General features: G+C 32.9%; 6 protein-coding genes and 1 long non-coding RNA gene across 9 annotated transcripts; 4 read left to right on the top strand and 3 right to left on the bottom strand.

Moving 5' to 3' along the window:
• Positions 1-2,579: 2,579 nt before the first annotated feature.
• On the top strand, positions 2,580-18,250 carry LOC148282506 (uncharacterized). Its single transcript, XM_088224964.1, has 4 exons — positions 2,580-2,982; positions 12,496-12,987; positions 15,581-15,719; positions 17,799-18,250. The coding sequence occupies exons 1-4, from the start codon at positions 2,779-2,781 to the stop codon at positions 18,101-18,103; spliced, it is 1,140 nt and encodes a 379-aa protein (XP_088081090.1). The 5' UTR covers positions 2,580-2,778; the 3' UTR covers positions 18,104-18,250.
• Positions 18,251-44,655: 26,405 nt separating this feature from the next.
• Positions 44,656-85,707, top strand: LOC148282505 (trypsin). Of its 2 annotated transcripts, XM_088224961.1 has the most exons (11): positions 44,656-44,967; positions 49,250-49,440; positions 71,799-71,898; positions 76,080-76,218; positions 77,273-77,414; positions 77,541-77,653; positions 78,292-78,413; positions 80,182-80,417; positions 80,499-80,701; positions 81,015-81,168; positions 85,309-85,707. In XM_088224961.1, the coding sequence occupies exons 2-11, from the start codon at positions 49,378-49,380 to the stop codon at positions 85,594-85,596; spliced, it is 1,560 nt and encodes a 519-aa protein (XP_088081087.1). In that variant the 5' UTR covers positions 44,656-44,967; positions 49,250-49,377; the 3' UTR covers positions 85,597-85,707. The 2 variants fall into 2 exon arrangements, with proteins under 2 accessions (XP_088081087.1, XP_088081088.1); XM_088224962.1 differs by lacking the exon at positions 77,273-77,414.
• Positions 85,708-85,944: 237 nt separating this feature from the next.
• LOC148282504 (uncharacterized) lies at positions 85,945-89,904 on the bottom strand. Of its 2 annotated transcripts, none has more exons than XR_015822076.1 (2): positions 89,577-89,904; positions 85,945-86,802 (listed from the first exon to the last, which is right to left on the bottom strand). It is a non-coding gene; the product is annotated as an uncharacterized LOC148282504 (long non-coding RNA). The 2 variants fall into 2 exon arrangements; XR_015822077.1 differs by having other exon boundaries at positions 89,573-89,872.
• A 327-nt stretch (positions 89,905-90,231) lies between these two features.
• On the top strand, positions 90,232-96,728 carry LOC148282503 (protein odr-4 homolog). The gene is made up of 7 exons (XM_088224963.1): positions 90,232-90,511; positions 90,614-90,818; positions 92,454-92,791; positions 93,474-93,650; positions 94,541-94,748; positions 94,837-95,028; positions 96,332-96,728. Exons 1-7 carry the CDS (start codon positions 90,416-90,418, stop codon positions 96,505-96,507), a joined length of 1,392 nt encoding a protein of 463 aa, XP_088081089.1. The 5' UTR covers positions 90,232-90,415; the 3' UTR covers positions 96,508-96,728.
• Positions 96,729-98,175: 1,447 nt separating this feature from the next.
• nudC (nuclear distribution C, dynein complex regulator) lies at positions 98,176-227,923 on the bottom strand. The gene is made up of 8 exons (XM_088224965.1): positions 227,704-227,923; positions 226,096-226,173; positions 225,803-226,025; positions 219,632-219,783; positions 102,414-102,602; positions 101,297-101,369; positions 100,951-101,080; positions 98,176-98,540 (listed from the first exon to the last, which is right to left on the bottom strand). Exons 1-8 carry the CDS (start codon positions 227,776-227,778, stop codon positions 98,489-98,491), a joined length of 972 nt encoding a protein of 323 aa, XP_088081091.1. The 5' UTR covers positions 227,779-227,923; the 3' UTR covers positions 98,176-98,488.
• On the top strand, positions 184,543-214,244 carry LOC148282502 (uncharacterized). The gene is made up of 4 exons (XM_088224967.1): positions 184,543-184,580; positions 210,038-210,181; positions 212,086-212,557; positions 213,873-214,244. Exons 2-4 carry the CDS (start codon positions 210,038-210,040, stop codon positions 213,908-213,910), a joined length of 654 nt encoding a protein of 217 aa, XP_088081093.1. The 5' UTR covers positions 184,543-184,580; the 3' UTR covers positions 213,911-214,244.
• Positions 227,924-235,844: 7,921 nt separating the features above from the next.
• byn (T-domain transcriptional activator brachyenteron) lies at positions 235,845-268,468 on the bottom strand. The gene is made up of 7 exons (XM_088224990.1): positions 268,342-268,468; positions 246,609-246,792; positions 244,204-244,324; positions 242,294-242,437; positions 241,361-241,637; positions 239,110-239,217; positions 235,845-236,768 (listed from the first exon to the last, which is right to left on the bottom strand). Exons 1-7 carry the CDS (start codon positions 268,352-268,354, stop codon positions 236,200-236,202), a joined length of 1,416 nt encoding a protein of 471 aa, XP_088081116.1. The 5' UTR covers positions 268,355-268,468; the 3' UTR covers positions 235,845-236,199.
• Between the last annotated feature and the right edge of the window lie 6,289 nt (positions 268,469-274,757).

Raw genomic sequence — 274,757 nt, 5'->3', positions numbered from 1 at the left:
TTTACCTCAGTATATTTTTTAAAATAAACTACGAGAGTAATTTATTTTTTTCAGTATTATCACAAAAACATTTAGCTTTAAATAATTATTTTTTAAAAGCCGTGAGAATATTCTTCAATCGCTTTAAATATATTATGACAAAAATTCAATGACTTGAAGAACATCTAGAACAATATGGTACATAAATATACCACCAGAATTCAGGTATTTATTTTCTAATATTTCGTATCAATAATAAGTCTTAGTTCACAAGAGTATCAGGTTAATTAGTCTTCTACTCAGCTTTTTCAAATGCAATAGATTTGTTATCTTATATGATATATATATAATTAATATATTGTATTAGGTTCGCAAGACGTAAACCAAACAAAATAATAACCCAAAGGTGTCCATTACGTCAGTATGCCTTCCGAACCCAATAAATAAATCATAAAATATACGCCCTAGTCAATGCTAAATTATTATTTTTTTACACTTATAGTTTGAAGCCAAGAGCTCAACTAGACAGGTCTTATTTTTTGTTTTATCATCTTATTGGTGTAGCAAGGAGACTAGTTTCCCCGATTAAAAATACAGGGCAAAATATAACAGCAGAAAATTAGTTTTCAGATATTAATCTGAAACATTCATTTTTTTATGTAGACATTAAAAAAATAAACGCAAAATTCCCTCTCCATTCATTCAAACTAAGAGGCTCGCAGAGGATTCAAGTTTATTCGGTTACAGAAAAAAGAGTGCCGTAGTTTCCTATGTACCAAAAAAAAATATTCTTATTTGTGGCGTGTATTTTGATGACGCCATAATATGGCATATGATATACATATTTTGCAGATGCAGACACTGGCGATAAATGCAAGCCAGAAATCATAATTTACAATATTACAAAATCTCGGCCCCGATTACAATGGGAAGTTAACAGAGTTATCTTCGACTGTCTATAAAGAAAAACCCATATTTGTGTACGAAAATTAGTATATTTGCATAAACATTTTAAGTATCTTTGTCAGTAACTTATAATTAAACATGTTTAGGAGAAAAGATTACGGCCACGAGAGCGTTTAGAATACTAGCCCGGGTGCAGAAGTAGTAGATAAAATGTGTACAGCACATAATATTGTTTGAAATAGCGAGCGTTGGCAAATGGTGATTTTATTTTCAATGTAAAATTTGAAAGCAAATTCCGTTTCAATGGTTTTATTTTTTCAAATCCTATTCATGCATATTTTTAGAGTAACTAAAACCAATTGATTTGAAGTTTGAAATAAGTTTTATAAGGTTAAATCGAATTAAATAATATTTTTTTCTCACTTGAAATCAGTTTTGTGATGAATTTGGGATGTGTAGACAAATAAACTTCACGTCAAAATCGAATCGACGTAGATAAAATGTGTGCAGCACATAATATTGTTTGAAATAGCGAGCGTTGGCAAATGGTGATTTTATTTTCAATGTAAAATTTTAGCCCTATAAATTCTCAAATTGTTTACACCGGAAATAATATTGAAACAAAAACATTTTTCGAGTAATCTGTCGGATAAGTTAGTGCTGGAAAATTTACAACGAAGAAGCGTTCTAACAAGAAAACTCCCAAAGAACCTTCAAATGAGATTACGAAATTTTCGACATATTAAATTTTTGAATATTGGAAAATTGGGTTATTTCGTTATTTTGTTACTTCCATGACAAACACTAAAATTATAGCAGGAAATTTTTTTAAAAAAATCCGTCACGACTGGGTTAATGTTAAAAATGTATTTAAAAATACTAAAAAGACACGTAGGTTGAAAGGAAATAATTGTAGAATAATATTTTTAAAATTTTAATTCAAAAAAGTTTCATTTTTTTGTATGCAAATACATGTTATAATTTTATTTATAGATAAATGTAAACGTTTTTTTAAATAATAAAAAACGTTTGCACCTCTCTAATGGAGCAAAATGCTCATGTTTAGAAAACGTTACCCACAATTGCTTTACCGCTAAATACTGGAAATCTTTCGATGAAGGATTTCTCTGGGCTTTATTCTATCGAAAAACTTTATTATTTCCAAGCAACTGTTATTTTGACATTCCTGAGTTATGCACATTACCGCTATTACAACCTTAGAGTATATACATATATATATTCTAAGATTACAACACTGAAGTTGAATATTTTAAACTGAGTTTACCAAAAACTTACCACTTTTGTAGGGAAAAACATGGATTTCAAAAAACTATTCTTTGGGACGTCCTTTATATAAATTTATTCATTTATCTATGTGGCAGTAATAACACAATTTTTTTAGTTTGTTTAAAACGCCTTTAATTACTATTCTAGATTGGCAATTCAATAAAAAAATTAATAATAGCCAAAGCGAATTCCGTTTCAATGGTTTTATTTTTTTAAATCCTATTGAAGCATATTTTTAGAGTAACTAAAACCAATTAATTTGAAGTTTGAAATAAGTTTTATAAGGTTAAATAATATTTTTTCTCACTTAAAATCAGTTTTGTGATGAATTTGGGATGTGTAGACAAATAAACTTCACGTCAATAATCGAACATAACTTTATTGCTGCAAAACGAGAGTAAGTTTATGAACACGCTCTTTACTGTCAATGTCAACCACTTGTTGACATTTTATTTTTATTTATATTTCAGTTTCTGGCGGGGAGTGGGTGTAACTCCGATTCAAACAATGTTTCAAAATATTATACGCATTTTAATGAATATTGTAAACTTTAATTAAACTGTTTGATCTCGTTTAAAAGTTTTAAGTGAACAAAGTACTATAAAAATGGCTCTCTCGCTTTCTAGAGTTAAAAGTCTTCTCACTTCCACTCGTAGTGATAGACTTGCGGGCAGCGGTAGTGTGGAACCAGAAATCGGATTCAAACTCGTGCATAATTCTGTCACAAAGTGTTTGTATGTAACTGTGATTGGTGCTAGGCATCTGCCATCATTATTTGGAATAAGCAGTGCCAAAGGTTATCTTGTCAAGGTAAATTTTGTCATAAAGTCATAGCTGATAAAAAATTAATCTTAATTTCATTAGTCTCTCAAATTGGTGTTAGTTTTCCTATTATTTCATATGAACATTTACTGAGATCATAAAAGATTCAGAATGCAATGCAAACAGTTGCCCCAAAAGCCTTTAAAATTTCACTCATCTCAGCATTTAAAAATAGACAGGGAAACTTGTAGAAATCAACTGTCCCTGTCTAGATTTTAAAAAGCATGTTAAATTACTTAGCAAGCGTATTGCGATGCAATTATCAACACCTTGGCAAAAGGACTAAATCCTAAACTTGAATATTTTTTCTGCGTGTAATGTGTCGGCTTTGGAATGCCTTCTCAATCCAATAAATACTTAATTACAATTATATAAAGTGATTTCACTGTACAATTTTACTCCGGATCCCCCCTAAATCACACTGATGTCTCAGGTTACTCCGCTGACTGCAACAGTAATTTTCAATTGAACTACAAAAAGCAGACCTGTCTAGAACCGCAAAAGTTAGCAACTAACAGAATAGTCCGTAAACAGGTTGCAAAATTCATAAGTTCTTCTTAAGAAAGAAACACGAAATTAAAAATATAATAACACTTCAGTGTATGTTCCCATGCTTATCTAATATATTTAGTTTTGCCGCACAATTAGCTCCTGAACAAAAATACTGGCCGTGCATTTCTTTAGATTTTGTAAACTTGTACTAGAGGTAATATAACAAAATACGTCTTTAGGTGTTGTAAACAAGCAATATTACGTGCAACGGCTGCCCGTGTATTTGAATGCCAAATCTGCCACAGCTTTCGTTTGTACCTACCCACTTAGTTCTACACGCGCTAACATAGTATGTAATTAAATCTTAGAAATCCTTGGGTACCAATTTCATTAAACATGTTCAAAGTGAAGTAACAAGCAAACTATCTCCGCATGTGCCGGCTCTGCAGGGATCGTTTTCTCCCTCTAACGCATGATTTACCACTATGAAGTGTAGTCTAACTCGCTCAAGCCACTGTTTCGCTACATTCGGTATTATTCCTATAAATTTACAGGTAAAGTTTGAGCAAAAAAAAACATGCCTGGTGACAATTAGCATATGTAATGTATTTATTTAGATAGTTGTACAAACAAAATTTGAACACCTAGTTATACCTTAACTAATAAACAATATATATACAAAAATAATTTCAAAAACAAAACATTGTTATAGAATCCAGACGCTTCCGATGACACTCTATCTACCTATATGGATGTTTGTTTTTAACAAAAATCATCGCCATCCCACGAAACGATGCGATAGGCCCATCATCCCTAATATCTTTTGGCAACTCATTAAACTTAAGTCCTTTATGATACAGATTGTTTTGAGTTGCCTGGATTCTTGTTGTGAGGAGTCTGAAACCTTCACCTCCCCTCGTAGGATAGCGATGAATTTCGTTATCACGCCGAACATCACAAAACATGTATTCGGGCAATAATATTTTTTTTAAATTTAAATAAGTATGTCTAAGCTGACAAGATAAGAAGGTCATCCGGTAGAGACGATCTTGCTAGATCTTTTGGCACTAATATTGAATAAAAAATATATGCATAATATTGCATTAAATCGCTGTTTCTTCGTATTTCTTATTTCTATTACTTATCTTATTATTTATATTTTTACTTGGCAGTGCACTTCACATATGCGCGTACTAATATACCGCCTTTGTTTTGTAATTACCTACCTCACTAGGTAAGCCTGCATCAAAGTTGAAATTCAATAAATTTGACTAATCAGTGTCATCATCATCATCATTTCCCTTTCTGTACTGAGTACAGCTCGGGGCACCGCATTGGTACTCGAACCACTGAGTAGCTATCAGCAAACATGAAGAAAAATTTATCAGTCTTACCCTTCAGGTGCCAGTCAGTGTAAAATATTGCAGTGAAAAACCACAAAGTATTAAAAAACAATATTTCAACTTTATCAGCGATTAAACCCGGGACCTTCAGTATGGTAGGCAACGTGTATTCAATTTAAGTATTGGGAGTGTCTTCTGCTACCTGGTCCAACTTTACCAATTATTGTTTTTTATACATTCTTAAGGTCCAATGAACATGTGTCTGCGTTGGCTGTAAACCTTTAAGAATTTCGTCCAAATTTTTTGTTTATCTGATAACATGGTATAAGTTTGTATTAAAGTAAATGATTGTTTGTTTTTTTATGAGTAAGTTTGTGATATTTATTTATTTAATACTTCACAAGAATACATAACATTAACAATGTATTCCTCACTGGGAAAACCCTTGCCGAGGAAGACATTTTGCAATTTAAGTTTAGTCTGATATATATATTTTACACAATGAATTGTTTTAAAATAGACTTTTAACATAGAAATACAAAAAATAATTCATTTCAAATATAAATATATTGTTACAAATCTAAACTAAGTGTAGGTAGCTTGAATTATAGGGATTATAGGATGACCATAGTTTTTGGGCTAATTGCATTTCTATCCATTAATATATTTTTTATTTCTTCCTTGAATTTTGAGTAGTTTGATATGTCTCAAACCGTTTTCGATAGACTCCAAGATATAAGTGGAAATATTGACCTTAGGATGTTCTCATTCTTGGTACCGGCTGCAGTTCTTTAATGGCTTCAGTTTTGGTTCTGGCCTCGTGTTTGTACCAATAACATAATAACTGGTCCCCCTCGGTATAATGTAAATATTAATCAAATTGAGAACATTCAAAAGAAATTTAAAAGGAGCCTGGAATATCGTTTTGGTAATATTGAAAATGATGGTGCATCTTTGATTAATTTCAATATAGAATCATGTGAGACGCCTTCTATTATTTCCTTAAATTCAAACAAAATACATCTGTTTAGCCAGAGAAAATCAATGTTTTTTTCGAGTTGTGCTTTTGTGGAGTGGTTTTTTTGAAAAGGAGTGTTTTTTTAAATATGATAGGTAGGTACCTAATATAACTCAAAGCATCATTTTTTGTTGTGTCTGTATGGGACTGAGCAATCGATATATTATTATTCAAACAATTATTATAATAAAACCTTCATGTACTGTAGTACAGCCAAAGCATAACAATTGACCTAGACCTTCTTTATCCACATTCTTTTGTTATTAATGTTGCTTATTTATTATAATTAATGTATATTCTTCGTAACATATATTATATATGTTTATGTAAACCTAACAAGGCTTCTTTGATTTAATGACCTGTGTTGATTTTTTGTTGACATATGGATTCGCCGCTTAGAATAGAAAAATCACTTTAGTTCTATGCATATTTTAACCGGGTTTTCGTCCCGTGGCTAGTGTCGCAGACTCGCGAATGAAATGTCCAAAGTTCAAATCCTACTCCTCCACAACTTGATTACCATTTTCTAAGTTATTTTTTACTGAAATCATAGTATTTTTATCAAATGTAAGGTATAAGGAAACAATTCAAAGAAGTGTGACTAATTATTTACAACGATTTCACATTCACATTTATTGTGGATACAGAACGACAAGGAAAAAAAACTGAAATTTCACAACCAACAATTCATTAAATATAGGTAGTATGTTTATGTAAAAGTTAAGCAGAAGATAAATGTAAAATGTCTTCAATGGACCTGATAAAACTATTGTATTTGTTATAATAATAAAAATACTTTATAGTTTTATTCCACTTTTATTTTATTTATTTTTTTACCAGTGACCGGGTTTCGTCGTGACCGACATCTGACCAGTCTGACGATGTCGGTCACGACGAAACCCGGTCATTGGTAAAAAAAAAATATGAAAAAAAATTATAAATAAAAGTGGAATAAAACTATAAAGTATTTTTACTATTATAATTAAATTGCAGTTCCACCAAGATATGTCAGTATAAAAACTCAATATTGTATTTGTAGTGTAAAGCTAGGGTTTTCTAGGACAGCGGTGCCCGTATCTTAACGGCCGTAGTGAACGGTGATGCGGTGGACAGCCGTCGTAACGGTGACTAGAGAGTGGTTTTATTTTTTAACGATGTTATCAACACCGTTTTCCTAGGAAACCACTCTCTAGTCACCGTTACGACGGCTGTCCACCGCATCACCGTTCACTACGGCCATTAAGATACGGGCACTGCTGTCCTAGGAAACCCTAGCTTAATACGCCGGTGTCACTAAAACTATCATTGCAGTAATCCAATATAATTCAAAGGTTGCTGTTTTTCGTGTAATTAATATGTGAGCTTGGAATGTTGAAGAGTACAGAATGAGTTCTACGGACAAGGACCCGATATAAAAAAAAATACAGCAATTTGTGGGCCATAAGTAGGTTATTAATAATTTTATAGACGACACTCATGCCCAACATGATACGCTGAGTTGCGAGATTTTGAATTTTATGAAAACCGGACTCGGGCCTACTTGAAAACGGAGCATCATTTTTGAAATCTAATTATCTAAGAAAACATTTTTTTTTTAAATATTTTATTCAAGATTCAAAATCGGACAACCAAATTCTAGGGCACTGCGTACCTACATGCGAAAAAAACTTTTTTTTTTATGCGTCTTTGTACGTTTTGTACGGGTTTGATCATATGACAAACCCCAATATTTCATCGGATTTTTCTACAGTATTTTCAATGTGTTTGTTATACGTAAATTTACTGTCAAGTTTTACACCAAAGTCACGGACAAAGAATTTATAATAAACTAGTTGATTTAAAAAAAAACTAAGGTACTTTATATTACATCGTCCTATACTACGAGAGAAAATATTAGAATTAAAGCCCACACTTACGCGTGTCTTCATAACGAACCCAAAGGCACTGCGTCATGTAAATGTAACATGTTAGAAATTGTAAGTGATTGTTAATACCTTGGCTTAACATTTGACAGAACTTTCAGCTTTGAAAATCACATTTATATCATCTGCACGAGGCTTAGGGTATGTATGGTAAAACTTCATCAGCTGAAGAAAATATTACCGTTTAAATTACTTAAGTTAGTTTACATAAGTCTTGCAGAATCAATTATATCATACGGAATGCTGTCTTGGGGAGGAACTCACAAGTCATACATTGATAGAATTTACAATCTTCAGAGAAGACTTCTCAAGATAATTATTGAAAATGAATAAATCAAAAAGATATGCAAATAAGATGCCACAATCCTATTTAAGCATTGTGGGGTACTTCCGGTGAAGCAACTTTACCACTTTAAGCATTAGCTATTATTAAATAAGTTTTTCCATCAGGAAAAAACCCAGCTCAGTTACCAACATGGAACAAGATCGATAACAGCCATGAAACTGGAAGTCTAGAGCATAAAACTTCTATGGAAGCAGAACGACAGAATATATTGTCCCAGAGCTATTCTTAAGCTTCCTGCCGAGGTAAAGAACTCTACCAGTTTGGAGCAAAAAAGGAAACGATTGAAGGATTTCTTGTGGATTTCCTCATCAAGAATCAAAACTTCGAGGTGTAAAGTTGTGTTTATCCATTCCAAATATATTTGTGTTGTTTAATTTTCACAGTGGGTTTTCTTTTCGTTTGTTTTTGTGTTTGATATTTTGTGATAATTTACTATTTAAAAAAATATATTTTAGGAACGCGCCGATAAAATTTTATTTATTATTAGTTTGGCGCGATCTAGATTTTGTTTACTTTTGTACATTATTTTGAATATACAAAATAAAATAAAAAATATTACAAAATGTGTACTTTATTTTTGAGAACGACTGTGGTAAAAAAAACATTTGCTGACACTTTTTAACGTTGATAGTCAATCTGTTTTTAATGTAAGTCGTGAAGAGGGAGTGGCGTGAAAAATGCTTAAATGTGATATTTCAATCAGACATTTAAACTACTTGCATTAGCTCTAGCCAAAATATAAAAAATATGGACAAAATTTAATATTTCTTCAAACCTCCAACAACGTTTGTTTGTGTACATATTTGCTGTTTATGTGCAATTATGTTTGTGTGTATGTAGTTGTAATACTTAATACGTAATATATTTCCAGTCGCACCCGTAATCGACTAACAGGTGTGTGATCACAGATCGTGTGATGAAATCAGCGGTGTGTATGCAGTGTGTATTGTGTCATGGACACCCGGCAAGTAAGCCTAGTCTGAAAAAGGCCATACATTTATTATTTTCAATCTCTGTTTTATCCTACTGAAATGTATGTAAAATGCATACAATTGTCCCGGGCCCAGGTGACCGACCGTTGTCCTATAATTATATATAAAAAAATATAGACAAAAAACTTTAAAAGGAGGGAGGTCCATCTCTTATAAGTAAAAAGTTATCAATAAAGAAAATAAAAAAAACGATTTTAGTCATAGCCCTTACGCTCTTGAGAAACCTTTAGATTTTAGTAAAATGTGGTCAGTTCAGATCCCAACTAAAATCCCACTTCTTTAAACTTTCATACCCTCAATTTTTAATCTGGAAATATAATATATCACTTAAGTTTAGTTAGAATGTAAGTTTAAATATACAATTGTAAAGCGCCCTTGAGGTGATTTTTTACAAAAATGGCGCTGTATAAATCAGCCAAATATTATTACTATTGTTAATAAAAAAATCTCATTTGATTGCTATCGAATTGTTTTAGCAAATAAAAATAAAAACCACCAAAAATAACGTAAATTTTTTGGGAAAAAAATGTGGAAATAAAATTTTTACATAACTTTTAAAAAAATTTACGCGAATGACAATGTAACGTAAGTACATGTTATTATTATTGATAATCATTCTACTGAAGATACTACAATACAGTCAAACTTTCTTTCTGTATATTTTTGAGTCACGAGTATGGATGTAAAATTACATGATTTTACCAAAAGGCGCGGTAAAATACCGTAATTTACGGTAGTTTACGATAATTTTCGGTAAAAAACGAATATGACATACTAATATTTATTTTTCGAAGATATATCAAATAAGAGTAGCTTTGTTTTAGGACACGTTACATAACAGTAAAAACCAGGTTTAGATCCTTTGGGTGGTTGTCGAGATTTATTATAAATATGGGACGTTCAAGGTCACTCGGTATGTACTTATATTACCGTAAAATACCGTATTTTACCAAAATCTGGTAAAATTTCCGCAAAATACCGCGGTAATTATACCGCCTTGCATCTCTAGTCACGAGTCACGAATGTATGAAACGAAGTGTATTTATGTATAACAATACGCGTTAATCCCGTTTATACTTATTTTGTTTTAACCCCATAGGGTTTCATTGATTGATTTATAAATGTTTATTGTTGTGCACACAGTGCTATTTTGGTATAATGCAATGATATTATTGCAAAAAATCGTAAACCTAACACAGCAGCAATTACGTACACAACACAATATATAATACAATTTCTGAACAGGACAACAAAATGTGACGAGAATATATATAAAACGTGACTCTATTTGTGTTTGTATCTCCATTATTGTGAATAAGGAGTGTGGCTTATGAAGTGATGTGTGTAAAATGTGGTGTTTGTTTTATCTTATGTAAAAATTGTGTATGTATGTATTTCAAAGAAGAGGCTAACCCCTTAAAAGTATGTTTTTAATGCATTTTTGAGTGATTGAAGAGATTATCAAATGCTATTTTTATATTTTGTAAAATAAATAGTTGTAATAGAACTGTTTTAAACCATTTTTTTTTCTAATTCTTAAAAAAACTCAGTGTAACGCGAATGTAAAACTTAAATAAGACATTTCTTGCGATGCGTGAAAGGTAAACCGTTTTAAATACCAACGGTTTAAATCGCAAATCAAACAATTAAATAAAAGGTAGATAATAAATTCATTACTTGTGTTTGAAACGTATCCAAAATTATTATATACATGTAAGAATTTGTTAAATCTGTAAATTTACAGTGTAAGATTGTGATGTTTACCATTATTGATTTTGCTGGGTTTTTTTTCCCAATTTTTGTCGTGTTACTAGCCTTATAGTTTGAATATATTACTCGTGCGGTTTGTATGAAATATTGCTCTTACGATTCGTATGAAGATAATAATCTTACGGTTATGGAAGGAAATTCACGCAATTTTGTGACTCCTATGTAATTTTAAAGTTATCGTTGATCCCAAGCAATTAATTTAGGGTCAGTTATCTTTTTCGGCAAAATGTATTGCTTGTTTCAAGAAACCCATTTGGTCCATTTTGATTAAAGCCTAACTATTTAATATACGTAACTTCAACTTGTGAGTTTTCAATTCTACTGGCTTTTAGCAATTCAATAAAATTTCACGGAAGAAGTCCAAGGTTCGTTCCCTGCCCTAACACGACGCGACGTGCGTCCCGTTTCCTAACGCGGTTGTTTATTATTCACAACTGAAATTAGCCACCAAATTTAAACATTTGAGTCATCATCATAAATATCACAGCCCATAAGGCACTGCATTGGTACACTATATCGATCATCTACTCGATGAAGGTAAGATGATCAGCTTACGCCTCAGGTCAGTCCATGAACGTGATATATTGCAGTGTAGAACCACCTTTTTAATCAGTATTTCAGGTCGACCTTCCCAGGAAGCGAGCCCGGGACCTCAAGCACGGTAGGCGAACGCGCCAACCTCTGCACAACGGGTCAGACTTATCTGCATTCGATCTCCATATTTAGAATTTTTACCCGAGAGTCGCACTCGTCCAGGATTCTGATTCTATTTCACACACAGAACTGTACAGGTAAACGTCGTTTTGCGCCGGTTCGACTTAGGCCGATTTACAATTACGCAGGTTGGTGCCGGCGTGGGATTTTCCGTTCGGCCGACACCAGATGACAGTAGGCGCCGCGATTCTAATAGCAGACACACTTTTACACGTTATTTTATTCTATTACCGTGTACGCAAGCATTTTCTTAGAATTTTTACACGGAACCTAGCCTTATATCTTCCATTATATTTGGGTTCAGTTTCAGTGATGCAGAGCGTTTTTTAAATAATTAAAAAATACATATAAGAATTTGTTACCCACTTTTCGGTGGGCACATTTAAAAAAAAATTGACAGGTTTATATTACATTTATTTTATTTATATTTTACATATGTATTTATTAACAGGCACTATAAAGTATCTAGAAGATATTTCTTCAGTTCTTTTTTTTCATTTGAAGATCTTTCATGTCAATGATGGTTTGTTAATTTTACGCCGGTATCTCTCGGAACGGAACTCTGGGGTAAAACGACGTTTACCTTTAGTCTTAATCCGCCCGGACACAGATTATTTGAGTACCTACCCAATTATTTGTTTATTATAATATAATGATTTTCATCAAAATGGTGCGTTTTAATATTTTTCGTAAGACTACTAAGATAATAACCCACGAGCTTCGTACTTATTTTACGACCTGCGCCTATTGATGGCAATACCTCGGGATTCTCGCAAAAGTATTAACTTTCTATTTCGGCTTTTGAGAATTTTTTAAAACGTTTTGTTTTCTGGATTTCGTAGAATTTTCTTCGATTTTAAAATGCTGCTGGTTTAAAAAAAACTTGTTTTCTTTGGGTTTTCAGATCAAACTGTTTCCGGGAGATGCCAAATTCGAAACACAACTCCAGGAGACGTCTTGGCCAGTATGGAACGAGGAATTCAAGTTCGAGCTCGGACAGAGATCCAAGACCAAAAGGGCGGGAGACACCAACCTGACGTCACAGCTGTCCGGTCATTTCATATCCCTGACCATATACGCCGTGCTCGACACGAGCCCGCCCAAGAAAGAAGAGAAGAAGAAGAAGAAGAAGGACGCAGGGATGGAGGCGCCAGCGCCCCCGCCGCCCCCCGAGTCCCGAGTGGCGCGGCTGGAGAGGGCGTTCTCCGAGGCCTTCCGGAGCAAAAAGGCGGAGCCCCAGCGGCCGCAGGACAAGCGCCGCACATTGGGGGCGGCCACCTGGAACTTCGACCTGAAGATGTTCCACATCGACCTGAAGTACGACCTCACGGGCACTCCTGACATCTGGCGGCCTGTGGAACAACTCACCAGCGGCATCTCCGGCTCTGACGCGGCGGTAGGTTCATTCCATTGTCATTCTGTGGGAAAAACTTGCCTCTTTTTACATTTGTGTATTTAGACATCAAGGTTATCCATTTAATTATTTTCCCAATCATGCTGATATTTATTTAATGAAGCTACGTGCACTGTTTATAATAATTTTTCTATGCATTTGTATATTCCTAGATATAAAGGGCGTCTCAAAACCTACAAGATTTAAAAAAAAAAAAATATATATTTATAAATCATATAACACAAAGTATTTTACAAGTGTAATACGTTGAATTACATTCCCAGGAGTTAGAACAACTCAATTCGGGACATAAATAATATTAACATTTAGAAAATAACCCATATTGAGAACAACAAAGAAACAAAGCAAGTTTAGCACCTTTATAACTAAATATAGCACAACAATATGTACGCCAAAAACCCTTTCTTACACAAGCAGAAGAAATGTATAAAAAAACGCTTTTAAGAATAAAAAAAAGTAGTGAATCTACTAAGGGAGAAAAGGTCATTAACATCACATGCCATGCAGATGATGCTGCCATAGTGATTAAACACGTACTACAGTTGAATTTTGAGGCTGTTTTCTTTTCAATGTAAAATATGGACGCGGAGGTTACATATGGAACACAACATGCCCGCCTTGGCTTTGTTGGCAAACGTTCACCCTTTTTACGGAATTTTAGATCACATTTCGACATAATTGTGCATGAATTTTGTCAATAACTACTTGAATTTCCGTTTCGAGCTCCGGAATTGTCCGGATTATTTGCACACACTTTTCCCTCAGAAACGATTAAACAAAAAGGTCCAGAGGTGTCAGATCTCACGATCTTGATGGCCTAGCTTCTCCCCGCCGCGAGATAACTCTTTTTGGAAATTTGGTCCGCAATAAATGCATTGTTTCTGCCGCAGTGTGGCAGGTTGCACCATCTTGTTGAAACCAAATGTCATCAACATTAATTTTATCCAATGCAGGCCAAAAAAGTTAGTTAATATGCCGCGATAACGAAGACCGTTGCCAGTTGTATTCTCAAAAAAATACAGGCCAATGACTCCGCCAGTCCAAAATCCAAACTACACGGTCACACTCGGTGGGTGCATACGCTGCTAATGGATGACTCGTTGGTTTTCGGTCCCCCAAATTCGACAGTCCTGCTTATTGATGTACCCATCAAGTTGGGAGTGGGGCTCATTGCTATTTTTAAGACGATATTTTTGGAAAAATCACCATCCGCTTGTTGATGTTCCATTATCCAATTGACGAATGTTCGGCGCTACGCATGGTCTGTTGTGTTAATAAATCTTCTAAGCGTGCATTTGCAGGTCTTTAGTCAAAATTCGTTGAAAAAAGCTTCTGGAGACGTTTAATTGTTGACAACGATGATGAATGAAAGTTTGTGTACACTTTCTCTAACTGCCGCATTGTTTTTAAGCGATCAACCCGTACGAGGACGGCTTTAACATCCTGAACGGTGACAACAGTTTCAACTTTATTCATTCAAATTTCCACAGCATCTCGAGATAGTGCATAATGATGACCGAAAAATGAGGGACATTTTCGTACCGTCTCTGTAAAGTCCTCACCATTTCAGAAGTGAATTTTCACAATTTCTATGGTTGTTTGACTGAAAAACGCTTCATGACCTTACCTCAAACTTTGCTGATGACTGCAAAATATCCGCATTCCATGTTTGACACAAGGAAACATGTAGGTATTGTCTGTTGTGCTTTTACTCATCAAATTTACATCTCATATTTATTTATTTAATCATGTCATGTCTCATATTTAATAGTTTTTACTTTGGTGGTTTGATTTGAAATATTTTAATAATCCAATAATCAACTAGTTTGCGGTTATAACCCTGTGTGAAACTTAAGTACAGTAGAGTCTCAATTATCCGACCTAAACTGGCCGCGGCAAGGTCGGATAAGCGAAAAGGTCGGATAACACGTAAAATGATAAAAACAACATTGAAAATGTGTTACATAATTTGATTTGCACATGGAAAACTTTTCATATATGTACATGTAACAAACTAAAACATCAAAAGGTAACGAACTAAAACATGGAAAGAGTTACGTAAGCACTGAGGACTGTCGCCTGGCGCGCGAATATAATGCGTGCAGTCGGGTAAAAGAAAGGGGCATTGCCCCGGTAGGTCGGATAACTCAGAAGGTCGGATAACCGAAGGTCGGATGATCGAGACTGTAATTATATTATAAGAGTTATTGTGTCCCTATAAAAAAATACTCAGGAACAAAAGTGTCCCAGTATGTTAGTCAAATAAGATTTACTTCAAGCCATCAACTATGGTCCAATCGGAAGTGAAATATTCCAAAAATAGGAAAGTTATGATATATAATACGTAAAAATGATACACTTCAAATGAAGTATAAGTATATATTATAAATATAAGTATCTGCTGAATATTTGTTGTAATCATTGATGACGAACTTAACTTACGTTCCCATAAAACAATTTATTTATAAAAAATAGTTAATATTGTGCATGCATTTAAAAAAAAATGTCCTATACTGTCCTCTTATTGTGATTTATAATTATATTCTTGTGATAAACAATAAAAAAAAAATTACAGCAAGAAAACAAGAAAGGGCAAGTGGAGATAAGCTTACTTTACGTGAGCAGTGAAAATAGACTAAATGATTACATCCAGATTACTCTGCAAAAGATGAGGTGCAATATCCAAACGATGCAGGAACATGAAAAACAAAAAGGTATGAGGTATTTTTTTAAATTTATTATTTGAGGACCCTAGTATGAAAGTCGGACAATCGCCATTTTTCAAAATGGGGTTTATGATTGGTTATTATAGAAAAAACTATTTTCTTAACAAAAAATTAAAGATACATATCAAAAACGTTACGGCCGTTGTTTCGTATTCTTTTGACAGTTCAAAATCAACCGCCGAAGGGAAAGTGTCTATCATTTCTAGAGTTTGGAGAGTGTGTTACTATGTCGTTAGATTATTCGGTCTCGTGAAGTAGTGGTCAGCGCGTTCGCTTGCCATGCAAGAGGTCTCAGGTTCGATTCCCGGCATGGTTGATATGAAATATTTATTCAAAGGGTGTTTTCACACTAGAATATTTCATTGTCCCTGGACTGGTACCTGAAGCGTAAGACTGATCATCTTACCTTCATGTAATAAAAATTATCAACATACGCTGCGATTGGTGTACCAATGCAGTGCCCTATGCACCATTAAATGCGGAAAGGGAAATTAAGAAGTTACTTTGTCATAGAAGTATAAAATAAAAATGTATTTCTAAACACTGAACAATGAATTACCCTTTATCGTTGTTCTAATTTTGACCGTAGCAAATGGGTTTCAAAAACGGACAAAGCATGTTTTGGTTTCAAAAACAGACAGTTGTATTTTTTTAAATTGAAACAATGCTTATATTAGATATTTTAAATGCACAAAATGAATCTCTACCCTCATTTAGTATTCAAATTTTATGCAAGTAAGTTTAATTACTTCGTTAAATTTAAGAATAATATTTCATTTTAAGTTGTTATTAATCGACGATATTAACGTGTGTACCAACTACGTGTGGCATGTAACGAAAAAATAAGTAGAAATAATCCTTTATACCACTTTTTTGTAATGAATTCTTGTTTTCACAAAACCTGAATACTTAAAACCGGAAACAAAAATTTAACAGATTTGTTTTTATAAATTGTTTTTTATCTTTTCCGATATGCAATGACTATTTTGACAGTACAGAGGTTTAATAGTTGATTTGAGATATTGCTTTTCTGACAAATATACAAATCAAAATATTAAAAGAATTACAGTGTTTTATAAAAAGATGTTAAATCCTGTAAATATTATATGTTCAAAAATGACCTTATACATTATCCAAGGATAATGACTCGTGTTCACAACTTAAACAATTCATGTCAACATAGCGACTGAGTGTCTTGATTCTTTCCATTATTGCGTCAATGTTTTGTGCTTTGTTATTCAAATATATTCTAAATTCTTTTTTCATTTAATTATCTTTTGTATTTTTCAATACAAGCATTACAAATTAAAACTTGGTATTTCTAATGACTAACTACATCCAGGCAATATAAAATACACTCGAGTGTTTTCAACTCATTGGCTACTCTCGGGTAAAAATCCTAAAAAAGGAAATCAACTGGAAGTCCACCTCGTAGTGCAGTGGTTGGCGCGTTCGCCCACCATGTTTTAGATCCTAGGTTCGATTTCTGGCAAGGTGAAAGTTCATTATTGGTTTTACTGCAATATTTTACTTCCCCTGGTCTGGCACCTGAAGCGTTAAACTGATCACTCTACCTTCATGTAACAGATGATCGAGGTACTCTGCATTCAGTGTAACAATCCAGTGCCCTATCCACCATCAGGGGCAGATAAGGGCTAAATGATTTCTTATTAAATTCGACTCGATGGCTGCTCTCGGGTAATAATCCTGAATAAGGAAATCAGGTGGAGATAAGTTCGCCTCTTTGTGTAGTGGTTGGCGTGTTTGCCTACCATTCTTAAGGTCCTGGATTTGATTCCTGGCAAGGTGAACATGAAATATCAATTTTAAATGCATTTCAATGTTTAATTGTTCTTTAACTGGTACCTGAAGCCTAGGACTGTTCACCTTACCTTCATGTAACAAATTATCAAAATACACTACATTTGGTTTACAGCTGCAGTGCCCTGTAAGGGGAATGAGTGACGAAAGAATTAGAGAAATGTGAAATATAGATTTTTATCCAGTCAATTTAAAATCATATTGTAAGTGTATTTTATCGATTTCTTTAATTCGATATAATTTCAGCTCCTTTGTACATCAAGGCGTCTATATCCGACAGACAGTCAGAATCCCACTGGAAGAGTGAACGCTTCCAGCCGACAATATCAGCTCGTTGGGACCCCAAGTCTTCCAGTGCTCGGATTCCCGTCGTCCCCACCAACCTGGCCAATGTGACGGTGTATGTCAGCCTCGGATGCAAGAACTCTATGGGGGTCAAGGAGATTCTGGGAAAAGTACTGATAGGAGAGAAAACCACGGGTTCCGATTTGTGGAAGGCAGCGATCAAATCCCCCGGCATACCCCAGACACAATGGATACCATTTGACTAAAATGTTTTTGAACAGTTGTTATATCTCCACATATATTAATTGCACATGACAGACAATAAAGCCCACACAGCTAACCGGGCTTCTTGTCAGAGGTACAATACATAATATTATTATAAAACTAAATGCATATTGGAATTTCATGTTCATTCTGTTTGGAATAAGAGTTAATTAAAACCATTTAAGGTATTTTGATGATTTTTTATACGAACTTTTAAAATAAAAATTGGGTATTAACTATTTTGTGTAAAATTGAAACCAATTGTATGTGTATTTTTGAAATGTTTTAAAATTGGGAATCCAAAGAAATTGTGCCTTTTAATATTTGTTGGAACTAGTCGTAATTCAACAAATATGATAAACTCAATAAAATTTATGACATCTTTTTATATTTTCAGACAAATCAGTTTGAAACAAATAATTGTTACCGTAAAAGAAAATGTTTTTCATATCAAATGGCTTTAGCTGTACCTACGATAACTTGACACATGCAAATGTAACCTCAATGACACTGTTATTTTACTGTTTTTAAATTTTCAAGTATATTTTTAAGAATACACTTGCGTACAAAGTGCACCCCTGTTGGTGAGAAGAGCTGAGTTTGACATTTGCAAAAATAATTCTACATGTGAAAATTAATTATTTTATGTTTTGGAATTCAACCTAGGTACCTACTTAAATTCAATATTTTAATATTCATAATTTTTAGTTTTGGAATTCAGTCATAAACAAGTACCTAGGTAAGTACTTACTTATCAATAAAAAGTCTTTTTTCAAGGTAATAGCAGGCAAGCAAACGTTTGGGCAGGACAACATCTGTCGGGTCCGCTAGTCCTATATATTATTTTCTATATTTATATACAAAATTTAATTTGGAACCTTTTCGTATTTTCATCTAATAAAATGAGTTATTTTACAAATACAAAACCTTCTGTTTTGTAAAATGCTATTATGATTTGTTTGAAGATTATCAAACTGTTAAAATTAAATTTACCTGTTTTAGATTACATGTCATGTTTTGTTGGTAGGTATTAATTAACATGTAAATTTGTTCATGATTGAAATTATTTTGTCATTAAATTAGATATAAGTTTTACTAAGCATGACTATAATCCGCCAATTCTAAAAGCTAAAATATTAAATACTCTTGAAATGATTTGTGAATTTTTAATTACAGAGATTTGTTAAATTATTTTTATCTGTAAAATAAATAAACATGAAGGTTAACAGTTATTCAAATGATTTTAGCTAGTAAGCTAGTAAGATTGAGTAAAATCTTTCTTATTTTGATGTAATTTAAATCAAAGTCACTTCATTATTATCATTGAGGGTCCTATCTTGTGCGGGAAACTTCTCCCCTCCCCCGCTGTCTCCGGCTGTCCTCTATCCAGTTTCTGATTTACAAGAACGCAGTGTTCCTTTCCACGTAAGCCAACGGCCTCAGATCTCCTGACTTTTATTTAGGTGGTCGGGTGACCTCCGTCCTTGCGATATGATCTGCTCAGAGAAGTTGTCTTATTTTTATGTGGAGCATGAAAAAAAAACAAAGATACTTCACTCTAAGATATAATTATTAATTTTTATATGGGAATATAAATATATCAACAAAACATATCACAATTTTAGCCTCATAACTCAGAAATATTTTGGGATTTTGTAAACTAATGTTTAATGCACATGTCAATAAATAGGATGCTGAAAGTTTTTAATGCTACAGGCGACTCATTGATGATCATCTTTGCAACACCATGAAACAAACTTTATTTGTTTTAGTTGCGACACTTGGAGACTTAAATAAATATTTTTTTCAATATTATATGTATTGTAGCATGCGATCTTACATTAACCTGTCCAGGAGTGAGTTTATGCAGACAAAACTGTATCTGGCTGGTGAGTTTTTAAAAATGTTTTACGTGTATGACGTACATGTACGCTCATACTCCCGGACAGGTTAAAATGAAAACAGTATTAATTTATACGGCATTATACAAATCTATGTGACGCAATACTTATCAGTACTTTTAAACCATACACAACATAACATTACTTTTAAAACACACATTACAATTTAGCAACAGTTATTACAATTATATACAATAACAATATTGTTAACCCTGATGTGCAGCTAGTACACATTTCATCTAATAACTTAAATATTTCTCCCGATTGTGTCATATTGTAAACTCGAGAAAAGATCTGGACTTTTTTTAGTGTAAGTCTTTGTAGATTTAAAAAATCACTAAGATAGACCGGATCTTGTCTTGGGGTAGTAATTTATTTATTTATCTTAATTTTATTTAGTTGTATTTTTTTTTATTAGTACCTGTATTTATTATAAGAAATTGTATTTACCATCGTTAGAATGGACTGCATAAGTCCATCAAATAAATAAATAAATACTGGGTTAAATTTTTCAGCTCTCCTCCATTATACATTTACATCTGGGTTAAAATATATATTTTCAAATAATCAAAACTTATTTAGCACCGAAAAAGCATTTTATCAGAACTTGGAGATTGAAATTAGAAAGTTTACCGATGTGTCACATGTCACGGCGCATGAAGTAAAAGAGTACCTACTGAAAATACGATTATCTTACACACTCTCTACATCTCACTCTCAATACTACAGGTATTGTCGTGAGCAAGAGAAACGATTTCACACGATACACGCGCGAATCGTAAAGTGGCCAGTACTTCAGTACAGTACGCCGGTACCTCCACAGTAGCATTCCGAGCTTCGTTAAGGGCGGACCTCTCACTCAGCTGCGAGCATGAGCCGATGTATTTTTTCATGTACTTAGCAATTAGTTTTCAAATATTATTACTTTTGACTTTAGTTATAAATAATAGAAGCAATTGCGAAGATATTCTACTTTTGATAAAAATCTCTCATTTTTGCGTGTGTATTGACTACACTGCAACCGTAACGCGAGGATGTTTTTGGCACAGTAAGGGAAGGGTTAAGTATGTTTTGTGAATCGATTGCCTAAACCTTGTTATGCACAATTATAAAAATATAATTTTAATTACAATAATTATTGTTCATTTATGATATGTATTAACGTAAATTTAAAATGGCACATTTAACATAGATTGCATATTGCAGACTAATTTTAGTTATTTAGCATGTTATAATAATACGAGATTATACGGATGCAACGACAGCTTGAAATTATAATTTATTTTTAATATTTCAGTTGAGTACTATCAACGTAGTATATTATAAATATAGTAAATAGTATATAAACAAGAAACTTTTTTTTAATATTTGAACCACTTAGCACTCGATAAACCAATTACTCCAACAAATTATAGCTCTTAGGCATGTCGTTTTACTATTCATCATTCAACAGTCATTCTGCATGATAATTATATTCCGAGTGCAGTTTATAAGGTACACCAGTAGCTCAATCACAAAAAAACTATCGACGTGCTTAAAAACATGCTAAGCATTTGACCGATCGCAATGAACACTAATGAACATGCTTACGTTATCGCAGTCATAAGTCAACGCGTGTGTAATCTCTATGTCAACGCTCGTGCCAGTTTGATTTTTTTTTTCCTTGTAAATAAATACATTTCGTTGGCGAAAAATCGGCATTTACTATAAAAATAATGCAATATATTGCAATAGTAAGGAGTATCTAATACAAAAAAGTGAAAATTAAATTACAATTACTATGGTGACTGCTTTTCTTGACATTTGGCTTGCCAACTGCCGGCTAAATGCAATAAATAGCATTATAAATAATAAATTAATTAATTAAAATAGCAGTTTTGGAATATTTTTTATATTTACACCGGTGAAATTCAAATATGTGATTGCGCAACAAGATTACAAGTCGCGAAATGTAAATATTTTGACATTTAATATAAGGTGTTCACGGATGTTGTATTGTGATCGCGAATACGATAAAAAACCATGGCGAGATATTGTATCACATTGCTTATTAGCACGACGATAGTTATTTGATTGAGCTGCAGGTGTATAATAGTACAAGATCTGGCCTCGGCATAATTCTCCAGCCCGGTTGCCCCATTAAAGTACCTATCAATCTATCCAGAAAAAAATCTAAAATGTATTGATTTTAAATTTTATATTACCGATATCGTATTTCATTATTATCAGTTGACAAAGCTATTGAAACTTTCCAACTAAAGATTTCTTTTATTTTATCATGTACCTGATTGATATATCCACTATAGATATTTTTATAATATGTACAACCTTATTCACTAACTGCAAATATGGACAAGATTACCAGGAGAAGGTAGACGTATTTGCTTTCAATCTTATCATTTAAATTTTTAAACTCACAATATTATAATTTTCAGACCATTTGTGATGTTTTACATTTAACAAATCTATTGCCAAATGATACAATGTTGTGTAGCAAATAGTTCAACGGTTTGACAAATAACATATATACTATGCATTATAGACATGGAAGAAGGCAACGTTAAATATATTTTGATTTTAAAACCTAAATTTAATTTAAAAGAAAAATGCATCAATAAATTCATTTGTTAAATGTTATTAAATATTTGTATATAACAAGTTACCGACTTTTCTATGTCTACCGGTTGCGAGACGTACCCGTATCTTCGTCAGGACACCAATCAAACCAACATGCAAAACCCACTATACACTTTCAACATAGTTGTTGCCCTAAAATATAAAGCCACCGCCACATGCATTTTAATAAGCAACATGCACCGATTAGGTTATGAAAATATATGTCGGAAAAATAGTTGAAAAAAGAAGGAGGGGCGTGAGTTTCATGGGTATAGGGTGACCATTACAATGGAACATCGTATAACGGGCTATATTGAAAAGTTGTTGGATTATTAATCAATTCGGGAAGTGGTTATATACAAATATTCAATAACATTTAATAAAATGTTTGACCACAAAGTTAATGCTTTAAATATTATTAAAATTTATTTGTCTTATTGGAGATGCGTATTGCAAATATTAATCCTTTTGAAAAAGTTACGTGTCCTGTTTATTTTGAACCCTTCCTGGTCTAAGAGGGTATCTAGGGTCCCCCATGTAACATTTTTTTCAATAACTTTTTTGTTAATCATATTGTTTTCATTTCTTATACAATCCATAATGATAAGAATGTATCAAAATTATTAAAATATTTTTCTGCCGAATTCTTTCAATAATAATTCATATTTGTCTTTGCTTCTCCCCCGCACAAACAGCAAACATTACAATTCGTTCGCTCTACAGTTTAGTAAGCTTCAATGTGTTAGTCAGTTTGCACGTTTGTTTCTTGTTATTTGATTGCTTTTTTCCAGCAAAAACAACGAAAATTCGCATTTCGTGCATTATATTTTACATGTATTCCCCTTCCCAACTCCCCACTTACAGGTTGCATGACTGAATCTAAAGATCAGTGTTATTCAACAAAAATTGTATGAATTTGACAGAAAAATCAAAATATTATTACCAACTGCATAAAATGTAATAGTTTTCACAGAAATTTATAAATGTGTCTATTTGCTTTTTCAGCAACTATACTTTAGTGAATCGGGAGTTGCGATCCCATAACTAATGTTGCGGACTCACAAATCAGAGGGAAGAGGTTCAAACCTCACTCTACCCCAACTTCATTTTCTAATAGTGGGTTATTTCGAACTTGTTGAAAATGGCCACTAAAATTGAAATATTTGGATAAATTATAAGAACACTTATATTTATTTTTTCTAAAAAAAATTTATTGTATACAATTATGTATTTGTACTTACAATATACTATTATTTTATACAAGTATTCCTGAATTACCAAGAAACCATTCCGTGGATTTTTATCACAAATTATTATTAGTTAAAACTTTTGTTTTATTAATTTCTGTATTATTTATTTATTTACAAAACTTACTTTTATAACTGAAACTAAAAAAACTGTAATTTTATTTTGTTGAGTTGATTATACACCTGTAATTGTCAGTATTGTAGTCGATTTGTGATTAGAATTTATATATATTTTTATGAAATAATTTTGTATGCATGATTATTATATTCACTGAAAAAATAATTAATATTTCCACAAATTATATTTTGACACAATATTAATGTTAATATTTATAAAATTGTTGCCATCGAAGAATTTTTCCACAATTAATAACTTTTTGTATTTCAAACAATATTATTATAATAATTCTCATTCCTATAGATGGGGGTCAATGCTAAATAAGCTCCTGGTGTCATTGCAACCTGTTAATATCTACTGGGACAAGTTCTCATAAATTCATTCTCGCCCTTCAAGCCTAGATCTTTAAAGCGCTGGACTGCTTAGTGGAGGGCGATTACTATTATAATACATAATTACTCATTTATTATTGAAAGTATGAGTATTATGAACGAAATATCAAAATAAAGTCCTTTTTATACGTAATTTTGTTTGTTTTTTAGTGTTCCTCGATGGTGATGATATACAAGTTATAATATATTTTTATAATAATATGTATATTTGTTAAGATTCATTAAAAAAATTAAAAAATATTGTGTTCCATTAATTAATTTTATACCCATTCAATTTTTTTGCTTTGAAATGATGAAATTGGAAGTCTGCTTTAAAATTAAGAATACGTCTACACTTCCACAATGCATTTAATTTAATTTTTAGGGACGTCTTACAACTTATAATAAACCGTATTTATAAAATGTAAGCTATACATATTATATTATGTATACTGTCTTTCATTATCAGCATCTAACTCGGAAGAAAGATAAATTCTGCAGCCTTTTCTCTTGTCTTTTACTGTCATTTATTGATGTTGATCTAATACAAAAATGTGAGTTGCTCTTCAAATTCATTATCAGAGTCACAAAAAGCTACAGCAAAATCGACTTTGAGAATGATCAGCAAAATGACAGAAGAGCTCCCAATACACGGCAATATTTAGAGCCCTTGCCACTACGACACTACAACATAACACAATGTAATAATACATAAATGCGTGTGAGAGTATATTTAAAGGCAGCTACACGTTAGCCAACATCTTCACCAGTACGCTGGTGCGCGTATTGGTAATGAAATCGCTACACTGACCACACCTCCATGAGTCGTTAAGTGTCTCTCTGCCGGCCAATGCGAGAATGTGTATAATCTCCGGTGCGTAAATCAAAAGCGAACAAAAAATATGTGGCTCAGGCGCCGAGACGGACATAGAAAATTTTGCAGCCACTATGTTTTTTTTTCAAATTCATTATGAATATGAACTTTGACAGACTTATTGCAAAAAGAAGTATCTTCCAGCCAACTAAAAAAACAGACTGTTAAAAAATTTATGGAAATTTTTACTTAATAAAATAAATAAACATGCATGTTTTTGAATTTATCTTTCTTCCGAGTCAGATTCTTCTACCACCACTACAAACAAAAAAAAAGTATTAAACGTGTGCTTGCAGTGGTTTTGTTTTTAATATTTTTTTCTTTCCCTACTAGTTGTTTACCATATGTTTGTTATAGTTCGAAAAACATTGATAAAATCTGGCTTCAAAAGATGTGTTGTAAGAAAAAAGTCATTGCTACGTGAAGTAAATAAACAGAAAAGATTTATATTTTCAACAACAAAAAAAAGAATTGTCTGACAGTGTACAATATAATATATTAACTCTTGTGTGGATGTGATGTGACGCTAGTCTACATACGATACAAGACTTGATATACCTCTCTTATTTTTTTAAATGATAATTTTGATTTCTTTGTAATCTTAAAACAGACATTTTAACACCGGATTTGGAAAGTAAAATTTGCATTAAATAACTATGCTAGATTTTAATACAAAAAATATTTATCCTTGCTGTCCGCCAATACATCAATAAATCTGTATAAGAAAGAGCACGAAGATAGAACTCATAACAAGGAAGACAGAGACGCTGTTCTATGGCCAATTTTCAGAGTCAGAAGCCAGATTCAGTTGGTTATTGACAGAGATGGGGGGGACGTAGGTACGCATGTAAAATGAGCGGCGAATTCATGATTTTTAATTTATTTTTCTATGACAGGGCTAAGTTATATGTTTAAATTATGGAAATGGAATTATTCAACAGTATGTCTCCATGTATTTTTTTTTCAAATATCTGAACTTTAGAATATTCCGTCTTTTGCTTGTGGTAACACGATGGTTCATCACCACGCGCATAGGAATTATTTACCACAGTTTTTTAATAGTTAAATATCTACGCAAAACGTTAGGTTAATAAGTGATTAACATTGAAAAGCGAATAATCTGTAATTTAAAATAATAACAGACAGCTATCGCTGACTTACGTAGTTACTTGTAAATTCGGCCCTTCGGGCCTTAATGTATCTGTCAATCAGTTGGTCGGCTCTTAGGGCCTTGTTAATTTCGATCTTGGATGCCCTATATTATAATAGCTATCTATATTCATAATACAAATTAAATTCAATATTCTTGAATTTCGGTTCTATACATAAGTTATCCATAACAATGAGGATAACAAATAACGCATGTTTAGATCCCAACTCTAATCTTTCTTCTTTAGTTTATTATACCCTCAATTTTAAATCAGGAAATATAATATGTCACCTTAGCATGGTTAGAATGTAAGTTTAAGTATACAATTGTAAAGCGCCCTTGAGGTGATTTTCACAAAAATGGCGCTATATAAATCATTAAAATACTATTACTATGTTATGTTATTAAGGATATAACTGAATTATTTTCGCAGTGTAAAAATAATGATTTTTTTTCATAATTCATTCTAATTTTGTCAGCAAATAAAAAATATTCCTAAATTATAATAACAAATCCAATAATAAATTTGAAGTCAGGGAATAAAAAATATTCTTCTAACTCGTTGTTGTTATAATATTACAATACCTCGTAAATCTTTCAAAAAAGAAATGGAGAGGTAAATGTTGTAATAATAATACAATACCTCGTAAATCTTTTTAAAAATAAATGGAGAGGTAAATGTTGTAATAATAATACAATACCTCGTAAATCTTTTAAAAAAGAAATGGAGAGGTAAATGTTGTAATAATAATACAATACCTCGTAAATCTTTTAAAAAAGAAATTGAGAGGTAAATATTGTAATAATTATACAATACCTCGCAAATATTTAAAAAATGAAACTGAGAGGTAAATGTTGTAATAATTATACAATACCTCGCAAATATTTAAAAAATGAAACTGAGAGGTAAATGTTGTAATAATCATTCAAATCGTAAATCTTTTAAAAAATAAATTGTGAGGTAAATGTTGTGATAATAATACTAATCGTAAATTAAAAAAAAAAAAAAGAAAGGTAGATGTTGTAGCAATAATACAACGCCTCATAAATCTTTTTAAGAATTAATTGAGAGGTAAATGTTGTAATAATACATATATTGTTAGAAGTATCGTCTAATGAATAATTATTTATCTCTCGCCGTGTTGCACATACAACATAGTGTAATAAGTAAAAAGGGTAAACACATAATTTAAAATATAATTCAAGTATTAGACCCTCCGATTTAAGAGCTTATTTTACTAGTCGTTTTTACAGTTTAAGCTTACGGGGGTAAAATTACCGCGAAATCAAAAGAACCCGCATCATCAAACGAAAAGGAATGCTTGATGATACTAGAAGAAAACATACAAAACATGGACCTTTTGCTTTATTTGTGTAATATTATGACAACTTCGGGGCCTCTTATTAAAATAATAATTTAATAGATTAATTGTCCATATATGTAGATACTTAGAACATGCCTACAATCATTGAAACAAGATTGTTATCTGGTTTTATCACCGAAAATTACGTGTCCATCAAACGTAATCGGAAATAAAAATATTTTATCTTTTTACGCAGTTCCGAACTGGGCGAATTTGGTTCCCACGGTTTTTTTAGCGCTTTGTAGAGCCCGGGCTCTTTTTTATATTTGACTATCAAACTAAGCCACCTTTTTTTGTAATTTTATGCATCGTATTATCCATAGAATTAAGAATAGTCCTGAAGAAGCGTCGAATCATATTTGAATACATCGGACTGTGTCCGAAAATTCCCCCACTATGCCCCACTTTCGCCGCGCGCATTCGTTATGTATCCGCGTAATGTTGCACGATGGGAAAAAATATTATCATAACACAAATTTAAGGTAAAAAAAAAAGCAATCTGTTAATTTCTCTAAAATTTTATTGTGCACTCGGAAATATTGATTGACACAATAAAGTAGATAAGTAAAGAGTCATTTAATAAGATCAATTGAATTAATGAATTATGAACTTAAAATATAAAACAAATTTTATTGTAAATAGAACGGATATTTTTATATCATGTTTAATAATATTTGATGTTTTAAAGATAATGTCAGTCAAATGTCCACCACAGAGTTGTTTAATCCGAGGTCCAATTTTTATTAGTTCTCTCATTAGATGAGCAAAGTAGGGTAAAAAAATTTACTACCCTGGCAACACTAACAATATGTTCATTTTGATTTCTTCGACAATCTGCGAGTTGGAAAAATTATTCAATTTTTAAGTAATGAATTTGCTACTTACACATTAATTTGCCAATGACACATGAAATGTGATCCCATCCTGTTTCTTTAAAATCCTAGCAGTATTTCTACACTTTAAAAGGACACAACACGGCATAGTTGAATTCAAATCAGGAGTTGCGTACTGAGTGACGTCTACAAAGAAAGTAATGTGTCAAAACTCCCCACTCCCCACAAAAGTGTCCCACTCTACCCCAACTCAATTCCATTTTCTAATAGTGAGTTATTTACAACTCGTTGAAAATGGCCCTCAAAATTAAATATTTGGATAAATCATACGAACACAAATATTTCTTTTTTTTTTTTTTAATGTAAAATTACTCTTTTATGAGTAGTTTAGTCGCCTTCTGTTTGATGCTCGTATGCGGTTTCTGAATTATTCTTAATTATATGCTATTATTATTGCTATGATTTTTTAAAGTTGTGAAATTACAAAAACAATTTTCGAAGAACTCCGCCCGTGACGACACGAGGTGTCGTCGGTGAGTTGTGCTGACATTTTAAAATAGAACCCTATAGCGTCAAAATACGCTCAGCGTTGAAAAAATAGCTCCCCGGAAACCAGAACATATCACAACATAAACAACGCCGTGATTGATTGATTGGTTCACAAGGACCTGTGACGTAGTTCATTTTTATCAAGACCATTTTAATATTTTTTTATGTAATACATTTTCGAGAAACGTACAATTGTATCCTTTTATTTTTACCGCATGTAAGAAAACATGTTTTATCTGCAATTTCCCGCTTTTTTTAAACTTCTTCATTGCCGTTTTTGCAAGCTGGCCTTTTTGAACGAGGCTAACTTTCGTTTGAGTAGGATTTAAAAATTCTTTTTATTTTCCTTCGTAGTCATGTTTATTCATGTAGGTATATTAAATTACACTTAAACCTGAACAGTTTGATTGAAATAATATTTATCGGGAGTTGTACTTGCATACGTACATATTAGAAACAGTGCATATTTTCAAATAGTAAAAATTATATTCAAATAATGGTATTCTGTTATCAGGTTACCAAAAATGTTTCCGATCTGTAACAGAATGCGTTTTATCTCTGATAACATTTTCAAAAAATAAATTAATGCTTTCTTAGTTTTGAGAAAAATAAAAACAAATATTTGCTTTTTTCTATTTAAAGTTGTATCACGCTTAAAGGTAAATCCAATATCCGGGTTTATGTTTCTATATTAAAACATATTTGATATTAATTTTAGCTATGATATATTATATTTCCTACGCAAATTATTCTTCTTCTTCTTCCAAGTCGGTCCCTCAATGCTGAGGATCGTGATCACCATGAACACTTCTGATTAGTCTGTTCCACTCCAGTCTGTCCTCAGCCCGACGAACTGACTCATCAAATTTTAGCCCCGTAGCCACCTTTATTTGTTCAGTCCATCTATGTGGCATTCTACCGCGGCTTCTCCTACCTTCAACTCGGCCAGACATTATTGCCTTTTCTAGATTGTCTGGCTCACGTCTAGCAATATGTCCAAAGAAAGACAGGATCTTTCTCAAACACACCACTGATAGACGAGTTGTAATATGCATTCGTCCTTCTGGCTGTCCAAGGCACACGCAGCAGCCTTCTCCAACACCACATCTCGAATGCATCGATCCTCTTCCTCTCGTATGCACGCGTTATCCACGTTTCAGCCCCATATAGGAAAACGGAGAATACCAGGGCTTCCATCAACCGCTTTTTTGTGTTTATTGATATACCTCGATCTCGCCAAATCTTCTTTAATTTTATTTATTGCTTCTTTGGCCATTTGAATCCTGCGACTAATCTCAGGTCTGCAACTGCCGTTATTGGAGATAAGCGATCCGAGGTACACAAAGTCATATTTCAGTTAAAGGTCTTGCATCTGTCTTGTCCGTAGGAGACTGCCAGCTATGTCTACAATCATTAGCTTTGTCTTACTTTTATTTATTTTCAGACCCAGAGCCTCACTCTCTAACTCTATTCGTCTGAAGGCTTCTGCTAGCTCGGTTTCATCTTTGGCAATCAGTGTCGTGTCGTCTGCATATAAATACGTAAATGATTAAAATATATAAAATTACCACCCATGTGATAGCGTTCGGTGCCCGCTCGGACACAATCATTCGTCCTTAGACCGGGCCTGGAGGCTGCTTAGCATATTACATAGTTAGTTAGATTCTACTGTTATGCCATTGAACACGCACGTTAGAAATATACATCTACATAAATCCCCACCCTCCTATAAAATCAGCGTATGTGACTTTCTAGGATTTATTATTCGGCCCATTTATCCATTGTAATGGCCGTATTGCATGGATCACATTGGTTACCACCGAGTCGCGTCACAGCGTTTGTTCATATGAAGCCGAAACGCCCGAAAAAAGAGCAACATTTGAATTTCATATTGAATCACCTGCTTCACAAACATATAGTTTATGTTATGTTTTTGTTCTTTTATTGTGCGTTTTATAATATAAATAATACAGATATACAGAAATCAAATATCAACTTGAATACGTACCTAGTGTTTAAAACTGTCTTAACATTTTGTTTTTTTCCCTATGTATTATTAAATGTCCTCGGCACGGGCAAGTCAGTGAGGTCACATTATTTTTATTATTTATTTTTGTTTATAGTGTGAGAAAAATAAATAAATAAAAAAATACCTCTAAAATAAGGGGATACAAACGAACTTACAAAACGAAGACAGACTCAAGGGCTCAGAAAACTGAACAAAAAATTCGTCAGAAATCTGAGCAAATAAATATGATAATGATTTTTTTTTAACCGCTCGCTGTATTATACGGTGGTACGATTTTCTTTTTAGAAAAAAGTGGTCTGCAAGGATGCGTATGAATTTTCATTAAATTTTATTGGAATCTAGTCTTAAAACTCAAATGGCGTTTTATTTTCACGCGCAGAATCTCGGTGTAAATAAAATCATAATTAGGATCTGTTCTAAAATTTTGACCAATTTGTGTATTACACGACTGTACAAATAAAATCCTAACTTTTGCCGATTCCTTAAGCAATTATGTTATTTCTATGTGCCTATTCAACCTTTGGCGTAAAATAAATAGACCCGTCATTTGTATACTAGCTGCATCTAAAATATTGCTAATATTGCGTCGCCCTCAACAATTTGAAAAAAAGAGGCAGCTTTGCTATAGATACTCGTACTATAGTAGTTAGCTACTGAAACATTAAAAAAATGTACTTAAAATTAAAACTAATTATCTGCTTATTCCATAAATTAGATTATATTTACGAATGAAACAATATATTTGTTCTATTTTTCATAGTTGCAGGGCAATTAAAGCATTTTTACGTCACACGCGACTACATATTTCTGCGTAACAACACGTCTGATCAAGATGAAAGTCCGTTAACAAAAAAAGCACGGTTGGCTATAGGTAGAATTACCCACAAATTGAAAATGCCAATTTCTTCGTGCTAGTAACGTGCCAATTTTTTACGCGTCATTGTACACGACACAGTTAACATATTTAATATCCAAATCTGATGATTTTTTGTTATCTGTATAGTACGGACTTAACCTTAACTTAAGAGTCGCGAAGGTGTGGTTTTATAGCTCTTATTTTGCATCATGCTCCGTTTCGCTTAACTACCATTATTTCAACAGTGATCTTCAACACTTTGTTTAAAAACAATTTTCACACAAACACAGTGTAGTATCCGTATATTATATAAATGGCATGTATATTCGCGCAACAGCCATCAACATTAGTAAATAAATAATAAAATATCTCACTCAGCGATATCCAATATTTGTTTATCTTTTTATATGTTTATTTTACTATCCTATAAAAACATTTTTTATTTCCGCTTAATTAGGCGGGTAGTGTAATACCAAACCGGCTTTATATCTAGTACAAAGCGTAAAGCAACCAGGAAAAAATAATGATCATAATTATAATGAAAGTTTTACAGATATAAAATTTGAGATAAATTTCAACGTTTAAAAGAAAAACAAAAGGGATTCAAAGATAATGAAACTAAAAAGCAAAATATAATACGTAATCTAAATAAAATCACTTATGTATGTCCCATAGATATCCTGCATCAATGATGCTTCAAGCTCGATTCTCAGCAGTGTTTCAACGTTTAAAAGAAAAACAAAAGGGATTCGAAGATAATGAAACTTAAAAGCAAAATATAATACGTAATCTAAATAAAATCACTTATGTTTGTCCCATAAATATCCTGCATCAATGATGCTTCAAGGCTGATTCTAATATTTGGACTTTTCCTTGGCCTTTGAGGCCTGTTATCCGGTGTCGCGATAGTCCTTCCCAGTGAGGAGTCTGGCAGCAGCAAATATAAAGGCCAGGGGTGGTATTCTAAATCTTCTCTACCCTCTAGACAGCGGTTAATTTGAGGATTTTTATTTTTTACACTTTGCTTCATATGTGGTTACACTGATAACTAACGTGAACACAAACATGGTAATTTTTATTTAGAACATTATTGCAACCCAAAGCATTACCCAAAGTATGTTGAATTGGTCAAACCGTATTAGTTTTGTTCCATGTTTTAATCAGTTTAATAAATCATTTGACGTTTAATCATCAGCGTGTCCATATATGAAGCAAAGTATACTCGCATGCAAAAAATAAAAATCCCCAAATATCTTTCCTATCTACCCCCGCGATAAGATCCATAATTGCATTCCTGATGTATGGAAAGGTACATAACTCTTAGTTTCTGCATTACTGTAAGACGCCGTTTCACACATTTCTCTTTGTATTTTTATTTATTTTATTTTTATTTATTCATATTTTTCTCTTACAAACTATAATTAATAATAAAAATAATGTGTCCTCACTGGGGTTACCCGTGCCGAGGACACTTAACAATATACTTTTTTTAAATGTTTTTAAACAAAGAAGACTAATTTAATAAACAGAGATAATTAACAAAACATTCACAGTGTTAAAAACAATGTAAATATGTACGTCTATATTATTTAAATTACACAACGCACAATGAAAATAACAAAAACCTAAAATAAGCTATACACTTGTGGAACGGTTGATTCAATATTAGTTTGGGCGAATGAGACAATCCATTTTACTTCTACCTAGCTCCACTATCCATTTTTTTATGGCCATATTTATATATGCGATTAATTGGCCAAAAACATCGTAAAAGTCATTCCCTTGTGCAACGTATTCACCTGATTTGGCTTCGTATGACTTTTTCCTGTTCCCTAAACACAAATTACCACTTTGCGGAAAGCATTTTGACTTAATTGAGGTGATAAAAGAAAATTCACAGAGGGATCTGAAAGCCATTCTGAAATCGGCCTACGAGAAGTGCTACGAAGATTAGAAAAAACGTTGGCACATGGACGATGTGAGTGTATACTGCCTCTAATGGTGATGATTGAAGGGGATCAAATAAATATTTATGAAATATTGAGCTAAAGTACTTTTTTAAACAAATTCCGGTTCAAAAAACGACTGTATAAGAACAAATGAGTGAAAATGAAATTATTGTTTTATTATTACAGGACACAGGACTTGATGATTTATCAGCGGCGTGGAATAAAATATATCAAAATCATCACTCTATGGTTTATACATTGGCAAGCCGCTGCATGCGAGTAATTGGTGAATTTAATAAATAAATAAATCTCTTATGCTGACTGTTAAATAAAAAAATAAAGCCTATTGGAATACGAACATTTCAGAAATCTCTGTTTAATTATTAATTTATAAATGAGCACGAGGTAATTTATTGTTATTTATTTATTTATCGATCGAAAGTAACAGCAGATTTCAATAACATATTAGGAAATTATATTTTATTTTTGTCACAGGTACCTAATTTAAATTAAATGGATCTCAAAAACTTTCGTTAATATAAGATTATTCATTTTATAAAACGGTCTTCCAGTCTTAGAAAAGCAATGTTATGACTGCAAATAAAGGTAAGTACTTTTTATTTGGTTTTTGATTATAATGACATTACGTTGTTTAGTATTCGAAACACGTAATAAGTAATAATTAACCAAACAAACACTAAAAACGAATTCAGAAATCATAAACTGTAAATACATACGTGTAGTCGGGGTAATATGGCAACAGAAAAAAGAATTAGGATTTTTCGTGTGTGAAAAAATAAATGTTATCAAAGGTGGAATACCAGAAAGCAGTTTGTTTATTGATTAAGCACGACTTACTGGGTAAATTAACAAGTAAAAATAAGTTTGAAAAAGCTCTTATAATTGAAGAAAGAAAAACACAGTCGAAATCTCATAATACCCCACTAGTGAGTTATTGTGGCTACAACAAAAAATTAACGCGTGCACTTCTCACAAAAGTTTATTGCACAAGTGCAAATCTCATGCAGCCACCATTTGCAGTTTTTAAACATTAAATCCAGCCACAATTTGGGCAATTTGCATCAGTAAAATACCCATTGAATTCAATACAACAGCCGTCTGCATTTTCATCCAGCTCATTGAAATCATTTCCAAAGTCTTAAAGAGAAATTTCGCTCGAAGAACGCCCTGAAACATTTCCCCTCCTTTTTTTCTTTCTTTCTTTATCTACTTGCTTCACTTTCCTTTACTTAACTTTCTTTGCTTACATAATTTTTCCTTTAAAACGTTTTTTTTCCTTAGCTTGCTCTTTTAAGTTTATTTTAGGCAATGACACTTTTTTATTACCTTTTAGCGCTTTTCACTAATTGCCTTGGGTGTTATTAGTACTTGAACATGCTATTTATGTTTAGATCGTAGTCCACTTGGCCCTTGCTACAACATGAATCGTCAGGATTTCTTCGAATAAATAATATTCTACTAGAGCATTTTTGATGTTTTTAAACGATTGTCTTGGTTCTCGATGATCTGGGTTCAGGGTGTATGTCAGGCAAAATAAGGTTGCTTTGACTGGCATTTCCCTGTTTTTAAGTAGGCCATCCTGTTTCACGTTGCCATTTAGTAGCAGTTGGGATAGCGCTGGAAGTTAATTGGTGTTCAGTATATAGTATTGTTTCTTCGAGTAGTTCATCAGCTAGTAAGACAAGTGAACTGGTAGTCTGCTGTTCTGTCATATTTTCTCCATAGTTTTCACTTAAAAAAACATAGTCAGGAATTACAGAGGAGTTAAAGAGGTGAATTCCACACGCCTGTAAACCAGACATTCCATTCTGGGCTGTTACTGCCTTGAACCAGCAGGCATAAAAGAGTCCAGGGAACTACAAACGTATGATACGAGTATTTTGGTCCGGGTTGTGACGGTTCCAAATAGAGCATTTGTGTTGTCAATCGTTTCCGTGGACATAAAATACGAACAAGAAGGTGGCTGTAGGTAGTGAGCTTGGCAGACACAGTAAAATTAAATCATTATCTGCCATAAAATCACATAATTCGGGATCTGAACAGTCCAACGAATGACCGTCTACGATCAAGAGTACCTACTCCTTTGCTTGGGATAAATATCTCCCTCAGCAATGTTTTAAATATTTATTTGTTTCTGTATGCAAACTTTTCATTCATAACATAAAAAAATAAACATAAACATCTTTGAACAGACTGAGCCATGTTAGATGGAGACTTTCCATACCAGAGGACCTTCCGTATTCATTTTCTAATCCGCCAGTTTTATATAGATTCCCTGGGACAATATATGTTTGCTTATTTATGCAATAAATTAATAAAATAAATAAATATATACCTACCAACTACGATGTAAACCATTAACCATATCCTCAATTTTATTTTGTGTAGCAAACCGACAAACCGGAGTTTGAGGATCACATTGTCTGAGTGAAAAACCACGCGCCTCTATTTTGAATTAAACTTTTCGTTCATTTTTTTTGTCTCAAATAGCACTTTAGACCAAAAGGAATCATATCCAAATGTTTATCTTTTATGGGCCGCATTTAAGTGCATGCAGTTATGTTGAAACGCCCAGAGATCTCGCGAATATAGCCCTTTTTCCGCCTTATATCTTCTACAGCTTTTTACAGAGCTTCCGCTGTTCACTGTGATCGAAGATGTTTCGTTTTGTACTGTTGAGGCATTCTAAAAATAAAAAATACGCTGTTAAGTATACACATAATCTTTGAGGGAATATGCCGCGTGCGGCATAAAACCCCCAACAAACTGCTTCATATAACCCCAAATAGTCACCTCGTGACATTATAAGCGTCAAAACAAAACGCATGCCAAAAAGCATCACAAACAAACATAGAGTTGCGAGTCATGGACTCACTATCCAAATTTATTGTGAAAAATCCGTCTAAAGCGGCTATTTTTTTTATATGCAATAACTATCACACGTATCGTTTTAGAATCTTTAAGTGAAAATATTTTTAGGCTTACCTTGGGTTTTCGGCTGTAATTCAATAACATTGATGGGAGACCCTTAAGCCCACCATCCACCCGCAGCTGTTATAGAGTCCTGGGGGACTCTCTGTCAGCTGCGCCTAGAGGAAAGTTATTATAAATATTCCTAAGGAATACAAACTCTATGCAGATTAAGGAGAGGGGAGGAGGACGTATGGACAGAGGCCAACACGTCGTCCCTACCCCTCAGGATCCCCTCAATACCTCTGTTTTTTTTTATTAAAAAAAAATATGTTCACAAACAATTTACATAAATAAACGTACCAAATATACAAAAACATTTTCTTAAAACTATAGTAACATAAAAAACATAACTTATACAAAACATAAGGAAAAACACGGATATTTACAATGAGAGAACGACTTTGGATAAAGAAGAACTCCCTGGGTGGTCAGAGGCAGAGGATCCGAATACCACCCCCGTAAGGGGAGAACAAAACAAAAGAACGTGTGCGTTCCGCTCGGAAGGAAGCACAGTCCCAACTGAATGAGCATCCCACAGGAACAGTTGCCTGTCCCACCATATTTTATCCACCTAGGCGTCCGCGCATCTAAGGAGCTCCCAACGTGATACCCAAGTCCAGACAAACTGACGGAAGAGTGCAAAATTCGTACTGTTGGCCATCAGATCCACATTCCACGCTGGTCGCATGACCCCTGTCAGACCATTCAGCATCTCATCTCTGGCATCTCTAATAGCACACAGTGCCACAGGATGTGTTCGGTTCAGGATGTGTTGTAATTCAATAACAGTTTCGCTGCGATCGCCACACGGTCCGTTATGCATAAGTACAATTAAAACCGAATGAATACCTTAGTTAATGCAGTAATGCAACGCCATCACTGTATAAACTAAGGAATTTTTGCGCGATTTATGGTTGTGCGGCATATTGTCAAACGCGGCGTATTTCCCAGAGTTCCTCTATACAAAATATTCGCAAACAAAAATGAGGTGAATCGATTAGGTAAGATAAATATACGCAAAAAAAATTGTCATGTAAATAGAATTAAAGCGGAATCGCGAATGATTTAAGATTTATTTATTATTATTATTTGGAAAAACTAAAATAATTCATTTTAAATTAAAAATATATAAACTTTATATACTAAAAATATAATGCTTAATCATAAACATGCACTCATTTTCTTATCTCCAAACCTAGAGTGCATATTTATGCCAATTATTGTAGCATGTTTTAATCATAATAATGTAGCATGTCGCTTGAGTTCAATAATAAGCCTAAACCCTTGTCGCAGTTTAGGGTTGAGTAATATAAAATACTGAAATGAGGTAGTCAAACCCACAAAGGTGGATGTACGGACAGAGGACAACACGTTCACATTTTTATATGGTTTAAAATTGTGTGAGAAAATCAAATAATAAAAAAACAAGATAAATACGTATAATTTCAACATAAAATGTTGACGGCCTCTGCGCAATATTTGAGTTTACAAAATTTTATGACTTTACTTAATAGAGTGATGTCATCAGCCAAGTGTAAGATACTAGATCTGAGATTGTACTTCAACTGATATATTTTATTTGTGTCTGAGTCATCTTGCAAGTTGCAACATCCACAGATTTATCCTTTAGATTACAATGAGTTCAGTAAACTGCCCGTTACATATTACAATCTAGGAAACTAAAGAAAAAACTATATCTGAAAAGACATTATCATAATACTCATTATTAATTAAGTTGCAAATCAATACAGTGATGATATGATGATAATAGTGATATGATCTATGTATGTAATACACAGATTTAGCAATATGGACGATAGGATTTTTATAGCTCATGGCGGCTATATTTAAATATCCAAATTTGACATCTTCTGCTGTCAGTTGTCATCAATAAAGTTTGCCATTTCATCATGAATCTTTTCACGTTGCCCCAGCGCCAGCGTATATTTTATCAAAATTCGAAAAGTTTTGTTGCCACTTAAAGAGCATTTCGTGAAGGAAATGCCGATTTTCATCGAAAAATCACTTTGTCAGATGAGCTATTTTTTGTTACTTTTGTTACTACTACGTCAACAAGCGAAATTGCCGCGATTGGTGTGCATCAAACCCTCAAGTGATTGATGAGGCTCCAGTGCATCCGGAAAAACTCACTGTCTGGTGTGGATCATGATATGATGGCATCATCGGGCCATATTTTTTCAAAATTGAGCAAACCCAAATGAAGTGGTGTCTCTATAACCTTAACCTATTGCGATAATCTACGGAACCAGTCAAAAGAAGCTGTGAAGGGGAAAAGTAGAAGAGAATTATCCGAAGTTGTCTTGCTTCTCCGGGACAGCGCGCCCGTGTTGGTACTGGAGCAATATTCCATTGACTGCTCTTCACATCTGTGGCTTCCAAATATTAAACCACCCCCTAACAGTACAGACCTGGCCCCATCCCAATATGATTGATTCCCTAATTTTAAAAAAATCCTCTAGGAAAGAAATTTTAAGTGATGAAGAAAGTGGGCTGAAGTCAGCGATTTGAGGTGGGATAGGGGAAATATGGAAGGAGGTAATGAAAAATACACCACAACACCCAGACCAATTGAGAAAAATCTTTCTTGGATTTTTCTTGCAACTGGCGGGAATCAAACCCGCGACGCTAGTTTCACAGTTGGCCGTCTAACCAACTGCGCCACGGCCCCTGTCTGTATTAATAAATAAAATTTAATAAGAAATTTAAAGAATATATTGAATAGGAAAAATCTTACAATCTTTCTATTTACTCGCCTTCATTCTCATTCCGCAATTTTTTTGAAAACTATCCGTATTCACAGTGTACCGGCGCGGCAGTCTAAATAAAAATACTGGCCCTTATGGACCTTTTCACACATGCCACGCCAATCCACCCGGCCCAGTATTTTTGCCGGGTACATCCTACAAACGCATGAAAAATGTGATACCTTTTGTAGGGTGAACCCGGAAAATTACCGGGCCGGGTGGATTGGCGTGGCATGTGTAAAAAGGGCCTATAGATTCAACCCGTAGACATATCTGTGGCTTGAGTCTAGAAGAGCCAATGTCAAATTTCATATTTTCTTGCCACCAGTTTATTGAGGGTCGATTGCAATTTAAAAAACTTGTATATTTAAATATTATATTCACATATAGATGTGTTGTAATGTTTTTTATACATATTTTTTATCAAAGACGTCAAACAATCCATTATAACGACACAAAATGTCTAAATAATTACTCTTCTGTAATATTACGATTTACGACATTGGCCTTTATAGAATCAAGCCATAAATATTTTCATAATAGCTTTATAATATGTCGCGCCTGAGCGGTAATAATGGCACAAATACAAAGTTGTCGTTTTTGAGTTTAGTAGGCAAAAATGTTCCTGAATATGATTTTGTGCAATATTAACGGCATAATTCGTAAAAATATTTTTGCAGCCTTAAATCAGAAATGACAATTTTATACCATAACGGTTTATTAAAATTCAAGAAATAATAGTGCCACAAGGATCATTATGCCATTGTTATTTCTGAAAACATTTACAACTAAATGGCCCAAGTGAATGAACTTTACGCCACGCCTTTGTTTTTGGAAATGAATTTTAGTTTGCTGATGGCGGGGGTAAAAACTGCTGCCCCTGGTTTGTGGTACTCGTCGGCCTCGTAGTGTAATGGTCAGCGCGTTTGTCTGCCATGCAAGAGGTCTCAGGTTCGATTCCTGACATGGTCGATGTGAAATATTAATTAAAAACGGTGTTTCAACACTAAAATATTTCATAGTCCCTGGACTGGCCTGAAGCGTAAGACTGATCATATTTCCTTCATGTAACAAAAATGATCAAGATACGCTGCGATCGGTGTACCAATGCAGTGCCCTATGCACCATTAGGTGTGGAAAAGGGAACGAAGAAGAATAATAAGGTTTGTGGTACGATGTATACTGTATAATGTAAGTACACCGAAATCCACGTGGCGTAATGGTCAGTGCATTAGCCTGCCATGCAAGAGGTCTCGGGTTCGATTCCTGACATGGTTGATATGAAATATTTATTTTAAAAAGGCTGTTTTCACATTAGAATATTTCATAGTCCCTGGACTGTTACTTGAAGCGTAAGACTGATCATCTTACCTTCGTGTAACAAAAATGATCAAGATACTCCGCGATTAGTATACCAATGCAGTGCCCTATGTACCATTAGGTGCCTTTTTTCACGGAGGATACGTTCCACGCAGTGAAGTGTAGAAAAATTCTACTGAAAAAGTCGGTTCATTATTACAAGAGTTTCCAAATAAACAAACCAGCTGCGTGATATACGACGGAGAATAGCCTATTTCACACATACCATCTCAATCTAAGCGGCACAGTAAAATTTTTGTGGATTTTTTTATTCAAAATACAAAAATGTACAAAAACACAATTGTATTCCCATGAGTTAGCAACTTCATTCTAGGATTGATACAATTAAAGATTATCAGATAAGAATAAAAATACATTTAGTGGAACATAATTAAAACAAAAATGGACATATCTCATAGACCTTTTTAAAAACAAATTATAATATATTATTTAACATTAAATTACATAGGTCAAGGGTTATCGAGAAATAATTTGAGGAAATGATTTTTTAGTGTTATTTGATTTCCATTCGTAGACTGGTAAGAAATTGATTTAAGGTGCATAGGCAGGAGGTTATATTGAGTAGAGGCAATGTAGAGGAGTGATCTCAATCCGAATTTAGAGGAGTGTACAGGGGGTAAATGTAGACAGTTATGAGATCGTGTGCGATGGTTATGTATATCACTGTTGGATGTAAGCGCTAAATTTGAGTTTAATTTATGTTGCAATATTTGTAAAAAAGTGTTAGTTATTTTATACGAAGGTAAAATACTAAAAGGAATTATATTTGTCTCGGAATTCATCTCCTTTATGTTTTTATCTCTTGGAAAACAAGATACATTTCTTATTGCTCTATTTTGTAGAACCTGTATTTCCGCAGTCCTCTTTTTCGTCGAAAATCCCCAGACACAGGTAAGATTTTATTTTTTATTTATTATCATTATATTACATACACAAAATTATAATTTATGTAAAGTTGATTTGACTGTCTAACTAGGGTTATTTACCCCGTTCTAAGACAGTCAAAAAAATATAAAAAACAGTAATCAATTTATAGAAACAGTTATAAAGATACAGGACAAAGTGAAAAACAAAGTAAAAAATGGAGTAAAAACATGGTAAAAAATGTAGTAAAAACATAGTAAAATGTAATAAAAACATAGTAAAATTGTAGTAAAAACATAGTAAAAATGTAGTAAAAACATAATAAAAATGTAGTAAAAACATAGTAAAAATGTAGTCAAAAAACGTAGCAAAAAAATAAATTATAAAAACAAAGTAATAAATGCAGTGAAAACATAGTAAAAAACCATGAAAACATATAAATATGTCTATAAAACTATTTTGAAACTCAGTAAAATGCGAAATAAAAACAGAATACATAGTAAGAAACATATTTAAAGTCATAATAAAAAAATGAATGTATGTTGTATAGCAAAAAGCATATTTAAAGAAGAAAAAAAAAACATAGCAAAATACCGAGTAGAAAGTGAAAAAAAAAACAGCATATTAAAAAATAAAGTAAAAGATGTAATAAAATTAAAAAAAAAAAATACATAGTTAAAACAAGTTAAAAAGTCATGAGGATCTTAAAAATAGGATAGATAGAAAATATAGGATAGACATTTATTAAATTCGTTTGTACCTATTTTTTTTTAAGAAAAACAACAGCTATTCTGTATTCAGAAAAAATATATACAACATTATAAGAAAAATATTCATTTATAATATTATTTTTTTTCGTTTTTTTTAAACTCCATAGTAAATCATTTTTTCAAAAATATTAATGAAAACGCCTTGATTAATATTTTATTTTTAAAAGAAAATGAAGAATTTAATATTAGCGTTCTTATAATTTACCCAAATATTTCAATTTTGGTGACCATTTTCAACAACATCAACAAACCATCACGCCGTTTCCCCGTAAGGATTGGCAGAGACGATTGAACGCCACATCACTCTATCTTTGCATACAGATCTCGCTTAATCTACATTCGTACATCTCCTCATGCACGCGCGCCGATTATTTTGACATTTAATATTAGGTGTTGCATTGTGATCGCGAATACGATAAACAATTATGGTGAGAAGTTGTTATCACGTCGCTTAATAGCACGTCGATAGTTATTTGTGATTGAGCTACAGTAAGCGAATGAACGATGCTATGTAGGGAATTCCAAAAGCGAATAGTAAAAATTATTACCATTACGTATTGTCAAGTTATTGTTCAATTTTGTGCCGTATTATTTCGAATCCGTTTTTGGTCTCTTTGTGTTTTTTTAGTTTATTTTTTACTAAGGGTGAAATGAGGAAGTTCGGTGTCTTTTTTAGTTTTTTTTTATTTGTGAATAGAGTATTAAACTAAGCTAAAATGTTTATTTTATTTTTTATATTTCGTACTAGCGGACCCGACAGACGTTGTCCTGCCCGAATGTTGGCTTGCCTGCTGTCATCATGGAAAAATACTTTTCATCTAGGTACTTGTTTGTGATTATATTCCAAAACTAAAAATTGTTGATATTAAAAAAAAAAATGAATTTAAGTAGGTACTTGTTTATGGTTGAATTCCAAAACATAAAATAAATGTTTTTTCAAATATGGCATTCTTTTTGCAAACGTCAAACTCCGGTCGTCTCATCAACAAAGTGGTGTTCTTACGTAGGAATACGATTTTTCAAAATTTATTAAATTTAATATTATTTTAGTGTTACCAAAAATCTAATAAAAGGAAATAAATGAGTAGAAATTATAAGGTATTCAAGGAAAGAATCTGATTGAGATCCACAAAAAACAAATGCTGTTTGTAAACATTCAAAACAAACTTTTTTTATACACAAAAAAACAACATCTTTCCATTTTTTTGCAAATGCATTCTCCTCGAATGCAACCCTGGTAGATCGATAAGTAAAACATTTATGGTCTTTACTTATTGTTTACGTATTATATTGAAGATTTTAATATGTACGAACACGCACAGCGCAAAGACCTATATTTCTCTGAAAACCGCACGTAAATCAGTTAAGCCGTTTAGGAGGAGTACGGTGACATCACACGTACAGAGGAATTATATATATATACATATATATATTAAGAAGAAGAAGATATCAGAGCTATGATTTTTTTAAATTTTGTGTTGAAATAACTCCGCTTGTGACGTCAGAGGTTGTTCTATGACAGTTCTTCCTATTGGTTCGTTTGCAGTGACCAAACCGGATATCCTTCAAAGATCTCATATCATTGTATGGTTTATGTGAACCAGTGGCGCTATTCAAAGTAGTGCGTTTTTATTAAAATATTTTTTTTGTTCGTACATTTTTAAGAAATTTTACCCCACAAATTAATTAACTTAATTAAATAAAACGCTCTAATTTTTACCGCGCGCAAGAAAACATTTTTTGTATCCAATTTCCCGTAGGGCTGAAGTTCCTCATTGGTGTAGGGTGAAACGAGACCATCCACCGAAAATCCCGATATCAGTACTCCCACGTGACCTGACCAGCGACCGGCGACGGCGACTGATAAAATGCGTTCGTCTTGCGTCTACACTCGTAAATCGTAGTTCGTGCGGAAACCTAAATCAGTTGCAACTGGAAGTTTGAGTCGTTCGTCGTGTTGTGCCTCGTGCCCAGTGTACCTTAAGTTTAGCTCGTACAATTAATAAGTTATAGAGCTTTAATAAAATAAACTTTTCGTAAAAGTCATCCCAACGAATTTTGATATATCATTTTCCATTCAGTTCCATAATCTAAACATTTATTTTTAAATTCTGTGAATTAACTCGTAAAATAAAGAAAACTGTTTTGAAGAATATTTATATTATCAGCACGCTTGAAGAGATCGAATTTGTGAAGTAATATTGTGATTTAATCTACGCTATCTCAACATGACATGGTATTATAGTCTTTATTAAAAAATACACCTTTAAAAAATAATTCTATCAAAAACCTTTCAATCTGTACAAACTGAAAAATAAAATGATCATTTCTGTATATTGAACTCAATGATTTTAACTTTATTGAAAATGCCGTGTAACCAATGCGTAAATTGTTCGAGAGGGAGAAAAATATGTTTTGATATTTTTTTTGTGAACCTCCTTAAGGAGCTTATTAATAATATGAATTTCGGTTAAACAGTATTTTTTCTTAAAATGACATTTATTTATTTTGCGTAAAAACTATCAATTTATTAACAAAACAACTATACGCTATTTGTATCAATCTTTTTTTTTTTTTTTTTATGAAATGATAGACACTTTAATCCACTTTTGCAGTTTGATCGACCAATAAAATAATTGCCAAAGAGCAAGAAATGAAACAAACTAAAATACTTTAAATAAACCGATTAAAACAAAAATAAACATAAACCATTTAAGGTGATTCGAAACGAAAATATGAAACTAATTATTCGTAGAAAAATGTCATTTTTACGTTTATTTTCAATGGAAATTTTACAAAACTTAATTTGCGGAAATTTTACACTATATTGATCGTTACAAATACCATAACAATATAATTTTGGTCCTTTTCACAAAATGGTTTACAAAACAAAAAATTACATATCTTTTTTTGTTTTGTACACCATTTTGTGAATAGGACCCAAATTTTATTGTTATTGTATTTGTTATAATATATATAGTGTAAAGTTTCCGCAAACCAAGTTTTGTAAAATTTCCATTGAAAATAAACGTAAAAATGGCATTTTTCAATAAAAAATTATAAAAGCGCTAAATTATAAGTTTTATATTTCCGTTTAAAATCACCTTTAGCAATCGGTTTCCCGATATTGTAGTTTAATTTTCACTTTTTTGTATTAGATACGCATTACTATTTTGCAAATGCAATATTATATTGTATTATTTTTTATAGTAAACGGCGATTTTTCGTCAGTGAACTGTATTGAGAAAAACAAAAAACAAACCGACACGAGCATTGACTTAAGAGATTACACACGCGTTGACTTATGACTGCGATAACTTAAGCATGTTCATTATTGTTCATTGTGATCGCTCAAATGCTTAGCATGTTTTTAAGCACGTCGATAGTTATTTGTGATTGAGCTACAGGAGGCATCTGTGGTACATGGCCAAGCCAACCGTATCGCCTCCGCTTGATGACAGTTGTCACCGGAGTTTGTTGCGTCCGTTCTCTTATAATTTATTCCTTACAAAGTCAAGCCACTGCTCACCCAAAGTACTTCTGAGACATCTATGCTCGAAACTCAAAATTTTACTGTTTTGGGCCCTTGTGCCGCGATTCACATCCGTAGAGGAGAATAGGTGTTATGCAGTACATAATATAATGAACTTAACTTAAATTCCGTCTCATTTAAAAAGTCTAGCAATAATATTTAATAAAACTCTTAAATCAAAATATCATAATAATTATTAACATTCCTAAATTTCAAAGCGTATAGTTTAAACTTCTTAAATACCATACCAGTCTGCAGATGTTTCGAGAGCGATGAAACCGGTTATTGACGTATCAAACTAAGTGGATTAAAGTGTCAACCTGTCATTCATGCAAATGTTTATTTTATAAATTACAATATACTTCCTCAGAGAAATTTCACCAACCAATTTGAATGTCAACAATATTTTTTATATTTCGTCGAAATGTTCGTACATTAGGCGTGAGTTTCACTCCCTAGGGAATTATTACGACTAACATATTACTATCATAGAATCAAGAATAGTCCAGAAGGAGCGTGGAACCATATTTGAATACATCGGACTGTGTCCAATAATTCCCCCACCTTAACACGCTTTCGCCGCGCGCATTCTTGAAGTCACCGAGCAATATTGCCAGATCGCGAAGAATATGACCATAACACAAACGTAAGGTAAAAAAAAACAATTTGTAATTTTTTCTAAAATTTTATTGTGCACTCGGAAACATTGATTGACACAACAGAGTAGACAAGTAAAGGGTCATTTAATAAGAGTAATTGAATTAATGAACTTTGAACTTAAAATATAAAACAAATTTTATTTTACATAAAACGGATATTTTTTTATCATGTTAAATATTATTTTATGTTTTAAAGATAATGTCAGCCAAATGTCCACCCCGGCGTTGTTTAATTCGAGGTTCATTATTAATTATTTCTCTTAAAATATGAGCAAAGTAGGGTAAAAAATTTTACTACCCTGGAAACACTTACGAAATTTCCATTTTGTTTCTTCGATAATCTGACAGATAGAAAAAAAAACAATTTTTAAGTAATGCATTTGTGACAAACACATTAATTTGACATTTACACATGAAATGTGATTGCATCTTGTTTCTTTAAGATCCTAGCAGTATTTCTACACTTTAAAAGCACACAACACGGCATGGTTAAATTCGTATCAGGAGTTGCGTACTGAGCGACGTCTACAAAAAAATAATGGGTCAAAACGTAAACCTACTCATTTATGAGTAGTTTAGTCGCCTTCTGTTTGATGTGCGTATGCGGTTTCTGGACTATTCTTAATTTTATGATTACAACACAGATGGCAAAGATTTTAGGGAAGGAAATATGGAAGTTTATGTATTTACAGCACTTATGACCTGTCATTAGCTGGTTTAAAGCTAGGGTTTCCTAGGACAACGGTGCCCGTATTTTAACGGCCGTAGTGAACGGTGATGCGGTGGACAGCCGTCGTAACGATCACTAGAGTGTGGTTTCCTAGGAAAACGGTGTTATCAACACCATTTAACACGGTTTCCCTAGGAAACCACTTTCTAGTCGACGTTACGACGGCTGTCCACCGCATCACCGTTCACTACGGCCGTTAAGATACGGGCACCGCTGTCCTAGGAAACCCTAGCTTAAGTGATAACATTACACACCGAGTATGGTAGCAAAAAACTGTTTTAACTTGTATCACAATGGCTTATGTCTCATTTTAAAAATTCAATAACATCAGATTAGATTATAATTATCACTATTTTATAATTTCTTAACTCAGCCGCCCTTCATATAAGTCACTACAAGATGAATATCTTAATCATGCCTGTAGCACCGCTTATTTACCGGTTATTAACTACATGAATTTAATCAAGTCTTAGTAAAAGAATTGTCAGTAGTTAGGTACTACGTTTCACAATTTCAACACCGAGGGTTAGCAACCTACCGATTGTGTTTGTCACGTCAAGTGGTGTAGTCGGGCCGGAGCGCACCGGAGCGGCGCTCCGGCACTTTTTATCTGAGCGGAGCGGCGCTCCGGCTCTGGCTCTGGTAAGACATACCATTTATAACATTTGACCATTCGTTGTCTCAGCTTAAGGTTTATATTTTTGGCAAAAAGAAGAACCTTCATTTCGTTAAATGCTGTTTGGGCTGCTTCTAATCTGCATTTAATCTCAATGTCGGGATCTAAATTTTCAGTGATGATTCTGTCTCAAGTACCTGGACTGTTTCACTCTCTAAATATTGACACCCTTAAATTGGAGATTTACATTTGTATGACTATCTCGGCTAAAAACCATAAGGACGGAGTCAATCTTATCAAGCACTTTTTGAAGATATTGTATATTGTCTGCAACTAGAACGGTGTCATTTGCATATCTTACATTATTGATGGCTACACCGTTTACCTTTACACACCGAGATTTGTACCAATCAGCGCTTCTTTGAAAACAAAGTCAGAGTACAGGTTAAACAAAGGAGGCGAGAGAACACAACCCTGGCATGCCCCTCGCAGAATGGGAATACCTTGTGAAGTATTTCCATTTTCCAGATTAAAAATAGCGCTTTGGTCCCAACTCCCAATACGGTTTTTTTTTTATTATTTACATATCTTTCTTGTCTATATCGCAGCTTAGTAGCATTTTAATCAAATCTGAGGGTTTTACTCTGTCAAATGCTTTTTCGTTATCATTAAAACAAGCATATATGTCGTTTCTTTGGTCAATAGTCAATACAGCAACAATTTTGCAACAATATATTTATTGTTGTCAGCGCTTCCCTGGTACCAAAGACACTTCTTCTCGAAACTCAGTATTTTGCTGTTTTAAGCCTTAGTGAGGTCTCGCGATTCACATCCGTAGAGGAAACTGCGAATCATAAAAAATACATGTTGAAATGTATGTGATAGTAAATAAAATATACACATACATACGCAATATACGCATATTATAACCGTGTTTAGATGATACACTTATGAACAAGAATTACGTGTCCTTTTTTTCAGATGACAGTGAATATATCGTGTCAGGGCGGTGGTTCCAATGCAAGTGTCAAGTAACAACCCATCCATGGAAATGTATTAAGGAAATACAATGTAGGAACATCGACTCCATTGCAGTCGACATTGACAAAATGCAGTATTACATGTGGATATGTCATGTCTTGTTTATTTTGGAAGCATTTGAAATCAAAATGGTGAGTACCCAATTATTATAACTAGGTCATAATACATAGGTAGGTGTAGGTTATTATTATGTATATGCATGTAAATTATAGCAATACAGTAGCTCAATCACAAATAATATCGACGTGCTAATGAGCGACGTGATAACAATTTCTAATCGTGGTTGTTTATCGTATTCGCGATCACAATGCAACATCCGTGAACTAATTATATTAAATATCAAAATATTTACGTTTTGCGACGTAAAATCCTGCCGCGCAACCACATATTTGAATTTCACCGGTGTAAATATTGAAAATATTCCAAAACTTATATTTGCATTTACTTAATTAATATTTATCACGCTATTTATTGCATTTAGCTGGCGTTTGGCAAGCCAAATGACAAGAAAAGCAGTCGCCATTGTAAATGTAAATTAATGTTCACTTTTTTGTATTAGATACTCCTAACTATTTTGCAAATGCAATATATTGTATTATTTTTTATAGTAAACGCCGATTTTTCGCCAATGAACTGTATTTATTTACGAGCGAAACAAAAAATAAACCGAAACGAGCGTTGACTTAGAGATTACACACTGTAGCTACTGTAGCTCAATCATAAATAAATATCGACGTGCTTAAATACATGCTAAGCATTTGAGCGATCACAATGAACAATAATGAGCATGCTTAAGTTATCGCAGTGTAATCTCTAAGTCAACACTCGTGTCGGTTTGTTTTCCTCGTAAATAAATACAGTTCACTGGCGAAAACTCGCTGTTTACTATAAAAAATAATACAATATAATATTGCATTTGCAAAATAGTAAGGAGAATCTATTACAAAAAAGTGAAAATTAAATTACAATTACTATGGCGACTGTTTTTTTTGACATTTGGCTTGCCAACCGCCGGCTAAATGCAATAAATAGCATGATAAATAATAAATAAATAAATCAAAATAGCAGTTTTGGAATATTTTCCATATTTACACCGGTGAAATTCAAATATGTGATTGCGCAGCAGGATTAAACGTCGCGAAACGTAAATATTTTGACATTTAATATTAGGTGTTCACGGATATTCCATTGCGATCGCGAATACGATAAACAACCATGGTGAAAAATTGTCATCACATCGCTTATTAGCACGTCGATAGTTATTTGTGATTGAGCTTCAGGTAACCCTCCTACAACACATTAGATTGGTTAATATAAAATAACGTGTTATTTGAGACTCAGAGCCAGTACAAAAAAAGACGTTAGGTTCCAAAATTTTTTTTTTTAATTTGTTGCTTAATGACTAATTTGTAATCGAATTTAATAAAAAATAACATATTTATATGACAAGCATTAAATAATGATTTTTTTAAATTTATTAAATATTGTATTAATGATTTTCCTCCTCATCGCTGCACGAGGTAACAACGTTTTTTCGATTGAACGATAATAAAATCACATTCACTTTCTGAATCTTGATCATATGCGCTTTTCACCCTCTTTAAAAAATCTGTGATTTTGGTTCGATTGCTGTTTTTTAAAAGGTGGTGGTAGATTTTCTGGAACGTTGTGTGAGAAGACGGAGAAGCCATGTTGTAGGGAGGGTGTCGGCAAAAATTTAATATTGTTAGAGGGACACCGTGTTATAGAAGGGTTACCTGCACTTAAATCTGCACCTTAAAGAACTAGATTTTATGATTGTGCGATTTTCAAAACGTCGTAATTTTTTAATCAAATTAAATAATTTCAACCTTTAAAGATTTTTCAATGAAAAATAATGTTTTTTTTCAATAATAATAGTATATATTCAAATAGCGTATCCTGGGACTTAGGACTGATGTTCTGAATTTCTGCATTTTTAACTTCAAAACGGCAAAAAGTGAACTCCCGTGTTTTATTCTCTAAGGTACGGATATGTATTATGTAGCAATTTTTAACCACACTGCCGTATTGCTACTTTTTAACCACACTGCCGTTTTACTACATTTAGTCCTTCGTAGAATTCTTTCACCATTCTGGCTATAGACTCTTTATGTTTTGTGATTTTTTTTTTTTGTTTCTATCATTATTGTATTCTGTTTGTTATGGCACACATTTGATTTTAGGACTTTCATGTTTTCGTTCCTTTCAATAGTTTCTGTGAGATAGTTTGTATTGAATCTTCTGACATCCTTTCTAATTTGTAGTGCTACTGTAGATAATTAATGACTTTTTTATACGGAATAAAATGCGGGACCCGTGTTGTGATAAATATACAAAAAAAAGAGTCGGATTGTGGTCCCGCTATAGTGGCGCGGACTCTCAGACCAAAGGTCCGAAATTCGAATCCCTCTTTACCACAACCTGTGAAAATTATTAATATTATTAAATGAATCGGCAATTACTTAGTAACACTTCATTGTGAATTATTATAAAATAAAATCATTTTTATTATTTTTTTTAACGTGACAAGTCTAGTACTAAAATCGATTTTATTTTATAATTATAAAAAAAATATTAACTTTTAAAAACAATTCTTCCACAAATACTTTTGATTTGCTTTTATTTATTGGTTTTTCCAACATTATGAAAACAACACAAATATTTGGGCATTTACTATTTTATTACGTTTTATAATGTAATTTATTAAGTAATGCTGACAACGATTGTTAAGTAAATAAAGCCATAAGATTTTTATTTTTATTTATTTACTAATTATTATCACAGAAAATTACACATTTATACAAACTTGCTTTGACTATCTTACTGGGGTTATTTACCTCGTTCTAGGTAATCAATACATATAAAAAAAAAACACGCATATTAGACATAGTCAAAACATAGTGTATGTATGTATGTATATGTGTGTATATTTGTAGTATATATGCTATATATCCATATATTTAATTGTATTTTTACATTTAATGTAAACTGTACTATTTTTTTCTTTTCTTCTGTTTTGGGCTATAACTGTTTTTCTATTTCTTCAATATTATTTTTATTTATGGGAAACATATTCGAAAACCATATTTGCCGCAACAAATCGGTTTTTTAGAAAAGGCATTTGCCCATATAGGAACCGATTGCAACATAAGGCATACTAATATTTCTGGCTTGCCGACCCTTCATATACTGAGCCTACTCCTAGTACAAGCACAATTTGCCAGAGTTTTTTTTGTGCCATTTTTGTAACAATGTATGTATAAATTAATAAATAAATAGTGAAAAACACAGTAAAATAATATACATAGTAAAAAATGTTACATACATATAAAGTACATATAAAAACATATTTAAAAAAGCACAAAACGAAAGTTAGTCATCTTCGCCTTTTAACGTGCTTATTTTACAAAGAATTTATTTAATGACCGTGGATTCACGAAGACAAAACTCTATAAAATTAAATAATATATCACAGTATCACTTTATTTACATGGGTTGGAACCGCAAACTTTTGTAATAAATAACTATTTACGAATATTAAAAAAAACAGATTGAATAGGTTATCTGTTGAAAGAAACTAGTTTATGTTCATGTGTGGGTAAAATACCTTACTTCATTATGTAAATAAGAAATGTGTTGATAAATAATTAATGTTTCTTCATATTTTTAGGCATTAAGTTAGTAAAAAATGTAATATTTGACATTCCGTGACCTGTGAATCGTTACTTTTTATGCGTTGTTCTTATCGTATATCTCTTCTATTTACGTACGTAAATCAGGCATGGGGAACTTTTTTTCTGGTCTGGGGCCCAGATTGCTGTTTTTCCTACGAGTCGCGGCCGCGGGCGCGGGTCAAAATATTAAAATAACACATAAATTAATAAACACGTGAATGCATCCGGCGCCGGCTTTCGGAGACCATGCTTAAAACCAGAAAGTTTAGTATATAGTGCTAGCTTAGTTAGAATTTAAGTTTTAGTATAGATTTATCAAATTAATTAATGGAAATAATATTGATTGTTCGCTTGGACTGTTTAATAACATATAAGATAGGAGGATTATTCCCCAAGATTGGTTAAAATCAATATTTATTACATTACCTAAAAAAAATGTAATAATTATCGCCTTATAAGTCTTGTGAGCGATATATTGAAATTGTTTCTTAAAATTATACACGCCAAAATAAGACTAAGGTGCAAGCAAGATTTAAATGACATTCAGTTTGGGTTCAGAAATGGCTTTGGTACCCGGGAAACGCTTACAACAATAAATATATTGCTGCAGAACTGTTTTGACCAAAGAAAGGACATCTATGCTTGTTTTATTGATTACGAAAAAGTATTTGACAGAGTACAACACTCCGATTTGATTCAAATGCTACTAAGCTGCGAAATAGACAGAAAAGATGCGAGAATAATAAAAGACCAGAGCGCTATTTTTAAACTGGAAAATGGAAATACTTACTTACACAAGGTATAACCATTCAGCGAGGGGTCCGACAGGGTTGTGTTCTCTCGCCTCCTTTGTTTAACCTGAACTCTGACTTGGTCTTCGAAGAAGCACTGATTGGTACAAATCTCGGTGTGAAGGTAAACGGTGTAGCCATCAATAATATTAAATATGCCGATGACACCGTTCTAATTGCAGACAATGTACAATACTTTCAAGAACTGCTTGATAAGATTATCTCCGTTGGTGAACGTTTTGGTTTAAATATTAATGGAAACAAAACTAAACTTATAGTTTTTAGCCGAGAGAGTCATACAAATGTAAATCTCCAACTCAAGGGTGTCAATATTGAGAGAGTGAAACAGTTCAGGTACTTGGACAGTATCATCACTGAAAATCTAGATTCAGACATTGAGATAAAATGCAGAATAGAAGCAGCCCAAACCGTATTTAACAAATGAAATATCTTCTTTTTGACGAAAATATAAACCTTAAGCTAAGACAATTAATAGTCAAATGTTATATTATATTATGGTCTATCTTACTGTATGGTGTAGAGGCGTGGACTCTTAAAGTTAATATCATAAACCGCCTTGAAGCATTTGAAATGTGGATCCACCGTAGAATGTAAAGAATATCTTGGACTGATATGATAACCAACAATGAAGTGTTACGTAGAGCCAATACGAATAGAGAACTATTCACCTAAGCTCCGTAAGATTTCATATTTAAGCCATGTGATAAATATGCCATACTTCAGCTTGTCATGAAGGAGACGATCGAGGGACGTAGAGGGGTCGGAAGAAAACAGCTTTCCTGGCTTCGAAACATCCGAGCATGGTCCAGGATTAGAACTGTGGAGGATCTATATCGCATTGCTCAGGATAGGGAAGCTTTCTTCCAAGTGATCGTCAACGTCGGTGGGACCCGAGATGACACGTGTAGACAAGGAATAGATTTGTAGTGTGCCCTTGAGGTGATCTTTTACAAAAATGACGCTATATATCAGCTTAATATGGTTTATTATTATTATATCGTGTGCGATACTCAACAAAAATCATATAGGTAATGTAAAAAAAATTGAGTTAATCAAATAAAAACACATTACGCTAGATTGAAACCATTTTCGTGTTTCTATTGGAGTTTGTCATATATTAAGAAAATTCTGTTTAGTAAGAGATATGCTGACATACTTATTTTTGGAAGAAATGAGTCAGTAAATCATACAAACGTAACGATAAACGAATCTTAGAATTAACGAGACTCCACACTTTTGCGGGCCAAATTAAAACGCCCAGCGGGCCAAGGGTTGCCCACATGTGATTTAAAATCTAAATATATCACGCATCACGCTTCGTCACCCAAATCAAAAAGAAACAGTACCTACCAAAATATGGAATAATCGTCTGGGGTCAGTAAAATTTATTACCGTTAGTAATGATATCTACGTCGACTTTTTTAATCATTTACTGCAAACAAATATCTGTACCGCGAATTTGATTTAGATTTCTTACTGTATTAATGTATATTATATACCTACTTACTTAGATATCAGTATAAGTTGTATAGTATTGTGCGAATTAATGAAATAAAATTCCTTGTAATCATAAAATAGTTTTTTATTCATATTTTGAGTTACACGTGACGTACAATCATAAAATATATTTTATTTAATTGTATGTATGTCCTCCTTATGCTTTTATAACAGCCTGAACACGTTTTGGCATGAAATCTATAAAACTTCGGCAATTTTCTTTTATTCTGTCATCTTGAAACTACATCTGAATAACAGCTTTATCGTCTTTATATTGGTAGTGCAGTCCAATTTTTGTATCCTAGATTTATAAATCGTCCAAAAATTTTCTATAGGGTTAAGGTCAGGTGAATTTTCAGGCCAGTCAAAAATCTTTTTATCATTGAAATACTTAAGCATAAACTTCGATACGTGACAAGAAGCTAAGTCTTGTTGAAATACAGCCCCACAATTAGGACCACATTTACTCAGTTCTGTACTTATGTGCTGCTCCGATAGATCTTAATACTTTAGGCTATTCATCATTCTTTCTATTGGTATCAAAAATCCGGTCCCCATATACGAAAAGCAGCCCCAAAACATCTTCGCAGGATGTGACGTCAAAATTCGTAATATTCTTCAACACAAATTTCGATGGTAGGAACAAATAACCATGAATCGTGACGTATTGGGGGCATGGCCAATGGAATCACCGTTTTCGCGGGAATTCAAAATTACAAATAAATAAATAAAGTATTTTTTATGCTAGTAATAATTAGCAAAAAATCATTTTTTGTAACCAACTTCTGGGGTGGTATTATGAACACTGGCGCGGGCGTAGAGGACCCTTTTTAGCGCGTATTTACGTATTAAGTACGCGCTAACAAATCGATATCTACGCCTGCGATAGCGTTCAGAATACCAGCTCTGGTTTAGTAACATTTGGTTTCACGTACGTTTCATTTGTTGTCAACGTATCTTGGAAATGGTAGTTGTTTGTACCTACTACCAAAAGTGACAAGGATAAAATATACTTATCACTGAACAATTTTAAAGGAAAAATAATTATGTATGCCGACAACATACGACTATTTTACAAAAATCACGCATTTACTAACAAGAACAAATAGAATTAAGAATAGTCCCGAAACCGCATACGCACATCAAACAGAAGGCGACTCAACTACTCATAAATTAGTAGGTTTACGTTTTGACCCATTAGTTTCTTTGTAGACTTCGCTCAGTACGCAACTCCTGACTTGAATTCAACTATGCCGTGTTGTGTCCTTTTAAAATGTAGAAATACTGCTAGGATCTTAAAGAAACAGGACGGTATTACATCTCATGTGTAATTAGCAAATGAATGTGTATATAACAAATGCATTACTTAAAAATTTAATTATTTTTCCATCTGTCAGATTGTCGAAGAAACAAAATAGAAATTTCGTAAGTGTTGCCAGGGTTGTAAATTTTACCCTTCTTTGCTCATCTAATGAGACAATTAATGAAAATTGGATTTCGGATTAAACAACTTTGTAGTGGGCATTTGACCGACATTATCTTCAAAACATCAAATATTATTTAACATGATATAAAAATATCCGTTTTATGTAAAACAAAATTTGTTTTATATTTTAAGTTTAAAGTTCATTAATTCAATAACTCTTTTGTAATGACCCTTTACTTATTTACTCTGTTGTGTCAGTCAATATTTCCGCGTGCACAATAAAATTTTAAAGAAATTAATAGATTACTTTTTTTTACCTTACATTTGTGTAATGTTTTTTTTTCCACCAAGCAACGTAAAGCTGCGACCTCACGAATGCGCGCGGCGAAAGTAGGGTATAGTGGGGGAATTATTGGACACAGTCCGATGTATTCAAATATGATTCTACACTCCTTCTGGACTATTCCTAATTCTATGCAAAAACATAAACAAAGACCTAACTATGTTGACTAAATGGACAAATACAAATTTATTTACTCTTAATGAAAAAAAATGTAGTATGATAAATTTTGAATCTAGAGAAAAATGACATAAAATAGATGCTTACATAAACGAAGAACGACTTATTGAAATTGAACATGTTTCATATTAAAGACTAACAATAGACAGACAATAATTAATATGGACAGCTCACATCAGTAATTTTATTAGCAAAATAGCAACATTATTGACTTTTTTAAAAAAAAAAAAAAACTTTGTTCCGAAAACGGAAAAAAATCTTATGTATGAAGCCTACGTCAAATCTAAAATATTTTTTATGTAACAACCATGGGGAACAGAAAACCAAAATGACATAAAAAAACTACAACAACAAAATAAAATATTGAAGCTAGTATATGACCTCCCGTATCTAACACCAACTAAAGAACTCTTTAAAAAACTAAATAATCAAATGTCAATGAACTTTTACAAATGTCAAAAATGTATTCATAAGTTAGCCACTGATAACACTGTAAACAAACACTGTAAACAAAGAACCAAAACTTAAAAAAAAACTGTAATAAGCATGGACATAATACAAGAATATCAGAACAATACCACATATAACATTCCAAAACAAGACAAGGACAATCGAGACTAATAAATCGGGGACTGAAATAATACAATAAACTACCAGACAAAACTAAACAAAAGACAACGAAGAAAAAAATATAATTATCAGCAACAGAGTAAAAATAAAAAATGATATATTATTTTTGTAAAATTAATGTAATAATCCGTAAGCGTTAATAAATAAATATTTTTAAAAAATATATAAAAAAAGAGAGTGGCTACTGGCCGCACATTACTCGATCAGGTGTGATATTCCAAATGCTCTCGCGGCCGTAGAAAAAGCTTTTATCTCGCGTATTTACACACAAAATACGCGAGATAACACTGTTTTCTACTGTAGTTCACATGTGTTTAAATAAATTAATCAGTTTAAATATACATGTATTCGAAGAAACGTTAGGCAACACGCCTTTTGTGAATCAATCCTCAAGTTTGTTTATACTCGTGTAGAAATACAAACGCACCCGACAACCTAAGTGGAAAATTGCATGTTTCCACCCATATTCCATACGATTTATGGCCACACAATACAGAAAAGGAATAGATACTAATTATATAATTTACAAACACGATTCAATACAGTTATTACTATCGAATATTGTATTTACACGTTCAGAAATAATTTTACATTGTAAAACAGCCGTAAAGTTTGGGTTCTCCGACCAATTTGCCGCATCGGAGAAACCTTTTCAAGAAGCTAGTCTGGTAGTGTGGCGTTCTTTGGGCTCATGACTGGTTAAGGCAACACTTACCATCTTGTACGTTATATTTGAACATCCATGATATTCATTTCTTTCGTCTGTTATTTTTTTGTGAAGTAAAAGAACTGAAACCTTGATTTACATATTTATTTTATTATAGAAATAAAAGACGAGTGATACTTTAATTCACAAATTTGGAATATCCAGTGACCGGTTTCATCGCTTTCGCGACATCTTCGTGACTGGTATTTTTATTAAGGAGTTCAGTGTATTTAAACAAAACAGAGGTTAGGATAGAGAAATTCAAAATTGTATGAAAGTAAATTTAAACAATATATTTTTATCTTAAGGATCATTAAAAAAAAAATTCGGGTTAACTAATGAGTCTATATAATGCTATTTTAATGAGTTTAATTAAGTATTGTATTAATATTATTTTTATGTTTAGTGTCCCATCCTTGGAGAATGTGGTTTTTGTCAGTTATGATTTCTGAAAAACAAAGGGTAAAACGTCATTAGTTAAAATATATTACAATGGGTATGGTAATGGAGAATGCTCGTGTGTTATCTGTTCATTAGTAATTCTACGTCGGGTTTATTTTTTAATCTATTAATTTCAAGAATTTCTAGTTAGTCTAAAGAGATGCAATATGTTACATTATTTTTTTTAATGAAAGGAATGTTTATTTTCTTTTAATTAAAGTATCACTCGTCTTTTATTTCTATAATAAATTACAATGAACTTCCATCAAGAATTTTCACTTACAAACTAAAATGTTTTTAAAAATATATTTATGGTGGTTAAATTCTTCCGAATAATTTTGTCTGTTGGTAAAACTCCCTTAAGTTTGTTTTACCAACTATATTATTTCTGTGTCCGAGCGAGTAGAAAAAAGTAGGGAAAACTTCCATATTTTCATTTTATCTAAGCGTTGCTAAATGTGGACTGGATTTCAACTCCTATAGTTATCAAGATATTTAAATTCCTAGGCTTCCAAATTCCCTTCTCAACAATGTTCTCCATGTCTGTTGTAATTTACATTAATTAATTGTTGCGTATTCATTTGCAGGTTGCATTTAACATTTTTCATGGAACTCATTTTATTATTATTATTTTATTTTTTTTGTCTAGTTTAACCAAAGCGTACCATTTTAGGCAACTAACCCAAGGGACAACAATGTGTTCGTTCTAATTATTTTTGAAGAGTCCATTCCATAATTTAACTAATATTGGATTTGAAAAATGAAATTTATAAAAATGTTTTTAAAAAACATTTGTCTATGTGAAGACATTCAAACATTAAAAATATGCTACGCTACAAAAACGATTTGACCTTTAGATCAGTTCATATTTCCAATACGCATTTGCACTTACCCACAATTTTTATATTATTAAGTATTCTTTATTAGTTGAAAATATTCAATGTTTTCCATCATCTATACCTACTTTACAGGTTAAGGCACTGGCTTAAATTCATTTATAAAATCATAAGCATACTACCTTTTAAAACGTTAAGATACTTATAAACCTCGCTCATTGAAACGATTATATCTTACGGAGTGCGTGTCTGGGGTCTCGCCTTCCAGTCTCACCCGGGTAAAATTTATGATATTCAGGTGAGACTGTTAAGGGGGATTGTACCAGATAGCATAATCTGTGAGGCGAAACACATGGGCGAAGGTGTATATTTTAAATTCTGTAATATCCTGCCGGTAAAACAACTTTGTGACTACAAATTTATTGTCGATAACTTTGTTGATCCGGAATATAAAAAAGAGTTTCCCCCACTCGCAAAACTAGATTAAAACTAAGGGTTCCCTAATCATTCCCCTAATTACAAATCACTTCCAGGAATGAACATTTGATTGCATTATTCCAAGGTTGGTCAATGATTTCCCTCGAACCAACATTAACGTAAAAGATCTTCGATAAAAAAAAAGAAATCGAAAAATATCTTCTAAATGCTCTATAGTGTCTGTTAAACGTAATAAATAAATATGTATAATATAAATAAAATAATGTAAAAAAAAACTGTCTTTAAAAAAATGTGTCCCACCGAAACGTGTTTAGACTTAGTGGGTAACAAATTATAATAAATATGTTGCATTTTAAAAATACCAAATAAACGCTATTCTGCCCCACTAATACAAATATATTATAAAATCTAACCAATAATAGATGTCGCTAGTTTTCACCATACTTCTAGTTTCTATGCAAAAATAACATACCAGTATACTAGCATGTGAAATGTGGTGTCTTAACCAAGCATAATATACAGGGTGTTCTTGAAACCCTTTTACATCCGAAACCACAATGATCATTATGAGCAAGAAGACATATTAGCATATTTAAAAAAATATTTAGAAAAAAGAATTTTTTTAGAAATAAGATATTTAAAAAAACAAATGGTTGCTTACTTCTGCGTGGGAGAAGTGAGGGGAGCGCGGCGCAGTATCAGACTCCCCCCTCCCCTCACCCCGATACTGTTTGCCTTTTTTTTATATTTTGTTTTTTTAAATTTTATTTGTTATAAAAAAATATTTTAATGTGCCAATATGTCTTCTTGCTCATACTAATCATCGTGGTTTCGGATGTGATAGAGTTTAATGAACACCCTGTATATTGATTACCTACGAAAGTGAAGTGATGTTTCGGAAAAAACTTAAAACCCACTTGTTCTCTAAACCATTTGAATAAATCCGTAGCACGTGACAGCAAAATAAATTGTTTGAATTAAATTACAAATTTAAAAGCTTCAATTTAATTTATTTAACAATAGAATCACTATGTAAAACGCCCTTGAGGTATTTTATTACGAAAATGGCGCTATATAAGTTATCCATTATAATAATAATAATATCAAATGTATACAAAATCAGAAAATGACTACCTAAAGGCCATATGGTTACACGGTGTGTAAAATTATCACTTAGCCCAGCCGATGGCATATCATAAGCTCTGTAAATGCCCAGACTTCCATATTCGCAACAGCTTCATCTCTGTTGAAAATATGTCATAAAGATCTTAATTTCACAAGAGAAAATTCTAGAGTTTAAATACGAAGATTCGGACATACTAAATAATATGTATTTTTCATCACATTATTACCTAGTAGGTAAATAGATGAACAAAAAGCATATTATGGCTCGAAAATGCTTTTTTGTAGTTTATTTTTTGCTCCACAACAGACCAGAGGGCCCAATTAGTAGGTGAATTACAGCACAGAACACCCAGGCTTGAGAAAATGAACTTTTCTTGTATTCTCGCAGGCAAGCGAACCCGGAAACTTCCGTGAGTGAGTCAAGCGTCTTAACCATTACACTACGGAGACCGCCAATGTTTTACAAATCTTCGTTATGTTTTATGTTAATCACTTACATCATTAATTTAATTCAGTTAAGTTTTTCTTAAAATAATAAACTATTATAGGTAGGTACGTTGAATACTGAAAAAGACAAATTATTGTTTAAAAATTATACGATCGAGGTACTTCACTCTCAACAAGTTATGTGTGGTTATGCTTTATCCTGATGAGTACCAAAATATTAGGTACCGTTATAAGTTCAATAATCTGAGAAGAGGTATAAAGAAGAGAATAATAAAGCCTCGAGACAACCAGGGTTCTCATAAATCAACCCGTAACATCTTATTTGTGTTGGGAAAACAAATAATAAAGGTTCTTTGTTGTATTGAGCGGTGCGTGGTGCCTGACAGCTGATAGAGTCTCGACTCGATGACTTGATGCAGACTATTGTACGAGTAGGTTGTATAGCACCTCTTCCAAACTTGTTCGCTTTTATTTCTGCCTTACGACGTACACACGGATCAGAATACTGCTCAAAAACGTAATATCTTGTAGTTCAAATTACAAAATTTTACGTCCCCCCACATTGTACAATTATGTCTTAAAATAGTTTGTAGACATGCGCAAAAACGAAATGCAAAAAATATGCACGACCTGTCATCGGTTGGTTAAAGGGCCACTTTATACACGGTGTAACACTCACCATTCTGCATATGTTTAATCATTCACATTTCCTCCTCGACTCTTCCGTCTATTGACTTTTCTGAAGTAAAAGATCTGAAACCGTTATTGCTGTGGGTGAGATTCATCTCACTGAATTATTTCATATTCCTACTAAGCAACGCCTGAAAAAACCTTTTCAATTTTTATACTTATTCTTATACCGGTTAGTTTAATTAACAGCGTTTTTAGTATGTCTGAATGTTTTTTTCCAATCCAACCTGAAATTAGCCTGTCTTCAAACATTTGGCCATACTCGAAACATTGTTGAAGTCCTCACTATATTATTTAACATTTGTGGTGCCTTCGATAATGCCTGGTGGCCAATAATTCTATATTTATTTATAATAAGCTATTTCCCCATAAGAATGTTTTGTATCCGGGTGTAAATACACTTTTGTTATGTGAGATTTCTTGCGGCTATCCTCGGGGCTCTATTTTGGGACCATTTTTGTGAAATGTATTGTTCGATGATTTTTTCCAACTTCCCCTTAATTCGTCATGGCTTTCCGCTTTCAGGCTTTTGCGGCGAGTGGTGTACCCTGATTTAGATTAATATATAAAAATCTCTGAAGCGTGACACATCGGATGCTTTAAATAAGGTAACTAATTCAGGAGTTTGAAATAAATTCAGTTTTGCCCCTTAAAAAACCCAATTTTCATTACCTATAAGCAATCTTCTATTAAATCCTTGGAAACCTCCATTCGAGCTTTAAGCTCTGAGTCGAACCTAGGTGCAATATTTTTTTTTATAAATGTCCTATACTTCAAATGCTAGAAAAGCACTTTTAAAAAAAGCGTTCCTCTGTGAGTGGTGACGTCCGTCTACACCCAGCTGAAGAAATGCCTAAATTGGATATTTAAAAAATGATATAAATGCTCTTCTTGATACATAACAATCGCGATGGGAATATTTTCCTTCAAGAAGGGTTACCTTTTTTTCTCAATCCATCAACATTTAAAGTCCCTTGGGTCATCCCTGACTACTGGATGATCCAGATTTAGCAAAAAAAATGTGTTTAATATTATCGATTCTCTTTTGTGCTGCTGCGGACATCCAAATAATATTCTGAACACTTCGTATGGTCAATTCCCTTCCCCTTTCTCTGTGAATACCGAATGGAGCTTCTTGCTACTACCATGGTTCTTTTATAGGTCCTGTCAGATAAACAGATTTATAGGCTTCCCAAAAAAACTCAAAGCTTTTTAAAGGTTTTTTAAACGGACATTTTTTTTATTTTACATTAATGGGATAAATCACTTTTAATAAAATCAGTAGAAAAAGTGAAAAAACGAAATAAAAAGTGAAACGATAAAAATAGTAAACACATTAAGTTATTTTTAATATAAAAAGCTAATTTTAAACAATGACATAAAATATGGTATGAGAAATATATTACTAGTAAAAATTACGTCAATATCGATTTTGTAACTAGCTATAATATAATTTATAGTGTTTTATCAATTATGGTTGATTGAACAAAAACTGTAGAAACGATCATTTAAATAAAATATGTTATATTAAATAAAAAATACTACTGTAGGTCAAGTATCTGATACACAAAATATATCCGTGGCCCTGTTATAGGTCCTGTCGGATATACAGATCTGGTGGCTTCTAAAAATAATTTCAAGGCTTTTAAAAAGTTTTGTAATCATTTCGGCGAATTGATCATGTCCAATCAATTTAATCCCAGTCAGTGAAGAATTCACTTCCCTCTCTTCTCAATCCAATGAAGTTCATATTATGTACTTCTGGATTACTTTCTTTCAGCACAAAGATGCTAAGGCTACCAGATTTCAGAGAGCTCCTTCGGGCAGCTTTTCTCGTTTGACAACGAGCAAATTTTCCGTGTATGTGGGCACCGCCAAGGAGACTTATGTCCTCAGATGCGGTGTGCGGTATGTGGTGGGTAAGCTATACAAAATATATGTTTATATATATAATTCCTCTGTACGTGCGATGTCACCGTACTCCACGGCTGAGCCGATTTACGTGTGGTTTTCAGAGAAATATAGATCTTTGGGCTGTGCGTGTTCGTAAATATTAAAATTTTCAATCGAATATGTAAAAAAAAAGTTAGGAGTATAAATGTTTTGTTCATCGATTGGTAGATCGATGAACAAAACCTGGTAAGGGTTGCATTCGAAGAGAATGCATTTGCAAAAAAATGGAAAGATGTTGTTTTTTTGTGCATAAAAAAGTTTGTTTTTGAATGTTTACAAACCGCATTTGTTTTTGTGGATCTCAATCAGATTCTTTACTAAAATTCCTTATAATTTATACCCATTTGTGCCTTTTTATTGGATTTTTGGTAACACTAAAATAATATTAAATTCAATAAATTTTCAAAAATTGTATTCCTACAAAAGTACACCGCTTTGTTGGTAAGATGACCGGAGTTTGACGTTTGCAAAAAGAATGCTATATTTGAAAAAATATTTATTTTATGTTTTGGAATTCAACCATAAACAAGTACCTACTTAAATTCAATATTTTTTTAATATCAACAATTTTTAGTTTTGGAATTTAATCACAAACAAGCACCTAGATAAAAAGTATTTTTCCAAGATGATAGCAGGCAAGCCAACGTTCGGGCAGGACAACGTCTGTCGGGTCCGCTAGTAATATATAAGAACCAGTTGAATTCGGCAAAACTTTCATATTACGATTACAATTATTATAATCTGTTTCTGATCCGTGCAATACGGCCATTATTATCGTCCTCACGATATTGCCATACATTATTCTATTGTTAAGAACCTGTCATGTATACTTATAAGACACAAAGCATAAGCGCAGTGTGGTGTTACTCACGTAGTGAGGTGTTACTCAGTAAAATATTATAGTATTTATTATTTAACTAACCTGTTCCATGCTATCGGACTCGGACCGACAGGCCTCAGTTGATCGGCCCCTCGGACCTCAGTTGATCGGTCTCGGGCCTCGATTGGTTAGAATCTTAAACACCTTAAAACATCGTTTTTTTGTTCAGATCAATGTAAATGTGATAAAGAAGAATTCGTCCATCGGAATAATGCTACCAAAAGAGCACAGAATTTATAGATATAATATATGTATTCAGTGTCTACAGATCGAGGCACAGAACACAAATATTTCAGGCAATTGGAAAACACATAAATAAATTTGCTATTGTTAAAAACCGAAGTCTGGGATCAGAGTAAAAAACACACACAGTAAAATTATTACTAAACTTTTGTTATGAACGACAAAACTTAACAGTATCCAAAACAATTATCTAGGTACATACCTATGTACCTATTACCTACCTACTACTAACTAGAATTTTGCTGTATTCGTAATGTTAATAATAACATATACAGGGTGTTCTTTAAAACCTGTCACATCCGAAACCACGATGATCAGTATGAGCAAAATATATATTGGCACATTAAAATATTTTTTTAGAACGAATTAAATTGAAAAAATAAAATATCAAAAAAAGCAAATGGTTGCTTACTTCTGCAGGGGTGAAACGAGGAGAGGGGAGCAACCATTTGTTTTTTTTAAATATTTTATTTTTAAAAAATTTCTTTGTTTAAAATATTTTTTTAAATATACTTAAATGTCTTCTTGCCCATACTGATCATCATGGTTTCGGATGTGACCGGGTTTAAAGAACACCCTGTATATAATATATACGCATGCCTACAGTAGCTATCTTACAGCCTACGTTATAGGATTGGTCCGTGTTTAAAAAAACATACTAAGTTTAAAAACATATCGTAAAATATGGCTGTGGGTGGTAAACAGGTGGACAATAATTTCATTAAAGCTTGACATATTAGTTGATTATCAAACATATAATTTAACGAAACTTTCAAATATAGAGATAAACGAAGATAAATTATTGTACATAATCGTAAAATGAATAAATACCGCCGACTCCAAATTTAGAAGTACTTAAGTACTTACTTGCTTAGTATTTTGCCTTAGTATTTAACTCCTAGTATTTTGGAAAGACGTGTTGAGAATAATTAAAATATGCCTTTTAAAAATAACTGACGTGGGTGTTTTATTTAGTTATTTCTTACACTTGGGAAATCAAAATTGGTATTTGTTTCCTTTTTAAACATTTATTTCGTCCATACGAAATCTTTATTTATTGCAGAACATTTTAGTATTTAGTTCATGAATCTTTCAAGATTTCCCAGTAGCACAAAATTAGTATAAAAGGCGCCTGTCACTCTTTATAAATTACTCATACTAACAAAAACAGAAAATTGCTCAGGGAAATAAATGTACCGAATACTTGGATCTCATTATTGACAGCCAAAATAAGTTTTAAAAAAATGTAGCCTAACTGAGTTACTGAAATAACATATTTAAGCGCATAAATGGTATTGTAAATTACAAAATGCATAGAATGGTTTATCATTCACTTATCAAGTCTACACTTTCATACGGAATAATTTAATGGGGTGAGGCCTTTAATAACCATATTAACAATTTGATAATAGTTCAAAAATTAATAATAAAAATTATCCTAAATAAACAAAACGAAACAAACAAACCATCACGCCGTTTCCCCGTTGGGGTAGGCAGAGAGGATAGAACGCCATAACACTCTATCTTGGCATACAGACCTCGCTTCCTCTACATTCATACATCTTCTCATGCACGCACGCCGATTATTCCTACTTTTGACATGTCCATCTTCAAGTATTTGATGGACTTGATCGTTCCATGTCTTTCTCGGTCTTCCTCGTTTTCTGCATCCATCAACATTTGCATCGTAGATCCTTTTAGCCGTTCTTTCGCTGTCCATTCGCTCTACATGTCCAAACCAACGCAGCACCCCTTTCTTGATTCTGTCAATAATGCATGTCTCAGCCTTACACACTTCATGGATCTCGACATTTGTGCACCTATCATACATCGTTTTACCACACATTCGCCTGAGGGATCGCATTTCGACAGCATTCAACCTACTTTCATCATTATTATTCCAATTCCATACTTCACTCCCATACATTAGAGTTGGAACCAGAACTGCTAGTTTAGCCTCCTGCGATAAACATTTGTTTGCCGAAGTCGATTTAAGTGCACCGTTCACTCTGTTCCCGGCACTCACCCTCCTTTCAATATCTTTATAGGCCTTTCCGTCCCTAGTAAACATACTTCCCAGGTTCACAAATTCTTCTACCTGATTCAGAATATCTCCGTTCACGCTGATCTCACATTTAGTTATATTTTCATCCCTTTCAAAAACCATCACTTTCGATTTATCAACATTCATAAGCAAATCGCCTTTCTTGCATACATCGTAGACTTTTGTTACCAAGAATTGAAGGTCTTCTTTGCTGCTAGCAAGAAGCACGGCATCATCCGCATACAGAAGACGGTTAACAGTTATACCACTCATTTTTGCTCCCATTCTTAAATCTTTCGGTTCTTTCATACAGTTATCGATGTATATGTTGAACAACCTAAATAAGAATAAAATATATCCCTACATCCTTCATCCGTTTATTCCGAGAAGTAAAACTTTCGAACGCAAGACAGAATATCGTATCTATTGTCGAAAATATGTTAGAAATTATAAGCTCCTGTTTCCTCGAAACCCAAACTGCTATAGTCAAAGAAGAAATCAAGCGTTGGAGATTACTTTTTGTAAATCAACACTAGGATAAACGTACGCATATATATTAAATTTGCTCCTTAACTTTATAACTCCTACATTAAAGACGCTACAGATAATAGCCTTACTTCTTGTTGAAATATATTTAAAATCTGGGTCACAAATATAAATGTCAATGATTTTTTTCCAGATAAACTTTTTCTTTGCTTTCATAACTTTTCCTAATTTAGTTATCTACTTTATCATCATTATTTTTTATCTCTACATCTATTATTTGTTTTCTATCTCTTATTTTCCACTAATAAAAAAAAACCTGAATGAAGATTTCGGTTTTTATTTTATATAAATCTACATCATAGATTTCACCATCTATTCTAGATTTAATATACCCATACACAAGTCATACCTATGTGCGATTTTTTGTTTTAGTAAATATGGTGATATTAATAAGAACATGTAGGTACTAAAATGTAAACAAAAAAAAACAATTTAAATATTTTTTTAAATTAACGTAAATTTATTCATCATAATTTTAAACAATTCTGTTATATGACGCACAAGAGCCTACCGCCGATAGAGATGCATGGAGGCTCTTTGTGGACACCATATGCTCCAACTAGTTAGCGGACATGGAACGATGGTGATAATGTTATCTGTAATTCGATAACCCTTAAATTAGGTATTTCTTTTAGAGAAATCGCATATTTCTTTTTCCTTGACCTACTTGTCAACACTATGGCATTATCTATCTTTAAATATTATAAAATTATCGTGTCTAGATAAAAGTATTTATAATTATTTTGAAGAAGTTGAAGAAAATTATTATTGTAATATGCGAGCACTATTATGTACATGTGACGATAATCAAGAATTACCCAGTAGAAACATGATTTCATTTTTTTTTTATTTAAATTAATTCAATTCAATTCATTTATTTGAATATAACATATCCATTACAAACATACATTCGATACGCACATATTATAAAAAAGAAAAAAATACATGAAAGAGACTCATATCTAAGTAGTAGGAGAATCCTGCTCCGGAAAACCCCTTCGGATACATGGAACAGATCAATATCCAGAGCGATGTGGTTCAGCATAGCGGAAGCCCTTTCAACAGGCATATCCATCGGCAGGTTGTTCCTGTATATCGGAATATGAAACAATCTATGATGACGCTGTCTTAGGTAATTATCGGGCACATACAGACCAATGCTCATTATAATCTCAGCATTATCGGCCATACCGCGCGCGCAACAATAGATAAAAATGTGTAGTCAAATACACATTCCATCTAGTCTAAACTGTTGTAGCCAAGCATGCCCTGGAGAAACTTGGCCGGGTAGAGCCAAGAATAATACTTAATTAATCAAGAATAATAATTCATCTAACATAAATTCAGGTTCGAGCCTCGGACCTGTGATCCGTGAGTCCACGACACTGCCAGTGGACCACATTTCGGATCTAAAATGCTATTGAATCATGACAAAATTATAAATAAACTTATCAATTAAACTTCTTGGTTTAGTTTTACTTTTTATTATTTTGACATCGCCAGTCTTGAAGATGCCTACTTAGGCGAAAGCGCTCGTTGGTTAAAATAATAAAAAGTAAAACTAAACCAAGAAGTTTCATTGGTTAGTTAATTTATAATTTTATCATAATCATTAACTATGGAGTTTTATCAAGAAATATCAACAAAAAACATCAAAACTATTGAATTATACTTTTTATTGTAATATACATTTGTTCACAACCTGTAACCTGTTTCTGTAACTTACGTACTCATCAAAAATAATTCACGTCATTTGTCTAACAAACGAGAAAAACCAAATCCATATCTTACGCACCGCACCATGCGAGAAGTGATGTAAATGTACAAAGTGTAAAAAGGACAGATCGTTGAAAATATTTCTCAAATCCAAATAATTTAGATAAAATATGTTTAATTAATTGGCTCGAACAGAAGAAGAAAAAATGCCCGGACTTCCATATTCCCTTTCTTAAAATGTTTTCCCTCTCTTCTTGTGCTGATTAATACAAATAATTTTTAAATTGACAAAAAAATATTTTGCATATATGACGAATTCCAAATCTTTATTAATTACCTGTTACCTACAGATATGACATTTCCATAATCCGTAAATAAAGAAATTATGCGTGGTGGTTGGCGATCCTGCTGACAAGCCGGCATCGCGGTTTAGCAAGTTTTTTTATATTTTTATTTATTGTGTTATTTTCTGATATGACTGAATCAAGAATATAAAACTTTTTTGTAATAAACTGATATCCATCCGATAATAATACAGTTATGTAACAATACAGTAATGTAATCCATACAATAATCTGCATTTCAGAGTCGAAACTCATATCTTTATCAGTTAGATCAAGCCCCGTATTACAAAAGGAAGTTAACAGAGTAATCTTCAATAATTGTCTAAGAAGCAAAATTGATTTTTTGTGGGAAAAATTTAATATTTATGTAAGATATTTTTTTAGACACTCCCCATTGTAATGGAGGCATTAATATTACTTTGCAGCATCGCCAATCTCGTGCCAATCTCCCGGCCCGGTAAAATTAAGGTGGACGGATACTTATTTATTATTTTCCTTTTTCGTTTTATTTCTTAAGTTTCTACCCGCGGCCCACAGTGTGATATTTTCGCAATAGGGGATTTGATTCCGAGTAAGCAAATAAATATATTTTTGTGCATTTATAGGTAGCTAAAAAACCTTCAACATTTAATACGCAAAGTCTATATAAAATATTTAAGGTTCATACAGTAGACACTCTTTATAAAATAAATTATATTATACAAATTTATAAAGAAGAAAAAATAAAAGAATTTGAGATGAATATGTCACTCAGATACCAACATAATATTAAAATTCCTAAATTCCATACAAGTCATGGTCAAAATAACTTTGTCTTCAAAGGTGTAAAAAATTATAATAATCTTCCCAATGAACTAAAAATTATTAAAAATAATATATCAATAAATAAATTTAAAGTTAATATAAAGAAACTTTTTGAACACGTGTAAAAACAACATTAAATTTTAATTAGTATGAATGTATTATTGTTTTATGTTTTTTTCTTTATATATCCTATGTTTTTATTTTTATTTTTCTTTCTCATTTACTCATATTTAAAATTAAATAAACTCCTTTAAATAAACAACTAAAACAGTGTAAGTCATTCTCCAAGCACAAGAGTTAATCTCTTTTTTTGGAGAGTTACAGTGATAACATTTACTAGATATGTTTAGAATTTTACAAAAACGTGTACTTTTTATGAAATTTATTAATAATAAAAAAATAAATATAAAAAACTCTTGGCCCGTTTTACAATAGGAAGTTAACATTTATCTTCAATTGTATCTACAAAGTAAAATTAAGTTTTCTGTTTGAAATATAGAACATGTAGGTATTACATTTTTTTTCTAAACACGTTCAATTATAGGTTACCGAGGAAGAACACTGACTTACACACTGAACTAACAATATTTAATAACACTGGCTTCTACACACACTGGACTAACTATCTTGAATAACACCCGCACGCACTGCTATGCAAAATTATGATACCTAATTATGCTAAATTTATATTTTCAGGTGAGGGGTGAAAGTGTACGTAATAGAAATAGTTGCATAAATATGACAACGGACGCAACGCAGTCAAAAAAGTCTATCAAAATCCTAATCAAAACTCTAGGTATGTTGTATGTTTATCACAAATATGAAAACATTTTATATGCATTATTAATTATCTTAAAGCAATATAAAATTACAGAATATTGTATTAGTAAGAATAAGCGATGTACATTTAGACATTTTTTTCTCCTGTGTTTTTTTTTTCTCGTATGTTGACAGAAATAAATATTTTTGTGTTTCTGTTTCAGATTTGTACTTTAAATTAAAGTAAATTATTTTCATGTAAAGTAGGAGCTATTTCTAGCTCCTACTTTATTTTAAAGCGATTTTTACAAAAATAACGTTTTTGTTCACAGGTACACACATATGAGGTACGAATATGTGTGGGAAAAAATAGTTTTTGAATTGAAAGAAACGATAGTTTATTAAAAAAAGTTGTAACATTATTAAGAATCGTACATTGTCATGAAATGACACGAATGTTTTTTTAAATATTTACTTTTTTATTATTACTTTTTTATGTAAGCAGGTACATAAAAAAGTAAAAATACGAAAACGAATTACATGGAATTTTTGTTTTTAACATAGGTATAATTCATAAAATTCTCCAAAATCGAATGAATTGGATTCCTCTAAAATTGTACAGCAATTGTGACATAGAAAACTATCTCCATATTCTACTTTCCAAAATCTATTTATAGGTACACTTAAAATCTAAAATTTTCACTACATTTCAACAGTATTTTGAATTTGAGGTTAGAAGTTAGAAGTGTAACAAACATATACTTAAACAAATTAAGAACACATTCAACTCACCAACATATATTATGATTACGTATATTAATACGTACTCGTATAGTAAAAACCAGACTTCATCGTCTAGTAAAAAAGTATCAAATATAACATGAAAACTTACTTTTTGTTGCAAATAAATTTAATTGACAATGACAAACACGTTTTTAGAGTAATGACTAATGACAGGTTTGACAGAGATGTGTTGCCAGCTAATAAAAATGTAATCCCAATATATTTTTGGGGATTTTTGAAATCTATTATGTTGCCAGAGATATGATAATTGTCCGAAGGTACACCCGTCCAAAGGTACACAACTCGCCCCTACTACCACTTTGATAATGTAGGTCAATGAACTGGATATTTGAACAAATCGGCGGTCTCTACGTATACAATCGAATCTGCATTTTGCGAGATTTACAAGAGAGCAAATACAAAGCTTGATATTATATTTCAATAGACACAATGTTTGGCTTCTTAAAAAAATATCAAGCTGTGTTTTCGCGCTCCTGTAAACCTCGCAAAATGTATTTTCGATAGTATACGTAGGGATCGTTTAAATACAATCCATGTTTTATACATAATCATAAATAATAGATAAGGTTTCTGTTATAGGCGTCTCTTTATTATTTTACTAGTTCTAAAGCCTAGAATTTGCCGAAAAACAGATAACTTAATGAGAAGAAAACATGTTTGATTTTCGACTTTAAATAAAATAAAAAAAGTCACCCCACAATTGTTTATAGGGAACTGCATTGGTACTCCAAATGCAGTTAATCAGCGATCATAAATTGAAAAGATAGGTATGTACTAGGTATATGAAGTCAAGAACGTCTTCTGGGAGTAGCCATCGAGTTGAAAACATACAGCCCCCCAAAACAGGATATATAACATAACAAGTTATACACAATCCGTAATTCTTCATTTATAAAAATTTGCCTAGTTATTTTTTTTCCAAAAATTTTCTTTACAATCTCTACAAAGCTACTGGAATAAAAAATCACAGTTTTTCAATAATTGTCAACGAACCTAAAATCTTATTACCAAAGTTGTAGTAAATTAGACAATATTAATAAAAATATAGGCATTTGAGTCAATCTAAAAATAAAATAAAATAGTAAAGTTAGTAGATGACACTTATTTAACAGGAACTAAAGAACTCTTTAAACAAACTTAACCAATAAATATAACTAAACTCTTTAAAATAGAATCCTTTAGATATACGAGTATTAATAAATTAGCGACTGATGAAATTGTAGAGAAAGAATTGAAAAAATTGTTGTAAGCATGGATGCATTACGAAAATATCAGAACAATATCATATACAACATTCTGAAACGAAACAAGAACAGCCCAGACTCGAACTAATAAACTAAGGACTGAAATTATACAATAAACTACCAGACGAAACTAAACAAAAGACTCAGACAGCCTCCACAAAAGATGTCTGCAAATTGAGCTATAAATCAAGTTTTTTTTAATAAGTACTATATTTTTTTTAAAGTATTTTCAGGAGTTGCCTATTAAGTGAAATAATTTGACCAGATGAATTGTCCACATAGATAATGTTTCAGATCTTCGAAACAGATGGAAGAGTTGAGGAAATGTGGATGCTTACATAGGCAAAATAGTTAATGTTACGCAGGGTGCAAAGTGGCCACTTAAACCAGCCAATGACAGGTCATAAGCTCTGTAAATGCCTAGACTTCCATATTCCTTCTCTAAAATGTTTTCCCTTTGTTGCGATAAATTTCAAGGAAACATTTTTTTACAATAATTTAAAGGATACTTATTAATATTCATATACATATTAATTTAGATTGAGAAATATTATTTTGAAAGTATTCATGAAAATAATTGTTCTCCCATTAGATGTACAAATCATGTAATTATTTTTAACAAAAAAAATATCACCCAACGTAAGTACATGTAAATGGTATAGAGTATAGGCTAAAATATATGAAATGTGTACTATGTGACGGGCGAAACCTAGAAAAGCAATTTTCTTAAAATTCTCATAACTCACATGGTGTAGACAAAAATAAAGGATTATTTTTCCAGTAATTTTTGTTTTATATATGTGTCTGATTGCATTACTGGTAATTTTGTAATAAATTGAATAAAAAAGTTAACGCAAACTAGATAATTACGTTCAAATGTTTTATATCCTATATTGATGTGTCAGTACATGTCGATGAACAAAGTAAACACACAATTAATTTTTCTTTGGGTTAGTAGTTAAAAAAAATCTTCAGTAAATATTGCTTATGTGTGCGCAGCAAAAAGAATTTATAAAAATCATTAAATTGTGCATGCTTACACAAGCTAAACTTGTATGTTCAATTAGTTCACTGACAGGCGTTAACACATTAAGATAGGTTAAATTATTTTAACGCACTGCACTTTATTTCGAGTCTACCCTAATCTAATATAAAAACAGCAGTCTGTGTAATCCGAACCCACTACAAAACGACCTTCCAGTAATCCGAACTGTAACATCGGGTAAATGGCGAGGAAATGAAAGAACTAAAGCTGCTTTCAAAAGCCTTGTTACTCCAAAATGTTCCTGGCTATCCAAATTTCACCGAAAAATTATTGTTTTCTTCGTCCAATTGTACTCCACTCATGCAGCTCACGAATCAAAATGTTATTCATGCGGTTAAAATTTCATTAAAGAAGATAGCATCATATTGTCTATCCTCGAGAAAATCAATTTACGTGATGTAGTGTGTGACTTGACAGAAAGTTTGTCCAATATATGTTGAGTTCACGAAGGAAATATGTAGATGTAAATTATGATTCCAATTTTGTCTGTAATGAAAACGAAGATTATTTATCATAGATGCATCATTTGCTAGGACTAAATTTGTTAAATGAAATGAATGATCCAGAAGTTCAAGTATGGGTTACCGGAAAGGATATGGAGAAATGACTTGATGATTGAAGAAGAACTACCACCTAACACAGTCAAACATAAAAACTAAATGACAGGAGTGGGCGGTCGAAAAAAAATGTGGAATTGTGTGATAAAGCATATCAGAATCACGCTGAAGGTGCTCATCAGAAAATAAATACCGTTTTTTTTTTCTATCAAATACTAAAAGAATACGATAATATAGCTACTATGCCGAATAACATATGTTTAGTGTATACCATTGTTAAATAAAAAAAATCTTAATTATGAATAGTGAAAAATGTTTGTTTTTTTTTTTAATGGTTCCATTAATCCGAAAATTCGCTAAACCAGACTGAGTCAGTTTTCAATTGTTCGGATTATAGACTATACTGTATTATCAACGATACCAAAATTGTTAGGTTTGTATAAAAGAATCGCAACATAAATAAATCTATAGATATTGTATATATTTTGAGATAGAAATGTTCAAATGGTCCCATACATTAATTATCATATTATTTAGCAAGTTGAAAGTTGATCGTTTATTGTTATAGATACAGGCCCAAGCAATCGAGCATACTCTGAGTGGGGGCAGTGGAGTGAATGCTCCATCTCAGACTGTACGAGAAACAGACAGAGAATATGTAAAGTAAAACACAAGTGTGGAGATACAGTACAAACTGAAGAGAAAAGGTAACCTTAAATTACTTTTCACAAATTAATATTAGATCTTTTTCTTACAGAGATGAAGATGTCAAAAAATGGAAGTCTAGGCATTTACACAGCTTATGAGCCGTCATCGCAAATGTTTTATACTTTTAAAGAAATTAAATATTAGAGTTTTTATGATTAATTTATTATAATTAAGGACATTATTATCTATAGAAAATTATTATAAAGGAACGAAGAAAGACACAATGATATATAGTAGACTTTGTGGGAGTGGAAGCGGGAGAGAGGTGTTTATAATTGAGTTTGATTCAGTGATCGTTTGAAAGAAGACAGCTTGTTATCAAAGAAATCAAGACTGGTATGTTTGTTGGCAGACCTAAGAATTCTGGGCATAGTGGAATAAAAACCATAGTTAGTTCTATGGTTATCAGTTTGAAAAGTAAGTTTTGTCTGTGGTTTTTAGTTGGGATTTTTAATTTTACTAAGCTCAGTAGTTCAGGCGCATCAAAGAGTGAGTTGAGAATTTTAAATAGGACTAGAAGGTCGGATTTATTTCGACAATCTTGAAGAGAAGATATATTTAAGCTAGTTTCTAACTCATTATACGTATATTGGTCTCTATATAAGCCCAACCTCCAGCCTATCTTCCTTAAAAATCGATGTTGAACTGATTAATGATTTACCCAACTATTTCCATTTTAGGACCATTTTCATCTAGTAGCAAATTACCGTGTTAGAAAATGGAAAACAACTTATGGTAGACAGGAATTCGAACCTTGGACCGCCTGATCCGGAGTTCGCGACACTACCATATTACGCATATATTACATAAAGTTACTATTGGTAACTCAACCGACTACTCGAGTTTAAATTATTTTAGTCCAAATAAAGTAGAGACCTCTTAGGTAGAAATTGTTAATAATTTTCCTAATTGTGACCAAATAAAAATAACATATGGAGAAAATAATAAGTAATGAAAAATAGAAGACAAAAAATCTTATGAAAATATTAAATTTTATATTATCAACTAACTAACTGTAACTGGGTTGACGCAATACAATTGTTATTATTTCAGTTGTAGATTTCCAAGAGTAGCTGGTTATAATAAAATTAAATGTGGAAGAACAAAAAGAAAGGAAATTAAAGACAGAAAAGAAGTTTCACCAGTCTCTCAGGATTCTAACATTCAGAGAAAGTACAAATTTAAAATTATTTTTGTAAGTCTAATTAACTTCGTGAAAACCATGTTTTATCGTGTGCTTATAATTAAATTTACCTCCTAATGATAATCCCAAAAATTGATAATTTCAATCATTTAAGTTGCCAAAATAATGTATTTTTAGAATACTCCAGATTCCTTGGAAAGGAGAATTTTACCGAGTCGTTCAAGTAAATGGTACTCAAAATGGAGTCGATGGTCTGTTTGCAGCAAAGCATGTGTCACACACAGAAAAAGGTTTGATCTTATCTCTAATTTATATATTAAACCGTATTGTATTCATGACTAACAAAATAAAAAGTTTTGGTATGAAGATGCAGTCACAATAATATAATTTTATGAATTTATATAAATTTTCTTAAGTATTTACTGATAAATACATTTTTTTAAAAGGATTTATCAAATATCTTGTAATGGTGAAAAAACTTAAACAATTCTAATTACAATAATAAAAATACTTTATAGTTTTATTCCACTTTTATTTATAATTTTTTTACCAGTGACCGGGTTTCGTCGTGACCGACATCACCAGTCTGACGATGTCGGTCACGACGAAACCCGGTCACTGGTAAAAAAAATATAAAAATTATAAATAAAAGTGGAATAAAACTATCAAGTATTTTTATTGTTATAATTAAAATGCAGTTCCACCAAGAAATGTTAGCAAAAAAACTCAATATATTAAACAATTCCATTATTGAAAAAGAATTACCAAGTATTTGAACTAACCATTGATATCAAAAAACTGTTAGGTTAGTGAGTAATAAATAATATTACAGGGTCAAAATGAAAATAAATATATATTTACTGCATGGTATTACATTTTATATGGCATTGCATTATAATATAATATATAACTCTTAGAACTGTTATAGGTGGTGTAGACAACCAAAACTGTGTGCAAGAAATGTTATCAAAGAGACAGCCTATTGTTATGTGGAAGGATCATTTTGTCAGACGTGGATTGAAAAAAAAATTCCAAGCAATCAAAACAATGGTTAGCGGTTTTCAATTTTTCTCATATATGCCATATTTAGTTTATATTCATAACCTATGTTATATTATGACATGCCATTAAATAAGTGGGGATCTGGGTTCGATTACCGCTGCGAACAATCAATAAACCAATCAATCACACTGTTGTGGTGGAAAACAAATGTTTTATTTTATTACACTCCTTTCAGTTTCATACAAAAACATTTGGTTTAAAATCTTCTCCTTATATTGCTTTTTCAAATTTTAAATATTACTTGCTATACCTGTTATTCTTTCTTTTTTCTCTGCTGCATTGACATATTTTTATACTTTTAAACTACTTTTAATTACTTATATTGTATATGTATATAAAATCAACATGTGTCATTAATTTTGAAGATGTTTGTAAATTGACTTAAATTATTTTTTTTATTTAAAGATTCTTTAAAGATTCTTCTCATCGTTTCTTTGAATCCCTTAAAATATGTATGTGTATATTTATGTTTTTCCTTTTTAAAAAAAATGTTATTATTATTTTATTTTATTTTTACATCTGAGCATGTTTGTCATTCTTTTTTTAATTATTAACTTTTAATTACTTTTACAAATTTTCTTAATTTTTTTACTTTAATTTTAATTTCTAAACAACTTCTATTTTTGTTTATTTTCCTTCTCTTTTTTGTACTTTAATTAATAACCTTACATATAATTACTTTATAATATGGAAACTTCACTGGTCCATTAGAGTTAAGTCTAACTGTGTAAAATATAAAACTATGTAACTGTACTGTATGTTTCCTAAATATAATTCAATTAAATATTTAAAAAAATAAAAATTCCCTTAACGTTTCACTGAAAATGTGTACTTAATGTTAGCTGTTAGCAAGTTATCAAAATAGTTTATGGTCGATTATTTCAAAACCGTGTATTATTGTTGGATTACATTGTTCCAAAAATATTTAATATGTTGCCACTTGACATGAAAACATGTCATAATAAAAATAAAAATATGTTTTTATTACAAAAGTGGTTAGTAGGCAGAAAGTTCATATACTGATTTATTATTTCTGTAAAACATTTTTAACTCAGTATTTTTGTATCTCATTGAATACATTTTTGTTGTTTTTTTAAGGTTAACCTTTATTTTTTTTGTTTCTTATTTTATTAACATTTTTTAGATCTCAATTTTAATAGGATCTTTTAATTTTAATTTTAATTTTCATATTATTTTTTTTTTCTGTAGATATGAATTGAAATTTTTGATTTACTTTGTTTTGTTTTTTATCTTGTTTTGATTACATTTATGAGCACACACTATTTATATCTATATGTATTTATATATTTTCCTATGTTTAAAATATATTCAAGTAAATGGCTATTCTTTAATTTTAATTGTTTTATTTTTCACTATTTTCTTACTTTAAAAAAAAAAAATTTAAACCATTTTATCTGGTTTTGTTCTTTTTTATCTTCTTAATAATATTTTTCAAAGCATCGAAAACAAAATAATACATGTTCATTATTTTATATGTATACAGTATTATGTCTGTACTCTTTTATTTGATTATTGATAAAAACTTATGTCTGAGCATCCGATGACAAACTATTATTTAATATTTCATTTTTTCATTTAATAGTTTATTGGTACCAAATATGTTTTAATACTTTTTCTTTATATAATTCATTAGTATTGTACTAATGTGTATTTTATTGAATAAAGACATAATAATTTATTTTTTTAATATTATAAATTTAAATTGCACCATAATTATAAAAATATTTTTCTGTAGCTAAGGGCCAGCTTGTGATTGACACATTGCTCGAGGGACCACCCAATAAAGACCGGAATGATATAGACACAAATGTATTTCGTTACGGAGCAAATCGTCCACAATGCGGAGTCTTGTACAGCGGGTCCAGAAATTCAAGTAGGAAGAGTATGTGGTCCATGACTAGAATAATAGGAGGAAGACCATCCCCAAGGGGAAAATGGCCATGGCAGGTTGCAGTCCTAAATAGATACAAGGTACAATGTTGATATGTAGCTACCGGAATAATTTACAATTTACTTACGTCCTAATATGTAATTTGTTGATTATGTTTTTAGGAAGCATTTTGTGGAGGAACTTTGGTATCTCCTAACTGGGTTCTATCCGCAGCACATTGCATAAGGAAAAGACTATATGTCAGATTAGGAGAATACAACCTTTCAACTAAAGATGACATGGAAACAGAATACAGGATAATACAAATGATAGTCCATCCAGGATATGATTCTGAAACTGTCGATAATGATGTCGCCATGCTAAGGTATTCTACTTTGGCAAACAATGCCAGAGAAGACTTATGTTTGGGTATTTGTTTGTTTGTTTTAGTATGTAGAATTATATTCAAGCATGAAGAATAGTAACTTATAGTCTAATATACAACATGTTTAAAAGCATTTTTGCCATTCAATTCAAATATTAAAAACTCGATTCCTAAATAATTGGTACCCACATAATCAATATTTATTTATGATTATGCACAAATTCCTTATAATTAATTTTAAACAATCAACCATATTACACTTAATAAAATAAAATTAAAATACATCATTACAGTGAAAGCCCTATTTATACAGGTTGCCTTCATATGCGAAAAACCTTCACCTGGGTGTAGCATGCTTACCTCGCCCCAAACAACCTCTACCGGTGAACAAACTGTGCACTATCATAGGTTGGGGCAAAAGGAAGAGTACGGATGCCTACGGAGCTGAACTTCTACATGAAGCCCAGGTCTGTATTAGCAATATGAATGTAAGTACTTGACAGCACCCCGATGAATCACAGAGAAAGTACCCCTCTAGAATGAGTAGTACAAAACAAACTACAAAAAAATAACCATCATGAAAAAAACATTTTAATAAAAATTTTAAATTTTTTGTTTTTATTATTTTTAAATTTTATCATTTTTATAAAATATATTATTTTTATTAAAATAATATAATTTTATGAAAAAAAAAACATTTTTAATTTTTAAAAAAATATTTCAATAAGATATTGTTGATAAATCCACGTGGTCCATGAAAAAGTATATGAATAGAAAAAAAGAAAAATTTCAGGCGTTGCCTATTATGTAGGTGAAATAATTCAATTATATGAATCTCACCCGCATAAATAAAGGTTTCAGCTCTTCAACTTCACAAACATCAACAGATAAAAGAATTGAAGTAATATAGATGTTCAAATATGTGCAGAATCGTGAATGTTACAAAGATTGTAAAGTGACCACTTAAACCAGCCAATGACAGTTCATAAGCCCTGTAAATACCTAGACTTCTATATTCTCTAAAATGTTATTCATCTCTGTTATAATATATTGAACATAGGTAATACTATGTGTTGTATTTATTTTTTAATTTTAAATTCATTTATAAACAAACCATTACGGATTATTACATCCATTAAACACAATTTAAAAAAAAAAATCATACTCTACATAAATTAATTATAATATTTTCATCATCTTTTGTAAAGTTTATCAGGGTCTTTTGTTTAGTTTTGTCTGGTAGTTTATTGTATGATTTCAGTCCCCGGTTTATTAGTCTAGACTACCCTTGTCTCGTTTATTTAAAAGGGTGTTTACACACTAGAATATTTCATAGTCCTTGGACTGGTACCTGAAGCGTAAAACTGATTATCTTACCTTAATGTTAATTTTTGTTTTGTTTAAGAAATTGTTCAATGGTAAGTAATTAATATTCATCATTATTCCCTTTCCACACCTAATGGTGCATAGGGTTCTGCATTAGTACACCAATCTCAGCGTATCTAATGGATTTAGATACGCTGAGATTGGTCATTGTATTTTCGAAATCAATATGGATATTGTGGAGAAATGGAGAAATTCATACATAAATGTGAAAAATAAATTAAATATAAATACTTGCTAAGAAAATGCATCGTGTTTGGCCTAGGTTTTTGTGACGTGAAGATTCGTGATATTGTTCTAAACCTATTTGAATAGCCAGGAACAAATAAACACGAATCGTGACGTATTAGGGGAGTGGCCTGGAATGACATTTTTTGCAGGAATTCAAAATTACAAATTTAAAAGTACTTTTATGCTACTAATAATTGGCATTTTTTTTTTACTGGACAGTATTTAATGAATCTTTATTACTTTAAAAATATCCCAACCCAGCTTCTAATTTTCTCTGGGAGTTGAAAATACTTGTTAGATGGTAATCCATGCAAAGTTATTGATAATTAAAAAGACCATATATTTTATTTCAAAGGGCAGTTGAAAAACCAAAAATTGTTTTAAATACCGACAATGGTACTAGCAGAGTTTTGTAGACCAAAATTAAAGACATTTTTGTTGATGCAGATCATCCCAACAAAATTCTATATACATAAGTATGATTTGAACGATAATGACATGATCCGTGTTTTTCGCAAGGAAATTAGAATTTTTAATTTTACTATTTTAAACAAAGCATATTTGATGTTAGCTCCGATAACTGATGATAAAAATATAAAATTCCTTAAATATTTGTGATTCTAGAATCGTTTTCGAAAAGTATGGTAATTTTATTTTAATACTTTCAAAAAAGCCAATAAATGTATAGCTATAATCAAGGAGTGGTAAAATTGAAATCTTTTCTCCCTAAATTGTAATAAAGCACTGTTTATTCCATTTTATAACTCAAAATCATATTTCCCTTCTTCTTCCCTTATTGTATTGTTTCATAATAAATATCGTAATCTTGACATTTATAATAACTGCGAAAAAATTAAGCCTGAAAGGTGCATAAAATACCTGGGATTGATCATTGACTGTCAACTAAAATGGACTAATCATCTTGAAGTAATTATTAATAAACTGAGATATTTAACCTATGTGTTCAAACGGTTAAGTATTTACGTCCAGCTAAGTACTATAAAAATGATATACGTGATATCGTATTATGGGGGAGCTTTTAACAACCACATTAAACCATTAGAAACTGTTCAAAATTTATCTTAAAAATAGTGCTTTACAAAAATCGCACTTTTCCCTCTTTCCAATTGTTCCAAGAAGCTAAACTTTTGGAAATAAGACAAATATATTATTTTTATTGTTTAAAATATATATTAAAGAACCAAAATGTATTTACAAGTAATTCAAATAGATCAAGTCAAAGAAGGAATCGTGTGCTAGAAATAACACATTGTAAAATGAGGCTAGCACAGAGAAATGCATATTTTATTCCCAATTTTTTTTTTTCTGGTAATATTTTATTGATAACAAACTTTTAAAAATTTTCTTCTTTTAAAAAACACACACTATTCTGGATTCAAACTAAAGATATGAACTCCTTTTTTCTATGATATATTTTGTTGTCCTTTAAAATAATAAGGAAAAATTTTTAGGTTTTTTTTTTCCTTTTTTAATTACTATAAAATAAAACAGTACCTTCTAATCTTTTACATAATACTTTCTTTTCTATCTCTTACACAAAAACAAAAATATTGTACCTGTATATTTATTGTAGCAGCAAAAAATTCATAAACATTTCTTGTATTTCCACGAACACGCCATGCCTTTGTAGAATTTTTTGTTTACTATTTTTAGTGTTAAATATGTAATATGTTTTTCATTCCTATGTAATTATCCTTTATTTTTTTATACTCTGTTTTTTACCTTTTATGTAAATTGTAAAAAAAAAACAAAAAAATATATAATGATATTTTTATTTTTAAATAAGTCTTTGTCCTATAGGTATACACCTATAATTACTGAAAGGGAATAATTTGTTAAGACGTGAAGCTATTTACCAAGGATACGTTTTTTCAAATATAAATTTTTCGTATTTGTAATTTATTTATTTTATAAGGTAATTAAAAAAAGATACATAGGTACTAAGAAAACATGCGATTTGAAGGTATTCGTCGATACAATTTTAAATGCATTTATATGTGTATTAAATTATAGAATTACACAAAATAGATAAAATTACAAATGTTAATTATGAATGTTTTATTTATCTCATTATTGTATATAAGTATGGCATAAATGTTTTTTCCTTTCAATAAGCTTTTGAGTTCACATTTTCTTCATTTCAATTAATCAAATATTTCCTTAAGAATTAAAAGATAGTATTTTTGTGTAAAGTACATGTAAAGAAAGTTTCATTTTTAGGTTCGAAATGAGCAAAAAGTTAATTCTAAGATCAATATTCTAAGATTATCTACATTAATTTTAATTTAATATTTTATTAATTAACATATAATATATTTTTAAAACCAGTTTTATTTCTCCATAAACTGGAATAGATTTTCAGATCCAACTGATTAAAATATGAAGTTTATTCGTATAACAGTATCGTATATTATACGCCAAAGTTCATTTAAATATGGTCCTTAGATCGATGTAGAGTTTTAATATAAGTACGACATCAAAGATTCCGTATGACGTAAGTGACTTTTCTGGAAATTTAGCCATAATAAAAGATGGTCAGTATTTTAAGTTCTAAAGATACCAAATGTATATAACTGATCCAAGCATCAAATACTTTATTTTGTAGTTATTGAGTTATGAGACTAAACTGCTTTCTTGAAAAGTTCACGTACGTCGTTATTTCACGATGCCGACGATTTGTATCAATAATTATCTTCTCATTTGTACATGTAGATCCCTCGCATAGATAATATCACGTTTACTTTAAAATATAAAAAACACCGTTTCATTAACTAGATCTGATTGATGTCATTATTAAATTATCAGCTGATTATTGGATTTTCTTTAATCAGGGCATTAATCATAAACACTCTGCTATCAGAACTCATCCGGGTGCATGTAACTACATATTTCATGTAATATCAAAATACTTACAAAACTCAATTTCTAAATTCATTTTACGTCGAGGAATTAAAATAAATAAATAATTCTAGGTTCCAATTGTAATGGCTGATGAGTGCAAGAACACGTACATAGATTACTACATCACATCAAACATGTTCTGCGCGGGCTACAAGAAAGGGCGCATGGACTCCTGCGCAGGGGACTCTGGGGGGCCACTGTTGTGTAGAGACTCTTCTACTCCCGGACATCCCTGGACGGTTTTCGGTATCACCAGCTTCGGAGATGGATGTGGCAAGAAAAGGAAATATGGGATATACACACGATTACCCAATTACGTCCGATGGATTATCAGAGTTTTGAAAATGAGTGTCAGATGATCTGTAAATATTTGTTATTTTACTAGACAATTATAAAATTGCAGTGATGCAAATGTGCACTTTGTTTTGTAGCAATAAAATGTCCCAAAAAAATTTACTTTAAAAATAAAAGTTTTACTTGAAACAAACATGTTATCTAACAACCGTGTTAAATAATGTTTCTCCAAGTCTAATTTCTAATTGAATATGAGATATGAAAGGCTTATAGTGATATAATGATTACATTCATGACAGGGGATTATTATGTTGAAATTTAAAAGACGATTAAAAATTTAAGTTAATTTGCAATAGTGTACCTAATATATGTATATTCATACATGGATCAAATAATTGGTTAGGGAAAAATAATTTCGTATTTTTCGCTTTATTTCAATGCTTGATAAAAAATGTTACAACCATCCGATTTAAATCAAATATACGCCGTTCTATTTAATAATTTGTTGTCAACGAGAATCTAGCTTTATAATGTCCCTTTCCTTTTGTAGAAGCCCTTGTTCCTTATTGGCGAAAAACTCAGACTACCAATTTTCACAGGCATCTATTGATGCCAAATTTGTACCCCCAAGCGCGTTGGCCATAAACAGAAACAGGTGGTAGCCACTTGGCGCCAGGTCCGGACTATAGCGAGGGTGCAAAATAACTTCCTGTCCGAACTCCCAGAGCTTCTGGCGCGTCATCAAAGATGTGTGCGGCCTGGCGTTGTCCTGATGAAACACGATTCCTCCCCTATTCACCGATGCTGGCCGCTTCTGTGCGATCGTCAGCTTCAAACGGTAGGGGTTGTTCACAGAAGGGAAGAATATTCTCTGTCAATCCCACCAAACACACAGCAACACCTTCCTAGCCGTCAGTCCGGGCTTGGCCACGGTCTGAGCCACTTCGTTGGCTTTCGACCGCAATCTCTGTTGCTTGACATTGTTATAAGTGACCCAGATCGTGTGGCACCCAAACATCCAGCTTTTTTAAATCCAGCTTTCTGCAGATGGTTCAAAACGGTTTTATGATCGATATTCAACTCCTAGGTGATGCTACGACTGCTTCCATGACGGTCTATCTTGACATTTTCCGACCGAAATGTTTCATGTGTTTTATGTGCTCATGTCCAAGATGAAGTGTAAAAATTGGGAAATTGTTTTCAGGCGTTGTCTAATATGCGAAATAATTCGATCTCTTCACAGCAATTTAGGTTCCAGCTCTTTTACTTCACTAAAATCAACAGATGGAATTATTTTACAATGAAAGCATCCACCCCTTTCCCGAAACTGTTCATAAAGACTTGAGTCTTTCTTCAGTTTCGCATATCAATGTCAATTTTTTTTTTTTAAAACTAATTAAGCGAAAATTTAATATTTCTTTACAATCAAACCGCGAAAATAACAAAACAAATAAACTTTAAAAACTTTCATTGTACCCCTCACTGCAGTTTTGTCAGTTTGTGATCAATCAAATACACATGGTCAGCACAATCACCCTTTTCTAATTTCCCAGTATTACAGTGCAGGAATACAGTGTTAGTTCTAAATTGAGACCGCGGCCGTACGCTCCAGATCCCGCATCGGAATGAAAGATGGAAGTATTGAAGAAATATGGATGTACAAACATAGGAGAAATTGTGAATATTATACAGTGTGTAAAGTGGCCACTTTAACCAGTCAATGACAGGCCATCAGCCCTGTTAATGCCTAGACTTATATATTCCCTTCTCTAAAATGTTCTTCATCCCTGTTGTAATTTGCTAATTTGTATCGTGTTCAAGAACATCATAAGCTGTCCCCAAATTGCAAGAAAGAATCACTGAAAAGAAAGTATTCACAAGAATACTGAAAACCACCATAATACATTCTAAATAGTGAAAATGCGTTAAATTATGATCTAAAATTAGATATTAAATATGTATCAATATTTTTTTCGCTGACTTAACGCTACAAAACCAATAATCCCTAACATTCTAATTTCGCGCTCAGGTCGGCACGGGTTAATATCGGCCTATTGAGATGAAATTCTATTTTTGAGTAAATTTGACCCAAATGAAAATATTTAGGGGGTGAGCCCAAAAAAAATTGTTTTTCAAAATATTCACGATGAAAACTTTTTTTCCCCGTAAAATAAGCATGAAACCCAAACCGTTATCCATAGGGGTAAGCTGAGAGGACATAACACCATACTCAACGGTCATTCATACAAACCGAGCTTCCTTAAAATTCACACATCTTCTTATGTACGCGCGCCGATTATTCCAACTTTTTACATATTTATATTCTATGTAACTCGATTAAATTTATTTGCCATTATTTTCTTTTCCGCGCCCCGTGGTGCATAAGACACTGCATCAGTACCACAATTGCGATGTACCATCGATAATTTACAATGTGTATGAATATATGATTGATTTTTGTTCAGTCTAATCTTCAACAAAAAAAATAGCTGTAATTCGAGACATAAATGAAAATTATCGGATCAGATTTCCCATAGTTTTATTTAAAAAGACACCAATAAATGCAAAAAATATTATTTTTTAGAGAGGTACTTAGAGTCGCCGTGTATTTCATAACGCCCACTAGCCGGCGCCTTTTGTAATTACCGCCGACATATTGTTTCGACCTTTGGCACGCGCTATCTTGTCGGCCTCGTGGTGTAGTGGTCAGCGCGTTTGCCTACCACGCAAGAGGTCTCGGGTTCGATTCCTGACATGGTTGACATGAAATATTTATTTAAAAAAGTGTTTTAACACTAGAATATTTTATATTTTCTGGACTGGTACCTGAAGCCTAAGACTGATCATCTTACCGTCATGTAGCAAAAATGATCAAGATACACTGCGATTGGTATACCAACGCAGTGCCCTATGCATCATTTAATAAAAACCTTTAGCCACTGCTTACTTAGAGTCAATGGTAAAGATTTTTGCGTCATGTATACATAAAGATTGCGGGTTTGAATCCCGCTTAAAACGCATTAATCGTTAAAAAGAAAACAATAATGTTTCAATTATTTTTTTCGAATTTTGGTGTGCAAATTTTGACGCGAAGTTATTTGTGATTTTAATATTTGTTTATAAAATCATGAAATAATACAAACTTATAAGGTAATATTCACAAACGATACTTGGGAGAACACAGCATGCTAAAAGATTAAGTAATAATCAATTTTAGAAGTACTATTATCAACGAAAACATAATTATTATTACCTAAATAAAGACTCCTTTTTTCCAATGTATTGGTTTCGTGTAACTCGCTCACAGATGAAATGCTAATCCCGATTCATGATCTATTTAGATAACGTTAAAACAATAAGAATACAAATTATTCATGGCGCGTGTATATCATGAAAGGTTGTTGACAATCCCAAAGTAATAAATACGTCAAACCTCAAACATTTAATACGTACATACATACATCTTGAATAAGCGCGACAGACGCATGTGACGGAAATCTCAGATTGACTTAGCAATGTAAATCAGCCTAATTTATTTTCAACAATATTTCAAGCATATATAAATGCTTGCAGACAAATACTTGATTTAACCTTCTCAGGAGTTTAACAAGATTAACAGACATTTACTGGTCTTATGACATGGATTATACCTACTGGTTTATGAAATAACTTTACACACTATGTAACATCGTAACATTTACTATTTTTATCTATGTTCTAACATCTATATTCCTTCAAGTCCGTGATATTAAATTCATATTTTATTTAGTTTAGAAAAAAAAAGAATCTATGAATTCAGACGAAATAACAAAAGGTTACTGAAAGCGAATAAAGATTGAAAACAGCTTTGGAGACGTTTAGGATCCGCACTAAGCAGTATTGGCACGACAATGCTAAACGTTATGATGTTCGGGGCTCGCGGTCGAAATTCTGAATTATTTTTATTTAATAAAAAAAATGTTTATGATCACTGAAGTATCCCGACTGGACACCAAACCACCTTACATTCGTATAAGTGATAACGTGGTACCTAATACGCACTTACTGTCCAATGAAAGGGGTGGAGCGGGACGGGCGCGCGGTGAGACGGTATTCCGATAAGCAAAATTCAGAGCAGAGCACGTATTTGTTGACCATTTGCTTCGCTTCGGTATTTTCAATTGTAATTAGAAAAAACGCAAGAAATCTCCCAAAAAAACTTATGACAATGAGATGCATTGCTTTAAAATACATTTCAATATATTTTTTGTATGAAAAAATCACGAAGCAGGCCCAAAAAGTTGCTCTTTTAAACTGGGTCTATTTTGACTCACTTTGCCACCCGGGATATTTTTTAACCATGTTTGATTTCACTTGTTCATATTTTTTGACGTTTTAACCATCAGTGTGGCCATATATGAAGCAAAAAGTAGTCGCGTAGAAAAAATAAATATTCCCAAATTAACCACCTTCTAATCACTCTAATGGATACAAAATATTTCTCTTTGATAATTTTTATTAAGCATTACCCAAAACACTTAATTACGTTGAATCAACACTAATTGACCAAACTAAACTAAAAATCAAATAAACTGAACCGTTTTAGTTTATTTCGGCTTAAAAACGTAATTGACGTTTGATCATCAGTGTGGTCATAATGCTTAGTGAATTCGAACGCTGTCTTCTAACCACATTTGAAATTATTGTCTGTGACAGAATGTGATGTGTCAAAAGATTGTTTTGACTTTGGGTTTGAGTTTTGAGTTTCAGGCTGTAGTCTGTGGTTTCAGGTTTTGATTTTTGATGACCGTATTGGTTATTGGTCGGTGAAGTTTGTTTTAGGTTTTATCATTCTTTTTATTTAGTTTTACAATTTGAAGTTTTTTAAAAATTGATCTTAGTAAAATGGGGCGTACCGCGCTTGCATCAGAAAATGCCTTATTGTACCTAGAAAATATTTCAAAACAAAATCGAAGTGTCGTTGGATTGATATTAGGACAGGTAAGAGAAATGTAGTCCATATTTTTGTTTTTTTATTGCTTTTTACTGTATTAAAAAAATGTATTTTTTGGGGATAAAAAATTGAACTTAATACATTTTCAGGTGTCGTCGAAAGATGATGATGTACACATTGTTCATCTTGCTAAAACTCCAGAAGAAAAGTTTGAACCAGTTTCTGGGGAAGGTGATGCAGAGGAAAATTTGTCCGAAGAAACAGATTTGAATTTGAATTCTGTTTCTGAGGGCTGGGTCGCTGATCATGCGAAACATGTCACCAGAATGCTCCCCGGAGGAATGTTTGTTTTAGGTTAGTATGTATAATTGTCTGTGGCCAGGCGGATGAAGAATGCAGTTCTGTTTGCGAAATAGAACCAGAACCCTCGACAAATGTGTTTGACTCAATGGCTTGCGTCGGGTAAATATCCTAAAAAAAGAAATCAAGGGAGAAAGGTCGGCTTCATAGTACAGTGGTTGGCGCATTCGCCTAACATGCTTGAGGGAATATTTGTTTTTAAGGTGGTTTAACACTGCATTTTTTCTCTGTCCCTGGACTGGATCAGCGTTCACGATATATGAAATTGAAAATTTAAAAAGAATCTATTGAGAAAAATAACGTTACTTTTTTGTATTAGTGAAACCGATAGGAAGACCTACGGTTTTTAAAACATTTTAAAAAAATAAAAAAATATATTTGCGTTCTTATGATTTATCCAAACATTTAATTTTGAGGGCCATTTTCAACGAGTTGTAAATAACTCACTATTAGAAAATGGGATCAAGTTGGGGTAGAGTGGGATTCGAACCACAGACCTTTGGTTTGTGAGTCCGAGACACTAGCCACAGGACCACAACCCGATCATAATTAACTAATACTTTTGTCTTAGTTTGATAGTCTATTTACAAATACATTTTTTTTTTAAACCACAGAACTTCTTCCTTACATATCAGTAAAAGTGGTTTTTGTTTAGACTATCTTAAAAGATTAGAAATAAATAAATCTATCATCCAAAAACTTACCATAATAAATTTTCAATCAATTTTAACTGTTATCAATTCATTTCAATGTTACACAGATGTAAAGTGGCCAATTAAACCAGCCAAGACAGGTATATATTTTATACAATAGACATAAGCCCTGTGAATGGCTAGACTTCCATATTGCCTTCTCAAAAACGTTTTCCATCTCAACAGAGATTGCAACAGCAACACATATAATCCATTATCACTTAAAATTAATTAAAAACATACTTAATGTAAAGCTTGCATAATAATAGTTATGAGACATATCTGCCCAAAAACAGCGCTAAATAAATTAGCCAATATACTATTTTTATTACCTGGGCTACCTGGCATACCAAATGTTCCGGTTGGATCGGGATTGTTCTGGTTTTACTCACTTGTTCTATCGTTGCAGGTATAATGCCAAACTTTGTGTTAATATCGTCACATATTGGGCACAGTTGAAGCTATTGTTATGAAACTATAATACTTGCATATGTACACAGAAAAGGAATTGTATAAATATGTAAATTTAGGAGATATAAATAATTTAGTTAGCAACTGCCAAATTCAAAGAATTTTGAATAAGAAAACATTTTTACCCTGGTACCATGTATTAAATCAAAGAACTCTATGTGAATTATTAAATTAAAGGAAAGATTTACATCTGTTTCAATATTCTTATTAGGAGAAAAAGCTATTACATTTTATTAAACCTAAATGTGGAACTGTACAATTATATTTACGTAAATTAGAAAAAAATTGCTTTAATTTAAAAACAAATCCAATTGGTTTCAGTTAGAATGTTACGAATTTGATGAACTATTTTAAAATTAAATTAATGTTCATTTGCTTTTAATATAAATTGATATAGTCAATTGTCATATTCATCTCTTTTGAAGAAGTTATAATATCACCTGTTTAATTTCTTTTACCATTCCAGGTATTTTCGTTGTTAGTCCAGATGATATTTTCACTGAAACTCAGATGACATCGAAGTTAAAAAGCATATTATCGATCATTCACAAGACTATCTCATCCAACAAATATATGAATGGTTCACCCGAAGGTTGTCCAGAACGTCTCATCATCCACATGTCTCACGCAAACAACGTGACATCTAAAAGTATTGAAATCGATAAACCAGATTTCTTCAAACCGATAAACATTAATTTTAAAAACAAACCCAATTGGTTTCAGTTGGAATGCTATAACGAATTTGATGAACTATTCCCTGTAGTTGTTAGAAATACAGGAATATCTGTCAAAGAACAATTTCAGGTAAATATATTTATTACGAGAGAAGTGCGTCTGTATTTATAACACTAAATGGTTTTCTTTATTGCCGGGAGTTCTCTTTATCTGACTGATCTCGATCTGGACCCCTAAATTTTTTTTTCTCGTTTTTATGTCTTTTTGTTTCCTGCCATAAGCTAAATAAATAAATATTATTTTTTTATAGTTTTTAATTCCTGTGGTTTGTAGACACAAAGTAAATAAGATATTAGGTATGTATAAACAAGGTCTACTTCAAAGCGCACGGGAGGAATGCAGTAGTGTGTTGTAACGTTGCCTGTATGAGTTTTGGTAAAAATTGGTCTATCGATATTTACGAATACATTATATTTGTGAATATTGACATGCCAATCTTTACTAAAAGTCAACCGGGTAGCGTTAAAACACACTATCGCATTCCTCCAGTGCAGCTTGAACTGAGACCCCATCCATAGGTACATACATTTAAAAATATATACTGTGATAACACATTAATAGGAGTTCCTTCAGAGTTTTCTAATGTAAATTATGTATGTATCTAGTTAGTTATCGCCTAATTAGGTTGTTACTTTTTAGGTAGGTATTTTATAGTTATGTAGTCATTAATAAAAATGAAGTTACAAAATTAGTTTTGATTTACAATTTTGTTTCAGAAAGATAGTAATTTTTCATTAAAATATTTTTTAAGGAAATCCTCCGAGCTGCTCATTTATCGATAGAATCATCTATCATCATGTTAGATGGAAAGCTCAGAGATGCCTTGGACACGTTGGAGTCTCAGTTTAAAAAAGTTAAAAGTAAAGCTTCAATAAAACCCTCTCGTGATGAGACGCACATTGTTCAAGTATCTATTCTCGTGCCTTGTGTAAGTATTATCATTTTATATTATGCAGCGCTATTTGTCATCCAGATCATATTTTGTGCATGTGAAAGACGATATTTCGTTCTTATGGAGTGGTCTTATTTAGCTTCTATTCTCCTTATAGTGTCAACCCTGAGATGCCATCATCTATTTATGCTCTGTGATTGGTTGCTTGTTTCATCACCAGCTAGTTGGCATAATTTCCTGATTTCCCCTGTCAATTGACAAAGAATTTCTTTCTATTTAGTCAAATTATCTCACACTATTATTGAATCCGGAACTCGGTAATGCACATTACAGCTATTAAAAGCTAAAAAATTGAGATATTTTAATGGAATTATAAAAAAAATTAGTTAACCATAGAAATATGAATGCACTGAATAAAGATGGATTGACTTAAGATCAATAAAATTTATAGCCATTAAATAAGTAAATGAATTGTTGTACATTTTGGTAACTCACATTACATTGTTTGGAGGTTAGTTTTCCTTGTTATTTTTCTAATAAAAACCTCCTATCATGGAAATACATTTTAACAGTATTTAATCTACAGAGAATGCTTTATTAAAGCATAACAAAGCGTAAACATTAAATTATAATAAACAAAAAGGAAATTGCACTTATTACGAGTACCCATAAGGCCATAAGTAATGTCGTTTCTATTGATGCATTATCTTTAAAATAGTCTCCTTCAGTCTGTTAGGCAGTAAGCATGTGTTATAAGTTTCTCTTGTGAAGCGGCTACCTGCTCGTGGCCTTGAGACAAAAATAAAACGGTTTCTTTATCCCTCAAAGACAATGGAAGAGACGTGTTCGTCAGAACAACATCTGCGGAGCTGTATACTTTTACTTCCAAACATGTTTTAAACTTTTTCCTCCACATGTTTGTACAGGAATCTTCCGTACCTGATTCAGTAGAATACATGGAGTGTGAAGGAACAACTCATTTTAGTGGAATAGTCGCATCTAGAATATTTTTGAATTCCAAAGCGACCATAGAACAAGCCATTGCGGCCATAAAACAAGATATTATTAGGTCCTTGGCTGCTAGATTTACTATGCACTGCGATGCTCTGATAGACGACAGTTTGCTGCCTGAAGGTAAAAATAAAATTTCTCACAACTCACAAAAAATGTGTTTTTTTTTTTACCTAATAGTAGTCTATAATTATTTTCTTGGCATTTGTAGAGAAAGTTTGTTTCAATGAACCTCCCAGAAGGGTGTACATTAGGATACCCGAAGTTGGGAACGGAAAGGTGTTCCTGTGTGACTACCTGTTCCCTGGAGAGTCTCCCGCAGAAGCGCTTGTCTCTGTTAGGGAGATGTTGGATGCCCATATTAGGGAAGAAGATGTTCTCAGTAATGTGGAAACACCAGCTGGTATAAATATTTATTTTATTTTTTGTAGATATTTCTTGATAAAACTGCATTTAATAATTTTTATAAAAAGTAACAAACTTTCTTTCAAAGACCGGCGTTCTTTCACTATAGAGGTGTACTTAAAAGACGATTTTACCTTTCTGCAACAGCGGCGCTACACAAATTCTGTAATAGTTACTATATTTACTGAATAAGTGACGTGTCTTCAATAAAATAAATGCAAAATTGAGTTGACAAAGCTGCAGAGACAGCAGTAAACTCTGACGAAAAGGTCCATCATGGAAGTGATTCTGTGTTGAAAAATCCACAAATTTCATGTTCCGATAGCAAAAGCACGCAGTTCTTCTAACCAAAGTTTAATAACAATTTTTGAATTCGCATGTTATTTCGACCCCATACATTAAGTTTTTCTAGCTGCTAGCTTTCAAAAGTTACGACAGTTTGAAATAAATAAATTAACCACTGGACGTGTACATAATGCCAAGATGAAATGTGAATGTTCTTCCAATGCACGACGTTTAATAACTTGTCCGAGCTGACGTTGCATCGGATTACGCGTTGCGGGCCAAAGCGGTGTTCGGCTCTGCCAACTTCACGGCTTGTTGGTGATGCCCTCCACAATATAATGACTTCGCCAAGGCCTTTGATACTGTCGACCATGATGTCTTATTATAAAAGATGTATGAGATCAGTTTCTCGGATGGTCTGTTAAAATTAATGGCGAGCTACCTCCGAAATAGAAGCCAATTTCTATACTTTCTTGGGTGTTCCACAAGGCTCTAACCTGGGTCCATTGTTCTCTATTTCATTAATAATATTAAAAATTTAATTTTGAACTCGCATTTTCCGTTGTTTACGGATGACAAAACTTTTCTTAAAGGTTATAAGTTTGGACGGTCTTCATGTTCTCTAAGCGGATATATCTAATATATGTGTATGGGGAAGGCGAAGCAAACTTAGGTTTAGTGTTTCCAAGTGTTTGATCACATCCTTCACTGGGGCCCAAAAAACTATTTTTTCGCTGCAAAATGAATGACCAGAATCTGACATGCACATCGAATGTTCAGGATCTGGGTGTTAGATTTGTCAGCACCTCTGACATTTCATGATCACAGAGGCAATCAGCGGTTAAAGCATCGAAGATGTTAGGATTCGTTCTGCGTACTGCCAGGGTTTTCAAAAATACGCGCCTACTCTGAAATATTTGGCCCTCAAAATATTCGGGTAAATCATAAGAACCTAAATATTTCTTTTTAAAGAAAAAAGAGAGGAAAAAAAATGATATGTATTTTGTATTTATCAGATACTTCAGAGTTTGATGCCCTGGACAAGGAGCCGAGTAGCGAGGAGATGCTGACCACACCCCAGGACACCAGGCAGTTCCTGTTTCCAGTTGGAATTGGTTTCTCTGTGACAGTATTACTTATTGCTGTTTTGTCATATTACTATTTTACCATTCCCAATCCACTTGCATCTTGAGTTTTGTTCAAAGTTACAAAATATTGATCAATTTACGAGTACATTATTTATAGTTTTAAAACTGTTTATTTTCTTTAAAAAATTTAAAAACCTACATTTTTTTACTTGTCAATCTATTTTTAATTTTAAATACATTTATAATATAACTGATTTTTATAATATTCATTTGTAAATTAAATAATGTTGATTATTGAAATAAACTAATGTTGAAATTTATCAAACCAGTATTATACATTCTAACCTTGGTACGATAATTTATTTTTGGTAAACTAACACATAGATGGAAGACACACAAAGAGTGTATTGATAGCAGATGCGAAAAATATTGTATGTTGAAAACGTCAATTCGGTAGCTGAGTAACGACGTGTGAATTTTCTTATAATTTAGAATATTAATTGAATTTAGGATTATACTGAGTAAACTTCATATGAATCGTATGGCATTAGAAAGTAATGTGCATATACTTGTCTTAAATCGACTATTCTAAAAATTTGATGTTTTAAGCATACTGTTTTTATCTGTTATTTGTGTGTTTATTTTTAATTATTCAACTATTATTTCTGTTTTTTTTTATTTTTTTTTTTTATTTGAATTATATTCATACAAAGTTTTCACTCTTCGTGTATGTATGTAAAAGTCAATCAGAGCCGTTCATGGAAAATTAATAAATATAATACGATAGTTAAGGCTGCCATTGATATATACTATCTAGGGCTATATTTTTTGTACCACAACATTACTTGAAAATTAAACTCGTAATGAGGAAGTTCAGTGATTTAAAAAAAAAAAAAAATTGTTGACAGACTAAGTATTAAAAATTATAAGCCAAAATGAAAAAAAAAAAATATGTATCGTTTTATCAGCGCATAGTTTTTTTAAGTTTTGTATATCTGAAACTACTCCGCGTGTGACGTCTAAAGTTCTCTTCTGCTTCTTCTTGGTCAGTTCTGCCGATTGGTTCGTTAACAGTAAGTAAACCGGAAATCTTCCACAACTCCCTTATCACTGGTTGATTCATATAAACTAGTGACATCTTTTAAAGTAGTTAGTTTTTATTAAAATATTTTTTTCGTACATTTTCAAGAAACTTTGCTGTATAATTTAATGCCCTAATTTTAAATTTTAACAAAACATTTATGCCTCTAATTTCCGTAGAGCTGAAGTTCCTCATTCCTAAATGAAACCATTTCGCTGAGGGATTGATTCTGCGCTGTGTCCATTTCCATCTCTCTTGGAGAGGGGATTTTCTCTATTCACTATGTACTATTATTTGCCAGGGAAAAACTTGCAGAACATGCGGGAACTATTTTAGTGTTCTATCAACATTTAGTACCACCAACCGCTACTGCCAATACTGATAGCTTTTATTCCAACTTTATCCGGCACAAATCTAGGATGTACTTTAAACCCTTGTGTGTGGCTATGATGTCACATGAGTCTACATAGAATACAAGACTTGCTATCTTATTTTTTTAAATAATGAAGTCTCATTTTGATATAGCAGGCCTTAATATGCTTATTTAAAAAAATGAATCTGTAAACGTATTATCAAAAATAGATTACTAAACAGTATATTTATGTGTTAAATTTTTGTTTTTATATACTTGTATTTCAACAATATGTTGTTTTTAGCCCAGTCTTTTAAGAGAAATAAACAAAACAAATGATTCTTGTTCAATTATTTTTATTATATTGTTTATAGAAGAATCACAACTTGGAAAAAAACATGTTTATCTTCAAATAATCATTACCACGAGCAACTTAAACAAAAATAATTACTGAAATTTAAAACCAATTATAATTGGATTATTTTATTGATTTGCACTGAAGATATCTTTAATTTTTATATAATAATGCGTATTTAACTGTTTAAATAATAATTCATGAATGATACTTGAAACTTATTACAAAGGTAAAAAAAATAAATTTAATATACTTTTAAAACAGGAATGCAAGAACATTGATAAATACACAAATTGTTTAATTGAATTTACATTTGGAGAAGTCCATCTCTGGATGCTGTTCCATAAATCTGAAATAAAATGAGACAGGATTAGACTTAAGAACAAATATACTATTATAAATGACTCAAGGTTTGCGAGTCCAGACCATCCGAGACTTTAATGAAGACGGCTACTATGACAATGTCAAATCAACTTAATAAATAACAGGGTTTGAAATAATCCTCATCTTAATTATTACTTTAAATCTGAGAGGACCTAAGTATATGACAATATACAGTGGCAAGTAAGCAAAAAGTGACGCTGCACATTTCCAATCCTGTCATAAATGTCTCAAAGCAAATCAATAGGTACGTTTATTGTTAGTCATATTTTCGCCACTGTCGTGTAAACAAGTGTTCTGATTTTTACCCTAAAATTTGATAGTGTTTTCTGAACTATTTATACTCACAAGTGAAAAAGAATATTGTAGCATATATGGATCAAAATAAACATTGTGATTCCAATACCAGGAAATTAATAATGTCCTACCTTACGTAAGGCTAAGACAAGCATTATCGACAAAATCAAGAAAGGAGCTCTGCGCTGGTTTGGACATGTAGAACGAATGGACAGCGAAAGAACGGCTAAGAATATTTACAATGCGAATGTTGATGGATGCAGAAATAGAGGTAGACCGAGAAAGACATGGCATGACCAAATCCAACAAATACTTGAAGATGGACATGTCAAAAGTCGGAATAATCGGCGCGCGTGCATGAGAAGATGTATGAATGTAGAAGAAGCAAGATCTGTATGCAAAGATAGAGTGATGTGGCGTTCTATCCTCTCTGCCTATCCTTACGGGGAAACGGCGTGATGGTTTGTTGTTGAAATAAAAATCTCTAGTAATATTTATTTATTATACAGGTGTTCTTTAAACCCTGTCACATCCGAAACCACGATGATCAGTATGGACAAAAAGACATATTAGCATATTTAAAAAAATATTTAGGTGAAAGAAAATTTTCAAAAATAAAACATTAAAAAAAAAAACAAATGGTTGCTTACTTCTGCAGGGGAGAAGTGAGGGGAGCTCAGTTGTCTTTATTCGTTCCAAAAAAATATTTTAATGTGTCAATATGTCTTCTTGCTCATCCTGATCATCGTGGTTTCGGATGTGACAGGGTTTAAAGAACACTCTGTATAAACGGCCTAATCCAATTGCAACAGTTATATGAAGAAACATCATTATGTACATTTACAAGAAACTGAATAACATAAAACTATGTGGCAAATGTGGTATTTGATGCCATAAAACATGTAGAAAAATCACAAAACCTGTGAAAATATCACTACACGACACAAAAAGAAGACAACTTCACAAGACGACAGAGTAATGGTTCAGATCACGAAGAATGAACCCCTTAAGACAGCTGTAGAAATCCTAAAGCTGATTGCTGCTCTCGAGGACATGTCTTCCTGGAAGAATTGCCAGGAGCAAGCTGTTAATATTTTTTTTATTTATCAATAGATAGAAGAGCGTTCAATTTGCTCAAGACCATGTCCAATGGAGTACTAATCAGTAGAAGCACATTTTTTTCAGTGACGAGTCAAAGCTTATTCGTATTGGATCTGATGGCAGAAGACATGTGCGAAGATTGAAGTGTGAGGAATTTAATCCATATTATACAATCAAGACGATTAAAGGAGCGAGTGGTAGTGTAATGGTGTAGGGTAGTATGTCATGTCATGGAGTAGGACCAATCCATCGAATATTATGGACCAGAATATATCCGAGGATATTTTAAAAAGTGTTATGTTACAACATGCTTAAGAAAGTTTAGCAGTAATTTGGAAATTTCAGCAAGAATTTAATGAAGAAATTGGAATAGGCTTTATTTTTATGTTTTTTAGGAGAAAATATTCCAATGTCGTTGTTGAAATGCTCTTCTTAAATAATGGTCATTATAAACTTTTCTTTATTTTAAAACTATTATTGAAATAAACATATTGTAAAATTCACATTGTTTTGTTTTTGAATTGCATTACTAAAAAGTATTATGTACTGATTAATATACTTAGTGAAATGGATAATTTTGTACTATTTATACAAGCGTCCATATTTGCATGCTCGCCACTGTATGTATGTTTTTTTTGTGCAGGATTTTACACAAATGAAATATATATTCTAATATAGAAACAATGCATAAAGAAATTTGCGTGCTCCACAGTAAAGCACCAAACAAAATATAATGTAGAAATTTTTACACACAAAATAATTAAGAGGGTAAATATAATGTAATTTAACCAACAATGTCACATATGAAACAAGGTATAAAAAAAAAGATAAGATTACCAATGAGGAGAAAACAGTCTCAAAACTCATTGTACAGTGATTAAAATTGTACAATTAGTTACTTGAAGAAATAAAAGAAATGGAAAGCTTTAAAATATTTCAAAAAAAATTATAATAAGCTGTATGTAAATAAAAATTGTTACTTCTTCATCACATCTTGTTTTTTTTGTTCATCACTGGTCGGAAGTCCCATTTCTTTTTGTCGCTGGTCATACATCATTTTCTCTACAAGGCCACGGGTTTCTCCATCCAAGTCCGAGAGTTTAGATGGTTCTGCAAGAAAGAATATTACCAAAATTATAACCTATCTAATTTGTGAAATTACATAATGTCGTTGCACGTCACGTATGACTTATGTAAACAAAATTACCAAATGGAGTTGAATATATGATAGCGTTACTAAATTAACCAATTGATAAATACACATATGTGTATGTATATACTATGTCTAAAATATTTTTAAATATTACAATTGCATAAAAGTATTACCTGGATTAATTTTTTTTGTTGATATTTCTGGATCTGTTGAAACTAATTGTGACCACCAATTCATTTTATTTACCTTAAAGAAAAAAACAAAAGAATTAGTAAATGTAAATGACTTGACCTCCATATTTCCCAACCAAAGAGGTTTTTCATCTCTATTGAAATATCTACCAATGAGGAAGTCCAGTGCTATAGAAAGTTGGATACAAAAAATGTTCTCTTAAACGGGTTAAAAATTAGATCATTTTAATTATATAGCGAAGTTTCTCAAAAAAGGATGAAAAAATTTATAAAATAAAACCGCTTTGCGACATCACAAGTTTATGTGACCGCGTGTTTGCAAATGCTAATTAATTTTAGTATCCTTATGTTGTAGAAACCACGGGCAATTATGATTGCAACCGACAACAGATTTCCGGAGTAGTCATGTTTTTCAATGTTTGGCGTGTTTATTATAATTGTACGGGGTTCAACTTTTAAATGTCAGAAACAAAAACAAACTGTTTGTTGTTCCTACAAAGTAATCCGATCATGTCAAACGATGTTGTAGAATGTCTGAAAGTCAGCGGTTCATATAAACATGAGTGTAACCCATGTTTTCTTTGCTTCTTGTCAGTTATGTTTCACAGTTCATGTCTGTGTTTTGATTAGCAATTACTGACCAGAACTCATGACGTCACGGGCGGTGCAATTTCGAAGTTTCAGTGAGGATTTTCGTAATTACTAATCATATAATAGATACATAAAAATGCATTTTCGGCTTAGTTTGATAGCCTATTAACAAATACATTTTGTTTAAAATCCAGTGAACTTCCTCAACAGTCAATTGCGTATTAAGAAGTAAAAATAAAAACTCTGATTAGGTATCGAAAATTGCAAAATACCGCTAAATAAACAAAATTATTATTGCATGGTAATAATATAGCAAAATCCATAAAATTACAAAATGTTCGCAAAATTAAAACACCTTATCTCAAGCCTTTTAAAAAAATGTCAGCCAAAACGCCCAATAACATTGGTGAATTACACGAAACATCCAAGTTTTAAAAGAATTACATTTTAATACAATGATCTCGCCGGGACTCAAACCCGAAGTAAGCTTCTGCCATAATAGTTTTACCTTCTCGAGGTTGAGGACCAACATCTGTCCATCCTGGATGACCCACGTAGAGTCCTCCACCTTCACATCAGCGTAGAGGACGCCGTCGATGATGGGCGGCTGGTTGCGGATGCCCGCCTTCAGGTGGCGCTTGGAGATCACCACACACACGTCGCGCGGCCGCACCGTCACCTTCAGGGGCACGCGCAGCTGGAAGGACAGACACATACAGCTAGGAGTTGCGAAAAAATAACTAGATCATACAAGAGAATAAACAGTTTTCGTTACTATTAAAGTAATGGATCATGGATCATAAGGAAGAATGACAATATTCGACATAAGCCCTCCATTGAATTTGTCAAACACACAGTGAAAGCAGTAGAGTTAAATTGAATTGATTTCGCGATTTATGAAATTGAAAACTCGATTACTCAATTTTTGACAAAAAAAAAACATCGCCGTTTAGTATGAAGGACGACCACGATCTTTTAAACGCTTTTTCAGGTATGTGGAGGGAGTGGTTTTTGCATGGAAATCTTCAAAGCTTTGTATGCGAATTTAGAAACTTAAATCGAAAATTACTTCTTCCTTTTGCTTTGCGTAAATAACACGCTTTAGCAATATATTTCTTTCTAGTTGTCATTTGGAACGTGTAATCCGCTCACTTCTCGATGAGGAACTTCAGCCCTACGAGAAATTGGATACTAATAATGTTTTCTTGCGCGCGGTGAAAATTAGAGCATTAAATTGCACGGCAAAGTTTCTTGAAAATGTACGATAAAAATCATAAAAACGCTCTACTTTGAACGACGTCACTGGTTCATATGAACCAACCAATGATATGAGAGCTGTGAAGGATATCCGGTTTGCTTACCGTAAACGAACAATCAGGAGAACTGACAGAGAAGAACCAGAGTTACTTCAGAAATACAAAACTTAAAAAAATAATAGCGCTGATAATACGATACATAAAAAAAAATTGGCTTAGTTTAATAGTCTTTTAACAAATATAAAAAAAAACACTGAAATTCCTCATTTTAAACTGATATTGTACACTATACTTATCTTAGAGTAATAATCTAATAGAGTCGCCCATACCGAGTAACACCATTATGAGATTGCTTTAATTAGCTTCAGATTACAGCAATACAACGGGCCATAGGTACTTGGGTTGAAATTTTCAAGGGCAAACCGAAACCGTCCATTACACGTTTGTTGTTAAACTAAAAACCAAACTAAAACCAAACCAAAAATTTGGAACGCTTTTGTTATATGCTATAGAGCTTAAGGGCTTCTCTAGATATGTATACTGTCAACGGAAGCTTCTCCGTTAAAAAAACGGATCGTCAACAAGGACTCCCGTTTCTCACCGGTCCGTTTACACGGTATAACAACGGTCGTTAACAAGAGCCCGTATCCGTCACGCTGAGAAAAACGGTGCGTATCCGGTGCGAAAACGATTGACGGACAGCTATCCGGAGCGTGAAGAAGCATTCATACGAGCCCACACAACACTGTCCAATGGACAACGGTCCGGTGCGAAAAACGGGCACCCATCCGTTGCCAAAAACGTTCGTTAACCTTACAAATGATTGCATGTGGTGAGAAGCGCAAGACTTTCTACGCAGTTAAAGTTAGTGCCCGGGACTCCATTTAACTCAGTACCTACAAACAAAGAGGAAGTTCAGTGTCTTTTTTTATTTTTTTTTATTGTTAATAGAATATTAAACTTAGCCAATTTTTAATTTTATATATCGTATTATCAGAGCTATGATTTTTGAAAGTTTTGTCTTCTTGAAATAACTCCGCATGTGACGTCAGAGGTTGTTCTATGACAGTTCTTCCGATCGGTTCGTTTACGGTGACCAAACCGGATATCCTTCAAAGCTCTCATATCATTGGATGGTTCATATGAACCAGTGACGTCATTCAAAGTAGTGCGTTTTTATTAAAATATTTAATTTTTTTCGTACATTTAAAAAAAAAATTACCGTACAATAGGGTATATCGCTCGGGAGGAATATCGGATTTCACCTACTCTACAAATAAAAGACTTTTTAAAGATTCTCCTAGTGTTTATATAAGCCCTTATAATGAATATTTTCATTCATTATTTTCGTTTGGAAAATAAGGTCTTTCGAAAACGATCGTTTCGTAAGTTGGTAATAAATTTTGTCACAGAAGTTAACGAGTAATGCATTCATTTTTATGTTGGTAATACCACAGGCCACAGATAGAAATATAAGGAGAGTTGTCTATGCATATTATCTCAAGCTCCCCCCTTACCCCCTCCACACTCCAGTTCCAGGCACTGACATATGAAAGTGAAAACGGATTACATCTTACATCTCAAATTTCTTTTATTATTTTATGGTTTTCAACCTCTTCTAAATATTAATTTATTATGATAATGATAAATTGAATTATCAATTTATTATGAAAATTATAAATCACAGCTCGTAGCGTTTGATAAGTGTAAACAAACGACACATAGAAAAAGGAAGCTATCTACAATACTATAAAATCCATAGACATCGATGAAAAAAAATCTGATGACGTCACAAAACATCCGAAGATGTCACACTTGATTACGTCACGAATTGTTTGTTTTTAGCACCATTCAAATTACTAGAATTGAATCCTTTATATCTCCCTTATTTCTTAACAGATTTTTAAAAGAATAGTACCGATTGGCTTGCGATTTATTATATATATATATATATATATATATTTATACATATATAAATCACAAGCCGGCCTCGTGGTGCAATGGTCAGCGCGTTAGCCTGCCATGCAAGAGGTCTTCCTCATTACTACCATCCGCGATCTGAATAATATGTAAGATGTGACGAAACATTCTGATTTGAAAAGAACACCCGATGCCGGTATAACAAAAATGAACCAACGCTAAAGCTAGGGTTTCCTAGGACAGCGGTGCCCGTATCTTTACGGCCGCAGTGAACGGTGATGCGGTGGACAGCCGTCGTAGAGGTTGCTAGAGAGTGGTTTTATTTTTTAACGGTGTTATCAACACCGTTTTCCTAGGAAACAACTCTCTAGTCACCGTTACGACGGCTGTCCACCGCATCACCGTTCACTACGGCCGTAAAGATACGGGCACCGCTGTCCTAGGAAACCCTAGCTTTACGGAAGTTAGCGGTGTAGTCCCCAACTAAAACAGATACAAACGAGAGCCTACTTTTTGTTATCCCGCCAACGCCAACGCGCGTCACAGGGCCGAGTCCAGAAATAAAGCAGTCTTCTGCGGTGAGGTTCGGAGGCTATAAATATCGATGTTCACGAGAATTAGATTACGGTAATCCTAGTTCGAACTTAGCCGCTCTTTAATTTGAAATTGCGATGAATATAGGTATTGGGCTGATGGATGGCGTCCGGTTATTGGTCAGTGAACCCCTTTCTAGAGCGCGTGTGGTTCTACCGTGTATACAAGTAGGTACTAGGTACACAACACCTCTTATATACCCTAACGCCTAATACGTGACATCACCTACTGGTCGGTTATTTAAGGCTGGCGCGTTCGCAAAACTTACACAAACGCATTGTGTAGTATCTGTGAATAAGCGTATGGTATGACACCGCACGGCATGTGCATTATAAAAATAATATCTGTCTCTCTCGTCCTCAGACGCGCTAATGAGGGTGACATAGACTACTATTGTTTGTTAGTTGCTAATGATATGGTAATAATATACACAGGATGCTTTTTTGTTCGTCTAAATTCTGCTGCGATTTTTAATAGTAAAAATATACTTATATTCAATGTTTAGCTATAGATTAAAACACTGGTTTGTAAATATATTTTTCCATTTAATCTAATCACGTATAGTCCAATTATCTAGTACTGGCGCGTTCGCAAAACTTACACAAAAACATTTTTAATGTATCGAATATTGCTTTAAAAAACCTTAATATTTAATTTTAGTCAAATGTGCTATGTTTTTTAAAATCTCTTTTGGACTAGAGCAAAACAGAAACAATCAGTTAAGAAAATGTCATATATTTAAGTGATAACGTGTCGCTACCAAAAAAAAATCTGCCGAAAATGGCGGCATAAAACTAGCGTTTTTATTATTTAGTTCGCCAAAAATGATAAACACAAAATAGTATTATAAATAAAAAATGTACTTGTGGAAAAAATAATGAATATATTATATTTTCTTAACACATTGTACTTTTTTTTCATATACACAACCCTCTTATCCAACACGGATTTTTAAAAAAGGAACATTTGTTCAATATAACCTTTTTTAAATCAACATCTGTAGATTTTTTATGTGTTTGTGTAAATTTTGCGAACGCGTCAGTTCTAGTTAATCGACCAATACCATCGCCCAGTATGCGGGAACGAGAGTTGAGTGAATTCGCCAATTAGAAAAAGTGGAAAAAAGACCACTCGGATAGTTCCAAAGTAAAAAATTAAATTATTGATAATGGGTTAGTAAAAAACATAATCCCCACCAATGTCCGCAAAGATAAATCATGACTGAAGTTATAAAAAGTATGCAGTTAGGTTTATTTTAAATTAAGGTGCTTTGATTTTCAATAATAAATTCAGTGCGCCCTCTAACTGAGAGCGTGTCGGTTTCATCGGACTAAATATATTTTCGAGTCACCGCGGACCAGAGGGTGACTGATTAATCTTAACATTTATACACGAGGTAGTAAGTTAATATCTAAGGTTCTTAATTAATCGTGCTCTTCAAATATTCTTGTTTATATAATTTATTAGAAAAACAAACATATTTACGGAATAATTAGATATGACAACAATATACTTTAAATGATTTTTTAAAGGAAAAACGAAGTTTTGAAAAAAATGGACTTCACCGTGGATTTATATAACTACATGCATAAGTTTTTCTGAAGAAATTTAATAAGATTTTGTTTGTTTTTTTACGTTTCGCGGTGACATCAACAAGAGGACACGCGATGCCAGTCAATTTTTATGAATAGGTAGTTGAACATTGCTTTGCCGTCACTCTCTAGCAAATGCCTTCCCAAAACTATGTGTAAAAGACAACTGCACGTAGGACTAATTATTTTGCTTACTTAAAATCGACATTTCGCTGTCCCGTTTTGCACACCCCAAAACTGAACCGATTTTTTTTTTAAGAAACAGTATGACAACGAAATTTCCTTGTGTCGGTATTTTTTCAGTTTTTCCAAATTATTATCATTTAAAATTATATAAGAAATCAAACACTGATTTGAGTCTACTGAACACTTTATTTTATTTTTACAATAAATATAAATCAATCAATAATTATTTATCATATTTGCATACCATACGCATACCATAAGTGGACGCTTTTTTGGGTCGAGGACACTACATAAACGGTAATCCATTTCCAAAACACTAAAAAACGCTGTGCTTAAGACCGTGGTACAAAATATAGTTCTTGACTCCTATCCTTTTATACCAAATGCGTTGAGGACACGACAAACGCTAATCCATTCCCAAATAACGGATAAAAGCTGCGCTTTAAGTACGTAGTATATAATATAGTTATCGACTCCTATCCTTTTATACCAAATGCGTTGAGGACACGACAAACGCTAATCTATTCCCAAATAACGGATAAAAGCTGCGCTTTAAGTACGTAGTATATAATATAGTTATCGACTCCTATCCTTTTATACTAAATGCGTTGAGGACACGACAAACGCTAATCTATTCCCAAATAACGGATAAAAGCTGCGCTTTAAGTACGTAGTATATAATATAGTTATCGACTCCTATCCTTTTATACCAAATGCGTTGAGGACACGACAAACGCTAATCTATTCCCAAATAACGGATAAAAGCTGCGCTTTAAGTACGTAGTATATAATATAGTTATCGACTCCTATCCTTTTATACCAAATGCGTTGAGGACACGACAAACGCTAATCTATTCCCAAATAACGGATAAAAGCTGCGCTTTAAGTACGTAGTATATAATATAGTTATCGACTCCTATCCTTTTATACTAAATGCGTTGAGGACACGACAAACGCTAATCTATTCCCAAATAACGGATAAAAGCTGCGCTTTAAGTACGTAGTATATAATATAGTTATCGACTCCTATCCTTTTATACCAAATGCGTTGAGGACACGACAAACGCTAATCCATTCCCAAATAACGGATAAAAGCTGCGCTTTAAGTACGTAGTATATAATATAGTTATCGACTCCTATCCTTTTATACCAAATGCGTTGAGGACACGACAAACGCTAATCTATTCCCAAATAACGGATAAAAGCTGCGCTTTAAGTACGTAGTATATAATATAGTTATCGACTCCTATCCTTTTATACTAAATGCGTTGAGGACACGACAAACGCTAATCTATTCCCAAATAACGGATAAAAGCTGCGCTTTAAGTACGTAGTATATAATATAGTTATCGACTCCTATCCTTTTATACTAAATGCGTTGAGGACACGACAAACGCTAATCTATTCCCAAATAACGGATAAAAGCTGCGCTTTAAGTACGTAGTATATAATATAGTTATCGACTCCTATCCTTTTATACCAAATGCGTTGAGGACACGACAAACGCTAATCTATTCCCAAATAACGGATAAAAGCTGCGCTTTAAGTACGTAGTATATAATATAGTTATCGACTCCTATCCTTTTATACCAAATGCGTTGAGGACACGACAAACGCTAATCTATTCCCAAATAACGGATAAAAGCTGCGCTTTAAGTACGTAGTATATAATATAGTTATCGACTCCTATCCTTTTATACCAAATGCGTTGAGGACACGACAAACGCTAATCTATTCCCAAATAACGGATAAAAGCTGCGCTTTAAGTACGTAGTATATAATATAGTTATCGACTCCTATCCTTTTATAATAAATGCGTTGAGGACACGACAAACGCTAATCTATTCCCAAATAACGGATAAAAGCTGCGCTTTAAGTACGTAGTATATAATATAGTTATCGACTCCTATCCTTTTATAATAAATGCGTTGAGGACACGACAAACGCTAATCTATTCCCAAATAACGGATAAAAGCTGCGCTTTAAGTACGTAGTATATAATATAGTTATCGACTCCTATCCTTTTATACCAAATGCGTTGAGGACACGACAAACGCTAATCCATTCCCAAATAACGGATAAAAGCTGCGCTTTAAGTACGTAGTATATAATATAGTTATCGACTCCTATCCTTTTATACTAAATGCGTTGAGGACACGACAAACGCTAATCTATTCCCAAATAACGGATAAAAGCTGCGCTTTAAGTACGTAGTATATAATATAGTTATCGACTCCTATCCTTTTATACCAAATGCGTTGAGGACACGACAAACGCTAATCCATTCCCAAATAAAAAAATTAAAAAAATAAAAATTTATCGTTGAATTAATATCGTAATACTATATTTTTTTACGAGTGGAATGACACAGAGTGGCTTTTCAAGGGTATGTTTTTTTTCTTATTTTTTGACAACGTATTTTGTACTATATAGAAAACTATAATTGGTCTTTAATTTTGATTTATTTGTAAATATTGTATTTTTTTGTTATAATGGCTGTTGTTTTTTTTTTGTTTTTTTTTATAATATACATAAGGGGTAAAACAGAGTAAACAAAAAATAAAGTATAATTACATAGCAATGAAATACATATTAACAGTAAAAATAGTAAACAAAAAATCCCACAAAGGCATGGCCTGTTCGTGGGTATACAAGAAATGTTAATGAATTTTTGCTCCTATAATAAATAGACGCGTATAATATTTTTTTATTATTAAGAAAGAGAAAAGAAAATATTCTTTATAAGATTATAAGGTAATTCTTTATTTTATAGTAATTAAAAAAAGAAATAGAAAATATTTTTGAAAAACATAAAAATGTTCCTTATTATTATGTTTTCTTTTAATAAATAAAATAAATATATAAAACACGGATAAACGCTGCACTTCAAGTATGAAGTGGGTGTTATTTAATGTACATACAGAGTGTTTTTGAAACCCTGTCAAATCCGAAACTATAATGATCAGTATGAGCAAGAATACGTATAAGAAAATAATGAATAAACACATGCACCGCACGCGGTAGGCCGATTTCACACCGGTTTCGTAGAAATCCACACGAAACGGAAACATTATAGAAAATTGATTTTACTATACACATTAAAAAAAAAAAATATTTGTGGCTATTCTCGGGTAAAAAATATGCTAAAGTAAATCAAGTGAAGATCAGTCAGCCTCGCGGTGCATGGGTAGGTGCGTTTGCGTCCCATTACATAAATAATAATTACATTACAATAAAAATCAATCCACCCTACGTATATTTATCGCGTCGGTCGTGTGAATTTTTATGTTCGTCTGAAATGGGTTTGAAGTAGTCGGTAGTCAGTAACCGTACACGAGTAAGTACCCCCGTTTCCGAGTCCGAGGTAACAATAACAAACCTTTCGTAATCTGTCTCAACTAAAATCCGTAGCGTTGATACGGGTGCGGGTGTTGTAACACTAAACCTAAACACCAAACACTGCCTACAACCTCCCCCTCCGCCTCCACCTCCACCAACAACACTCCACACCCCACACTCTCCTTCTCTTTACATTACATAGACAAAGGGCAAAGAGACGCGATTGCATTATTTGCGGTGGGGTTGTCGGGCTCAAAACTCACCGCAAATATTTCAAGGCCATTTACAAGCGGACAATAGAATATTGTTCTGTCCTAGAATTCAACTATTATCCACGTGTAAATACCAATTTGTAGGACAGGACATTGTTCCGAGACACCCCGTGACGGGGTGAACTAGAAGTGGTATTTTTTTTAAAGAGTTTTATTGAAACGGTTATTTTTCCGAAACAGCTAAAACAGTTTAAAAAAAAATTGTTACTGTAAAGAAAAAATAGTAAGGATATTACTGATTCACAAATTTAACTGCTTCGTGAAAAGAACAGTTTAAATTAGCGTGGGAATAGCCATCCCGGGGACTTAAACGATAACTGTTATTGCTATGAAATAACCAAAACGCCCATCTCTAGTGTGAACCGCGGCCGAATTTTCGTATTGTCCCTGCGTTCTATCCTGCTGGGACAGCAGATATGTTCATAAATTAAAAAAATTAATGTTTTCTCATAATAAAATAATAGGATCTGACCTCGGACATCTACTCATTCTGATATTGCATTAAAAATTAAATTTTCCAAATTTCTTTTATTTGCAGATGACCTTAAAATATTCAAAATTATAAAATCAATTGATGACATCTTGGTGTCATGAAAACGACTTATTTTGTTAATACAAATAAATGTTTGTCTATTAAATTCACAAGAAAAATAAATGAATGCGTTTTCAATTTTTCAATCAACAACACAATTTGAACATCGAGACGATTTGAGATCTTGGGATACTTTTTGATAACAAACTTAAATTCAACCATCACATTGATCACATTTCCAAGAAAGCGTCCGAAATCTGCGGATTTATTTTGCGAATATCTAAGCCATTCAAAAGCCCAAAAATTGCAATAACATTGTATAAATCATTTGTTCGTAGCCTGCTTGAGTTTAATTCTATAATACGGTCTCCTAATTATAATATTCATATAACGCGGATTGAATCGGTGCTACGTAAATTTATAAAATCGTAAATATTTAGAATTGGATCAAATACTTTCATAATTAACTATTATGATCGTCTAGAGTACTTTCATATCTTCAGTTTGGAATTCAGAAGGATTTTGGCTGGTATGATATTCTTGCACAAATTAATATCTAACTGTATGGATGCCCATGATATTCTTGCTCAGATTAACAGCAAAGACAACACCGTAACTTGCGTACCGATGCTGTCTTTGCTGTGGGAAATTATAAAACCAACATCGAATTATTTTCCCCTCTGCCAAGGATCCTCAGAACAGTGAACAAAATCTCATTAAACGGTACTGTCGATGTGTTCAAACAGCAAAGGCGAGCATTCAAGAAGCAAGCGGTGTTGTCACTCCTGACTCGCGATGATACACTTGCCATGTCCGGCCTAGATTATGCCATAATTAAACCTTTGTAAATTTAAATAGACTTTAAGATTGTTTAGATTAAGCGTTATTATATAATATATGGTCAATAATTCCATTCTGTTAGGGCTTTCATAAGCCTTTCATTTTGCATAAGCATAAAAAAAGTTAACCCAAGTTAAACTATAATGTTTTTTTATCATCTATTGATATATTTTACATACCCCTTAATTTATTTTAAAATAAATTAAGACTTCTTATTTCTAACTGCGATACGATCCCACTTACTATTTAATGATGCACACTCCTGAACACTTACTCCCACACTAATACACATAAACACACATCTACACTTACTCTCATACAAATACACATAAACACATCTTTTTGTTGTAAAACAATTAAATAATATGTATGATTTTTATTTAGAAACTTTGCTGGTTCGTTTTTTAACTGTATTTTTTAAAAAAAATGTTATAATATCATTGTCGACTGTTTGTTTCTTTAAAATAAATAAATAAATAAGTGAAAATATAGAATTCATAATCTAATTAAAATAATATAATTTAGTCAGACCCTTTGCATACTTCAAAGTCCGATTATCTCAGAAAGTGTTCTTCAAAGATATCTCACTGTTGCTCTGGGATAGCGACATACTAATTACCGTACCTGTTAGCCAGAATATAACGCGACTTATACACGATTTTTCAGGGCCATACCGTGAAACTTCAGAGGAACATTCTTCATGATGTACATTTAATGAATTTTTTAGAAAACGAATTATTTTAATTTCAAAAATAGATTAAAAACGTATTTGACCTTAAGAGTAATAACTATTGCTTCTCTGTATAAATACAGCACAGTATATGTTAGGGTAAATGGATCATACACATCGTGGTTTGACATTCGTAAAGGAGTCAAGCAGGGATGTGTGATGTCACCGTGGCTGTTCAACGTGTATATCCATAACTGCATGAAAGAACTGAAAGGCTTAAGAATGGGAGCGAAAATGGGTGATTTAAATGTCAATTGTCTTTTGTATGCTGACGATGCCGTGTTTCTTGCTAACAACAAATGAACTGGAACTGCAATTCTTGGTAACAAAGGTCTACGATGTATGCGAGGGAAGCGATTTGCTGATACATGTCGATAAATCGAATGTGATGGTTTTTGAAAGAAACGAAAGTATGACTAAATGTGAAATTAAATACCAATCAAATAAAATCCATACACAATGGAGTAATACTAAAACAAGTAGAGGAATTTTTATATACGAATGTTGATGTATGCAGAAATAGAGGAAGAGCGAGAAAGACATGGTTTGACCAAATCCAACAAATACTTGAAGATAGACATGTCAGAATAATCGGCGCGCGTGCATGAGAAGATGTATGAATGTAGAGGAAGCGAGATATATATGCAAAGATAGAGTGATGTGGCGTTGTATCCTCTCAGCCTACCCTTACGGGGAAACGGCGTGATGGTTTGTTGTTGTAATAGCCTAGTAAAGTCGCCCATACGAACAAAAACCAGTCTATGATTATTGACCACGGAGTAAGATACAGATTACAGCAATACACTGGGCTGTAGGTACTTACGCTGTGAATTGCGAGCGCAAACCGAAACCGTCCATTACACGTTTGTTGTTAAACTAAAAACCAAACTAAACATTTGGAACGCTTTTGTTTTACGCAATAGAGCTTAAGGGCTTCTCTAAAGAATTATTACTCAGAATATTTGACCAACGAAGCGATGCGAACCGGCGCGGATTAGGTAAGCGTCTGGGTAGAGGGGCAGGGGACGGGCAGAGACTCTGCGGAAACCGAAGTTTGAAACGATTCCACACCCTCCTGACTCTCTTCTACTCGAGGGAGACGGGGTGAAGGCAGCTATTGAGTCCTGGATTCGAGAAATGCCGAGAGAATTTCTCAGTGAAAAATGGAAAAAAATGCACGTTGGGAGAATTGTGTCGGGCTTAACGGTGACTATGTTGAAAAATAAATATACGATTTTGAAACTTAAGAATTGTACTTAGCAATTTGCTTTTGTTCATCTTCTACAAGCTAGGTATAATAAAGGTATAAAATAGGCGTAGGCATACATCATAACATGACCAGATTTGAAAGCGCAATGTGTAAAAGCACCCTTCCATGGCGCATGGCACCTAATACTCGTGAAATAGTCCAAGGTTAATAAATTGTGGCCAAAATACAGTCTCGTTGGATGTCGCAACATTCCGATATTGAATGATTCCATGACTCGCATCCAAATGGTCACAAATCGTCCGGGGGACATTGAAACAAAACGATTCTCGTACTAATTATTCTCGTGTCAACATTAAAAGGTGACTCAAATTTTACCGAGCATAAAATATGACCCATTGAATCACACTCTGCGCGTTCGCGGGGTCACTCTTGTACTCCATTATAATAATATGAACATTATAATTACATTACATTTACGCCATCACTCGCCGTCGCGGTCTTCAATCTATTCGTGCGTGCTTAAACCGCCACAATAATGATTTAAAACAAAATACTAAGAAAATGGCAGTAACGGAAAGACATTAAAATGAGACGGCTTTAGCTAGCGAGAATCCCTTGGCGAATACGCCAAAAAAAAAAACAGTATGGACTATTTAGAAATATTAAAGCTAGATCGATAAAAAAATTGTAGCATGTAGCAATACTGGCTGACAAGAGCACTATGTCAGAAAAGTAACGAAACTTGGGCCTGGCCGCCTGGCACCGAACATTATTAGAATTTAGCAAACATCATAATATTCCACGTTCCGTCTATTACAGTGACTTTGGGAGCCGCAGCCGATTGGAAACTGCGGTTAACGTATTATTACGTAACAATGGTTACATTGTTATGTGGTCGCGGCCGCCGACACTCACGGCCATTCTGAACAAGTAAGGAGACCAACTCTACTTCTTTCTAGCTCGAGTAAACAATACCGTTAACCATGCCGCTTGTCCTATATTACTTAGTAAAGTCAAATAGTATCATTTAACCTGCTTTGGAGCGCTAGCGCTGACTGAAACATTTCCACTTGGTTTAAATAAAATCTAAATACGCGAAATTTATTCATAACTCAAATCAAATACAAGTCATGGTCAAAATAGCTTTGTATTCAAAGGTGAATTTTTTTTAATAATCTTCCTAATGAACTAAAAACTATTAAAAATGATATATCAATAACAATATTTTGAGTTTGTCCAAAATATTGTTGATAAATTACCTGCTCCATGAAGAAGCATAGAAATTGAAAAAATAATATTTTCAGGCGTTGCCTAGTATGTAGGTGAAATAATTCAATTAAGACGAATCTCTCCCGCATAAATAAGAGTTTCAGCACTTTAACTTCACAAACATCAACAGATGAAAGAATTGAAGGAATATAGATGTTTAAATATGGGCAGAATGGTGAATGTAACACAGTGTGTAAAGTGGCTACTTAAACCAGCCATTGACAGGTCATAAGCCCTGTAGATGCCTAGACTTCCATATTACCTTCTCTTAAATGTTCTTCATCTCTGTTGTAATATGTTAATATATCAATAAATAAATTTAAAGTTAATCTAAATATTTTTTTTGAACTCGTGTAAAAACAACATTAAATTTTAATTAGTATGAATGTATTATTGTTTTATGTTCTTTCTTTATTTATCCTATATTTTTATTTTTCTTTTCATGTATTTAAAATTATATAAACTCTTATAAATAAACAACTAAAACAGTGTAAGTCACTCTCCAAGCACAAGAGTTAGTCTCTTTTTTTGGAGAGTTACAGTGATAACATTCACTAGATATGTAAAAGTAGATATGTTTTGAATTTTACAAAAACATGATGAAATTTATGAATAAATAAAAAAAAAATGTATATATTTATAATCAATTATTACATTTGGTTTGGTAAAAAGATTAGTCTTTTTGATAGAAGAATAAATTCTTACAGACCTGTTACTTATTTACAAAGTAATCTACTCGTTGATTGACTGCCCAGGGCCCCGATTACAATGGGAAGTTAACAGAGTTATCTTCGACTGTCTATAAAGAAAAACCGATTTTTGTGTACGAAAATGAGTATATTTGCACGTTTAAAGCATCTTCGTCGGTAACCTATAACTGAACATATTTAGAAGAAAAACATGTATGCATATTCTGCTTTTCATACAAAAAATTTAATTTTACTTTGTAAATAAAACTGAAGATAAATGTTAAATAACCATTGTAATAAGGGCCCAGATTTATTGGAGTTGGTGTATGCTTATCAATGTACCTGGTATAGATCACAATTTTATTTGACGAGTTCTAGAACCGACTACCTCAATAATGTGTACTCGCCTACTGGTAATGAGTTTTATACAATATTTTGTTTTGATCTTGCTAGTTATAAATCGAGTCTAACTTCATTTTTCTACTCGCAATATAAGACTTGGTTTTATGTATAAAAATGTTATTTGTTTTTTTATTTTTTTACTTGTTACTTAAGTGTTTATTATATTTTTTCATAGATTCTATATTTATTTTACTTTTCATGTTCATTATAATATGTTAAAGGCAATTTCAATTTTGCAAAATAAATCAAGGTATTATTAAAATAAATAATAATTGTAGAACTACAAGTAAAGGTAAATAAAAATTAAGCATTTAAATTTTACTGTTTTACAGGTACGATATATACAACTTATTGTCAACGTTCTACAGGGTTTTTCAATGCCCGTGTGATAAAAATAAGCCGCTCTTTACTCTAGGAATTCGTCCAACCATGTCCGCAATTCGACGTTATTATTGAAGGAAACGCCGCGCAAATTGTTCGAAAATGGCCGGAAAATTTGGAAATCAGACGGCGCGAGGTCTGGAGAATATGAGGGGTGCGGCGGGACTTCTTACTTCCCACCCAAGCGTTTGAATGGCATTTTTCGTCATGTTGGCGATATGAGGGCAGGCTTAATCGTGTTGCAGAATAAAGCCATATTGCCGATCCGGCCTCTTTTGATGAATGACAGTGCTAAGCCGCTGCATTTGCAGAATCTTTAGCTCCGCGTTGACTATCTGATTGCATTCAAGTATCTCGTAGTGGAAGAGGCCTTGCCAATCCTATATTCATCATCATTCGATGTACGCTCCTTATTTGGAGCACAGTCCAAGAAGACCCTCCAAGCATCTGTCGGCTGCCGGCTCCTGTGCGTCCTTCCACCCAACCATCGCACACCCAAGATTCTTCGGAGATATCAATTCTCGAAACAATTTTTTTTGCTGTTTTGGGCTCAAGTGAGGTGCCACGATTCACATCCGTAGAGGGGATTAGGTGTTATGCAAGCATTATATAGGCGGCATTTGGTTTTCACTGAGTATAATTCGATCTCCAGACAGAACAATTGAGTATTTTAAAATTCCAAGAGATGTGCTAGTTATATGTGTTGGCAAATCACATCCTCCATATTGTTGAATGTGGCACCTGCTATTCCTAGCCGCACTCCCAATTATTTTTGCTGAACGTTTGGACTTTTTCCATTGATTTAAGATGGCGGTATACATTCATGTGACTACAATTCATCAGCTCAGCTAATTTGACGGTGGTTTGAAGGGGATTTTCATGATAAATATGGTTTGGGCGGTCCTCATCGAAATCCACTGGTCGTTCGGAACGCTCCATGTCTTTCAGGTCGAAATAACCGTCTCTGAAACGCAAAAACCAACGACGACCCGACCTTCCATTCATAGCATCTTCACCGTACACTAGGCAAATATCGCGAGCAGCTTTGGCAACTTTATTCCTTCGATTGAACGCAATAAGGTGTCGAAAATGCTCACTTTCGTCTACTTGACATTTCATTTTGAATACTTGTCACCAAATAAAATATTATATGTAACGTAAAAGCAAACACAATATCTTCTAAGGCAGAAAATTTGCTTTCAAATGACGAACTACCTTTACAATTTTTTTAAAAACTGTTAGTGCTCATTTTTAAATATAGAAAAAAACAGACACAACTTACGTTAACAATCAATAATGTTTTAGGTTTTTGTTTTCATTAGCCATGACATCAGTTTCATATAAAATAAACGGCAGCAGAATTATACGATGAAGTATAATAAACAAACGAATCTACTTATTTTATTCATAATATTGAAGTATCTCATATACTTGTATTCGTTTGTAAACAATTGATAGATTCAAAATTTAAAATTTATTATTCCCTTATCCGCATCCAGTGGTGTATAGAGCACTGCATTGACAATCCAATCGCAGCGTATGTATATTATTTTTGTTACATGGAAAGTAAAGTGATCAGTCTAGGTACAGTGAAATATTGTAGTGATAAATTACCATTTGAACTAATATTTAACGTCCACCCTGCAAGGAATTGTACCCGGGACCTCGAGAATAGGGAATGCGCCAGCCACTACACTACGAAGCCGATTTATCCCCACTCGGTTTCCTTTTTCAGGATTTTTACCTGAGAGTAGCCATCGAGTCGAAAACGCTCGTCCAGGATTCTGGTTATATTTCACACGCAGAACTGCATTCTTCATCCGCATGGATACGGATTTCAAATGTCGAAATATAAAAAGATAGCCAAAACAAAGGGAGTGCCAGTTTATTGAAATATGGCCCGCTGAGGGCAGCTGGTGCGCGTATTCTGTACTTCGCCTATCGGCCATCGAGGACAAGGGACACCCATAACAGTCGAACGATGGATACTTCAGCCATTACAATGCAAAATCTTCTCAGCTTCCTTACCTGGAAACGGTGTCAATGTCAAACTCATAGAAAACAATGACTATACGAACGAACGCTCAAATTAACTTAGAGCTGTAATAAAAAAAACAAACATTCATTTTCTCAAAGTAGTATTTCTATAATTTTATGAAGAGCAAAATTACAAAAAAAATATGGATAAATTTATGATTTGTTTACTAAAGAGACATTATTTTTAAAAAAAGATTAGATACTAGACTAACTCGTATGAAATCAAATATATTATGCACGTCTTTTAAATTAAAGGGATGTAACGTGGATGACTAAGTTGGATTGTAGTTTTCACAAGATAGGCGACATTGCTGAAATAAAAACGCAACCGGGAAGTAAATAAAATTTATATCAATTTCACCTTATAAGATAAAATAATACATTACGTAAAAAATATTGTTGATAAATTACCTGGTCCACGAAGAAGTATAGAAATTGAAAAAATAACATTTTCAGGCGTTGCCTAGTATGTAGGTGAAATAATTCAATTACACGAATCTCACCCGCATAAATAAAGGTTTCAGCTCTTTAACTTCACAAACATCAACAGATGAAAGAATTGAAGGAATATAGATGTTCAAATATGTGCAGAATGGTGAATGTTACACAGTGTGTAAAGTGGCCACTCAAACCAGCCATTGACAGGTCATAAGCCCTGTAGATGCGTAGACGTCTTTATTACCTTTTCTTAAATGTTCTTCATCTCTATTGTAATATGTTAATATAAACAGCTCCCCAGGGAGTTGAATCCAGTCCTTGTCTACAAAAATTTGGACAGACTCAAAATATTGTTCATTACGTATTATAAAAAAAAACGGTTATGACCTTTTAACGGATTTGCTGATTTGCAATAAAGATTTTCTAGAACCTTTCAGGACGATCTTCAGAATTCTCCTAAATTGTCAGTGCCAATTTAAATCATTAAAAAAAACTGAATCTTAAATCAATTTTTCATAATCTTTTTGAAAAATTGATTGATTGATTTTTTTTAAAAACAAGACTATAAGAATGCAAATATGTACTTTTTTCTATTAAAAATAAACAAAAAAAATTAAGTGATTAAACGCTGTTAACGAAAAGGCAGACTTTAATGATCATTTGAAAAATCATTTCATTCAGTTTTGTGTGAGGTTGTGAGTATTTGAATGATGGATAGGAACATGGAATGGACACCTACCTTTGATACTCGTATTATGTGAATGTTCTTCAATTTCGGGCACTGGATGACGAAATGCACTATGAAATGTAAGGATGTTTACAACGACGCACAACGATTCAAGAACTTTTATGGACTGTCCAAAAATGTTGTTTTGTTTTTATTCTAAATCCAAATCTTCTAATTTTGAATTTCTTCTATCTTGATGTTAGGTAGGTACCATAAGGATGGGTCAAGAGAAGGATAGGATAGAAAGGTAACTGGCCAGGAAAAACATTAGTAAATGCTGTTATTTATTTAACAAACGCAGTGCCTACTTTCCTACAAATGTTTATTGATTCGAAAACCAAATACCTTGTTGATTTCAACTGTTTTTAGTGGGAAGCTGAGAGAGTTATTTTCAATTGTTTCGTAAAGTAAAATCAAATTATCTGTATTCAAATGTGTATATTTATACTAAAATTTAAAGTATCATCGTCAGAAACCTGTAATTAAACATGTCACTTTAATACACTTTATATAAATATTCAATTATTCGATTAGAAAAATCTATTATACTTTTTGGACAATAAAATAGAAAATATCTCTGTTAACTTCCCATTGTAATACGGACTCAGGAATTGACTATGACCCATTCGGATAGTAGAGTTTGACCTTTCCCAATAACAGGTTATGAAGATAATTGATTATGCGCATCACAGCACACAATCAACACCCCCTCCTAGGGTGCAGGGGTCACTCACCAGTCACCACACTCCACGCGCTAACGGCATCACCAGCACGAGCGCAGTGACGGGTCACCGATTACCACGACCGTCCTCACCAAGCGTGACCGCGACAGTATCGCTTATTGTTCCTCGCAGACACATCCTGCGTCCTGCGGCGAGTCTCGAGTCGCGATCCCGACACGACCAGATGACACACGCGGATAACCCACTGACTAGTTTTGTGAATAGCAGATTCCCGATCGCCCAACAATCGAAACGGGCGTGATTTTTGCACCAATTTTATGTTTAGTTCAAATATATCAGTTTGTTATTTCAAATACTTGGTGATATCAACGGAGGGAAAGCAGTGAAACGTAAGTAAATAAATATGACACTGCACTATTGAAGTTTTTATTTTGTAATATATGAAAAAATTATATATATATATATATTATATATATATATATATATATATATATATATATATATATATATATATATATATATATATATATATATATATATATATATCTCCCCTGCTTAGGTACACGAATATACAATTAAAGCAAGAAATAATATAATTGTTAATATTCCTCCCTTCGACGGGACATTTGATCGAAGGTGCGACGATTATTTATCTATCTTATTGCTTTCCCATAAAATTAAGTTAACAGACAACAAACAGTATTTTTAAAAATAAATCATAGTCTAACTGAAGCAAATCAGCATCGAAGAAATTAAAAACAGTATTTAAGAGTCCTCCTCATTAGGGAAACCTATAACAGGTTTCAGAAGCAGTTTTCAAAATTTTATTTACATATTTCACATGCCACTTAAATACTGTTTTTAATTTCTTCGATACTGATTTGCTTCAGTTAGACTATGATTTATTTTAAAAAATACTGTTTGTTGTCTGTTAACTTAATTTTATGGGAAAGCAATAAGATAGATAAATAATCGTCGCACCTTCGATCAAATGTCCCGTCGAAGGGAGGAATATTAACAATTATATTATTTCTTGCTTTAATTGTATATTCGTGTACCTAAGCAGGGGAGAGACGATATTTTATTTATTTATACTTTTACAATTTTGTACTTTTTTTTTTATTCGGGTGTCCCGTGCCGAGGAAAACATTTTACTAAAAGTATAATGAAACATGCCTTAAGTTAGTTATTTAGCATAAGAAAATAAAAACGTAATACATCTCCGAATCTGTCTAGAAGAATAATTTTTAATAGTATATTAGGCATATCTCAGGCACATCAAAGGCTTTACATATTTTTATAGATAGGGTTATAATGGTACCTTGAGAATAACTTTAGAACAATAACAATATACAATGCTAACTTTATTAATAACTATTTACTGGATTATTTTATAGATTAGTTCTTTTAAGCACTAATGAAACGGCTATTACAGGCCATAAATTTACGGTAAACGATTGACATTTAAATTAATTTCATAAAAAGAAAAAAACTATGTAGATACATAATAATCGTCAGAAATTAAGAAGACAAAAACAGGCTCAGTTTTATTATTAGCGTAGATGAAAGACGTCTTTAAGAAGTGAATAAGGAATTCCAGGCATCAACAGGTCTTATGGCTAATCCACTGGCTGTTTGAAGCGATTACATTACATGCTCTAAATTTATTGCAACAGAGAGAGAAAACACTTTTGAGAAGGGAATATGGAAGTCCGCTGACTAACATTGAACATTCTGCCCATGTTTGAATTTCTTCGATTCTTCCATCCGTCGATTTTTGTAAAGTATAAGAGCTGAAACCATTATTGGGGGCTAGTTTGAGTGGTAACTTTTACAAACAGTGTAACATTCACCCGCATCAATAAAGGTTTTAGCTCTTTAGCTTTACAAAAATCAGATGGAAAAATTGAAGAAATATACATAAACACTATTAATAAAAAAAGAAAAAAAGTTAGTAAATAAAAAGTTAAAAAATACATTCAGTAAAAACATTATATTAGTTATGATGTTTATTAATTGCTTACGTTATTTACATTTAATGCGTTTAAATTTATTAAATTGCATCTTTCAAATATTAATTTATACTTTTGAAACATTTATTTAATAGAAACACTATTAACTCTTGAATTTTTTTCAATACAATTCATTTCTTAATTTTTTTGGGGAAGCTTAATATAAATTTTGACTGGCACGCATATGGGCCCTCTTTGTATAAATGATAGTTTGGTCAACGGAATTTTTAATTTACTTTTATATTTATTATTATTTTTTTCGTGAGTTTATATTACAATTTTTTTTAAAGTAAAATAAACTACTCATCTATCTTATTAAAATCGTTTATTTACTTAATTCATTCTTAATTTTATATTGTCCTTTAGATTAAATTGTTTTTTTTATAAATATCTCCAAAACATATGACAAAAAAAAAAAAAAAATATATATATATATAAAGAAAGCTTCATATTTTATATTACACTATTAAGGACAAACCTATTTATTTTTGGCAAATGCTATTAAGGATACATAAAATCAGCATCACACAACATATTCGAGGCCGCGATAGCCTAAAATATCGAAAAAAAGTTTCGTCCACCTAGCTTGTTCTACGCGAAATATTGTGCATGGGTTTAAAAATCAATATAGCAAAAACCCATGTACTTTGTAATACTTCGTGCCATGATGCCTAAAATACCCCAATCCTGGAAAACCAAGTCAACGAAAGGGTAGATTCAATTATATTTCTGAGAGCATATGTTACGAAAAATAGCGGGTGTGCGGCAAGGAATAGTATACGTCACATTCAACAGCATGAGGCTGTCTAAAGATCGGTGAAAACAAAATTATGCTTATTTAACACCAGCGTAACATTAAATTCTCCTAATCGTGGCACCTCACTAGTGCGCAAAACCGCAAAATACTAAGTTTTGAGAACGGATGTCTCCAGTGACAACTGTCATCTGTCATGAAGCGGAGGCGATACGGTTAGCTGGGCCATATACTGCGGATGCCGCCTGAGAGCCTTAACCTCGCTTGTCTACTTTAGCAGGTTTTCGACGTTCAAGACGTGCGCAGCTGACTGTTCGTCGGCAGTTCGTGTCAGAACTACGGGACGCGAACCCAATTTGAGAGGATGCACATGAGCTGGCAGCCGACAGAGATGCCTGAAGACTCTTACTAATACTTCAACTAGGGAGTGGACATGGAATGGTGATGATGTACCGGGCTACGCCTGAAAACATTCATTGTGATAGCGGGTGGCATTATGCATTATACATTAGTATTTTTGAAAGACACGATTTCAGCAGTGTACTAACGAATAAAGCCATCTACCAGAATATTTATGAATTCAGAGTGTTATGACGTGATAGCGTTAATAAAAACGCAATTACCATCAAATTAGATACATTTACTATGATAATTACATGTTTGTTTAATCTAACAGTACAGAGAGACATTGTTATGTAATACACGCATAACTAATATTGCACTACAAAAACATTACGTATGTTGGGTATATAATATATACATTTATGTAGTGAAGTAGCTTTTACCCGCGTCTTCGCTCGCATTATATTAGGGAAAACTTAGTTAGGTAATTATTCAGTGTTGTCGTTTGTCAATAAGAATTTTCCCGATGAAATCATATATTTTTTCGCGATAGAAAGTGGCTTGTAGATTGCTGGTCCTCCACTATCGCTATGAAAAAAATAAAACGATCCGATAGTCAGTGGGGACGCGACGAAGCATCGTTATTCTGCTTACGAATCCAAAATCCTACTGCAAAACCAAAACGAAAAGCTAATTAAACTAATCACAGATAAAGCAAGTCAATTATAGAAATTCGAAGAATTAATTTACAAATGGATTATTGTTGAAAACCCACCTTGCCGCCTACTCATTTTCAAATAATGTCGCTCATTGTTTATCCCATTTTAATAGATTTACGGACCAAGTCCATTTTAAACATATATTAAAACGAAAATAATCACATACAGTAACATAAAACTAAAAACGCAACAATAAAAAAGAAAAATCAAAGACAAATAATTACCAGGGGCAAATCGTCCAAATAAGCGATTATGCACAGCTTGCCATTGTATTTGACTTTCGATAATAATGTCTTTTAGTTTTTTTTAAAACCCACTAAGCATCTATTTTGAGGCTTGTCAGCAGGTGGAATAGATGGGATATGACAAGAGGTAATAGAAAATAAACCACAACACCCAGACCAATTGAGAAAAATCTTTCTTTGATTTTTTTTCTTGCAACTGGCGGGAATCGAACCCGCGACGCCAGTTTTACAGTTGGCCATCAAACGAACTGCGCCACGGTAAATATGTGCGAAAATTAATTAAATAATTGTTATTTATTATAAATCACCACTACCATTTATAATACAAAAAAAATATCTATGAACTGCGCCCAGCCCGTTCTTAGTGAACGATGGATCTAGCCGATTACCTCAACTTATTTCTCCATAAAAAAAAGTACACTAGATTTTACATATTTAACCCAGTCAGGTTTTCTAGTACTAAAACAGACTGCAGATTATAAATATTATTTGAACATTCTCTATTTAGAAACTAGTACTTCGAACATTATTTCCAAAGGATTATTTTTATTTGATAGGAACCCTCTTCTAGAATATGCCTCCGTAGTCTGGTCTCCATTCTATGTCAATCGCATAAATCACATTGAATCAGCCCAACATCGCTTGCTTCGAAAAATAGCGTGGATGCTTGGACTAGAGAGAGATAATTATTCTTATGCTGAAATAGAGTTAATGTTAAATATTTCTCGTCTACAAAAACGTAGAACTAATATTGACTCCATATATGTTCGGCATATGGTATAATCGATGTTCCATCATTTTTGGTTTAAGTTTACAACGATTTAAACGAACACTAAATAAATAGTCCAGATCTTGTCTCGATGTCCCTTATGTTTGTCAATGCTTCTTTTCTTTGTTTTTAATGTTTTAAACTATTATTTTATGTAATATTTAAACCTTATAAATGGTATACATGGACCATGTCCGTTAATAAATAAATAAATAAAAGGAATCGGCCAGTGATCAATGTTGACATTTTAATAAGGGTAAGTGGTTGAATACAAATATTTACTAACATCAATGTATAATCGGGTTGTGGTCCCGTGGCAAGTGTTGAGGACTCACGTATCAGAGGTCCGAGATTTGAACCCCACTCTACCCCAACTTGATTCACATTTTCTAACAGTGAGTTATTTACAACTCGTTGAAAATGGCCCCAAAAATCTAAATATTTGGGTAAATCATAAGAACGCAAGATTTTCTTTTTCTATTGAAAAAAAACAATAAAATTCTTCACCGAGTGTGACTGGCTTTTGTCAGTTTTATATTTGGACTTTATAAATAAAACAATAGATGACGATAATAACACGAGAGCATTAATCCGATTTTTAGTGTCTATTCATTAAAAATATATCATGAACCAAAAAATAAATAAAAAAACAGCTGTTATTTTCAGTTAAATACTTTTTTTAATTTTTTTTATGTATACCTATCTTTTGGTATATATTTATGTATTTTTAGTACAAAATTTTGACCAATCTTTTCTTTTTAACCAATCTATGTTTTTGGTTGGCTGGAAAATATTGCTTTTAGCAATAAGTCCGCTTAAGTGCTTTTTCTTTGTACTTGAAGCTTTAAATTAAAAAAAATAAATAAAAAAAATAACGCGAGGAACCTATTCAATGTGTCATGTACAATATGTGTCATAATGACTCAATATGGTAGAAAACACATTTAACCAAAGTTATCATAACTGAAAATCGATAATAATATTTAAATTTAATTTACAATTTAAATCTAAAACATTAAAAAACATAAAACAAAAAAATAACAGCAAAATACATAATTAAATGCAACAATTATAAAATACCAATATCAATAATAAGAAATAGCTTCTCATAAACGTTTAGAATGTTATTGACATTATTCACATTAAAATTAAGATGGGAGTGCAGTATGCTTCTCGAATGCGGGTATTTTAAAAATAATATAATTGATTATTTCAAATTAAAATATGTGATTAACTGAAGTTTAAATTTGTTACAACAGAGAGGGAAAACATTTTAAGACAGGAATGTGGAAGTCTAGGCATTTACAGGACTTATGACCTGTCTTTGGCTGGTTTAAGTGGCCACTATACACACTGTGTAACATTCACCATTCTGCCTAAATTCAGATCTTAATAACTCTTTAGAGAGGAAACGCAGCCCGTTTACAAACATTTGGACATACTGAAAACATTGTTAACTAAACTCTTGGCATTGCATGGATAGGCAGAGCGAAAGTAAGCGAATCAGTCGATTTCAGTGTGAATACTCATACTAACAAATATTGTGAGTTCCTATACTGCCCGGTGCTGTACGTTAAGTCGATTTTTAAACTTTGCCTTTTTAATTACTTTTGCAGTCTACAAGACTGTAAAATAAATCTTTAGAGTATCTTGTTGCATAATTTTACTATTAATGATAATAATACCGGTGCATTATACTAAATGAACATGCAAAAAAGCTTCATATTATATTTTATAATATGGACTATGTAAATCTGACTGTCTTTAAATCAAATAAAGATATTATTATAAATATATATATTTAAGAAAAATGTTTGCAATTGGTTGCTGCACATCGATAGGGACGAGGTTGTCAATTTTTTTAAAGTTCGAGACAAGCAATTAGCAAAAATTGACATTTTTATTGGATATTTTTATGTTTTTTCAGTATGTATTTTTGTATTATTTAATTTAGTACTCACTATTATTTGACTTATAATTTATTACTCCCATTTCTTATTACAGGATAGAGTGAGTTTTTAGAAACCATATCCCAACTATCATTTCAATTATGTTTTTATATATATATATATATATATATATTATTATTTTTCTATTGATTTCAATGATACTATTATTTTGTATATTTGATTATGAATGAATCTAAATTTGTATAATTTATATTTTAATATTTATATATGTTTTTTTTACATTGTATTCTTTGGAACTTTATTATTTGTTACTTATATCTTAACAATATTTTGAGTTTGTCCAAATTTTTGTAGACACGGACTGGATTCAACTCCCTGGGGAGCTGTTTATATTAACATTTTACAACAGAGATGAAGAACATTTAAGAGAAGGTAATTTAGAAGTCTAGGCATCTACAGGGCTTATGACCTGTCAATGGCTGGTTTAAGTGGCCACTTTACACACTGTGTAACATTCACCATTCTGCCTATATTTGAACATCTATATTCCTTCAATTCTTTCATCTGTTGATGTTTGTGAAGTTAAAGAGCTGAAACCTTTATTTATGCGGGCGAGATTCATCTAATTGAATTATTTCCCCTACATACTAGGCAACGCCTGAAAATAATTTTTTTTTTTCAATTTCTATACTTCTTCATGGACCAGGTAATTTATCAACAATATTTTGAGTTTGTCCATGTAATAATTAATATTACAGTGTGTAAAGTGGCCACTTAAACCAGCCATTGACAGGTCATAAGCCCTGTAGATGCCTAGACTTCTATATTACCTTCTCTTAAATGTTCTTCATCTCTGTTGTAAAATACTTATATCTTGTTTTTCTGGATTGTTATTTTATTGCATCGCATGTCATTATAATTAATAATAAATTAATTAATTTTCCTATGTATTGTATATTTTATTACAATCTACTTTTTTATATCTAGTTAATGTTATAATATTACTATTACTATGGCTTGGCACGGGCACAGCTTAAAAAGCCTTAATAAGTTCATTTATATTTAAACGAATGTAATTTTAAATGAATAAATAAATATATTATTTATGACCATTATAGTAAAATAAGTCACCGTACAAAGTGGCCCCGTATGGTATAATAGCTAATCAAAATCGAATTACCTATATCAATCTCCGAACAGTTTGATTGCACAATTGATATTTCGTTTATTGTACATGACATTTGAGTTTGAATAAAAACAGCAAATCCATAATTTCGAGTTTATTTTTTTAAAATTATAGTGATGGGTATATTTATCAATGTGTTTTGTTATAAAGTTGTTGTTAATCCAGCATTCATACAAGATTACAATATCGAAATCACAGTCAATGATAGATAGCAGGACCATGAGGTCATCGAAAATTCTATTTATGCTTCTAATATTGAGAGAAAATATTATAATACAATATTTTACTAACATTTGATTTTGAGTTATTTGGGCTCATTTGCTATAACACATAGAAATGGGCAAATTTTTCAATCATATTATTGATGTCTGTCATGTCGAATAACAAAATAGACGCTGAACAAAGACATAATGAATGTCCGAATCGTTAATCATTAAAATTATTACACGTGTGACAAGAAAATATAATGTAACATAAAAAAGCCGGGATTTCAAAGCAATCTGTGGAGACAATGTAATTAGTTTTAAAACAGGCGTTAGTTAGAATGTCATAAAGTAAACATATAATAATTGAATTGATAAAGAACAAAAGTACATACATCTTTTAAAAGTAAAATAATAAAATCCTAGTTATTTGTACTTACAGCTACCATAATATTAAAATAAGTGATTTTTATTGTTAAAATATTTGCAAAGAAAAATTTATCTGGATGTCATGTAAATTAAATGATCATTTTTACATTCACAAACTTTAAAATCTCCGGAAAGATTTTTTTAAAATTAATTGATATATTATGTATTTACATAAATTACACATTTTTTTGTTTTATTACAATCTACTTTTATATATCTAGTTAATAACTGTAAAACTCCAAAAAGAGACTAGCTCTTGTGCATGGAGAGTGACTTGAAAATTGAACATTTATAGGAAATAAAAAGAGGAACAGGAAATAATAATACAGTTATACTAATTAAAGTAGAATGTCGTTTTTGCTCGGGTGCAAAATTAAAAAAAAAAATGCTTTGAATTTATTTATTGATATATTAGTTTTACATATACATGTTTTCATGATTAATATTGTTAAAATTCGAGATAAATACAATCCATTTTACTACGGAAAATGTGACAGATGACAAATCGCGGGCTTATACCAGTTTGACCTAATATGAATTTGAATAAATTTGAATTGAATAAGTTTATACGGTCGCTATCCCAGATCTTGAGGTAGGCACCAAATAAAACTTTATGCGAGGTTTACTTTACAATCCGTATTACCACTATATATAGGCATAATTTTATACCAGGTTCATAGGTACCCAAGACTCTAAAAATTGTTAAGTAAGTAATTTGATGACTTTCCAAATTACTTCTATTTTTATCTAAAGTAGTTCAATGAGTCTATAAACTTGCCTCTTAAATAAAGTGATTAAGATTATAGTAAAATAAGATGTCGCGGCTTGTGTGACCTCACCTCACATTCCACACAAGGACGGAGACGGAACCCGTCCGGCGCCGATTCCCATTACCGGATACTCGTATAAAGCAAATCGCGTCGAGTCTTGTGATTCCGCACATTATGACATTTCTATTACAAATTAATACGCTACCATATCCTTAATACAGACGGGAAAATATTTAAATTATTTTTCGGGGAAATACGCGTTCTGAAAAACAAGAACACGATATTTTTTTCTCAATAAAACATATAATACATATAGTAGATATTATACTCCCAGGAGTTATTAAAAATAACTCATTTAGGATCGCACATAAAAAAAAAAAACATTTTTGTGACAATACATAATTTCAAATACAGTTACATCCGAAATAGTAAAAAAACATTGTATAAGAAACATAAACCACAGTACTTTACACCATCTATATAAATTACATTAATAAGTATCACTATCAAAAAAGACTCAAGTAATACTCTTTAATTGCGACACTTTTAGATTTGCTATTCGAATTTTCGTGTTTTAGCTCATCGGGTAGTTTATTAAATTTGAAATGCCCAATATTTTCCAAAGACCTTACGCCGAACTTCGTTGAGCGAAACATAGGCACATGAAGATTCCCTGAGTTACGTCTCCGTACGTTTGAAACCGGTAGGCATAGAAAGTCGGTAAGTGGTTATATACAAATATTTAATAACATTTAGTAAAATTTGAACACAAAAATAAGGTTTTAAATATTCATAAAACTAATTAAAATTTATTAATGCTTTTAACTGAATTTTTATTGATACTATAAGGCCCAGTATTTTTTGTGGTATTTGCTAATTTGACTGTAAAAATATGGGAAGAGAACTGTAACATCATCTATTGAATTTTAATAGCTATAAATATGCTCATGGCAAAGAACTACATTTCGATGAAAACCGCACGTCAATCGGTCCAGTAATTATTTAGTCTATCGAGGACACACATACGAACATTGCCTTTTTTATATATAGATTGAGACATGATATCTAGGTTCTATCTAGGATGCGTGTTTTTCTAAGAAACCTAGAGGCTATCGAAGATTTACCATGTTTTTTAACAACGTATACAGTGACTCACGGTGATATTCGAAATTCGCACAAGCGCGCATTCGGATTTTTGTGTTGAATATCTGTGGAATTATTAAATAATATATACATACATTAATTCTGTATTTTGATTTTAAACCCTAAACTATTCGGAAAATGGTTTCAATTAATAAATGTGAACAAAGTATTTACGAAAAAATACAAAACACTCACCAATACAAAATTTCGTTAAACACGGACTTCAAGTAACTGCAAGCGTCGTTAAAAAATGTAGATATCTTAATGATAAAATAATGTTTTATTATGATTAATGGAATTGTGCAGGCAAAAATCAGAGATAACACTTAGACACGTCGATAAGTTAGCTATTAATTTTTCACCTGTGTTCTTTTTTGTAAATATGTTGTTTCTCATTTAAAAAAAGGGTCGCCTTTAAATAGGTTGCACCTGGCTAGGCAGATATTATATATTCGACAAAAATTCATAAAAAACAAAACTGTTGTAGACAGTAGAATCTGCTCTATTATTCAAACGAAACATGTATAACTGTTATTATTTTAGCATGTTAATGATTATGAATGATTTTGTCGGCCTCGTGATGTAATGGTCAGCGTATTTGCCCACCATGCAAGAGGTCTCGGGTTTGATTCGGTTGACATGAAATATTTATTTTAAAGGGGGTTGTCATAATCAAATATTTCATAGTACCTGGACTGGTACCTGAAGCGTAAGACTGATCATCTAACCATCGTGTAACAAAAATGATCAAGATACGCCGCGATTGGTGTACCAATGCAGTGTCCTATGCACCATCAGGTGCGGAAAGGGAATGATGATGATGATGATGATGATGATGAATGATTTAGAAAGCATTAATTGTTTACACTACAGAGGAACAAGTATTGTCTATGGGAAATTTACATAGTGACCGGAGGAACATACAGTGTATTTAATGAAAAAATGTTTGATTAATTTGGTGTTTATTTTGTAGAACTCCAGATTTAAACTTATAATAAAAGAAATCAAACACTGATTTGAGTCTACTGAACAGTTTATTTTATTTTTACAAATATAAAAACAAAAATTTTATTAGAAATTCAAATATAAATACCTAAATTCCCTATTACCGATTAAATACCCAGACTTGCCCTAAACTATTGGTTTTTCCCACAATTATGATTAAAGTACATGTTCATAAGTTCATAAGATAATTTATATTTTTTACTTAAATACCTTGAATTATATAACAATATAAGGACATTATATCCATCTAATCTTCATATTTGTTTAAAAATGCCCTAACAAGGCGAAACAATCGTCACAAAATTTTTGTTTTCATATTTTTAAAAATAATAAAGTGTTCAATAAACTCAAATCAGTGTTTGATTTCTTATATTATAAGAAAAAATGTTTTTATAAAGTTAAAAATATATCTTTTAAGTCACTAAGGAAAATAAAAGAAAATAATACAATTTTCTGTAGCATTCAAAAAAGGTTTCAATATTAAATATCTGAGCGTAGGTTTTTGAAGTCGGAGATTTGAAATTACTAATTATTAGACAAATAAAATATTGGATAATTTAGATTCGCAGCATGTAAAGTGTGACACACTTCTTAGTAGACACGTAATATAAACGCCGAACGCTAGGCAAGTGTATGTAGGTGCAGGACCACGATTACAATCCGTCGGTATAGTCAATTAGAATTTTCTCAAAACTAAGATATTTACATTTACCAAAAATAATAAAATGAAACTAATAAAAAAACGTTGTTGTAAGACCACTTAAATTTATTTAAATAATGCCAGGTCACAAGCCTCGTATTTTTAAGGGAAAAAAATTGAGCAAGGAAGAGGGATTTTAAAATGTTGATTACCAGGCAAAGTCTTTTTCGAACATGTTGTGTGTACGTTTTTAAAATTATTTTAACCTATACATGTTATCGAATGGCAGAGTTTAATATTGGTGCGCAGTTGGTAAGACGGCCAACTGTGAAACTGGCGTCGCGGGTTCGATTCCCGCCAGCTGCAAGAAAATAATCCAAGAAAGATTTTTTTCTCAATTGGTCTGGGTGTTGTAGTGTATTTTTCACTACTTCCTTCCATATCCCCTCTATCTCACCTGCTGACAAGCGTCTAAATACGCTTAGCAGGTTATTCCTTTTTGAGAAAAAATTGTCACATAACAAAAGTGATTATATGTTTATTTTAATCGTGTTATTGCGAATATCGATTCTAAACATACAAGACGACGACATAATATTAGCCAAAAATGCTGACACACACAAATATAACACCAGACAACAACAACACTATCATATTGAAAAAGCGAAGACAAATACAGGACAGTCAAAAATACTACATAATGGACTTAAACACTACAACGACTTACCTTACTACTTGAAAACTTTTACTGGAGACAAATTTAAAATCAATCTGAAAAAGCACATGATGACTGAACTAACTAGACTAGATGAGACATAAAATGACTAGACAATATAACATTTCTAATGTAACCCTAACGGGTTTTTAAAAATTGTATATAAATAAATTTTTAAAAAAACAAATGTATTACCAATCACGTTTCCGACAAAATTTCATGCAAATATTGATATTTTGGCGCGGAAAATTCGATTTTGCTATATCGACAAACATCGGTAAATGTCTAACCTTCCCATTGTAATCGAGGGCCAGGTGTATGTACTCGACTACAGCGCCAGCGTTACAAGAGCGTTATGCAAAACGTGAATGTTAAATAATAGTTTAGGAAATACATATGCGTATATAATGGCCGCGATCCGAAGATGATCTTTAACAAAAGAGCAGCATTAGAGGTGGAGTATGTCAGCTTAGGCCGCGTAGGTTAGTTACCGAACAGATCCATACTACACAGTACGTACACGTGCCTACCTGCTTACCTGCCTAGCTTACAGCTCACAGCTGACGGTGCGGCGCGGCGGCGTAGAGCCTTCCGGGTCACGTGAATAGTGAATACCCAACGCCGGCTGAGCCCGAGCGTGGGACTTCAGACAGAAACCGGAACTAGCTACTCCCGGATCCTGTATCGCGTCATTTTGCGGATACTCGTAAATATAAGTAACGAGCTGAACCCGGCAATGCTTTGCTATTGCTAAATTTTAGTACATTCTCGTAGATATATATATAATAAATGAACTCAATCGAATGCTTTATATTAATAATTGTCTTCTTCTTTTTCTTCCAAGTCAGTCCCTCAATGCTGAGGATCGTGATCACCGTGAACACTTCTCATCAGTCTGTTCCACTCCAGTCTGTCCTCAGCCCGACGAACTGACTCATCAAACTTTAGTCCCGTAGCTACCTTTATTTTGTCAATCTTACTTTCAACTCGGCCAGACATTATTGCTTTTTCTAGATTGTCTGGCTCACGCCTAGCAATTTGTCCAAAGAAAGATAGTATCCTTCTCAAACACACCACTGACAGACGAGTTGTAATATGGAGCTCTTCCAGTAATGAAGCATTCGTCCTTCTGGCTGTCCAAGGCACACGCAGCAGCCTTCTCCAACACCACATCTCGAATGCATCGATCCTCTTCCTCTCGTAGGCACGCATTATCCACGTTTCAGCCCCATATAAGAAAACGGAGAATACCAGGGCTTCCATCAACCGCTTTTTGTGTTTATTGATTTACCTCGATCTCGCCAAATCTTCTCCAAACGGTTAATTGCTTCTTTGGCTATTTGAATCCTGCGACCAATCTCAGGTCTACAACTGCCGTTGTTAGAAATAAGCGTATTAAGTTAACAATGTTTGAGTATGTCCAAATGCTTGCAGACTGGCTGGATTACCTCCCTAGGAAGTTGTTCATATTTACATTTATTTCAACAGAGAGGGAAAACATTTTTGAGAAGGGAATATGGAAGTCTAGGCATTTACAGAGCTTATGACCTGTCATTGGCTGGTTTAAGTGGCCACTTTACACACTGTGTAACATTCACCATTCTGCCCATGTTTGAACATCCACATTTCCTCAACGCTTCCATCTGTTGACTTTTGTGAAGTAAAAGAGCTGAAACCTTTATCACGTAGGTGAGATTCAGATTACAGAGTCCTTCATTAGGAAAGACATAATATTAGACCTATATTATTGTAGGCATTTTAATAAGGGGGTCGATGCTATATAAGCTCCTGACGTCACTGCGACCTGTGTAGATATTTCGCGACGGGTAGGAGTATATGCGTTAGTAAATTTTGTTTTTACACGCGTATGATTTTTTATTAGTCGGCGAAGCATCCTCAAAAATCATACACCCGCTAATCATATTACCTACTGTGTTGATATTACTCGTTATGGGTAGGTACATTCGTCATTATATATACATTGTATAAAAAATGACAAAACTAAACAATTGCGAGTTGTGTAAATAAATGAAAAATAAAAATAATTAACATTCTTAAAGTTCAGTTACTTGACCCGACGAGTAGGAAATTTTAAAGGAAATTTGTTTTGATAAATATCACGTGAGGAATTTCGGGTTCACCCCGGTCCACGTCACACGTCGCAACTCGCAACCCACTGTCCACGTCCGTAGCAATCAGCTGACGAGGTGCTGCGGCGAGGTAAATAATACTATTAGCGTTAGTGATGGTCACATTTCATGACACATTTCAATATCTTTTCAGCGAGGAATTTCGACAGAGATGGTGCCGATAGTTTTCTAAGAACATTCGTCACAAAAATAAAGTTGTCTCTGGATGTATTTGCCTTTACCACAATAGACAGATTAATGAGCAATAGAAGTAATTAGGTAGGCATTTTATTTCAAGAAAGCAGATTATTTTTAAATCGTATTAAACTAAATTATGAATCTAGAAAAAAAATACATAAAATAGATGCAAACATAAACGAAGAACGACTAATTGAAATTGAAAATTTATTTATTTATTATATATATACGGCCTAAGCCAATTACAACAGTTACATGAAGGAACATAAATGAAAGAAACTGAACAAAAAGAACATAAAACTATTTAGCAAAGACAAACAAGGGCAAAACAATAATAGTTTACAATATATAAAAAAAACGAAAGACCTAAAACTTTGAGCTAAACCATGCCAATCCAACTTCATCCCACACTGTTTAGTCGCGAAGAGATCTACGAAAAGCCGGAAGATCTATCCCAAAAAATTTCAAGTCGTGTGATGAATTGACTAATCTACACATTCGGGACAGTGGGGCATAAAAACCAAAACATGTTAAATATTTAGGACTAACAATAGACAGAAAATTGAAACGGACAGCTCACATTAATAATTTAATTAGCAAAATAGCAAAATTATCGAGTCTTTTTTCAAAAATCTTATGTTATATGCAACAACTTTGATGAACAGGAAACCAAAATAACAGACTACAACGACAGCAAAATGAAATATTGAAGCTTGTAAATGACATCCATTATCTAACACCAACTAAAGAACTTTTTTTTAAAACTAAAAATAATAGTGTGAATGAACTTTTTCAACTAGAATCTTTAAAATTTATTCATAAATTAGCCACTGATATTATTGTAGACAAAGAACTAAAACTGAAAAAAAAGAAATAAACAAGGACATAATACAAGAATATCAGAACAATACCACATACAACATACCAAAACAAGACAAGGACAATCGAGATAAAGCAGGGACTGAAATTATTCAATAAACTATCAGACAAAACTAAACAAAAGACTCAAACAAACATTTCAAAGGGCGTTAAAAATATAATTATCAATAATAGAGTATAAATAAAAAATATATATATAATTTTTGTAAAATGAATGCAATAATCCGCAAGGGTAAATAAATAAATTTCAAATAAAAAAACTTTAAAAAAAATAAAATAAAAAAGACACGAAAATCTAATGGTGTACATGTTAGATATATTATTAAAAGACTTTTTAGCAACAATCATAATTATTCCATGCCCGGTTCCCTAGTTGGAACATATGGCGTCCACAAACAGCTGTTAGGCCTCTATTTCGTCTGCCAACTTTTTTGCGTCCTTCTAAATTAGGTCTACGTCCCGTAGCCGTCATGAGCATAGGACGTCCAGAAAGTTGAGAACCCGATTCGTAAAGTAAGCAAGCGTGGTAAGGCTTTCATGAGGCATCCGCAGAAAGTGGCAGCTAATCGTATCGCCTCCGATTAGTGTTTTTTTACATATTCTCACATTCCTTTTAAAGTCAAAATACTAAATTCTCGTGGGACACCTAAAAACACCCAGAGACTCAATGATTTGCTGTATTTGGCCCTTTAGAAACAAAGGGGATTACTCTACTATGAAAACAATCAAAAAAATAAAAATTCATTGTTCTTGGACAATACAGTTTATGGTTATTTCTTTATCAATTCCCTCTTTCTTTATTAAATTCTTATCAATAAACAATGTTTTGGGTGCATCCAAATATTAATAGACAAGTACTTAATTTCGCCTTCTACAGAGTGTATCAAAATATACAACAGAGATGGAGAACATTTTTGAGAGGGGTATGTATGTGTAAGTCTGGGCGTTTACAGGTCTTGTGAGTTGTCATTGGCTAGTTTAGGTGATCACTTGTGTAACATTATTTTTTTTTTTTATTTTATAAAACAAAAAATCAATTCTAGTTGTGCGTCAAATCAACATTTCTAAAGCTACGATATTTAAAAAATGTATTTTGTAAATTCGAGTCTCTGGTAAGGAGTCAATTAGATTATGATGCAACAATTTCTCCCGAGGGAATTCAAAATAAATTCCTAAGATACAAGTATTAATAATTTTAAGATAGATATCCTTAGAGATCAAATAAATTATAACAATTTACTTAACTTTCTAAAATTAAGTCAATTACAAGAACCAAAAACAGAAACCATGTACCGCCTTGGTAGAGTAGAATATTTACATTTTATCTTGAACGGTAGCTCAGTACAATTATTTATTTATTTTATAAATTAATTGCACAAATAAATATGCATATTTAAAATCAAGGAATCTATATAAAACTAGTGAATGAAAAATTAATACGAAGCGTCCTCAGGTTAGGATAGTCTCCATCTAAAATGGATCAGCCTGCTCTCAGATGGATACTTTTTTATTAACAATAAAAAAAAAACTAAAACTACTTAATTATAAATGCATAGCTAATTAAATAAAAATTATTATATTACAATACAAATTATTGCCAATAAATATGCTTCATATTCTGATGTATTTTATTTATCATTGTCCAATTACAAGAATAAAATTACAAATATATTCTTGCCAATAAGAAGATATCAACTTCAACAGATTTAGTTAAAATATAATAGTTATAATTTGTGTAATATAGATATTAAGTTATTATATTTTTTAAAAACTTGTAGTAAATTTGCAAAGGAACTGTAACGCAATTTATAAAATCAAATAGTCCTTTATGATAAGTAAAATATTTTTTAATAACATGTTAGTACAAAATAACTTTCATAATATTAATAGAATTTAATTAAGCTTGTCCATTTAAAAATAAAAATTAAATTTCAAAGTTCACATGTAATTGATGAATAACATCTCAGCATTACAACATGTGATTATTATAATACCAATCTTGTATGCATTGTTTATTATTTGTGAATCATAATAAATAAATGAAAATAATAAAATCACTAATTATAAAATATGTATGTGTTTTTATGTGTATTAATCCATGTGTAATATTCTTTCTCCCCTATTATAAATGTTTCATGAGCACTTTTTAATAACGCGTAAAGTAAATGGCAGAAATAAAGTAAATAAATAAACGCAAGTATATTTCACAGCTAAAATAACTGACCACAATTGTAAGAATTATGTTTCGAGTCGTGGTATTGATGATATAATGGGTATTTTGAGAAGTCCGGTTCGAAAACGGATTCGGCTCACTAAACTGGCACTGGAAGGAATTTCCCGTCGGAACAAAAACTATTATTAATGCATTCATTATTTGTGTTAGCAGAGTTAGGAGCACAGGTGAGATCACAAGAACCGGGTGCAGATCCCTTAGCATGTCATACCTTCGTTTCGTAAGTTCGTTCGTATTACATACATCTATCTCACTAACGTTATCGAAATTGTGTTTCGCTCTCGTTTCTGTTACATAAATGTAACTTCCCTATTTACCCTATCTTCTCTTCATAGTATAGAGTAGATATTTAGTTAATTTTTATTTATTTTAAAATACGCAATATGTTCATCAATATTTTGTTACGTAATGAAAATATTATAATACACAAACAATATGTTCATATACCACTGATTTTCTCAAATTGAACGGTCTGGGAAAATAGGAAGAAATCGCCTTAAGGCAATATGCTCGCCCTTATAGATATGAATGTAAACTGTATATTTATATAAGTGTTTAAATAAGTATATAAATATTCCCGACTAAACCAGACCGGACCAGATTTCAGACCAGGGAAGGCATCATGAACATTGCGACGGACCACCTGCGCGCCATACGAAAAGAGTCTTTCCAGCGTTGCTTCCGGCAGTAGCAGAACCGTTGAGAGAAGTGTGTAGCAGCTCAAGGGGACTACTTTGAAGGGGATTAGTGTCATTTAATTTTATCTCAATAAATGTTGTTTTTATTAATAAAAGTCGGATACTTTTTTCGCGAGTTTCGATTCACACGAGTGGTCTACTCGCCCTTAAAGACTACTCTCGGGTAGAAATCCTGAAAAGTGTAATCGGATGATAGTTGAAACAAGAGACTGGTCATCTTGAAAAATGTTCGAGATACGCTGTGATCGGTGTACCAATGCCGATAAATATGAATGAATCGCAACAGTACAGCTGACGGAGTACATTCACATCACGGCCGAGGTTCGGTATCTCGTGCGTCCCTTTCATTCTGCCTAATTTGGTTCAATGCTATAATATACTTGTAATACGTCCGTGGGTAATGCTAGAAGTGCCTATGTCAAAAAAGTTCATAGTTCAGAAGAGGGGATTATTTTTGTTTCTGTGGAAATTTTTCGGCTAAAATTACAAGTCACCATGAGTATTTCTTACACTGCTAAAAATAACCAGATGTTTTGTGTCACAATTACCCGTGCGCTCTAATGCACTAATTTGTTACACGAAAAATCTCAATATTTTTTTTGATTCTGTCAACATAGACAATTTTTTGCTATAAAATATGGCGAAACACCATTCTCGAATACGCATGACAAACATAATTTTTGACATGTTTCGCAAAATTACGATTGCGTTTAAAACTTTATTCAATTAACTAATGCAAATCTTACCCATATATAAATTATTTTTTTTCTAAAAAAACATAGATACAAATTTACAATCAATAATTTAGTTATAAATATTTTTTAAAAAACATTGTTGCTCACTAACTGCATCTCATATTTAGCAATGTTACACATGAAAACATTCGTGTGACAAAGAGATTATATACTTTTTTCTTAGTTTATAATTTTGTGTAACTCATTACAATAGTACTTCACTAGTTTTCAGTGTATTATTTATGCGCTTTAAAATCTGAAAAAATATGACTAATTACATACTTATTTAACCTTTCCCCCACTAAGCATCCAAAAATTAAACATGATCCGAACGGGGGGACCAAACGACCCCAGCGACTACTCGTAGACATCGGGGGAATAAAACGTTGGAAGTGTTTATGACCGTGCAATTTATTCATGTTTTCGCGAACACATATTTTACTCATTCGCGTATTTTATTAATTTTTGTTAGTTTGCAGAATGCTTATGTACATTAAGTGAAATTGACCAAGTCGGTCTATGGGGGATTCGAATTCCCCCTACGGTTCGGCTAGGTTAATAAATTGATATGTTTTTACAAATGAAACAATATATCATTTGTTTTGTTCACAGTTATAGTGTAAAGAATTTTACTATCACACGCGATACATTTTCTGCGTGGTGTCACGTTTTAGCACAATAAAAGACAGTCAGGGAATGAAGGCAAGGAAGGCATTTACCCACGGAATCAAATGCCATTTTCATAGCGCTTATAACGTGTCTATATAATTATACGTAATTTGTTATAACATAATGCATGATTGCATTAGCATTTTAGTACTTTTGGGATTGAATCATTAATTTACAATGAACATTTTGATTAAACTTAAAATATTCAGAACGTACTTATATATATACAACATAAAATATTATTTGCTTTTTATGTCGATAAATTCTGAACGTAATACTGGGTAATTATTATGTATGGTAACAACGAACCTACCAATAACAATTATATATAAAAAAAATATGATAATTTAAGAAAACCGGACCTGTTATCAGCACTCTCGATATAATCACAGGTGTTTTGATAAAGGCGCCGTGGCGAGTCAGTTAGACGGCAAACTGTAAAACTGGCGGCGTCACGGGTTTGATTTCCGCCAGTTGCAAGAAAAAAAATCCAAGGAAGATTTTTTGGATTGGGTGTTGTAGTGTATTTTTTTCATAACTTCCTTCTATATCCTCTGCTTCCCGAATGCTGCGAAACTTCTAAAATAGCTTAGCGGATTATTCCTTTTACATTTTTTTTTTTATTTGATTTATTTACACGTAGCTGATTAAGGCATTTTATAGAAACTCGAGGAACGGACAAAAATCTCCAAAGCAGGAAACAAAAAAAAAGTAAAACATAAATAAATCATTATTAGACTATTCGCAGATGTCAGCCTCGTAGTTCAGTTTTCAGCGCAATTGCCTACAGTGCAAGAGATCTCGATTTTGATTCCCGGCATGGTTGATACCCAAAATATGATGAAAAAATGATAACTGAAGGCCGATCATTTTAACGAAACAATGATCCGATATATGCTCAAATCGGTGTATTATAACAGTGCCTCGTGCACAATGAGGTGCGTATGAGGAAGACGATGCCAAGAGTAGATATAAGACTCGCTCTGCAAGATTTCCAAATATTTCCAATAATTTCCAATAATGAGTTAAATCAAGTTGTGGTCCCGTAGTAGCCTCGTGGATTCACAGACCGGAGGTCTGAGATTCGAGCCCGGCTCGACAACTTGATTTTCGAGCACAGCTATTTACGGTTAGTGAAAAAAGGCCTTAAAATTGAAATATTCGGGAAATTTTTTAAAATAAATAACCATTTCTATTTTTTCAATCGTTTATTACCAAGCTTGTAAAAAAAATAATTTAATGATAAATGAAATATTTATGATAGTGGTAGTAATATAACGCAGTGAAGAAAATAAGCAATACAAAAATTAAAAACATCGTTTTTTACTTTATTTTGTTAAATTTTTTATTTTTATTTGGGAAAAAAACAACCGTTTTTACATATGTTGTATACAGAGAATAAGAATATATATAAACGAAAATTGTGAAAAAAGTCAATATAAATTTTCCACGGTGGTGTAAGCTAATGATTAAGTACATTATCGGTATCATAATAAAAGCAATTTAACAATTAAGAAATGTTAGGCACTTAGAAGATGCAAATAAAATAAAAATACTTATATTTATATACAGTAATAAAAATAAAATAAATAGAAACAAGATAAATTTAAAGAATAAGAAAAGAAAAAAAAAAGAAAAAAAAATAAGAAAAAAGAAAAAAAATAAGAAAAAAGAAAAAAAATAAGAAAAAAAGTTAAGAAAGAAAGTTTATATTTGATTATATTTTATAGGAACACGAGAGTGAGAATTATTACAACACCTCAGAGTTATAATTCTCAATTAAAGAAGCCCTTAAGATCTATTGCGTAGAACAAAAGCGTTCCAAATTTTTGGTTCGGTTTTAGTTTGGTTTTAAGTTTAACAACAAACGTGTAATGGACGGTTTAGATTAGCTCTCGCAATTCACAACGCAAGTACCTACCGGCCCGTTGTATTGCTGTAATCTGTAGCTAACTCCGTGGTCAATAAACATAGAATAGATTTTCTCCGTATGCGTATGGCGACTCTATTAGGTTATTACTCTAAGAGTATTACCGATACGTAAGTATAAAACAACGCAATACTGACACTATACGAATGAAGAAATATACACCTACGCCGCCCAGAGAAACGATAAATTTGACTATCAATAAACAGGTAGTGTCTAAGGAATATTGACACAGAAAGGGTCATAGTGAGTACCGCCCTAATGGTGCCAAGGGCAGCGATGACCTGTGCGAACTAGGTCAGTAGGTAGGTACTTCTCCTGGCCGCTGTACTAGAGAAAGGTCACGGTCCCCGTATTGGTGGATTAGACTATCGCCGTACCATTCACACACTTTCCCTTTCGTGTTATGTCATTGTTACCGTTCCACCACGAATCGGCTAGTACGAGACGCGAGCGTTCAATTTAAACCTGGCAATTTCGTGATAGAACTGGTTACTTATGTCACGAGCAAAGCGAAATTATACGAGATTTATTAGGGCCCTGGACACCAACTAGCGGGTCGCCGACGCTCGATATTTGATGTACTTATACAGTCCCACATCAAATCTTATATTTTTCAAAATTTTTACAATTCAAACCGACGTGCGTCCAGCTCAAAGTATTTCTCCAAACTAAAAAATAAATTGTTATATTGCTAAAACTATTTTGGAGCGCTGCCGCCGGTTGCGTCAAAACAAATTTCTATGGAGACGGGCGACTTTAGCGTTTCTAAAAAGTTCTATTGAATTATAGTAAAAATTGAAGTACTTTGAAGTGCTTTAAATGCATTTAGATTATTCTCTACGGATGAGAATCGTGGCACCTGAATAGGGCCTAAAACAGCAAAATACTGACTTTGAGAATATATGTTTCGAAAGAATCTTGGATGTGCGGCGATTTGACTTTGTAAGGAATGCAGTAATAAGAGAACGGACGCAGCGAATTCCGGTGACAACTGTCATAAAGCATAGGCGATACGGTTAGCTGGGCCATATACTGCGGATGCTTCCTGAAAGCCTTAGTCACGAATGACTTATTTGCGAGGCATCAGGTTCTCGGCGTCCTGAACGTCCGCTGTTAACTGTCCGTCGGCAGTTTACGTCAGAACTATGGAACACAAACCCGACTTGGGGGGACGCAAAAAGAGCTGAGATCTGACATAGATATCCGTATGATACATGGTTGATATGAAATATTTATTTAAAAGGGTGTTTTCACACTTCACATAGTTCCTGGACTGGTACCTGAAAGCGTAAGACTGATCACCTTACCTTTATGTAACAAAATTGATCGAGATATGCTGCGATTGGTGTACCAATCCAGTGCCCTATGTACCATTAGGTGCGGAAAGGGAATGATGATGATTTATTATATGAGCAAAAAAATCATAAACATTTCTTGTAATCATTCTTTATACTTTTAATACTCTGTTTTACCTCTTATGTATATTGTAAAAAATATATATAATAACAAATAAACAATATACATATAAATAGAAGCAAGGCTCGAACTTGTCGGGAATTCTTGCTGAGATCTTTCACTCAATTGAACACTACGACGCACAGTGTTTCGTTTCATACAAGCTAGAAACTAAAAATTCTGAATGTACTTTTAACTCACGCATGCGATTCATTTAATCCTAAAAAGAGGTTTTTTTTAATTAAATACTTAATAATAATTCGTTTTATAAAAAATATGTCACATTTTGTTATTTCATAAACGAAATAAATTTTCTGGAAATTGATATCTGCATCCAATAATGTATTTAAGGATCATAAATAATTGAAATTATTACTTTAATTCTATTGACTGATAAATCGGTCAACCTATAAAATAAATCATTGAAAATTATATTAGATACTTAGGCATAAAATAAAGATTTCACCCAAGAGAACTAATCTGCCTTCACTTGTTTTGTCAGAATAACCATTTTACAGCTGATTTTATTATGTTAAACATGACAACTGAAAGGGTTTAAATAAACTTAAAAGTTTGACATTGTAAGGAACACAGAAGTGAGGCAACGGACACAGCAACCCTTGGTATCTACTGTCATCCAAGGCGTTTTGGCTGGCAAGGCCATGTACTACGTATGCCTTCCGAAAGCCTTAACCATGCTTGCCTATGTTACAAGGCATCAGGTTCTTGGCGTCCTGGTCGTCCACTGTTGACAATTTGTGGGCAGTTTGCGTCAGAGTTGCGGTACGTGGACTTAACTTGGGAGGATGTACGGGAGGTCGATCGCTTGGCCGGAAGCAGATTATGGAATCCATATGCTCCACATAGGGAGCGGATATGGTATGATGGTGATAAAACTTAAAGGTTTTTAAATAAAACATTTGTTATAAGTGATTTTCAAATAGACGTATTTTGAGAAATATAAAAATAGCATGTAATGTAGATAAGCCAAAAGAATAAAATTCTTGTCGAAAAACTCTATTAATACTAATAGAGTTCATTTTGTTCAGGTTTGGCGCTACAAATATAACAGGACATGGTTGACTTATTTCCAGCCAAAACGTTGCAAATTTTACCATCCACCATTGTTAAAAGCATTTTCAATTTTATGGACAATACTACACCTCAAATATTAACATTAAAATTTTCAAGTTTTTCAATTGCATCTTGAAGTTTTTCGATTTCAGATTTAGTAAGAATATCAGTTTCTTTGGCGAAAATAAATTTAATAGGACGACAATAAGAGGTTGAGGAAGGGCTTAAATTTTGCCAAATTACTATATTAGGGTCATCATTAAGCCTTAGTTGTATTGGAACGAATGACATAATAAATAAAAATTCATCTATTGCATGCTCTGTGTGAAATTTCTGTTTATAATTACTATGTCCCGGGCTTCCATTTCCACCCCACTTGCATATAAGAGTCAGTACAGAACCTGAAGGAACTCTTTCTTTTAAGACTTCTGATTCTACATTTAGCAATCGTTCCACCGTATGATTTAAAATCGCTTGTAGCTGGATTTCTGCACAAGTTTCCGTTATTTTGAAAAATGCCTCGCTCAGGCAACATGCTTCTTTAGCTTTTCTTAAATTATAAAATGCCGGATATATGTTGTGGCCGGTTTTTATGGCATTTTTACGCATAACTTTGTAGGAATACGAAGATAATTTACAGTCAACGTATAAACTTAGCGCTTCCTCAATTGTCAATGCCCGCTGTTTGTTTACTTGTTGACGTTCCCTACGTATTTTTGCTACTTCATTGGGAGTAGCTTTCAAAATTTTCTTTAGGAGATCGGCAACTGTGCGTTTTCCTGATGCTCGAATAGATACCTGCGTGGCAAACGAAAGTTCTTCAGATGTCTTCATACTCACTAAATCACGCACTTTTGTCCTTTTGCACTGATCACTGCATGCCCCAACATCCTTTGCGGGCCTTCCAGTAGACGTAGATGGTTCATTCATGTCTACTGAAGGACTTTGTCGAAAGTTTTCACATATCAAAATATTTTCACTACCGTCGAGCCACTCAATTTTTTTTTTAACAAATCTATCTAGTTTACAGCCAGATTCGGTCCATTTTCTGCTTATATTTAAACAAATAAGCTTAATTTGATTTTTTAACAGTTTTTCACCACTTGCACCAAGTTTAACGACTTCAAATTTACTAACAATATTATTTAACACTCCTTGAAGCCTTTCTTTCTTCGTCAAACTCTTCCACATCACGTACAATTCTTGCCTGGAAATCTCGTATCTGGTACCTGTAAAATAACAAAATAAGATAGATGCAACTTCGTGCGGTAAAATATCGAAACTGTAATGAATTAACAATAAATTGGTCTATTGAAAAATAAAAATAATATTTTGCTACTTTGATATACTCTCCGAGATAAATTCTCGAGAAGTTAGAAATTGATATTTTTTTAACTACTGAAAAATACATAAGTTAAATTATTGTTTTTTTAAATACCTAAATGAAATACATTAAAATATTAGAAAAAAAACTATACAACATACCTTCCAAAATAGTTTCCATTTTTTTTTTAATCGAAATAAAAAACTTTAAACTTGATAAACAACCTTTATACGTCGGACGCCAAAATGCAAATAAATGTAATTAGGCTTTCAAAAACCAATTATCCGACTTTGATATTCTGGTATGAATCACCTTAAGCATTAATCACCCCAATTAGGCTTACAATCGTTACACTAACTATCTGGTAATGCCCCCATGACGTCATCGTTTAAGAATTCAAAAGTGACTTTTTATCTTGTAGCTTGTATGGGTCAAAACACTGTGCGACGTGAGTTTACGTCAGAGTTGCCAACCTCCATCGAGATCGGTAGATTTTGGTGGATTCTTTGTTCTAGTGGCGGGGTCGTAAGGGGGGGTATTAAAATTTCCCTACAGCAAAATTTCGCTAAACATGCAAATGGGACATGAAATTTTAATATATTGAGTTTTTCTACGGACATTTCTTGGTGGAACTGCATTTTAATTATAATAATAAAAATACTTTATAGTTTTATTCCACTTTCATTTATAATTTTTTTACCAGTGTCGATGGAACTGCCAACCATCGGCCCCTGTTATAGTTTTAATTAAATTTAAATACATGTAATTCAAGTACATTTTCATTATAAAACTTCATAAAATCATAAATTTTACACCAGTTTTTATTATATACATTCAAACAAAACTTATATTCGTATAATTGTTATTACCTTATACTTAGATGATTTTAATTTAAATTCTTTTATTTACATAATAATATAAAATCATGATTTACAACCCCTGCTTGCACTTGTATATAACATATAAATTTGTTTAGTCTCCCACCAGTCTGACGATGTCGGTCACGATGAAACCCGGTCACTAGTAAAAAAATTATATAAAAAAAATTATAAATAAAAGTGGAATAAAACTATTAAGTATTTTTATTATTAAAATGAAATTTTAAGAGAATTTATCTTAAACTATACCGTCATGGTGAAGGTATAGTTAAAGATAAATTCTCCCGAGCGATTAAAAGATACACTTCAAATTTTGGGTGGGGGAAGCGGTTAACGGTTAACAGATCTACGCACTAAAGTGACATACCTTCATTATGACGTCATAGTTGAAGATAAATTCTCTAGAGCGATCACGAAGATACACCACTGACCCTTTAACTTCAAGTTTTGAGGTAAGTACTTCAGTATGTACCAAGGGCTCAAATGCGCTACGATACACAAATCTACTCATTAAAAGTAATAAACATTTTGGTCCGCCGAGCAGTTTTTGCTTTAATTACAATTTATTGAATTTTTTAATCGTTCTGAGGTAGCTAGTTTTTTTCTTAAAAAGCTTAAAATATAAGGGAGAACTGAGTAAATTTTAAAGTCTAATTAAATTCTGACATAAGCGTCAGTTTTGAAAACGAACGGCTAGATGCATAGATAATGTTTCTAGATTCTGCCCTAATCATATATAAGAGTATCTAGCCGTAAAAATGCTACCACTATAAAAAACAATCTAGTAATTATATTTTTTCCATCAGTTTTACTATCTCCCTGCGGCTTTGTAATCGCTCGGCAGATAAATACTGACGAAAGTTAAGCATACCACCTTAGTAATTGTCAAAAGTCTTATAAAAAATATATTCAAGCGAGCATTTTTTGCTTGAATTGGGATTTATTATGATTTATTATGGAGTTTATAAACGCTTTGAAGTGGCCACTTTATATCACAGAAGCTTATTGAAAATATAAATGAGAACTATTTTACATTTTAATTCAATCAGGAACACAGACTAAATTTTCGGCGATATTGGATGGATTCGATTCGATTGGGTTGGATTCGATAATATGACGTCCAGATGACAAGCCGGTAGAACATACCGAGGTAGATAGATATAGTACAGAAGTTAAGTATACTGACTCGGTATGTACCGATGGAGATACTCTTGAATTTATTTTTAGAAGGTTAAAAAATGGCAGATTATGACTTCTGGTGACATGGTTGGGATCATGAAAAAATTTGATTGCAACAGAGATGGGACATCACTTATAGCATTAAGTATTTTGAAAATGCATATTAGGTTTATCTCAATTCTTCGTTACTCCAATGACGACAGATTAAGAGAGTGCTCAATTTCAAAATAGGAAACCCCTTTGCAATCCGAGCAACCATGACACTTATCTTAAAAACGATGTTGGACAGACTCGATCTAGTCAATACAAGTCCTATATAATGGAAACCAAATTGAAGAAGCATATTCTCGATGGGGTGGAACTAATGAGCAATAAAGAGTTTTGATGATATTAATATTTTTCAAGTACGTCGTCAGGCTATTGATATAACCGAGAATTTTGAGAGATTTGTTTACAATATTACCGATGTGTTCACGATAGGAGAGTTTATTATCTAAAGTAATGCTAAGATCCTTTATTGACGAAACCATTGAAAGGGAAAGGAATAAAAAAAAACCCTATGAGATAGTCAAATAAACACGTAATAATGTTCAGCGTAAAATGATAGCTAAGACGGTGTTTGTTCGCGGTAAAGCTACGCCAGGAGTTAAAATAATATAATAGCGTTGAAGCTGTTTCAAGGTTTGGCGATTCACCGCGCGTTGATGTTAGAAACTTACAAGGATCTTACTGTACTTCATGACAAATATGTCGTATACTTCCAATACCCGCCATCTCCATCATAGTAGAAAATTGACTAACTTTTAGGTAATATTATGTCATACTAATTCCTGAACCTCTGAAATAATTATTTAGCACCTACGCCAAATCCCCTGTAAATTCGTTTCAAATATTTAAGTTTATTCTTAATTCCGCCATCTCCTACCACCGAATTATTCCAAATCACGCCATTTCCTTAGCGACCTCTATCAGCGTTAAGCATTTGCCCATAACAGTACATCTTTCGGGTCCGCCGCGACGTCAACAAAGTGTCCGCTAATTATTCGTTTTTAAGATTTAATAATGTCCGATTTATTGGTATAATGTGCATATAAATGTGCATACAATGAGGAGAAATGGGCATATTTATTCTAAATTTTATTTATTTTCATAAAATATAATTGAAAATTAAAAGAAAGGGTTTTTATCAAAAACAGTTATTTTTATTCTCATTAGTTAGTTGAAAACTAGTTTATTTTCATTTAAATCATTTAAATATTAAATCTAAGATTTTATTCATAACTGTTTCATTTTTTCCTGGTTGAATATTTATTTTTATTTTTACTTTCAACTTTGCAGAATATTCGTTTTTTTTTCATTTCTTTTAATTGTATATTTTATATATTGGTATATTAGGTGTATTTCATGCAAGTTGTTTGTGTAATTTCTTATTCTTGTTAAGGTTTGTGTAATCTTATGTTGTAATTTATTCACTGCTGTGATTATAATTTTGTAAAGGGTGTTCCTTAAATCATAAATAAAAAATATATATATTTGTGTGTTTCATATATTTTCTTTCATCATATTTTACCCTATTAAAAAAATAAAATATTAGTAACTAAAACAAAACAGAATTATTAAGTATGATTAATAGTAATTTAATCAATATAATAATGGTCATTGTAAAAAAAATAATCATTATTAATAAGCTTCTATAGACCCTGAAGCAAAGTATGAAAACAACAAACATGTTTTAAACTAAGTCCGCGATCTCAACTCCGATGACTTCCAAACGCCGCCATATCAAAGTTGCGTCTCAAAATGGACACGAAGCCAATGGAACAAAAGGCATCATCCCTTGGTGCACATGTGCATCATATGTACCAGGAATTAACCATAAAGATGTGGCTAACATATTTGCGGTAACCAGGCAGACCCCTTTACAATCGGTAGTCGGTTTCATCTTGTGAATAATAATATAATATCTGAAAACCGTGCTTTATTTATTTAGTTGTTTATTGTTTACTTTTTATCACGAGTTTTTGACTAACTATATTCCTTAAAATATAGCAGGATTAGAATGACCGTTGTCAGAAAAACTGACGACATAACTTTGTAGTAACGTCTAAGGAGTGATTTATATTGACACGCGAAAAATCATTCGTATTTGGTATGTTAATTTATTTTTTTAATACAATGCTTGACATATAAATCAACATAAATATATAAAATCAGCTTTAAAAACTAAAAAAACACTAAAATAAACCTAATTATTAACGACGTTCTTACAAGGTTACATTATTTTGCAACAACGTTATAGTTGGACAAATTGATCGATGTAATTTGATCGAATAAAAAAAATATTCGTTTGATAATGTTCACGAAAAAAGTATAAATGTCTTATTTTTTGGTGAATAATTGTATTCAACACACTATAATAGGCTTGTTTTTGGGTTTTTATATTTTATACTTTACAATTTTCGGAAACAGAATTTCATGTTTGCATAAAAAAACTGATAAAATCAATTTGATTGGTACATGATCCGTGATCAGTAATTTTCCATCACTATTGACATGAGTTTAACAGCTGTCATTTTAATCAAGCTAAATTTTAAGGACTATAACTACTTTATTTAATGTCTATTTAAAAAAAAAAAACGTTGTTACGTTTTAAGAATGCCATTGTTCAATGCGCTTCGTAGGTGCAAGATGTTTGTTCAAGTAAATATCATAAATTATCTAATTATTTCAAACTTAAAATTATCCACAGAAATAATAACAGTCGTTTTTTGATATAAACGACTCATTTTGTATTGCATTGTATTGTAGCTAGTGCTACATATTTAAGCGAGCGTCGAACGTGCGAGGAAGTTGTCGCTGCCAGCTGCATTATAATATGGCTCGCATAGTTCCCATTAAAGGTGAAATTATCCACAGTAATAATAACAGTCGTTTTGGAAATAGACGACTCATATTGTATTGGATTGGATTGGATTGTAGCTAGTGCTACATATTTAAGCGAGCGTCGAACGTGCGATGAAGTTGTCGATAATTTTCTACAAACTGAACGGTTTGAGTAGGTAGGAAGAAATTGCCTTAAGGCAATATGCCCGCCCTTATATGTATATTTATTGTATATCTATATAAAGTGTCAAATAAATAAATAAATTGTCCACAGTAATAATAACAGTCGTTTTGGATATAGACGGCTCATATTGTATTGTATTACATTGTGTTGTAGCTAGTGCTACATATTTAAGCGAGCGTCGAACGTGCAAGGAAGTTGTCGCTGCCAGCTGCATTATAATATGGCTCGTATAGTTCCCATTAAAGGTAAAAATTATCCACAGTAATAATAACAGTCGTTTTGGATATAGACGACTCATATTGTATTGCATTGTATTGTATTGTAGCTAGTGCTACATATTTAAGCGAGCGTCGAACATGCGAGGAAGTTGTCGCTGCCAGCTGCATTATAATATGGCTCGCATAGTTCCCATTAAAGGTGGAATTATCCACACTAATAATAACAGTCGTTTTGGAAATAGACGACTCATACTGCATTGGATTGGATCGTAGCTAGTGCTACATATTTAAGCGAGCGTCGAACGTGCGAGGAAGTTGTCGCTGCCAGCTGCATTATAATATGGCTCGTATAATTACCATTAAAGGTACGTTGAGCCCTTCCCGAGTCCCGAGTCGAGGCCGGAACCGTAAAATTTCGCGTTTTACGCGAGTCTAATAGGCATAATAATACCATAACCCTCAATATCTCTACTATTTACTTAAAACGGCCGAATGATCACGGACTTTTACCTGTAGGCAATGAATATTATCTTGCTGACACCGAACAAATAATATTGTCGAAATCGAATTAAACCTCGATGAACAAAACGTTGTGCATTTTCTTTTCAAGCCGGGTTGTTAGATCATTAGTAATACAAGTAGTAACAAATTAAAAATAGTAGATACTTCTTAAAAGTATTTAAAAAGTACCTGTTCTATACAAAAAAATCTGAAACATTTAAAATCCAATCATCATCATTCCGAATCAAATGCAGCGTATTTGGATCATCTGCTACATGAAGGTAAGATGATCAGTATTACGCTTCAGGTGCCAGCCCAAGAATAATTAAATATTTAATTTTGAACGACACTAAAAACCAGTATTTCTCGTCCACCCTGCCAGGAATTAAACCCACGACATCAAACATAATAGGCGATCGCGTCAGCCACTACACAACGGGGTGGACGTATCTCCACTCGATTATCTTATTCAGTATTTTTACCTGACAGCAGCCATCGAGCCGAAAACACTTGTTCATGGTTTTAGTTCTATTGCAAACACAACTGTATTCTTCAACTTCCTGGACACAGAATGCAATAGAGGTGTACCAAAACATTGCATCATTTTCAAGACTGACCAATCCAACTGACGGCTACTATTACAATTACTTTTGATTTTTGACTTTTTTACTAATAAACAACTGTAGCTTAAAACATTTTTTTTAAACTGTCTATATTAGTTTATTAACAAGGAAATATCACATACTACGAATACCGATAAAAAAATACATGAAATGGATTAAGAATAATTAATTGTATTTTTAAAATGAATATGGATACTGTGGAAAAATGTTTTCATACGAGTACATAAATGTAAAAAAGAAATTCAATAAAAATACGTTCGTAGAAAAACGCGACGAGTTTGGCCTTGGTTGTTGTGACGTCAAGGTTCGTGAAATTGTTCTACACAAATTTCAATGGCAGGAACAAATAAATATGAATCGTGACGTATTAGGGGCGTGGCCGATGGAATCACTGTTTTTACGGGAATTCAAAATTTCAAATTCGAGATTATTTTTTATGCTACTAATAATTAGATTTTTTTTTTACTGGACAGTATTTCGTAGATTTTATTACTTTATAAATGTAAAAAAAAAACCTGATGTTTCCCTATTGTTCAATACATATTACGTATAACAAAATGTTTGTTTTGCGTTTTCCTTGATAATACGAAGGCATTCTTGTGATTTTATAAAATTACTAGCGGGCCCGACAGACGTTGTCCTGCCCGAACGTTGGCTTGCCTGCTATTAGCTCGGAAAAATTTAATATCAGTTAATATTATTTTAGTATTACCAAAACTCCAGTAAAAATAAATAAATGGGTAGAAAGTATGAGGAATTTCACGAAAGAATCTGATTAAGATCCACAAAAAAAAACATCCTTCCAATTTTTTCGTATATTCATGCTCCTCGAATGCAATCCTGGTAGATCGATGAATAGAACATTTATGCTCCTAACTTCTTTTTAACATATTAATTTTAAGATTTCAATATAAACGAACACGCGCAGCGCAAGATCCTCATTTCTCTTAAAACCTCACGTAAATCTGTTAAGCCGTTAAGGAGGAGTTCAGTGACATCACACGTACAGAGGAATTATATATATATAAAGATGATTTTAAAATTCAAATGTTCTATCTAAAAGGTTAATCTGATTTTTCCGTTTGATTTGTTTACTTTACTGAAATATTGTTTTGCTTTATGTAAGAATTTTTTTTTTTGTTTCTGGCTGGCATTATCACAAAACAGTTAAGGCCATAATAAATTAGGGCCAAGAATTGGGAGTTGTGTAGGTAATTTGAAAAAAGTAGACACCTACTAAACGCAAAAAGATGAATAATGCGGATCTACTCAAACCCGAATTTTATTGACTACATTACAAACTTGGAAAAGGTTAGATTTATTTATTTATTTTTCTGTGCAGTGCACTATTATATTTTCCAGCAACGTACCTGCCTACCTACATATTTTTGGTTGAGATTCAATTGAATACTCAAATTCAATAAAAAGTTTCGCTGGTGAACCTACGATAAAAAAAAAAAAAGAACCAATAAAAAAAATTAAATAAATAATAACGAAAGTTATGGGTAGGTACATCGATAAATACCAAGTGACATACCTTCATTATGACGTCATAGTTGAAGATAAATTCTCCCGAGTGATCACGAAGATACACTACCGAGCCTTTATCTTGAAGTTTTGAGGTAAGTACGTCGGTATGAACCAAGGACTCAAATACGCCACGATGCACATATCTACTCATTAAAGTGTCAATTTTTTTGTTCCACCGAGCATTTTTGGCTTTAATTACGATTTATTAAAAATTTTAATCGTTTGTAGATGAACATTTTTTTTCTTAAAAGCCTATTTAAAATACAAAAGAGAAATAAGAATTAAAGACGAATTATATGCTAAAATAACTGTCAGTTTTGAAAACGAACGGCTAGATGTAGATATAATATGGCTAGATGCTGCCCTGTAAACATTTAGTAGACTCTAGCCGTTATAATATTGCCACATTTTTTCTTTTTTTTTAGAGCACGTATCGAGATTGCGATAGAGCGCCGGCTTTGTAATACGTTGGTAGATAAAGATATTTGGAAAGTTAATTATACTGTCTTAGGAACTGTCAAATGTCGTATAAAAATCATACTATAGCTAACATTTTCTGTTTTAATTTAGATTTATTTAAATTTCAATAAATTCGAAGTGGCTACTTTTTATCACATAAGCCCGTTTACAACGTTAATGAGAAGTATTGTAAATTTGAATTTAGTGAGAAACACCGAGTAAACTTTCGGCGTCACTTATCGGTTGCATTCGGTTACATGACGTCAGAGACGACAAATTGGTAGAGTATACCGAGGTAGATAGAGATAGTAGAGAAGTTAAGTATACCGTCTCAGTATGTTCCGATGAAGATAGCGTTTTTGTTGTATTTCACTTCGGTAATTGGGTCTCCTGGCCTGTTGTGGCGCAAAAAATACAATGAAAATGATAAAAAATAATAAGAAATACACATATTTTTTAGTATTTAGATGACTGGTAAAGGATGTTGTAGGAAATATCAAACGCAGGATCTTGATTAATGGCTTTACATTTGAACAATTAATAGTTACCTATCAGTAGATTTCCTGTACCTATTTACTGAGGATTTATCATGCTGGACACGGAAGCCGATTTCGGATAGTAAATGCCATCGAGTCTGGCTGGTGACATTAGTCGCCGACGGGGATAAAAAGCACAGCTGCCGTTGAAAGTAGACAGTGGAGTTCCGTCCATAGTTATTTAACTTATCGATTCATCAATAGATTAACCGATTTTTAAAATAATCTACCAATTTATAGAAATCAAGACTGATCTGTACAGATTTTACACGTTTTGGTGGGGAAATCTTAATAAAACGTAAAGAAAGCTCATCAATTATTTATTCAAGGAAATAATGGTAGGAAAAATCTTGGAGAATCGAAAAAGGTGGCACAACTTTTTTTACGTCTACCATCACTATCAGAGATTTACCCTACCGGGTTGAAAATTTGCTTGACAGAGGTTGGCAAAGCTTGTTCCGTGGTCCGGTCTGTCCACGATGCTCTTTTCCTGACACAGCACGGCCGCAGCCGCAGTCAAGCGGACATGAGGCAGGCTGCAGGCTGCACAGTCCCATTACATGGGAGATAACATCGCCAACTTTTGACGGCCACAGAGTTCCCTCTCGAAACCAACAAACTCGCTAAACCCGTTTCATCTTTATCGTCGTTTCTAGAGCGTCCCCCCACCCTACCGTACGGTGTCCTCCGATCGTCATTCCGCTTGATTAATGACGTCATTAAATGCTACCATATTTATTGTCCAAACAACCGACGATGGCGATTGTTTGTTTACTTACCGAGTTCATTTTTTTCCCGTATCGCATATAATAGCGAACAGAGCGAAAACTGACATATTATTATAAAAACTATCCAACAAAATTATATACAACGATCTTCAACAGTAAGAAAGTAAAATAACCAGTCTTAACAAATAAATATATACATTGACAGAGATAACATTTTTACTTATATTTTTCAAAATTCACTAGAAAAAAAATATTGACGAAACAACAGATCTCAAATCTATACTTTTTCGAATGAAAATATACTAGTATATTGATTTAAGTTATTAATTTATTGATTGACAATTCTTGCGTACCAAGAACTTTTTATTAGTAACTTATATATACATATAAGTAATTACATCAATATCAGGACATTTTTGTGTACAAAATACAAACGTGGGTAAGTCTTTGCAAACGTGGTATTTACATATTATGTAAAATCAATTCCATATTTTAATGGGGGGGATACATTTTTTCCAAATTACAAAACTTTATTTTAGCAAAGCAAAATATTAACATAATTTTTGCAAGATTGTTTAGAGTAGCAAACAAAGAGCTTTAATGGACGATATAAAACATAAAGTACATGGATATACCACTATTACACGAAACCTGAAATCCCTACTTATTCAATATCATAATTCCCTATAACCGATCGTGCCACGCTAAAAGCTTCCGAAGTTTTTGACTGAAGTCATGAATGGAATTTCTGTGCCATTTATTTTAAAAAAAGAGAAAGTGTAGGAAAATCCACTTTTAAATACATTTTTTTTACTACCAACAAGTAGATTTTGGATTTTTGTTGGATTTATGAGAAGTCCATTATTTATTGTCCATGAAGAGATATGCTCGAGTGCAAGCGACATTACTTTATGTGCTTAAACAATGTCATCGGGTTTAAAATGAATATACAATTGCAAAAATCGACATATAAATGGTACGAACAGGGATGGTTTTGTGTTATTGGATTAATAAAAAGGGGAAAAAAGTTGGGAAAATACCCTTTGTGGCACAAAAATGCCTACCTTTATCGAGTAAAATTAAGATTTTTTTATGTATTTATTTATTTAAACTACCTTCAGTACAATAGTCCCAATCTTGAAATGACGAAAGAAACTTTTATTTTACTGTCAACAAGTAGATTTTGGATTTTTGTTGGATTTATGAGAAGTCCATTATTTACTGTCCATGAAGAGATATGCTCGAGTGCAAGCGACATTACTTGCGCAAGCGACATTACTATGTGCTTAAACAATGTCATCGGGTTTAAAATGAATATACAATTGCAAAAATCGACATATAAATGGTACGAACAGGGATGGTTTTGTGTTATTGGATTAATAAAAAGAGGAAAAAAGGTGGGAAAATACCCTTTGTGGCACAAAAATGCCTACCTTTATCGAGTAAAATTAAGATTTTTTTATGTGTTTATTTATTTAAACTACCTTCAGTACAATAGTCCCAATCTTGAAATGACGAAAGAAACTTTTATTTTACTACCAACAAGTAGATTTTGGATTTTTGTTGGATTTATGAGAAGTCCATTATTTACTGTCCATGAAGAGATATGCTCGAGTACAAGCGACATTACTTGCGCAAGCGACATTACTATGTGCTTAAACAATGTCATCGGGTTTAAAATGAATATACAATTGCAAAAATCGACATATAAATGGTACGAACAGGGATGGTTTTGTGTTATTGGATTAATAAAAAGAGGAAAAAAGGTGGGAAAATACCCTTTGTGGCACAAAAATGCCTACCTTTATCGAGTAAAATTAAGATTTTTTTATGTGTTTATTTATTTAAACTACCTTCAGTACAATAGTCCCAATCTTGAAATGACGAAAGAAACTTTTATTTTACTACCAACAAGTAGATTTTGGATTTTTGTTGGATTTATGAGAAGTCCATTATTTACTGTCCATGAAGAGATATGCTCGAGTGCAAGCGACATTACTTGTGTAAGCGACATTACTATGTGCTTAAACAATGTCATCGGGTTCGAAAAGAATATACAATTGCAAAAATCGACATATAAATGGTACAAACAAGGATGGTTTTGTGTTATTGGATTAATAAAGAAAAAAGTTGGGAAAATACCCTTTGTGGCACAAAAATGCCTACCTTTATCGAGTAAAATTAAGATTTTTTATGTATTTATTTATTTAAACTACCTTCAGTACAAAAGTCCCAATCTTGAAATGACGAAAGAAACTATAATAAGTTGAAACCACTGACTGGGGTACACGATTCATCTCAAATGAACTAGATTTGTTTTGGAAAAGTTTAAGGGCGCCAACAGTTAACTTTCGTTAAAATAGATTTAAGCATATAAGCTTTAAGCTGCTCGTTTGAAATTCATAATATATTAATAAATTGACTAAACTGCATAAAGGTGTAAAAGGTTCTTTTAATTTTTAGCAGTTTGGTCACTAAGAATTACAGTAGAACTTTGTTTATCCGAACTCCAGTAATCCGGGTTGCCAAATATCCGGATCGTTATCAGGAAATTAACAATAAAAGAGATGGTTTAATAACAAAACGAGGGCGCTGGCGACCGACGTGTTTCTTTGTCAAAGCAATTAACTTTACTGGACATGTTTATTGATTACATTTTTATGTGATAACGTCTAGCACTCATTAATCCAGATAATTGTAGTAACACAACTAATATCGAATGTGCGAAAATTAAGAAAGACACTTACTGGACTTTATCAACGGTTAAGGCAACGGGCGTGTGATTTAATTGTCAAATAATTGATTGTCTTTTTTTATAGTAATATCATAAGTCCGATCTCTGAAATAAATTTATCTCAGTTTGGTCCAGGAGTGATTAATTATAATGAATAATAGTGCAGGTACTATAAATTCATTTGATGCTGTTTTTCGAGAAGTATTCATGATTTTTAACGGATGATCAAAGGCTTTATTTTCAGTGAAACGGAGAACAGTTTAAATAGCTAATTTAGTTTTGAGGAAAGCACAATTTAGCTGCCTTCTGTACGCCGATGACGCAGTCCTCCTAGCTGACAGCGAAGAGGAACTGCAATCCTTGGTTACAAAGGTTTACGAAGTGTGCAAGGAGAGTGATTTGCTAATGAATGTGCAAAAGTCGAACGTCATGGTCTTTGAAAGAAATGTAACTATGACTGAATGTAAGATTGTAGTAAATGGAGATAGTTTGAAACAGGTCGAAGAATTTGTATATCTGGGTAGTATGTTTACTAGAGATGGAAATATAGACAAGGATATTGAAAGGAGGGTTAGTGCCGGTAACAGAGTTAATGGTGCCTTAAAGTCTGTCGTAGCAAATAAGTGTCTATCGCAAGAGGCTAAATTAGCAGTTCATAATGGAGTTCTGGTACCAACCCTAATGTATGGAAGCGAAGCACGGAGTTGGAAAAAAAGGGACGAAAGTAGACTGAATGCTGTTGAAATGCGATCCCTCAGGCGAATGTGCGGAAAAACAATGTATGATAGGTGCCCTAATGTCGAAATTAGAGCAGAATGCAAGGCTGAGTTAAACATTATCGACAAAATTAAGAAGGGTCTTTTGCGATGGTTCGGTCATGTGGAGCGAATGAATGATGAAAGAACGGCTAAAAAGATTTATGATGCGAATGTGTCTGGTTGTAGAAGTCGAGGAAGGCCGAGAAAGACATGGCATGATCAAGTACAACAAATTCTTGAAAGTGGTCTTGTGAAAAGTCGGAATAATCGACGTGCGTGCATGAGAAGATGTATGAATGTGAAGGAAGCAAAGGAAGTGTGCCAGGACAGGGTGGTGTGGCGTTCTATCCTCTCTGCCTACCCCTCCCGGGAAATGGCGTGATGGTTAGTTAGTTAGTTACAATATGATAATATCGTTATAGGTAGGAACGTATCAACTAATGTTTCGCGCTGACTCGACTCACGGTATGCGGCAGTAGAAGCGAGACCGGGATCGAAGCCAGTTTGATGGATGGCTCCGAATAATAATTGCACCTTCTGACGGCTCATCTACCTGCGCGTTCCCACTGACCAGGAAGTACGTCTATACTCGATATTAACATTTACTAAACATGTCGATATTATTCACGGCTGGACTCATCATATTGAGCGAATACTTTATTTATTGTACGTGCACGCCGCGAAACAAGAATCACAACACCACAGTGAGAGGATAATCAACCTTTAGAAGCTGAATAAAACGATTGGTTTTTTTATTTCATTAATATAAATATTAATTACAAATACCTGATCAGGTTTTTTCTAAAACTACCTAATGATATATCGAAAATGACAATGAAATAAACGTAGGCAATGCCGTAATCCTACATGGATAATATAGCTAGCAATGATACCATTGCAATCGTATCTAAACGATGCAGTGTTGCACGCGCAATTGATTTAAATGGTGAGTATTTTTTTTATTTGAAAAATTTATTTATAAACCCTTACGGATTATAACATTCATTTTACATAAAATAATACATACATTTTTCATTTATACTCTGTTGTTCAAAATAATATTTTTTACATCTTTTGTAAAGTTTGTCTGAGTCTTTTGTTTAGTTTTGTCTGGTAGTTTATTGTATAATTTCAGTCCCTGGTTCATTAGTCTTGATTGTCCTTGTCTTGTTTTAGAAAGTTGTATATGGTATTTGTCTGATATTCTCGTATTATGTCCATGTTGACTACAATTTTTTATTAGTTTGAGTTCTTCGTCTACAATTACATTAGTGGCTAATTTATGGATAAATTTTAATGATTCTAGTTGAAAGAGTTCAGTTATATTTAATTTCTTAGTTTGTTTAAAAAGTTCTCTAGTTGCAGTTAAATAGGGAAGGTCATATACTAACTTTAATATTTTATTTTGTTGTCTTTGTAGTCTGTTTATGTCATTTTGATATCCTGCTCCCCATAATAGTTGCGTATAACATATTTTAGTTTTTACATAGGCTTCATACATTAGAATTTTTTCCGTTTTTGGAACAAAGTTTTTGATTTTTAAAAAAAGACTCGATAATGTCGCCACTTTGCTAATTAAATTGTTGATATGAATTGTCCATATTAATTGTCTGTCTATTGTTAGTCCTAAGTATTTAACATGTTCAATTTCAGTAAGTCGTTCATTATACACCGCAAAGTTTCATAGCTCCTGGACAGGCACCTGAAGCGTAAGAATGATTAACAAATGATCAAGATACGCTACAAGCGGCGTACCAATGCGATGCCCTATGCACGAAATGATGATAATCGTACAAAGAAACTGAATAAAATTATCCTTGTGCCCTCTGCTCTTGTTCTTGAAGAGGAGGGTTTTATAGCTGAGTTACTAAAATAAAACATATTTATGTTGTTTTAAATCATCGTAAAAAAAACAGAACTTACAAAATTCAATGATCAAATTATTTTATTTTTTTTAAATGTACTGTCAGCGACACGATATTCCAATATCCTTATTGTATAAATCTATAAATATTTTATCCGTTAGAGCTATATTATGGTCCAAGCTGGTTTCTCAGCATGCGTCTCGATCTGAATATAGAAATAAATTGGAGCATGTATATAATATTCAGTTCACTAGTGTTGATGGACTAGCTCTCCCTAAATTCAATAATAAATATGGGAAAAGAACACTAGAGTACAATATACCAAAAATGTATAAAATGCTTCCATTAAATAAAAATATTAAAAAATACTTATCAGGCTCAAGAGAAAGACGTATAGCTTTTAGAACGTGGTTTTTTATTTTTTATGTGTTTTTCTTTTTTATTTAGACAAATTTTTATTTTTCTACGTTTAACATGTTTTTGATGCACATGGGAATACATTTTTTTTCCCATAGAAATAAGAGTTTTTTATGTATATGAGCACCTGCTGACGAACTGCATTTTATGCAGTTCAGTAGGACTTGATAATTTATATTTTTATTTTTGTATGTTTTTTATAAAACACTAAAATAAAAAAATATATTAAATCCTTCAAGGGTCTACAAAGATCTGGACATAATGATTTACTGTAATTTATAAGACCAGATTTTTCAAAGTTAGTAAATATTTAAATATAAACACTTTTCAACTTACCAAAGTCTGCCGGTTACGAGGCGTACCCAGCTATTCGTCGGAACACTAATAACGCTTACATACCAATCTCAATATAACACTCTCACTAACATTATTGAAATATAATATTTTACTCTTAAATAAATCTGCAACTAAGGGGCTTGTCGGACACTCCATCGCGAGTCCTGAAGTTAGTTTATAATGTTATTATTAAATTGAAAATAAATTTGATTGACTAAAATATTAAACAAACGACTTAACGGAGGTTTACATGTGAAGAACATATTTTTTTATATTCGCGTTAAAGAACACACGAGGCGTCTCCACAATAACTTATCCGAATTCGCAAATCATCTAATCAAGTTATCAAGTTTAATCACGATTTTAATTCTTATCTTGGCGGAACGAAAAACATTTTTTTCCACGTTTGATGGTTGAGAAGCCTTCAAAATCCCATATTTTTTTGTTTTATTCAAAATTTATTATGAATAGGAAAATATCACGTTTATTTTTTTTACATTTTTAAAGTAATACGCGTCTATAAAATACTGTCCAGTAAAAAAAAAAAAACTACTTATTAGTAGCAAAAAAAAATCTTTATGATACTAATAATTAGCAAAATAATTTTTATTTTACTGGACAGTATTTCGTGGACCTTAATTACTTTAAAATTTTTAAAAAAAGTGATATTTCCCTATTACAGGACTGAACGCAGGGACAATATGAAAATTCGGCCGCAGTTCACACGTGAGCGCTGCTAAAATGAACACACGACGGCGTTTATAGCGAGCGAGTTCACGAAAAACATGATTTATTTTACACCGAGATGTATTGAAATTGTTAAAGGACAAACTAAATAGTAAAAATGTTAAAAATGCGTGGAAGCGGCACGGTAAGGTCCAGCCCGTGCCCGTTCACACGAGGGAAATGCGGCCGCGCGTGGTGGTGAGAGTAATCAATGTTCCGCGAAGATAGACTGCTCGTCTATCTACGTGACAATGTCTCGGAACAATGTCCTGTCCTAGAAATTGCCGTTTACACGTGAACAATATGTCGGGGATAACAATATTGTAACGTCCAAATGTAAACGATACTTAAAACTAGTACGCGACAAACACAAGCTGCGCTATTTTATATGAACAAATCAAGTACTAATTATTATATTCACTCGCGTATTCAGAGACTACATAAACTTAGCAACGAATTTAGCTCTATTGATATATTTTGCTGTTCAACATTGAAATTCAAAAAAAGACGTACAAATCGTTAAATAATTTATTGTGTCAATTATCTATTTTGTGTTCCGAGTCCCATTATTGTTTTTGTTTATCACTTTGCAGGTTACGAGTTTAAACCTTCCTTAAGATAATTTTTCACATCTAAAGTCCGCTTACGGCGTTTAAAAAAAAATACTAGCGAACCCGACAGACGTTGTCCTGCCCGAACGTTAGTTTGCCTCTTGGAGTATATACATCTGGTTTGCCTGCTATTAGCTTGGAAAAAGACTTTTCATTGATAAGTAGGTACCTAGGTAATTGTTTGTGATTAAATTCCAAAACTAAAAATTGATAATATTCAAATATTTCATTTAAGCAGGTACTTGTTTATGGTTGAATTCCAAAACATAAAATAAATATTTTTTCAAATTTGGCATTCTTTCTGCAACGTCAAACTCCGGTCTTCTCACTACAGAGGGGTGTACTTATGTAGGAATACGGTTTTTAAAAATGTATTGAATTTGATATTATTTTAGTATTACCAAAAATCCAGTAAAAAGAAATAAATGGGGAGAAATTACAAGGAATTTAAGAAAAGAATCTGATTGAGATCCACAAAAAACGAATGTTATTTGTAAACGTTCAAAAACATTTTTTTTATACACAAAAAAACAACATCTTTCCATTTTTTTGTAAATGCATTCTCCTCGAATGCAACCCTGGTAGATCGATGAATAAAACATTTATGGTCTTTACTTCTTGTTTACGTATTATATTGAAGATTTTAATATGTACGAACACGCACAGCGCAAAGACCTATATTTCTCTGAAAACCGCACGTAAATCGGTTAAGCCGTTTAGGAGGAGTTCAGTGACATCACACAAACAGAGGAATTATAAATATAAAGACAAATCAAATAATTCAAAATTTTTGGCCACAAAGTTATTGATTTAAATATTAATAGTAGTATTTTTTTCTTACATAACAAGGCTATTTAAAATAGTTTACATTTAAGTCAATTAAAAAAATCGAATACAAACTTATATGATGTAAAGTCACGCTCTGAAAAATAACATATGTGTAGTGTGCACATGATTGCTCCTGCGGAATCTCCATTTTGATCACTTACGTGAACGCACTAATTTATTATTCATTATTAATTTTGCAACATTATAAAGTTTCGGTGAATGTAATACCAATTTTGTTAAAAAATACACCAGAAGAGCGGATCTAGGATTATTAGTCTGTCTTTTAGCATGCGTCGGCATATCGCATTTCATACTGTAAACATTCAATATTCTACAAAAATCATCCTCAATGTAGGTATTGTGTTTGTAACAATACAGTACCTACCATCGTCAGTCTACCAGCATGACTGTCACATAGGTACATCGCATGAGGTTCATTCTATAGTAGGAAAGCACAGCCAATCTACAGGCACATTCATAGTGACAAACTCAGTCTGACAAATTCAGGGTTTATATTAATTGCAAGTACGCTACAATAGAATAAACGTTATCCAATGTTCATGAAGGTGCATCGATGATATTCACAAATTAGCGCTACATAAGTTATCCCTAATAGTAATAAATAGTATGCTTTTGACCATGTCTAACATTAAATAACATTGAAATATATAAAAAACAAGAGATGAAACGGATATCCGGTATTTATCCTGCTACGGCCTAGTTTTAGTATCTAGCCGGATACCTGATAATAGCTAAATATCCGCTCAATATCGGATAGTAGCTCAATTCTGGCGGATACCTTACATTCATCAACTGCGAAAATTTCATAAAATCGAACGCCACAAATTGATTTATTCAATAAATTCGATATCATATCGACCAAGTTAGAGTAAAGGGAACTATCCTAATTATTTGAAAAACTGTATTTTTTCTAAAAACGTTATTGAGTGTTCAGTATACACCATAGAAAATTTTTTTACCTGCAAATGAAAAATGTTTATCGAAAATATTAATTTTATAAAAATATACACCGCAAGACAAATAAATTTACGAGTTCTCAAAAAAAACTAAAATTGGACATATAACGAATTATTCTTGATATTTAATTAGTTTTTTTTATATTGTTTGACATATGTGATGACTACTCGTTATTTCAAGGTTAAAATAAAAAATCTTACTCATGAATTGTACTTAGAAATTGCCATTATATATCAGGTATCAGATTACCCGAACCTTAGAGACCCCATAACTGTTCATTTATGGTCGAGTGTTTGTGATGGAATAATAAAAGACATGTTATTTTTTAATTCATATTTAAGAAGTAGGTTCTTATCGCTTTATTTTAAATTAAAGTATTTTACATTAACATATTTATAACATTTAAAAATATTTAGTACTTAGTGAATTCACCTTTATTTTTTATAACATGTAAAATTCTATTATTTAGAGAAGCGTAAAGCGAATCTAAAATTTTGATGTTATTTCTTCTTCCCAAACTTGAATTAAGTTTTTTTTAATTCCTAAATGTTTTTTGATTTTTTTTTCCCGACTTTTTTTTCATAATCGCCCATAAATTTCTATCGGGTTCAAATCAGAGCTATTCCCGGGCCACGTCAACGATTTTAAGCCAATTTTCTCCTTGAATTCATTGATCTATAAAAAAACAATAAATTATTTATCATGTGGTCACAAAATGCATTTAAAAATATATATATTTGTACTCACAGTGCGGGCTCTATGGCACGGCGCAGAATCGTCTGAAAAATTGGGTCCGCGGTAAACTGCGTAATGTCTCGATTGTTGGAATAATATGTTTTTTTAACACTTTTTTGTACTGAATGGCATTCATCGTACCCTGTACAAAATTAGAGGTCCTAAACCGTATGCTGTCATGCACCCCCAAATCATCACGTAGGGTGAATGTTTAACGGTTCGAGTGACGCACGACGGATGATATCTTTCCCACGTTTCGTCGAACTATCTTTCTGCCGTCTGGACCAAAAAGGTTGAATTTTGATTCATCAGAGAAAACAACATTTTGCCAATCCTCCAAGGTCCAATTCTGGTGCTCTTTCGCCCAATCCAGTCTAGCCTTCTTCATTTTGTCCGTGAGTAATGGTTCTTTGCGGGACTCCGTGCTTGGAAACCATGCTCCAACAGCCGCCTGGACACTGTTTTTACTGAAAATGTTGATGTGCTGGTAGACTGCACCTCTGCGTGTATTTCAGGTGCCGTTAAAATCGATCGCGCATAACAATTTTTTTTATTAAGCGATCATCTCGGGCAGATGTCACGCGCCCCCGTCCGCTTCCTTTTTTCCGTTCTATGGATCCAGTTTCTTGGATTTTTTTTAATAAAAACCTCACTGCACCTTCTGAATACCCAACTCGACGAGATATTTCACAATTAGATAGTTTTCTTGCGACAATGTGATTATTTTGGATTTTATCGCAATCGACATTTGCTTTGCACTTTCCATGATTGTTGTGTTATGTTCACTCAAACGCGGGTAGAACAAGACTGTTGAGACATTTTAAAATGTAAATATTGTAGAAGGTGACACCATAGTGTCCTTATTTATTAAACAAAAGAAAGAGGTATCGATAAAGGATTTCTTAGAAAAGGGTTCAGTAAAGTCAAGGGGCGCGGTAGCAGGTAAACTCGTATTTTTTTTTGTCTTGCGGTGTATTTGAGTGAAAAAATAAAGAGCAAGGGGTGAACTACCCAAAACCATTATAATTATTTATGTAATAACTTATAAACCATATTGATATGCAGCACATTGATCAATAATTAATCATTAACAATTTTTTTTGGTTTTAACTTTGAGAAAATTCAGAGTACCGGGGTGTTTTTAATGTTTTATTAGACAACGATCCAGATATCAGTGTATCCGGCTTAGGAGCTTGCCAGATATCCGGCCAAACCGCTATCCGTTTCATCACTAGTTGTTGCCTGTGTCAAAAAATATTTATCACTCATGTACCTTTATTTCTAATCTTATTTGTAAAAGTGACAGTTGTAGTGACTGTCGTGTTTCTTGTAAAAATGTATAACACGTAGAAGAGTACCGGAAAATATTTGTATAAAGCTATTTAATTAAAGGGTCAAGATAACGTAACATGCTACGCCATATTTTTTTTCGTTTAACGCCTAATTATACAGCGATGAATTACAGCACAGAACACTCAGACAGCAGGCTTAATAAATACGACATTTAATTTTTGTGATCTCACAGAGAATCTGCTAAATTCGCTAAACCCCCCGTGCGCGAGGGCGAGCGTGTCAGTAGCCATACCTACAGCCGAAAGCGTGAAAAACCGTTATGCTACTTTGTACAATAATGACTAAAATGTCATATTTTGCATTTTGTCACGGAAATAATTCATTTATTCACTTTGAAAAGCCACTAGTCATATTTTAAATTAATAATATTAGAAATTAAACACTGATTTGAGTCTACTGAACACTTTTATTTCGTTTTTACAATATCTCAAATCAGTGTTTGATTTCTAATATTTAGTTTAAATATGGAGTTCTACAAAATAAACAACAAATCATTATTTTTTTTAATTTTTTTTTTTTTCATTGATAAACCCTTACGGGTTACATACATTTAACAAAATATTTTTACTTTTAAGATTCACATTCTACTGTTAATAAAAATATTTTTAACATCTTTTGTAAAGGTTGTCCGAGTCTTTTGTTTAGTTTTGTCCGGTAGTTTATTGTATATTTTCAGTCCATGGTTTATTAGTCTCGATTGTCCTTTTCTTTGTTTGAAAAGGTTGTATATGATATTTTCTGATATTCTTGTATTGTGTTCATGTTTACTACAGTTTTTTTTCAAGTTTTAATTCTTCGTCTACAATCAAATCAGTGGCTAATTTATGAATAAATTTTAAGGATTCTAGTTTAAGAGTTCAGTTACATTTAATTGTTTAGTTTGTTTAAAAAGATCTTAAGTTACTGTTAAATAGGGTAGGTCATATACTAACTTGAATATATTTTTAATTGTTTGTGCAGTGTAGAAAATCTATGTTTTAGTTCAGCTTTTGTGTGTATTGAACACTGAAATGAAGGTCCGAGTTGTAATAGAACATTCAACATAATCGGCTCAATAATTGATTATTGCAGAGGGTGAAGAAGGTAGTAGTAGGAAGAAATTGCCTTAAGGCAATATGCCCGCCCTTATATGTATATAAAATGTGTTAAATAAATAGAAGGGTACGAGAACAGTATTTCATTATATTGTAGTATTAATATGTAATATAATGATAATAATAATTAGCTGAATAATGTCGTTGGAAGAACGTAGGTAAATCAGCAGTAAATTATCCAGTGTTAGTACAAGAGATGTAACGGGATACTTCAAACTCAAAGCGATAATCCGCAAGTCAGGTTGGCAGCCAGGTATATAGTATCAGAGAGCCTCAGCGGTCGGCCAGTACAGCTCTAGTCGCCTTGCCGCGAGGACGCGCGCCGTAGTTCCTACTCGGAAAGGCGAGAGAATTGTCACTGCCGGTGAATTGGTGGAAAAGGCGGAATTTTCATTTCCCGCGCTTTCCCCGTAGTGGCGCGCCGGGCGTCAGTGCGAAGCAGTTTCCCCCGCCTGTGGCGATATTATTAGCGTTTACCGCCACTATTGTGTTCGCCGATGATTGTTGACAGCGGTTTTGAAATAGTCATTTTACGAAAGTGCAAAATATAAGCCAAACCGGAGAGGCGCAAGACTCGAGAGGAGATATCATATCTGCAACTGAACATGGATAGAAGAATACCCAGAGGATCTCCTCTATCCGCCCCTATGCGGAAAACGAGACAGAAATAGGGGAGAAGTGAGTTATTGTGTATTATTTTTTGCATCATAAAAATCATTTCTTTGTTTTTTTTTTCTCAAAACAAAACAACAAAAAAATGAATAAGCGACATCAAAATAACATGTGAATATGGTTTAAAAGGATTTATTCGTTTACTCTAAAACGTAAATAATAAAATAAAAATCGAATTATTACACTCGAAACATCATTATTCATCCCTATAAAGAATCATAAATTTTATTTAAAAGATAAATATTTAGGAAAGCGCACAAGGTTCATTAAAAGGGTGTAGAATTTTAGTTTATATTATGTCAACATTACGAACATTAATTATAATGAACCCATATATTTTTATGCTAAGGCCATTTTCTTTTGTGTAGTTGAAAATAACCGCATTTGAATTTATATTTAATACAAAACTCTTAAAAGTGTTTATCATCGTTTCGATTAGAAAAAACTATGGTTAACATTACAAGTATCTCGTGGTATCCCCCGATGTAACAAAGGTTTATTTATTCAAAGCATTGCACATCATTATTTTCTGACAACCTTCACGAAGGCCAAATGAAAATGTAATTTAGCGCAAAGTCGGAGTTAAGTTAGCAAAAGCTTATATTAGAAAACATTTTTTTTGTATTAAAAAAAAAAAAAAAAACATAATTATATACCTGTTTAGAACACTAAAATATTCAATTACCTACGCCAAACGGTTTCGGATCCGTCAAAATACAAATAAAAAATATTATTTTTAATTCGAAATACAAATTACATACACCCAGAGGGCTTTTACATGACATTTAATAAACAGCAATTATTATTATTATTATTTTGAAGTAAAAGACGATTGATACTTAAATGCACAAATTTGAAATAACCAGTGGCCGGTTTTGTGAATTAAGTATTACTAATCTTGTGTTTCCATAATAAATTATACACAATGAATTGCCTGTGCAGAAAAAAATCTATTTGAACGTTTGACCTAACGAAAGTATTTTCCGGTCTTCCTCGTTCATATTTTCGACATGATTATATACTGTAAATTGTCTCAATAGATGAGATTTCGAAAAAAAAATCGGTTAATGGAATTTATGGTTTTAGCCAGAAAACAGTTTTTTTTAAAGTATTTACTTTTAGTGAGTTTTAATTCATGCTAACTTAGAAACCGAACCTCGAAGGATTTAGAGGATTTTGTCACTGGATAAAGTTGAAAAAATTAAGTAACTGCATTTAAACCGTGTTTTCTTAGTGATATGTATACATTTGAATGTAGTCGTGTTCAGAATGGAGGAATCAATAAAAATATTAATATATGTATCATTAATAATTCGTTTATAGAATTCATTAGTTCGTAGTGATTTGAATATGTAATCTGGTCACCACATTACAGTTAAATATAAGCTGGGCAGAACCCTTCAGCCTTATGATCAGCGCCTAGAACATTTTGGTATAGATAAGTTGGAATTTAGGGGACAGAGTTTAGACTTGTCCACACTCCAGTCAGCGATTGAGATCGTACACTACATTATTTTATCTTCCAACCTTCAATAATAATATGGTGCACTTAAATGCATTGTCACGTATGTTAAGATTACAAAATTATGTAGAAGGTAATGCTGATTGATATTAATATCTTTAGCGATACATTATATAATTATGTTACTGAAAGGCGATTTACAAAATTAAACGATCCCTTATGATAGTAAGGTAAAATAATTTGTGAAAATCTGTTTGTATAATTTATTGTAATAACTTTCATAATATAAATAGAGTTTAATTGAGCCAGTCATTTAATAACCAAATAAATAAAAAATAAAAAATAACTTATCTGTGCATGTTGTGTTCACATATAATTGAAGAACAATATCTAAACGTAACAAATAGTGATTATTATACAAATGACGTATGTATGTACATAAGGGTAGGTATTCAATATGCTCGTAGATATTGCGGAAATGCGGGTCTTAAATCATTACTTATAGGCGTGTGTAGGTGCTAATCGTACATGTGCAGTTTTAGGGGTATATTATATATTTACAAATTTCGGAATACATTAGGATAACGTTTGGTAATTTACAACACGAGTGTCATGTCTCCCTACAAAGCGGTGAGTAGCATTCTTAAACAGAAATGTTTTCAAAAAATGGTCGTTAAACGGTAAATAATACATTATTATTTGTAAGTCGGAATGAACGCGATTAAATTATCACGGCGGGGTCAACTTCGAAATTTCCCGAGATTATAGCTATAAGATCAAATTTTAAATCAGCTTATAATTTTGATACAAAGATCAATCAAAATCATTGGTTTAGTTTTTACTTTTTTATTACAATATTTGAGTTTGTCCAAATGTTCATAGACAGAAGACTGGATTTCACCTAGTATGTGAAATAATTCAGTCAGATGAATCTCTTCACAACAATAAAGGTTTCAGCTCTTTAACTTCACTAAAATCAACAGATGGAAGAATTGAAGAAATATGGATGTTCAAACATAGGCAAAATGGTGAATGTTACACAGTGTGTAAAGTGGCCCCTTAAACCAGCCAATGACAGGTCATAAGCCCTGTAAATGCTTGACTTCCATATTCCCTTATTTAAGGTATTCTCCATCCCTGTTGTAATTTGTTAATTTTACTTTTTTCATTTTTCATTCTTCTTACTTTTTTACTTTTTAACAGTAGAAATATATCAAGGTAAGTGGGCACATTAACAACAAAAAAACTAGATTATAAAATAGAAAATATCGGTAAATATGTATGCAAATGGTTATTTGAAGTCTAAAAAAATATCACATTTACGTAAGATGCGCCCATTGTAAGATATTTATAGAAACAAAGATCAAAGATACTCTATAAAACTATTTCTATCAAGATAGTCGCGGTGGGGACGTATGCCAGGAATGCGTGCGGCGTTAACCAAAATATGGCAAGGTATAAAGGAAAGCTCGCTCCGAGTATAAGTACAGAGCAGCTGAAGTGGCTAACTTTCCAACAAGTGCCACCCTCGGCGGGGGGAGTTCAGGTTCTAGTTACTGGTTGCCAGCCAGCGGGCAGCAGACAGCAGACAGCCTTGGAGACTGCGGCCATTGGCAGCTGGCTCTGGGAGCGCTCCCTCAGGGGCCACACCCACACCCGCACATACACAAGGGAACGATCCTCCATAGTAAACAGTGAACACCGAGACTCACCCACCCACTATAGCTCGATTACTTCGAACACGATTTTATTATAATAGTTTCTACTCACTCGACACATAAGGGCGGAGGATTATCGCTATGCATGTTACTCGATAACGAAAGTAAAATCGTGCGCTGTTATGATACGGAGAGCGGCATAGTGCCAATAGAAACAAGTCAGATATGATGGAAACATAAACAATGATATCATCTTAGAAGAAATACGAGTGAAAGCAAATAATAAACTAATGGACACGTAACGTGAATACTGAAACAAATTATTCCCACCTTTCAAGGTGATATATTAATGTTATATTTCCCTGCGCGTGATCAAACTGGCGTCACGGGTTCGATTCCCGCCAGTAGCAATAAAAAATCCAACAATGATTTTTTCTCAATTGGTCTGGGTGCTGTGATGTATTATTGGTAAATTCCTTCCGTATCCTTTTTTTTCCTACCTGTTGACAAGTTTTAAAAGAAAAAAAACAAATAAACGCTCGCACAATTTCTTCCCGCCTACACTACCTTCCACGCGCAAAAATCACCGACATTTACTAAACAAAAATAAGAAAAAATCGCTTTCCATTTGAATAATATCTATATTTTCACCATCGATGCGAAGGGTCGATAATTGACGACTCCTGGCCACGAAAGAGAGATGATAATATGCATACGAATAATTAGAATCTTACAAAACAAACCGATCATGGCATAATGGCATTGCATGTTGTGTAGCTTAACCGAATTGTGTCAGTCGGGACACTGCCGAGGTTGTTAGTATACCTACCTACAGAATAGTGGAAATAATTCTATATTTTTGTGTATAAAGAAAAAAATAGATTTTTATGAACAAAGGCAAAGAAAACAAAAGAAACACCCACGGTTTCATTGTTGCATCGGTAAATTTATAACACTTCTGGAATGCGTGGGTAGGTAGGTATCAAATCAAGTTCAAAACATTTCAAATGAAAAGCCTCGTTTAATCACCACCAACTGGAACAAGAAAAATGTTTCAACAGATGTTATATTTAATCATTTTACCGTACTTGACAGTTGATTTTCTTCGAGACGAGATTAACGCGAACAAATAATACGGGCCGAGGTTCCAGCAACGACTCGGCAATTATTCGTTAGTGTGTAGCTGTGTAGGTACCCGGCACTTGCTACTATGAGTGCACTGTACTGGGTACTCGGCAGAAAAGCATCGACGACACCTAATTACAAGCATGATAAATGGTGTCCCTCGACACAATGCTCCCTCCGTTTCGTAGCTGTGTGAATATAATTTGAGAATTCTCCATATTACATAAGCGCGCAGAAGGCGAAATAAAAAGATGAGGAAAGATGGTGGTTAACACTGGCGACTGGGGACAAATCGAGTCCGAAGAAAAATAAATATGGAAGTTATCTGTTTTTCTTTATATTTATCACAAGTTGATGTAATGTAATAATCAATAAAATGTTATTACTATAAGGCTTAGTAGTGTTGACCGACAATGCAAGTCCAGTCTGCCTAACCTTGCTTGCGTCTGCAAGAGTTATGTATGTCGGTATTACGATACCTACATAATGCCGGCTCGTATCACTACTATACAGACGCGGCTATAATAATGCCTCGCTGATGACGCGGCCTTTATGCTATGGCGATCAAAGTACCCATAGGATGAAGAATCATAGATGTAGTGTACATCGACTACGTCCCGAAGAATGAGTGGGTAGTATTTGCTATTCTATTTACTCAGTGTATCCACTCAACAAAATCATAACATCTTGGAGCGCATAAAATTATATGTACCGAGCAATTATTTAAGAGCTAGGCAACAAAGACCATTTGTTCTTCTATAATTTATTGTTTTCGATAAATAATATAAATGAGCGAATAACTATCGACCGGTCGTCGACTGCATCAACATGATCATTCCCTTACCCTCACATAATGGTGCTTAGGGCACCGCATTCTGTGTGCAGCGTGTCTCGAACATTTTTGGTATGCGGAGGAAAAATCAGTGTCGCGCTTCGGGTGCTGGTTCGGGGACAGTGAAAATTTGCGGTGTAAAAACACAATCGCAAATAAATCTTCCGTATCAACCATGTCGGGAATCAAACCCGAAACCTCATACATGTTAGACGCTAACTAATAAACCGCGAGGCGGTCAAACACAATTCGGAACTGCAATCGGTCGTCAAGTAGGTACACAGTTCGAAATTTAGTATCGATGACATCAATCTCTTTAAAACGTTTATTTAACAGAGTAGAATGAAAATTTCTTAAGTTACACGGTAACTATTTCAGATACGCCCATGAAACCGAACTGCTCACTAGTTCGTCCCATCTAGAATATGTTTCTTCAACTCGGTCTGCATTCTACAGGAATCTTTTGATCGAGTCTGTCTAGCACACTTTTCTAAGAAAAGTGTCACGGTTGGTCGGATTGCAAAGGGGTAATCCAGCAATCTCTTAATCTGTTTACATTGGAGAATATAGAACGGAGTTTATACGCATACTCAAGATACTTAATGCTATGAGGGATGTCCCATATCTGTTGGGATCAATTTATTTTCAAGTTTCCAACCGTGTCACAAGAAATCAAAATTTGTTATTCATCAAATGTTCCAAAAGCAACTTTTGTTTTTTATGCCCTAATTGTCCAGAATAGGTAAATTAGTCAATTCGTCGCACAACTTGGAGTTCTTTGGGATCTCTTTTTGCAGATCTCTTCGCCACTGACAGTGTGGGATGAAGAATGATTGTCATGGCTTAGCTCAAGTCTACTGTATACCATTAATTTGTTGTCTTTGTTCGTCTTCGCTAAATGTTTTTATTTTCTGTTTGTCAAGTTTCTTGTCTACTTGTTTCTTCGTTTCTTGGCTTAGGCCGTTAATATAATAAACAAAAGAAAACAATAAGTACCTACCTATCTAATGATTGTATTAGATGAATAGCTGTTTCGCTAACCGGTTCAACAGACGATACAAAAGGAATGCTAATAATAAGTCTTAGATAAGGCGCTAGGGCTGGCATCTGCCCGATGGAAAGCGGGTCACGGCAGCACGGGGCTTGGTGTGGTCGCTCTAACTCCTGCCTGCGCACGCGCATTGCGATTATCTCATCTCAAGGGCTTCAACGTTGCAAGACCTTTCTACACCACATTTCAAATAAATTTAGTTAAATATTGGAGTTTCTCGGTGGACAAAAGGTTGGAGCGTCAATGTATGTATTTTTTTCAAAGTACTGAATTCTAATAGTGCGGAACAGTTGTGTTGTAAGGAGTTTTCTTATGGCCCTCGTATCGTTTTCAAAAATTTCAAATTAAGAAAATCTTCTTAATTTTTGCCCCATGAAAAATGATCAATTTTGGTATAAATAATAAATAAAAATACAACTTATACATTAAAGCACAAGTTCCAATCTGGATTGTTATTTTATTTTTTTAATCACATGTTATTATAATTTAATTTACTTTAGTATGTATTTTTTATAATTGTTTATTATGACTTAACATGGGCACAGCCTTAAAAGCATTAATAAGTTCATGAGTGGAAAAACAAGTGTAATTTTGAATGAATATATAAATAAATTATAAAAAGGAAAAAAAAAGCTTTTAGACTATTAATAAAATTTTAAAAATCATTTACCCTGAAATCCCTCATAGACTCAAACATTGGAATGATTTTTCATGATTCTAATTTTGCTTGTAAAAAAATTGACGCCTTAGTCTATAAATTTCACGGCTTGTGCGAGAAAACAAAATAATCTCCTTCTCCACCAGACTATGAAAGATCTGAATTCCTAATTCGAAGGATGTTTCACCATCGGTGGTAAAGTTATTTTTAATTGCCAGTCGATCAGATCTATGTCTATTATAGAAAAAAATACGATCTATAAATCCGAAAAGTTTGAATAACCAGTGACCGGTTTCGTTGCTTTCGCGACATCTTCGAGATAAGTATTTCTCGTCTTTTATTTCTATGAATTACAATAAACTTCCATCAAAAATTTTCACTTACCATATAGATTAGATCGATATTGTGTGATAATGCTTATAGATTTATACAAGATGGTGACATTCGGGCCTTTAAAATTGGACCAGCACCTAGTTTCCGCATGTGCACTTTTTTCACCCGTTTAAGGCAAGAAGGAAATTTTTACAATTAGCTAAACCGTTGAAATTTTCACAATTGGCTAAACCGTTGAAATTTTCACAATTAGCTAAACCGTTGAAATTTTCACAATTGGCTAAACAATTGAAACTGTTCCTTTCGATAGCTGGATATATTATTTTTTGATGTTTTCCGGGAGATACCTTGAGCTTGAAACTCGAAGATGTCTTTTGTATGTAAATAAAGTTAATGTATACTTAAATCGTCTGCAATTTGTAGCAATAGCCCGTCGATTCATTATAATGGTTTGATGGGCATGTTTTGCACTGTTCTAGAGTTTTTCCTATTTCCCCTGAGTAAGTTTAAGTGCCGCAAAGATGACTCATTCATTTGCATTTACCAAATTTTCAAGGGAAATGGTTTTCCCATTAGTTTTTGTGGTAATAATGAAACTCCCATATTTTCCGGTATTTGCTTTAATCCCGACATGGCAAATTGCTATGGGATGCTCTTGAAATATTTATTTTTAAGAAAAATAACCACATATACTTTTTTATATACTTTTTGCTGAACTATTTTAGGGTACAACGTAGTCCAAGTAAAAATATGCTAGCTCTTTTATAAACGTACATGTTCCTCCTTAAGTTTTTTTCTGTAGTTTGCCTATCTCTGCTTTTCCATTTGAAGTCTTTCAGAGACTATTTTTGTAGATTTTATAAATTTTCGTATCAAGTAATAAGCTTTTAACATTTACCTAACGCTTGCATGGCTTACGGTTGAAATTGACGTTATTTGCTATATTTTTTAAATCTCTGACGTTACTATGAACATCTTCAATAAAAATATATGATGGCTTTTCAGATTTTTCTTTGAGTGATGTATTTAAAAACTCGTCCACTTATAAAATTTAATAGCGTCTTTGAATGCAGGTAAGACATTTCCTTTTATTCCAGTAACATCCCCAAACAGGTGATATTTTGACGAACTATGAGTTATATTCATATTTGACTACTGTCGTCCATCTATTAAGTAATAAAAAAAATCACAATCAAATGGTTTCAATTTACGAGTTATGTAAATTAATTTATCTATTATATGTATGTATGTATGTTAATTTATCGTATGTTAATTTATCTCGTATGTTAATTTATCTATTATACCAGCCAATGCAAGTAAATAAAAAAAAAGATCATATAAATAATCAAATACGCATTTTTTTTAATTTTTCAAAATTGATCTTGAAATATTTTTTTCTAAATATTTTGGTGATATCGCGGAGGCTCTTAACTTAATCAGATCTGTATAATATTTTAAGTACTTTAAACTATAAACACATATGTTTATGACTATTAGAGCGACAATATAAAAAGTGTAATTCGCTCCACCTTAGTGAATTATGTAAAAAAAAAAGTTTTAGAGAAAGAGACAATAATATCAAGGGTTGTAAATGATTACCAACACAGTTTTTTGTTTTGTGGATTGTTGCAGACGCATCTAACAAATAAAAGAACATTCCTTTGGTTACTTTACTATTCGCATCGCCCTAACTTAACTCATTAACTAAATTGTATAATAACGTACAAGGAAATAGCGAACATGTGACAGCCTCCAAGGTCACTCGTCAGAAGATTATCAGCAGATACAAAAAAAAACACGTGTTACAAAGAACGAAGAACCAACAGATATAATAGAATCCCATTAGTTAAGCGACGATTACGATACATGCACAAAAAACTTGTAAGAAACAAGAAAATGCGGTAATATGCGGAAATAATTTGTGTTTGTGTACATCTTGTGCTAAACAAACAAGTTGAAGAGTCTCCATGTCGGCTTCTGTACCAGTACTTTAGCAAACCAGCAGATCACCACTCGCGATGGAAGCCCTAAAAGCTGATGGACAGCGCCGGCGACAGCGACACTCGCATTCGACGAACCTTCCAAAAGGGCCCGGCCCATAAATAGGGTTTTTCGTGTTTTAAAAAAAATATTTTTGTTTTTTAAATAAGCAAAAAAATTACGATGATAACGGTATTTTGAATTACCCGAAAACGAGACGTTTCGCGTCCTGTACGACAAACGGCACGTATGAGGTTTTGACGCCAAACTTGTACGCAATGTTTATTAGAAGCACAGTCGGCAGTCATAGCGCGTGACGTCAACATGACGTGATGCTAACTGCGGGCCGTTTTGTAGGTGCTCATTTTTAAACCTAAAAATTATAATTAAATAATTTGTTTTGAATACAATGATAGATATATCATTAGAACCGTAAAAAACCGCTATAAATATATATTATAATTCTAAGTTATTCCCGACTTGTGAAAATCCACTAATATGTATCAGATTACAACGCGTTCTTCAAGTCGAAATTGACGCTGGATACCGGGCAAAAAACAGTAAATTTAAATTAGAACAGTCTCTTTATTCGTGGACGAAAAAACGTCGTTGTCGATGTTTCTAAATTACATAACAGTTCAAACAAATGGCTTTTTTCATTTCTCCATCTACCCGGTTGATAATTTAGTATTTAATTCATCATCATCATAATTTCCGTGATAACTTATTTATTTTATTTATTTATTAGCATTAATATACATTGTACACTTTTAATATTGTTATTAAAAAAAAAAACTAAATATGTAAGCGCAATGTTCGTTTTTTTTAAAGGAATAAATAAAATTACTTTGTTTTCTTGAACCACTTATTTATTGTCACAACCGACTAGTTTCGTCAACTCACGTTGCCCTCTTCAGGGTTATATAATAATTAAATATACATACGTAAAACAAACAGTGAACAGTGGGTGTCGATAAGGAGAGAGCAGGGGGTAATTGTGTTTATGGTGGGGTAGGGAAGGGGGTAATTTTAGGTAGGGTTAGACTTTACAGAGAAAATATTAAAAATAGGGCTTTGACATAAATTTCATTGATTATTTATAATATTAAAATTTTGTTTGAAGGCTTTTTTGATTTCGAGAATTTCCAAATTATTTCATTAATGAGTTTTATTATTTAAATGTAATACTTCTATTCCATCTTCAAAATGAAATGAATGGTTATTTGTTAAAATATGTTCAGCAAATTCCGAAAAATTGTTATAATTGAGACATCTCACGTGTTCTCTTGTTCAAATTTTAAATGTTATTATATAATCCTGAAGAGGGCAACGCGAGTTGCCGAAACTAGTCTGTTGTGACAATAAACAAGTGGTTCATGAAACAAAGTCATTTTATTTATTAATTTTAATATAACAATGAACTACGAAGTTAGTGCTACAAACATCCAAAATATAACGCAATGTTTGTGTTTATGTTTTATTTTAGTTTTTGTTTTATGGCTGATACGAGAATGAAAACTAAATAAAATTAAAGCAGACACAATAGAATGGCATGCATAATATTATAAGATGTATTTTTGTTTTTTGTTTTAAAGGAATAACCCGCTAAACCTCTATTTTGAGGCTTGTCAGCAGGTGGGATAAAGAGAATATGGAAGGCGGTAACGAAAAATACACTACAACACCCAGACCAATTGAAAAAAAAAATGTTTCTTGGATTTTTTTCTTGCAACTGGCGGGAATCGAACCCGCGACGACAGTTTCACAGTTGGCAGTCTAACCAACTGCGCCACGGCGCCTGTATGAATATGCAAGAAGCATAGGAGCGAGCATAGTGCCATGATAGAGGCATGCGGCGTTTCATCCTATGGAGAAATGGCGTGATGGCATCAGTAGCAGTCTTTCGTCAGTGGGTACGTTCGGGAAATATCGTGTGTGAAGAATGACAGCGGCGCTATACATTCAATTGGCCGAGTATGCGGCAAGACAAAGGCGTCATTAGATCCTGAAGCGAGAAGCACGAGTTGCGGTGCGGTGAGCGGCGTGCGGCGCAGGACGGACGGCCGGGGATCCGACTCCGCCGCGCCGCGCGCCGTTAAGGCCACGCGCTATTATACTCGGCGTCGTGTCGATTGTGAAGACCCGGATTCGGAGCGGACTGCCGCGTGTCAGCCCAGGGCCAGCTAGAAGACGGTCTTTAGCTTCAGAATCGGATAAAGAATTTATGTAACACATTTGTTCGGTACCAAATTTAAAAGTAATTACTTCATTAAGTGTCATAATTTTTCATTCCATGGGAATCGAAACAAAAAAATACCGTCGTAGAAACGATTAAATACAGGGTCATCAAATAACGGACGTTTTAAAACTCAGAAATTCTCAACTCAACCATAGGCAACGGCATAAAAAAATGAATTGCCAATCAACCGGATCAATTGGCAGAAGACAATATACGATATATCGAGCTATACGATGAATACTCACACGGTGATACCGGTTAAGAGATAAATAATTTCCTTTAAAGAATGCAATGCAGAAATATGCTATTGAAATTTCGCGAACGAACCCAGAAAATTGTTACAGTAATGTCGCTGGGTTACATGTTATTATGGTATTAAGTACGTAAGGTACCTGTTTCCATAGGTACGTATTAAAAGCGTTCAGTTGAATAGGTATATAATGCATTAACGTTTACCTTTTCAAATAATCGCTCGTAGTAATTACTGAAATCTCAAAATATACACATCCTTTTAGTCAGATTATTCCTGTAGTTTGTAAATAAAGTGTGTTACACGCGCTTAAATCTCATGTTATAAAGGAAAAGAAAAAAAAACCGTAATACGTTGTTACTCAATGATAAGTTCACGTAATTTAATTTTCTGCGCACTACAGGCGTTGAAGAAATCGCATTGTTGCTCGCCAACGATGTAAAGGACAATAAACATTTCGTTGTGAGGATGTGATCATGTTCATAATATCACGCCTGACCTACTTTTATGTGAACATACCGATATATTTGGCCACCTTTCCTAAGCGAATCCGACAGTGAGTCGTACCAGAATACCGGAAAAGCACGATAACAAAATATTTTAACGAGTAAATGGCGTGGAAAGAAGACTTCGCGGGTTTTTAGGTTACAAGTTGACGTTGAAAGCTGGCGTAAAATCTACAGATCGAGTTGGTTTCGTTTGCTATGGGGGAATAAAAATAAAATCTAAAATGAATTAAAACACTACAATAGTACGAATTGGCAACCGCTTCTTGAAAGAACTATTATTCCCAGCCGAGGTTAAACTTATCACGCAGAAACAGTCATGAGGAATTTAAGCAGACCTCTTCTCGGTCGGGTACACCGTGGGATATCTTCGGCCAAAGGTACCTCGGGGTACTATTATGTTCCTACTCTCGCCATGAAGGACAGCCATTATTATTGGATTAATTCGATATTATTTGTATTACTTTTGATCTTATCAATCATGAGAGATCGATCAGGAAGCCTTTATTTTGTTACTTTTCATGGTCTTCGTCTCGTGTCAGATTTACTCGAGGTACGTGCCTACGTCATTCGACGTACATGGATTAAGATCAATATTTTCGATCTTACGATATTTGAAAATTTCAACTATCTGTAGATAGAAATCTGTCGACCATTGGATAAACAATCCAGAACGACCCCGTGGAACCACAGGCGGAATAAATATTTTTGATAAGTTATAAAAAGTATTATACAATATTATATTTCGTTACTAATATCAAGAATGAGGAGAAATTAATTTATTTGTAAAACGAAATGCTATACCGTTAGAAATGAATACATAATAGGGTCGGAAACCAGTTTCGTGCATTCGGCTGCCCACTGCCCGCCGCCCACCGCCCACTGGTCCAGTGCACGTGGAGTGATGACGCAGTGGCTGCTGGACAAGGTCGCCCGTCACGTAACCCCGAGACGGTGAAACCGAAATTTCGTCATTCGCATCAGCGGGAGGGTTACAGTTATACTGTCCACCGCCTGACGTGACGTAGAATCACTTTTTCTTAGGACAGATGGTATTATCAGCAATGTCCGATGAAATTACATAACGCCGTTGCATTTTTTACGGGTAATAATAACTTACTATCTGTGAAGATTGGGTTCAATTGTAATTTAACCATTATTTCACGAGTTAGCAGCCGGTAATTACGAAATCTCATTATAAACAGTAGATTGTAGAACAGTGCACATTACATGTTTTAACTAACTAACCTAACCTAAAATAAATCTTTACCGTTTACTGTAAATATCATTGTTACTGGTTGTTGTTTTCTGTTTTCAACAGAAGAAAACAAACTTACTTTCCTTCCGCAAAAGATGAGCAACCTTCTGACCGATATATTTTGTACGTCACGTAAAATTAATGTTTTGTTCAAATGGCATTTTGAAAAAAAACTTTTGTTTAGAAGTTATAAATTAAATATTTCCAAAATATATCCGTGTACCCACTTTGGCTCGATATTTGTAACTATCTCAGACGATTCTTATGCAAAAATAAAACTCGCATATTAGTATCCCTCTTATAACTACAAAGCAATGAAATATTTTAAGAAAACAACTCGGCAACTAAATATTTTTTTTAGGAAAACGTCCACGAGATTACAGCGTGTTGCATCAGTTTCTCCATATGACAGTACACTCAATTAGCGTACTGTACACAAAGGAGTATCTAAAGAGCGTCTATAGACCTTTTCCGACGTGAGGCGCGAGGCGCTCGGCTCCTGACACGTCCGCGTCCCGTCCCGTGCGGTGTACGGTTAGTACGCGGTAGACAGCGACGCGCGACGGAGAAATTGTCAATTTCGCAACCCGAGACCTCGCTCGAGAATTGCGTGCGCACATCTTGTCACGCGTATTTTATGTAATATTTTAGGAAACCATAACTCCGTGCCCCGATGGAGCAACATTCTGTGTCAAAGGTTACACAAAACCATGCCTTTTTTCCCATCACTCCATGGCTCGGATCGAAATACTGCCGCGCTGTTTATATACAAATTCATTGTGTAATATAATGGGAATATTCACGAGACCTGAAGACATGCCAGCATGTTGCGAGACAATAAAACAATTGAGCTCCCGATATCGAATGGCAATATTGCTAATAGATCAGCGGTAAAAAGTAACGAGTCGACCAAAGACATAATTGAAAATGTTCAACGAGGGAAAACAAAGTTTTTTTTTTTTAATCTTCGTTACCGAACTCAATACAGTGATTATTCAGTAATGTATAAACTGCTCGTGAATTCAAGACTATTTTGAATAATTAATATAAAAATACATATGAATAGTGGTTTTGACGTTTGACATTGTACGAATATTGTTAACTTATCGTTAAAGAATTAAATTTATTATTAATATTTAAAGAATTAACTTTGTGGTCAAACATTTTACTAAATTTAATTGGTGTCCTGACGAAGAAACTGGTGCGTCTCGAAACCGGTAGACATAGAAAAGTCAGTAAGTGGTTATATACAAATATTTAATAACATTATTAAATTTAATGTCTTATTATTCGAATTATTTCATGTGAGTTATACTTCACATAAGAATACATCTTTGTTTTAAAATATTACAACAGAGATGAAGAACCTTTAAGATAAGTTATTTTTTTTTTTACATTTACATTTTTCTTTTTGGACCACAACAGGCCAGGAGGCCTAATTACAATGGTGAATTACATCACAGAGCACCCAGGCTTGAGAAAAATCACATTTTTAATTTTTGTGTTCTCACCGGGAATCGAACCCGGAACCTTCCGTGCGTGAGTCAAGCGTCTTGACCACTGCACCACGGAGGCCGCCAATATAGAAGTCTAGGCATCTAAAGGGCTTATGACCTATCAATGGCTGGTTTGAGTGGCCACTTTACACACTGTGTAACATTCACCATTCTGCCCATATTTGAGCATCCATATTCCTTCAGTTCTTTCATATGTTGATGTTTGTGAAGTTAAAGAGCTGAAACCTTTATTCTGTATTACCTTCTCTTAAATGTTCTTCATCTCTGTTGTAATATGTTAATATAAACATCTCCCCGGGGAGTTGAATCCAGTCTTTGTCTACAAAAATTTGGACAAACTCAGAATATTGTTGACATCTTTGTTTATTAAATAAATGGGAAAACATAGCATTTAATGCTTAACATAACGTTTGTAGAGGACGGGCGCGCTAATCGAGTAGGAAACTGACGCACCCGTGAACAGCAAACAGCTTTTTGAAGCTTTTACGCCATGGAGTTCGATCGCGACGAAAGCCTCGGGAAACTCCCAATGGTCTACTGCCTACGGCCATAGATGAGGATGTATTCATATTTGCGAAAGCCGAACGGAACAGAGAAAACGTTTACTTTGGGATACCTTTAAAATGCACCCATACGGGGAAATTTATTTGTAACAATAATTATTGCAAGAATTATTATGATTGACAATAATGTAATAAACGACGGAATGTATACATTTTTCGGCGGTTCGATGTCGTAGCGGCTGAGCGCGCTGAGCCGAGATAGCGCGGATAAAACAATCTGTTTTTTATGCTATTTATCCGATTACGTCGCTTCATGTTAAACTTGTGAAACATTACCAACTCGCGAATTAATTACGACAGATACAATGAACTTCATTCTCGTTACAAATCTCGGGACAACACGGCAGATAAATTATAGCGAATAGCTGAGGTCACGCTGACTTTCCTTTTCTCTTTGACACAAAGAGCGAATATAAATCACGTCACCCTTACGGTGTGGTGCCGCATGCCGCCGCGGTGGTGGTTCGCGGATGTTGCGATAAATTGTATCATCCTTAGTAAGAGAAAGCGCCTATCAAAAATGATCAACAAACATAAAACATGTTTTGAAAATAAGGTACCGACAACTAATCTGGCAGGTAAGAATGACATGATGAGCGAATACATAGCGTTCAGACCATTCACACTAAACACAAAATAATACACAAGAGTTACACAAATAAAGGATTTGGGGATAGTTTTTGACGAAAAATTGACATTTATTCCTCACATTGATACCATCACTAATAAGGCGATGAAATGTCTTGGATATTTGCAGCGAACTGTAAAGGATTTTAATTCCATCACTACCCTCAAAGTGCTATTTAATGCCTTAGTTAGAAGTAATTTAGAATTCAATTCAACAATTTGGTCACCTTATTACAATATTCATATTTTAAAGTTAGAAAGAGTACAATGTAAATTCCTTAGATTCATCAATTACAAACTTAATATACCCACTGAAAATATTGATTACGATAATTTATTATGTACACTAAATATGTCAACTCTTTGTAAAAGAAGTATTATATTATTTTATATTTTCTCAAGCCTGGGTGCTCTGTGATGTAATTCACCACTGTAATTAGGCCTCCTGGCCTGTTGTGGTGCAACAAAAAATGTAAAAATGTAAATGTACCTGTTCGAAATACTCGGCAGCTAACGTTATTTTTTTAATCTAGTGGCAGTCACAATTATTATTACAATTCACCAATACCTAGACTACACCGGTTAGGTAACGAGTATAGTGAAGTTAATATATTTCGTCTGTCTTTATATAAATATAGGTTAAGTATTCAAAAGGTTATAAATTAATTTATATAAAATTCCTTAATATTGTTCTTTATTTACTTTTTTTTTCTCATGTATCTCTATAATAATGTATAAACTTATATGTATGTGTGTATGTTTTAATATGTAAATTTATTAAATATTTTTCTATGTACCCTATACTTATGTTGGTACATTTCCTTATTTTTACTTATTATTGTATCTTTTAGTTTTTCTTATGTTATCTTTAATTTTAACTAAATTTACATACTTATGTTTCACTGCTGCACTTGAATGTAATTTCTAATATATGTAAAAGCCCGTAGGGCGTGTAAATAAATAAATAAATAAATATTTATGTGTAAACTAAGTTCCTTCCGATCTATATATGGATTACACTAAACCTACGTAGCAATGAAAAAAGAGAATATTTTACGAATACTCTATGTTCGTCTTCTGTCTTAATAAGCCAAGGTATTTGTGATTATCTACTATATTTTATTTCTTACATTTACAATTTAGATTTATGCACGGTATGTATGTTTATTTCGTATACATTTTCGGGTTTAAGTGCTATAAACATCAAAAACATTCATTTTACTATTACCTTTGGTAGCAAGAGGATATTATGTTTAAACCAGAGTCGTGGGACTATTTAAGAAATTGTTTAAATTCATTTTTTAATTATTTATTAGCATCGGTCACATTCTTAATTGCTATTAGTATGACTGTGTAATCTGCAAACAAACATATTTCACATTCTTGCGATATTTTCTTGTAGTGTAAATAAGACAAAACCCTTGAACAACTTCAAATAATGCATAAATCGATATAACAGTGCAATATCAATAGAAAATACTTAACGATGAAATTAGATTGAAATAACGTTATTGAACCGGTGGCTAGTGTTGCGGACTCACGGATCAGAGGTCCGAGGTTCAGGCCCCACACTACCTCAACATATTTCGAGTGAGTTATTTACAACTCGTTAAAAATTGTCCTGAAATTGGAATATTTGGGTAAATTACAAGAACGAAAATATTTCTCTTCAAAAACAAAATGGCTAATAAAGTAAATAAGTGCCAGAGGTGACTAAAATGGAAGTAACTAGACGTGGAGAATTAGACACGAAGTACAACAACTAAGTGGTTAAGTTATATCATCTGCAAATGTGCATAATGCACTTTGTTGACAAGTCAGCTGTTGTCATTAATCAAGTTAATAAAATTACTACATTATCTAGAAGTATTTAGATTGTGAGAATATGTACCGACATGTCTGTAACTAGGACGGTTTTGGAGGACACGAAATGATTTCGACCTTCGACTGAATTCCTCTAAATAAAATCGTAATATACTTTGGAACACGCTAAAATATTTTTTTGAATGGTAGCACTCTTATATACTATTACTATCACAATATATAATAAAGTATTATACACGACGGTATGCACGTAATATTAAAGCATATTATGTAATGGAACCTTGAATCGCTCATAGAATAAATTTTGAATTTGGCGCTCTAATTTATAAAAAAAAACTATTCATTTGCAAAACGCACGCAAAAAATTAAATTTAAAAAGTTGTACAATTTTTTATTTTTCTTGTACCTAGTTTTTATGGAAACACTTTTTATTACAATAGTGAATATCCATACGGGGACCTATTTCAATTTGTAACATTATTTTCAAAAAAGATCCGGGCCCCAGATTATGAGAGATTGACCGATGCCTGTCGATATAATAAACAAAAAAAATTGACTCAATATACTAAGCTCAACTAAAATTTGTCGGTACCATGATACGAGTAATTAAGAAAGCCAACTAAAAATATTTGAATTTTCAAATACAAATTTCGAATTGACTCGGTGAATTTCTTTCCATGGCCCGGTCACTAGAGTTTGAAAATAAAAAATATCGGCAGAAAGAACTTTCGACCATTGTATTCAGAGTCCGCAACGTTTAATCCAACATACACCACTACTAAATTATCTACTACCTGGGCACTGATACGATTGTAAAAAAATGCCTTTTTTAAACAAGGAGCAAAAAACATTGAAGTATTTCAAGGATTATTTGCAAACGTGATTGTAAAATATTCGCGATTGCTTTACCTAGAATACTAATTAAAATATTTTTATTCAGTGTGTTAAAATTTGGTAAATAATACGATTTTATGTAATACTGCGATACTTTGATGGAAAATAAAATGTTTTAAAAATTTAATGTTTTAAATTCAACCAATATAAACGCCGAATGCCTATGCTAATATGCTAATATGTTAATTAAGTCAGCCTCGTGGTGTAGTGGTCAGCGTATTTGCCTACCATGCAAGAGGTCTCGGGTTCGACTCCCGACATGGTTGGCATGAAATATTCATTTTAAAAATGAATTTTTACACTAGTCCCTAGACGGCACCTGAAACGCAAGACTTACTTGCATGTAACAAAAATTATCAAGATTCGCTCTGATTTGTATACTTGTGCAGTGCCTTATGCACCATTAGGTGCGGAAAGGGAACGATGATGATAATCAGTGAATTGAACGACTCCAAAGGCAAAGTATGGAGATAAAAATAGTTAGCTAGTAAATAAATTTATGAGTCCGCCTTTTTACAATAAAAACCGTAAAATTAGTCATTAAATCGTGGAGTAATTACTACAAATAGGTGACTTACTTCAAAATCAGGATTTTCAAGTTACCCACTGCAAACACATTTTTAAAATCTTTTTCCATGAATGGGACAAATAGGCAAGTCGCTATGCATTCAAATCATGATTAAGACAGAAATATTTGTTTTTAGTGGGTAACTCAAAGATGCAGATTTTAAAGTTGCCTAGTTGTAGTGATAAATCCACGAAATATAAATCGATGTTGCATTTAGAACCTTGAATGCTGTACGATCGCCAATCGTCCAGTTTGTGAGTCAAGTAAAAATGAAATGCGTGCCAAATTAAACAAACAACGCAAAAAACTAAACATTGAAAATTTAAACTTCTGTTTAGTTTATCTAATACTTCAGCTTGTCACGGTCCGTATCCTAATGGAAGTTAAAATTTATCTTCAATTTTGTCTACAATGCAAAATAAAATTTTCTGTATGTTTGCAATTTTTTTTTCTAAACACGTTCAATAGTTACCGACAAAGATACTTTGAACTTTCATACAAATATATGTAATGTCTAGATATAAATAACCCATTTAGGGGTGTGAAGTAGGTAAATGAAACATTTCCATTTATTTATTTATTATTTTAAAAAACCTGCTAGGGTTAGATAAGAAAGATTATAAGGTTATGTTATGTCTCGTCTGGTTAGTGAACTCATCGTGTGTTTTTTCGGGTAGCTTTTAAATTTATTTACACACACTTATTTCTACAAAACACTCCTGCATGGCTCCTGCAATGGTAGCTGAAACGTCGGAACAAATCCAACACACACGGTATCACCCAAAAAAGCAACATATTCCCTCGACTCGTTTACGTTCCGTTACTAAATATTATAAAGTTCAACGTGGAATAACAGATTCGAAGCGCTGCGGTGTTTAATTGGCCACTATGCCTATTATATTATTGTATCAGGGGCGAAATCGGCGATTAAACGTGATTGCGCTGGAGGCCGCTCGTTGTTCTGCGGGCGCGGGCGCGGATGCGAGTTAAATAGGCTTACATAATATCACCACCGTGCGGCACCGGCGCGGCCCTGGCCTGAAGGGAGATAGGCCGATTTCACACCGGTCCGCGGTCGTACAAATCCACACGGCACGGTAAAATTGAGGTGGATTGATTTTTATCATATTTTTTTTTTTTTTTTAAAGTAAAAAAGAAATATTTGCGTTCTTATAATTTACGCAAATATTTAATTTTAAGGGGCCATTTTCAACGAGTTGTAAATAACTCACTATTAGAAAATGGGAATCAAGTTAGGGTAGAGTGGGATTCGAACCACGGACCTTTGATCCGGAGGTACGAGACACTAGCCACGGGACCACAACCCGATTCATTACCTGGTCAACTTTTAGTTTTGAGTTCTAGGATCAACTATCATTTTTTTATTAAAATTTTTCATAAAAATAGAAAAACCCTTACGGGTTTACATGCATTAAAAATATTTTTACTTTTAAAATTCACATTCTACTGTTAATAAAAATATTTTTAACATGATTTGTAAAGGAGTCTTTTGTTTAGTTTTGTCTGGTAGTTTATTGGATAATTTCAGTCCATGGTTTATTAGTCCCGATTGTCCTTTTCTCGTTTTAGAAGGTTGTACATAATATTTTTATCAGTGGCTAATTTATGAATAAATTTTAAGGATTCAGTTACATTTTATTGTTTAGTTTGTTTAAAAGTTCTTTAAATGCTGTTAGATAGGGTAGGTCATATACTAGCTTTAATATTTTATTTTGCTGTCCATGTAGTCTGTTTATGTCATTTTGATTTCCTGTTCCCCATAGTAGTTGCATATAACATTTTTTAGTTTTTACATAGGCTTCCTTATGTACTTGCCTATCCACACAGACAGTAATGAGTATGAGGACAATGCGGATATGTGTGATTTATTATATTTATTTTCACTATTCGCGTTCATTATATGTAAACGTAAATTAATACCGTTATTAAAAAAAAATAATAATCTTTACATTTTACAAATAAAAAATACACTATTACATAAACAGAAAAAAATATTCCACAAAGGCGTGGCTTGCGTGTGGGTGCATATTTTATTTTAAATTTCAATAAAGGCTCGTGTAAAATAAATCGATAAAAATACGAATAAAAATAATACAATCAAATTCGGTGGACCTTAGGTAATTTTTGCGTGCCGTGTGAATTTGTACAATCCGTCTGAAACATGCCATGGGATAGGAACACAGATACCTTAAACATAATCAATTTTATTGTACGGCAATGTTTTAAACTAAACGCCTCAGTCTCCGAAACCAATATCGGTCTAATCACTGAGCTGTATCGAGTCAGACGCGTCCGCACCCGCGCCCGTAAAGACAATGATAGACTTGACAAGAGTCGTTGAATACAATGTGTATTCATTTTTACTATCTTTCATTACTCTCAGGTGAAGATCCTGAAAATGGAAATCGTGTGGACATACGAGTAGGTTCGCCTCGTACTGCAGTGGTTGGCGCGTTCATCTCCTGCGCTTGAGGTAACGGATTCGATTGCTAGCAAGGTTGACATGAAATTTTTAATAAATCGTTGAAAGGGTGATTTTACAATGCAATATTTTATTGTCTCTCCAGCACCTGAAGCGTAATACTGATTGCCTTTATTTTTATGTAACAAGTGATCGAGATCCACTGCGTGTGATAAATAGGCCAATGCACCAGCGGGTACCAACTGTGGGATGAGGATTATGAATATGGAAATATCGCATACTAAGAATACCGATAAAAATATCTGGAATGGATTTAGAATACTTAACCGTATTTTCAAAATCAATGTGTATATTGTAGAGAAATGTTTTTATGCATAAATGTAAATAAGAAATTCAATAAAAATATGTTGGTAGAAAAACGCGACGTGTTTGGCCTTGGTTGTTTTGACGTAAAGATTCATGAAATTGTTCTATATAAATTTCAATAGCAGGAACAAATAAACATGAATCGTGACGTATTAAGGGCGTGGCCAATGGAATGACCGTTTTTATGGGAATTGAAAATTACAAATTTAAAAGTATTTTTTATGCTACTAATAATTCGCAAAAACAAATTTTTTTTTGGACAGTATTTCATGGACCTTTATTAATTTAAAAATGTTTAAAAAAGCCGTGATATTTTCTTATTACTAAACGTGTACACGCGAAACCAGGTAGTATATGATTAACTACGTAAGACTTTTTTTATTTATTCTTTATTGTTGAAATTGCCACTGTCCTGTGGAGAAGGACGGTATCCGCTAGATGCGGATGCGGAGTACCTACGGATGCGGACTTAACCACTACTAACCGCATATTATGGAATATCAAGCAACAGTAATGGCCGGGTCGTGGAATACTTAATCCCGTTCGCGGAAAATCCATTTCAACTGCCATTTAATATCGTGGTAGCTCCCTGCGACGGTTTCATTCGACAATCACGTTCTGACAGCTCAGCCGGTTTATATACGAAATACGAGCGTGCCTGTAATTATTTGTAATACTACCGGATCGATATGCATGTAACTGAATAAGGGTTGTCCTTAAACAAATTAAAACATGCACCCGAAGCAGTTTCCTCGTGATCGGGTGTACGATACTGATTTAAAAGCCTGTATTAAAACACGATTATTCGCGTTGAATTGATGATAAAGATAATAAGAATGGCATCGCATTTCCGACATGAGCAGGTCCGTATTTCTGGCATGCCGTGTAGTCCAGGGCGGGTGGTGAGATTCACAATCATTAGCGAGAATAACTACGTACAGTAGTAGACACTGGGTACACGCCGCGCCGTACACGGTACGCGGTACGCGGTGCGCGCCTGGCGAGGTCGCCGCAGAAAGGTTAACAAGAACCATTATCCTCCCCGGGAGATTATTATCTCGTTAGCAAATCTTAATCTGGATCGGTCTATAGACGCACTGTTTGAATTCATTCTGCATTGCAGCCTCTTTTATGTTATTTTACATCAACAGAAAGATCATCGAAATAACCAGTTATAAGTAGGTAGGATATCTATCGTGAAGTGTCATTAAAATTCTTACGAATATCGACTATAAGTTCAAATAATATATTCGTGAACCCATGTGTTGACTTCTAGCACATGCATACATATTTGGCGAGTAAACAGAATTTAAGACATCGCTAACAACGGGTGGACTGATTATTCATTTTTATTATTTGACGAACTTTATTACTAGTCGACGCCATTTTTATGTTTTTTTTTTCTTTTTTTTTCCATTATTATGGTCTTAACCATTCTTGGTAATACTAGCCAGAAACAAACAGTGTTTACATATTTTAAATGGGAGAAAAACAATATTACAAAAAAGACAAAAAACAGATAAACCTTGTATATTTTTAAAATATATGGAACATAATTGATCTTAATAACAATTGGAAATAAAACAAAAATAGCAATAATTATATGCATTATTAAAAAAAAAAAACAAAACCATGATAATACATATTTTACAACAAAAAATATATATTGAGAACATATTTGACATAGGTTTACTATTCTAGATATAAACATAATTTATAAGAACTTATTTCTATTTACATAATAAGAGCTTAAAATATTCAGATACAACAATAATTATTTGATGATTATATTTTACAATAGTATTTTTATGGTATGTTATTTCTAAAACTACATAACAAACAAATCGAAATTCAAATTAACTAAGAACGATGTGGAAATTATATGCGACAAAGTAGGTCCTAGGTTCTTACTTGATCCACAGAAAAGATAAGCAAGTACTACACTGCAATAATCAAATAATAAATGAAATGACAAATTCAAAGAATTGAAAACAAATTTTCTCTGCTTGGAGAAATTAATAACGAAACTGAATCGATATTAATTTATTAAAAATATCACGATGATTAACAAAAAAGCATCTATCTATAAGGGATCAATACTCCAACCAACAAAACTGAATGAATGATTAAAACCTGATAATATCCGGTGACGAAGTGAGAAGAAATGTGACAAACTGACACTTAATGCAATCGGTCAAAGCCAACGGTTTGGTCAGTCCGATGTCCGTAAGTATAATTATTACGAATGATATAATATGTTATATGTCAGTCAAACGTTTTACATCACAGGGAATAATATTTTAAATTTATGTTTTAAATATTAATTTATCATTTATGCAAGATCCTGCTTATGGCATGACCTTCCAAAGCAGTTCAATATAATTTTGTAATAAAATGACTACGAAAAACAAGAATAAGCACACCCTTTCAATTCACGGAAGTATGGAATAGGCCTCGGGGCAAAATGATTCCGGAATAGCTGTTGCGTTTTTAAATAATACCCGTCATAAACGAAAAGAAGGCTACGAACGAACCTTTAGGCGTCTCATTGGCAAGAGTATTTTATTGGTTTAAATACATTTTAATTAAGATAATCCAGTTAAAAACATTGCAAATATTATTTGTATTCATAATTTGGATACGAAATATTTACGTTGAAAAATGAATTCAAAAATATTTTTGAAGGTTTACACGATTTGCAAATAAATCGTAAATAAAAAGAGCGTCGTATCTCCGAAACCTTAAGTTGATCGTTATTTAAATTATATGGGCCATTTGCTGCCATTAAAAAAAATGCACCTACTTTGTTTTTCTATTATTTGTATCTTGGTTTATTTAATGAATAATAATAAAAATGCTTGATAAGTGTTATCATTTGCAATCGAATCGTATCATTGTAAAGATTGAGAAACCGTAATGTAAAGAAGTTTGAAATCTTGCGGTATTTCCAGTATCACATGTTAACTCGATATGGTAGTTTTGAGAGGATCGATTGTACATCTAAGATCTAAGGGAAATTAATATTTTAAATAAATATGATACCTTGTGCCTGAGGCACGATTCGTCGGCCACTAGCCGCTAGACCCACACAAGGACTGCCTCGGGCAAAACGAGGATTTTGTAGGAAGATATAATCATTTACCTGATATTATTTGATGTAGGTGTAGATGTAATTGAACGCGATTAATCTTGCTGATTTTTATATAGCAAGCAAAAAATTAACTCAAATTATTTAGCTGAAAAATCTCGGTATTGACGTAATGATTTAAGTTTTATGAGACAGATGTAGGTACCTTCTGCTCCCTGCCCCCCTATCCCGGTACGTCCAGGGTCGGACCTCCTTGTATGCAAGCGCCGGGATCTTCCGTCCCGGGTTGTCACAATGGGAACATTCTGTGCTGCCAACTCCTTTTCAAGGTCTGCCTCTACCTCTAGTTTTAGCTGGGATGTTGAGCGCTCTTCTTACTGAATAGTCCTCATCTCTACGGATGACGTGGCCATACCATCCCATCCTGCTTTCTTTCAGTTTTTTAGCTATAGGTGACACTTTGAACCACCCTCCGATATACTATTTGCGGACATTTTTATTTCGGTTGTATGCAGCTCTTGTGCTTTTTGGATATTGTCCAGCGTTCTGCACCGTACAACATTGCAGGTCTTATCACCGTTGTGTATTTTTGCCTTCGGTTTTAATAGGCATCCTTTTTTCGCAGAGTATGCCACAGAAAGGGATCTCCACTTCAACCGTGAATTGGTGCGGTGATCAACAATAGATGTAGGCACAGGTAAATTAGCTTAAGTTGAGGCCACGCATACATAGTCATTTGCTCTATCTATATACATTTTGAAGAGTACAAGTGTGTGTTTATTGAAAACGTAGACCCAATTAACAAATCGTCCAAATCCACGGGGAAGGTTAAAATTCAGGTGGATTGACATCTATTATATATTATGTTGTATTTATTCCAAATTCATTCAGAGACTACTCTTAGGTAAAAGTCCTGCAAAAGGACATCAACTGGAGATTAGTCACCTTTATTTTTTTTTAAAAAACAAGAATACTATAAATATCAACCCACCCTAGGTTATATTATTGTGCCGTGCGGATTTTTTTGTCGGCCTCGTGGTGTAATTGTCAGCGCGTTAGCCTACCATACAAGAGGTCTCGGGTTCGATTCCCGACATGGTTGATATTAAATATTTATTTAAAAGGGTGTTTTCACACTAGAATATTTCATAGTCCCCGGACTGGTACCTGAAGCGTAAATACTGATCATCTTACCTTCATGTAACAAAAATGATCAAGATACGCAGTTATTGGTGTATCAATGCAGTGCCCTATGCACCATTAGGTGCGGAGAGGTAATGATGATGATGATGTGCGGATTTTTACCGCTGTGCGAAACGGGCCGTATTTTCACGTTTGATTTACGGCATGATTAAAGTAACCCTAACTGAGATCTAGGATAATATTTTAATTTATTATTAAATACACTTTTTTCACGTTTTTTTCGGTTCATTTACTGAGAGATTCGTGGTAAGAAATAAATTTAGTATTTAGTGTATGCATTTAAAATATAATATCATAAATATGAAACATGGATTAAAAAGACAAAATAATAATTTAAACTAAATGTTATTGCCAAAAATATAAATATATTTCAATTTTACAAAACTTGCCGTTAGACCTGACAGTAAGAAAAGAAATGAAAAACAATTCATTCAAATGCCAATTTTTATGAAAACAATTAAATAGGCAACGAATTTATCAATACATTTCTGAGAACATACAATTATTAGAATAATTATTAAGGCACTTGTGCCGTATAATAAGTAAATAAAAATATATTTTAGGAATTTCCTTTGAGTATTGCCTGCATATTAACTCTGGTAATTACTTTGTAGAGGTGCTGATAGAATTCTAAGAAAACGTTCATGTCGTTCGTCTCGCAATTGTCACGCATTATTCGGAAAGTTCAAGTGATTTCGTTGACCATTTTTAAGACTCAATATATAATAAAAATACTGTTTTAAGTTATATTAATCCTGGTTATTCCCACTTGATAGAAATTGCTTTAGAGAGGTGCTTACCAAATTCTAAGAAAACGTTCATGTCAAATAAAAAAATCTGTCATCGAAATCAGTTACAGATAATTAATGTTGCAATTAATTTTTATTGTATTAATGTATTTAATGAGCGCGAAAAAGCTTAAACGTTTAAAGCATAAAAAATAGTCATAATGTATTTTTTGTAATACATTTACTACAACGCGCCACTAGAAAAAACCGCATTGCTACGAACCATCCAGGTCTTAGTAATCTCTTTTAATTTTTATATTATATTTCACAAATAAAAAAATGCTACTGAAAATACAGTACATTGCTGTGAAAAATCATGTTGAATAAGTATTTCTGGCAACCAAAACGCGTTAACCAATATATTACAAGTAAATATTGGTTAACGCGTTTGAAAACACATTTTTTTTAAATGATTATAAATAATAATAATTTAATAAAATATAATAGAAAAAAGTAATACTTGTATAGAAACTTTACATCTGTGCGAGTTCTGTAACTCAACTTAGGCTAACTTTGTAAGGATTTATTTTTATTTAATTTATACGTACGTTAACATATTACAACAGAGACGAAGAACATTTCAGAGAAGTTAATTTAGAATTCTAGGCATCTAAAGGGGTTATGACCTGCCATTGGCTGGTTTAAGTGGCCACTTTACAGACTATGTAACATTCACTTTGTATTCTCTGAAATGTTCTTCGTCTCTGTTGTAATAAGTTAATATAAACAGCTCCCTAGGTAGTTGAATCCAATCCTTCTCTACACAAATTTGGACAAACTCAAAAAATTGTTTACACGTACGTATTACATGCACAGTTTACTACTACTACTAAGAAAAACAGTAGGAGTATGATCTTACCTCAATATATATTGTAACCGGTTAATCGTCATAAAAAATAAGAGCAATGTACGAACGTTCCTACACTATCGCTAAATTATTTTAAACAAACACGTTAAAAATATATTACTTTATTACACAGTGCCTAGTATATCATTATGTCCTTGAAAATGAGACAACTCGGTTTAAAATAAATGGCATTAATTTAATCGGTAATAACCCACCCACCTATGTAGATAGCAGGGGCGAACCGTGTATAGAAGCGATTATGCGCAGCTTACCATTATATTTGCCTAACCATAATAATGTTTTACTGTAATTTTATTTACAGAAAAACAAATAAATAATTACTATTTATTTTAAAATATTTCCACTGTTTGTATCTTTATCCTAATATAAATATTAACAAAGCGCGCCCAGCGCCTGCGGTGAGCCAAGAAACTAGCCGATTATTCCAGCTTATTTTTTCATACAAATAAGTATACTATATTTTGAATGTCTTAACCCCAGTGCGGGTTTTTTCTCTTATATTAAACATGTAGATTACACAAATTATTTGAAGATTTCTGATTTGGAAAACAGTATTTTTTAAGGGCTATTTTTCTTTGAGATGGAACTTTTGACATAAGACCATAATTACTTTCATGCGTCATATTGCAGGACATATGGCGCTCGACGCGGCCGTTTTTAGCACTATTAATTTCTAGAACGATTCGGCCAATTGACATTTCAATTAAATATTTAATATCGACTGAATTCGTAGTGCTATTTTTTATTTATTTTTTAATGAGTTTTGTATTAAACTAACGGATAATATATCTATATAATACAATATATCACGAAGTTACGTCGTTTGAGTTGATTTCATGGATGAGAGTTGTTGTATCACACAGAACCACAGAAAAATATCAATTTATAGTATATATTACTTACATTATAGTATGTACCTTCTATGTAGGTTCTATATATGATATTTTTTATACATTACCTGTAAATAAAACCACCATTCGCCACTGGTAGATAGATACAAAGTACGTTTTAACTTTTTTACTAATAAATGTATGCAATACATACCACTATCCATTAAAGTGATTTATAACATATTAATATTATGTCGGTCTCGTAGTGTAGTGGTCAGCGCGTTTGCCTACCATACAAGAGGTCTCAGGTTCGATTCCCGACATGGTTGTATTGATAACGTCAGGCACTCAATATGTGATAACACATAATTAGAGTTTTACTGTATATATTGAAAACGTCTGCCACTCAACATGTGATAACACATAATTTGAGTTGTACTGTATATATTGATAACGTCTGGCGCTCAATATGTTATAACACGTAATTGGATTTTTAATGTATATATTGATAACGTCTGGCACTCAATATGTGATAACAAATAATTGGAGTTTTACTGTATATATTGATAACGTCTGGCACTCAATATGAGATAACACATAATTTGAGTTTTACTGCATATATTGATAACGTCTGGCACTCAATATGTGATAACACATAATCAAAGTTTTACTGTATATATTGATAACGTCTGGCACTCAATATGTGGTAACACATAATTGGAGTTTTACTGTATATATATATATATATTATTTATTTATTTATAAATCATATAACACAAAGTATTTTACAAGTATAATACGTTGAATTACATTCCCCGGAGTTACAACAACTGAATTCGGGACATAAATAATATTAACATTAATAAAATAACACACATTGAGAACAACAGAGAAACAAAGCAAGTTTAGCACCTTTATAACTAAATATACAACAACAATATATACGCCTAAAACCTTTTCTTACACAAGCAGAATAAATATATATAACAAAACGCTTTTAAGAATAAAAAAGGAGTGAATCTACTAAGGGAGATAAGGTCATTAAAATCACATGCCATGCAGATGATGCTGCCATAGTGACGATGAGAACATATCCATCTCAGTTAGTAAACATCTGGATGCATAAGAAATGTCGTATAGTACAATGAGCACATGATTATTGGAAACATAATTCGGATATCGTGTGTTAGACTAAATCATGGTGTATACAACAGAGGCGAGGATAGATAGAGAGAAAATAAAAAATACGAAAAACCAAGTAGAAAAACTAAATAGAAAAACTAAATAGAAAAACCAAATAACTGCTCAGAACGTCAGAGATGAAAGTACTAAAGGCAATCGCAGGGAAACCCAAAAGAGGCAGAATCTAGAGTCAAGAAGTTAGACGGATTTGCGATACCCATTGCATAGTAAATAGATTATAGAGATATTATTTACAATACCTTATTATGTTCGAAATGAATAAAGATATTTTATAACAACGTTAATATACAAATTAACAACTGATTGAAATTGTAAATTTTATGATACAAGTATAGGTGTGACATAGGTAACATATTATGCACCAACCTTTACCTACTTAAGACCAACTAAGTCAGAAATACGTTATTATTTTTTGTCAGCATCTTTACTGATCAATTTATAGGCTATAAATAGTCACGCATGCGCCTGGTGCATAAAAAAATTAAATTACTAATAATCAAAAAGTGTTGGAGACGATGGTTACAATATTTATAGAATACCATGTATTACTTATTGTATATAACACATTATTTTCTGCGTACAAATCACGGGATCTCGGCATGTAGCCGGTATTATTTCAGTGAGGTTTAATGTATTATAATCAACGTTGGTGAGTATTGAATGGATTCCAATTTAAAGCTGAAGGTCTTCTAAGTGCACAGAGCACGCGCGGAGCTCATTACTGATAAACCACAGTACAGTACTGGTAGGTACTAGGTACACGCGGGGCGACCGTGAGAACGGAGAAGAGCCCGGAAAATATGATTATTGCCAGTAATAACCACTGATCTAACCGGAGAGTGATGTCATCCAGCGGCAGCGGCAGACTCTACCACTGCGAGCCTTCGCCATCGCCACTGCCGCATCGACCAGAAGGAACGTCATAATATAAGAGTATCGAAAATATGAAATAGTCTAATTATTTCCTCCAGTTTCGTTTTCATTTCGCTCCTTAAGAAAACTTATACGTAATAAAATCTGTGTTCACTAATTACGACAAAACAAGACGTTATCGTGTAGGATTGGTTTTAAAGTGACGAAGGGGAAGGAGAAGAAAATAAACCCTGACTGTGCACGTACAACTAATAACAGCTTTGGGTGGTGAGAGATTGCTGGAGTCGAATGGATACAGAGTGAAGGAAATTGATTGCCAAAAACTAGCAAAAATACGAATAATTTATAAATATCTAGCAGGAAAACATGCTGGCAAATACGGCTAAATTAAGTCAAAACTTGAGGAACGTTCATAAATGCAATGAGAATACAATTTAAAAAATAACGTAAACATCACGATACTGACTTTAAACGTATTTTAATGCAGTCAAATTAAGAACAGCGGACAGTGATTGTAATTTGAAAAACAGTTACAGTCAGCTGTTGGCGACATGCTAGTATTTTCAGTATTTATTTCACTTCGTAAAGCGCCCTTGACGGATTATATAATGAAAATGGGGCCTATATAAGTTTTCCATAATAATAATGTTAAAGATACGACTATTTTTGCGATGTAAAAAATAATTAAATGGGGAATTTATAAATACATGCTCAGTCATTTCAAGTGGCGCAATACACGTTATCTAATATTTATTATTATAACTAACGGCTGTAGACAATTCGTACAAAATTAAAGTTAAATACAAAGTTATATAATATAAAGAAAACATAGTTAATTGTTATGGTTAAACTCAGTTAAAACAGTAAAAGAGTGAAGTTTAGAAGAAAAGTAGTAAAAAAGATATGCATTTTATGTTTGTAAATCTTACATAGGCACACATTGTTAGGCACAAAAATTCAACAAAAATAAAAATAAATAGACGAAAATGGCGCTATATACGTTATCCATGTTTGGAATAAAAGACATGTCATATTATTTAGGGTATTTCCTTAGTTTAGCAATGTAAAAAAAAAAAAGTTAAATGCTGATGAAATGAAAAATATTATCGTGACTCATTTTAAAATTTTGTCAGAAAATAATATATATTACCTCGCTAGAGTGAATATAATGATTAAATAGTGAATGGGAAGATATGTATGTAGTAAAAAGCGTCAACACATATCGCAAGAAAATATTTATGATTTTCAAATATTTTGACTGTTTTGTATTACCACTTATTTTTAATGGCAACAAAATACGAATTAGGCAATACGCCCCGAATTGGTGGATGAAAGCTGGACTGAACTGGAAGAAATCGTTAAAAAATTGACCTTTTGCATTATTTGAGTAAAGCAACAACACCAGGTTCGAACTGTCAGTAAGGTCGCAGCGAGTCACATCTTGCTGGAAGATGTGATTCTATAAAATGCTGAATACGCTCAGTTGCATTCCACCGGCAACACTACTGACTAGTCCAACTCGTTAGCGTCCACGTCGCGAACCCCGGGCATTGGGATCACACTCATAACGGTGTGATCACAACAGATAAAGACGGGATGAGAGGCAAGTTTCTGGCGCCTTTAAACCAAAACCAACCAGCTAAGGGAAGGTAACCCCGACAGAAAAATCCACTAGAGAAAGCAACGGGAAACCACTCTGGTCATCTTTTCCCAGGAATCACTACGGTGAGTACATCAATAAGCAGTCGTCCTGGCTGCGAAATATAAAAGTAGCGCAGGGCAGGCAAGGCACTAGAAGAAGAACAACACCAGACGCCTCCGATTTTGAAGAGTAATTATATTGATGTAACATTTTCCTGTTTAGGTCATAATTCAAGCGCAGCGCAGAAGTCCCATCTCGTAATCTATTCTCTCGTTTAAAATACAACCAATGACCAATGGCGTTAAGTTCGCGCAAATAATTACGAAATAAATGAAATTACATTAAACCATGAAATTGAAATATTTATAAGTATCGGCAAATAATGTCCAAAGATAAAAGTTTTTCAATTTATTGATTTCGTTGTCCCAATTATGAAATATATAAATGTACAAATACTTATCAGATCGATTATGGAAAATGCAATAAAAACAACATTTTCTCGGTAAAATGCTCTGCAGTTTAGAGGAAAGGTTGCAATTGTGGTATACCATGAATATTGTACATGGAGTATCATATTTGTCATTATTTATTTATTTTACAGAAACAAACAGTCGACAATACATTTATAATTTGTATGCTATAAACTTTTTAATAATTAAAAAAGGAATGGCCCACGCTCAGACGCTGAAGTCTTGGGGCATTTTTCCCAATGTTATAGCTTAATTTTATGATGTAAATAATATATGCATGGCAAAATAAACAAATATATATTTATATATATATAATAACATAAAAAAGATACGGCTTAAGGACAGACCAGCGAAGTTTCTAAATAAAAATCATACATACTAAATTGTGGTACAACAAATAGGTGTGTTTGTGTGTATGTGGGAGTAAGTGTTCAGGTGTGTGTAAGTGTGAGCATCATTTAATAGCAAGTGGGATCATATCGCAGCCAGAAAAAATCAGTCTTAATTTATTTTTAAATAAATTAAAGGGCGTGTAAAATATATCAATAGATGAAAAAAAAGCTTTATAGTTAGAGCAAGAACGATAGAGGAAAGAGTGTTGTGCATAGTTAGTGCTACAGACTGGCAGATGGAATAAATACTTATTTTTTGTCACGCGAAAGGGGAAATTAAGATTAATTTTGGAGAGTAGGTTAAAAGGGTCTACTTTATTATTTAATAATTTATATAAATAGCATAATTCAGATATAGTGCGTCTATTTTCGAGGGTAAAAAAATTATTTGGTTTAGCAGATTGGCTGTAAGCATATTGGACGTAAATAGTTAAATAATATATTTTATTTCTATCATGAGGGAACATTATATTTAATTAAGCGTCGTTCGTACTTAACCCTGATGACGGACAACCTGAACCCTGATGATGGACGCTGTAATGCCATCCGAAAAGTCGGTAAATAGTACGAATGACACACGGCATAATAACTCAAAAAAACTTACGGCGCATTATTTTTAATGTAAAAAAAAATAATACGAAAGTTGTGAAATAATCATTATTATGTTTTGTACTTTCTACTTTTTTTTTTTATTATTTTCTATTTGCAACTTCTAGGTGCCTAACACTTTTAAATGTTTAAATTGCTTTTATTTTTATACCTATAATGTACTTAATCAACAGCTTTCATAACCGTGGAAAATTTATATCGACTATTTTCACAATTATAGTTTCTATATATTCTTATTTTCCGTATGCAATATATGTAAAAACTGTTGTTTTTTTCCCAAATAAATCAAATAAATTAATAATATTACACTATCAACGATATTTTAATTAATTAGTTGTGTCAAAGTTATTTGAACAGTCTACCCCTCCAGACCAAGAAATTTTATGGACAGCTTAAAATGTAATTTTTAATGTAAATGCGAATGAACATCTTGCGGTTCGATCTCGGTGTCATGTAAGATTTTGCCGCGACCAATATTTGTGTACTTTTGAGAGCCTCGTGTGCAAAAACTACAAGGATTACAGAACTAAAACACTAAATATCTGGATAGCCCGTTTTCTCGACGACCGGAAATGGTTTGTCCCGAGCGGCGGGGGAAGGGGTTGCGAGAAATCACAGCGCTGCTCTTAGGGATCTAAATTTGGGCTTGTGTGTAAAAATTAATGCAGTTTTGTTAATTTAATAATTTATAGATATATTCGTTTTAATAGTTTTTAGTTCAATGGGGAGATTATTGTAATTTTTGACACCTTTGAAGACAAAGCTATTTTGACCATGATTTGTGTGGAATTTAGGGATTTTAATATTATTTTGGTATCTGAGTGACTTTTTCATCTCAAATTCTTTTATTTTTTATTGTTTATAAATTTGTATAATGGAATTTATTTTATAAATAGCGTCTATTGTATGAACTTTAAATAATTTGTATAGACTTTCAGTATTGAACGTTGAGGGTTTCTTTAAATTTAATTTAATAATTAATCTTTGTACTATTTTAAGAGGGTTTAATGTATTGGCATTTGCACCACCCCATCCAACAATACAATATTGTAACAAAGATTGTACAATATTTAAATAAAGGTATATAATAAGTAAGTAGAATAATATATAACAGCAGCACCTGTATATAATTAATTTCTCAGAAAACACAATTTAATAAAAAATAAGTTCGACAACTTTGTCCAATTACTTCGTAAAGGCTACACCTACATGGATGATTAATAATCATTTATAATAAATTAAAAGGTTCCTAGTAAAGGGGCAGTGAGGCAACACCTGTGATGTAATTACTTTTAGCTATTTATGTAAATATCTAGCGAATTGGTTTTTATAAAGCGAACAAAAAATATTGATCGCGCGTTAATAGAACAGCGAGCAAAAAGTGTTATATCACCGAACTCTACGAACGAAATAAAAAATATTTATTTGACCCGATCAAGGTCGCACCAAACTATAGCCGCTCCGAATTTTGCTATCTGCTCTACCGGCCAATTATATTTAGGTTTATATAACCGATTTCCATAATCACGGCATAACGGATACAACGGAAAAACATTCTACACATCTGTTTCCGGGAGCTTTCAAATTGTGCGATTGTGTTAATTTTATATACAGGGTGTTCTTTAAGCCCTGTCACATCCGAAACCACGATGATCAGTATAAGCAAGAAGACATGTTGGCACATTAAAATATTTTTTTAGAATGAATAAAATATTAAAATAAACAATTGGTTGCTAACTTCTGCAGGGGAGAAACGAGGAGGGGGGAGGGGTGAGTCTGACGCACTGTTAACCGCGCGGCCGCGCCCCCCTCGCTTCTCCTTTTGCAGAAGTGAGCAACCATTTGTTATTTTTAATATTTGATTTTTAGAAATTTTCTTTAATATGCTAATATGTCTTCTTGCCCATACTGATCATCGTGGTTTCGGATGTGACAGGGTTTAAAGAACATCCTGTATATAAGAGTATTAGCTTTTACCGCGGCTTCGCTCAAGTGATATTAGGTAGAAATCAGTTAGGTAATTCATTAGTTTTGTCGTTAAGCAATAAAAAAAAATTCCTAATAAAATGATACATTTTTTCGGGACAGAAAGTATCTTGTATCAATTGCCGGTCCTCCCAACTGTCGCTATGAAAAAAATTCAACCATCCGTTAGTCCGTGGCGACGTTGCATCAATAACGTTGCTTATTGTTGACTTATAAAAAAAAATCATTGTATTATTTTTAAATTCGGGATTAAAAATAAGTACCCTATTTTACTTTTCACCTCTCCGGCTAAAATTATGTCAATCGATCGCTCCGTTGAGACGTGAAGGAAACACAAACACACTTTCGTATTTATAATATTAGCATGGATATACTCAAATCTAGGAATAGCAAAGCATTGCCGGGTTCATTTTGTAATTTATAAAAATAATCTTATAATTTATGCCCGTTAAAGCGAAATACGACTTGATTATTTTACAAAAATAAGAGGATATATTTATCATGTATTGTATTTTATATAGACTCATGTGACATCATAGCCACAAAAGATTTAAATGAAGGAAGTGAGGGTATCGGATGTTTTCCGTTGCGTGGTTAGTGCGTTTGGGAAGCATGCCACGAGTCTACGTAACCATGGGTTTGATTTCCAGAAAGGTTGATAATAGAGTAAAATATTCATCTATAAAGCAAATTTTCCACAACAATATTTTATAGATCCTGTTTATCGTCGTTACGCCTGCAATATCCTTTAAGCGGCATTTTTAAAACAAATAAGGAGATAATTTAAACAATTGTTACGACCTCAGAGTAATAATGCGCCAAGCTATAGAGAAGCCCAAACGTAGGATAACCATTCTATGACTATTGGGTATTAAGTTAGCTACAGTTCGCAGCAAAACAATGGGCCGTACTTAGATCGAGAATTGCCAAATGAATATTGATTTGGATTGTAAATACTTTTAAATATGTACCTGTGTATTTATTATTGCAGGGTTATTCCAATTTATTTTTCTATGATTCGCCTATATTTATTTTTATTTAAAATATTTAGTTTTTTTTTTATTCATTTTATTCACAATATACTTATGTTACATTTATTGAGACATAAATCCCAACTCCATGGAGCCAAAGTCCTGTGTTAAGTTTGTTTGCTTGTCCGTCACATCTCCGTAACGGCGAATAGTATCGGCCGGAAATTTGGACACGTAATTTTAGATGCGATTTCAAGGTTAATGTTGCTGTTTTCGAGTTAAATTTGAAACGACCTCTACTCGATAAAGATTCAAACTTTATATGGATGCCTAGTGCGGCCCCGACATATTGCCCGTAATTAACTGTCATTATCAACAGTAAACATACTTTAATTCACAAATGTATCTCCTAAATTGAGAAAAAAATGTATTTGAAGTAAATATGTTGATATAAGGGCATTTTCATCTGGACAACGCAACAATAAAAATGGTTTTCACTGTGAAAAAAAATAGGGAAACTTATTTTACGGACAACCCTCGTATGTTGATATAAGCAAAGTTTTTAAGCAACATAATACACGTGTCGGACAATAAATGCCAAAAATCAATATAAATCATGGTAAAATATTCGAAATCAATTACCTGTGAAAACTGTTTCCTTTAACGACTTTGACGCTCCTATTGCAACCAAACATACTGCAATTCGCCATAGTCGATTTTTATTTAACATAACGTAAATATCCAAGTTATTTACAAACAAAGCCAAGCACCGCGACAAAAGCATCCGATAGAACCGTTATGTTGTTAAACAAACAAAATGGCCGCCAATTTGTTGCTAACCAACATCGCTTGCGTTATATGAAACATAGTGACAGGGCTTCTTTTTAGGTTGACGCATTATTACTTTGAGCTTACGACCCATTGGGCCAAAAATTTGAATTTGGCGCCGATGGTCCAAGCTTACATAATCTACCACTAAATATCAGGAGTTACTAAGGGTTGGGATGACGCCAGCTTGGTGACGCCACTACGAATTGCTAAGTGAGGTTAGAGACAGCTTTGTATAGAGTGAGAATTGTGCAAAAGTCTTATAATTGTGAATTGAGCGATAAATGATAAATAAACTATTTAATTACAAAGAAAACAGAGTTATTAATTAAGAGCCGTCATACCATTAACCTTTTGATGATGTTTTTTTTTATAACAAAAGGAAAAATACGTAATAAAATTTTATTATGAACAAATATTAATGTTAATTTTGTTTAAAAACAAAGTTGTGTAATCTTAATGAGAAATTAAAAATACTTTTAAAAAAGAAAAATCACTTTTTTGCAGGCGAAACGACGCCGAAGATATACTCTGAAGCGTAAGTTAACTAGTGTTCGCTCACGCCCAAACAATTATTTTGTAACGATCGATGACCGGGCCTCACTGTATGCACGGGAGTTGTAATATTATACATTAATTATGTGACTTAATAATTACAATTACATAAGTTTTACGTTTCCGCATTTTTCATGGACACGGCTAATTAATGTAGGTATTCAGAGATGCAAAAAAAAACACGTGAAAGGAAAAGTTTAACAATCTATTTTTCGGTCATCCAATACCGATATTGTGCACCAAAATCGCTTAACTTGTGGTGTCTGAAATTAATCATCGGCGCTAATAATGCTTATTCGAAATATTTATGAAAAAATACTTTTTTCAATTTATTTATGTATTTTAATTATTTTTTAGTATTTGCTATGATTTCGCCAAGTATTTCGAATTCGGGGTTATATTCAACGATTTGTAAATAACTCATTATAAGAAAATGAGAAACAAGTCGTGGTAGAGCTGGGTTCGAACTTCGGAGCTCTGATCCGTGAGTCCATTAAACTAGCCACGGGACTACAACCCAGTTCCCATTACAATATGTTATTATTATTATTTATTTTATTATTATTATTTAGTTCTATGATTAAGATAGTCTAATATGTATTTACAACACAATATCTACATCTATACTTATTCTACCATTATTTATCACTATTATACACTTAATATCCTAATTTATAATATTTACTGTTTCATATGTACATTCTCATTAATTATATTCACTATTTACACTATGTATTACCTAATACTTTTCACATATATACTTTTTACATTTAATTTTAAATATATCTACATTTCTTTCATTTTTTATGCTTTCTGGCATTTCCTCAAATAATTGTATTCCCTTGTACATAAGGCAATTCTGGGACATTGCTTTTGATTTCTTTTCCAGTCTTATATTTTTAGATCCTCTTGTTGCATAGTTTCTATGAAAGAACTCATTATTTTTTAGTTTATTTTGAAAATATCTCGGAACTATTCCTTTAATAATTTCGTTTATTTCATTAGCAACATTGAATTTGATTCTTTGATACGATATAGCAAGTAGTTATTTACTTATATCTGTTACGTTAAATATCTGGCGTAAGTAGGACTACCACCTTTCAAAGGGGGCAGACCCAGGGCACTACGACAACTTTATTCCTATTTTCTAATGTTAAGTTATTAACAAATCGGACCATTCTAAAACCCGTAAAAATGCCCAGTTGTATCCGCTGTCTTCGGGCGCATGGTATACAAATATGACAACTATTTTTGAAAAACGCAAGATGTACCGATACAGAAAATTTTATTGCGATACTGTTTTAAAAAAATAATAAAATTTTGGGGTTTTGGGATATGGAAAACGGGACCACGCAGTGTTGATTTTAGATGGGAATGAAACATTCAACGCACCTCGGGCATGTAACGTTCAACGCACCTCGGGCATGTAACTGTCGACGCACCTCGGTCATGTAACTGTCGACGCACATCAGGCATGTAACATTCAACGCACTCCGCGCGGCGCCAGCAGTGAAAGAGTTAAAATATTTTAATTGAACTTCATCATTAATGCAGGGCTTGATTAGAGTGTTTTGTCTGTTCCAGATGGAGAGCATGGCGCGATGGTCCATCCCGCGACCATCCCTGTCTGCGGGCGGCGGGGGCGGCAGCGGGGGCAGCAGCATCAGCTCGGGGGGCCCTGCCCTCGCCGGGAACCGCCCCGGTTCCTCCAGTAACCGGAGCACTCAGGTACACACTATTGCAATACTCGTAATGAAGCTGCTAATAATAAATGTGAAAGCTAACGCTCTAGTTCATTTCCCGCGATTTCAGATTTTTGTATTAGGAACAATTAAATAATTATTCGAGGATATGCTTTAGACAGGTTTAATCATTATAAAACAACAGCAAGGTATTTGCCTCCTAATCAACGGTCGAACTTAAAAAAATAAGATTTATTGAATTATGCTTTGAAGAAGTAAAAAAGTTACAAGAAGGATGGATTTATTAATTTATTGTCACACCTAACAAGACTATCATAAGTCAAAATATTTATTTCTTGAGAAATCAACTTTTTGAGTGTTGAAACTTTCAAGTGTGAAACTACACCTAGAACAATAGCAAAATATCACATACTAAGAATACTGATAAAAATATATGAAATGGATTTAGAATAATCAATTGTATTTTCAAAATCAATATGGTTATTGTGCAGAAATGTTTTCATATATAACTATTAAAAAAAAAATTTTTTTTTTAAATGTCTAGAAAATCGCTTAAAAATTAATAGAGATATGTGAAGATGTAAAAAAAAAATTGAACGGTCAGAAACAAAATGGAAAATTAACATAAATCATGACATATTAAGGGCATGGCCAATGCAATGACTGTTTTCCCGGGAATTTCAAATTCCAAACGAAAGAACATTTTTTAAGCTACTAATAAATAAGTAGCAAAAAATATTTTTTTTACTGGACAGTATTCATAGACCTTTATTACTTTAAAAATGTAAAACAAGTTATATTTTCCTATTGTCTGGCACGATAAAGATATTCAAATTGTGCATGTAACCGTGTTCAAATATCAGTTTGATCATTTTTTGACTAATGATAGTCTTGTACTAATGAAATCCTGAATAAGGAAATCAAGGTTGGTGCATTCGCCCAGCGTTCTTGGCGTCCTGGCCGGGTGGATGTGAAATGTTGATTTTAAACTGCAATATTTCGTAATCCTAGACTGGCACCTAGGGCGTAGGACTGATCACCTTACCTTGGGTGCAGAAAAGGGTAATGATGAGTCTTGTACCAGGTGTGCGATTAATTGCAACAGAGTGGAAAAACACTTTTGAGAAGAAAATATGTAATTCCAGGCATATACAAGGGTTAAGACTTGTCATTGGCTGGTATAAGAGGCCATTTAATGAATTGATTTTCCAAAAAATCAGCAAACTAAGAAGACTGTGAGTCGCATATCCCACTTTATTGTTCTTAAGTATTAGAATAAATATTTGGCAAGTCGATAAAACTGCTACGAATCTATCTTTATTGAAATATGTATTATATAAAAACCACTACTTTTTGTAAATTTTATCAGAGTTGAGGTTCGAATCTTCGTTACATTGAAATTTAAAAATAAATATCTATAAAGGAACATTAAAGAGATAATTAAATCTATTGCAGCGCAGTGATTTTATTATATTGGGTGTTAACATAAAAGTGAGTACCAAAATTAAAAAAAAAAAAATTAAAAAAATTATACGTCATTCGAAAGAAATTTTTCTGCTCCATAAGACATTGTGTTTGCTTTTACGTTGCATGTATTGTATTATTTGATTACAAGCTTTCAAAATGGAATGTCAAGCAGACGAAAGTGAGCATTTTCGACACCTCTTTCTGTTCGCGTTCAATCGAGTGAATAAAGCTCCCAAAGCCGCTTGCGATGTTTGCAAAGTGTATGGCAAAGATGCTATGAATTATTGACTTATTCATTGTTAAATAATGAAGGAGAATTAATAAATTGTTGATTTTTTTTGTTGGGTCCTCTCGTTTTCTTCATTTGGAAAAAAACAGACAAAACTTATGTTATAAAAAAAATTATTAATATGCAGATGTGTGAGCAAAACACTCGATATTAAAGAAAATTGTATTTTTCAGAGTGCGTCATCAGGATCACTTCTTCTTAGTGCAGCGAGCCTTGCAAATGTAAGCGAGCATCACACCCCAATAAGATTGTGCAGTACCCTCAGCAATAATTACCAGGCCAACTTATCTTCGTACGTCACTTCTGTGGGAAGTGCTTCCCTCTACGGTCAAGATAAAGAGTCACAGTTTGGTACGTCGATGGAACCGGATGATCGAATCAACCTCCAGAATCATTCCGATCCATTTTGGAATCATGTTAAACTGGCTTCATCAGAGAACCAAAGAAGAGATTTAAAAGATGCGGAATCAGTCGCTAGCTCTACGCATTTTACTGTCATTAATGGGTTCACGAGACACGGCCGAAGCCTAAAGAATGAGAAACAAATATGGTGCTGCAAAAAGACTCATCAAATTACAGTGCTGGTCGTAACTATGACAGTTCTATTTACTGCGGGTATTTTAGCAGCAATCTGTTACATAGAAAGTGAGTATTATTTTATGGAAAAATATATATATACGAAGTGACGTTTTTGATGTGGATGAAGAATACAGGGTGTATGGAATAGAATCAGAACCCTGGATGAGTGCTTTCAACTAGGTGATTACTATCAGGGCCCCGATTACAATGGGAAGTTAACAGAGTTATCTTTGACTGTCTATAAAGAAAAACTGATATTTGTGTACGAAAATGAGTATATTTGCAAGAAAATTTAAAGTATCTCGTTCGGTAACCTATATTGAACATGTTTGGAATTAAAAATTGTATGCATATTCTGCTTTTCATATAGAAAACTTAATTTACTTTGTAGATAAAATTGAAGATAAATGTTAACTTCCCAAATGTAATCATGGCCCAGGTATGGGTTATCATGTTGCAAAATTTTACTGTCCCTGGACTGGCGCGTGAAGCGCAAGACAGATCATCTTGCCTTCGTGAAGCCGTGACAGGCACCGTGGCGCAGTTGGTTAGACAGCCGACTGTAAAACAGATGTTGCGGGTTCGATTCCCGACAGTTGCGAGAAAAAAATCTAAGGTTTTTTTTCTTAATTGGTGTGGGAGTTGTGGTGTATTTTTTATAACTTCCTTCCATATCCTCTCTTCCTCACCTGCTAACAAGCCTCTAAAATAGAGGCTTAGCGGATTATTCCTTTAAAAAATAAAATAATAATTTATGTTATAAATGAACACTACAATTAGAGTACAATAACAGTAGACACTAAATCTATATTTAAAAAAAGGAAAAAACAGATACTTCCAATATAGACTCGGTTTAGCTTAAACTATGATACCCGGTCTGTATAATCTATAAGTGTGAAAGCAGTATAATTAAGGATAGAAATCATAAACGTATAATATATAAACAAATACGTTAAATTCATTTTAAGTACTTACGAGGCGAGGACTTATTTTATAGATTGGAAATAAAGCACACAGATTAACAATATATATTTTAAATAAAAAGATAAATCTTTGTAATTTCCTGATGTTTGCAAGTACGAGCTATATTTTTTTATAGCACTCTCGAGAAAGTTTATGTGACAACATAAATTAAATTGTGGTAATGTGGAGTTTCGATCCGTTGATTTTTGGATCAGAAGGTATCATGTAAATACCCCCAAGGTGAAAAAGTGCATTTAAATGCTGTGACAAACAGATTCTATTAACATTAAATTGAAAATAAGTAGCTTCAAGGCAATTTATGATTATAAAATAATAGGATATGTACATATTGTGTTAAAACTGAATATTGTTTAATAGGAGAATTATTGAATAATTGTTGTGAATACTTTTTTTTCAGTGCGCCAGAGAAGAGATACGGGATCAAGATTCTCTTGAAGTGTTCAGTTCAGATATGGATATGAAATGTTTTATTTAGTCAAATAAGAATCATTTTTCATTGTTCTAATAAAATTATATCATCTTCTATAAATTAAGATAGAAATACAAAATGATGATAGGATGGTCGGCTGCAACCTGCTATAGAATCACCATTTTTAGAGTAACGCTTACTATTGATACTAACCTATTTATATCCCGTCTAGAAGAATGCATTCTGCTCAAACAATTTACATTAAGCAAGCACTGTGTATCTAACACAATGTGTTATTCTATAATTTATGTAACTGTGATATGTGTATTTTGAAATTAAACAAAATATGAAATCCTTCGACTTATTAGTGTCTTCGTATCATTTTCCAAAAGTAACATCCCTTACAAAAAATGCTTTTCAAAACTAGTCCATCATAAGAGTAACATCCCTAACAAAAACTGCTTTTATAATTAAAGAGTGCAGCAAAATTTCATAACTCTTAACGTATCAAAAATAATAATACCTACATTTAAGCGAAAAAATGTAGTACAGCAAAAATGGTGTAATGGTCAGTGCTTTAGGCCAATATCCATAACGTCGGGGGGGTTCAATCCCCGACAAGATGGATGATTAATTTAAAATGGTGTTCTGTTGTTTATACATATTTCATAGTTTCCTTTTATTGTCACCTTACCCTAATGAAATAAATTATAGAAATGCATTTCAATCAGTGTACCCATGCAACGTACCTACTAGACACCATTGGATGTGGAAAGAAGAAGGAGAAACATATACGATATAATATTATGCACTCATTTAAGTACATTATAGATAACAATAACATGCGTATACCGTAGGGCATTTTTGCCTTTCCTAAACATTATTTGTAGTAGGTAGTACATACATTGTTACACCTGTTCAAGTGCATTTTTACAAACAGACGCAACTCTAAATCTTCACTTCAATTTCTAGTAATATTGTAATAAGTGTAATAAACAGAATTGGAATTCAATGGTAAGGTAGAAAGACAAACAGGTTCATTATCCTTATCTCACTCATCACCTATAAACACAAAAAACACACAAAAATAATAAAATAAAATATGGAGGAGAAGAATACCACAATTTTCTAACAGAGAAAAGAATACCTACTCATTAACCTTATACTGTCATTTAAAGTTTTAACAACATGACAACCAATACTAATTCTATGACAAACAGATCTTGATAAATTCAATTATGTATATTTATTTATATTGTTGTCATACAAGAGAAAATGACCAACTAACAAAGTGTAAAATCTTTTTACACTTTTGTTATCAATAAAAAAATAATGCATTCAGACTTGTGATTATTTTTGTGTGTTGTTTATTACTATCTATCTAAGTGAAGAAATAATATTTTAGAATTTTTTCATACTCGAGCTTTTAAAAACGCATAAAGCAGTTGGTCAGTTTTGAATCAAAGAAAAAAATTGGAGATAGTCACTTATGATTCTTAGAATGAGGTAAGAAAAATGAAAGACATGTACCGAATTTTCTTTAAAACATGTTTTTTTTTAAATATTTTGAATTAATATTATTAAGAAGGAAACATTGTTTTTTTGGAAAACTAACTAGGTAGGTACAAAACATAGAAAATAATTGTATTGAAAAGACAAAAAGGAAAGAAATATTATTCTGCCTCAGATTCAGAATTCAAGTTTGGTTCTGGCGCTGTCTTCTGTCTTCTTTTATTTAGAAAGTGATCTGTACCACACGAGGAATTGCTCCAGTGTCACACAACTTCACCAAATCTTAATTATTTTTCATGGTCATATTAAGGACTTTTTTGAATAAATTATTTAATGGAGGAAAAATTACTAGCAGACATCTCCCAAATACTGACAGTATTTTTAAATCATTATTATACGAATACTTAAAAATATTTTTTCTGGTCTGGCGTGCTCATATCGCAAGCATTTAATTTGCAACCATAAAACAATTTAATTTCAATAATTTTTTGAGATCTGTGATTTGAGATCTAGCATGTCCTCAAATCTCTACTCATTTTATTTTGTTAACATAAACAGCAAATCTGCCTTTTACAAACATTTATAATACTAACATATTGATCCAATCATTAAGAGTGTACACATTATCATGTTTTTTGGCTGACTCTATAGCACTATGCGCCCTTGAGGTGATTTTCACAAAAACAGCGCTATAAAAATTATCCAAATATATAAATGCATAGAATCAACTTCCATGCATGAATATCCTGATTCCATAAAGTTACGTTGTATGCATTTAATATGAGTCGTTTGCATTATAAGTACAAAAAATAATGACACTATAGACATTGATTACTGTTTTGTCCAGAGCGGGTATCTGAGTGTAGTGAATATTATGCCATAGCGGTGGAAAAGAGAAGATTTTCTAAGATAGAATTAGAGGAAGAGTCAACATGATGAAGACTCATGTTAAAGTGAAGAAGAATTGGCACGATCATTAGGAGTAACTCAACAAGCTATTTCAGAATGTCTCAAAACCACGGGAATGATTCAGAAGCAAAGAAATTGGGTGCCGTAATTTTGTGCCATTAATTTATGATTTTGCAGCATGACAATGCTTGACCCCATGTTACGAAAGTGGTCAAGACATACTTGGAAACGTTGAAATGGGAAGTCCTACTCCGCCCGCCGTATTCTTCCTCTAACTATCACTTGTTTCGATCAACGGCACACGGCCTGGCTGACCAGCACTTCCTGTCTTATGAAGAACTAAAAACTTGTATTGATTTAAGGATCGCTTCAAAAGATGATCAGTTTTTTCAACACGGGTTTCATACACTGCCCAAAAGATGCGGAGATGGAGAAAGTAGTGGCCAGCAATGGACAATAGTGTGAATCATAAATGTAAAACCAACTTTTCACAATAACGCCTCGAATTCCGGAAAAAATAGACAGAAGCAAAGTTGTAAACCTTAGACTTTGACTTGAAATGCATTTCGTTCTGTTGAGAAACCAACATTTTATTAAAAAACAAAAGTTTGTAATAAAAGAATACACACTAGCTACTTTTTTATAAAGTTAGATTATAAACATTTCATTCAGATTTTTATAGCTAACAGTTCGTTGCCATTCAGGCAAGTCACCAACCCTAAAAATAACAGTTTTGAGTTAAACATATTCAAAATGTAAAATAAAGGTTCTTTAAAGCAAACCTCGCCAAGGTAACTTACTTAAAAATACAAATTATTTGTTTTTTTACTATGTGACCTTATATTATATTATATTAAAACATCTTTTTTTTCAAACAAAGATTCATTTTTAACCACAATGTTATAATAATTATTCCTAACTCTTATAGCTTGCATTGTACAAATTATAAACAAGCAAAAGACACTAAACAAAAGTTTAGCCACCTTGCCTCATTAAAAATCTTCCAAATATATTTTTAATGTATCAGAAGGAAAAATAACCAGTGTAATTTATTGAAAAGACATAAATGAATTATTATTAACAATCTGATTTTTCCTTGGTCTTCAAACTTTCAAATTGCGATTTTTTAAAATGATGTAGTTTGGGTTAATGACTTTTGCCTGAACGGCGATGAGTTTTTGTGTGAGTTCTGAAAAGTTTAGACTTACTGACTTAAATAGGGTTTCTTAAAAAACCAATACAAGTATTGTAGCACTAAATAAAAAACTCAATAAAGAAGAAACATGAATCGGGGTCTGTTTAGATAACATAAGAAACAATTAATAATAATTACTAGCGTTGCAAAGAAAACAATGTTTACTTTAGCAATGCATCAACACTCTACAGAACTCTCAGGAATGCGCCAACTCGAGCGGACGTGGTATATACAGTGACACAACAACCGCGTACGATAGCGGGCTGAGACTGTAGCCGCTCGATCGATGAAAAATGAATCAGAAGAAATGTTTATAATAATAGCATAATGTCAAATAAAAATTCCCAGTGTACAAAAAAGATGGATCTGTAGAAAGAACCAAAAAAAGTTCCATACAAATGCGTACAGAGGACATTAAGAGCAAGTAAATATTGAAAACGGGTATGTTCAAGTTCCACACTGGTGGCACGGCGCTGTGTCCCGTCTATGATCGGGATCTGCAGTCAAAGGGTTGAATGCATATTTCTAGAAATATTAGTCTAGTGTTTTGCAATACAAATCAAGTTGAAACACATCAAGTGCGAATGTGACGACCAATAAACTGCATTCATTCACATGGTAGTTTTACTGAATTTAAATTAAAGGTATAATACTTGTAAGTACTGAATTCAAATGACATAAATTAAAACAACTTTATTGTAGTAACATATTACAACAGAGATGAAGAACATTTTAGAGAAGGTAATATAGAAGTCTTGGCATCTACAGGTGTAACATTCACCATTCTGCCCGTATTTGAACATCTATATTCCCACAATTCTTTCATCTGTTAATGTTTGTGAAGTTAAAGAGCTAAAACCTTCATTTATGCGGGTGAGATTCATCTTATTGAATTATTTCATCTACATACTAGGCTATATTAACAGCTCCCCAGGAAGTTGATATTAATAGCTCCCCAAGGAGTTGAATCCAGTCCATGTCAACAAACTGTCGACAAACTCAAAATATTGTTGACTTTATTATAAAACTAAATGAAATTTCATAATACTAGATAAATGACTTAAGAAAATAACTCAAAAATGAGGAAATTACGCCCTGCGGGAAATTGGATATTAAAAAAGTTTCTTACGTCGGTAAAAATTAGAGCATTAAATTGTAATGCATTGTTTCTTGAAAACGTGTGAAAAATTTATAAAAATTAACAACTTTAAACAACGTCACTAGTTCATATGAATCAACCAATGATAAGAGCGTCGTGAAAGATTTCCGGTTTCCGCGGAGTCATAGTAGGTAGTCATGTTATTGTTTATTTTTGCACAAAAATGTCTGCCTTAAAACAGGTTGTACCTAGTTAGGCAGACTAGACATAATCCAGAGAAATCTATTACCTAAGTATGTATGTAGTAGATAAAAATATTGTAATTTTTGTTAACAAACCATTATTATTATTATTTTAGAAACACAAAAGTTTAAAAAATCATAGCTCTGGTAAAATGATACATAAAAATGTTTTTAAAAATTTTTTGGCTTAGTTTAACTTTGGTCTATAAACAAATTTAAAAAAAAAACACTGAACTTCCTCATTATGTTAAACTAAGTTGTTAAAATGTGTCCATATAAAGAGCAGATTCAGACGCAGAATTCAGATAGGTATTAGAGGGTCTTGCCCATGATCAGCATCTGTTTACCCGAATTTGTCTCCTGGTTTTGACGTTGTGATTGACTACTGTATATTAGATGAAACATTTCCAGGCTAGTGAATATTCCATACAGGACAATAGATTAAGATAGTGAGCAGATCTCATATACCTATTGGCATTCTTTAGCTGGTCGACCAGTACATTGGAAAGTATTTCAAAAATAAAAAACATAATCACACGAGTGTAACAAAAAATCCAGAAGACATTTTTTTCTAGGAATAAAGAAATAAATGCATTCATATAATTTAGCAAAAATATTTTAATTTCGGGGGCCATTTGCAACAAATTGTAAATAACTTACTATTAGAAAATGGTAATCAAGTTGTGGTAGAGTGTGGTTTGAACCTCGGACCTGCGATTCATGAGTCCACGACACTAGCCACGGGACCACAACGCAATATATTAACAACAGGTAAATGTTAACCACCTACCTCGATTTCTTCCAGAGTTTGTGTCCATTTGTAATGTTCCAGATCACACCCGTTGCCCGCGTTGGGTTTGATTTTACCCATCTCCTTGGGATCTTCTTCTTCGTCTTCGTCAATTATTTTTTCTGCATCGCGGGCGGGTGCTTCATCTTCTTCTGCAAAAAAAGACTGTGTTTATAAAATTCTAATTAGGTATCAAAAGAATTTTATCAAGAAATGTATCGGTGCTCACATAAAAATTATAAAAAGATCATTAGAAAATAACACAGTTACTGTGTTCTTTATTAAGTAACTAAACACGTCTCGAATTCTGGGATTTATATTTTATTGAAAAAATAAAGCAATTCATAATACCTAAATGAAAATATAGATAAAACGTCTTTTGTTAATTACATTCATTTTTCAATGTACTCTTGTTATAAAAACATTTTTTACAAAGTATTTTTCATAACATACGAGCTGAGCCCAACAATGCTTTGCTATTGCTAGATTTGAGTACATACTCGTATATATATGTATATTAAATGAACACAATCGAAAGTGTGATATCAATAATTATTATATATAGTTCAAATTAGGTATGTACATTAGGGTGTCCCAGAAAAATTAAAGATTTATTTTTTCAATGCATACCCTCTAATTTTGTTTGAATGATGTCAAAACACTTATAAATAAAATTTCACGTAAATTGAATCACGGCAACCCGTGCTGACTTGCATCGGAACTTGTCAGAACTTACATAGTACGGCGCGCGCGAACTCAGTGTTAATGTGCTTGTTATATCGTATTTGTTATTATTAGTGAACGCATTGTTTTCGTTGTGTCAACATGTCTGTGGAGTTACGCAGTTCTAAAAAGGAAATATTTTTGGTTGGGGATATAAAACATCAAATTACAGGTTCTAAACTTCCCTCTAACGGACAAGTGCTGGCGGTTTTATTTTATAATATTCGCAAAGTCAATTTAAGCGTCAATGAAAGTGCAAATCTTACTATTCGTGAGTGCATTATTTATTGGGAAAAGGCACGTATACCGACTAAATCTTTACCTAACTGTGTTAAGAAACTTGTAGCCTTATACCAAGATTGGAGAAATTTGCAAAAAGATGCAAACAAAACTCAAGATGTGTTTGAGCAGCGTTGACAAGAGTTTGTTACAAATACAAAAAAATTGTTTGATATTGCCCATGCCGATGCGATTCAATTAATAAAGATAAATGAAGATAAGATTTTCTTACAAAAGCTGAGAGAGCCAGGACGACCCAGCCATTTAGCTGGAGTGGACAAAAAATTTACAGAAAAGGAGGAAAAGGCGAGTCTTAGAAATATCCAGGAGCAAAAGCGGCTGGCCACTTATTTGGCATCCATAACACCCTCTACGTCTTCTCATGAGCCATTACAAGAAACTTCATCTTCTGATTCTGAAGTAACGGACTTACAAGAAGATTTGTCCATTCCAATTGAGAGGAAACAGCCCGATACTATTAAAACTTCTGTGAAGAAAAATTTCGTTACTCCGAAACTGGTGGCGGCATTAGACAGGTGTCAGTTAAGTATGAGAGATTCTGTCTTTATTATTGAAGCAATTATTGAAGCACTTGGCCACAACACTGACGAATTTCCTAAAAGCAAGTCCTCCATCCAAAGAATTCGTACAGAAAAGCGAAAACAGTGCGCAGAAGCTATAAAACTTAATTTTCAAAACGATGTACCAGATACTGTAACTGTCCACTGGGATGGAAAACTGTTGCCGGCTTTAGATGTACGCAAATCTAAAGTGCAACGTCTACCAATCGTTATTTCATATGATAGTAAAGAACAACTTATTGCTGTGCCAAAATTAGAAAACTCATCGGGAAGCGAACAGGCACAAGCAGTTTGGAATGCTATTGTTGACTGGAATCTTGAAGATAAAGCACAGATCCTCTGTTGTGATACTACTGCATCTAACACAGGCCGAATTAATGGTGCATGTGTGCTTCTCGAACAGAAATTGAACAGAGAAATGTTGATTTTTGCTTGCCGCCATCACATCTACGAATTGGTACTAAAAGCTGTGTTCGAGGCCAAAATCAGCCAAGTCACTACAAGTCCCGATATCCCTTTATTCAAAAATTTTTACTGAAAAAACATCAATGTAGAGCAGATACAAAGCCACAAAGAAACGCTATTAAGTCTGAACGATTCTAAAATTGATGAACTTTTAGAGTATTACAGAACTGAATTGACCAAAGAAATTGTAAAAGATGACTATCGAGAGTTAATAGAGCTCTGCATAATATTTTTTGGCGGAGATAAAGTTAATGAATTTAAAATTTGGCCTCCAGGCGCCATGCACCAAGCAAGATGGATGGCGAGAGCTATTTATTCATTAAAAATATTGTTGTTTAGCTCTCAATGCAAAATGTCAAATAAGGACAAAACAGCTCTATTAGACGTCTGACTGTTTATCGCGACATCCTATGTCAAGCCTTGGCTGCAATGCACTTTAGCGGTAAAAGCGCCCTACCAGGACTTGTGCTTTTTGAAGGCTGTGAAGGCATACGAAATGGTCGACAAAACTATATCAAAAGCGGCTAAACAGAAGTTTTGCCAGCATTTGTGGTATTTAGCAGACGAAGTGTCTATCTGGTCTCTATTTGACGATGATATTAACCAAGAAAGTAAGGTAAAAATAGTTGCTAATTTGGCCAAAGAAAATTCATCGGTATACAATAAACGCTACATTCCATCGAGAGAAGAACTTAGCGGGCCTCTTTTCGAAAAAAACATCGATGACTTTGTTTCCATGAACAGCAGATCTTTTTTCAGGCGACTCAAAATTGATGACAGTTTTATCATGAAGTGTCCTACTTCGTGGCCTGCTAATGCTTCGTTTCAACACGCTAAAATGAAGATGCAGTCACTGAAAGCAGTTAATGATACGGCTGAAAGAGCTGTTAAGTTGATGCAAGACTTTCATGGCTTAATCACAGTGGACGAGGAACAAAAACAATATTTATTATGTTGCGTACAAGAACACAGAAAAGTATATCCTGACTGTAAAAAACAAACCTTAAAAAGAAAATTTAATTAATAATGTCCTTTAAATAACTAATATGTATAATACATAATAAATATGATACAATAATCAAAGTACCATTGTTTTATTTACAAAATAAATATTAAGTCAAAATATTCCCCTATGGTTTCCATACAAACTTTTATATCCAAAGTTTGACATCAAGTCGGCATGGGTTATCGCTATACGATTTCAATGATATTTATTATTTCAGTTATTAAGGTCAAATGGAACAAAATAAGAGGGTATGCGTGTCTTAATCTGTAAAAAAAAATTGCCCTTATAGTCTGGGACACCCTAATGTACATTTACATCATTATTTTTGTGTTTTGGATTACATAAATTGTGAGGATATGCGGAATTTTGATAAATAGGTATTTGAATATTGTTTTCGATTTGGATCGATGGACAGTCTTTAGTTAGGCAACATCATCATGTTTTGTATATGCAAAATTATTATTTGAAACATTCATCGAAAATAATGTAGTTGCTCCTGGTGTTAATAAAAGTACATAGCAAAAGTACACGAATCAGGTTGCTGTTCCGTGGATAGTATCGTGAACTCACGGATCAAAGGTCCAAGGTTCGCACCTGACTCTACCACAACTTGATTGCCATTTTCCAATAGTGAGTTATTAACAACTTGTTGAAAATGGACCACAAAATACAAATATTTTGGTAAATCGTAAGAATGCAAAGGTTTATTTTTTTCTATTAAAAAAAAAAGTCAAAGAATCATTAATTTACTAGGCTATTTTTCCACAAAGGGTACTTCCAATGATTAAAAACTTAATGATGTTTCATAAAATAAGTTTATCATCGGCCTAACTTGTAAAACTCGCAAGTCCCAAACATACTTTTGTTCAGGGGAGAGTAAAAACAGTTTTTACTTCAGTACTGAATGGAAGCAAATTTTGTAAAAAATATATACCTTTTTTGAATAATGGAACACTGTATGAATATGCAAGTTTTACACACATATATATTATTTGAATTCCTAACAGAAAACGCCAAAATATAATTTTTGGCCACGTGTGGACTTTCGAGTTTTACAAATGAAGGTGACGATACATAAAATGCATTGCCATTTAGAAAACTGAAGGTAGACCAATGAGTTCAGATGATTAAACTAGCCAACGAGTTGTTGCCCTCTAGCAAAGAGGTAAACGTTGAACCACAAGAAGTGGATTGGATCCAATGTTCAACATGTGAAACGTGGTGACACGATAAGTGCACTGACTACATTGGTTTTGGAGCATTTAATAGTGATTTGTGTAAGGCAAATTAATATTGTATTACATGCGTAATTTTACCTTGTACGAAGAAATGGTTGTGTATATTAGGAAAGAGTATGCAGAAAAATGCTATTTTATAATGCTTATTTTCTTAAATTTCTAATATTGCTCACTTACTAAAAACATTTTATTTTGTTTCCGAAAATGTTTTATTTTCATAAGATTGTAGGTTTTTTCGTTACAAAAATTATTAAATTAAAAAGTTTGTTAAGTGCATACTCTTTGCTTGCTTTACCGAATATATTTTCAAATATTTCATATTACTAATAAGTCTGATTTCACAAGAGTATGGGGTAAATCAGTTTTCCACTCAGCTTTTTCAAATACAATAGATTTATTATCTTAAAAAATAACGTATTTTATTCGGTTTGCAAGATACAAATCAACCGAAACAAATATTCAATAAAGGGTTAACCGAGCCCTAAGATCCAATTTACGATTTAATAAAACCATGAGGACAGATTTATTATTAATTTATTAAGACAGATCAATTAATTACGCCCTGGAAAGCTGAGTTTAATAGCATGTAACAGTTGGTGACAGCTGTTACTATTTTAAATTACAGATTCTTTGCAATTAAATTTTTATCACTTACTAACCAATTTTTTAAATAGATACTTAATATATATTGCATAGTGCATAATGCACTGCATTGGTTCACCAATCGCAGCATATCTAGGTCATATTTTATTACATGGAGGTAATATGATCATTTTTATGCTTCAGGTGCCAATCCAGGTGACAGGAATCACAACTGAGTCTTCCTGCATGGTAGGCAATTGCGCTGACCATTACACTACGAGGCGGACAAACATCTTCGCATTGCTAAAATAATTCCGTTGTATCCTAAATAACATAATATCACCGTAAGTGTGATACTAAACCAAATCCTTTTTTTCTTCCGAAAGACCAAAATAAAGTGATGATTAATCAAAACCAATACTACGCATGATAGACCAATTGCTTATCTTAAACAGTATATTCGTTTTTAAGTAAGAATTGTATAAAACACATATAAAAAATAATACAAGTGACACTACTCAAAATTAACTAATTTTGTATAGTGTCACTATTCTTATAAAATTGTGATCTGTCTTTTATTATTATAGATAACTTTCAAGCTTTCAGCGGCAAGATTCATGAACATTGATTCAAATATGAATTATTCAAAACCAATATATTGCATCCGAGGTTCTAATTAACCAAGGCCCTAAGAGCTGATTTAATAAAGCCATCAGGATAGATTGATTAAGGGCCGCAAGGTTGGTTAAATGAGACCCAAAGAGTCGAATTTACTAGCATGGAACAGTCGGCCATAGTTGACTGTCATCATTATAAATTACAGATTTTTAGTTTTCAATGTTAATTGCTTACTAATCTAACATTTTAAGTTTTTCATTTTTTCGTTATTTTTTTGCTTATTTATATAGGTATATTTGTGACTTTTTTGTTGTTTTGGTAGTATTATTTTGAGACAGATTCTTCTTTATTTTATTCAAATAGCTCTGAAAAGCAAAAAAAAATTGTGAGACACAAAGGGGCAATATTTTAGGGTGCCCGAGATCTTAATCAACCGAGGACCGAAGGACCGAATTCCCCAGCATGTAACAGTTGGTGATAGTCGACTTTTACCTGCTAGTTTGTATCAATATTTGAATGATATTTCAACAAAGATAAAAAAAGTGTATAGTCCTAAGAACAAGTTTTTATAGTGAAAAAAAGACTAATTAACTTAAGATAATGTACTTATGTATCTAATACTTAAGCTGAAATAAAAATAGATGATTATTACACGAAATGAACACTAAGTTCTAATTACCTTGAATTTTGTGCTTTTGTTCTTCAATATCATGTTCCAATAATTCAGCTTCTGCATCGGTAAGTTCTGTGATCTCAGCATGGGCATTCTCCAATTCTTTTTCTTTTCTTTTTTTTTCAGCTAATTCTTTACGGCGTTTTTCGGCATTCTCCTTTTCTTGTTTTTTTATTTCTAATTCAGCAATTGATAATTTCTCTTGTTTACGAAATGCATCCATCACCAGCTGAAAAAGGTATAAAATTAAAAATTGACACAGAAACAATTGCCGTTACACAGTTATAGAATGTTCTCACCTCTTCCCAAGCTCCAGTTTCCCCTCCAGTAAAGAAGTCAGTTTTTCTTCCCAAGAAACTGACAACTGTGTCCAGTAGCTGAAAACATATTGAATCAATTATTTTTAACAAAATACCATACACCAACGTATACGAAGACACATTATTTCCTTACTAGCTGCATCTGAGATTCGGCAAATATTGCATTGCCTTCAGCTATTTGAAAAAGAGATAGCAAATCACAATACAAATGAAAACATTCGTATGAGAAAAAGATATGCATATTTCTTTGATTCATATTACTGCGTAACGTTATGAAAGAGTACTTTCTGATGCCTAATCTGACAGAGGCACTTCTAGTAATATTTACATTATATATCAATGCATGATGTAAATATTACTGGTATACTTACCTTTTATTTTAGTAAAAAAATATGCATTGACCAAAAATAAATGAAAATGTTTTTTTTTTAATTTTTCAATTCATGCTATTGATATTATTGCATCTTTATTGTTGAATAAAATAAGGTGAACATTTTTTATGAATAACTTTTTTACAATTTGTGTTGCTACTATTTTTATATTCTGCGAGCATTTCATGCACGCAGACGTAATTGAAAAAAAACTTTTTAATGAAAGAAATATAATCACCACTAAGTTTAATTCAATTTGAAATCAGAACTTGAAGTGTAGTAACCGGCAACCCTGTTTTAGAACGTAGTGCAAGCAGAAATATTTCAAATGACATTGTAAAATGTCACTTAATCATTTTACTGTCATTTTATTTTAAAACTAATTAAACACTCATTGATTGGGTGAAAACACAGGAGTCCACGTTTTGCCGTTTTGAAATTAAAGAAGCAGAAATTATCGCTATAAGCTAGTTTATATGTGAATAAAACACCGAAGCTCACTTTTGTCGTAAAAATGTTTTTTTAAGTTGAAATAAAAATCTGTAGTCCACTTTGTTTTAATGCAAAAAATGTCAGCAGACCCAGATGCTCTGTTTTAATATATACTATTATCAAAATAATTATTATTTTACATTGAAAGTTTATTATATGTTAAAATTATCTCATTTGGTTCAGAAATTAAGATGTTCTAGAAATCGGACAATCACAAAATCTTGTTTCCTGAACGTTTAATGTGTACTATATCATGTGGATATAGTCGGAGTTTACGTTTAGGGAGTACGGGAGGAATGCGGTATTGTGTTATGACGCTGTCCAGTTAAGTTAAGATGAAAATTAGCTGGTCGATATTCACGAATATAATATATTCTTGAATAGACAGGCGCTAATTTTTATCGAATTTTACGTAACCGCATCCCTGTATACACGATCATTTTGTAGAATAGTCTAGAACTTAATAAATAATATGATAGATTAATTAATAAAATATATTAATAATTAAAATATAAATATATGGTTCGAAATGGTTTTTTTTAATGTTGTGTGGTACTGAATACAACAATAATTATTTTCTGAATAAATCTTAAGTTTTCTTTGTGAAAATATGTTTTTTTTTTTACTATTTTGCGAAAATTCATATTGTCATGGTAACCAACAAGGTTATGTTATTCCCTCCGAATTATGTTGCTGTAAGATAAAATGTATAAAATACACTAACTTCTTTTACACCACCGGGATGCTGCTGGGCCAAAGCGAGTAGCATTGAGTCAAACCTTTCGGGATCCTCAGACATTTTTCTTTTATGATATTTGCAAATCGATGAATGTCTTCACACCGGCACTGACGTTTAACAGAACTTGGCTCCTAATTCGCAGAAAATCGAAACTGAATCGAAGCGTCAAGTGACTCAAGTCACAGATTTTGTATTATGAGCAAAGATAAAACTTTCTCGAGTGTTCTATAGTGTTCGTAAGTGCGAACCATAAAAAATAACTGAAAAACGGGGTTAGATGTGATTTCTTTATTTATATATCCGCTCAATCACAACCCCCTCTACAAGTGTAAAGGTGGTTTTGGCTCAATGGGCATTTCAAAATTTCTGCATAGAAAATTATTATAAAAGAAAGTAGAAAGACACAATGGTATATAGTCTTAGAGTATCAAATGTATTTACTCTTAGTATAGAGTAGACTCGGTGGGGGTGGAAACGGGAGAAAAGTATTTATAATTGAATTTGATTCAGTGATTGTATGAAAGAAGGCAACTTATTATCAAAAAAATCAACACTGGTTTGTTTGTTGGCAAAAAAAAAAAGTATTTTTTAATTTTTTATTTTCTTTTATTCAGGAAACATACAGTACAGTTACAAAGTTTAATATTTTACACAATTGGACTTAATTCTAATGGACCAGTGAAGTTTCCATATTAAAAAGCAATTAAATCTAATGTTAATTATGAAAGTATAAAAAAGAGAAGGAAAAAAAAAACATAAATGAAAGTTGTTTAAAAATTTAAATTTAAGTGAAAAATATATATTTTAAGGTTTCTAGTTTGTTGTGAGTATATAATGTTAATTGTACATTGGCGGGTTTATTGCCATATGGCAATTTATTCCAACCAACCAATTAAAAAAAAGTTTTACTTTTTATAATTCAACTTACAAAACATATTCAACAGAAAATAAAATAAAGTAATCCAGTCGTATATTAAGTTACCAATTTTGGAACCCCATCTCGCAAGAGAGTCCGCTTTTTCTTTGCCTGATATTCCAATGTGGCTTGGAATGTCGGCGAAAACAATGTTTTTGGCACAGTGATATAATTAAAAAAGAGAAGCAAAAATATTACAGCGGATAAATAATTTATACCGAATGGGGATGAGTAGATTAATTTAAAGCAACTCAGTAAATCAGTAAAAATAGCGGATTGCGAATATTTTTTTAAAAATGTAGATTAAAAATGCAAGAATTTCTATGCATTCAGCATTAAAATTAGAAAGCAAAGGGGGGAGTATAAAAATATCCAAAAAAATGTCTTGTTCACAAAAGAAGAAAGATACAACGCCACTATTTGATTTAGAAAAATCGGTAAATATGTACCTACTTGTGATCGGATCACTTACAATAAATAACTTCTGAAAGTTCAATATTAATAAAAGAAATCGAGTAGTTTGAATTTTCGAAAAGCCAAGATCGAAATAAGTGTTCACGTTTGAGAAAAAACTACAATATGGAGTAAAATTTGAATCGACTTCTACTTGATAAAAACTAAAACTTTAAATGGATGCCTGCTGCGGCCCTGACATATTGCCCATAATCAACTGTCATTATCAACAGTAAACATACTTTAATTCACAAATGTATTTCCTAAATTGAGTCTCTGAAGTAAATACGAGGGTTGTCCGTAAATAAGTTTCCCTATTTTTTTTCACAATGAAAACCATTTTTATTTACAACAAGCAATACATCATTAGAAAGCTTAGACTTTCAGCTACTTTTTTACATAGTCTCCGTTGACTTCGATGCACCTTTTCATCCGGGTCACCATCTTTTTGGTTCCCCGGTCATAAAAGTCTCCCGCCAGGCCGTGAAGGTAGCTCAGAACCTACAAAGTTGGCGTGAGGAGTTCTTGGACTCCATAGTTACTAGGGACAAGACGTAGGCCCACTATCTCACACCGGAAACAAAAGAACAATCCAAACAGTGAAACATCCGCAATCGCCGACGCCGCGTAAGTTCAAACAAACGCTGTCTTCCGGCAAAGTAATGGCAACGGTATTCTGGGACAAAAAAGGCCCATTGTTGTGCGAATTTATGTCTATCGACACAACAATAACTGCTGATTGCTATTGAAAACCTTAAAAGGGCCATACAAAACAAGAAGAGGGGCATGCTGACGAATGGAATTGATTTTCATCTGGACAACGCAATGGTTTGGCATTTTCATCTGGACAACGCAACAATAAAAATGGTTTTCATTGTGAAAAAAAATAGGGAAACTTATTTTACGGACAACCCTCGTATGTTGATATAAACAAGGTTTTTAAGCAACATAATACACGTGTTGGGACAATAAATGCTAAAAATCAATGTAAATCATGGGAAAATATTCGAAAACAATTACCTGTGAAAACTGTCTTCTTCAACACCTTTGACGCTCCTACTGCTGCAACTAAATATACTGCAATTCACCATAGTCGATTTTTGTTTATTATAACGTAAATATCCAAGTTATTTACAAACAATGCCAAGCACAGCTACAAAAGCGTCCGATCAAACCGTTATGTTTATGTTGTCAAATAAAAAAAAGGCCACCAATTTGTTTCTAACCAACATTGCTTGCGTACTATGAAACATGGTGATAGGGCTTCTCTCTATGTATGTATTATTACTCTGAGACGATATATAATAAATACTTGAGTTGAATGTTTGTTTGTTCTTGGCGTTTATCGTTTGATTTTTTACGGCAACTGTGAAAGTGGATTAAAACGTTAACAGTGAAAAATTCCTAGAAGATTACATTTTGGTATAGAGTACCGATATACGGACATATTCAAAACATTGTTTATTATAAATGTATTGAAGCACCAACTTTGTGGCTATTCATTATGCATAATTTATTATTTGTAGACATTATGAAGAAATAAATGAACGATTGTTAAATTAAACTAAATAAGTCCGTAAATAAATACATAATAATAAAATAAATATAAAACCCATTTTGTTTTTGAACATTTATTTTTTCTACCAACCGATTTCAAAGCCACACAAGCTTCTTCATCAAGGTATACTTAACTAATTAATTATGTCTTATTTTATTTTCACTGGATATTCTGGAGCTAATAAATCAAGGGTTTTTGTCATGTTGAAGTGTCAAATGAGATGGATACGATCTTTAAAACTAGATATGAGTGGACTAAAGGAAATATTGTTCATTTGGTTATTTATTATTTTTTCTTTATTATGAATCGCTTTTTATATTTTTCAGATTTCAAGTTACTTAATTTTAATATTTTATTTTCAACATGACGAACTTTTAATCCTGTGTTTTTAGTAAAATTAGGAAAAATTTTCAATTTGTCAGATGGTTTGCGAATTTATAAAAATTGTTTTGATTTAGGCACCGTAAGTGTTCTTTAACTCTGATATTAAAGTTTCTGTTAGTTTTTCCAATGTATTTAATTGGTATATGCCAAATGTATTATATTTAAGAACTTTATCCATATGAATTTTTAACTGTCCTGTATTATTATTTGAGTAGAATGAAGGTTCAATGTTTGATTGTTTAGAAAAATTGACATTTATAAAAAGAATCCGCCACCATTATTTAGGTGGGTTAGCTTTATTTATTGTGGACATGAATACTTGACTTATTAGCTCCATAATATGTATCAATTATTTCATATTTAGTCATCACTGTAAAAATATAGAAGGATAGAATTCATAAGTTAAGTATATAAGTAAAGAAGCTTGTGTAGCTTTGAAACCGGTCGATAGAAAAGAAAAAAATGTAAAAAACAAATTTGTTTCATATTTATTTTTTTGCGGACTGTAACGAAAAAACTAATACCAATCAGTGTTTCAAAAGGTTGGAAATATTTGAAGTAAGGAAAGGAGCACGGAAATGGACCTACCTTTGGTGCGAAGAGGATGTTTTTCTATTTTGGGCACTGGTTGATGAACTTTCACTATGAATTATAATATTTAACGATTTACTATAATACTCGTAACTTTCACAACGACGCGTGACGATTCCACGAATTCTTATGCAATGTCAAAATTTTGTTTATAATGTTCCAAATCCAAATGTTCTAATCTTCTATCTTGATGTTAGGTAGGTACCATAAGGATGGGTTAAGGCAAGGATGGAAAACAAAGGTAATCGGCCAGAAATAATATCGATAAATGTTTTTTTTTTTTTAAATTTAAATGGAAACATTTGCGTTCTCATTATTTACCCAAATATTTCGATTTTGGAGCCATTTTCAACGAGTTGTAAATAACTCACTATTAGAAAATGGGAATCAAGTTAAGGTAGAGTGGGGTTCGAACCTCGGACCTCTGATCCGAGGTCCGCAACACTAGCCACGGGACCACAACCCGATTCAAACGTTTTATACTGAACAGTTGTTGTGTTCATAGAGCAATAATAATAAATATTATATAATAATGTATTGTTATTTATTGTAATAGGTACACACACATAAGTAAAAAATAAAAAAATATGGTTATAAAATAATTTATTCACTACGGCATATTAAAACCAATATATATATATACATATAAAACAGAGTAATGTACACATACATAATGAAAAGCGAAGTATTTAATGATTTCTGTTTTATTTATACAAATTTAAAAAAAGATCAACTTGAGAAATTTATTTCATGCTTTATCAGGTAGCGGTAAAAAAATCTAAATATATTGTTCAGAACGCCTTCCACAATGTATCAATTACAAATTACAAAACATACTAACGATTATTAATTTACTCAGAATGCATTACATTACGTACTGGACAAAATATTTAACAATAGTCAACAATAATTACATCATATGGGCATATAATCACTTATTTTATTTGTGTTTAATATTATTTATTTAGAAATTATAATAATAAAAATACGTAGGTATATAGTCCACTTTTATTTATAATTTTACCAATGACCGGGTTTCGTCAGGACCGACATGATCAGGCTGTCTGACGATGTCGGTCACTGGTAAAAATTAAAAACAAAAGTAGAATAAAATTGTAGACGTATTTTTATTATGATAATTAAAATGCAGTTCCACCAAGAAATGTCAGTAGACAAACTCAATGTATTATTCATTTAGTCTAAATTACACAGAAATTTTAATAATGTTTTAATATATCGAAGGTTAAAAATTTTTTTTAAAGGTAAAATACAAACATTCAATTGAATATTATTGTTCATAGGTAATAATATTTTTTTTCTTTAGATCAATTTTTTGTAGTACCTAATTAGGTACGTGGTACTTTTATAATACCTAAACCAAATATAGGCATAAAAATTTCGCCTTAGATTTTTGCTATGCATTGATGTTTCAGGCAACACTTACAGACGTAACCCCTTAGAATCTAGGTGGTGTTGTTTCAGGGCCCCGATTATAATAGGAAGTTGAAATTTATCTTCAATTTTATCTACCAATATTTTTTTGTTTGAAAAGAAGAATATGTGTTATTTTTTTTCGTTTAAACATGTTTAATTATAGGTTACCGATTAAATACTTTAAATGTTAATGCAAATACAGTCGAAGATAACTCTCAACAATATTTTGAGTTTGTCCAAATTTTTGTAGGCAAGGACTGGATTCAACTCCCTCTTTAACTCATCTCAGCTTTTTAATTTCACAAACATAAACAGCTGAAAGAATTGAAGGAATATAGATGTTCAAATATGGGCAAAATGGTGAATGTTCAGTGTGTAAAGTGGCCACTTAAACCAGCCATTGACAGGTCATAAGCCCTGTAGATGCCTAGACTTCTATATTTCCTTATCTTAAATGTTCTTAATCTCTGTTGTAATATGTGAAGATAACTCTGTTAACTTCCTAGTGTAATCGGGGCCCAAGGCATAGTAAAAATCCTACATAAGTTTTTTTTAAATAAATTTTTCGTTCTTACAATAAACGCAAATATTTAGATTTTGGAGGCCATTTTCATGTTCAGCTGCATGTTTATAACTATTGAGTCATTGCTCAATAGTAGGTAATGGGAACCAAAATTAGGTAGAGTATGGTTCGAACCTCCGACATCTGATCCGCCGCGATAGCCACGGGACCACAAGTCGATTCAATTGAATATTATATTTACATGCTTAACTTAATACAATACTCAACACAATTATTTACATTATTTTTCATATCTCTAAAAAATGACGATCATTTTATTTACCTACCCAGGTACAAACTTACTAATCTTAATTGAATTATTCAACTACTAGATCTACTACATCATAGATCCTTATCAGTACGTTTTTTTTAAAAAAAGCTTTGCTGCAGGATTTCGCAGATTATATGAATAACAAATTTAATATTTTGTATCATGACATGTCAATGTACTTTTTATCGATTTTTTAAAAGCTTTGACGCTTAATGTCATTCAAAATTATATTTATATTATAGTAAATTGGTATAAGGGGAATTTCATTAACTTTCTTATCAAATTACTTAAGGGGGAGGAAAATGAGAATAACAATAAATGATACGTTAAGTTCAGCGGGGAATGTTTATTAAGAGTGCCTCAAGGACACATTCTGGGTCTTAAACTGTAAATAATTTACGTGTCAATGATTTGTAATATTTTTAATGAAGTTAGAAAATTCATATTTGGAGATTCATTTCTAGTAAAAACCCTTAAGAATCTCGAGATATTTCCCTCCGGCGAGTGAGACGAATATACATTAACTTTTTTTCGATAAGATTTTATCCAGCTTAGAGCTACTTCGGGACAAAAGTGTCATTGTATTGGGAGACTAAAGTCCCCAGGTTGAAACCAACAATCAGCAAAAAATATTAAAACATGACTGACCACATTTTTTTTAAGCTCAGTGTTCACAGTATAACGATATATCCAACTCTAGGGGTAGAACTTTGGACTTGATATTCAGTAGAAGAACTATTGGCGTGTTTCGGTCATTATCACCTCTTACGAGATAGTAAAATAATCTCCCTGCACATGAATTTTGTTACAATCTGATTGCAGATCGCCCCCATCGATTCACGATCCAGAGTTCCCGTGGAGGGTGCGATTAGTCGCCGAGGCTGGAACTTTTATAAAGGCGACTTTGACCAAGATATACTCTCTCATGGGCGGTATTGACTGGGCGAGAAGCGCTAAAATATTTTCATTGTACTGTCGAAGGCGTATTTGCTTCTTGCTTCCCTAGAAAATCTCTGGCTACTGGTGGGAGGCGATATTCGTAGTGATTTTCTGAGGATATTGTTAAAGACATACGCATTAAGCATTTCTATCATAAAAAAATAAAAAGCTTCTGGCTGTCGCGGTGATTACGAGATGTTTGGGTGTTAGAGATTTGTCGTAAGACGTAGCATTAGATTGGCGTACCGCGAGTTCATTTCCACCATAGAAAACAATATCTTCAAGATCCGAATACCTTTTGAGACTACATAAGGTCGCAATATACGCGAATGGGGGAGGCGAAACAAACTTAAATTTAATGTTTCCAAGTGTTCGGTCACGTCTTTTAGGATTCGTTCAGCGTATTGCCAGGGTTTTCGAAAATACCCGCGAACTGAGAACTCTTTACAACTCCTCGGTGCGAAGTAGAGTGGCTCATTGATTTGACAACCACATTTTTATCGATTGTTGCGCGGTGTGGTCGATAATTCCGAGATTATGATGAGCATTGGTTTGTATGTTCCTGATAATTACCTAAGACAGCGTCAGCATAGATTGTTTCAAATTTCAATAAACAGGATGACCGATGGTTATGCCTATTGGAAGGGCTACCGCTATGCTGAACAACATCGCTCTGGATGTTGATCTGTTCCATGTATCCGAAGGGGTTTTCTGGAGCAGGATTCTCCTGCTACTTTGTCAAAGGTCTCTTTTTTATTATGTATGCCTTAAATTTGTAGTGTACATGTTACATCTTAAATAAATCGAATTGATTTGAAGGCGGTTTTACATTGCAATATTGCTTTGTTCCTGGACGGGCACCTGAATTATAAGACTGATTACCTTACCTTCCGTGTAACAAAAATGATCAAATTACGCTGCAATTGGAGCCCCAATGCTGCGGTGCCATATGCACGACTGGGTGTGCGGATCGGTAAATGATGATTACAAAATATTACAACTTATAAAGAACCTACTTTATTATTTATGGTTTGAATGCGAGCGAGAGTAAAGAGTTAAAAAAAAATAATATAAAAATAATAATACTATTGCGTTATTAAAAAATACTCTATTTTTCCATTTTTACGAAAAACACCGTAAATAAATCAATGAATACTTATTTTACATTTGTCGTGTGTATGTGTATAAATAGTACGATTAAAATTTTGTGCTTATTTTTCTATTTATAATCAAGTGTCTTTGTGACTTTAGATTGGCCGCGGAACACTATCAACCGACCGAGACGTATCACTAATCACTAATCACTAATATCACTGTAATATTACTTTTTATATAAATCTTCAATAAATATTTGCTTTAGATTTGTCTTAACGCTATCGGGAACTGTTAGAACACGGAGACTTTTTATGATATTCTTCGTTATCATTCGAAGGAGACGCGAATTCGTCTTCTCTGTTCGTCCCTTCCTGGGGCGGGCGGTGGAGGGTGGACGGTCCCGAGTCGCTCCTCTGCATGACGCAGGTCTTGTGGTCCACAGCGGCGCCCTCGGCGTGGCCCAGGCACTCCAGCGAGGGGCTGTAGGCGGACTCCGCGTGGGCGTACGTACCGTCGGGCAGGATATACTCGGCCTGGTAGCCGTAGGGGGCGGGGTAGTACCCTTCCCCGTGGGGCCAGGCGGGCGAGTACCCCAGGCCGCAGTAAGCCGGTTGCTGGTAGCCCTCGGGCTCGGGGTAGTGAGGCGGGTAGGCGGGCGCCGGGCTGGGGGGCGCCGGCGGGCCGCTGTCGGGGGCGGGCGAGGCCGCGGGCGGCGGCCAGTAGGGCGCGGCTACGGGCTGCGCCCCGGGGGCGGCCAGGAGACCGCCGCTGCTCCATGACGAGTAGCTGCTGGGGCCGGGCGGGCTGTACATGGCGGTACTGGATATTTGCTCTGGTGGGCTGTATACTGGAAGAATCAAAGTGGTCCATCTTATTTACTTACAGGATTACAAGAAATAAATAATACATAAAACATTGGTAAAAGAATTACCATTATTAGATAGGTTTAGGAATTATTCATCGAATAGGATATTATTCTGTGAACAGAACAAGCTCCTCGGTATACTGTATCGGAAAATCCTATCAAAGGAAACTTTGTAAATATTTAAGTTAGTTTGTTTGAAAATATCCTAACAAGACGAAACGCGTTACAATATACCCTTTGTATATTTTATAAAAAATAAAGTAGAATTATACTCCAATAAACTTGTTTTATTTTGGATACATTACCAAATTTAAAAAAAAGTTGTTTAAAAATTAAAATTAAAGTAAAAAAAGTTAATTTAAAATTTGTATTTAGTATTTACAAATGGTTATACTATAAAAAATATATTTTTTTTTGTTGTAAAAGTGATTAAAAGTTAAGAATTAAAATAATAAAAGAAAAACATGCTCAGATGTAAAAAAAATTACATTTTCAAAAAGGAAAAACATAAATATACACATACACATTTTATGGGATTCAAAGAAACGATGAGAAGAATCTTTAAATGAAATATAAGACAATATATTTAAGTCAATTAAAAAAACATCTTCTAAATTAATGACACATTATAGTAAGAGCAGCAATAAATTGATTTTATATATATATTCAATGTTTATTTGTGTAAAAGTTTTTTCTGCTGAATGCATTGAAAAATTATTCACTACCACTCATGACGTCATGACACAAAACACAAATACGTGAGTTGCTAGACACCACTCTGATGCTGCAAAAACAATTGAAAATCAACACAACCTTTGGTCAAAAAAAATTAGTCTACTTATCAATTAAAATGACTACTGCCATTTTCCATAAGGACAATAAGCAATTCTTGTAGATTTTTTTACTAGCTAATAAATTAATATAAAACATCACAAGACAATCGGTACTATACTTATTAAAATCTGTTTCTTCGGGCCCGGGTATCTTCGGATATGATACAAAATACTAGCAGTTTTATGCCTTAGAAATATTTCATCGTCATTATTTCCGATAGTGGCTCAAAGTATCATATGCTATAGATTCCTGTTTTACCGATCAGATGGATTTGTACTGAGTTGCAATTAGTTTGTATAAAATATTGTTGTTGAAACATCGTGAATTTTAGCTGTCAAAATGTCGCTGAGAAAAAATACAGGTATGTAGTTAATTTATAATTTTAATAGTCTAATTGTTATAAAACCTCTCTTTTATTCAATATTGAGGTTGATTGTCATTATCCAAACACTCTGAAATTCGAAAATAACTCTGAAAAACATTTTCTGCTTGTCGTCAATGGGAATTCTATTTAGGGGAGGGTTCGAACCCTGGACCTGTGATCCACGAGTCCACGACCCTGCTCCCTGCTACGGGACCACAAAACCCAGTTCAAATTTAATTTAATTTAAGCTAAACAAAAAATAGTAATTTAATCATTAATGGGTTAGCTCGAAACTTTGTACGTTGATCGTGTTTATAAATATATTGTACACAACATAGAATTAAGAATAGTCCAGAAACCGCATACGCACATCAAACAGAAGGCGACTAAACTACTCATAAATAAGTAGGTTTACGTTTCGACCCATTAGTTTATTTGTAGACGTCGCTCAGTACGCAACTCCTGATTTGAATTCAACTATGTCGTGTTGTGTCGTTTTAAAGTGTAGAAATACTACTAGGATCTTAAAGAAACAGGATGGTATCACATTTTATGTGTAATTAGCAAACGAATGTTTAAGTAGTAAATGCATTACTAAAAAATTGAATTATTTTTCCATCTGTCAGATAATCTAAGAAACAAAATAGAAATTTCGTTAGTGTTGCTAGGGTAGTAATTTTTTTTTACCCTACTTTGCTCATCGATATCAATACTTCTGCGTGCACAATGAAATTTTAGAGAAGTTAACAGATTGCTTTTTTTTACCTTACATTTGTGTTATAATTATATTTTTTCCCATCGTGCAACATTACGCGGGGATATCACGAATGCGTGCGGCGAATGTCGGGCATAGTGGGGGAATTATTGGACACAGTCCGATGTATTTAAATATGATTCTACGGTCCTTCTGAACTATTCTTAATTCTATGGTATACCATTATTTTTTTCCCTTGTTTGTCTTTACATAGTTTTATGTTATTTTTATTCAGTATCTTGTACACATATTTCTACATATAACTGTTGTAATTGTCTAGGGCCTTCTCTATAATATATGAATAAATAATTATCATATTTACTCTTTGCTAAATTAGCTTATAAGCTATAAAATAATCAATCTCATATTACCTGGTGGCGAGGGCGGCGAGGGGCGTGGCGGAGGCGGGTAGGGGGAGCGTCGGGCGGCCCCCCGCAGGGCGGGGTACGCACCCTGTTGCGGAACGAACCACCCCGCGACTGGAAGGGAAATATCGCATGTTATTCTATCGATCCGATTCAAATAACTTACATGAGCTGCAGGTTATATAGTCTAGTTATCATAAGAATGTACTATGACCCGCGCATGGTCACGCCCCGAACGGATAATACATATATGTAGCCTTATAGTGTCGTAAGAATTAGAAGACCTATTTTTAAAATGCATTCGTTTCAAAAATTGGAAAAAACACCGATCGAACTTACGTGAGCTTGATTTCAAAATGTTATGTCTGTTTACACAGAGACTTTTAATTACTCATTTTATAATCTTGAATTCGATGACATCAAGTGATAATGATAATAATTATTAATAAAAATATACTAAATACTAAAATAGTATAATATAACTAGACCTCTTTTATTTTTCTTAGATAGCGTAAACGAATGATCCATTTAACAATAAAGGGTTTCGCTGGAAAATGAAAAAGTATTGCAGTCCAACCGATACAATAAAGCGACCAACCGTTGCACAATAATTGGTCTGTCTCAAATGCAAAGGTGTTGTGTGGCATTTTATATTCCAACTTTTCAATTAAGTGGACTTTTCATAAAGCCTTCCGATTTCTCAGTTTTTACTGCCGAGTGCATTGGACTAAAAGAGGCTTTAATGGAAGAAATTCAAGGTGACCTTATGTTGGATCCCTTCGCATTTCGGAATTTATGGAAATGAAAGAGTTGATCACCTAGCAAAGGAAGCATGCCTTCATGGAAGCATCCCTCACTCCTTTAGTCGTCCTACTGACGATTGCGTACCAACCATAATTAATAAAATCAGATCTGAGTGGACAATTTTCTGGCAGAATTCTTCGACTGGGTTGTTTTATAGGAGTATCCAATGCTCCACCCCCATTGCACAATGGTTTGAAATCGAAAAGCAATCAAAATTGAACATCTCTTTAATATCAAGAATGAGAATAGGATTTTGTCTCGTTACCTCGCACTTATCGAGAATAGGTATCTTTAATTCGGCAATGTGTCTTTGTGAAAATGACGATGAGACATTAGATCATCTGTTCTTTGACTGTCCCCTCTAGGACAGAAGCGAATTCCTTCAAAATATTTGTGAAGAATATAAAACGTTCTCTCTTAACGTAAAATTTTTACTCTCCCAGAATGATTTGGATACTTATTTACTTCTGACTTAATTCTTAAGGACAAATAAAAAAAATATTTGAATTTGTTTAATATTATTTGCCAAATTTAAATAGTAAGTCTAATTGAATGCCCCTCTTTTCTTTTGGTTCAAAATTTCATGTTATGTTTACGTTTAATTTAGACAGTAATAATATTTTATTGTCACATAACTCTTTCATACTGATTTTAAATACCTCACATTATATTATATTTTTTCGTGGGTATGGGTTTTTTTGTCATTCACTGAAGCGTAGAACCTCAACAGAGACGTAGAACTTATTTGAGAAAAAGATATCGAAACCCAGGCATTACATGGCTTATGTCATAATGCTTGATGTCTCGGGTTCAATTCCGTGACATAAAATATAGGTTTTCAAACGTTTTTTGAACATGTAAGTGTTTCTTCTGTATGTCATCTGGCATCTGAAGAGTAAGTCTGATCGTCTAATCTTGATATAACAAAAATGACCGCGATACGCTGCATTCAGAGAGTACCAATTAAGTGCCCTATACACCTTTAGGTGCGAATAATGAATAATGATTTTGACTGTACATATTGGTAAAATATGTCAAAATGTTGCTACTAAAAACAATTAATGACAAATGGACGTCTAGACTTTCATTACTTACTTGCTTCTCAAAAATTGTCTTAGTTGAAATATTTAATAAGACTTCAAGTACAAAAAATATACGTACTTTGGCGTGCCTATTGCTAAAATTAATATCTTCCAGCCATCCAAAAATCAAACTGGTCAAAGTTTGTACTTTATTCAAAAAATATATGAATACACAGTATACACATATATATTATTTTTTTATCTCAGCTGTTTTTTTGTTGAGCTTATTAATAATTATAATTATACTTATTTGAAACACATTATATCATGAGGAATGTGGAATTGGGTAATGAGTTTGGAATGAGACAGAACGAGGGTCCAGGAAAGAAAAGGATTACATTAATATCTATCAACGGGTAGAATGTATTTACATTGTGGATAGTGATGCGGGGAGGTGCTCTGCTGACTGTAATGGCTGCCGACGAAGTCCCTCTGGTAGTAAGTCTCCGGCCTCTCCTTGGCATCCAGGAAGGCCTTGGCGAACGGGTTGTACTTGATCTTCAGTGATGTTACTTCCTCGTTCTGGTACGCCGTGACAGCTATAAATCGAGTTTCAGGGAACGGGTACGTCACTATTCTTCGCAAATCCGTCCCAACTTTGACCAGGTGAACTCGCGGCTCGTACTTGTGAAGAGAGTTCAGCATTATCTATGTGAAAATACAACTTTTAAATCGGTTTATGGCATATCGTCGTTGCGCTGGCAATATCTGTTAAGTGACATTTAAAGGAGATTATTTAAACAATGTGTGATGGATTTTTATAAAATGTTTTTTATTGATTACAAAAATAAAAAATACGTAATTTTAATTTAAGTATATTTTATTGCAACAAAATTGTAAAATCTCAATGAGAAGTATAACATACCTTTGAAAAAGAAAAATCATTCAACAGATATTGCTGACACAACGACGCAATTTCAATAGTTATTTGCTTCTATATAAAGATAACGGTAGGTAATCATCATTGATAATATAGAGGTAAGCAAAATAATTTCGGTAGGTATTTAAGATCTGCGCAGGATCTGCATCTGTCGACCAAAATGTCTTGTGGTTTTGACACTTTGATAGATTTGTCGATTAAATCAAGACGGAGTAAGAAAGACCAGGGTAGTGAATAGTGTCCGTTTTTTGATAGCATTAATTTTAATTAAAAATCACTTCTTATGTATACATATTTGTTAAAAATAAAATTCTGTTTAAGTGTACCGTTAAGGTTCTTTTATTTCAATCAAATTACAATCGTATTAATAAAAAAAATAATTTATTGTAAGAAACCGTAAAAATTTAGGCAAATAATTTCTTACCTGTCCATTTCCATTAGTTTTGTTAGTGAGTTTGACTTTCGCAAATGAAATAGCTTCCTTCATCCAATGGGCACCAAAATTGGGACTTTCGGGATGAATGTATATGGCGTTAGTGGGAGGCACTTCCGCTTTACCCCCGGGAACCTAAATAGAAGTTAAAAAGACTCTCGGTAAATTAGAAAATTCAATCGTAGCGTTCTTTTCCAATACAGACGGTTTTCAAATGTAAGCTTTAACAGGATCCGATAATTTAGATTATAGACTTTTTGGAGTAAAAGAAATCAAAGATGTGGATACAGTTAAGAGGGAATGACAAATATTTTTATTCCTTGAAATAATTAGACCGGTCCACCAATATTAAAAAAAATAAAAATATCTTGAATTTTTTCCAAAGCATTTTTACCGATTTTTTAATGTCCACGTTGGAAAAAGTTCGTTTTGGAAAATTACTTATTTTAAAACTACAAAGTTTTTGCGTTTTGGAGAAAATGAAATACACCAACATCTTCTGCATTCCAAAATCTATACGGTGAAAACAACCCTACAATCAATAAAATAGATCTTTCATTATTTCAGTATTTTTTCTCTCTTGCCATGTTTAAATATAATTATTTTATTGCAGGTCTAAATAAAACACTAAAAAATATTATTTATTACATAAGTACAAGTAAAATGTAAATAATTTTTCTAGTTTTGATATAATAGATAATTCTAACTAAAAGTGAAATATAATAAACTGTTTTGAGCATGAGCGGTAGGTGCATAAAGTACCCATTTGTTCACGGTAATTCGGAATGAAATCTAGAAAAAGTATCATTTCCTACAAAGCCAGACGTGGTTAAGTTTGTTCGTACAATATTAAGTTTCAAAATATTGTTTAAGAAGGGGGGATATTTAGACAAACACGGACACAAACAGGAAGTAACTTAGAAGTTCAAAGCTAACCAAGAGAACACTCAGCTGGCCGGAAACTCCTATTCGGGATTTGCCGCAGTTAGGAGGTTCAAGTTTTTAAATTATTTACCAGACTATGCTGGCGGTAGAGTAATTACCAAAAAAACCGCTCATGTCAGACAGATCGGTGGCGACAAATTAAACATGTAATCTAGAAGAGGCCTGGACGGGTAGTGGTTACGCGTGAATAATAACTCCCATGTGTTTATTTTGGCTGTCGGCTTTCCCTGAAGAAGTAGGAGAACCTGAGCGACCAAATAATATTTGGTGGAGCGAGGGGGAACATTTCAAACAGGTGAGTCGATATCCATGATATATTAAATGGCAGTAAGTATCCTTATTCTTATTCTTAGAGGTGGGAGCCAGTGTTATGCAAGCTCTTTATGTCACTACGACCAGTGAAGATCTATTGTGATGGGTCCCCGTAAATAGTTTTCGCCCTCCAAGCTCAGGTCTATAGAGAACCTGGCTATTGTGTGGAAGGCGAGAGTTTACATTTTTCTAAATCTCTCCCTCCAAGCCCAGATACATACAATATCAGGCTATTAGGTAGGGGGCGAGCTCTTTAACATCCTCAGGTTAAGCCAGTGATCCCCCGAGGATCAGGCTCCTTTTATGATGTAATGCATCACATGCACATAGAATGTGTATAGGTGTTTCCTCATCTGCACTGCAGGAACAAAATCTAGAAGTTTCGGAAAGGTTCATTCAAGCAAGGTGTTTGTTCAATCTGTAGTGCCCCGTAAGGGCTCCAACAGGAAGCATCCTTAGTAATGTGTATGTTGGCTAGCCTCGTTGGACCATCCTGGATTGGTTTATGCGCTATCTTTAGCCATCGAAAACAATACTTTGCGCCTCTCTTTTGACACTTTAAACCCTAGCCAACGTGTGCCGACAAAAAAATCCTGAGACAATTATCACCCAACCAAGTCTGTTAGCGTGAGTGCTGCCCTTACCCACTCTCCGTTGACGTACTTCCATCGGTGGAGGTCCACCTGCATGAACTCTAGGAGGACGGTGTACATGGCTGTGGGGTCCAAGCCGCTGGCTGTCACCTTCACTACAGGAAACATGCGCCTGCGAATACAAATCAATTATTCTACATAATATACTACACTATACACACCTTCAAGCATGCTTTTGATATTATTACAAATAAAACAAATAATTGAAAGATTGAGCTTATGTTAGTAAATATTAGTACATGACCATTTACAAACACTCCGCGTCCTGATGAATAAACTGATACCTTTTAAAACCGTAAGACATTCTTAGAAGTCAGTAATTGGTTAAAACTTTATATTTACTCTTACTATTTGAAATGTTTGACAAAATTTTTAATGTTTTAAATACGTTTACAAATAAGAAAATTATTAAACAAATAGATACCAATGAAAACTTGTTTTCTATGAAATTAACAAAAAATAAGTTTTCGTATGTAACGAAGAAAATAAATCCCATCTTATTTTCATTATGTGTAGGTATAGGTTTACAAAAAGGATAATAAATGTACCATGTACCTATTACTGACAGCTGGGCCGCGATCGTAAAGGCTATCTTCATCGGTACATACCGAGACGCTATACTTAACTTTTGTATTATCTCTATCCACCTTGGTATGTTCTACCGACTTGTTATCTCGACGTCATATGATCGAATTCAACCAATGACTGATGCCAACAATTTAGTCTGCGTTCCTTACTTAGTGAAAATATAAAGTAGTTCTCATTTATATTTTAAATAGGCTTTTTGATAAAAAGTGGCCACTTCAAAACGCTTATAAATTCTAATAAATCCCAATTCAAGCAAAACATGCTCGCTCAAAAATGATTTTTATATGACTTTTGACAATATTACCAAGACGAGCTTAACTTTCATCCCTATTTATCTACCGAGCGATTACAAAGCCGGCTTTTTAACGTCTCGATACGTACATTCTGGAAGATAGTTAAACAGATGGAAAAAATGTAAATTCTAAATTTATTTTTTATAATGGCAACATTTTTACGCCTAGATGATCTTATATATTAATAGGGCAGAATCTAGCCAAATTATCTGTAAATCTAGGCGTTCGTTTTTAAAACTGACAGTTTTGTTAGAATTTAGTTCGACTTCAAAATTTACTTATTTCTCTCTCGTATTTTAAATAGGCTTTTAAGAAAAAAAACTGGCTACCTCAAAGTGATTAGAAAATCAAATAAATTGTAATCAAAGCAAAAACTGTTCTGCGGGATAATTTTTTTGACACTTTTAATACGTAGATATGCAAACCGTGAGGTACTCAACCCGTCGGAACATTTCGATGGGAGAATTTATGTTCAACTATGACGTCATAATGAAAATATGTCACTTTAGTGCGTAGATATGTGAACCGTGGCGTACGCTTCCCCTTGTTACATATCGATGTACCAACTTAAAACTTAAAGTGGAGGGTCGGTAGTGTATCTTCAAATATCAATTCTTGCATCCGTAATTATTTCTAACAGAGACGCTGGTGACGAGACACCCCCGAATCTCGTCGTCATATTTTACTTAGGAACCATTTTTATAAGTTGATTTCTGGAAATGGATATACTCGTACATATAATACAAATATACTAAAAGAAATCAGTATGTAAGTGTTCCCAATAAGTGAAGAGGGGCTGGTATAGCGCGTATTTACGTACTAAATAACAATTGCAGCGCCGGGCGAGATCTTATGCACAATTTTACGCACTTAAACGCTGTACAAATGCAAGTCAGAACTCGCACGTCAATTGGGAAATTGGATTGCTAAATACGGCTTCTCCACATAATATGGACATATTTTTCTGTGCATACCGCAGTTTAGCAGCTGTTAAGTTTTTCTATAATTGTTCTTAATTTTAATTCACAATGGCTTTTGTGAGTGCCACACCAGAGTATTGTTACTTTGGTGGGTACTAATAGTATAGTTTATAAAGATAGCACAAGGGCTATAATCTCTCTGTGTTTCGTTTTTTCTCGAAGTCTTCGGTCGTCACGGAGCGCACTGTGCTTTAAAATAAATATTGTATACAGTCCACTATTATAAAGATCTTTTATTTAGTGGAGATCGACCGCCATATTTATTGAATTGGCTACAATACCAGCACACATTTTTCCAGCAGCTGTCTGTATTCTATTTATTAACTTTCCATTCGTAATGTTATTCTACCCGAAGTTCACAGTGTACATTTCGCAAATGTTAAAAAACCCCTAAAGTAATTTAGACCACAATAAAATTGTTAAATAAATAAATGAAAACGGAACAATTACGAAGATGGGAAACTAAATTTTCTCATATCTTAACGAGGAAGTAAGTAGGTTTCGTAGGTGTAGTAGAGCAAAATAATTCCTTTACCTCCCGTTCTTGGTGACGATCATCTCGTTGGTGAGTGACTCGAAGCGCACCCACAGCTCCCTGTCGTCCAGCGTGAGGGCGACGTCCCGGCGGGGGGCGCCGCCCCCCTGGCCCGCCCCCGCCCCCGCAGGCTCTACGGCGCTCAGGATGTGTGACGTCGCCATGTCCACGCCACCCTCCACTCCTAAAGGACACAAACTTAACTCTAAAGTAACAAGATACTAAATCTGATAATATTAGAAACCGACAAAATGTCCAAAAATTTACATCTATTTATTTATTGAACGGTTTATTCCTTTATCAACAAAAAATATGAACAAAACTCTTAACTTGTGTATTTATTTATTCATATTTCATTCTTGCAAACTACAATCAATAATAAAAATAATGTGACCTCATCGGGGTTACCCGTGCCGAAGACACTTAACAATATATTTTTTTGAAATGTCTTTATATTTGAGAATAAACAAAAAAGACTAACTTAAGAAACAGAGATAATTAACAAAATATTCAGACAGTTTTAAAAACTAGGTATATATGTTTATCTATATTATTTATATTACAAAAAGCACAATGAAAATAACAAAAACCTAACATAAGCTATACACTTGTGGAGCAGTTGATTCAATATTGGTTTGGGCGAATGAGACAATCTATCAAGACAGTACGAGTATAAACAAAAAAAAACACAAATATATAGAAACAGTGGGAAATAAAGAAATTATAAAAGAAATCATGATGATTCAAACCTGAAAGCACACACATGAAAATATGTGGCAATAAAATTTTCGAAATGACTCTTTTTTTATTAGATAGGTACTTATTTTCTTTCTTCTTTTCCATATCCGTTCCTAAGTGGAGCGTGTGAGCGTCACTAAACGCCTTCAAACGATTCTTTCGCTAGCCAGCACTCTCGCCTCCTGCCGTGTCGATCGCACGTCCCTTTGTTCCGCTGAATAAAGCCGAAAGATCTTCTGGTCGGTCTTTCAGGACGGCGCGCGGCGGGAGCTTGTAGGAGTGAAAAAGAGTGTCCAGCCCAGGTCCACTGACGTACCCTCAAAATGCTTGTTATAATAGGGTGCTGTGTCCGTTCTCGGTCTTTAATGTCAGCTATGAAATCGAACAGCCTTACGCCTAATATTATTTATATAAAAACTTAAAATGTTGGTGTTTTGAGCTTAAGTAAGGTGCCAGGATTCGCACCCGTATAGGAGTACCGGCATTTCACAAAAGTCAAATACTCAGCTTTTCGTTTTGACCGATTAGGAAAAGACTAGAGTTCCAGATAGCACGCATCGGGTTAAAAGTTGCTCCAGCAATTCCTAGGCGGATTGCGAGCTCTTTGTATATACCACCATCCTTGGTTATGATAACTCCCAAGTATTTGAAGATGTCAACATTCTCGATCCTCCGCCTATTATTAAAGAGAGGCTAATCAGGGTCAGTACAGGATTCGTTGCACATAATCTGGCTTTTTTTAGTATTAATATTAAGATCCAGACGAGTGGAGTTTTTCTGTAGTGTGTCAACAATTTCTCGAAGATCACTGTTTACTATAAACTGCATTTATCAATATTATTAATGGCCTATTGATTTTTTTCCTATCCTTCCCTCGACCCATCTTTATGGTACCTACCTTTCACCAAGATAGAAGAAATACAAAATTAAAAGATTGGGATTTGGAACATAATAAACAAAATTTTGACATTACATAAGAATTCTTGGAATCGTCGAGCGTCGTTGTGAAAGACAATAAATCGTTTAATATCATTCATGGTGAACTTTCATTATTCAGCGCCCAAAATAGAAGAACATCCTCATAGCATCATACATAGGTAGGTCCATTTCCGTGAGTTCTTTCCTTTTCTCAAATATTCCAACCTTGGATGATCCAAATTGAATGATATTTATTTTTAAATTTTACAATTCGATTTTCGTTAACAATCACCAATATATAATACTTTTCGAGAAGAACCGCATCGTCCGCGTAGTCCAAGTCGTTCGACTTTAAGGGGGGAGTTCATTTATCTTACATTTATTAAAAAAATACACTGTTTAGTAAAATTCCGTTTACCTCAGAACATAATAGAATTTAAAAATTTAATTGATTAAAGTATTTCGTTATTTCATCCGAAACTTGTTATAAATTTAATTACTTTAAAATATGTATGTATTTCAAGTTATATATAAGGTGTATTGTATAATAATATATCATAATCGATTTTTTTTCAAGCACTCTTTAAACCACATATATATAAATGGCAGAAATGCCGTATATAAAAAAAGAATAATATTCTAATGTGGAGGATTATTCTTTTTACAATACTTAATAAATTATATAGTGACGTAGAAATACAAACCAATGTTCATATTTTGTGTATATCTTTTTATCAGAAGAAAATTATAGCTATAAATGGGAAGGTATTTTATTTTCATTTATTAAGGTTTACCAAAACGTAATATTTTAAAGGAAGGCTTTGTTATGTGCACTGTCTAACTATTTAACCCTAGATTCATTAACTATATTCAGGGTAACATTGTTCATAAACATATGTCTCTGATACACCTAACTTTTAAGGTCAACTAATTTCATAATTACGGAGATATTGACAAAAATCTAAATAGATTATCAACAATATTTTAGTTTGTCCAAATTTTTGTAGACAAGGACTGGATTCAACTCCCTGGGGAGCTGTTTATATAAACATATTACAACAGAGAATATGTTAATATAAACAGCTCCCCAGGGAGTTGAATCCAGTCCTTGTCTACAGAAATTTGGACAAACTCAAAATATTGTTGATAAATCCACCTGATCCATGAATAAGTATAGAAATTGAAAAAATAACATTTTCAGGCGTTGCCTAGTATGTAGGTGAAATAATTCAATTAGATGAATCTCACCCGCATAAATAAAGGTTTCAGCTCTTTAACTTCACAAACATCAACAGATAAAAGAATTAAAGGAATATAGTTGTTCAAATATGGGCAAAATGGTGAATGTTACACAGTGTGTGAAGTGGCCAGTTAAACCCGCCATTGATAGGTCATAAGCCCTGTCGATGCCTAGACTTCTATATTACCTTCTCTAAAATGTTCTTCATCTCTGTTGTAATATGTTAATCTGAATAGATTAATTATAAAGAATTTCTATTTGGAATTAAAACATAAAAAACAGTTTAAAAATGAATCAGAGCATTCTATGTGCAAACTACTGCGATATTCCATGCACATAGCACCCCGCGCGCTGTGACAGTGCTATTACTTGAGGGTGTAGGGGAGACGTGTGTTTATGAATCTAGGGTTAAGAAAACAAATGTAAATAAATAGTCGAAAATAAATTTGTACTGGTCATCAGTTCGAAATTTGTGATTATTAGTCTTCATTTTATATGAGTTTATTTCTCGATATTTCGCACTAGATAACAAATTTTGAACTATTTATTACAAGTACCTACAATATCTTGCTACAGTTATTTATTTTTTTAAATAGCGTCTCAGTGCTGGATTTTGCAAGTTTTTGTGAAGAACACACAGAAAATGAGTACCATCTAACGTTTTATAGATACTGCTCGAGAATTATTAATTAAAATGATAACTGGCATTTCAACAATATTGAGGGACTCCAAAAATATAAAATATTGCCAATTTAACTGATTATTCAAACTGGTTTATATTGGAGAGGGTTTTTCCGTATGTCACAGAGACCATTTTCATCGTTGACTTGGAAAAATCAGCGATATAGTCTAACTAGTTCGAAGGTTACAAGCATAGATTTTTTTTCGCTTAGACTTCCGTATCTTAAACTAAACCTTGACATAAATAATGATGAATTACCACCCACCCTCCCATAGAAATAAATTCCAACTTATCACTCGTATCAAAATTATTAAGATCAAATCCTTCAGTCATACATTTTTTTTTTAAATGTAACTATGAACAGATCGTTTTTAGAACACAATTTAAGGCGAAGATCCATGAAACAATAATTTCACACTAAAATATAAAATCATCATCATCATTCTCTTTCCGCACTTAATGGAGCATAGGGCACTGCATTAATACACCAATCTTAGCGTATCTTGATCATTTTTGTTACATGAAGGTAAGATGATCAGTCTTACGCTTCAGGTACCAGTCCAGGGACTATGAAATATTCTAGTGTGAAAACACCCCTTTAAATAAGTATTTCATATCATTTCATCATGTCGGGAATCGAACCCGAGACCTCTTGCATGGTAGGCTAACGCGCTGACCATTACACTACGAGGCCGAAAATATAAAATAATATTGTTATTTGTATAAAAAGCAGGTTTGATATTATTTACTGTAATGGTCACCCTATAAAACCTATTAAGCTTATCCCCTTTCTCCATCCCCTCTATTTTTTAAAAAATTTTCTCAAACAAGATAATATTTTCATAATTTAATCAGTGCATGTTTGTCCTAATCAGTACATGTGCTTATTAAAATGCATGTCGTGATAGTTTTGTATTTTTGTGCAACAACTGTGGTGAAGGTGTATAGTGGGTTTAGCATTTTGGTTTGCATGTTGGTTTAATTGGTGTCCTGACGAAGAGACGGGTACGTCTCGAAACCGGTAGACATAGAAAATTCGGTAAGTGGTTAAATACAATATTTATAACATAATGATTGAACGCGTACAAATCTTGTGATCGTAAATATATAGGATGTTGGTTATTTGTTCAAAGTTGAAAACAAATCATTTGTCTCCGGTGGATTTTCGCAAAACATTGATTTTAATTAAAATATTCGCCCTTAAAAACATTACCACTTAGAAGTTGTTATTGTTAAGACGCCTCATTGCATTATTTAACAGGAATATAAAACTTTATACGTGTACGTCAGTGATATACCTATTTTGTCTTTCAATACAACATTTTTTCATAAAATAATGTTTGCTATAATGTGCGGACATGTTTGGTCAATGATCCATATTCACGATCCCGATTCTGTATTAGTTTTGTAAAGAGAAATTGTAGCGAGAAATATCGCACTCTACGGTGGCGGGGGCGGGGGTTCGCCGTTCAATCTGTTCCGATGTAAGTACTATTCTCGTATAAGTAAGCCGTAAGTGTAAACAAACGTTTTTCTCCAAATATTCATATTTGCGTAACTTGTGGGAAGGTACATTGCAAGCAGAAATAATGATGATATCACCAGGCGATTCAGTGATGAACCAGATGATCGATAAAATCATTTTTCGTTATTTTTAAACGCGTCTATCAGATTTTATAAAATTAATTAGCATTTTAAATTTATTGCAACAGAGAGGGAAAATATTTTTGAGAAGGGAAATTGAAATAAGTTGTTATATGTTAGAAAACAATGAGTTAATGTTTATAAATCAAAAGTGTGTAGTAGTGTAGTCATGTTTCAACAAACAGTGGAAAAAAGAAGACTATTTATTTAATAGCATTGTTTTATACTTTATTTTTAACAAAATATGTGACAAATAGTGAACAATGGAAACTTACAAAAATAGTGCGTCTGTCATCCTTAAATCATAAAATTTTATATGAATCCTTTAAAACCGTTTAAGAATGCATCAGTTTTTGACGCGAAAGTACCTAAATTTTGCTATTTAGAACACTACACCCATAATTAAAAAATTACAACAGTGCTACTAAAAGTGAACTGACATTTATTGATAAATACATAATATTTCAAATATCTGCCTTCTAATAATATACAAAATTATAAATCAAACCGCTTATACACGCGTTTGTGTAATATTCATGTAAAGAAGTGAATTTGAACAGGAATGTTGCGTCTCATAAAACGAAATAATACGGACCAAAATGGACACCAAGTCATTGGAACAAAAGGCATAATAGTACTACACACGTGCGTCTCCAGAAACTATCTACTAGCCAGCGGGCCACATGGCGACGATATCTACCTACTGTCTACAAAAGCTTATCTTCGGACATCTATCTCCCTTTGTTAACCATGGAGTTGAAACAGTGTTTGATTTATTTAGTTTTTTATTGCTTACTTCTTGGTATGAACACTTGACCAACTTACTACTATACTCTTTTTTTATAAATTTATTGATTTTTTAACTTTGCTGGAATTCTTCTCATCCATGCGCTTTGTAGCTGCACGATGATTGGTTATCTAGCTTTTATATATCAACTTTAAAATACCTTAATTTTGTAAACGGGGTCTAGAATTCCAATCGTCTATGCGCTTAGTAGCAGCAAGGCGTGTTGTAATCTTACTCCTTTTTACTATTCATATTATTATTATTTTGTAATACACTAAATTTATTTGTCAATTTTTAAAATGTGTAAATGGGGGCTAAATTTCTAACTGTCTATGCGCTCTGTAGCTGCAAGACGTCCTGTAATCTAGCTCCTATCTATTATAATTTTTGATTGATCTTAATTGAAAACGAGGAACTAGAATCCCAACCGTCCATGCGCTCTGTAGCTGCAAGACGTACTGGGATATTTATTAATTGTACAGCGCCCTTGAGGTGATTTTCACAAAAATGGCGCTTTATAAATTATCCAACTATATATAAGGGATTATGGAAGTCTAGGAATTTACAGGGCTTATAAGCTGTCTTTGGCTGCTTTAAATTGCCACTTTTTTTTTTTTACTTATTGGGGATATCAACAGTAATACATGTAACAAAAATATAACAAATAAAATATACAGAGAATAAAACTAATGACAGATATCCACAGAAATACATTAAATACACGTAAAATACATACTAGTTTGTTTGTGTGAGTGTAAGTGAGTGAGAGGATGGACATGTGTGTAAATATTGCACTAGTGTCAAGTGTCGAAAATATAATATAAATATTTATAAAATATTAAGATTTCGAGATAAAATAAAATAAAATAAAATATAATAAGATAAAATAAGACATTATTATTGAAACTAAGTATAAGACAAAAAAGAATATTTTAAGACAAGCATTTTAAATGTTAGTTTTTACAATCAAATGGATCAATAAAGGGAAAGTTCAAATTATATTCACAAGCGAAACATATAAGTGGAGAGTTCTGGACATAGTTTGTACGAACTACTGGCACATGAAATGGAGAGCTCGACGTGTGACGGGTGCGGTAGCCGGGTACATTTAATGATAACTCCGACAAAAGAGCCGGACTATCAAGGCGTCCACTAAGTATGTCATGAAACACCCCCATGTCTAATAGTAGACGGTGATCTTCTAAAGTAAGCAAGTGGTGCTTTTTGCAGGAAGACATATAATTGAGATCGGTATTCCTGCATCTCCAGTTAAGATGTCTAAGAAATGTCCATTGAATTTTCTCGAACCTTACACACTGTATAACATTCACATTACATTCACATTACATTCACATTCCATTCTATCTATGTTTGTACATCCAGATTTCTCAACTCTTCCACCTGTTGACTTTTTTAAGTTAAAGAGCTGAACACTTTTTATGTGGGGGGGATTCATCTGGCTGAATTATTTCACCTACTAAATAACGCCTGAAAACACATGAAATATTACAATGGTAATGAAATAATAAAACAATAAATAATAAGATGTTTGTTTACTCGGTCCTATGACTTCTAATTATGTATCTTATTTTACCATTTAGACTTTTGAAGTTAATTCTGTAATTTTTGTATTGTAATACGGACCCTAAAAGCCTAAAGTTAAAGATAATAATTAATAACTAATATCTTTGATCGTTTATTTATCTATATTTTCTTAATTTTTTAATCATTTTTGCTACGGTTTGTTTTTATCGGTTTTCGCATTGTTTATTTTATTTCAGCCTACGGTAGCCCTGTGGACTGTTGATGCCTACGTTTTGACATTCCCTTATAATTCCTTTATCTTAGTTGAGATATTTATCAATATTATTTCCATCGTCTCCATTGAGATATTTGTTAAGAGAAATAATTATTTTATCAGTTATTATTTTCTTCTGAAATAGATACCTTACATATATGCATAAGAATATGTTGATTTTTTCCTTTCGGTTGATACTTTTTAAATTTAATTTTCATGCATATATTTCTAAAAAGTTTATAATGGTGTTGTTATTGTATTCTTTTCTGATAAATTTATCTGTTAAATTGTTCTTGATGACATAAAATAAGTATTACTATTTTATAAAAATATCGTAAATTTTCAGAGAAAAAGATCAACTTAAAATACAAGTAGAATAAAGGACATCGTTCAAACTCCGTACTCATACAAATTTGTAGCTTACCCGCGCGTTGATGTTTTCACCGGATTTAATTATGCCGTCCACTTTCTGGGCCTGCTATTTTAAACGCTCTCGCGGCCTAATATAATGCTTTTAACCCCCGGGCAAACTTTACTTGCAGAAAAGACCAACCCCGAACACGCTTGGGTGAAAATAAATAATGCTACGACCCACTAGGTATTTTTATCGTTCTTTGCCTTTAGCCTTTAAATCTTGTTGATTCAGTGTTTTGTATTGAAAATGTGTCATTGTACGTTCCCCGTAGGCGTCTGAGATCACCTGATATATTTTACCTTCCAATTCTTCCAAACAATGTGGCACATTGTAACCCTCTTGCGAGAATGTTAAGACTATAAAAAATAGAAAAAAAATTAACATTAACATTTATCATGATAGAGCAAATTATTATAAAAGAAATATGACTATGTCTCTTATATCAAATGCCTAATCTTTATTTTTATGTATGTAAATTAATTTTAGTTTGTTTTATTACATCTTATATATAACTTTAAGTCCCATGTTGGGCCCGAAATATCTTTTTTACGAAGAATATAATTTGTTCACTTGATAAAATAAATCTATAAAAAGAGCTTTTTTCCGTTTTTTAAATTTTTCAATGATAACCGAAGCAGTTATAGTGTGTATTAAGTTCATAATACACGCTTTATAAAGCATATGGATATATAAATAAATATGTATTTACAGGACCTGTCATTGAATAGTTAAAACGATCACTTTACACACCGAGTAATATTCGCCCTTCCGCCTAAGCTCGAACTCATACTCCTCTTGTTTCATCTTATTACAGGTAAAATTCAAATGTTTGGCAAACTTTCACTAATTTTCATATAATTACGAAATCAATTAACGTAGATTAATTTGAGAATATTTAATCATAATAACCGGCGACGTTTGCTTTCCTAGTATTTAAATCATAGATATAGTTCACCGTTTATTATTATTATGTTTATGAACTTACTTTTTTATAAGTGATGAAACGAATAATGGTTTGGCCGGATACCGGATGTTCGGCGAGCCCCTAAGCCGGATAGCCGAATATCCGGCCGCCGGATATCAAGAGTTGATTATCAATATAGTTTATTAATTAAATAATTTTAATGGTTTTGGGTAGTTTCACCATTTGCGCTTTATTTTTTTCACGCAAACACATTTTTAATTTTAACAAAATTGTTTTGATTAACATTTTTTATTTGCGACGAACAAAAAAAAAAAATTACAAATAATGAGGAATAACTTAATTTTTCCCAAACATGTTCGATTTAAATTAATCATTAAAGTGGCGTTAATTCTATAAAATTATGCAGTTTAATGAATATTAGGTATCCGCCAGATATTGAGCTACTACGCGGTATCTGGCCGGATGGTAAAATTAGGCCAGATAGACCGAATACCGGATAGTTACCGGATATCCATTTCATCTTTACTATTTATCTTACTATGGAGCTATTTGTGAAAACCTGCAATTGGTTTATTTTTTATTTGCTTCGTTTTTGAAAATGATAATTGTTAGGTTATTGTAACACGAAAAGTTCTAGCTTTCCTTCCGCATGTAGAATCTCATAGGATCACCAACACGGTATGGATTGCTAGCTGGGCAGGCATCAACCATAAAGAATCTTCTCTTCCAACCATATCCCATTAATACAAATTTGTCCTAAATAATTAAAAGTTGTCTTCTAGTGGACTATATTTAAATATATATTCTAGAAATCTCAGAAAAGGGGGACTACAAACAAAAAAAGAACCTTTTTAACAAGGGAGAATATGAAATAAATATAATACGAATTTGGTGCGGCTGAAAGGTATGATAAAATCAAAATAAAATTAAATAAGAAGACTGTAGCTGATATGTGCTCTTGCGTTCACCGTCTATCTCTAAAATGCACTAGCACTACACGAGAAGTTGCTTAGGATAAGGCAGATAATAAAATAGAATAACTAAAGTTTTTTTCTAACTTGAAAATATGAAAAAAACGTATAAAATGATTCATTATAAATTAAACTCATGGCAATTAGAATGAAAAAATAAATATTGTTTTTTTTTTGTAGATACGGTTTATAATAAAGAATAATGGTTAACTGGTAAGATATATTTTAAAAATCTAGCATTTTCCTTTAAAAAAAATAAACCAAGGCTTCAGATTTGCAACATGCAATATAAAATTATATACCTGACTTGATAAAATTTAGATAATTTTGTGGAGGAATTCACTCATCAGAGCATTAAAATAAAATAGTCAATCTCAAAACATACTTATGAAAAGCACAACACAATCTTTTCACTACCATAAAAATATACTACCTCATTTAAAAAATGTCACAATAGGGAAATATAACTTTTTTTTAAACATTTTTAAAGTAATAAAGGTCCATGAAATACTGTCCAGTAAAAGAGAAAAAAAAATTTTGCTTATTGGTCGCATAAAAAATATTTTTAAATTCGTAATTTTGAATTCCCGCAAAAACGGTCATTTAATTAGAAAATTATGTATAAATAAATGAAATATAAAAATTTCTCAAAATGTAAGATTAAATTTACCTTCTATTCTAATCGGAAAGTAAAAAATACACTGTGTTGAGAATTTGTAGAAGTTCGTACATTAAATGATTTTCTGTAGATCATCCTGTATCCTAAATGGATTTGGAGCAGATAATCATCGTCTGAATTTTTGAAAAGTCGCTTCAGGCATTATTTCCCATCATTTACTTGCAGTGATGGTATTGTTGTAACACGTGTGGACAATTTTCAAAGCGCGAAGTTTAAACTCAAATCGACGGCATTTTTCTCTCGACAAATTTCGTTACTGTCTAATACATGATATGTAGTTCTTTTTGATAAATATATTATATGGATGCTCTCAAATAAGTTAGATATAAATGTCTACGGTAAATTGATTAAAAAGGAGGGTTAGTCTGCCAGACTAATCGGCAAGTCTTAAAAATACAACACAAGGATATGAGAAATCCCATCCTGGAGCTACGGAACAATTGAAAAATAAATTGTAGTAACTTATGTCAAAATGGAAGCCTTGCATTTTTATGGACTTCATTCCAGTTTATTTTTTATTTTTTTATTTAATGCACAAAATACACAATTTTATCAAAACACAATAATAATTTTTTTATGTCCCGACTCGTTTCCGTGTTAAGTCGGGACTCTTTTATAAATCGTATAAAAACATTTAAAGAATATACAAAATAATCAAAACAATATACGAAATAATAATGAAAAAAATACAAATTAGTTCGTCACATACCGAAGCACGCCATCTAGCATTTTAATTTTCTCCGTACTTCATTAACCTGTCAACTTTTGTGAAGTAAAAAAAAATAAAATCAATGTGGACGAACATTTGGACATATTTAATATACTGTTGTGTAAACTGGTGGATATAAGAATAAAAATTAAAATTAAAAAGCGTTTTCTAGTTTTCTTTGCCAAGTTTTTTGTATTTTTTTGGGTGCAGAACCTATTTAGTTAATTAACCGTTGAGCGAGGCCTTAACTAAACATACTGTTCTCTCAAAGGGGTAAAAGTTATTGTGTACAAAAGTCAACTACTTATTAGGAATCTATGACGTCAATTTGGGTGCAGAGCCCATTTGGCTGATTAACAATTGAGCAAGGCCTAAACTAAACATACTGTCCTCTCGAATAGGTATAAGTTTTGGCGTACGGAAATCAAATATAAGGAATCTATGAAGGCATTAATTAACCATTGAGAGAGGCCTAAACTAAACAAACTGTCCTCTCAAATTGGTATAAGTTATTGTGTACGGAAACCAACCATTAGGAATCTATGAAGTCATTGATTAACCATTGAGAGAGGCTAAAACTAAACAATCTGTCCTCTCGAAGGGGTATAAGTAATTGTGTACAGAAATCAACTATTAGGAATCTATCAAGTCATTGATTTACTATTTAGAGAGCCCTAAACTAAACAAACTGTCCTCTCGAAGGGGTAAAAGTTATTGTGTACTTAAATCAACTATTAGAATTCTATAAATCCATTAATTTACCATTGAGAGAGTTCTTAACTAAACAAACTGTCCTCTCGAAGGGGTTCATCACCCTTGAGGTGATTCTATCAAAAATGGCGCTGTAAAAATTATCCAAATACCCGAGTGACAAATCTAAGCCGCGTAAAATGGGCCATCTTAGATGAAATTCTTCTGTTTATTAGTTATTGTGTACAGAAATCAACTATTAGGAATCTATGACGTCAATTTGAAAACCTCAATTCTAAGACGATTGAGTCATTTTATTTTAAACATAATATTATCTGTAGCGATTTCTTCCATCTGAAGAAATCGTCGAAGTTGTGCAAATTAGGCGCATGCCGATGTTTATAGTGCTGTTGTCCATAAACCGAAAAATGGTCGAAATGGTCCGCCGAGTGAAATGTTGAATGTGTTTTATGGCTTTATAAGCATTTAAACCAGAAGCGTGCCATAAAACCCGGCCTTTATGGAACCACCGATATCACATCACCAATCCATCACCGAAATTATAATTTAAGAGCTCGGTTGCTCTTTGTCAAAGAAATGCCGTTAGATAAGATTTTTAAAGTCCATAAAATTAAAACCTAGACTGATGAAGATGACCAAGGATGTGTGGAGAAATCTGATTTCGTTTATCTAAGAAGGCAACATTTTAATGTATACAACGGGGTATTAAGTACGTACTTTGAATATTTTATCTTTTGGATGTAGTAACGAAACAACATGCCTAACATTATGTTGTATATTTGTCGTATTATAAAATTCGATGATTTTGTTCACAAAGAAACACGTCTATAAGTAAATACACACATTTGGAGAACTAAGAAAGACAAAATGCAAACAATTGCAGTGCCTTCGCATTATGAAAACTTTCATGGACGGGAAAAAATCTCAAGTCAATCGTGTATAATAAAAATCAATCAAATCAAGCAGAGTTATTTGGAATTTCCCAAAAAGCAAGATAAAATTGTCGTGTTGTACTACATGTAACCGTGAAATTTCATACAAATATACACATTTTCATACAGATAATTTGATTTTGCTTTATAGACAGCTGAAGATAACTTTCCTAACTGAGGTTTACATAGACCGTCAATAGAAACAAAAGAATTATCATTTACAGATACAGTGTTTCAACCGAGATGAAGGAATGATTACGATACGTGGAACTCTGGGTAGGGCTGATCGGTTTCAGTGATTTCTTTTCACCCTGTGTACCTACATTCACCATTCTGCCAAATGTTTGTGACCTCCACATCTTACAATTTTCAGAAGATGTACCTGTATAGCGTTAAGTAGGTGCGTTTTATTGTATCTTTCTAATATTTACCATAAACCACTTACTGTTATTAAAAAAAATATTATTTATCTGTCGTAGGACTTCTGAATTATATTGTATACGTACAAAAAATTGAGAATGTCATATTATTGTTAAGATTTTTATGTCTTAAAAAATAAAAAAACCAAATCTGAAGTTATGACAACGGATATGTATATTGTATTGAATTATTATATTTTATTAATATAAACATTTACTTCAATCAGAAAACAGTATGGATGAAAGCAAATACTGGAGAAATCATACCGAAAATGCATCATCAGCAGAGGACGTCCAGGACGTTTTAAAAAATCTGTTTTAGATAGTAAAAATGAAATGTAAATAAAATATAATGCCTACGTTTATAAATACCGTATACCAGTGGCAAACGGTGACTTTTTTTATAAGTGAGGTATATATATTTTTTCATAATTTGTTCCTGCGTCTACATACATACATACTTATTACAAGTAAAAAGAAATTTACACGGCTTCTTTTTCTATGGTTTTGTGTGAAAACAACTTAAACTCTTCGCTTCACCTGTTGACAACAGAAGAAGGAATACCTTATTACTTTTAATTTAAATAATTATTACCAATAATCCACTAATGAAACTCAAACAACAATTAATAACTTCGCGAAATATGTAGGTATATTCTCCATTATTTGAATACAGTACATACGAGAGTTGCCTTATATGTTTTGGGATTATTGTAAAAAAAAAAAAACTATATTCTCCACGAAAATTAATACACTTTTGCATCCGTTTGATCTAATTTTCGAAGCACTTTTGCCACTCAGACTGAGGTACCTCTGAAACATATATTTTGAACGCATCAACTACTTCTTTAGGAGCGGAAAAACGTTGACCTCACAATTTATTTTTGATGTTCGGAAATAAAAAAAAGTTAAAATTAAATTTTTATTAAAAGTTGAAAATTCTATTGCAAAATCATAATATCCCTCCAGACAGGATTTTTAATGTTGACGAAACAGGACTTTAAACTTTTCCCAACAAAATGCCAAAAATCTTAGCCCGGTATGGGAAAAAAAGCGAAAGGGCAGATTGCCTCCGCTGAAAGAGGAGTTTTGATAACAGCCGTCTGCGCTTTGTCCGCTGTTGATCAGTTTGTCCCTCCAGCGTTACTTTTTCTTAGGAAAAGGAAGATGGCTAGCTCCTACATGCAGTGCCAGCAAATTTTCTACTAATGATTTCCTAATCAGGATTCATTAATTTGGATCTCTTTGTTAAATGGATTAGCCACATGATTAAATCAGAAAGTTACTTAAGATAGTCCTTCTATATTACATTTAGTCAGTCATTCATATCATATTAACCTGTTTTTAATTAAAACATGTAAGGAAAATGGTATCGATCTTTTGTCTCTGCCTCCACATGCTATCCATCGTTTACAACCTTTAGATGTCGAATATTTTAATCCATTGGAATCTGAATATTGTCACTGATATGTTAACTGGCACGTGTCGAATCCGGAAAAGACAATTATCTAATTTCATTCCGCCAGGCACGTTGGAAATTTAATTCTAACCACGTGTGCCTTTGGGAAGATGAAAAGATTATAATCTGAAAGCATTAAGTCAGGGAAATATTGATGATGGTTCAAATAACTTGCGTACTTTTAGGTACTCTCTCGCCTCCTCTTAGATAATTTCAACCTAATAACACGCATTTCTCATTTCAATATCTTTTTAAAATTAAATGGTCCAACCGATTGTTCTACATTTCTTGGTAGATTATGTATGATAATGGGGCATTTAGTTGACGTAAAAATCTTAATGGTAAAACGAATATAGGTTAAAGTCTGTTAAGTGCGTGCTCTAAGGCGTACCTCCCCTATATTATGTAAATGTACATACTGTTTTTTTTGTTTGCATGTTTAATTTCACTAGTATAAAAAAAATAGTATGACAATCCTATTCAGTACTGAATTTATATTTTTTAAAATGGCAATTCATATAAAACTGTAAATATTCTGTTCCTACCCAAATCCTTCCTATTTCAAATCTTTGTTCTTCCACCGTCCTGTGAGCAAGTCACATTTAAAAAGTTGTCTCTCTGATAAATTTTTATTACACTTATATACTGCGTCAGCATATTTCGTACAAAGTGAAGTTAGTGTTGTTTAAACAGGCTAAATTATAGAGTTCATCATCATCTACACGATATCGGTATCCGTGCTGCAGCAAAAGTGAAGTGCTCCATATAAGAAACATTCGGAAGAACTTTAAAAGTGAGTAACAACTTCCATACAGTCCACTATATTCTAATTCCCTCTGTTATTATCGTACAATACCTGAAAGGCATTGAGCTGATAATACTCAAATACAGTGCATACTGCATTGTATTTATATAACCCATTAAGCCTTTAACTTAGAGGCTTATCATGTGGAATGCTATATGAAATTATGTATGGTATATTTCTTAAATAAAAATAAATAAAAAATGGAAAATCACAAGTGAGAAAGAGATGAAAGGAAGTTATGAAAAATACGTAACATCAACTAATTGAGAAAAAATATTTGTTAGATTTTTTTATTTCAACGGTCGGGAATCGAACCCGCGAGGCCAGTTTCACCGTTGGCCGTCTAAGGGCCGGTTTTATAAACATCTAATCAAACTTCCGTAAGTGTAACGAACCGTTGGCCGTTCGTTACGATAACCGACGGTTTTGTGTTCTATAAACCATTTTTGTTAACGGACGGTCGCCGGTAAGCATTTTCATAGAAATTCAAATTTTTCTGTCAATTGAATATGGAAAAACTTTTTATCTAAGATCTTTCTGTCAAATGCGAACGGTGCGCATTCGCATTGAATGAAAAAATGCAATAAATGCAAATAGTCGACAATTTTGAACGAAGTTTTTACACAAAAAAGAACTTTGAATTGAGAGTACTATGAATTAAAATTATTAAAAGCGAGCAGGTACGATGGATAGTTTTTACTATTATCTGTCATTTAAGTAAACATTTATATTAATAAACCATGTTTATTTTTTTTTTAAATTAACTGCTGAATATATTTATCTATCAGACTGTAGTTGATTTTATACCACCACGCAAAGTAAAAAACATATAAAACTGGTAATTTAACTAAATCCCAAAATAATGACTATCTGCATGCTAATTGGGCGGAGATTTGATCAAATAACAATGTGATAAAACAACTGTCATGTCAAATACGGCAGCGGCGCTGAAGGTAACGGATCGTAATGCATTTAACCGGCCAAAATCGGTCAGTAACCATTTAACCATAGATTTAACGGCTCGTAACTGTACGAAGGTTTATAAAACGCAATAATCGGCCGGTATACCAAATATTAGTTAAAAATGGTATCAAGTTAACGAACGGATGTTTATAAAACCGGCCCTAACTGTACCACGGCGCCTCTCCAATAGTTAAAAATGCATTTGAACCGAAAGCGAAGTCCTTGAATATATGTTTTATTGTTAGTTCTTACTGCGTGTGTGTAATCAACTAACGAAATGGTTGTTGTTTCCTTTATATTTTTTATATAATATTGCATATCATATTTTTTACTGTATTTGTCAAGACAACGATATTGTTTTTATTAGGTTTAAGATTTACAAATGCCGACTTCATTTCAATGAAATGTACTGTTGGATTAAAGAGGCACTAATTTTTACACATACAGCTTCTAACGACTGAGTGTCATTCATAGTCAATTAACAATTTGCCTTTACAATTATCGCCATAACACACAAACACATATCATTGTTTTATTTGGGATTCACCTGCAAATTACTCCATGATTAATATACAAACTAAGCAAAAATAAACAGCTGTAAGTGTACCCGAAGAGTTTACGAAAACTTACTTTAAGATCTCGTTCAACAAACATGATATCTTAAATATTACGAGCTGAACCCTGCAATGCTTTGCTATGGCTAGATGTACATATTCGTTTATTGATTGAGGAAACACAATCGAAAGTTTGATATTTATTTATTTATTTATTAACGGACATTGTCCATGTATACAATTTATAAGGTTTAAATATTACAATAAAATAATAGTTTAAAACATTTTAAAAAAAGAAGCATTGACAAACATAAGGGACATCGAGACAAGATCAGGACTATTTATTTAGTGCTCGTTTAAATCGTTGTAAACTTAAACCAAAAAAGTCCAGATCTTGTCTTGAGTTAACAATACGACAAAGGCGGGTCATTGGAGAATTTAGGCCATAGTTTGTTCTATGCTGATCGATGAACAGTACTTCATTGTTTCTCAATCTACGAGTCAGAATATTGAATTTTACTTGTCCCAGTAATGATGGAACATCGATTATACCATTTAGTATGCCGAACATATATATGGAGTCAATATTAGTTCTACGTTTTTGTAGACTAGAAATATTTAACATTGACTCTATTTCAGCATAAGAATAATTATCTCTCTCTAGTCCAAGCATCCACGCTATTTTTCGAAGCAAGCGATGTTGGACTGATTCAATGTGATTTATGCGATTGACATAGAATGGAGACCAGACCACTGAGGCATATTCAAGAAGAGGGCGAACAGTTGAGCAACAAAGAGTTTTGTTTGTACGGACATTAGTGAAATCAGAGGATATTCTGTTAATGAAGCCAAGTAATTTCAGTGATTTATTTACTGTATTATCTATATGCTCGTTGTATGTCAGTTTATAGTCCAAAACAACTCCTAAATCTCTGATGGACTTGACTACATCAATTTTGGAGTTTTCTAATAGGTACTCGAAGGAAATTGGTTGTTTTGTTCTATCGAAATATTTAACATTGACTCTATTTCAGCATAAGAATAATTATCTCTCTCTAGAGAGAGGACTAGTCCGAGCATCCACGCTATTTTTCATATCATGCATTTAGTCTAAATTACATATGTACGTATTACGTATACATGATTATTTTTGTGTTTCGGTTTACATAAATTGTGAGGACAGAGAATTTTGATAAATAGGTATTCGAACATTGTTTTCCTGTCACAGCCTTGCAGATGCCTCCCCGATTGTGCGAAAAAGACAACTGCATGTCAGACTTTCTATTAGAATATACAAAGTCAACGTCTCGTTTTCCCGTTTTCCGCACCTCAAAACTGAAACAGTTTTGTGGTTTTTTTAGACAGAGTATCAGAAAAAAAAAATCTGTATCGGTACGTTTTGAGATTTAAAAATTGTTATATTTACAAACACTCAGTTCTGCCCTAGGCGTATTTAGTCGTTCTTTAACCGCCAGCAGGGTTTTGACGTAAGCTTGACATTAAATTTGAAACCGAAATGCTTGGTTGTGTCGTGAAAGCGTGTCAAAACCGTTCGGATAAACGTCAAAAAGATGGTATAACTTTTCATTGGTAAGTAGGTACCTAGGTACTTGTTTATGATTGAATTCTAGAGCTTGAAAAATTTAATTTTCAAATACTGAGTTTAAGTTGGTACCTAGGTACTTGTTTATGGTTGAATTCCAAAACTTTAAATAATTAATTTTCAAATATAGATTTCACTTTGCAAATGTCAAACTCTGCTCACCAACTGGGGTGCACCTTATTTAGGAACGCGATTTTCAAAAATGTATTGAATGTCAGTCAATACTATTTTAGTATTATCAAATATCCAATAAAAATAATTAAATGGGTAGAAATTATAAGGAATTTAAAGAAATAATCTGATTGGGAAATAGGACTCATTTTCGTCTGATAAAATTTGTCATTTGAAGCTCATTTAGTATAGCACAGTTTAAACGCTGAATATGAGGGAGAATGGAGTTTAATTTTTTCGCTTACAACTTCAATTTAATTCACTGAAATATCAAAACATGTTAAAAAAATAACAAAATCTTATGAGTAAAATGTTATTTTGCTCTAATTTATAACTACACCGCACGTTTAAACGTCACATTGTAAAATTTCAACATCTAAATTTAAAAACCTTAAATAATGTTTCTTGATTTACTGAATTGCGCTATATACGAAAAGTAATGTGTGTCGATTTGAATATATAAACATCTATACCAGATTTCTACGGCTGTCAAATCTGCGCTCGCGAGTGTCTAGCCATATAAATATTTTGAGGGGTAAGTAGGTCCTTTTTTCTATTTCTACATTTTTTATTCGTGAATTCTCTTAAATGTTATTTCTACATTTTCAATAGTTATAGGGGGCTGCTGCGTCCGTTCTTGGACTTCAATGTTAGTTATAAAATCAACCACCTTATACATAATATTCTTCTCAAGCACTTACTCTCAAAACTCAGAAGTTTGGTGTTTTGAGCTTTGGTAAGGTGCCAAGATTCACACCCATATAGGAGAACTGGCATTATACAAGAGTTGAATAATCGGCATTTCGTTTTGACCGTGTAGGTATAGACTTGAGTTCCAGACAACACGCATCATGTTAAAAATTGCTCCAGCAATTCCTAGGCGGGTTGCGAGCTCTTTATGCATGCAGCAAGGAACAGCACATTATAACCGGCGGATCGGAACATTGAATTCCACTTGTTCCTGTATCGATGGTACATCAATGAAGCCATTTGGTAAATTAAACATAAATATAGAGTCAATGTTATTTCTACGTTTTTGTAGACTTGTGATTTTTAACATTGACTCCATTTCTCCGTAAGTGTAGTCTCCCCTCTCGAGGCCGATCATCCATGCTGCTTTTCTTAGCAGAGAAATTGTCGACTTCTTGGACTTCCAAATGTCCGTGAATAAAGTTTTTCATTGTAATTCTATTTTGGGGATATTTTTACGATAGGCTAAAGTACGCAAAAAGTCATTATACTGTTTTTATTTCGAGGAACACATAAATCATTCCAAGTTGTTAACTCAAAGATGTTATTATCCTCAATAACACATTTTAAAATTTTCGTTTCATTTAAAGAGATTGTTTCCGCTTCTTCCAGTAGAGGTTTCAGCCTAAAATGCACAATGTGTAGTTTTTGTTACCAAATTATAAGCAATCAAATTATGTCAACTTAGTTTTCGTTGACAAAATATCAAAAAATAACTAAATGTCTTTGGCATACCAATGCCCTAGCATTCAATTACATTTTCTAAGTCAAATCTTTAGTATAATCTAATTTTATAATCCGCCGAAGGTGCATTTTCCAAAAAAAAGTAAGTACAAACATAGTACCTACCTAATAATAATAATAATAAAAAAAAAAACAACAACCCTTTTTTTTAATGACATGTAGAAACCAAAAAAGTACACTGCAATACAAAATCAAAAGTAAAACTTTGCCAAATAAAAAAAGAGAAAATTATAGTTATGTTACATTAATAGTTAAGAGTAAAAATATGCATAAAAAAATAAAATAATCAAAAATAGCATGAAAAAAAGTAAATAAGAAGAAAAAAAAGCAAATTTTTAATATACATATTTGTTAATTCTTACAAAAAAAAATGGCATTAACAAATTTATATTTAAGATAAATAATTAGAATTAAATTAAAGTAAGTGTATAAAGATAATAACATACATGGTACACATACTAAAAATATTAGAAAAAATAATTTCAGAAAGAATATAATATACAATAATACAAATCAAAAACAGAAAAAAATTGCATAAAAAAGATTGTTTTATAAGACTTTTACGATTGGCTTTAAACAATGCATTTAGAACGTTTTAAAATGAATAATGGTTGTATTAAAAATGTCTATATCACAAGTAAATTTTGTCGGCTAAGGAATATAAACGCGGAATCGGAGAGATTTAGCGTCGTAATTTGATTAATCATGCTTATTGGTGCAGGTACTAATTTTCTGTAATTCGGATTTTGAAACACCCGAATCAAATGATTGATAGGTAATACTAAAGAACAATTTGATTTGTTAGTAGGTAGACGATAAGTCGCGGATATAAGTCGCGAGTACACCAGGCGGTGGATGGGCGCGGGCGGGGAGGAAGTGCCATAACTGACACGATCAACACCCCGTGTTATTATATCGCATTACGAACAATTCGTCGCCTGGCTAAACTCTCGTGCAAACAATATCCGTCTGAATAGTTTCAGGCATTTTACACGTCTTTTAACGCAATTTTCATATACTCGACGATAAGTGTTTGCGAAATGTTTATCCCTCCGCGGAAGGATGCAATTCGAGTTTTCACACGATCGTGTTAAATAAAACGTAAAGCTATCGAACCTTTCTTGAACATGTGAATCCGAGGAAATCCAGAAGGCGCTCAGAACGGTCTCGGACGCGGCTGAGTGGTGAGTGTCGAGGGCCGCCGACACTGACCCTGCGCTCGGGGTTCGTTCCCGGTGGAGGCGCACTTTGCACTCTGAAGACGGATCACTGTGCCACTGTTCGCGGATCACCGATGCACCGCCACATCCCAGAGGCCGACTGGCTCGTCGATCTATGGATGTGTCGAGCGTCGAGTCGGGGCGACGCAGCGCTCAGTCCGGCACCGATCTCGGATATTTGCCGTATCTTTCCTCTGGACTGACGCTATTCCGGGAGGCATCGAAAGTTTAGCGTTAATAATAAGAAGCCGAATGACTAAAATTGTTCACGGCGGCATAGCGCACGTACGTCGATTTGGTTTCGGAGAAAGGGTATTTTTGGGAAAAAAAAACCATACTCAACCCTCGCTCGACTCGCGATAAAGGCGGTTTTGCTTTGCCGCTTCTTCGCCTTTTTACTAAAACCGGTCGCCATGATTTACTCGGACTCCGCCCACAATTTTCTATTGGTCGGACGCCGTTCGTTGAAATAAATAGAAAAATTATACTAATTCTGTATCTGTAGGTGCTTATATCGCGGATTCGTCGTCCTTATGTACCACATACGCGTATGTGATGTGTGCAGGTACATACATGTACTCGGCATAAGCCTGGACAATAATCATGGGAATAATGGACTTTCCCACTGGCATCGAGCGAAGTTTAATATTTATTCAAACATATGGAAATACCATCAACTTGATGTCGTCAGTACGTATTGTAATCAAAGCTAGTAAGATTTGCTTCTATTCAGTATATAAAGGAAATAAAGTGGTTTTAGTAATAATTTTAAATGGGTGAGTAAGGTTTTTGGTCTATTTTTTTTATCCTAACCAATGTTAAAACACCATTGGTTGTAACTTTAGTAGGTACCTATTTCAACTATGTGCAAATAAACCTTAAATTACCTACTTAGATTATTGACATTTATTTGTTATATTTTACACTTCACAATTCATTTATGCATTGTATAAATCACTTTTAACTTTTGAGTTATTTGTCGACCGGTTTCGAGGTTACTTTCTAATCTTGGGACTTGAACTCCAACTGAATTAAAAAATCAACGTAATATGAGCCGCTATTTTTTAAAATGGAAAAAGTACACTTTTGAAAGAAAAAAATATTTAAAAGTAATTTAGGAAAAATATTGATATCCTCTTTTTATATTTATAATCATACATACAACGGACCATTATTTCTTTCTAAATTGAGCCGTTTTTTTTTAAACGTGGAATAAGTTTTTTCACATGTATGTCACGATATTTAAGGGTACCTAAGCGTTTAAATTAATTGAAAAATATTTTCGAAAGTTAATCGATTCGGGCAACATTTTTATCACTATAATTTCTTAAACTTTAAAATGTAAAAATGATTATTAAAATTGGTAAAAAAATAAACACGTTTTAACTCCAAATAGACTTATTTTACTTTCAGTAGTAATATATTGTAAAAAATAAAAACAAGAGGAAAATTTAGTTTACATTTTTTTAACAATATTTTGAGTTTGTCCAAATTTTTGTATGCATGTTGTAATTGACAAGGACTGGATTCAACTCCCTGTGGAGCTGTTTATATCAACATATTACAACAGAGATGAAGAACATTTAAGAGAAGGTAATATATAAGTCTAGGCATCTACAGGGCTTATGACCTGTCAATGGCTGGTTTAAGTGGCCACTTTACACACTGTGTAACATTCACCAATCTGCCTATATTTGAACATCTATATTCCTTCAATTATTTCATCTGTTGATGTTTGTGAAGTTAAAGAGCTGAAACCTTTATTTACGCGGGTGAGATTTATCTAATTGAATTATTTCACCTACATACTAGGCAACGCCTCAGGCGTTTGGTAGTTTGGTGAATGTTACACAGTGTGTAAAATGGGCACTTAAACCAGCCATTGACAGGTCATAAGCCCTGTAGATGCCTAGACTTATATATTACCTTCTCCTAAATGTTCTTCATCTCTGTTGTAATATGTTAATACATTTTTTTACACATTGGCTTTACTAAACTGATTTTTTTAATGTAAAAAAAAATAAATTTAATAATGCGGATATAACACATGTGAAATATAATTACTTCGTCAAGATAACCAAAAATTAACTATTAAAAATAAAATAAAATCTCCTCCACAGTTAGCATAGTGTTTTCGTGGTAAGGTGGTACCTACGCAAGGCAGTAAACTCGTCATATCGCTGTACATATTTCTCTCTCGTTAACGGTTATGACGTTTTATACAGTGGCAACATAGTAGTCTTGCTGAGATGTTTAGGTCTTCCACGTTTTCCAAATAAAAATTATGTTTGAATATCATGTTCCATATAGTGAAAAATGTTCAAACATTAACAAAATGGTGAATGTTATAAAGTGACCGCTGAAACCAGCAAATGTACAAACATGAGCATTAATTTATATTACTAGCTGACCCGACAGACGTTGTCCTGCCCGAACGTCGGCTTGCCTTGGAAAAATACTTTTCATTGATAATTAGGTACCTGGATACTTGTTTGTGATTGTCAATATTAAAACAATATTGAATTTAAGTAGGTACTTGTTTATGGTTGAATTCCAAAAAATAAAATAAATGTTTTTTCAAATATGGCATTCTTTTTGCAAACGTCAAGCTCCGGTCGTCTCACCAACAAAGGGGTGTACTTATGCAGGAATACGATTTTTTTTAATGTGTTGAATTTAATATTATTTTAGTATTACGAAAAATCCAATAAAAATAATAAATGGGTAGAAATTATAAGGAATTCAAGGAAATAATCTGATTGATATCCACCAAAAACAAATTTTGTTTGTAAACATTTAAAAACAAACTTTTTTTATTCACAAAAAAACAACATCTTTACATTTTTTTGCGAATGCATTCTTCTCGAATGCAACCCTGGTAGATCGATGAATAAAACATTTATGCTTCTAAGTTCTTTTTTTCATATTCGATTGAAGATTTTAATATCCACGAACACGCCCAGCGCAAAGATCTATATTTCTCTGAAAACCGCACGTAAATCGGTTAAGCCGTTTAGGAGGAGTACGGTGACATCACACGAACAGAGGAATTATATATATATATAAAATATATCGATAGTTCAGTTTCATACAGAGATAACTAGAAATTTCTAGTTTTGAGTGATGGCTGACCAAAGTTTTGACAGATCTAAACTGATTTGCAACAAAACATTATTTATATCACCCTAAGTGAAGTATATATGAATGTAAATTGTGAAATACATGCACAATGGTTTCTTGTTTCTGGAGTAAAGTTGTTATGCAAATTATCACAACGTTTTAATTAGTTATGGAGCTGAGAGATTGGTAAGTTTATTTCTATCCATATGGAAACATCTGTCTTAAAAGAGAAACATTTACACTTTTAACAGTTACACATTTGTATAATTCAAAGGGGGTGTTATTTTAACTTAATGAATAGAATAAGTTGAAACATATTTTTTTTTATTATCCCTTTATGTAGGTAACTGAGCCATCGATACGATTTGTATAATTTACAATGTAATTCATTTGAAACTAGAGGTAAAAAAAGATAAGCTTTCCTATGAAGAGAAAAACAGAGTATCAAAACTTGTTGTACAGGGGGTTGAAGCTGTACAATGAGTCACTTGAAGAAATAGAAAGCATAGAAATATTTTTTTAAAATTAAAATAAAAAATCGTAATGTAATAAGAAGTTTATATAAGTTCTTATAATTTTATGAACTAACTAATTTAAGCGTAAATAAATCAATTTATTGTAGTGCTTTCACATTTACAAATTACGCTGACTGTGTATAATTTAAGCTTTTAACCGAGTTGCGCAGTTCAAACGGGTGCCCCGGAAGACATCGGACCCTCCCGGCATCGACATGGTGAATGTTATCGTAAATGCCTAGACTTCCATATTCCTTCCTCAACTGTAATATACATCAATAGAGTGTTTAAAATCAATTAAGCGCTATAAATCATGCCTACACAAATGTACAACATAATATTTGATGTGTCTTTACACTCCTTAATTGGATGTCCCTTTTCGAAGACGCACTTTATATGACACACAAACATTAACACACAAACAAACAAACCATCACGCCGTTTCCCCGTAGGGGTAGGCAGAGAGGATAGAACGCCATATCACTCTATCTTGGCCTATAGACCTCGCTTCCTCTACATTCATTCATTCATACATCTTCTCGAGCACGCACGCCGATTATTCCTACTTTTGACATGACCATCTTCAAGTATTTGATGGACTTGATCGTGCGATGTCTTTCTCGGCCTTCCTCGTTTTCTGCATCCATCAACATTCGCATCGTAGACCCTTTAAGCCGTTCTTTCGCTGTCCATTTGCTCTACGTGTCCAAATGATTCTAATCCGATTCTGACGATAGTGCATGTCTCAGCCTTACACACTTTACGGATCTCGACATTTGTGCACCTATCATACATCGTTTTACCACACATTCGCCTGAGGGATCGAAATTGGACAGCATTCAACCTACTTTCATCATCATTTTTACAATTCCATACATGAAACGAGTATAATATTGTTCTTTCATGATGATTATACTAAATTGTTTCGTCTGCGACGGCTACTACTACATATCAAATCACTTACATATACACTGAGAAGCACTTACTAGATATGCAATATAAATACTGCGAGTATATTGACATATGATGAATGTACACAAGGAACCAAGGTAAAGCATCTCGGCACTGATCTGTGTGTTGGAATCCGCAACGCGTTCGTCTCTCATACCAGGTATCATCAAGCCATTTTGTTTTGTCGAATTATTTTGTTTTCAAAAATAAAATCTACAATTTATATAAAAGGCCGTGTTGATATGTGTGTTCTCGGTGGACTAAATAAATTCTGCAATTTTTTTTAAAATTATGTCCTTTGGCATAGGCATTTTTATAGCTACAATATCTTCAATTTAATATGCAAAAATAAAGCTAGGAGCATAAATGTTTTATTTATTCATCATCAGGGTTGCATTCAACTAGAACTAAAAAAATGTGAGAATGTTCAAAATAAATAAATAATAAAATAGTATACAAAAAATATTGTATTTGAATATTTACAAACAAATTATAAACACGTACCTAGGTATCTACTTAATTCAATGTTTAAAAATGAGTTATTTTAAGTTCTGGAATTTAATTATAAACAATTACCTACTTTCCAATGAAAAGTTTCACTATCTTTTTTACTACAATATTTGAGTTTGTCCAAATAAAACAAGAGACAGGATTTCACCATCTGTTAATCTTTTTTTACGTTTGTCGGAACGGTTTTCACACGCTTTCAGGACAGAATCAAGCACTTTGATTTCGGATTCAATGTCAAGGTCACGTAAAAAGCCGGCTGGCGGTTAAAGAACGACTATATAAATACGCGTAGGGTACGACTGAGCGTTTAAGCATGATGCCTAAATGCTCTAATTTTTCTAAGAGTATTTTATGGTTGACTGTATCGAAAGCTTTCTTGAGATCTATAAATATACCAGCAGTATATTTACCCTGTTGCCAGAAGACCAGCTCGTGCTGTAAAGAGTATGATACAAGTAGATTCATTCTTATTATTTGACCAATTTATTACCAATCAGATATGAGAAGAAATTGTGAAATGGAAAAAATCGGAGATTGCAAAAAAAAACCAAAACAATAAGCTTAAAGCATCAAATTTGGTTTACCCACATAATTTTTGCATTTACATTTACATTTTCTTTTGCACCACAGCAGGCCAGGAGGCCTAATTACAGTGGTGAATTACATCACAGAGTACCCAGGCTTGAGAAAAATCACATTTTAATTTTTGTGTTCTCACCGGGAATCGAACCCGGAACCTTCCGTGTGTGAGTCAAGCGTCTTGACCACTACACCACGGAGGCCGCCAATTTTCTTGTTATGAGGAGGGGACAATGAACCCAGTATCAAAGAAACCGCATATGACTGAATTTTATAATTGTACACAAGGTGGTGTAGACACGCATATTTGACTAAATAACGTGCTCTGTAATGTCACGCAGCAGAAAAATCATTTGTCGACCGATGTGTATTTTCTACGGCATGTTAAATATCTACACAAATTTTCAGGGCCAGACCGTGAAACTTGAGAGAAACATTCCTCATGGTAAGCTTTAAAAAAATACTTTTTTTTTCCAAGTAGTCATTTAAAAAAAAAAAGTTATGATTTCAAAATGGAGTAAATCCTTAATTTCTCGGACCAGCATCCCTTCCGTAAACCCCTACCCATCCCCGACAAAAAAATAGGGATAAAAATGTATTTTACCAACGAAGCAATACGCACTAGACGCGGACAAGG

This window comes from Micrasema longulum, unplaced genomic scaffold (genome assembly GCF_059751315.1).
Source record: "Micrasema longulum isolate JH-2025_06_02 unplaced genomic scaffold, ASM5975131v1 h1tg000322l, whole genome shotgun sequence".
Lineage (NCBI taxonomy): Eukaryota > Metazoa > Arthropoda > Insecta > Trichoptera > Brachycentridae > Micrasema > Micrasema longulum.
Note: the sequence above shows the minus strand (reverse complement) of the source record. Positions and strands in the feature narration are given on the sequence as shown.

Coding starts and splice junctions, on each gene's coding strand:
- LOC148282506 (XM_088224964.1), top strand. CDS start 2,779: ATGGCTCTCTCGCTTTCTAGAGTTAAAAGTCTTCTCACTTCCACTCGT. Junction 2,983..12,495: donor CCAAAGGTTATCTTGTCAAG/GTAAATTTTGTC, acceptor TTGGGTTTTCAG/ATCAAACTGTTTCCGGGAGA. Junction 12,988..15,580: donor TCTCCGGCTCTGACGCGGCG/GTAGGTTCATTC, acceptor AAAAAATTACAG/CAAGAAAACAAGAAAGGGCA.
- LOC148282505 (XM_088224961.1), top strand. CDS start 49,378: ATGCAGTATTACATGTGGATATGTCATGTCTTGTTTATTTTGGAAGCA. Junction 77,654..78,291: donor TGTGTCACACACAGAAAAAG/GTTTGATCTTAT, acceptor GAACTGTTATAG/GTGGTGTAGACAACCAAAAC. Junction 81,169..85,308: donor AACTTCTACATGAAGCCCAG/GTCTGTATTAGC, acceptor AAATAATTCTAG/GTTCCAATTGTAATGGCTGA.
- LOC148282503 (XM_088224963.1), top strand. CDS start 90,416: ATGGGGCGTACCGCGCTTGCATCAGAAAATGCCTTATTGTACCTAGAA. Junction 92,792..93,473: donor CTGTCAAAGAACAATTTCAG/GTAAATATATTT, acceptor ATATTTTTTAAG/GAAATCCTCCGAGCTGCTCA. Junction 94,749..94,836: donor CGACAGTTTGCTGCCTGAAG/GTAAAAATAAAA, acceptor TGGCATTTGTAG/AGAAAGTTTGTTTCAATGAA.
- LOC148282502 (XM_088224967.1), top strand. CDS start 210,038: ATGGAGAGCATGGCGCGATGGTCCATCCCGCGACCATCCCTGTCTGCG. Junction 210,182..212,085: donor CCAGTAACCGGAGCACTCAG/GTACACACTATT, acceptor TGTATTTTTCAG/AGTGCGTCATCAGGATCACT. Junction 212,558..213,872: donor AGCAATCTGTTACATAGAAA/GTGAGTATTATT, acceptor CTTTTTTTTCAG/TGCGCCAGAGAAGAGATACG.
- nudC (XM_088224965.1), bottom strand. CDS start 227,778: ATGTCTGAGGATCCCGAAAGGTTTGACTCAATGCTACTCGCTTTGGCC. Junction 219,784..225,802: donor ACAAAAGCACAAAATTCAAG/GTAATTAGAACT, acceptor CTTTTTTTGCAG/AAGAAGATGAAGCACCCGCC. Junction 98,541..100,950: donor AAACAAGATGTGATGAAGAA/GTAACAATTTTT, acceptor ATTTTATTTCAG/ATTTATGGAACAGCATCCAG.
- byn (XM_088224990.1), bottom strand. Junction 242,438..244,203: donor AGTACGTCAACGGAGAGTGG/GTAAGGGCAGCA, acceptor ACTTCTATTTAG/GTTCCCGGGGGTAAAGCGGA. Junction 241,638..242,293: donor AAACTAATGGAAATGGACAG/GTAAGAAATTAT, acceptor ATTTTCACATAG/ATAATGCTGAACTCTCTTCA.